The sequence below is a fragment of the Arctopsyche grandis genome, chromosome 6 (assembly GCF_051622035.1).
Source record: "Arctopsyche grandis isolate Sample6627 chromosome 6, ASM5162203v2, whole genome shotgun sequence".
In the NCBI taxonomy this organism is placed as follows: Eukaryota; Metazoa; Arthropoda; class Insecta; order Trichoptera; family Hydropsychidae; genus Arctopsyche; species Arctopsyche grandis.
The window spans coordinates 22,263,318-22,474,731 of NC_135360.1; the positions used below are offsets into that span (position 1 = coordinate 22,263,318).

At 33.2% G+C, this 211,414-nt stretch overlaps 7 protein-coding genes across 14 annotated transcripts in view; 2 read left to right on the forward strand and 5 right to left on the reverse strand.

Moving 5' to 3' along the window:
- The window catches only part of LOC143913346 (uncharacterized), a 16,325-nt gene extending 15,897 nt beyond the window's left edge, over window positions 1–428 (reverse strand). For both annotated transcript variants that reach the window (XM_077433076.1, XM_077433075.1), the window contains exon 1: window positions 239–428. In XM_077433076.1, the coding sequence (XP_077289202.1) occupies window positions 239–257 (19 nt within the window). In that variant the 5' untranslated portion in view covers window positions 258–428. The remainder of the gene's footprint in view (window positions 1–238) is intronic.
- A 6,078-nt stretch (window positions 429–6,506) lies between these two features.
- On the reverse strand, window positions 6,507–26,333 carry LOC143913344 (uncharacterized). Of its 3 annotated transcripts, none has more exons than XM_077433067.1 (15): window positions 26,146–26,333; window positions 25,905–26,053; window positions 22,915–23,081; window positions 22,666–22,848; window positions 21,802–22,015; window positions 21,520–21,731; window positions 21,264–21,449; window positions 20,944–21,094; window positions 20,315–20,560; window positions 9,710–10,023; window positions 9,419–9,632; window positions 9,127–9,341; window positions 8,858–9,043; window positions 7,845–8,490; window positions 6,507–6,796 (listed from the first exon to the last, which is right to left on the reverse strand). In XM_077433067.1, exons 2-15 carry the CDS (start codon window positions 25,930–25,932, stop codon window positions 6,792–6,794), a joined length of 2,967 nt encoding a protein of 988 aa, XP_077289193.1. In that variant the 5' UTR covers window positions 25,933–26,053; window positions 26,146–26,333; the 3' UTR covers window positions 6,507–6,791. The 3 variants fall into 3 exon arrangements, with proteins under 3 accessions (XP_077289193.1, XP_077289191.1, XP_077289190.1); XM_077433065.1 differs by having other exon boundaries at window positions 6,507–7,629; XM_077433064.1 differs by having other exon boundaries at window positions 6,526–8,490.
- A 5,247-nt stretch (window positions 26,334–31,580) lies between these two features.
- Dtd (D-aminoacyl-tRNA deacylase) lies at window positions 31,581–38,144 on the forward strand. 3 transcript variants are annotated; one of them, XM_077433091.1, is made up of 5 exons: window positions 31,583–31,698; window positions 31,833–31,923; window positions 32,009–32,244; window positions 32,678–32,830; window positions 37,048–38,144. In XM_077433091.1, the coding sequence occupies exons 1-4, from the start codon at window positions 31,656–31,658 to the stop codon at window positions 32,785–32,787; spliced, it is 480 nt and encodes a 159-aa protein (XP_077289217.1). In that variant the 5' UTR covers window positions 31,583–31,655; the 3' UTR covers window positions 32,788–32,830; window positions 37,048–38,144. The 3 variants fall into 3 exon arrangements, with proteins under 3 accessions (XP_077289215.1, XP_077289217.1, XP_077289216.1); XM_077433090.1 differs by having other exon boundaries at window positions 32,678–32,799; XM_077433089.1 differs by lacking the exon at window positions 37,048–38,144 and having other exon boundaries at window positions 31,581–31,698; window positions 32,678–34,931.
- Window positions 38,145–38,282: 138 nt separating this feature from the next.
- On the reverse strand, window positions 38,283–154,411 carry LOC143913356 (microtubule-associated protein Jupiter-like). Of its 2 annotated transcripts, none has more exons than XM_077433088.1 (3): window positions 154,263–154,411; window positions 41,395–41,705; window positions 38,283–39,873 (listed from the first exon to the last, which is right to left on the reverse strand). In XM_077433088.1, exons 1-3 carry the CDS (start codon window positions 154,289–154,291, stop codon window positions 39,734–39,736), a joined length of 480 nt encoding a protein of 159 aa, XP_077289214.1. In that variant the 5' UTR covers window positions 154,292–154,411; the 3' UTR covers window positions 38,283–39,733. The 2 variants fall into 2 exon arrangements, with proteins under 2 accessions (XP_077289214.1, XP_077289213.1); XM_077433087.1 differs by lacking the exon at window positions 154,263–154,411 and adding an exon at window positions 61,574–61,874 and having other exon boundaries at window positions 38,284–39,873.
- Window positions 154,412–157,078: 2,667 nt separating this feature from the next.
- On the forward strand, window positions 157,079–161,993 carry LOC143913353 (inhibitor of growth protein 1). Its single transcript, XM_077433084.1, has 5 exons — window positions 157,079–157,573; window positions 159,729–159,944; window positions 160,023–160,238; window positions 160,316–160,510; window positions 160,589–161,993. The coding sequence occupies exons 1-5, from the start codon at window positions 157,438–157,440 to the stop codon at window positions 160,921–160,923; spliced, it is 1,098 nt and encodes a 365-aa protein (XP_077289210.1). The 5' UTR covers window positions 157,079–157,437; the 3' UTR covers window positions 160,924–161,993.
- Window positions 161,974–168,512, reverse strand: RASSF8 (ras association domain-containing protein 8). Of its 2 annotated transcripts, none has more exons than XM_077433081.1 (12): window positions 168,380–168,512; window positions 167,909–168,033; window positions 166,236–166,346; window positions 165,994–166,136; window positions 165,833–165,919; window positions 165,564–165,755; window positions 164,537–164,786; window positions 164,205–164,321; window positions 163,890–164,089; window positions 163,699–163,813; window positions 163,493–163,619; window positions 161,974–163,420 (listed from the first exon to the last, which is right to left on the reverse strand). In XM_077433081.1, the coding sequence occupies exons 2-12, from the start codon at window positions 167,978–167,980 to the stop codon at window positions 163,320–163,322; spliced, it is 1,515 nt and encodes a 504-aa protein (XP_077289207.1). In that variant the 5' UTR covers window positions 167,981–168,033; window positions 168,380–168,512; the 3' UTR covers window positions 161,974–163,319. The 2 variants fall into 2 exon arrangements, with proteins under 2 accessions (XP_077289207.1, XP_077289205.1); XM_077433079.1 differs by having other exon boundaries at window positions 161,975–163,420; window positions 163,890–164,107; window positions 168,380–168,489.
- Window positions 168,513–176,271: 7,759 nt separating this feature from the next.
- Window positions 176,272–186,249, reverse strand: LOC143913655 (phospholipase B1, membrane-associated-like). The gene is made up of 7 exons (XM_077433558.1): window positions 185,970–186,249; window positions 179,540–179,795; window positions 178,588–178,757; window positions 178,130–178,346; window positions 176,826–176,974; window positions 176,585–176,753; window positions 176,272–176,501 (listed from the first exon to the last, which is right to left on the reverse strand). The coding sequence occupies exons 1-7, from the start codon at window positions 186,075–186,077 to the stop codon at window positions 176,341–176,343; spliced, it is 1,230 nt and encodes a 409-aa protein (XP_077289684.1). The 5' UTR covers window positions 186,078–186,249; the 3' UTR covers window positions 176,272–176,340.
- Between the last annotated feature and the right edge of the window lie 25,165 nt (window positions 186,250–211,414).

Below are 211,414 nucleotides of genomic sequence, written 5' to 3' on the forward strand. Positions count from 1 at the left end.
TCAACGGAAGTTCAGACGTTGAAAAATTTAAATTTACTTTCGGAATTCAAGACGATGACGATCACCGTCATCGTATGTACCTTCATTCAAGAAATGACATCATCGACGTAAAAATTCAAACGTACGTACATATTCGATTTTGAATTCACCTCGTGTATGAAAGTAGGCATATAAACCCATTGTCTTTTAGTACTGTTACACATTGGCTCATTTAATTTTAGTCGCAATTGGTACTGACCTGTCGTTAGGGTTCCCATTTCCTTCTTCTGTCCTCGTACCACTAAGTTTATATATGTATAGATCGCAGAACGATTGGTTTTCGGGAGATGTTTGTTGTGATCGATCGACTTAACCGGAAAGGTCAACTGTCTGTTAGGCGAGGTGCAATCATCGGGCACAAGTGCGCACGCGCAGCTGATGTTCAAACAATGATCTGGCTGTGGGTCGTACCGGTGGTTATATACGAGTCTGGCTCAGGTCGACGAGAGGGGGCAGAGACAGGATGGGTCACCGGAGAAGGAATCTTCCGTGTACTGATAGCGGCCACAAAGAAAACCGGTAGGAGAAGACTTGTGTTGTGATAACGGTGGTTACTTTGTCCAAGTAACTGAAGCTTGAATTTGAACCAAGTCGTTGTGCAAAACTGAACTAAATATCGGAATTCATAAATTATACATGCAAATATTAAAACTTGCCTAATGAACTTCATATAAACCAGCAGAATAGACTATTCGTTAGCATATAATGCTTTGAACAGAGTGGTCGGATTTGGTGCATCCGCTCTAAAATCTCCAGATAAACGAACGACAGATTAACAGAACGGCAGCTTTAAACGTAATTCTCGTTTTCTCGAATGATAGATTGCACATCAGATGACGGGTAACCTTTCGATGTGCACAGATGCAATTATTAAAATTGATTTGGATCTTTCAGGCGAGTTTAATAAGGCAAGATTCGATAAGTTCCGAATCTTGCCTTATTAAATATTTTAATAATTGCATCTGTGCACATCGAAAGGTTACCCGTCATCTGATGTGCAATCTATCATTCGAGAAGACGAGAATTGCATTTAAAGCAGCCGTCCGTTAATCTGTCATTCAATTTGTCTGGCGATTTTAGAGCGCATCCGAGTGGTCACGGCTTCAAATCCCACTGGTTTCTGCTGGCCAGACCTTGGATTTGTGATTCCAGGTCGATCGTTTCCTATCAGAGTTTGGCAATTTTGCAATTGGCTAATAGGCAGAGAGATGTAATAAGAATAGAGGGGCCTTTACGAATAAATAATTGTTGTCAATTTTACGCGGTACGTCTCTATAAATACGCTACATCACACGGAATACAATCGGATCAATTTACTTATAAAAATGTATCCCATGCTGTTTATTGTGTGTTTTTGAATGTGTTGTACAATTTTTACCGATGCTTGCCCATCTTGCGAGTAATATAAACAAACAGGGAAGTTTTTATCGGACCTTCGTCGAGCACCAAGCGTCAAATACGACTGATGCTAAAATTATTTAGATCTGTCCGTGGACAGAATGTCACTTGACAACAATATAACACCTAAAGCCACTTATATCGATATTACATTTCTCTGCTAATAGGTGGAAACTCTGCCTTATCATCGGAAAACAAGATACTCGTGTATAACACAATCATTAAACCGATATGGAACTACGGAATCCAACTCTGGGGCTTTAGCAGTTCCAACATTGAAATCCTACAACGGTTCCAGGACAAAACCTTGCGAACAATAGCTCGAGCCCCGTGGTTCACAAAAATACTGAGATACACGAGTATCTTAATACCACAACCATCAAGGAAGTAGCCGCAAAACTTAACATCGGTTATAGGAAGCGTCTTGTGTGCCACCCAAATCCTTTGGCGTGTGGTGTGCTAAAGGAGAAATCAATGAAAAGATTAAAAAGAAAAAGCCTTTGATAAATAATAATTAAATCCTATATAAAGAACGGTATCTCCAATGGGAGATATCGTTCACACGATGGAGCAACAATCAAACAAACTATTAAAAGTCGAAGACTGATCTTAGTTAAAAAAATATTTTAAAAAATAGTGTCTTCACAGGTTATCCCAATATGAAACTGTGGCCAGAAAATACATACATAATACACAATATGCATGTATGTATATACCAGGAAAGCCTACCAGTTAAACCCCAATGCGCCTTCCTGGCCAATTATAAACATCGATAAAAAATTTACAGACGAATTTTACAGAGCATCATAGAGACATCTATGGATAAATTTGACAAACATTTTCCACCTTTAATCAGAAAATTTGAGATGCTGAAAACACGATTTTTTTGCAAGAAGTTGCCAATTTGGTGGAACCATTTCAATGAAATCAGATAAATTGGCAAACTCTGACAGGAAAATATCGACCTGGAGTCACATATCCAAGGTCTGGCCAGCAGCACCGGGCCAAGGATCGAACCCGTGACCACCCAGTTGAAATATATGTATATATTACATATGTTACAGTTCAAGTGTACATTTCTTTCACAATGAATGTATACTATATTGTTACACGAACCAATCTGGTCGGTTATATGTAGTGTGCACAAAAAAACAAATTGACAAACGAACTATTTTGTCCATGCACAAACTATTAGGCATAAGTTTGAGTATTCTCAATCGTTTGTCCCATCTCTATGTACATATGTATGCTTATCCTGGGTTGGAATATTTAGAAAAAATGCAATTCATTTTCTTTTTAAGTACTCCGCGTTTTGAAACGCGTTTGAGTTTTGACGGTTTAAAGTTGCATGCGACAACTGGTGAGTCTATTTGAACGAAACACTTAAACTAAAACCGCGAACAAAATAGCATGTTCATGAACGAACCAGTGTAATCACTTGGATTGAAACATACATATGTATATACCAGTGGCGTGCGGTAAAATTATCTCTCTTTTTGTCGTACAGCCTTACTTAATTTGCGCGAGCAGGATACAAGAGGAACAGGCTGTTCCTCTTGTATCCTGCCCGTACGACAAAAAGAGAGAGAATTTCACTGCACGCCACTGATATATACATATGTACATTTTTAGTAAAAAGGTTTGAACCAAACTCTGAATAAAATTTGAATAAATGTTGTTTTTATTTATTTGGCCGTAATAGTCAACAATTTTTGTTGTTAGCATCTAAAAGCTATTAACGTAAAATTTATTTTTACTTTTATAGAATATAATATTGTACATAAGTACTATAATTGTGTAATTCATTATTCGAACAATTAAAACTAATCTACAGAGCGCGACCGTATATCACGCAGATGCAACTTTTTACTTTATCTACATATGTATCTATGTACATACGTAGTAACAATAGATGATGTTTTGTGATCTTGCAAAAATTCGAACTCGAGATTTTGACTGATTCGAACTCAGAATCGATCACTGATCACGTTTTCATGGTCTAGAAAAAATGTGTGTGTGTGTGTCTATGATTCTGTGTGAGTGTTTTGTGTGTCGGTGTATTTTGGGGATTTTTGAGCACCGTTCGTCCAATCGAACTGAAACTTAGTATCGGTTACTAAAATTTTTATCAATACGACGTAAATTTTTTAATTGATCGGAAATAGTACCTCCACTTATATGTAGGTGTCCTCTTTTTTTTAAGTTTTTGAATTTAATTATCTTCCTAACCGCTAACCGAATCAAACTGAAAAATTTTTACTTGTAATAGAAATTATAAACTTTATACCCAAATATTTTTAACTGAACCGGAAGTAGTAGTTTTACTGTGGAGAAAAGTTTTTATGTTTTTCTCAGAAGCCCTTCGGTTTATTGAACTGAAATTTCACATCCAGCTTAATAATAAGCTATGTATGTATAATATAAAAATTGGTAAGCATCCGTCAACCAGAAGTGGAAGTTTACCCTTGTTCGATTTTTCTTCCACTATTTTTTTCGACTTTTTAGGCATGTGTGCTCTTCACTAAAAAATTCAAGTATAAGTCTTGTATCAATGTGATGAAAAAATAATAACTAAATTTAATAAACCGGAAGTGGGATTTTTTCCTCTTAGAAAGGTCAAAATGTTGTGTCCACTAGTCTGTCCACACCCCTGAACGTATCAAGCTGAAAATTTATATTTCTATTCTTTATGTACTAATTTAGAGCTGATAAGGTTTGGGTTAGAATTTTTAAACCGGAAGTAGTATATTTTTTAAAACAATATTTCATTATTTTATTTTGACCTTTTAAATTATATTTATTTTCTTGATATTTAATATGTATAATACTGATTGTGATTTTAATTAATAAAAAAAAATTGAACAAAATCCGACAGCCAGAAGTAGAACTTTTGTCTTATGCAAGTTTCCATACATTTGCACTCAATTTGTATCGAAAATGCTGTCATAGCTATTAGTATTTAACAATGCTGCCGGTATGTGTTTTTTTTTTTGATTTTTAAATGCTTTTTATTATTACGAAATTATGTTCATAATACATCTTATATCTATTTTAATAGCTACTGATCTACTGATCATTTTCTATTTTACAATTTAATTTAATTTGGTTAGTAATCATAGGATTATATTATTCTAATGTTAATCTACAGCATAATAGGAAAAAGAGCTCAAAAACCTATTTACAATCCTTATAAATGCTCATAATACATCTAATACATAATATTAATTAAAGACTCACTACAGTCGATGACCTAAGTATGTGTGAATGTGTATTTACGGTTCAATATCGAATTTTGTTTTGTGACCTTCTTATATTCTTCAAATACATAGATAGCGATAGGTTGATCACATCCGAATTTTTTTCTTCACTCCTTCATTAAGTAACATTCATAAAAAAGCATATTATTGATGCTTTATTAATACAATTAATAATTAGATGAATAAAATCGTTTTTGCAAGCGCTTTAAAAGTCTCAACTTCAGCCTTTTGATCTGTATGACAAAATAAAAACTCAATTAACTACTCTTTGAAAACGAAGAAAGAGTCGATAGTAGCTTGTCAACATTTCCAATGCAATTTCCGCTACAAAAGCGATTTGCAAACTTTTCAACGGGTACGTTTGCTCGTCGTTAACCCGTAATGTGCCGCGCGCGAACAAAGACAAAGTTTATCGCATCTCACAAATGAAAATGTTTATTTTAACCGATCCCCCTAATGGCGGCTTTTCAACCAAGATTGCGGTGTCATTAAATAGATGAAATTATTGCTTTTCATTTCTATTTGTTTCGTTTTAATTTTTCCGCATTTTTGTCGAACAATCGCTCGCCATTAGCGGTAATATCATCTCCGGTGACCGAACAAGACTCTTGTCCCGTTCTAAGGCGTCACACTCAGATAAGCAATGAATTCATCCGCACCAAAGTGAGCCAAGTCCATTTGAAAATGTATCGAAAACACTTGAAATCCGAATTAGTTATACTGTTTGTCTATAATGACGAAATATCGAATAAGCATCCCTTGCTTTATAATTAAACTTTAGAATGCGTCCTATTTACATTTTATGTATGTATGTATGTTTGTATAATATGCATTTATGATTTCAGTTTTTGTTAATGGATTGTATTTGATCAATCATGTTTATCTCTACATGTGATCAATCACATTGCGACATTCTATATTAAAGTTTATTATTTTAGTTTCGGATGCATTTTTTGTTTGTATATTATATCACAAGCTTTGGATAAGAAAGATTGATTGTCGTGTAGCTTTCATCATGCTTTGAATATTTTTATTGCTATATTTTCACTGTCTAATAAATTAAAACGTGTGATACTGTTTAAGTATAATGTAATAATATACCGTTTAGAAAACCTTTTATAAAGATTGAGTCGATTTTTTTCTATCCTTATGTGTGTAATAAATACTTACATACAAACTAATAGATAGATTTAAATATATATACAGCTTTAATCAATAAATTTTTTGTGTTATATCATGCTTTGATGCATACATGAACTGTCAAAATACATACATGAACTGTTTTCCGAATTTAACAACTGGCTTATCTTTGCTGCGAGGAATAAAAAATGCATTCCATTTTTCAAATGTGCAAATTCAGCATATACATATTTCTATTAACAAAGTATTGCACAATTTTTTACTATAATTTGTATGGCGTGTGATTTTTTTTTATCTTGAAAACAGAGGTAAATAAAATTTTGTAATATACATACATACATATATGTATAAGGAATCATCAGTTTCTGAATTTCACTCCTTTAGTATGGATGCACATAAAATGCAAGTTTTATTGAGGCCAATGACTCCTTGAACCTCGGTTGCAGCAGTTACCTCTTAAAGATTTACATTCCTGGGGTTTTTTAGCACATTGTGAATTTCCCAAAATAATTTATATACAAATGCGTCCCTAAACTATTTATTGAGATATGTATTTCTCAAATGTATTGAAAAAAATTAGATTTTTTTTTTAAATTTTGAAAATTTCACCTAAACATATAATAGACATAAAAATAAGTACCTTTAATACACATAATATATGAAAATAAAATAAAATATATTTTTTTATTACATAAAATTTATTTATCAACGACATTCCAGTTTAAACAAATCACAGGGGAGGTGTTTTAACGTATTATAATTACACACAATTATTATTGACTCGGGGGTACAAAAATACATACGCTTACTCATACATTATATCACATATTTTAAAATAAAAATCAAATTTCCGTCGCCGATCAAATCAATTGATACGAACACTATCATTTAATATTATTACAATCATTCAAAAACGCACGCATCATAAAATTTGTCAATCGTTTTTGTTTTTTTTAATCAATCTGTAAAGAAATACAGAAAATATGGAATACATATAAAATCATAGGTTAGCGTGAAAGTGCGAAATCATTTGAAACTATTTTTATTCGTACAATTACATACAAATACATAATATATTATTTGCCTTTATAAAAAAAATGCCATATCAAACAATGTGACATTATGAATTTATCAAATATTTGATGAAACAAATCTTTGAAGCTGTATTCCACCAAATTATTTTCCACTTTCAAAGTAACATAATATATTTTATAATGTAACAATTAACCAATGCATATATTGAATGTTTGAAATTGTTTTGTAAATAAGAAACAGAAAGGAAATTGTTAAAAATTAGATAGAATAGAATGATCATGTATTGTTTATCGCAGTAGTAACGAAAATAAAAAATATAAATCAAATGTTGAAGATATTTTTCAAAATACATACTACAATTGTAGATGTTGAAATTCAGCACATATGTATGTATGTGTGTTTAAATTTAAGTGTACATTAAGAATAGAATAAAATTTACTAGGTATATATGTAGAATTAAATCAAACTAATTAATTTTATCCTAAAATATCATCATGACTATGTAGTCAGTCAAAACTTTTTAAGAAGTTTTATAATAAAATATATAGACTTCGTGCACTCGCCAAAAACAAAACTATTCATCACAACACTCATTTTCAAATTAAAAATATTTTAACAACGATTTTACAAAACAAACACAAGAGCAGTTCTACAATGTGAATGTAATTCCATCATTGTCATCGGGGGGCGGTTGTTGGTATTGTCTGTCTGGAGCTTGTGCATAGCTAATGTACGAGTTAACGGGACGTGCGGGCTCTGTCTGCAAAGTATATCCAACATTTTGATTGTTATTTCTATTATATGGAATGGATGACAATAATGGCGGCGAATGGAATGAAGAAGAAGGCTGAAGATTTTGATTATTATAAGGATAGTTTAATGAGAGTTGTGGTTTGTCGATGATGTCGTATGTTTGTGGTACATTTTGTTGTTGATTCTGTAAAGCGAAAACATTTCCAGATTCATATTCCTTACCATATTTCGTCGGCTGAGATCCTTGCCAAACTTGTGAATTAGTGTTATATGGAACATTCCTATTCGGTTGCTCCGTTGTGAATTTGTTAGTATTGTAAACCCCCGACGAGCCAGAGTTACTGGTGGGATATCGAGCCGCCTGATTGTTATAAGTTTCTGGAGCTCTGCTTATTGGGATGTTTTGATTACTCGGCTGTTGATAAGTAGGTTGTGAGTTTAAATTTTGGTTCGATGCAGCTGATCCTTGATAATTTGATTGGGAATTGAAATTTTGGCTTGATCCACTTGCTGCTCCTTGGTAGGCTGGTCGAGAGTTGTAATTTTGGTTATCTTGATTTATTTGAAATTTGCTCAATGAATCTTCGATGACGGAAGATTGATCTGGTTGTTGGACTCGGCCGGCAAATAGTATTGCTCCACTGTCGTTTTCACGAATGAGGAAAATGAACGGATGGTCGATCGTCATTCTAGCTGTTGTGCCTCCCATTAATGGAACTACCATGGCTCCAGTTGCAGCAGCAGCAATTGATCCTTTCTCGTTGACTTCAATGCGTGTCTTGTGAGCTACCTGGTCTACATGAGGGTTGCCGTTATGAATCATGCCCGTCAAATTGGCTCTCGATGTAAACAAATCATTGATTCCCATCTGGAAACAATTATATAACCAGTTAATAAAATGAAATGAAAAAATTATTCATATGGCAATATAAACAATAGATAAATAAAAAATTAAGAACCACGAGATTAGCTTCAACATATGTACATATTATATAATTACATTGATACTTTAAAAGTAAATGTTAAATATCATTAAAATAAAGTTAGTATTTTTAAATCGACAATAAAAATACAATAATATTTATGCATATGTCAAAACATCTTACATATATGTATGTACATACTTCAAAAATTAAATTAAATTTAAAGTATTAAACATATCTACATACATACATATGTATTACACAAATAAATAATTATATTTTATGCAATATTTGTATAGGATTTATCCTTACTTTTTTCAAGATATTTGTCATGTCATCGCTGTAATCAATAGTAAATTTGGGCATATTCAACTGAACTTCTGTGGACTCCAACTGATCCAAAATAGTCTGTAATGATGTTTGCGAGAAATCTCTGAGAAGGGTTTTCAATCCATTCTTTTCCGTGGGCAAAACTATTAACATTGAATACTTGCCACCCTGACAAAACACATAATATAAAGATTAGTAAGCTGTAATTTATTTTAACCATAAAAATTAATATCTCAATAATGAATATATACCTGATAAAGCAGTTCGATGACTTGAGCGCTGAATGAATCATCGATAAGAGCATATTTATATTCGCCTTCGTTTTCCATCGTTGGTGTTAAAATGCAATTATCATTCACGTAGAAGCATTTTTTGCTAGTAACCTTTTCATCAAAAGCCGATTCCCAAGTTCCCTTGAAGTACAATGCATTGGCCAACATCAATATGGTGTTTGGATCCAAAGATGCTATTAAAAATCATTTGGTTAAATCGTGTATATTTACATATTCTTTCAAAGACAATAAAAGTTCATATGATATTAACCTCCATCAACAAGTTCGGAAATGTGGCCATGTGTAGTTCCACTGACCCAATTGTTTATGACATTAGCGGCTGTGTTAGGTTGACCAAAATCAATGCGATCAACTTTAGAACGATACATATCACTCAAAACTGCTTCATAATCTTGATTGACATTGTACCTGTTGGATAGGAACACCTTATTGGCACTTTCAACTATCACACCTGGAGTTTGAACCTTAAAAATAATTTAAAAAAAATGTTTTACATATATTTTTTTTTAATTTGTATTAGATTTATATTGATTCTGTTTACCTGTAATTTAGACAAGTATACGTTGAGCAGATTTCTAGTTTCAGCTTGATCTGCAGGCAGTCTTAATACGCTTTTGATTTCTTCGGCTGTATTTCCCCGAGCACCTTCATATATCATTATGAGTACTGATTTTATGCTAGCCGGTGATATCATGAAATTACTACTGGTGGCTGTTTCAGCAGTATCTCTCAGGAGTTGAACATCGAAATTATTTAATCTCTTAGAAAATGACGGTCGAAAAGGACGAGTCGGCGTCAAGCTGAAGTCCTTATTTGGATTACGGTCAGCTGGAGATGGGGTTACAATGGTCACCGCTGAAATTCACGATTGCAATCATATTAAAATTATAATTTATAACAGCCTTATATTATTTGTAATAGCAACTTGTTAAAGTTTGACATATTAAGAATCTCTATACACTAAGAATGTAAATATAATTATTTTATAATCTTATGACACCTGTTGGTTCGTTTACTTTAATTTTAGTACATACATACATATGTATGTACAAATATGAGCCATTATATTTGAAAGTGGCGGAAGTCCAATTTTTAGTTCCAAAAACACTATTTAATTCAAAAATTGCCATTACTTATTTTAATTCGATATGTCTAGAATCTCTGAAAAGCAGAATAAACGTATTACAGGCCACCTGTATTTTTCTATGTTGTTAAACGCAAAACAGTATATTGAATGTTTTGCGAGATATTTCTCGAAATGAAGAAAAGTGGACTTATGCCACTTTTAATTATAGTTTTATATATTAATATTTTAGTAATAAGATGGGAGGAATATATACACATATTTTATAGTATTTGTTTACATTAAATTGAAATCTAATAAATGACAAATCAAATTAAAATATATATCAATTCTTTATTTCTTTTGAATTTAACTAAGAATTTACAATAAGTTGAAGTAGAATTCAATCATATTATATTCGAATTATTGAATCGTTTCAATATTATCATTTGCAATTCATATTATTTTCTACATTATTCCAAAATATATTTGTAAAATCATGGTCATAGAGAGAGATAGGCAGTATGTTTGTTGCACAGCGTTTCTTAAACTAGGATCTGAAAAGTAATACTAGCAAATCCATCAAACTGTGGCAAATTTTTTATCAATCATGTATATAAAAGCTCTAAAAACCTACTTCTGAAAAAATTTTCCATTTCTGGATTCCAGCAACAACCTAATTAAAGATTAATTTAATATATACGCTATTGCCGCTAAAAATCAGTCAATCTTTAAGCGAGATAACCTCATTAATGTATCGTATGACATATCAATGAAACTCCTTTTCAACAATACAGTTATTATAATATTTGGATTGTGGCTAGTGCTAACAGGCTTTCTCTGTGTCATTTATGTACATATATAATATATGTGTTTATGTAAAATCAAAATACAAAAACATACCGAATGTCAAACTCGATCTAAGAATAAATAATATGCACTTTCCTTTACTAGACTACCTTTCAGATAGTAAGAACTACTATTATATTATATACTCAATTTTTGTGCCACTTTATTTATATTTTTTAATTAATTTTATATCTATATGAATTCTTTTTTTTTATTATTTACATTGTGTATGAGATATTCAAATATTTTCCAATCAAATCGGGATCTAAAGACTATTAACGATACAAGGAGATTTATGTGACTTTGAACATATCCAATTTCATTTTTAAATATTCTAATATTTTATACAGATAAAAATTTCACGTTAAATAACTACATATATGTACATACATGAAATGCTATTGATATATGAAGTTGTTTGCTAAGAAGCCATATTTTACAAGCTTTTAATTAGCTTCAGTGTTATTAGTTCAGTGATATTCCTGTCCGTCAAAAAATTGTTATCTGATTTTGAACCACTTCCACTCTTTATTTTCAATGTAAGACTTTTTTATGAAACTAAATTTGATATAAGTTGCGTTAAAATAAGCATAGGCTCCACATCATATAAATTAATTGTATAAAAATGCACCGGTGTGTAAAAAAAGATAACACGGAGCAAAACAAGTGGCGAGCAATATGAAAATGCATAATTAGTGGCGCAAAACTCGACTATAAACGGGTATGTATACAAATCTAAAAGATTACAAACTCAACTCAAGGTTATCACAACTTCACCATGATAATTACGACTGGAAACTTGTTCCATTCCGTCGATTTTCACTTCCCCACCATCCTTGCACTGATCATACAAAAGAGTTGCAAACGCCTACTTACGAAACCATATCGCACATTTCAATATTAGTTGACATAACATTATTCACATCAATTACAAAAAAATAAATTATAACACTATCAAAACATTAATTTGATATATGTATACATATACATACGTAAGTCTTTATCTAATGAAAAAAATCCATATCTTGCATTGAATTGAACTATTTTATAATATAAATATAAGCATTAAAAATTTTTTTTTAATAAATAGCATTTAAATAATAAATAGGGCAATTTCTAAAAGTAGGAGACCTCTATGTTTAAAATTTAAATTTTCAATACAATGATAAATAGTGTTGATCTAACTCGTGTGTGACCCAACTTTTGCGACATTTGATCTTTGATAACCTTTCCGAAAATATATTTAATTGATATTACACTAGCAAACGTACTCTATTACGAAGTGGCATTGATCATTTATTCAAACGAACTAAAAAATGTTGAAAATATAATTTGCACCGTATGCTAATTTGCCTCTTTCAATAATGAAGTTGACTTTGAAAGTTTCACTTTTAAATTTATATGACGAAAAAATTAAATACTATCACTGCACTATTGGAATATTTTGCCACTGGACAGTATCTATGTATGTATATTTACCGGCTAATAAGCACAGCAGTAGTTTCATGTTGAAGCTGCTGATTGCACCTCCAATTGAAAGCAGTATGCAGACGAATGAACTTTATATTATGGTATATATTGCAAAAAATATAGATGAAAACGTCAGCACACGACTAAGTCTTAAGAACGAATGACGCCAATACGAACAGAGGCCAGCCTTTAGTGACGCGACCTGGAAAATCCCACGTTTTTGCTGCTAACAAATCGTCCAGGCCTTCTCAAAGTCCGTGTGGAGGGGGGGAGTCGCTTCTCAACAAGTCCCCTTACACTTGACATCAATTTCACGTAGTTTTTTATTCGAATTGATTTTAATGCATGTCAAATTGTTTAGAATTTGACTACTGATTACAGTATATGTACATAGATGAAATTGCATGTTTCAAATATGTTTTTTCTTTAGATATAAGAAACGTTTAAGAAGCTTCGTCGTAGTAGTTGAACTTCAAAAGTCGCAGCAAAAACCCCAAAACTGGTCCCATTAATATAAATGTCGCGGAATTGTTAAATTTGTTATAAATGCACAATATTATCTTATATGTACATCGTACTTTATTATGCATTTGTAGTATTGCAATTCATAATCTTTATTCACATTTCAAAGCAATGAGCGATTATAATTCATTAATCGATTCAATTCCGCACACGATTTCAATCTTTCATTTTTTTATTTTTCACCTACGATTAAAGGCTGTACAAAATAAACTGACTCGATTTAGTTTTCATGATAGTTTTTGCAAGTAATGATGATATGTTTTATAATAAAGTTAGATACTCTTTACAATTTAGCTCGTTGGCCTCGATTATATATTTGTGTTAATAATCATATTGATTATACTTTTATATAAGAAAAAGCTATTGAAATAAATTATATGATCTTAATCACTATATATATACATATACATATATGTATGTACATATTTAATACTAGCAAATCTTAAAGGATTGAAAATCAAAATCCTAAGAAAATGAAAACCAATACTCCTTCAAATTGTATATCCAAAAGCAAAATACATGAACAAACATGGTCAGAATTTGTGTGAAATATCATATTGATTTTGTGACTTTTAAAAAACAAACATACTCCATAGAAAATGTGTATATTTTCTTAATATGTACATATATGCATCAATAAGTATATGTAAGTATTTTAACCTTGAAATTTGTATTGTTTATAACAATTTTTGGAACTAAATGTGTCAGAAAATGACCGAGCCTTTCGTGGAAATTTGCCAAAGGTTATTTGAAATACAAATGTATTACAACGTGAGAAGATTCGTGAGATTCAATGAATAATGTGTACACAAAAAAAAACATATTATTGTAAAATAAATATACTCGTAGTAAAAGTAAATGGATCAAAATATAGATGAATTTAATTTGTGACCATTGTTTAATTTTATGAAAGGTTTACACAGAAAATACGTTCTATGTATGTTAAACGAGTTTGACCAAATTCTCAAAATCCCTAGTTTTTATTTTTCTTATTAGAATAATTCCGACTTTTTTGGAAAACACGTCTAAATTTACCTGATGGAAATATTCCGGATCACCTGGCATTTCGAGTCATTAGCTCCGTTTGGAAATTTTCGATAAGTGTGTGAATTTTAATCTTTGATTATACAGAAAAAGAAAATACATACGAAGTGGATATTTTTAAGGTGACGCATAATTACAGACCGACCGTAAAAATCAAAACAAAACACACGTATGGTCATTAGAGGTGATTTTAAGGGATACATTCTTACCTGAGAAATATTACAGGTGATATTTATTTTAACAATGAAAATATGCGGTAATTGAACGCATTCGGAAATACCCAAAATAACTTATCGCCATTATTCCATTAACGTCATTATGTACATAAATACAACAACAAGATTTAAAATTTAAGAACTTAAACAAATGTGAAAACATGTACATATGTATTATATATATGTATATGTATGTACGTAGAAAATCAAACTGTATTCTAGAAATGATGCATTTTCGTTTACGGCTAAAAAATTTTATCAATGAAGAAGAGAAATTCTTCGAATTAAATTCCATTTCTCATAATAATATCTTTTGATACATAAAATAAAATATCTTTTTCGCAGAATTGAATTGAAAATAAAACTGTAAATATTTAAAAACACCTTATATTTTAGATTGCTTTATATCATACACAATTCTGGAAAGATAAGTAATCTCAATTATGTTCGCTACACAATTTATTTTTTTAAATGCAAACAAAACGCGGAAAACCTTATATTATGCCTTTGAAACTTTGTGATAATGAAACAGTATCGTTTATTTTTTTATAATATATAAACAAAAATTAATTTTACCAATTGCTGGTAAAATCGTTTTAAGTACCTGAATACAATTCAACAAACCAAAGTTGCAGGAATTTTTTCGGGTCATTTGTACATTTTGAACTGAATAAGTTTTTTCCCAAACATCTATATAGATTAAATACACATTAGGCATGGTTTTAATGTGATTTAATATTTTTTTTATAAATAAAATAAGTTTATGTTAGTCAATGATGTTTATTGCATATAAAAAATCACAAATTACAAATAATTGCTTAACTTAATATTTGAATTTTATTGTTATTATTGTTTACTGCCACTTGTCTTACAACCATGTTATTTTTGTCCTAAAAAATAAAAATAAAGTTTTTTTAAATAATATTTCATAAGACGCAAAAATTTTCAACACAAAAACACACACTTTTTAGATATTACAGTTGTTAATAATATGAACATTTGTATGTATGTTAGTAAATTTTTCGAGATGAATAAAATGAGATAATGAGATGAGGAAAAAATTCATAAATACATGCGGAAGATTTTTTTTCAATATTTATTCATACGGCAAACAAACTTTCTGGCAAATCGAATGAATCAACAGGCTTCAAAGTTTGATTTTTCTATTCAACGATTTCAACGAAGTATTATTTTCATTCAAAAATGATCCGTACTAAACTACAACATTTGACCGATGGATGACACAATAACAGGAAAGATTATCTTTATAACTGATTTATAAATGTCAGAACGTCACAATTTGCATACAGGCAATATTACAATAATTCATCCTGGCTCTGTATTGTTTATTTTCGCGTTTTAGTAAATAGAACAATTGAATGAGTCACGTTTGAACAAAATCTATTGTTCATATAAAGGTTTATCTACCGACTTTTGGAGTTGTTACGTTTTTGATATAATTCTCACCACATCCTTATTCCAATCGGGAAATACATATTAACACAATAGACCACATACACAGTGAACTGAAAATCTATTGATTACGAATTTCAAGGACTACAAAATTGATTAGATAATTTAGCGGATGAGAATCGATTCGTTTCGTTCATACATATGTAACATCGTCGAATTCGAACTGCGTCAGATACGAATTTTCCGTGAACTTTGCACGGCTGAGTAAACTAGCGTAATAATAATTGTTCCGCTTCACGATCATTTAAAACGCAACTGAAATATTTTACTGATTTTATTGTGGCCATCAATCGCCAAGGCCAGGGACATTGAAAATTACCAAAAAATATTACTATATACATACATTGTTAGTCTTGGAAGTTGCGGGCCGAAATTTTCCCCAAATTTACATCTCGTCTCATTTAGCTTTGGCAATAAATAAAACACGCATACAATATTTATTATAACATCTGAGTACCATATCGAAATCTAAACCTGTCAATTGATCAACCATCCTACCCATTTCACATTCCGAATTTGAGGCGACAGAAAAATTCCCACCCGAAGGCGGGGGCGGTTTTTTATACCGTCGAATTGAATTTTAGAATGTAAACAGTGTATGAGTTCAAATTTAATCCGAAGTTAATTTATTTCAAAGTTTTCCATCGTATGTCGTTACGAAGTAATGGCAGGTTTTTCCAGTATTTATTTTAACTCAATCAAACATCAATATATGTATCTATTTTTTTAAATTTACTATTTATGTATATGTGGAAGTGTATTTTTAGTTACAATATATATGAAAACTGGCGTTTTAGGTCATTCATATTCAAATACAATTCAATTAGTAAATTATATATCTACAAGCGCAAATACACTTTCAACAATGTGCGCCAGTTGTAATATAACAGTTGAATTTTGACAGCTCTGATATTTAACGAATGTTTTAGAATTCAATAATGCGTTAATATTTGCTAGTCATTACGATTAAAGGTAATAAGTACTGGATTAAGATAGCTCTAAGAATGTGTTCAAAACAAAATTTTGTCTTTCCAACCCAATTTACTAATCGAATGACGTTTTCACAAAAACCTACACCTCTCCAACTAACCTGGTACCAACTAATAGTTGAACTGTATTTCAGTTGTAATATATTTTGACCAGTTGGAATGTAATTCGCTATATGAATCAACTTACGTTGGTTAGACGGAATATATTAGAACTGAAAATACGCTTCAACTGTGACAATTTTATAGTTTTGATATATTTCACTATGTATATATATATTTTTACTTTATCTATGGTTTTTTTAATAACATGCATTGTATATCGTCGTTGATTTGATTTATCCTCCAATTCTAATATATGTACATGTAATATTTTACGTAAATGTTAACCGCAAGTGCGTCACGAAATAAATATGTATGAATTTATGCATATGTACATATATAAAGGTACGTATGTATGTATGTATGCCCATTACAAATCGACACATTGTTCATTTATCGAATTAGTTTTACCTTCTGACCGTATTTCCCGTCATAAAATATACGGTTAACAATGTTGTGGTTAATAAATTTATTAAAACTTCTTCTTTAAAAATAAAAAAAGTTAAATATTGGTGTAGAAGTAGATACATATGTACATACATATGTATGTATGTACATATTTATGGCTCGAGATTTTTTTGCCACAATTAGCTTTGGACCATATGGTATGTGTATCTGATTTTAATCGATGTTTGATTTTTTTTTTACTTTTGGTGTTTTTCTCCATTCTAACATTATTTTATTGCATAATCCGTGAAGACTTTGACTTCTGTGGCTGTCATTCGATATGCAGTCAAATTTCGTTCTATATATTGGTAGGAAGTCCTATATATTGTTTCGATAAACATATGTACTGAAAATTGGTAATAGTTAAATTGGAATCCCTAGTTATTTTGTCCGAGAATGCGAAATAATTAGTTACAAATTATACCTTACAGAAATTTCACTATTCATTTTTATATAGAATTCGCCTGTATTCGGTTGTCATATGTAGACAGTACATTATTTGTAGAACTAATAGTAAGAACACACTCAGAAGTGCGGCACGGGACGCGTATGTGGACTCCAGCAGTGAGAGGCGTATCTTCATACGGTAATTTGTAAGATTTTATTGTATAGATTTCTTCTACATTTCTTCAAATATGGGAATCACAGTTATCGATCCGTGTCAAATTTTGTTAAACAAGGATAAAATATCACGAAAACACTCCAGGGGGCGAGGAACGCTGCAGTGCAGATTCGGCTTACCGGAGGACATCTAGAATTTCACATTTAAAAATAGTTTTTTGGATGTGCAAAACTATTTTTAAAAAAATCACGTGCCGCGTATGGGTTTGGTGCATCCGCTCTAAAATCGCCAGATATACGAACGACAGATTAACAGAACGGCAGCTTTAAACGTAATTCTCTTTTACTCGAATGATAGATTGCACATCAGATGACGAGTAACCTTTCGATGTTCACAGATGCAATTGTTAAAATGGTAATTATTAAAATTGAGTTGGATCTTTCTGGCGAGTTTAATAAGGCAAGATTCGGAACTTATCGAATCTTGCCTTATCGAATCTCGCCTGAAAGATCCAACTCAATTTTAATAACTACCATTTTAATAATTGCATCTGTGCACATCGAAAGGTTACCCGTCATCTGATGTGCAATCTATCATTCGAGAAGACGAGAATTGCATTTAAAGCAGCCGTCCGTTAATCTGTCGTTCAATTTGTCTGGCGATTTTAGAGCGGATGCACCGCATCCATTATAGTATGTATAATATGTAGATGTGGCGACAGACCCGGCCCGAAAGTACATATATAGCACCTCTAGGCAGATTGATTTCAGCCCCCCCCCCCCTTAAATATTTAAACAGTAAATTTCATTAAAAGTTCTTGAAATTTTATGTCGAAGAAAAATATATTAAGACAAAATCTATGGATCAATTCGGTATAATGAATAAATTTTATAGATTGACATTTCTTCTTTTGAATATGATTGGAATAAGATATTTAATTTCGTGAAGCAAATCCCCGATATATATGTATATATACATACATACATATGTTTCAGCGGTATTTTATATAAAATCCAATTCCAAATAACCATTTGTACCGACGACAGTTTGCTGTTCTACAAGTTTTATTCATGAGTTGTTGATATTTGACAGTCAATTTCCTGCGTTCCTCGTAAATTATAATATTTTATAATCAGTATTGTTACTTGGAGTAGAAAAATTAAGTTGAATATGGAATGTTTTATAAGTTCAAAGAAAGCCAAAGTATTTTTTTTTTATTTTTCAATTTAATAAACAAAAAAAGAAAAATTTGGGCGCCTCGCAGCACCCCTTGTATATGGCGCCCTAGGCACGTGCCTAGTCTGCTCCACCTTTGAACCGGCCCTGTGTGGCGATGTTAGTATGAATGATGATGAAATTAAGCAAATAAATAAATGTAGAAAAAATATGAAAGCAAATTTCAAATAAAAATACTTTTTTTTTTAAAAAAAATTATATTTTTTATTTAAATAGTGTATTAAAGCAAGCGTAGAAAATAGAAGTTTCATACATACTGACTTCTTCTTAATGATGTTCCGTTTCATTCCACGTTACGAATGTCCGAATATCCAAATCACAAGCACACCGAATGCGAAAGTATTACAAATAAAGAAAATCATAAATAAAAGCTCGCGCACGTGAGATCGCTTGAATGCTTCACCCCTCTTGCTGATTTGCTGAATCATTAAATTGACACCGAGCGATCTCACATACGATCCTCAGCCGAAAGTTCCCCGAAAGCTCCATGATTGCATCAATAAGATTCGTGTTAAATCTGGCATTTTGTATTAAACGAGTTTCTGACGTCATCGCGATACGGTCGACTGCTTATTTTTGCACTTATTGGTCATGTCATGTCAATGACGTCATTCAAAATTCACTCTTTGCATCTATGACTTGTGTCAATGTAAACTCGTTAAATTTTAACTGTTTTGAAACAACGCTCCTTTTATGTACATATACATAGTAGTTATATCGATATTTTACGACTCTGGATAATAAAAATAATTCTCTCATATAAACTTTATGACAGAGTGCAATATGGTTTTCCTATTACAAACCCAAGACACACTGTCTACTTTTTATTTGAAAGCATGTATCTCTCGATACATATTCATATATAGTATGATTAGTTATATTTAAGAAAGGTTATTTAACAGATGCGATTCTTCATTCCGCATAGTTAGAATGAATGTTTCGCTATTTGTTTATCGGTCCTTAGATAATTTAAGGTTTCCAAACAAACAAAATAGTTGATATTATGACTATGGAATTCTACAACTTCATGCACAAGCTAACACAGGGTAGCACCAACACATATATAGGAAGAACGATGACGATTGATAGACGAGACAAATACAACAAATACATTCATAGTATATAATTTTAAAAATCAAAACATAAACATATGTGATTTCCAAAAATCAAGACATACCTGGTTTTGATTGACTTTGAATTGACTGTGGTGATGAAGCTTTTGGGGTCGATGTAGGAGGGGCTTTTAGCGGTGGAGCTGCAATAGATGGAGCCGCTCCATCTGATAAATTTGAGGGATCTTCGATTTTCCCCATGAACAAGATCTGCTTGGTAGATTCATCCTCAATGTAGAACAAGAAGGGTTTGTCAGCTATGAACTCTTCGGTGTAGTCTTCGACTCCAAATTTATTAACAAGTGTGACTTCTGTACATAAAACAGGATATAATTTAAGATTTTGAGAAACTGCTATTAGCTCTATGTAATAAATAGAATAATAAAGAATTTATGCTGATTTAAATGCTGCTTTATTGTTTTTTATGGTCATAAAGTTTCTTTTGTTTATTAAAATTACGTATAACGACGTGTCAAAGGTATTATATAGGTTAAAATGTTATGAAAATCGATAATCCTATTAAACATTTGTAAAATGTAACAATTTTTCAAATTATAAGAAAAAATCTGCAAATTTGTGAATTCTTCAAATTTGTAAACATCTATAGGATTCATTAATTTCATTGGGAATTTTACTTTTAGTAATTTCACATACATAGTATATTTTCTAGTTATTCACTACGTAATGAACTTACCAGTGGCAGCATAAGCCGTGCTTCCTAGTTCATTTACATCAATTCCGGCTTTTTGTAGAATGTTGGACACTGATATTTTTTCTGTTATACCTCGTCCCATTGCAATACCAGGCAAAGAAGCCGAAGCTCCAAACAATTCGCGGATTCCCATCTGAAAAAATTATAATAAACACACAAATATTCTCAAGTAAAATTTCATGTAAGGAAAATTTCAAGAGACATCGACGAACGGTCGAAATTGAAACTTTTTCTATATGAAAACTAAAATGTGTCAAAAACATGCATTTTTTAAAACTTATAACTAAAAAATGGATACAAACCTCTTCTAAAATCGGAACAAATCGTGACAAATAGTTGAATTTGAACACTGGAAGGCTGACTTTAACCAAAGTATTGTCGACTAAGAATGAATCTCTCTTAATCTTCTCTGAATTTACACGCGAAATCAAATCTGCAAGACCGTGAAGAGTGTCCGGCAATAGAATATTCATGGCAAATTTACCACCCTAAAAATACGAATGTATAGTACATTTTTACAATATAAATTGATTCAGTTTGCGTCATCGATCTTCTCACTTTATATGGCATTCTCAACATTTTCGCATCCAGTGTTTTCGAGTGGTAGTAATAGAAGTAGTTGGTTTGGGTCATAAATGGGGCGCTGATAGCTCTTGACGCATTTAATTTGAAGAATCCTTGTTTTGTCGCATTTGTTAGGAACTGATGTTCCCAAGTTCCTTTGAAGAACATACCGTTCAACAAGATAACGACAGCATCTTTCAGATCGTCTACAATTCAATTCCAAAAACGGTTAATTTTAAAATAAAAATAGTGTGTGTACAACATACAACAACTAGCCTTCTGAAAGTAAATCCTCAACATTTCCATTGGTAATCTTTTTCACCCATTCGTTTGCATTTTTTGCAGTTTGGGCTGGATTATTAACATCCATTTTTGTCATTACAGTTTTGTAACTGCTTTCCAGAATCGTTGCATGTTTGGTGTTCGGTGTTATCGAACTATCTAAATAAAGCCGACTAGCAAAATTCATAATGTAATTTTCGTTTCTTTCCTGAAAACATCAATCAAGAGGATTTAAAATGATACACAAATTTTCCCAATTCTGTGGAATTTTTACCAAAAAATGAAATTGATGTCATGAACTGGGTTAAACTCTCACAGTTTAAAAAAATAAACTTAATTTAACCATATATTATGCGAAAAATCATTTTTCAGTTTTTCAACTGCTTTGATGATACATATGTATGAATATACAATACATATATACATGCAATACATATATTATTAATATAAATTGTTCTACTTTATCCGAATAGTCAAAAAAAACGGTAACACATGGAATTCAAATCCTCTGAGCTTCAATTTTTGGTTTCAAAACAAAAAAAACTTATTTTGAGGATTCGTAGCCGAGTTTTCATTTCAGCAGAAACTTTCATTTTAGTTGAAATCAATCTCTAGACTGGCCACAGTTAGAATATAATATTAAAATTGTATGAAAACGATTACAATTTAATAAGTATATTATTAAAAAAAATACAGTCACTGTGTGACATCGAAGAAAAACATGTTGATTTTTTTGTGTTGATATTTAGTATTTGAAACAGCGTTGTGAGGACATCTGAGTGCATTATATTGTATTTGATCGCTGAAAAAAAGATATTAAAAACAATCCTATTCTATTCTCCAAGGCATGTAAATTACCAGCAACGAATCTAAAGCTTTCTTGAATTTCATTGTCGTTATTGATTTTTTAGAATTGAACTCCAAAACTTGTTCGATTTCCTTGTTCGTCTTTCCAGATGACACTTCGAAAAGCATGGCCAAAGCAAACTTCAAACCAAAAGGTGACACTAAAACATTCTCTCGATTGTCGTTTGAGATTGTCTGAAAGTCAAAACCAATGTTAGTTATGCAATAATCAACGATCAAAATGTGTAATTAAATAATCACCTCGAATAAGTTCCAGTCGAATTTATCTGTGGCTGTATCCGACGGTTGGAAAGCTCCTTCGGTTTGAGCTGTCCCTTCTCCATAGATGTCTTTTATATTTTGTTCTATATTTGGCGAGACACGACTATTCGTTTGACACAAAACTGTGGTTACTGTGAATATGAACGCTGGAATCAAACAATGAAAGAATTACACTGATTGTTCCACTGATGTGCATCCAACTCAGTTTTACATGTTTTGTAGTCTGATCTTGATCATTTTAGTCATTCGGGATAAGGATCGACACCGATTTTTGATTGGGGAACCTTGATGGGTAATTTAAAATCTAAACTAGGACAAACTGCCGTGTCCTAGATTTTACGTGTTTACCCATCCGTAACGATGAGGGTCAACACTTTTTCACAAAATAAATTTATAAAAGCCTTTAATCCAATCTTTAATATCCATACATTTATATGTATTTAAGTAAATTTTAATATTTTATTTAATTATAGTATTTTCAAGCGTGGAATTTATGAGGATATGTAGAAGTTAGTATATCTTATATACATAAGTATGAACAATTTCAACGTATAGGTAACGGGTAGAAACTGGTTTTGTATAAGATCTATACAATAAGCTGTTGTCACAAGAATGTATATATGTATGTATACATATGTATGTATGTACATATTCATCTCTCTGAAAGATAAACTCAAGGCATCTACATATGTACATCATTTTTACATTTAATATTCAAAAGAGAAAATTAATATAGGCAATTTTTTTCAAAGTAGTATAAAAACATTTGAAAATTTTACATTGCTTCATAAATCACATATTCATATGCAAATTATATTGAAATAAACAAAAACAACTCGGATAGAATCTGCATGAAAGTAGCCTATTTTGTCATGTTGATATATGTACATACTTGATACATACATATGAATTTAGATACATATGTATATATATATACATATATGTACATACTTCCAAAACGGATTATTTTACATATAAATATCACTACATATCAGTAGAATCAATACTATTCATAAAAAAGCATATTGTAACTTAATTCCGAATATTGATCATGATTGTTTATTAAACATTAAAATCTCAAATAAAAAATCGACTATAGTAAAACCAGTTTATCTTGGCATGTGGGGGAATTTCCTAACAATTTTCGCTAACCACAAAAATCCTTCAATAGTTTTTGCATTTGCAACTTCTTCACGGAATATACGATTGATAGATATTATCTACGTACATATATATATGTATGTGATGTGATGAATATTGGTATATACATAAGTATTTGATTATTATTTTTTTAGATTCATTCTGTAGAAAATCGTGATCGACGAGAAAAAACAACAATATGGGAACACCGAAGCAAAATGACGCATGCAAGATAACTACCACATTATTATCCAAGTCGATTGTTCAGGTCTTGGAAACTGCAAGAAAAATAACCAGTTTTACCAGTCCTTGAGTAAATTTTTAGAAGCGTCAAGATAACCAAATATGTAGTGACCATTGGGAACTAATTATTAAGCTAATTAATTTTGTTTTCTCTGACGAAATGCGATAATACAACAATTCTAATAAACGTGACAGTTACAAACTCAATAGGTCAATTGCATGTAATAATAGTCTCAATCAGTGTAAATAAAGGTCTCAATCAGCGTAAATAAAAGTCTCAATCAGTGTAAATAAAGGTCTCAATCAGTGTAAATAAAGGTCTCAAGCATTGTATGTTCAATAGTAGATCATAGAATAATAAATTCGTCAAATCAAAACGTATTTTGAAACATTTAGTAGTACAAAAAAGTCAATTGACAGAAGGCATGATTTGAATATATACATATTTTATCTTGACAACCTTGACCGTATGTACATATACATATGTAGCTTTTGAAGACGAAAATAAATTACAATATTCAAAATTAAACTGAAATTACAAAATCACTTCTAAATAACTACATACTACTTAAAATTTAAACCAAAATACGTATAGGTCATTTAAATAAAGAATTCTTAATTTAACTGAAACTTAATATTCACTACATATGTACATACATCTAATATATAATTTCGAAAGAGACTTTGTATGTATGTATGTATGTTTGTTTGGGTCTTAGATTCCGTAACGTTCAATTTAATAAAAAAAAACAAATGCATATTGAAAATAAATTTAAATAAAATAAAACTATTCAAATAAATTTAAACAAAATAAAACTATTCAAATAAATTTAATAAAATGTTTACTATTTGTAGATTGACCATGTTTAAGCGGTTTATTTTACAAATACCGAGTGAAGCCGGGTAAAAACACTAGTATACTATAATGCACATTTCATTTCATAAATTACAATCCTAACCTATGTATAGTAACTAATCAAATAAAAAACAAGAATGTACTCATACACATTTTGACTATTTTCGTCACATCGTATTATTATTATATGAACATATTTATGTATATGAATATACTGATACCGAGCTGTTAGTCAGTATACCTATTGTATAAAGTGCCGCATGCGACTCGTTAGCCGCAGGATGGTCATTGACTCAGACTGTATATGCTTCAAACATGAAATCTCAGATTTTAATTTAAGACAATTCGCTGACGTACATACATATATTAATGCAAGTTTAGTTGTACGCTTTTTGATTACAATAAAAAACGAAATAAAAATTTACAAAATTAACATAATGAATTTTAACTCAATTTGCACGGAATCAACACGGAAAGGTCAAAAGATACGGGTATATTTCAACTGCGGTTCAAATATTTTGATATCGTACGTATGTATGTATGTATTTACATTCGGTGTACGACCTTGTTTTGAATTAAAGTGTTTATTATTTAAAAAAATAAATACATTTATACGTCGGCCAAAATATTGTTGTACAAAATATAAATGTCAAAAAAAAATTATACAAAATATTAAATTGTACAAAAATAGTAACTTAATTACAAATATAAACAAACGACCTAAACTTACCTACTACGTAGATAATAAAGTTGGACATGTTGAAGCTTCACTAGTCTACGTCGATTAGTAAAAATAAAATACTGTGGTACTGCTTATTGGGTACTCATCAACCAATGTTCAAAATGGCGCTCGTCGGGGGTTTATCGCTTGGGTTTTTCCTAATACACAAATACAGATAAGGAAATTTCCGAAATCAAAATAAATCAATACACGGTATTGTGTCAGTGCGTCAATTTCCACGTTCGCTTACGTCCCGTCCCCGGAACTTCTTTCCCGCGAATTAATTTTCAAAATATTTTCGAAATTAATCCGCACAGCGACGTGCCACGACAACAACGTGTGGTCGACGAGTGCGAATCCACAGTAGAATTATTAACCAGACTCGAACGATGAGCCCGTGATTCCTAAACTGTGGCTCGCGTCGCCCTTGTGCAAAGTGGTCAACCGGTTCAGCCGGATTATCCGGTGTAGCGCGAATTTCTAAATTTGCGGAATTGACCATATATTATATGTATGTATGTATATATGAATATGTAGGCATGTATGGATGACCGAAACCACATGTCAAAATACAAACATATATAAGAATACTTAAGAATGAGGTGAGCATAAGTTCTGAATGAAATTTGTTATTGAGTGTTTTAAATTATTTGTTATGTTGAATGAAGGCTTTTGTAATTTGGCTATTACATACATACATATATTTATATGTTACAGTGAACCTGTATTCTCCAGTGAAATTATTCTTCTTCTTGTTAATGCATTGTCCGCATCCGGACGTTGACGACCACCTCGTCGATTATTTGCATCGGTCTTCAGCGGCTTGGAACAGGTCTTCGGCGCTCATATCGGTCCACATACGCATGTTTGGAAGCCAAGATAACTTTTTCCTGCCAATCCATTTTTTTCCTTCTATTTTCCCCATGGTTATCAAATGGAGAAATTCGTATTTTGGACCCCGTATCATGTGTCCGAAGTACTGCATCTTTCTCCGCTTGATTACAGAGTTGAGATGCTTGTTTGTAAGCGCCGCCTTCATTTTTTACAAATGCTGTTCTAGCCATCTCGAAATTACTTACTTCCACTAAAATAAGTATAATAATACTTCCACTAAAATAAGTATACCTTCGCCAACTCGGGTCAGTGAAAGCATATCGCACGAATCAGGACATTGAAAACGTGCTGTGAAAACTTGGATGCTAGATCATAATGGGTACCATTTATCGGCCCGGCAAAATAGCCCTATTTCCATACAAATTAGGTATTTAGCACGACATCTATAAAAAATCATGCGATTGCACATCTATAAAAAATTTCGCCCTGCAAATAAAAATAGTGGCCTTCTCTAAAATAGCTCACCAATAGAATCGGTGTTCGCCCGGCAAATCAAACGTCAAATGAGTTGCCAGTAACAAAAACAAAATTTGACCAAAATAAATACCGACTCTAACAACCTAATCTTAAATGAATAGGGCCAATCGTAACTTAACCTAACCTAACCTGACCCTTAAATAAATAAGTGTTGGCTGCTAAGATATTACGATGTGTTTGGATGGATATTACGATGTGGGCCATGAGGGGAGCGGGAATGGACAAGAGCGTGGCGACGCGCAATTTATTTCACAGCCGTGCAAAAAATATTATCCTGGTCATAATTGAATCAATTGGAAGAAAAGGCCAAGGACTATCCATATTTGAAAAATCGGGCTTTAACTGAAAAATTTGGATATCAAATTCTGATTTAATTAAACATGTATATGTTACAGTCGAAGTGAATGTTCAATTGTAATATATTCCAACGCGGCGTTCATTCATATTCGAATACAAATCAACTAGTAAATAATATCTCTACAAACGCAAATACACTTTCAACAATGTGCGCCAGTTATAATATGCAATCTGCGCCAGTTGTAATAAAAGTTGAGTTTTGCAAGCTCTGATGTTTTAACGAATGCTTTATAATTCAACAAATCGTTAATATTTGATAGGTATTACGGATAAAGGTAGTGGTTACCGTATTTCTGTAGCTCTAAGAATATGTTCAAAACCTTTCCAACTCAATTTACTAGTTAAAGTGTTAAGTGACGTTTTCACAAAAATCTAACCACGTCTAACGTACGTGGCTTAGACGGAATATATTCCAACTATTCAAAATTTATTACAACTGAAAATACACTTCCACTATGACAGTAGTTGGTACCAGGTTAGATGGAATAATTCCAATTAGTCAAAATATATTACAACTGAAAATGCACTTCAACTACATATAACGGTAGTTGGTACCAGGTTAGACGGAATATATTACAATTAGAAGATACACTTCAACTATACCATATCCACTGAATAAAATATCAAAAAAATTTTGTTGGAGGTAGAAGAAGACACAACGTTAAGATAATTGTCAGGAGTATTCGAATAAATTATAAAATATTAGATTTGGGATACGAATTCCCTAAAACACCAGTGAAAGTACACTTTAACTGCTAGTATAAAATCATTGTAGCATATATAAAGAAAAACAATTAGTTTTTAAGCATAGCTATTTCAGTAATAAACAAAGCAAAATTGATTGAAATTTTTAATTATTCAATTCAATCTGTCCGTTATTAATGCAATTCTTCACTTATGTAGTTGCAAAAAGCATCGTCCTTTATAATGTTTCTGAGAATATTTTACAGTGAATTTAAAGAATTCTGCTAATATATAATTTGTTTCAATGCAAAATATTGAAACAAAATTTTTCATTAAATAATTTATATTTTATATGATCTTTAAAGGGGTTATCATAAATTTTCTACAAATACATATGGAATTTCCGTTATGTGAAATAAATAAGGAAAATTCATTTGAATTACTATGTAATGATTTAAACGCTTGATTGGAGTATTTGAAATAAAGACCAAAACAGGCTTTCAACATTTATGTATTTCAACCTTGAATTACTTTTTATAAATGATGATTTTTTATGGACCAAATCTCCAGCTAAATTACAACAAATGCAATGTTCTTGTGCATCAGACCATGTACTTTTGCTGTGATAAATGACAAAAAGTAGTCATTACTATTTTTTAAAGAGTACTGAATTGATAAAAATGTGTGGTTTACAAACACATATTTGTGGCCTTAATGTGGCCAAAATGTGGCCCATGCAAACTATGTATTTTGTCTGGCCTGCAATCGAATTTTAACTCTCGAGAATTTGTACAAAAACCATGAACAGAAAATATAAACTTAATTAAATTTTTAAAAAATGTGGAATCTATCTCACCCCAGCTCTCTTAGAATTTAAAACTTTCCTAATTGCCCCTCGTCCTAAAAATTTTGAAGACCCCTGATAAATAGGAGAGAACAGTCGTTAGTCGGCTAAATAACCAATTAAATTTTTTAAATTATGTGAAATCATAATATATAATGCTATCAATTAGTAGTGAATCAACATCATCATCATTTACCATCCACTGCTGGATGAAGGCCTCTTCAACACGTTTCCATTCGTCTCTGTTTTGTGCAAATCTCATCCATCTCATCCCACATATTTTTCTAATTTTGTCCACCCATCTTCCTTTCATCCTTTTACATTCTCTTGGGTACCATTCTAGCACTTATTTTGTCTACCTTTCGTTTATTCTTCTAGCTAAATGACCCGCCTAATGCCATTTCAATATGTTCACTCTCTCCACAATATCCACAGTAGTGAATTATAGCACTGTAATGTTAATGTAAAAAGCTACCACTGATATTATTTATACTTTAAAATCTAAATGACCAAAAACTATAAACAGGCCAATTACTACAGTAAAGCCCTCGCTAATTTTAAATTAAAATTAATAATCATTTTTTTATTAAAAAAATATCAGTATGTCGAAATTATCATATATATATATATATATATATATATATATAATATCGCTATTTTGTGTGTCTGTCTGCGATAACGCTCGCCGTACTATAATAGTCGTTTCGATTCGAAATATGTGCGTCACAGTTAAAACACTGCCAATGTACGAACATAAAGACAGGTCATGAAAAAACTTCTATATTCTGATTGCTACCAATGTTTCCTCTGGAGCAATAGTCTCAGAGCATTTAACGCCATCTATTGAAAATTTGTTTAGTTAATTTTTCTATTAGTGTTTTAGATTTTTTGTATGTAGGTAGGTAGGCAGTTTTTACAATTTTTTTCATATTAACCAATTAAATATATGTAAATATAAAATACGAGTACGTGCGGATCGAACACAGGACCGACATATTTCTTTTAATTTTTTTTATTTAATAACTTAATATGCCAAAACCCATGCGATGATATTTCATCGGGCACAACACCAGTCTATAGGATATATATAATTTGAAAGAGACTTTGTATATATGTATTGGTTTGTAGAATCCGTGACGTTATCGAACAAATCAATATTTCTATGACGACGATATCGATATCGTTTTCGATTTTGATTTCGATTTCGATTCCTGTTTCATTTCCGGTTCCCGATTTAATTTTCAGTTCCGAATCCCGATTACTATTTCTGTTCCGTAACCTCATTCCTATTTCAGTTCCAGAATAAAAAAAACAAATAAATATTTACTATTAGATTAGCCATGTTTAAGCGGTTTTTATTACAAATACCGTGCGAAGCTGGGTAAAACAACTAGTTAATATAAATATATATGTATATAGGTATATATAAAATATATATCTTCAAACACATTTAAAAATGCATGCTAAAAGTAATTGAAGCAACCCGAATAAATATCTTACAAAATAATTTATCTTTCAATGTTTTAAAATAAATTGACAGCTATTATACGTATTTACTTACATATATGTATGTATTACACACACAATCTACTGTATCTAAAAAGTGACACATTTTCAAAAATTACATATTCATATCGATAAATTTAGTAATTTTTTCATAAACATCAAATTAAATATTTATCTATATGAAGTCAGAGGTTATTAATACAATCAATGTAGAACGGGCGCACTTTTATTTGTAAAACAATTTTTTATTATTATTTCACCGCATGACATATCATATTCACGGTTCGGTGATTTCTAAAGAGCGGACCCAGAGCGCGCTGTCCATTGTTTACATGTTGTAAATGCATTGTTAAAGGTTTGCCGAACCTTTTTTACAAAGCATTTACAATAATGGAACAATAGACGGCGCGTTGCCGGTCCTACCTCTAGTGATTACTAGTCAAATTTGAACCGATCACAAGACAACCGGTCGCTCTAGATCGGTCACACGTGATCACCCGTCACACTAAAACTGGTCACACCCTAAAATTGGTCACACTAAAATCGGTCAATCAGTTTTCTCGTGACCGATTTTAGGGTGTGACCAGTTTTCTCGTGACCAGTTTTAGTGTGACGGGTGATCACGTGTGACTGATCTAGCGCGACCGGTTGTCCTGTGACTGGTTTACATATGAATAGTAGTCCGTTTACCCATATTCACTTTCAATTTCATTGCAGTGGCATTTTTATTCAACAAACTTTCATTTTAATTAGGTTAAATTATTCATAAAAATATTATATTCTAATGTATCACTAAAACGCTTAATATTAATTTTAGAACGTATTTTAACAATAAATTCGGCATCAATTTGTAAAGAAATACATTCATAAATAAATTCATTGGTTTTGTAAAATGTTCTGGTCGAATATATTCCGATTTAGGTATTTTGACAGTTGTACTTAACCTCAAATACAGTGTCACTTTTGACAGCTAGTGTGTGAAAACAATTCAAATTAACATGAAAGCAATTATTCAAAGAGTAACTAAAGCCAGTGTTACGGGTATTTCAATTTTATACATTATCAAGTTTAAATTATAATTTCAAATGTATTTAGAAACAATACATTTCTTTATTTTTCGTTTGTGCAATAGCACAGATACATCATAATTGTTGATTTTTAAAATGTATTTTCAGTTGGCGATGAATTAGTGAATAGCATAGGTCAGGGATTATGTATTCTCATTGGAATATGTAGAGAAGACACTAAAGAAGATTATAAATATATGTAAGTTTATTTTATTTTATTTCAAATGCTAACAGCTATTCAGTTATGTTATTCTATTGAATTTAAAAACTATATAATATTTTAGAGCTAGAAAAATACTTGGCTTGAAATTATTCGATGCCAACGATGGAAAAAGGTGGGGCAACAATATAGTCGAAAAACAACTAGAAATTTTGTGCATAAGTCAATTTACTTTATATGGCGTATTGAAGAAAAATAAACCAGACTTTCACAATGCAATGTCAGCTGACCAATCCCAAGCACTCTATCAAGAATTCTTAACAGAACTAGGAACAAATTATAACAAGGATAAAATAAAAGGTCTGTCCTCTTGGATTTTTTTTATATCTCAACTATTTTTTATTTATTTATCATATATTACTATATATAATAATTTATTTGCTATTGCATTGTTTCCATATTTGCATCAAATTGTTATTATCATAACATTGGCCTACTAACACCTTTACCTATTATCTGTTGAATATTCTTTCGGTCTTGAGGGTAGTTTATTTATACATTGACGAGGCATTCAGACATTAGTTTTGGGTGAGCTACTGTCAATAGAACAATAGAGAACTCACAACCAAACATAGATTTGGCAAATGTTGACCTATACTTTTGACATTAAGGCATTATTGCATCATATACTGAGCAAACTCTGATTTAAAAAAAAAAGTTGCACTTTAACATAATCCTTTTTAAGTAATTTGTTCAATACATTTCATTTTATAAAATAAACTTTTTATTTCAGATGGTGTTTTCGGAGCATATATGCAAGTACACATTCAGAATGATGGGCCTGTGACTATTGAATTAGAATCACCTAAAAAACATAATGTCGTCCAAGAAAAATCAACATAAAATCTTACCATTGTGAGAATACATAAGACAATGATTAAAACCGGTGTGCAGTTGTAATTCATGAAGTGTTATATTCAATACATTTTCAGGCACTAATATAAATGCTTAAGTTTCACTTTCTTTGTCGATGTTTCACTGAAATATAATACTACAATTGAACTATCGAGAGTTGGCGTACTCAATAGTTAAATTTACAAATCAGTTAGTGTTGTGCACATTAATATTTCAACAGATGGCTTTAGAAAAGAATTTATAAATCAACCACACCGAGGCTATTTATACATACATACATACTTTTAAAAAGTATTATCTACGAAACACATTTAGGCAAGTAATTAGAGCTATTGAAGGACAAAATGGTAAATCGTGAACGGAATTCTAGAAAGAGTATGACATTTACAAAGCTGTTAAAATATCTACTGTGAGTAAACGTTTGGAATAAGCTCACTCCCTAATCTGGCGGAGATAGTATGAAAACTGAAGAAGTGGACAATGTTATTAACGTGCTAGTCAAAATGACCAAAAAACTAGACTTAAATCTGGAAGAAGAGGATTTCATTAATTTAATCAATAGTTATTCAATGGAAATGTGTAACGACGTTTTGATCAAACTTTATAATCAGATAAAAGAAGGCTATTTTTCAGTAGAGCACTAATAAAGTGAAAAACCAAAGCAATTTAAAACTAAAATCACGGGAAATTTAAATATATACTAGGGATTTGGTTATTTTTCGTCTAAATTGTCGAAAAAAAATTATTTTAAAAGAATTAACTCATATTATATTGTAAAAACATAGATGTATAAATTTATTGAAAAAAAAAAAAGAAATATGTATTGTTACAATATGTGGGTACATATAACAATTACAAAAAAAAAACATTTTAAGCGATTTCAAATCAGAGAAGTGTTATACAGTAGAAGTGCCCTAAGGCATCAAAAGTGTCGACAGTTAAAGTATGGCTGTAGCCACACTTAATTTTTTTCCGCCGCAGTCGTGTTCCGTGTATGGGGCTGGTCGTATCTCTGATAAACATTGTTCATATTACTGGCAAGATGGGGAAGTGCATCATTAAAAGTTGCACAATGCATTCAAATACACAAAACAAACAACATGGAATACATTTTCATAGGTAAGTTAATCATTTAAGTAACATATTATTCAATTGACATCGTAATTTGACAAGTTGCATCTTGTGTCTTGCGACCGCCAGCGACTGCATACAATTTCAGGGGTGGCACCAGCGAAATGTAAAAATAATTTAAAAATAAATGTAAAAACATTTCTCTGGGTAGCACCGAATACTCAATTATATTCATAACCAATTCACTCAAAAAGTTTAATTAATAAGTCACCAACTCAATAAGTTTAATTAATTTAAACATCGTTCATTTTATAATATACATATTTTTGTTGAAAATATTCATTACACGTTAATTTTAGAGTTGCTAAGGACAGCCAATTACAAGAAAAGTGGCTAAACATAATTCGCAAATGGAGAAGAGAAACCGAATAGAAATGAAAGTGTTATTTTTAACAAAATTGAAGAATTAAAATTTTTTTTATTAGGTTTACATACCACGAAATTTATATATAAAAAAAAAATGAACACACAGGAATTTTGTTCAAAAAAATTAATAAAGCTGTATTGACATCTAAATTTAAAACTGGATTTTTAGACTTCCTTATTTGCTTAGAAAGCATTAAAATTTTATATGAAAAAGTAGTTAAATCAAATATAGGTCTTAGGTACTTGGCGACCTATCGGCTATCCCAAGATCACATTGAAATGTACTTCTCGAATATCCGCCATAGGGGAGGTTATAATAACAACCCCCATGCTTTGCATTTTAAATCTGCATATAAAAAACCCTTAACCATTTAGAATTAAAATCGTCTTTCAACAGCAATTGTAGGCCCCTAGAATTCATCAACGTTTTAAATTGTGCACCCGAAAATAGCATAGAAATTATTAATTCTTCGTCTTCTGGTATTCGCCATAATTTTGTGGATGTGGGCAGTGATTCAAATGACAATAATAAATCAAATTCACCGTTTGTGGAAATGGAGGTAAAATATGTTGATGCAATTATTTTATCAAAGGGCTTAAAAAACACTATAGCCTATATCGCCGGGTTTGCCGTGAAAAAAATATTACAAAAAATCTGTTGTAATTATTGTTGTGATGCACTAGTTTCTAAAAATCTACTTCCGTATCACAATTTAATTATTTTAAAAGATAAAGGAGGATTAGTTTACCCCACTCAAGAAGTAATTGATATTTGCTGCACTTGTGAAAAATTATTTAAATGTGTCTTAACAGCAAGTGGTAATAACACCTTATTGCCAAAATACGATCTAAATTTTTTTGTAAGCAAAACTTTATATCAACTATTAGATACCTCCACCATTATTAGATTTTCTCCACATTTTGACGGAAATACAGAAATTCATTGTTTATTACTAATTAAAGCAATAATCGAGTAATATTTTTTTACACGATTACATTTTGAAAGCAAAATGTTTACTATAAAAAGTAAAAGCGAAAGTAACCGTCAACGCTTTAATAAGCAAATTCTTTTTAGTGGTTTCTAATTTAATTTTTTTATTATTTGTACCAATATTTAATTGTAAATAAATCTATAAACATGTATATTCTATTATCAAAAAATAAATAAACTATAAATAATATAACACTTCTCTGTTTCAAATAGGGTTTTTATAACATAAACATGCATTGTCAATTTATGGTATGAAAATAAGAATAATTTACTTTTGCAGAGCAAAATAATTTTTTAAAAATACCAAAGCATTTAAAGACAAATCAGAAATCCTATTTCTTATTTTTGTGACAAATATGCCTGGCGTTGAAAACACTCGTTCATTTTGTTGATGAATATATTTATTTGTTAGCAATGATTTAGATTCAGGGTCTGTATTCCAGTTGGTTGTAAAATCTGAAATTCATTTTGTTGCATCTTTTATTATTCACCTTTGACATTATGTAGTGGTTCAGTAATGTATGGTTTAATTCTTCTTCAATCGACACATTGCAATTGGTATTTTCTACCTCAATTAATTCGATGTCGGAACATTCTATTGGAAAGAAAACGTGTAAACAATTCTTCGCCATATTTTATGTTAATTTTTTTGAGATAACTAGAAAAATATATATGTAGTTGATTTTCAAAAAAACCAAATTAATCCTTTTGTCAATTTTTTTCAAATTATTCTAGGTATAACATGTGCAATTCATACAAGCCAAAAATTTCTATGGGTAAATATGCATATTTCCTCTTGCAATATTTTTTTTCGTTTTAAGTGAAGCAATGGATTTATCGCAAAGACGACATAATCCCTCTTTAGAATAAATTATTATCTGTTTGATGTATACAAATCGGCCATGCGTTACCTTCAAATCCCCCACCCCGGCGCATAGTGCTTGGATTTTGAGAAAAGTGCGAATTAAGTGCTTTTAGCTAAAATTACCACACCTTTATTATTCGTGGTGATTTGCTCTACAATATACAATCATCAGAATATCATTATTCGCAATGGTATCGATTTGACATCATCCACAATATCGTAATTAATTAGCCCATGCGCTCTGATTGCGGCTGGTCATTTTAGTATCAGTTTTACATATTTCCTTTAAAAATAAACTTTTTTATGGATAATTTAAGTTTGCATTGAGTTTTAACTAGTTGTTACAATTTTTAATCAAAACAATACACTTTTATTACATACCTCTTTTACGTTTCACATGGCTTTCGTGTCAGTGGTCATTTTTATCTCTTATCCGATCGTTTTCATACTTTGCCATATTGCTCAATTTGGTCATCAATATACGTAAATGTATCGTCTGCCATTACGTTGGAGATAAAATATCGTATACAATGCGTAACAAATACAAATATCTCGGATACGGTGACGTTTATGACGGTACATACTGATAAGTTATCTGAGTGATAGTTACAACTTATTTTAGTGTCGGCTTTTGTCTGTTTTTGAAGATATTTTCGATTTACTTCAAAATATAATATGTCGAAAATGGATTTATTTAACAGTTTATATATAAGAAATTAGATAAATAAACAAATGAAGAAAAATTATTTTGAGGTCTGTAGTATATTATTTAAATATAAAAAATAATCAAAAAAAAGTTATGGAACAAAACATCGTTTTTGTCAACCTATTTAAAAAAGTAAATTTTCGAAAATCGTTTTTATATTATATATATATATATTGGTTTGTTTTTCAGGAAGCCATTGCAATATCTCAGATGAAGCTGCATGAAAAATTGCGCAACAGAAGATGGATTAAAGATAATAAAACGAATTCAAGTAATATCTTAAAAACCTACATAATAGATAAACTTAACTTGCGTGAATTTCCAGATAGTATAAATTTAAAAAAAAAATTACAGTAATTAACAGCTTTTCCGTAATGTTGATGAAAAGATGGCTTAGAAACCAATTGTGAGAAGTATTTTGTAAATAATGATTCAGAGTGGCTACAAGAGAGACATAATAATATCTAGAAGTATTGGACATACTGTTAAGTATTTTTCTGAAAGTGGTACGAAATTGTAGTACAAAAATTGGTGGAACCACGCATCTCTGAAGAACTGCAATTATCAACACAGATAAGTCTTCGAGCTTTGGGAAATTAAAAAATCCAAAGAGTAAATTTCATTTTCACCTGATAGAACCAACAAAATATTTTTTTATAAATAAATTTCTTATTACACTTTCATTATAGGCCTCAAATGAGGATCGATACAAAAATTAAATATTTGATAAAAACTGATCGTTTTATTTCGTTGTAGTAATTTATACACATTATTTTCCATACCCAAGCACTTTGTGCCGTTTTATGACACGTTTTAGGTCGAAAAATTTCTACGGAATCTCTTTTCTATCTATACATTATATAACGATGATTATACCTAATACTTCTTCAGGTTCTAATATAACTTATTATGTTTCACTTACCTAGTCATTGTATCACTGAAATATAACGCGATTTAACATTCTTGACAACTGGGAGATAGCAAGATTTTTTTCAACTAAATGTTTTGTTTTTGTGACAAAATTCTTTAGCTTGAATATTATCGACACTTTGGTAAAACCGATAGCATTTCTTGCAGACAATTCAACATTGTATGTGCGAAATTCTATCGATCGAGATGGGATGTAAAGGACAGCATTTGCGTTTTACCCAATTTTCTGCCTACAGAGGATCAACTGTAGTATTATATTTTTAAGTTTCAATTGATAGAATGTCAAAATATGAACTTATTAGAACATTGAAAATCAGGAAATTTATACTTTCTAATGATGCATGTATGTATGTATGAAAAGGAAAAGAAAGAAAATTCAACTAAAATAAAAAAAAAAAAACAATTTTTACCTTAAATAATATATGTATGCACATACATATGTATATGTAATAAGAATGTTAAACATATAGTGTAATATAATAAAAGAACATACTTAGTACGAAAATTCGTTTATTTACTATTTATTGAATATCTTCATAATTTCTCACATTAATATACATAATAATATACGCATTTATGTAAATAATGATATAAATCTATGTATCTAGACAAAAAGGAAATGGTCCACACAATAGTGTGTCGAAAAAAAAATTACAATAAATTAATAGTTCAAAATATGATTGATATATGTATGTAGCTTTGATACAATTTGTTTACGATTAACCGTAAATAAAACATCTATTTAACTTAAAATACCAAATCATGATAATAAAAAAAGTACAGAAAAACATGCATAAATATGTAAAAAAGTACAAAAACACATATTATGCTAAATTAATTTGAATGTCGAAAAACTTATGACGCGAGACACACTTAAAATATATATATCTTTTCTTTTAATAATATTTGATATTCTAACAGTGTAGCTTGTCTTGTTGGTTACCTCTCTTTGTCCGCTACAAAGGCACTAATCTAACAATTTTGGATAATGTCAAATCAAGTATGTTTACAAAATAATTGACCCATATCCTCCGAAACCGCAAATTCCTATTCACTTTATTTGAAATTTAAATGAAATGTGTTATAAGTTATTGTTGCTGGCGTTTGAAATAAAATGATTTTATTATCAGAGCAGCGCACAAATTAGGGTTATGATTTTTTTTTACAAATACTATACGATAGTTGAGAAAACAAGAATCTTACATCTGCTAAACTCATAAGTATATATATATATATATATATATATATATATATATATATATATATAGTATATAATAAGCGATTAGTAGTTTAAATATTATAGTGAAATAATGTGTTATTATTAAACAATAACCTAAGTTCACTAACTACAGAAAAAATACAAAATTAAATCAAATGCAATAGATATCGGAATATATTTATATTAAAAACGAAAGAACACGATAATATTGAACTGCTTATTAATAGATTTTTCCATTTGGTTATTAGATTTTTTTATAAATAAAAAACATACCAATGAAAATAAAATGAGAATTTGGATTGATTATATGAACCACACAATTACCATATCACATAATAATAATATTAGCAATTCAATATTTACAGGTTTGGATAATTAGCTTATTGTAAATGCAAAATTAACAGTCCTGTCAATAGTAATACTAAAATAATAAAAGGAAATGATTTTGCGTTAGATAATATTGTCGTTACCGACAAATTTTGATGATAGTCACCGAGTATTGAATTTTGACCGTTGCGCACGATGCCCGACAACATATTATAACAAATATTGAGATGAAAATAAAATTTTTATGTTTTACAAATGAAATTCAAGTAAATTTACACAATATAATAAAAAATACATTATTATGTCGTAATACTCGATTGTCTTTATAAAATTTCTTACTGAAATTTAGATTTCAGTCGACAATGACAATATCGCATTTCGTGGGACGTTCGACAGCATTTACCACAATCCGGAAGAGAATCCACCTGGAGGTACGCGGTTATGATTGATAGGAGATGATCCGTTTCCGTTAAGAGCAGTGACAGTATTGATTTCCCCGTTCATGGACTTGTAGCCTTCGCCGGACAATGGATTTCCTTCTGAAAAATATCAAGCGTACGTCGTTAATGAGATTCATGCTTTCATCACAAACCTAGCTAATTGTATTTCGAAATAATAAATATTACGACAGAATAGAATAGTATGCCTACATTCACAATTATAACATGCTAAATATGCACGTATATCGAGAGTTAAGTTAAAAAATAGTAAATAAATAAATAATAGTCATGCGAAACTAGATACAACACAATTTAGATAAATTTTATTAATTTGTTTATATTGCAAAACAAACCTATTAAATGCCAATTATATAATTTAGTATTAGGTGCACTTTTAATTAAATAAGTTATACATACTAAAAATAAAATCTTATATTTAGAATTTCGAAAAGTTACCTCATCTATTACGTGTATTGTTCTATTTGATATTTGAAAAACATTAAATCAATCTGTGATTCAAATATAGAGCAATGGTGGTTGCACTAATGTGAGTGAAATTTATTCAACTAATTTTATATTATATATATGTACATATAATATACAGTACAACTACTGATTTGTAAAAACATATTCACCCTAAACTTAATACTTTCAATATCTATTTGTTCAATGTAAAAATTATAAACGATACAAAAAATAGTGGGTATATATAATACATAAAGACACATTACAGAAGGAAGCATTTCAAAAATTTTAAAGCCAAACCAAATTTGCAATATTTATATATAGTAAATAAGTAAGCAGTTTGCAAAAACTTATTGTTGTTTAAAAATATAACACACATTATATTTTTTTCTGTAACTCTTTGACTGTTTATGTAAATATAATAATTTTGCAGAAAACGCTTACCACTGCAGCCATATATATGTATGTATTACAATATATATGAAAAATAAAAAAAATTGAAGATATTGTCTAAATAAAATAAAAGAAGCTATTTATCAAACTTTGCACTGGGAGCTAAAAAAATAAACCAAAAAAAAAAAAAATTTTTTGATATTAGCAAGAGTTTGAATTTACAATATACACTTTTTCAGTGCACATGCGTCTATACACAAAACGGACGACGAATTTTTTCAATCATCAGTAATTAACAGAGAGATTCAAACTCTTGTTTATACATCAGAAGAAGTGGACAGGGGATGGAGTGATAAGCTGGGCACCTCGATAAACACGAGGAGAGCAGCGGCGCCTCAAGCGCAGGGAGTCGAAGATGCCATCGCCCGTCACCGGATTCCGGCGAACAAGTTGCACTGCAAAGTTGCCAATCACACCTACTATATACCCTCAATTGCAAAATATCGGGACATCGATTCAAAAAAATAAGGAATTTCAATACAAAATTCAACGAACAAAAATTCAACACTTCCACCTAACGTACATATGTATGAGAATGTATATTGGAATTAAAACATATACTGATTGATATATACTCACGCTCAATTCCGTCCAGTATTTATATTAATATACAGTAAATTTACTTATAATACTATTATGTTTGATTTATATTATGATGGAATCGATACAAAAATGTGCTCGGATTGCATCCGAGCATCGTACCTTTTGGTGCAACGCTGTGTCCGTTTGATTGTCCGTTGACGTGGCCGTTGGAATGACCGTTGGCGTGGCCATTAGAGTGTCCATTGGTGGAAGACAAACGAGCTGACTCCTCACCGAAGCTGATGTTGCTCTTGAGAGTGTCCCTGACGGCCGTCGGCGGTCGGTTCACCGGGCCGAACAAGCGAGAGTGGGTATCTCTGGGTCGGCTGGGTGTATCCTGGGATCCGTTGCCGTTGCCCTTTCCGTTGCCATTGGCAGAGCCTTCCCCTCCGAAGATCTCACCGATGCAGCCGCGTGGTGCATTTGGCACTCTGAAACGATAAAATAACTCAATTTAGACAAAATGTATTTAGACAGGTATACGGAAGTTTGCATACATATAAGACATTTTGACTTGGCTGTCTTGCTTTTGAATACACAAATGTCACGCGACACTAAACAATAAAATTCGACGCATTTTATACATAGACAATATAAAATAGAGCACGATGTATTGAATTTTTATAAACACGAAACCGAATTTTACCGATACCACTTTGTGATGTCCCCGAGAATGGCGTGCTCCGGAGAACGATGTTTATGTAACCCAGACGTATCCCAATTTCGCGATATGGATTTCAACTTCTTGACGTGGTAAGGTAAACTTTCGATAGTGCAATGTAAATTTCGACACTGGCCGATCAGATTTCATCATAAAATAGAAATAAAAGTGCGTTTCAATTTACCGTATGTAATTGTGCATTGGGGTCTCTGCCCTAAACGGATGTATTGCTCTATAAATAAATAATGATAATTTTTAATATGGGTTTTGCCATGTGATAAAAAATTGTGAATCATGAATATCATACGATTCCATTATTTTTATATATGTATATTAAACTAGTTTTCAATGTTTCAATATTCTTAGTAATTTTTCTTGTAAGCACCAAACAAATAAACAAAATATAATACTTAAATATTTTTCAAATAAAATTCTGTAAAACAAAACGTTGCTAAAAACCTGAGTTTTAAATCTGAATATGAGAAATATAATGAACTTTGAAGTAATAAATATGGCAAAATCTACTTAATGATATGCGATTGATCTTATCGAATACTTATTATACGTAACATATTATACGTATGTCTTACAATCCAAGTGTAAATTTCATTATTTCATGAACATACTAATTTGTTCACACACGAGCCAATGTGGCCAGTTATAGTGTACACAAAAGAATAAATTGGCAAACGAACTAGTTTGTTAATGAATAAACTATTAAAATTAGACATAAGTATTGAGGATTGTCCCATCCTCTATGTATATGCTTACCCTGGGTTGCATTATTTTTAAAACTAGTGAAAACGGGAATTATAGCAACGTTGTAATGGGGTTTCCTTAGGATTTCCCTTTTAAATACATCCCAAAAGTTTTGACAGCTAAAAGTTTCATGCAACACCTGATGAGTCTATTTGATGATAGCTTTGACTGTTAGCACTTAAACTAAAACCGATAGTTCGTTTATGAACAAACTGGTATGTTCGTGAACTTAAATTGGGAAGACTTGGATTGTGACACACATTTTTTTTATATAATCAATTTTGTTTATTTGTGTTATTGATGTTTCGTGCTAGGATTTGTCCAAGCAGCAAGTTTTTATAGAGACGATATTGACAAATGACAGAATTAAGTGTCAGGCATTTAAATGGAATCATGCTATACAAGGTTAACCATATTGATTTGTAATAAAAATACGATCAAGATCATAAAAAGAAAGAAACCATAATGAAATCAGTATGATCTAACAAATATCTAAATATTTGACTAATTTGTTTTATACATATACCTATACAATAGTTTTTCTAATGAAACATATAAGAAATAATTATAAAAAAAGTAGAAGTATAAACCTCATTTGTACTATTTAAACATCAAACTTTTCAAAACTACCACAAGGCGGCTCGGTATGCGTTTCTGTTTCGTGTCCCTATATAAGTTTAAACTTCAAAAGTTTAGCGTATTTATGAATTCATCAGTGCAAACTACAAGCCAATAGTTGCCCCAAAAATAAAAATAAACTATGTAAACGTTTCGTTAGATTCATGACAAATATTCACACATAATTATTTTTTCATAACGGAATGTTGACACCACACGATGCATCAATTCAGCAACGGTACCCTGAAACACAATGACGCACATTTGCGTCAACGCGCACTTCAAGCACGTAATCCCGCCATATCGTTCCGAAACGAATGCGTTAAAAAAAAGCGTTATTTCATAAATTTATAACACCTTCACGCTCGCAAACGTCCAATCGAAATTCATTCTCCATTGACGAACACAATAAAAAAAAACGGCACTTTGCGCATATCGTCACGCCCTTTTCGCCGAACGTGCAAATACACAATAATAAATGCATCGCGAATAACACCGCCATAATATCTACGTGAAAATTTTCAATTTATCATTTATGTACATTACAATTGTCGGCCATACGAATGTACGTACATATAATTATAATATAATGGAGACATTCGACGTTATAAATGTATGTATGTACTTATCGAACGAGGATATTTGCGGTGCGGTCACGTATTCCAAACCAGAACCGTTCCTATTAAATGTAGATATAAAATTTTATGCGTATCAAATATATAATACATATAAATATGAATGAGTCGGTGACTACAAAAGAATGCCATTTTCGTGTGTGTGCGCTTTCGCCAGTACTTGTCGTCGGTCTTGATTGCATTATCTTTGAACTTCGAGAACATGTGCATAGAGAAAGAGAGAGGTGCATGAACATATTTATTTACGTGTGTCCTTATGTGACAGGTCGTTATAACAACGGCCGACACGTGTTTTGGTCGCGTGTCGACTCAGACACACCCACGTGGATTTGCGACTTTGAAAGGTGTGTTGTAAAAGTTTTGCTTTTCAATCTACCGTATTTATTAAATATGCATATTCAAATTTTACGTGATGCTATTCGCGTGTGTTTCGTGCATGGAACTTCCTTATTTGAGTATAAAAATTGCGATTTCAAAAACCAATAGGAATGAATGTTGTTTCAGGCACTTACTACAGCATTTCGAAATTGCTTATCTAATATATAAATTCGAAAGAGACTTTGCATATATGTATATATGTAACCTTGGTTGGTTGGTTCGTAGACAACACATTCGATTTATTTATTTTTCGATTCATATGCACCGATTCGATTTTTTCGATTCAAAGGATTCGAAGTCCCCGCGGGCGAAGGCGCTGGGGGCGAAAGCTCCGGAGGCGAAGGCTCCGGAGGGCGCCGGATTCTGGTATACATATAATTTCGAAAGAGACTTAGTATATACATATGTTTGTTTGTTCGTAAAAGTCAATTTAATAAAAAAAACAAATGAGTATTCAAATAAATTTATATAAACTATTAGTCATGTTTAAGCGGTTTATAGTACAAATACCGAGCGAAGCCGGGTAAAACCACTAGTAGTACATATAGTGGTTAGCATATTATTCTTTCGAGCGGAGTGGTCACGGGTTTGAGTCCTACTAGAGTCCCGCTGCCGGTCAGACCTTGGTTTATGACTCCAAGTCGATCGTCTCCAATTTTTCTGATTTCCATTGAAACGGTTCCTATAAAAATTGATATCTCCTGTCCTATCTCTCTTGCTAATCTCAAGTTTTTCAGAGTCTTGAAGCTCACAAATTTATAAAATTTCTCCGTAGATGTCGCTGTGGATGTTTATATGAATTCGCATTGTATATTGATTGATTGTATTGTATCTGTTTATGTGCATTTGTCACTTTGGAGGGATCTGTAAAGGCGAGTGAGTGTTCATGTTATATGAAATAAAATAAAATATATGGATGTACATTGACAGTGAAAAGAGTTTCAATATGAATTGTAATAAATTTTAAATTACTTTTAGGATCGCTTTCAAGTTGTCTGAAATATAGGAAGAAGTTTAAGTACATAGACAATATTTCATTTTGAAGTACATATGTATGTATGGAAAAAGGTTTTGAGACATTGGTGGTTCAAAGGAAAAGCGTATTTTCAATAAAAATTTAATAAAATATACTCGTATTTATATGGGTTATTGTAATTTATGTATGTATACTTAATAAAATATAGCAATATATGGATAATATTTTAAATAGTAAATCACATCATATAATTTTACTACATTATTCAAGAGAAAATATTCTTCTAGCAGTTATCATTGGGCAAAGTTCGATGGTAAAAGTTTTTTAATATATCATTTTATGTGAAAAATTAATATACATGTGTATGTATATAATTGCAGATTTTCATATATATATATACAACACATTCTGTCGGTGAATCGGGACAATACCATAATTGGTTCAAAGTGTTCTAGAACCGATTAACCGGAATGATACAACTATGTACATTTATAACTAAAACAAGTTGTTTGTTTACTTGTTAAACTTTTTATCTATTTAAAAAAATAATGCAACATTCTTCGACTCTATAAAAAAAATATGGAACGTCTTCAATTTAACTAGATGCTAATTTAAAAACTTACTTCGTATCAAGGAAACGTTAAATATTTTTTTTATCGATTTTTAGCAACGTTTTTTTGCCTTCAGCTTATCGATTTATCTCAAAAAAGTTGCTTTTCATTCATATGTACAACTGATTTTTAGAAAAGTTTTGATTTTTTTTTATAATATTTAAAAAAATAAACGCTCAATAGTCACATATGTATTTAAGTTTAATTCGTTCGATTGTGATTATTTTTGACTGATTAACTTAAACTGAAAGCCGCCATTTTACCAGAAACTCGCATACAAAGCGCGCCACGCTCACAACGGCCATTTGTAAGGCAGAAGCTTTCATTACAACAAATCACCATTTTTATCACATTTTCGTCATTATTTTGAATATAAAATTTACTGAGAGCTTCTTTGGGATTCTGTATTTATTTGAAAAAAAAAATTCCGAAAAAATATGTGAATTTTATGAAATACGAAATATGAACAGGCCAAAATGTCACATTTCGCTTCGGTCTAATTTTATTTTCATAAATTTGTATATATGTATATACCAGGAAAGCCTAACAGATTCGCCTTACTGGCAATTTATGGAGTATTTGTACAGAGCATTGTTTGTATCTATGTATGGATAAATTTGACAAAAAATGTTGTATTTTTTGCATAAATTAGCGAATCTGAGACACCAAATACTCGAAATTCGCGAGAAATGGGACAAAATTGCCAATTTATTAGAACCGTTTCAATGAAAATCAGATAAATTGGCAAACTTTGATGGGAAACAATCGACCTGGAGTCACACATCCAAGGTCTGGCCAGTAGCACCGGGCAGAGATTAAACCCATGACCATTCGGTTTGAAAGCATTACATGCTAATCTCTAATCTATGCTTTCTAATATTTTCATTTTTACTCACTTATGTAAGTGTAATTTATCCCAAATCCGCACATATGAAGACATCCACAATAATGAAGACATTAATAAAAAAATCAGCGAATTTTCACTTTGAAGTTCCGTTTTGGGACTATAACTCATATTACCATTACTATTGCCAAAAATTGGCAAACAGTAACGGCGAAATTTCACCCGATTGCCAAGTTCGATATTGCGTTCAGTCAACGAACCCGGCGTTGCACTGGCGTGACCGAGTAATCGCCTCGAGCTCCGACAACTCACAGAGCAAATCGATCGAGAGATGCATATCTGCACTCAAACGGAAAACGGAACAAAAAAATGCACACATAGAACATCCACCTGGTGGATCCTCGGCGAAAAATTCAACCGGAAGTGACGCGGCGAAATAAATCGGAAGCGGCCCGATAAGGAGGATCCAAAGTGGGAAAAATTGGAACGAGGAGTGTTAACGGTGCGTGCGTGTAATTGGAACGTACATGCATATGTAGGCAATGCACGGACAAAAGAATAGTATGTAATTTCAATAAGTTAAAAAGTCTTGGAATTAAATGGTGAAACGTGCGATTCAGACTCGATCAAATGCTTCGTGCGTTTATCAATGGTTGGGGATGTGGGGTTGGTTGGTTACCTATGCTTGTGAGGGGTTGAAAGTGGTGATTATCACGATGGACGAAAGGAAATATGTATGAATGTCCGATATGTTTACGTTATCGGAAATGTGTGTAGTTTGGTATTTTATAAAATGACGTTGCAATCTGTAGGATTTCAAATTAGTGAGACGCAAGAGTTGGGTCGTGCAAATGATCGTATCTGAAATTTTATCACAAGGACTTTTCATTTTGGATTTCTTGTCGATGAGATTTATAGCCCATCGCCTAGATTTTCATGTCAGGAATAATGTTTATATATCGTTCAGAAGGAATTTGTATTTATTGCATTTTAAAAGTGAGGGTTTATGTATTTAAAATATTCTTGAGTTAACTTTCAATACTATGTAGGATTGAAATTAGCTTCCTTTATGTTTTTACTTATACTACATTTTATTATTTTGTATTCATTTTAACAGAACCATGGCAGAAAATAGTGCGCGTTTTTCATTTCATGCAAATATTAAAAAAAAATATTAGTACCTACATATGAATTTGTCAAAAGTATCTGCCGATTTCATAAAATGAGCAATTTAACGAATCTGAAGTGATCCGATTTAACGATTTCATGAAATAGTCAATTTGAAATAAGTAATTAGTAAATAATATACATACATAATCCAAGAAGTGTGAAACGCTGTATGTTCGGCACAACGTGGAAAGATAGAAAATGGAATACGTGGTTGAAAAGTATGATAAGGGTAATTGATATCGCGGAGAGAATAAAAAGATTAAAAGTGTAAAATGATCAAATGACAAGGTGAGAAGTGTGACAAGGGTAGTGGATATAGAAAGAGTGAATAGCAATGGTCGGGTCATATAGTTGGAGAATAGACGAAAGTGCTCAATTTTATCCAAGATAATGTAAAAGATTTGAAAGGAAGGCCGCAAGGAAGATGGAAAAGACGTAGACGAAGTAGACGAAATTAGAAAAATGTGTGGGTTGAGATGGTTGAGATTTGCCCAAAGCAGAAACGAATTGAACGGCTGTAGATGATGATACTGATGAATACACTAAATGTAGGATCTGGTTGTTTGGAGACATGGACGGTGGTGTGAAATGAGACTCGCTGGACGGATAAGCTTTAGCTAAGCGTCACATGACAAGATGAAAACTCAACCATTCTTCAACTCATCTATGCCAACCTAATAAATCTTACATGCTATAAAACTATATCCCACAATAATAACTGTGAATACTCGAAGCAGACGGCGAACTTACAAGAATGATTTACGACTTATTTTTGTTCCATATAATATATGTATTTACATTATTTTAATAATAACAAAAAGCATGTTTATAATATTCTAACATTCTAAGATTTTTCGGACAAGATATAATATACATATAACACAACATATTTTAAGAAATCTGATTTAAAATAATAATATGAACAGTAAGCGTTCGCTTATCACACTGCCAGTTAATTGTCTGTAAAATGATTTAAAATTTAGGCTACCATTATTAGCAACGCCTGCCATAACTCACATCTCAAAGGAAGACATACGGAATGAAAAACGAACAAATCTATGATGATAATCGAACTTATTTAACTATTAACAGTCAAACTGTTCAACATGGCAATGCAAATTGTGCAAAATGATTGAACCATGTGTAAACACTGCTACAAAACAGTATAAAGGCGAAAATACACTGAGTGGTACGGAAAGTCATGCCCTTGCCTCTCCGCAGTGTGAGTTTACCAAATCGAATTAGGGTGTACATAGTTGCACGTCCAGAGTGCATATGTTTCTCCTGAATTTCTTCAAATATGGGATTCACCGTTATTGATCACTGTCAAGCAAGGATAAAATATCACCGAAAACACTCCAGGGGGTGATTTTTGCGACTATATACCAAGTATATGAGCTAGGGGTGTTGCGTTTTTTTCGCATGTTTATAATTATTCAAAAAAAATATGTACCACGTACCATTCTGTGTGTTTTCGCACTAAGCGTACATTAATTGACCATCCTTTGCAAAATTGAATATTCGTATATTTGTCCAATATGCAAATCTTCAGTTTTTTTAAATTACTTTCTACGGGTTATCTCAAAATCGACAATTATGGCTAAACTCACACATATGCACATTATGTTCACAATATATTTTAGGTCTATTCTTCAAATTTGATATATTATTTATACTATCTCGTTTGTTATAGGAGGAAGTCGGAGCCTTTTCAAGGTTTTTTTTCCAAATTTCATCCACCCGAGCAACGCCGGTTAGTATTATATAATATTATATAATATATAATATACTAGGAATATACACATTGCCGTTAGCATACATTTATACAGAGTAGGAACATAAGGCGTAACAAAACGATCGAATGACGCATTCCCTATGACCCCTGGACTAAGAGGACATTCACACACACACACACACACACACATATAGTAAGCAACCCCTTTGATAAAACATTAATATGGAATCCATAGGAAATCCATACACATCCATACATACAGAACTTTTCCTTCCGCAATTCCAGCAATCGGATATCTCATTTATCAGGGTGGCGAGCGGTGTTATAATTCCCCTAACCGTGACCATAATAATACCATGGGATGAAATTACAAACTGCACCTTATACGCACATTCATATATCGATGACAGTGAAAAACTCTGGGGGAAAGTCATGCGTGATGCACTTTCGTGATTAAAGCCCAACTACGTAGGTAATGGGTGTACGTGTCAAAAGAGGAGCTGCAACAATGGGACAATTAACAAGTGGCAACTGCTTCTTAGTGTCTAGGAAACTTTTGGCCTCTGAAAGAGTTAATTCCGTAACGAGTTCGGAACTTTACTAATAACCGCAAGTCACGCGAACCGCAACGACACAGAAGTGCACGAAACTATGCATTATGTAGTACGACCCAACGTGGAAACGCAATTTATCATCGACGACACCTGTGAGCGACGGTAATATGAATTACTTTTGCAAGCCGCAGCTCTGTAATCTTCAATCACGAGGGTTAAACGACTCGAGTGAGAATCGAACTGAATAAAATGCCCAGCTGCAGATGGTGCTGCGTCTAATAAATTGGACTTTGTTGAGTGGGGAAATTCTGTCACTTTGGAAATATATTATAGTGGATTTGTTCCAAGATAAGAATAACAAAAACGGAGAGGGGCTAAACCATCAGGGAGATGGAAATATCCATCCCCAGATAGGTAGGTCGATACTGAAAAGCGCGAAACTCTTATCTACGCAACAATTCAGCCACTTTTAATACCCACGGCCAGGAAATTACAAACTTCTAAATGACACAGTACTTCCCGGCGATTTATATTTATTTGAGAAACTTTTTATCGTCCTATACGTAAGTGAATTATAAAAGCATCGTTTGTGGTTATAAATGTTGAAGATCGCATGGTTTTGGGGGTCCACAAGAGAAAAATTAGCATATAATATTGTGATCTAAAGTTGTAACATGCAAAGTATTAAAAAAAAATTACAATTTAGCCAGCAGCATTGCTCAGTGGTTAGCGTATAATGCTAACGAATGAGAGTTCTCAGATTCAAGCCCTGATTTTACCATGATTGAAAATAGTCGTACGCTTTGTGATTTGGAAGTATTTCTGCGGTGCTGCTAGTCAGACTTGGTTATTTGTGAAAGAATTAATAAAGTTTACAATTTAGCTAGCAGCATAGCTGAGTGGTTAGAATATAATGATAACGACTGAGAGTTCCCGGGTTCAAGCCCTGGTTTAATCTCGATTGAAAATAAACGTATGCCAAGTGATTCAAACTTGGATATTTGTGAAAGAAATTTTACAATTTACACAGCAGCATGGATTGGTAGTTGCGTTAATGCTAACCACCGAGAGGTTCCGAGTTAAAGCTCTCGGTTGACCTCGATTGAAGAGAATTTATTTCGAGTTTATCCGTAGTACTGCTGGCCAGACTTGAATATCTGTGACTCCAAGTCTCGAATTTTTCCTTTAAATTTTTGCCAATTTTTTTATTTCATTGTTGAAACGGTTCTTCAACAAATTGGCTTCCAATGGCATATTTATCACCACTATTTAAATATGGTTTCAAATTTATAAATAGTACATACATACATATATCATAGGTTTCACTTTGCATATTGGCATAATGATTAATATACATTAAAAAAAAAGTCATACAGTGAAGTCTATCGCCGAGATAAAAAAACAGCATTAATGTAGTAGTGAGGAAATACAGCGGTCGTATGGCCTCCCAAAACCGTACATAATACAAAAAAAAAAAAAACAACGGGGTAAGCGATTGTTTTAATCAGTCGAAAAAAGTGGGTTTAAATTATGACCGGAATCGATAAATATGTTCGATTTTCGTCAAGATCTCAATGGTTATTGAATCCAGATCGGCCGTCTTTTGTTAGGGTTTGCCAATTTATCTAACTTTATTGTTGAGACGGTTCCTATGAAATCGGCATCCCATCCCTATCTTGCAAAATTCAGCTAGTCTGAATTTGGTGATTATATAAAAGTATGTGTATACCTTTAAAATATAGCATTTATTTAAAAATTGAACATTGAATAATCATACTGAGAATTTTTCAAGTCTCTTGTCACTATTTTTATTTATGTACATACGTATCGAGATCATTAATTTCATAAGCATTGCACCGAAACATACCAAACAACAATTTTCAGATCGATACAGTCGGAAAATACGAACGATCCAATTTCAGTCACGCGAAAGCGCGTTGTACCGTTTTGCCAGTTGATTCGCAGAGGTCGAAAAGATAAGATCAGCCGTAGTTAGCGCACAGACAGATAGATATGTAGTAGCCAGCTAGACGGCAGATTAGACGTCCATCTGTCTGACAGGGAAGAGATGAGCGATTTGTACAAATTTCGTACTGTTACGCTCTGACGGCGACGACTATCGTGCACATACATATGTACATATAATTTAAAGCAGATTTACCGATTTTCCTCGCGGGTATTAAACTGGCGAATGCTCACCGAGCGTAGCTGCTTAATCTCCTCACCCGTGATGTGGACCGTTTTCCAGCAATTAAATATGCACGAAGCCGATCGGATCGTAGCACTTCCGAGTGCATACTAGCACGTGAAAGTACATAGTTTTGACGTAAAACTACGCTCATTCGCGAGGGATCGTAAAGACGACGCAATTAAAATCGCCATAAACCCGAAGTCAGTGAGTAGTAAATATTTGAATGGTGATTGTTAACGAAAATGATTCCTTGGTGATTTAAAGTCCGCAGTATTGCATCTAAGTTGTGCGAAAAGTGTGCGCAATTTTGTATGAAGTACTGTATATGAAAATTTCGCTAACACTGATTAGTGGTTACCTAGGTGGTACCTACACACAATCTGCTTTAGATCGTCGACTTTAGTCTTTATTTAAAAAAATATACATATGTATAAAATGTATTATGAACTATTATTAAATATATTATAAGAATGGGTTTTTGAGCATTTATATCATCATCTTCATCATTTACAGCAACACGCCATCTACTGCTGTATAAAAGCCTCTCTAATATTCTTCCATTCGTCTCTGCTTTGGACAACTCATTCCACACATTTTTCTTATTTCATCCACCCATCTCTGCAATGGCCTTCCTTGCACCATTTTACACTCCTTCCATCCGAGCAATTCTTTCGTCCATCGATCGTCCCTTCAAGCTACGTGAGTCGCTCATTACCATTTCAATCTCTTTATTCTCTTAAATCAATCATATTTCTCAACCACGTATTCTGTTTTCTATCTCTCCTCTTTATGTCGAGCATATAACGTTCTATACTTTTTGTGTGATTTGGGCTTTATGCAGCATTCTGGCGATCAATTCCCAAGTTTCCCAACGATTCATCATCACTGGCAAGACACGTTGATGCTGTATATACTAATATTAAAATAAGATGATACTATAAATACTAACAAAAATAAAATATAAAATGATCACTGGATCAGTAGCTATAGAATAGACTTGAGATGTATTTATGAATAATAAAAACCATTTAAAAACAATAATAAAAAGACTTGAGTTAATTATAATGATGTTCAAAAAGAAAATTGACAAGACAATGGTGACACAGATGAATCTTTGTAAAAAAAAGCAACTGTATATAGTATTTTTATTTCGAGAAATTTATAAGTACATACATATGTGTAGACTAAAGGAGAATCTTTCAAACTATGTTCCGTGGAATACTGGTGTTCCATATGGCGTGTGCAAGTGTTCCGTAAAAAATCATCGATAATAATATACATACATACGCCTGAAATGGTTTAAATATCAAGCACTAGTGTTATTTTGTAGCTGCTTATTTATAAAATAACCAATATGTTCCATATACAGTTTTGGATAAAAGTGTTCCATGGTTGAAAAAGTTTGAGGAACTTGATATATTTGTTTTATCTGGGATTTTAACTAGCAAACGATAGGCAAAAAGCACAAAGTTCCAATAATGTAAGCTAATTCGTTTAGGTATAATTACGTCTATTTACATAACACAACTACATATTCAATTCGGGAGAAGAAAGGAACAGACAAAAGCAACAAAAAATCCGAACCGAGACGAACTCGGCGAGTGTGATACTATCTCTACTCTAGTAGTGTTAATTGTGTGTTATTTGAAATAATGAAATTCGTGATAATGAGGATGCATTTAAGCGCGCGGCGAACGTCAATTACTCAGCTCTAATGCAAGTGCATTCACAGATGACATTGTTCAAATACGAATTTAACAATATAAGTATATTAAAAAAATCGATGCAGAGCCTCGAAAGGGTTATAAGCATTATGTTCGCTACTCTGATGGCTCACGTATGTACTTGCATCACGCTGTAAAATAACCGTTCAGCTCCTTATTTATAATGGGTTATAATCGTTACAACGGGCCCGCGGCATCATTAATAATTTATGATTATGATAAAGTGGTGTTCGGTGCAAAACTGCGACACATGATTCAACTGTAGGGATTCCTGAGTGATTCCCGATATAATATGCAATGAAAAGTGCATATGAGACATGTAGTATAGTTATTATAGGCTGCTCTAAAATAATAACAATCTTTGTCATATGTATGTACATAAAAATAGTGAGGTCTAATTATATGGAAATTAAAGAACGAATCCTAACTAAACCTTCATATCAAGGGTAATATAAAATAGCAAGATAATATAAACAGCTTTGCCCGGTGGTTGCATTAATGCTTACCACCAAGAGGTTCCGGGTTCAAGCCCTCGGTTGACCTCAGTTGAAGAGAATTTATTCAGAGTATTTCTGCAGTGCTTGTATATTTTGGACTTCAATTCGATCACTTCCATTAAAATTTTTACCAACTTATTGATTTCATTGTTGAAACGGTTCCACAAAAAATTGGCCACCAACCGCATATTCATCACCACTATTTGAATATAATTTAAAATTTATAAATAGTACAAAGGTATTACTTTGAGGCAACCGGTAATGGCATCATGGTTAGTATAAATAAAAAAAATCATACAGTGAAGTCTATCGCCGAGCTAAAAAAGCATATATGTAGTAGTGTGAAAATACGGCGGTCGTATGGCCTCCCAAAACCGTAAATATAATACAAAAAAAACAACGAAGTTATTTACCAGTCGAAAATAAGTGGGTTTTCATTATGACCGGAAACTAAAAATTTGTTCGATTTTAGTCAAGTTCAGAATGGTTATTAAACCCAAAGTGTTCTGGATTCATTTCGATGGTTATTAAACCTGGGCGGTTTGAAACAAAATCTGGATGGTTATTAAATCCGGCCGTCTCCTGTTGGAACTCGCCAATTTATCTAACTTTATTGTTGTGAGTTCGCCAGTTTGTCTGATTTAATTGTTGAAATGGTTCCTCATCAAATTGGCAAACCAACCTATTCGAATATTTTTATATATGTATGTTATAATTTCAAATTTATAATCTATAAATTTATATATGTACGTACAAGTTTAAAACTAAACGTTAAACTTTAGGGCAACTAATAGTACCATGGTAAAATAAAAATTAAAAAATAAATAAATCAACCCGTATAGCATTGTGAACAAGTCAACAACTGCATTTAATAGTATCGAGTTCATTCACACGGTATAATTCGCGTAATCTTGACTAATTGTTTAATTCGAACCAATGATCATAAAAACGATTTATGTACACCCGCGCACAATTTCACTCAATAAAGAAAGAAATTACACTTTCAAAACAACACACAAAAAGCCGTGTTTGTTTAGTAAAAAATGTGCAATACAACACTATGACATAATCGAAGACAAATACAATACATACTAACGTGGATCGAAACCCGCCAAGTTTGTTTAAATGGGTCGTACGGGGGTTTAAGCTACGAAAAACTTAAAATTATGCATTCGTATATATTCACTTCGTAGGTATACTATAAAAGAGAAAGAAGAGCGTGCCGATTCGAACATGACGTTCATAAATAAACGGATTCGGAAGCCATAAATATGTCCGCTGTAAAATTACCAAGATGTAGGCCTCTAACGGGTCGCGTCGGTAGGGTTGATGATATTCTATTGCTAATTTTATTAACGAATTATTTAAAATTGGATACCCTTGACATAATTCTATACAGTGGAGTAAAGCGGGCAAATAATAGCCGTTGTAGATTTTGGAGGTACGTGTATACGGATTGAAACATTTCTCCGTATATATTAAAATACGCCAGTCACGTTTTAATCGAGTTTTTAAGATCGTTCATTAAAAAAATGAAAATTCGAATAAGAAATTTTTTAAGTAAATTATGAAGTGAAAAACGAGGTTAAAAACAATCAAACATTTGGCAAAATTGGCGCGTGCTCTTACCGTTTTTATATGTATGTATATCACAGACTTTCTTTTAGACTTGAATCAGAGTACAATTAAATAAAGTATGAAACTTTGGATGCATAGTTGAATGTTAACTTAATTATGTTGAGATTATAGTGAAAGTTTATTGGAGAAGATGGGAAAATCTTCTGAACCAAACTAAAATACATATGTTACAATAGTTAAAAGCTACGTACTTAAAAGCCTAAGGAAGGATTATTATTATTCATATTGGATTTAAAAATTTATTTTTGTTTTTTACCACAGTGTCATTTTGAGATTGTCCAATAGCCAACTTTATACATATATATGTATATAAATTTGTAATATTTTTAATTTAATTCAATAAATGGTGGCAAATGCGGGCAGGCCACCTATTTGGGTAGGAACCGTTTCAACAATGAAATCATATAAATTGGCAAACAATGATAGGTAAGCTGGATTTCTGTTGTTCTGGAGTTCTGGCCAACAACACTGTATCAGGGTTCGAACCAATGACTCTTCATTTGCTAGAATTATACGCTAACCACTGAAATATGTTGCTAGTTTGAAGAAATGTAGAAGAAACATGTCGAAATAATAATAAAAGTACGAATAAATAATGACACGAAGATACGCCTCTCACTCGCTGGAGTCCACGTACGTGTCCCATGCCGGACGAGTAAATGTAAAATGGAACAAATTTTATATAAATTTGATGTTCTCAACTCAAAATGTGGTCAAATTTCATCTTTTTGTTAGTTGGAATACTCAAAACGAAAAAAAAAAATTCCGAGATCGAAAAAGATTAAGAAAAATGATTTTTTTTTATTTATGTATATGCAGAATGATCTACACGCTGTGCTATCTATCGTTTTAACCACCGAATAAGTATTATATATCAATTAATATGAAATTCGCTTACGCACACTATAATTGTGTCGCGTTTGGTCTCATACAAATTTCATATACGAAGCGGAGAGAGGGAGAGAGTAGAACGTGAAAATTATCGATTCGTCTGGGAAGAAAATGAGCCAAGAATATTCCGAAAACATTCGTAAGTATAAAACACCGAAAAGGCGACAACAATGAAAACGAAAATCTACAATAATAATATGCACGTCAGATCACATCAAATTACAATGCCAAAAACAGCACGAATTCGACCAAACTAGACCTAGATATTTCGAACGTTCAGGGCTGAACAGAATGCCGCATTTCGAATACGTAACCGAGTTCCAATTTAAATAGCCGCGATTAAAAAACAGCGATGGTTCGCATCCCTGCTTTAGTAGGACTTTCGTGACGTTCTCTAATAAGATCAGTCGACAAATTGATAGGCGACTTATGTAGGTAAAAATTCTACGAACGACTAACGACTGGCACCAGTAGACACAACCAAACGGACTTCGTATACACAAAATTAAATAATCTATACATAAAATATATATTTTATTACACAAACATCCATCAAAAGAAAGCTCACAAATACGTCAAAGTGACGCACGTCGCAAATTCGCCTTGGGAAAAACCCGGAAAATTGCCTATAATGTATGTATTATATTATATATCGTTAACATTCATAAATTCGATTTTCGCCATCTTTAGACGGTGAATCATTGCATTCAGGGATCAAACAAAGAACCTTTTAAAGCCCACGCAAGAATTAATCGTTAATTGTTGACGAGACAAAATTATACGTACGTGTCGTGATTAACCCTTCGGTAATGACCGGTTTACGTGTCATGCACAATGCAATATTTTTCCCCGTACAAGTTCGATGCACTTCGGCCGAAGAATCTGAAAAGTGCTCGATTTCGCAATAAAGTAATATTTAGAAAAAAACAAAAAAAAGATAAGCATTTATCATATAAGCGTGCGTTAGTCTTGCACGCTATATTCCTCGAAAAAATGTGTCTAATAAAAAACAAAACCAACTGCTAACCGACAAAGTTTTAGATAATGGATGGTTTTAACAATGGCGAAGAAAAACCGTAGTATTATTCTACATAGTATGGTTAGATATGCGGTTAATTGAAATCGTTCGCTGGATAATGTAATATAAAGACACGCGTTCTCCTAGCTAACTTTTACTGTCGACAGTTTAAAGTTAACCGTATCTGTAATAATAAAAATAGAACAATACGGCAGTAGTTAAATAGAAATGTTTAAGTTTCAAGTGCGTAAAACTGAACTAAGAGCACATACGGGCCATAACTAAAATAGATTTAATGGCTTTTTCACGTATTCAAAAGGTAAATGTTGACGGTTTACATGCTAGCTTTAAATGGATATAAACCACATGGAGGCCTCTTCTGTTCGAAACTCCCCTGGATGGAATTTTTACCAAAAAAGGGATAAAAATACATCAACACATAGAGGAAACGATTGTATCGTTTTCTACAGACGAATCGTTCATAAGAAACTTGGAAATGAAACAGGTGTAACAATACGATGCGTATAAATGCGAAGTCATTCGACAGAACGGGAGTGCAGTTTTTGCAATGAATCGACAATAAAATGTTGATTATTGATACAATTTTTATATAAAATCACGTTTTGACGTGAAAAGAATTGCTTCTCATATATAAAACGGGCACAACTACATAAATTTCGAACGTGGACTAAATAAATAATGATAAAACTGAAAATGACTTTTACTCAATCAAAAGAAAAACATCAGACAGAATTAGAATACTTCCCAAAATGGCATTCATTTACAATTTATTTTGATCTAATATTACCATCAAGTTTAAAATTCCCTAAATAAAATTTCGCTTAAAATCACTCTTATAAAAGAAAGTCATAAAAATTAATTTTGCCTAATTTTACACTCAAATTAAAATGTGGAATATTTTCATCGAATAATTTTATACCAACTTAAAAAGTTAATTTCAATTTGAAATTAAAGGATAATACAAGAAAATATAATAATAATCTGAACGTTTCCTATCTTCGACGCATTTTTAATCAAATTCATTATAAAAATACATATATCGATACATTAACTTGTAAACTTCATAAAACCAAAAATTACATTCTTTTTCACGAGAGATTGACAATTATTTATATATTCATTTATTAAAAACAAAAACACATAATATTTCAATGTTTTTACAAAACACAATGATCCAATTTTTGTACATAAGTACCAAATACCTTAATTACACATAATGGTTATATACAAAATATGGGTTGAAAACATTTTGTGACAACCCCTGCCACTCAACTCTTCCACTGCGGAAGCCGCTATAGCAGCTCCGTTATATGTAGATGTTCCTCTTCCCAATTCATGGAGCAGAACTAAAGAGTTAATTGCAGTGCGTCTCAATATTACTACTGATTCACTCGATTCAACCAGAAAGGTCTACTAACCCGAAATTACATCGTCATCGACATCACCTACTCTTGCAAATATTCTGTTGATGACAGCCAAACTGCACTTTTAGCTGTCTTTCTTGCAAAAATGCTGAAATGGTTCTAGCAAATTAACAATTGCGAAACATTTATTCAATCTTACGATTTCTATGTAAACGAAAAATGATTTAGTCAATAGCAAGCGTCAAAAAATCAAAGTCGACTTTAATGAAAAGTGTCCAAAGGAATCCGGTGAATAATTTAACACGTTCGATAAGAGTCAAGACTAGCGGATCGTGCCAGAGAAACGTTACTGAATAAAATGTGGGTAAAAATTGCAAGAATTTCCTGTACAATATAACAAACGACCAGAGTGCATCGATGCACACACGTGCACGCATTTCACCCCGTTTCGGATCGCGAATGCCGACACACGCTCTGAAACCAGCTTCGAATGTACCCCAACCGGATGGATGTTCGTCGACGGGTTAATCGGCAGCCCGTTAAGTCGAAACGGCCACTGCTAATTTAGATATAAATTCGTAATGATATTATGGTAATGTCCGGATTCAACGAGACCGGAACGCTGCCGATGATGTGGAGATGACCGTGATTTATTCGAGATGTGGGCTGTACAGTACAGCGAACGCGCTGAAAAGATTTTCCGTTACGCTGAAGCAAATATATTACTTTAATAATAATAAACGACAACTGGTAATTAAGAGACTATTAAATACCGAGACATGTGTACTACATTATTCGGAGCGGTCGTGAATTTTTATTTTAACTATGCAATTTGATATTCGATAAGATGCTATCGCAAGAACATATGTATGTATGAATGGTACATAAAAATATGAAATCCGGAACAGATTTATGTGCAAAATTTTACTACGCTGGTTTTGATTTGTATTCAATATCGTACACGCTATGTCAAAATTTTATAATTTTGATATATTTATATGAGCATTATATGTATATTATTCTATCAAATGATAATGCATACACACATTTGTAAGGCTCATACTGTATAAAAGTCAATTTTTGAATATTTTTTAGCATTATGTATGTAGTTCTATTGTAAGCATCAAAATCTTAGGCTTTATGTTGCATATATGTATATCTATAACTGGGAATTTAGGTAAAATATTCGAAAAGAGAGAAAAAGAAAAGTTCTAAAACACTACTAATAGTGAAGAATGTAAAAGTTAATATAAAGCTAAAATCATTTATTATCAATTTTTTATTCCAGAAATATCCCATTCCTATAAATAATTGTATTTTTTTGATGGAAATACAAACATGTATACAAATTTCAGGCTAATAACGATTATGTACATATGTACGTTTACAATATTTAAAAGAACTTATAGTGGTTTCTTGGGGTTTATTTTATAGTAATAATAAAGTTTCATACTAGTATGCTTTTGTTAATAATTAAATGAATACTACATTAATAAAATCAATATGAAATTTCGATGTTTTCTTAATTGAAATACATAATTGAATGATATTGAAATCATTTATTTTCAAATTGTTATAATAATAATAGTATTCGTTAAAAACTTGCTATTTTTTTTTAAATTCAAAGTAAAAAAAATAAAAGTCTTTCATTGCCAAATCGATCTTCCAGAGTGACTGAAATACTGATGCTTTAAAGCAATTATTTCCATTCTAAAAAATTTACAGGTACAATTAGTGTGAAATATGTAAATCTAAAAATGTAGCTGTTTCTCTGCTCTACCATCAAGCTGTTAAGAAAATCATAAATATAATACTACACACGTCTAATCGTCGAAAGGGTTAAAGACCGGGTCAAATCTGGGGTTGAAAAAGCACACACACTCAACATTAAAATGCACCGAACAAAGCCTAGGGCGATAGCCATCGTGACGTTTGATTGATGCGACCACACAACACGACTCCCGAGATTTATAAGGGCACGTCAACCCTCGAGATAATCCTACGAGTGTCCTACCTGTTCTTTCCGTATCCGACTTTGTGCAATTCGACGTGCTTGAATGCTGCGTAGGTGGCCATGTCGAGATCGATACTGTTCCGTCTGATCCTGTGACACTTCCCGCGGGAGAGACGACGACAACGACGAGACGAGAGTACACTGAATTCGAGCACTTGATTCGCGATCGAAATTTCACGATCGGCACAGTCGTATAGTGGTCGGGTGACTTGTGCGAAATTTCAAAATTCGTTCGGTTTTTTTGTAATTTTCGGTTTGGAGCCGAGTACTTGTCTGGATACGAGTGTCGTGTCGCGTGCGGAACAGCTGACTGGCCGTGGAAGTGCCGGAGCAGCGGCTAAGTACGGCTGCGCGGGTTGAGGCTGGGGGGAGGGAGGGGGATCTGGGGGGTCGAGGGGGGGTTTGGGGGGCTCCGAGCGTGACGGCAGCCCCCACCTCGGGCGTTTGCCCCCTGCCGATGCGGTATAGATCCCGGTGCGTTCACTTTCACGGCCTGCGCTAATCGGATGTCAACTTCTGCTGGAACATTTTTAATTATGTTTGCACATATGTATTGGTGATAAGAGATAAAAACGTTCTGGGTGGGTGTTTTTTTTTTTTAAATCAAATTGTCTATATACATACATACATATTTGGATCAATGTCAGTTCTCTAACTTTTGGTTGAATATACACTAGGAAATAATATTACATGGCACATAATTACAGTCAACCCTCCATTAAAGTGCTATATCTATTCCGCAAGAAAACGGAAAATAGGCAATAATTAAAAAGTAAAATAATGAAAGTGTAAGATAACACGATATTTTTATTTAATTTTTACAAGCTTACGTTGCAATGCCACAATAACGCATGCAATTCCCGTTCCCGTTCTTGTTCCCGTTTCCATTTGTCGGAAAAACGCAGGCAGCGAACACGTTGGTCGAAAACATTTGAAATTATAGCGTTGCAATGACACTCATTCCCGTTTTTCCCGTTTCCGTTGCCGTTTTTTTTCACAGTCCTGAAAGTTTCAGTGGTTTAGGAGCCTATTCGAGACACACAGACAGATAGACATTCATTTTTATATATATAGATATACCAGGAAGGCCTAACAGGTAAGCCCCTATGCGCCTTCCTAGAGAATTAATTACAAAAAATTGCAGCATTTTTTATTACATAAATCGCTGTATTTCGAGAGGCTGAAGAAAACGCAATTAACAATTATTAATTAATTAATCCATAGAGACATCTATGGATTTAGAATTGTACATACATAATTTTTTACATCTTGTACATAAATCAAATTCAAATATTTGTGACATAGCGGGTAGGATGGTTTTTGCCAATTTGATGGAGGAACCGTTTCAACAATGAAGTCAGATAAATTGACAAACTCTGTTAGGAAACAATCGACTTGGAGTCACAAATATCCAAATCTGACCAGCAGCATTAAAGATTAGCACGGAATCGAACCTGGTAACCTCTCGGTACTAAACATAAACGAAACCACCGAGCCATACTGCTGGCTGCTGTAATGAATACACGAATATACATATTTATGGACAAAAATCTCGTTCTCTGACTGAAAGCTATTTCAGATTATATTCAATGTGGGGTGATTGGCTCATATTCAGGCTGTTATGGGTCATCTTCATTGACGTTTAAAACGGTTTGAACTAGTGACGTGCCGTCATTGGACTAGAAAGCCTAAGCTACTCTCCTAAAATCTTAAAGTAAAATTTAATGTAATGTAGTTTCCATAGAATCGTCCTTTAAAATACTTGTCGTTTTGACAGCTCAAAAGTTTCATGTCACACATAGTGAGTCTATTTGAAGATAGCTTTTGACTGTTAGCACATAAACTAAAATCAATAGTTCATATATGAACAAACTAGTATGTGATAGAAAAACCAGAAAAAGCATTTGGACTGTAACATACATATGTATATTTGAGGCGTAGATAGGTATATTAAAAACGGCCAAATGTATTATTTTGAAATTTTACTAATGTAATAACACAATTGAACTGCATCATTATCAAATTTAAAAAAATGTCTGCCCAATTTTTATTCTATACATAAATAATTATAGTACAGAGAGGTTCTTTTAATGAGTCTGTATGATCTTTTGATTATATGTAAAAGAAAAAGCCTCTTATTATAAATTAAGATAAATTGTAACGCACTTTGGCTAATCAACGGTAAATTTAACAAAGTCATCCCTTAGGAGTCGTAAACTTGCTAACCAATTAATTGCGACGAAACGTTTTTCTTCTAGAAAATCTTCGAGACTTCATCTCTCACCGGACAAGAGGCGGTAGCGCATTTATACATTTAATTAAAACAACGTCAGACCCAAGCGATATTAAAACAGGGAATACTTTACGAGTATCCCTGTTTTAATAGTTAATAGGTCCATTTGAGCGATTAGAGTGCTGATAGCGGACCTTGCAGAACAATGGTGTTCTGTGTGAGTGTCCGCTGACCACCGTGACAGAAGGACCACACCGTGGTTCTTTCAAAAGCGTTCTTAATAATAATTCCACCGAGAAGGTCTATTGTCGAAAGGAAACGATCAAAAGGCGATAAAAGTGCCGACTGAGTAGATCTCTCTTACTCTTAATTGGGGGGGCGATGATGTCTACAGTTTTACTTAAGCTTCCTATGTACGACTATTTGTTTTCTATACGTTTAAAGGTAAGATAATTATAAGTTTAGAATCATACCTTGTCGGCTACTGCACCATATATGTAGAATGTACCAAATAATACTATCCGTACTTGCAGGTTTGGTGCAGTCGCCGGCTCGTGCCGAACAGGTATGAATAGACCTTAAGACTTGCCCAGAATAATTGTTGAAATACGTCTTTATGAGTTGAGAATAATATATATTAGCAATCATAAACTTTTATATATTTCCTTATGACAGAACGGATATTTTAAATACGACCAACTAGTATTATACATGAATATTTATATAATATGTACATGTACATACATATGCACGTATAATGGTAAGAACAGCCAAAGTGCAGCACGGGACGCGTGCCTGGACTTCAGTGGTGAGAGGCGTATCTTCGTGTCATTATTGATTCATACGATCGTACTATTTCTTCCACACTTCTTCAAATATAGGAATCATCACTACCGATCACTATCAAGCTTGTGTCAGTAGAAGGATAAAATATCACCGAAAACACTCCAGGGGGCGAGTTTTGGTCTGGATAACAACGGTATAGATTAGGCGTGCTAGCGGTTTTTTTAAATGTGCAAAACCATCACTATGTGTGTTTGCACCTTCATACATCTCACCATACACATTTATCTAATTTCATCTCCCTTGTGGCCTTTACATTATCTAGTGTATCATTTGAGTACTTCTTTCGTTCATTCTTTTAGCAACATAACCCGTCCATTGCCATTTCAATCTCTTCACTTTCTCCACTATATCAACTACCCTTGTCACACTTGACGATGGTGATCGTTATCATTATCAGCGTGAGTGATCGATAACGGTGATTCCCATATTTGAACAACTATAGGAGAAACGTACGAATTAATAATGACCCGAAGAAACGCCCTTCCCAGCTGGAAACCACGAGCATGTCCATGTCGTACGATTCAGTGTTTTTGCCTTAATATGCGCTATTTCTTAATATATATGTATGTACATACATATAGCAAAATTTTTAAGGTGCATACGTATGCTTCATATTATATGTTAATTGGACAAAAACACAGGCAACGTGTCAATTGATAGGGTATTATTAGATTAGAATAAATAATTTTAACAATGGAAGATTCGTCTATTTATAAATAAATAAATATTTATGCACACCAATTATAATAATAGGGATATCATTCGTTCATTTTTTTTATCCTGAGACCCAAAAGCAAACGTCAATTATTTTCAATAGTTCAAATAATTACATTCGATTAGTGAGAACGTTTACGACCTTCGTTAACTCAATTAAACGTGTTCAACTATAATTCTACAATTAAACTATTATCCTCTTATAACATATTATATTAAAACTGAGGAACAATAAACAAAAAGTAATTGATGGATAATGGAGGATCAATAAAACAATTTTTTGTACAGTTTGCAATACGAAACTACATATTAATAACGGTAGTAATTGGTTTTACCATTGTGATAATAAATACATTAAATGTATGTCGCGCACTAAAAATTACTAGCGCGAACGTCAGATGACTGTGTATTAATTATACAAAAAAAAAAATTAGACCGAATCACTTTTTCTGACGAATATACATATGCATACAAGTTAATGACTCAAACTAAAAAACGAAATCAGATCGTGTAGATAAGTTATCATTCTGAGAATACAAGATAGCAAAGAAAAATAGTACAGCACTTCAACAAAGTCATTGAACGTCCGTATGATATATTCCCGTTTTAAATTGCACCAGCTATTTATTATTACATTATATAGCACCTAACTTACGGTTCGACTTTCGATAATAAATTCCCCAGTGCAGATGTTTGCATCCGATATTGCTGAAATGAAGAAGTGACGTTTAATTTATAACTTGTACTAGTCCAGTGCAGTATTCGTAGAATGATATTTGATTCGATTAAGCGGACAGGGGTCCGCAACCATTTTTCGTCCCGTTCAACAGGTTTGCGACGAATCATACATACATACATACATATATATATGTACATATATTCGACGTTTATAATTGCATTTGTGGTTTGACTTTTCAACTCCGCATTCAATAACGGATATTATGTAGGTGTTTATCGAATGAATAGGCAGATACGTATCCATTCGCGAAGCGATGCGTTTTTCTGCAATTAACTCTTGATGCATTTATGCAACGAACAATGCGGATAAGAAAGTTCTATGAAAGAAGTCTTTAAAAATTGCCGACTGGATTGACCACATTTCAAAAAGTTTGATCCGCAAACACTTCCTTTGACAAGTTTAATTGAAAAAAAAAACTATTATTTAATAAGCACTGAAGAAAATGATTGACGTATTGACATGGTAAGAGGAATTTGATTTGATATTTAAAATTAGCATGATTTGAATTTATATACATATAATTTAAAATGAGTTTTATCAAAATAAGTAGGCCAACAATATACAAATCATCGTGTTAAGATATAAATATTGCAATTATATATGTATTAGTATTGTACCCGTTGATGTTTCAACGGGTGGTTTTGGAAAGGAATCAGCGCACCGAGGTTATTGTCGCTAGCGGTTTCAGCATGCAAGCTCGCCGGACCGTTCACGTTGCTTCCTCACTCATTCTATCTTTTTTTGAATTTTCCATACAGTTATACAAAAAACATACATAAATCCCCTTTGTTTTTATGTATGTTTGTATATTATATCATTTATCTAAATTATTATTAAATGCCAGCAGCATAGCTCGGACGTTAAGCTTCTGCTTACCGTCAAGAAGGTGCCGGGTTCTATCCCTGAATGAAAATTAATTTTTCAGAGTATGCTGTTGGTCAGACCTAGATTTGTGACTCCAGGTTGATCGTTTCCAATCAGAGTTTGCCAATTTTCTCCGATTTCATTGTTGAAACGGTTCCCGGAAAAAAAAATGGCTAAAAATCCTTCCTACCTATAATGTCACCACTATTTGAAATTTGATGGATGTACAATAAAAATTTATGTACAATTCATAGATGTCTCGTTAATTTGCGAGTTTTTTCAGTGTCTCGCAATTCAACGACTTATAATAAAAAAATGCTGCATTTGTATTTGTAATTGGCCAGGAAGGCGCATTGGGATTTACCTGTAAGGCCTTCCTGGTATATATGTAAAATAAAAATAAAAATGTAAAATATACCATGTAAGTATGAAATAACGTTGTTTTCAAAATGGAATTAAAACTATGTCGTCAACTATTGTCTATTATTGCGACATTGTTTAACGGTTTTGGATTTAAAGCTATACAAACAAGTGGATTTGAAGTTTTTCTGAAAGATAACGAAAAAAATATATAGCTATTGATGTATGTAAATACATACATAGCTAGCAGTATGGCTCGGTGGTTGCGTTTATGTTAAGCAACGAGAAGTTATCGGTACAACCAAAAAAAATAATAATAATGACAAAGAAGTGCTCATAGCGATTGTGCGGTACAATTGCAATTTTGACTACATACAACATTAAACACGATAATGCGAATTCTATGAATAATATACCGAAAAGTATCAAATTTTCACGGACAGGATGTAAAATCTTAGGTTAAAAAATCTAAACTAGTAGCCTCGACCGCAAAATTGATACTTTTTTCATTTTTGATCATCTTGCACGGACCGATGACGGTGATAATAAACCACGGCAGGTGAACCATTTCCGTCATTTGTCACACTCTAATCCTCGCGTCATAAAAAGCTACAACTTTTTATTGTACTCTCGATTCGTATATTACTTACGATCGCTGAGAAATCAGTCTTCACTTGGTTTTTTTTTTTACATTAACACACGTCGTCGTTGTCGTGTCGGTGATTTCTTCTGTATGCGCGAGTACAATATCCACACTATCGTTGAAGTTCATCTCGAGTCACGAGAAGAACGATATGTCAAGAAGCGAAGAGATTTCAAACACTTCCGAAGATAGCGACGGTCCAAAGGATGCCTGATTTGCATCGAACAGCATTTAATAAAATCTGCATGAAATTCTTGTACATCTGCATAAAATATTCAGCACTTTCATCAGAGCTGCCGGCACTATCGTTTAAAGATTTCTGAGCTTTGATCTCATAGTTATTGTCAATAATAAATACTAGGGTTCAATTTCTATACTCACAATGTATGTACATCGGAACCATAATCGTAAACTTACTAAAAGTTCTGATAAAACATTATCATTACATGCATATTTATTATTTTTATGTTTAAAATGTCATTTAAAAATTGAAAAAAATCTGCGTATTGTTTTAAGAACTTACAAATTTGTATATATTTTATAATGAAATTGCAGCACATGTGAGGACATAATTTTCTTACTGATAAAGCACCGCTCAAAAACTGTTAATCGCAGTGACCCTTAGTAACCAGATAAAGCCCTTTCGATGCATACAAACAAACTAACAATTTAAGTAGGCATAATAAAACACATTTTATAGATAAGCTCTGACAAGTTATGAGAGCAGAAATTCAAAAAAATATAACAAGCATCTTTCGAGACCCACTAAATTTAGACAGATGCATTCTATTCGGAACATTTTCTAATTATAAATGCGTGTTCCATAAACTAGCTGCACCATCTCGTTGCGAAGATGAACCAGAAGAAGACATCCACTTCCGCATATGCATACGCATCTTACAAAATCAAATTAACAATAACAGTTTAAAAACCACATCCATCACTCGCGTTTAGATGCACAAAAGCACACACAAACCAGACCCAGCATTAGGGTGGCCATTCACATAGAGATTTGTGTGCAGAAAAATCGCCAAATAAATATTTACCAAACTATATAAACATATGTATCTGTGGTAGCGGTTTCTCAGAGATCAGTAAGAGATAAATAAAGCTTTACACAAAACATTACAATCGGGCAATAAAAAACAATATTTTTTAACAATGCACTTTAAAATTGTATATAGCAATAATATATAACAACAAACTATAAAACTTTTTGAAAGAACAATCTGGAGATATTCGTAATGATTGGTGGCGATAAAGAGAAACATAGATGCAGGGCCGGTCTTCCGAGGTACGAATTAACATTTGGGTCTCAAAAAATCTGTACAATACATACATATGTATCTAAATACAAATAAATATTTGATGAGACTCGTTCTTGATTAGAATTTGTACATTGTTTTGTTAGAACCATCGTGAAAGCCAATAAATTAAAAGCAATATATACAGTATTCTCTCGATTATCCAGTTTGCGGATTATCCATACTTGAAAATTTTTTTTATTATTTTTGAATGAGAATACGTAATAATTGTTTGATAAGTGCGTTTTTTTCGTTAGATACGTATATATGTTCACACAAAAATTTTAGATCTACATATATCCTGTAAAACTGCAGAAGGTATGCGTAACAAATAAGCACAAGAAAATTGTACTTGCAATAAAACAAAATCTTCATTTATTAAAAACTTAGAACTTTAATTGAGATATTCGAAAATGAGGAATTCACATTAAAGCTCGCCGAAGAATATGGAATCAAACTATTCGAGATGTCGTAAAACAAAAAAAGTTGGAGGCGTTCACAAGAGATTTTGATAATATTGCAGGTCTTTCCAAACGAAAGAGAATGAAAATTTCATCATAGAAAGATTTTGATTCAGATTAAGAAAGGCAAAAAAACCTAGATCATTTAAGGGGACAGAAATAAAATATCTTTCTGATTAACCAAAAAGAAGCATGGATGGATCTTCGATGATTGGTTCAAAACTTAATAGGTTGCTGAAGTGAGAGATTTTTAAAAAAGTAAAGGGTTGCCACAGAAAGCACAATTGTTAATATACATTTGTAATGCTCCCTATCCGGTCCCGTTCTCTCCAGCATTAGCCCGGATAATCGATAGTATGCTATGCTATATTCCTCCTTCCCCTTTCATGTACGGGACTCGGGTGCCTTATATCCCCTGCTCCATCAAGTTGGTCAGCCCTGCATGGAAGAAGATCACCAGCACAGCACGTTGGGCCGATCAAGTCAAAACGGCCACAAGACGTTCTCAGTGATTAGATATTAATCGTCAACAGCATGCTCACTATGGGAAATAATGACCCTCACTCATAAGAGAAATATGCGACAAATCGCAACGTGAATGACCACCTTTACACGCACATTTTATACAAATGAGCTAGTCAAATAATATCAGGAAAATTTATTAGTGTTCCAAGCGAGTTTAATTAGAAGTATCGAGCAGAAGGAATAAAATTGCTCATTGCAGACTTTTGTATTACAGTTACATACATAGAACTAGCCGGCGAGTGGTTTAACATCGAAAGTGCGTGACCCGGTGGAGCGGGGCAGGATCCGTGTGAATCGCCGCGCTCAACGGTGCATTTCAACACCTGTTTGTTGTCTCCGGTCGTCCGCATTGCACATCTTGGCAATGAAACTGTGACACACTGAGTGAGAAGCGTAAGAAGAAATCATTACGAAAAAAAAGCCGACACAATACTGAAGAAAGTACAAGTTACATTGATAAATTTCACGCGTGCAAAGATCTATGTGCAGCAAGAGTACATTCGATGCCTACATATCCTATACAATAATTATATTTGAATATATATTCAGTAGTTTTGTCAATGATTTGCTATTAGAGCAGTGACTCCAGAAAAGACACGCTGGATAAGTTGTAGTAGTAAAACTCGTAGTAGCCAAGTCGAGTGGTAATAGAGCTCGTTCGCGAGAGCTAGAACTTTTTTCTTAGTACGAATATGTATGTGTATGTAAGTGGCATTCAGTCTATGATTTGTTAAGTTGTGCAAGACTGAGGTATTCTATTCATAAAACAGGTAGATATTTATATATTTAATGCATACTCGTAACGGACTTCATCGTGTCAAACATTTGTACTATTTGTCTTGAGAAAGGGTTTTACATATCTCTAGTGGTATTCCGCTTGCCTTTAAGAGTGCAAAGGATGGATTGTATTTTAATGTTGGATTTTGAATGGAATAATTATCAAATAAAACTGGCAAACTCTGATGGGAGACGGTCTATTTGAATTTTTATCATCATCCTAATCTTAAAGCTGTGAAGTTGTGAAGTTGTCAAAGAGTCAGACAGAATGCATATATGTATATGATACAGTCGAAGTGTGTTTTCAGTTGTAATACCTATATATTCCAACTGACGTTTTAGGTCATTCATATTGGAATAAAATTTAACTAATAAATTATATCTCTACAAGCGCAAATACACTTTCATAAATGTGCGCCAGTTGTAATATAACAGTTGAGCTTTGACAGCTCTGATATTTTGACGAATGCTTTAGAATCCAATAATGCGTGTGAAGTTTTCACGAAAAACTAACCTCTGCATCTGCCAACATGCTACCAACTTATAGTTGAACTGTATTTAAAATGTAATATATTTTGACCAGTTGAAATGTGATTCGCCATATGAACTAACTTACGTGGGTTAGGCGAAATATATTCCAACTACATAGTCTAAATATATTACAACTGAAAACACACTTTAACTATAACAGTAGATGATATCAGGTTGGATGAAATATATTACAACTGAAAGAAAAATTTCAACTATAACATATACATTCATTCTAATATCTCACCGGAATCCATCACTGTCATCTCAATGTCAACACAATCGTAAGATATCACGTGAAATGGTTCTATGATTATTCCTCACAAAGGATTGCCCACATGAGTGTTATTCACACGAGTATTGCTCACACTAAGATCCCGCACAGAGTAATCAAGCAATAAAAACATACAATATAAAACCACAGACAGCACTCGTGTAGGCTATTCTCTTGTGGGAAATAATCCGTTCGCCAGTATAGATTTGCAAATTTATTTAAAAATATGTATTATACATACATAGTTATGCGTAACATCGACCACTGTCTACATAAATATGTACATATTTACTTGTGTCCTAAATGTTTAAATTTTGATCTGAATTGGAACTCATAACCTTTCAACTGGTAAACAATTGCTTAAGAGCGAGATACACTGGGAAGTAGATACCTAGGTACATTGTAGGTGCGATGTTAAAATAAGAAAGTGCCAATCAAGTCACAAAAAGAAGCTAATTTGAGATAAAAATCTTTCAATCAAACGGACAATAAGACAACCCACTGACAAATTACCTGCTTGCCTATCGTCGATGATCAAAAATTTGAACTTTCAATTGACCCAAATCTCAGTGAAGGGTTAAAGTACGTGTTTATTTGCACAACAATCATAGTGCCTTAACTAGGAAGTTCTTCAGCGAGTACAAAAGCGTGTTGTACCAAATCGAAACAATCATTATAATACACGTGACGTTACTTAACGTAAGCGTAGCCAAGAATGTACATACATACATATGTATATACATATCTACATATCTACCACATATTAGCCCCAACGTAAAAACATGTAGATAAACTGTTTGTCCGGGAAACTCATTGATTTTCCTCATGAATATATGTAAATGCGTAGCTTTATAGCTTAGGATTAGTATGGGACAGCAGATACTTCATATTTTATTCTCAAGTGCACAATAAATAGCCCTCAATCTATCGACCGCCCTTGAACCATATACTGACTTTTATTTCAATTTCTTCTGGGTAAGTGAAAAAAAGGGAAAAGTTCTCATATTTTTATGAAATTTTGGCTCTAAAAACTATGCATGCTAATTAATTGAATATGAAGAATACATAAAGAAAACGATGTTTCAAAATTATGTACATATATATATGTACATATATATTTTTATTTGTAAAATATGATTCAAAATCCATTAAAACTAAATGTAAAAGTCAGTTTTGATTAATTTAACGATGGCAGATTATATCTATAATATACATATACTTCCCATAATTTCATACAAATAAACTAAAATCAACAGCTTTTTTTTAATATATCTAATTAATAACAATAATCAGCATATGAAAAATCTTATCTAAATAAGCAATAAAAACAGAGAAAGTCTCGCTACAAATATTCATTAAACACCCACATTAATTACCAGAATTATAAAATCGCATCCAAAATTTCATTTTATTACATAGACATTTTTTATTACATAATTTTATTACCGGACACAATTATCATAAATCATCTAATAACGCGCAATAATTGATAAAAATCAACTACCGAGTGAAGCAACGGAGCAGGAACCTGCACGCGAGTTCGTCCAGATGATTAGGAGGGACTCGTAACAGGACAGTCATACGGCAATTACGAGGGGGTTAAACATGAGATCAGTCAACGTGGGGGCGGACATTGTCAACGCCTCGAATTGGACATGCGTCCGGGAGAGATGCTGGAAGATGAACGCTGGTTTATTTCTGGATTTGGTCTCTGGGATCTGAAGCTGGAGGTGTATCGGGTGGGTTTAGCATAGAGCTAGAGCTAGACGGGTCTATGACCGCGAAAGTCGTTTATGGGTCAGACCAGACCGACAATCCATCCTGGTGAACACGATGCGACTCCATACCGGGAAATTCAACAATCCATTTTGTATGCCCTCGCCATCGTAGTATTATGTACTGACGGTTTTAATTACGAGCTTCGTATGTATGTATGTATGTAGTGAGTGAAAGAGTTCAACGTTTTATAAAAAAAAGTCCAGAGGCGTGCTTGGGGGTTTTTAAAAGGGAAAATTTTGATTTATTTTCAATTTTATTATATAAATAAAAATTTTGTATCTTGATTTCCAGCTTGAAAGCTTGAGAATATACAAATAAATGTAAATGATTGTTTTTCCACATTTTTCAACTTGGGAACAACAAATTTGATATATTAAAATATATCATGGTACCCTGGTAAAGACACATAGAGAGGTACGCCCCACGTTTTGTTTTTACAAGGCTATTCTTATTAATATTATAGATAGTTTTGCTCATGCAAAAAGACCGCAAGACTTACTCCGGTACGCTAAATCGGTACCATCGTGTCTCTTCGCAAGCCTCACCCCTGGAGTGTTTTGGTGATATTTTATCCTAGTATTGAAACATGTATATTTAACAATGAATTCCATATTTGAAGAAATGTAGAAGAAACTTGTCGAAATGACAATTACGAATTAATAATTACAAGAAGATACGCCTCTCACCACTGGAGTCTACGTGCGCGTTCCGTGTCGCACTTGGTGGAGACACATAATCGTACGCGGCATGTGTTTTTTTTAGATAGTTTTGCACATGCAAAAAAACGCTGGAATGCTTAGTTTGTGCCATTGTGATCTTCCCAAAACTCAACCGCTGAAGTGTCTTTGGTGATATTTTATCCTTCTATAGACATAAGCATGCCGTACGATTCAGTGTTTGCGCTTGTACATATGCAGTGTGATTTTACCATATGTAACTTAGACCCTAGACGGGTTTTAGAAGGAGTCCAAGTCCTTTCAAAGTTTTTTCCAAATTTCATTCGCCCGAAAAATATTATGCAACGACGATTATTTATGGTTTTAGAATAATGCTTTAACGACAGAAAAGATATAGACAATATTATAATAAATTTATCAATTTTATGATTGAATTATCGGCATTTTCTATTCAACAAATTACTGTCCGTTTCTCAACTAGACTACCTTGCAGTAGATACAAAGCACCTATTAAAAAGTATTTTTTTATAGATCTACAATTGCAACTTGGGTATCACTAGCTATGTATATTATCGTCATATATAGATATATACATACATATGTAAATATGTATGTATAGTCACCCTTAAGAAATTAAAATGAAATGCATTATTTTCAATTTTTATTATACATACGTAAATATAATAATGAACCTGTACTAAAGTGTAAAACATATTATATAGACCTGCTACGATTTTAATTAATACTTATTTACGAATTACTTACAAAATTGAATAATAAACAACTCTAAAAACTATACGTGTCTAGAAATTTTACACAATTCTAATAATAAATCTAAAATATTTGATCAACATAAGAAAATGCACTACAGATAATATAGGTAAATGTATTATTTTTTCAAAAAAGTACGGCGAGGGGCAACTTTAGAACTTAAATACGCGCCTGCACTAAGCGTACTACGTATACGTGCAAGCACCAAAGAGCGTGTTTTTCTTATTAAAACAGTAATGAGATGGTTTTTCGAGAGACGCTAAAAGGTGCCGCCTCGACTATTTACACGAGTCTAATGCAGCCGACAGGTTTAATAATAATATGTTGTATTCTTTCAGTGAAATGTAAATCCCTTCGCGGGTGTGTTTATCAAATCCATTCTCATGCTTAAAACGATCGAAAGCACGAAACTTCTGTACTACGACTTCCTGTTTGTTTTATTATCGAGTGGTCGGTCTCTCACTCTACGTGAATATTCAATGGTGCTTCACCGGAGGAATAATGGTGGTGTTTTTTCAGAAGACCACTAATGAAACTTCCCCTTGATGGATTGACCACTTCAGTGCCGGTTTCCGATGGCCGATGCCCACACCAGCTGCAGTCGTTACTCTCCCCGACAATGTGCGGCCAGATTGTTGCGTTGCAACATACATACATACATACTAGTTGGTCTTAAAATGGACTAAAAATAAAACTGCGATGAAAGCGAATCATTGCGTACAAAACAACGGGTCTCGAATAACTAAACGTAAACGATTTTCATGAGTGACAAAACGAACTGCATTAGTCAGCCGGAAATGTGAATTGTTTGTTTACTCGCTGAAAATTTTCCTAGCATCAACGAGTATGTCATAATTTGCATACTAAAAATTAGTTGATATACACATATCTTGTCAAGGGTACATGCGACAGAAATTGCATCTTATCGATTGACACATTGACTCTTTTTTGGAACAATAATGTGTCACGTAGCTTAATCCATAGTCGAAAATATTCTGTACAATGGACTCACGCTATATATTGTTTAAGATTTCCATTGGGAACCAAATTTTATGACCAGAGGATTTTAATCTACGAGAGTAGCAGCTCGTCCCCTGCCATTCCGTGTCCTTTCACGGTAAAATTTCGAAGGAATTAAAAAAATATATATACATACATATATTGATTTATTCATTTTTTTATTTTATTTTACCTACATATAATATATCGGTCTCCGTGACGAGCAGGAATGTTAAATTACCGAAAACGCAAATATCGGAAGGCAAAGATCGAAAATCGAAAGATCTTAAGTCGAAAGATCAAAAAAAAAAAAGGTGCATGGTAAACGGTACATACTTACTTAATTTGCGCGAGCAGGATACATCAGGAATCATTATAGAGGGCCATTTTTTTTTACATAAATAAATCGTCAAATTTTGTGATGCCGAAAAACTTGAAACTTGCGAGACATTTATGGATAAATTGGCAGCATTTTTATAAGAATCAGCAAAATTCAAGATGCTGAAAACTCGAAAATTGCGAGAAATGGGTAAAAGTTGCCAATTTGTTGGAAGCGTTTCAATGAAAATCAGATAAATTGGCAAACTCTGATAGGAAATGATCAACCTGGGGTCACAAACCAAGGTCTGGCCAGCAGCAACCAGTGGGAGTGGAACCCGTGACCACTAAAAAATCAAAAACGATGCATTTTGTGGAACATTCTAAAAATCACGATGCAAGATGAAATGAGATCGTATTCGAACCCGATATATGCAGTCCCGGAACAAAAACGGTGCACGTTGTATTCAGTTACAAAGAAAAAAAGGTCTGAAAAATTTCTTAACTTAAGCTGGCCGACATTTACGAGTATTGATTAAGATTTAAAATTCAAACGTTTCGAAGAAAAATCTCAGGTATGTTGAATCGGCTAATAAAGTAAGTTTAACACAAAAACATCCAAAGACTAATGTGTTATTAAAAGCCGATACAAATCAGAATAGACGATGTCGCAATAGGCTTCTGGCTCAGATTCATATGTGTGGAACACTAAATTTAAAGAAAACCCACTGTATACTCGATTTCGTAGTCCCTCAAAAACTGATAATAGAACCAGGAAATGACCGCAAAAGCTCTGGAACATCGTCTCAGCAAGAAGATTTCTCAAAGCAGAACCGAGGTAGGTATATTTCGGTCGGTGGACGTTGAATAAGAGCAAACAGAGAGAGAGCTTGGTGCATTTCGGTAAGGCTAATTAACTACAGCTGCGTATATATGTATATTTACATTCGACTTAGGGGGTCTTCAAAGATTCAAAGACTCAAGTTAAAGTATCGAGTTGCCTCCCGTGAAAACGTCAATTTTCGCTATCCGACCAAAGGACAATTTACGAGCGTTTCCAACAAAGTGACAACCGACTTGGAATAATTTACGAAAAACACTTCGTGTGGAGTGGTTTCGAATTCTCGTGAAAAATGCAACAGTGGCAGACGGACGCTAATGCACCGATTCAGTGTGCATTATGCGACTCGAAACGGGTCAGAGACTCGAAAAAGAAGTCACACAAAATTGAAGATAACTGCCACAACCACTCTAGCAACACTATCTAAATCTAAATTGCCCCGGCTTATCATAGAGACTGAGTTTCTTTCGAAAAAACAACAACAGACGCCTCATAATACGTGTGTAAACGTTCAACGATTAACCAAAGTCCTATCCCATTCTGCATTTATGTGGAAAAACAATGAAAGACGTGGGTAGAGCCGAGTATGAAATTACAATGCATTCGATACTTTTTTTCTTCATTCATATACACACGATTTGATCGTACGCTTCGATCAAACCGAAGAAATTTATGGTACAATGCAACATTATGGTACGTAGCAGTATTTCAAAACGTTTGTAGGGTTAACGAGCACCATAAGGTAGGTGGGTTATATTGTTGTCTTTGTTTACGAAGATGATCTCTAACGTAATATTTATAAGGAAGTTGGTTTGAGGTTTTTACAAAAATAAAAAAGAAGTACTTAACCAATGGTATACGGATACAATGAATGTTTATATATGAATGCTTTTCAATTACTTATTACTAAATTGAAAAGCATTCATAGATTTTGAATGTTTATGTAGTTCACCTTTGAATTACGTAATATGATTGTAATTCGTGTATCATCATCATCATTGTTTACATCCATTCACAATCCACTGCTGGATTGGTTCTATTCGTCTCAGTTTTCCGCAACTCTCATCCCGTCCCACTTTTTTTTAAATTTCATCACCCATTTTCCTTGCGGCCTTCCTTTCACCATTTTACATACATTCTCTCGGGTACCATTCCAGCACTTCTTTTTTCCACCTTTCGTCCATTCTTCTGGCTACGTGGCTCGCCCATTATAATTTTAATTACTTCAATCTATCTACTATTATACATACATATATTCAATACCTTTGTAAAAAATCTCACCCGCGTGTTCTGTTTCTTATCTCTAATAGTTATGCTGAGCATATAGCGTTTCACACTCCTTTGAGTGCATTGGACTTTGGGTAATATTTTGGCGTTCAACGTCCATGGTATACATCAATATGTCATTACTATCAAAGCACATTTCTCGAAGATCTTTTTCTTCAGGCAGTGGCATTTTGATTTAAAAATTCTTCTGAATTAAAAATGTACATATGCCTACATATATGTAGGTAGGTAGGTAAGTAAAATTACTCAACTTTTAAAATAACCAACTGTTTTGATGCTATTATTGTTAGATAATAAATGAGTACTTATACATTTAAGTAATCTTGTCAATATTGTCATAAGGTTCAATGAAAGATAAACAAAAAAGGTCAAATTTGGATTAAATACTCGAACAGTTAAATATAGGTTGTTATGTTTTTATGAGAATTTACGATTAGAATTGTAGAGTTGTGAATTTTGGAAAAAATTCTAAAAATAAAGTAGAATTTAATTTGTATATAAAAAGCGTTCATATTTTTGATGCAACAAAAAGTAGAAGAGAGTGTTTGTAATAACGAATTAAGCAAATAAAAAATACGTGCACAAACTACTTGCACTTAATTTTGAGACATTCTAACAAAAAAACGTGAATATATAATATTTGAAATTGCTATTTATGTTTTAATTAAATTCATATATTATAATGAAAACTGTTATAGGAGCGAAACCGTGACTTTCTTCCAACAATTCCGAAAAGCATCCGTAGACTAACAAAAAGGTTATCAACCCAAGATTTTTTGACGAAATTTATTTATTTTTTCACAAGAGAACTAGCACCAAGATCGGTTAACGAATTTATACACACCTACATGGTATCTCAGAGTGCAACAACATATTAATTGTGTGCATTATTACAATTTCGTGCACGGCCGACTATACCATCATATATAGCTGTAATTGAATTACGTTGGCATGTACCTACCAACTAACTATACGATGGCTCATCTCATATACATTAACACGTTCGATGACCGGTATTTACAACAGCGTTTGTTGTTGTCGATCGTGATTAAAACTGGAACGGTTTCATCCGCAAACGCAAACGCCAGTTTCCTTTCAGAGGAGATCTCGTCTTCGAATACCACTTTTAAAGCGACAATTATCCGCACCGTATCGATACATCAGATGATATTTCGGACGTATGATAAATTCTCAATAGCATCGCAAAACAGTACAACGAACATCGTTACTTTCACTCATCTGATAAATGAGTTTTTACTCGTTATTTTTTTCTTCCCAACTTGAAAAACCTTTCCAACACGAACTAAAGCAATTTTACGAGAAGGTACGCTCATAAATAAACTTAACAAGATTTTGCGTTCGAATTTCACGAAAAACTAACAAGAAAAACGTTCGTTTAAATTTAATTGTTGCATGTGAAAGGCACGCATCCGTTTACTTGCGTCTCAGTTTACCGTATCGTAATAATCAGCGTAAAAATCATCCCAACAAACAAAGTTAAAAAGAAAAGAAAAGAAAAATCATCACATGACAGCTGACATTCGTTACACACACATTTTGTTCCATTCGGACTGCGAAAGTTCGTCATCTGAATTATTATTAAACGAGATCCTTATCTGAGCGTCACGCAGTCGTGGATGCATCGACCCAGTAGTGTGTGCGTTAAATTAAATTAATGTTTTAATGCGCTTTCCCACACGAAGAAACCGTGTCTGAGTAAACAGAACGCAAACGCAATATACCACACAATATATATACATACATATTCGATGTTCCGATCTTGAATAAACAATAGTTTTCGCCGCGTGAAACTGCACAAGACCACCGGGAGTCTGAAGAGATACGAGCTTATCTCGAAGGATGCGTGTCGAGCATTCCTCATTTATCGAAGCTCCGTCCACTGCACCGAAGAGCTTTCCCACAACAAATAACGGCAGTTCTAAACGTTTCGATAAATTAAATTGCATTCTACAATAATTGAAAACCTATCAAATCACCACGACTTCCGTCATACTAGTCTTATCCCCTCCAGTACATTTCAGGCAGTAGGCAAACTCTAAATATCAATTCCTATTGGTCGAAATGCTTGTTTCGTTACGGGAGCCCTAAAATAGGCGATTCCTACTAGTTAAAACATCTCAGAATATTAATCGTCTAAAGTGCCTATTAACTGATCGATAGGTATTGCGTGGTTTTTCTCTACTGCAAACAGCTTTGAAATGAAATATAAGAACGATACATTGAAATGAAATATAAGAACGAGGATTTCGCATGCTTTTCTTGATGATCAAAATTTAATATTATGATTAGATTGATTAATAAGAGGTCTGTAATAATTAACCCAGGTCACGTTATCAATCGTGCAAATTTCCAACATTCGATCAGGAGATATGTATTAATTCAGCTTGATAGATATACATATGTACATATCCACTAATTAATAATAAACTACAATACTTTTTTTTATTTTTAAATGCTTTTTATTATTACTAAGACCCAATACTATGATGTCTGTTCCTCTTGTATCCTGCTCGCGCAAATTAAGTGAAAATGTACGTCGGGGAGAGAGAGAGTTTTACCGCACGCCACTGATATATACATACCGCAAGCCAGCAGCATAGCTCGGACGTTAAGCTTCTGCTTACCGTCAAGAAGGTGCCGGGTTCAATCCCTGAATGAAAATGAATTTTTCAGAGTATGCTGTTGGTCAGACCTGGATTTGTGACTCCAGGTTGATCGTTTCCTATCAGAGTTTGCCAATTTTCTCTGATTTCATTGTTGAAACGGTTCCCGGAAAAAAAAATTGGCTAAAAATCCTTCGTACCTACTATGTCACCACTATTTGAAATTTGATTGATGTACAATAAAAATTTATGTACAATTCATAGATGTCTCGTTAATTTGCGAGTTTTTTCAGTGTCTCGCAATTCAACGACTTATAATTAAAATGCTGCATTTGTATTTGTAATTGGCCAGGAAGGCGCATTGGGATTTACCTGTAAGGCCTTCCTGGTATATATGTAAAATAAAAAAATAAAAAATAAAATATAGTAACCTTTTTCATATGTATGCATGGTAAACGAACATTTTCGATTTTTTAACATTCGGTGCGGTGACGTTCACCCGAAATATTAAACCCTGGAAATAATACTTTTCATTTTTATATCTACAATCCATCAAACATATGTTATGATCATAAGACGAACAATAAGATATATGAATATCATCCGAAAGCATAGAATTTGACGTTTCAGCCACTCTTATTTAATGGAACAAAGATTTATCTCTGCTTTAGGTCATCAATTACATGTGTTTTGATTGAATTTTGGTACTAAAAAATGAGTTTTCACATATGTACCTACATGAGATTCAAATATGTGTATAAGACGCCTACTCTATACATATTTATAGATGTGAGGTGAAAATAAAGACATACTCATTTATGCTAAATTATAATTTTTAAAGAACATTAATCATAATAAAGGACTTATCATAATCATTAGATAAACAGCCTACTTCATACATGTGTATGATGATGCATTTAAATTAATTGTAAATACAATTGACAAATCTTTTGAGGAAGTATGTGAAATATGATACAATACATGTCAAAACTGACAACGCAGTTTCAATAGTAAAAAAAAATCAATTAGTTTCGATTTAGTCATTGGAACATCCGACCGAAATGATTTGATGTGACACTGACTGACTGACTGACCCAATAATTTCTGCAAAACGGCAACCGAAAATAAGAACCGAACGATGCGGAAAATCGACTAAAACTTTTATTTATCCAGTACTAGCCAGTTTGATGTACGTCATTTTGCCTTAATTTCGCAAGTCGTAAAAAAATTAGAAAGAAAGCAAGACACCCAACCATGATCGGATAGCTTTCTAGGACGCGCATCGGAGATTTCCAAGACGGTGCAAAAAAGTCAATTTAAAATCCAGTGGCTCCCGTGACGGGAACCGACCGACCATCCCGATGATCTATCGCCACCGATAGATAAATATGCGATTCGAAGCCGTGAGAAATGACCATAACTGGTTGTCTTGTCGGCTCGAGATCGTGATCCGGCGTCGGAGCACGCTCTCGAGATAGCCGAAAATCTAGGGCTACACCACTGTACGTACCGAGAAGAGTACTACAATTTTCAATTTTAATTTGGTGGCCGTGCATCATTTCGGATGTAAATCACACAATTGTCATAAAAGAAAACTACGATTGCTATTTAATAACCGGCTGCGGATCCGGCTCACTTTTGTGTCTCTCTCGGCGGAACGTTTTTCGCTCTTAATTCTTAATTCGAACGGACTTTGATGTGTTTTCCCGCGTGTATTATAAACGTACCGATGTGCGCCATCTTAAATTTTCGCTATTGGGAACGTTTTCACCGTTTTACGCGGAAAATAATACATTACATGGTGCTATGAAATTATGGCGTCCGGTGCCAAAATCCGCATTTGCTTTAATCAATACGACAACGTGTACTTTTCCGCATTACAATGTAATATATTAGCTTGAATTACCCAAGCAGGCGGCAAGAGTTAAATTTATGAAAATTTGATCCGAGCGATTGAGGATAATTTCACCAATTTCCGGAACACATGAATAAATTTTTGAACACCGTAAGTTTGTAAATCCCTTTTGTACAATGTAAAACCAAAGTTATAAAATTTAATGTGCATGCTACTATTCGCCTACTATGATTATAACAAATTTAATTTTACATTATATGTAGACAAAAGATTCACTAAGTTGCGGTCGTGTAGTGTTTTTAAATTAAAACTTCTTTACGGATGGAATTAAATTGCTTTGATGGTAACTTCATCACCACAAAACGTTGCAATGTTGAAACTATAGTGGAAGTAGAATTTGTATCAAGAAGTTTTAATTCTTTAATTATTATTATTGAGGTAGAAATATCACATTTATACACGGCAGCAACGATTTCAGGAAGAAGTCGAATAGCTCTTGGAATATGAGCCATCCGATAAAGAACCGTGCGGCCCAGAGGTACAACAAACAAATGGTGATATCTATCACGCACATAATATTTAGAGTCCCAACTGTTCCATCAACGACGGCTATGACGTAGAAGCTGGAGAAAAAAAACGAATTAACGAGAATTTCTCCGAAAATCAAGGAAATTATTCCCAAGTACGCCCAAAAGGAAGGGGGGTAGGGTAGAGATATGGATAATACCCATACTATTTCCTAAATTAACGAGAGATATGTATGTATAATTACATTCGTAGAAAACATATCGATACAATGGTAAAGATTATGTATGTCAATCACTTTCAATTAGCATTCCTTGGTTAACCGCCAGTCGAGTATGATTAATTAACATTTTCTCCGCGTTATCTCCGACCGTCAAATTTGCACGCGAAAGTTAAACTTCTTATCGACTTTTCAAAGGATACAACAACTTCTTCCGACGTCAATCAAACGCGAGTCAAAACATTTGCGGCACGAGACTTGCAATAATTGCGAACTGTCTCAAAAATACTCATATCGTACTCCAAGACACATACAACACGACCGAGAAATGATTTAAGATAAGTGTCAAGAGCGGAGAAAGTAGAGTGGTTTTTACAGCACAACAACCGTATTAATAATGCGAACGTTCATATTTCAAACGGCTCCAAAAACTGACCTTTATCGCCGCACCGAGAGAACGAGATCCAGAAAACGGCACACGAGAAATTGATCCGGGCACGAGAAGCGAGAAATGCCAACAGAAATAAAAGAGGAAGAGGTGGAAATCACGAAGCGTCTAGAATTATTGGGATAGGCGTCGAATCCTCGATAGATAGAGGCAACAAACAAAACAAACACAATCGCTAATGAAAGAAGCCAGAGCTGGAGAGACGCCCTCTCGCAGGCGAGAAAGCGTCGGCGTAAATCAAACTGCAACAGGGAAACGACTTCAACTTATAAATTTAATGTGTGTGTACGTAAGCTTGCACTTATAAGACCTCAAGAAACTCCAACAAAGGATTAAATCCAAAGGGGAAGCGTCCGAGACTTACACGACTAAATAAAACTAACGTTTCCGGATTAAAATCCAACCCGACTCAACCATAGTTCAAACCGCATATTACACGAAAATGTGTCAGATTTGTCCGACACTCTTCAAAGCAAATAGATAGATAGGTAGGTGTAAAGGTAAATAAATTGAAAAGGTGAAATTCGAGCCCGTTAAAACAATACGAGTTGATGTGTTTATAACAGTATAAAAGCCCTTCGGTTGGACACGTTCTATGCGAGTACTTTTTTTTGTATTTTTTACAAGTCTATAGATCAACGAGTTAAATGTTCGCCTCGAGCGAATGCGTGGCCAAATTTTTGATGATATAGTGATCAATTCATATTAAAGGGCTAGTCAAATAAAAAGAAAAAAAAATCGAGTAAAAGTAGAGTATCGTATGTACTTAGTGAAAATTGAGTTTCAAATAAAACGATAAACTTTCAACAGTAATGAGTAACTGTAATGAGTTTATTAGTTTTTCAAATATGTGTATATACATATATAAATACATTTGTATGGGTATATCTAGTACATATGTACATGTATTGATGTAAATTAATAATATAAGAATAAACTTTTAAAACGTGATTATAATATTTTACAAACACAAAATTGAGTTTGTGATTGAATTTTTACCTTTAATAAAATATGTAATGAAAATATACTCATGCTCTATAGAAAATAAATTGGAGAACGTTTACAAAATAATAATTTTATAATGTAAACAAATTCATCAAGTTTCAATTTTAGAAGTATAAAATCAACAATTTCAATATAAAAATACATACATATGTACATGATTATATTTTAAATAGCTAACCTATCTATGTATGTAGCTTTCATCAAAATTTTAATTTCATGGCTTAAATTTTCATTTCATAAATAGTATCGAGTGTTTGCAGTGAAATTAAATTAATCTAATTCAAATTATTTAAAAAATAATTTTTCATTTGGTTTGGAAATAGAAAATATTGCTTGACATTCAAATATGTTGTACACGTATGATTTATACCCACATGTATAAATAGACTTTCAAACATCTCAAATTCTCTACGTGTCTTCTATACTTTCAACACATACATTTTACTTAATATGAAAGCTATTATTAGAATTTAAGAGGGTTCTTAGCTTAACTTAGCACACTTCGCGAGTTTACAAGTACGTAGAGAACCATCCCTACTGCATTTCTGAACAAATGCTAAAGTAATCCTTCTAAATTATGCCTAGAGTTGGACCAGAGCAATTTTCTCCTCTTCACGCACAATAAAATTTGAAAATCGTTCAAATTAGCCACCTTAATGTCCCGGAATGACCATACCATTAGAATCATCACCGAGCAAGAGGTTATTTAGCAATCATATACATACATATAATGTAATACGCTTTCTAACTTACCTTCCGTTCACAAATATTTCTATTTAAGAACGCCAACCCATTAAGTCAAAGCCAAACCTCAAAGTGCGCCTCAACGTCAAATTAATAACGACCATGTACAACACCGTCGCTAATCATCTCGGCGATGATTAAATACGTCATCGGAACAGCTCAAAGGGGGAGTAAAACACCATAACGGACCAGGTCTCTAATCTACCGTCTCCATCCAGTCTGAACGTTATGGTTAAATTAAAACGAAAGTCGAACGATGCACGTCAAAATATTTAAACGTAATCAAAAATGATTAATTGCAATAAAATTAAACTAGTGCGATTGTTAACCGGCATAATACATGACCAACAAACGATACGTTTACAAAAGAAATTGTATACATTTGTCGTATTTATCCGACAACTATTAACAATAATTGTATGCGTATCGCTACGAAAAACAAGGCATCAGTATAATATACCGTAATACTCAATTGTGGAACTAATTCGCACAATTATATTTGTGCAGCAATTAAACCGACCAAAATTGGACATATATCCATATAAGAAGAAAAAAAATTTGAACTAATTCCGCAACTATCAAATATTTCTCAGTGAAATAATATCCAATTAACTGCGAATGAAAATGAAGCAAAAAAAAAAAGTACCATTATGCATCACAGATATCAATCCTAATTTGAATCGTTTCAACCGAAGACGATTCGACTAAAAATGATCTATTTAATATGCTAAAAAGTACCCCACACTTTCGAGAACGGATCTAATTTACAATAAAATTTCAAGCATAACAAAATTAATATGCGAATTTATGAAATGTGACGCTTTCAGGTGTGGAGGAAGGAGGGGGGAAAAAATGACAAATTTACTCACTCGTTTTACATCGCTTGCACGATACCGTTTTCAAAACACGAATTCAATTATTGGAACTTACCTGTAACAAAAAACAAGAATAAATTACAACAAGTACAATAAATAATACATGCTAGGGAAATTTTACATCGAAACGATAAAAAAACTAAGACCGTATAAATTGGGCAAAAAAATCGAGGTGCGTTTTTACGAGATGAAAAGATTCGACATTGGCCCCTAATCGAATGACGAAAAAAATTTATTAACGGTCAACAACCACTCGCCGAGGTGAGAGTATCGGCGCCAAGTTCACTCTCAGGTTTAATATCACGAAGTATTATTTACAATACATCGATACTAGTTTCTAGTAACATAATACAGTTTACATAGAGTCCAGCAAAAACGACAAGGAAATTTTCTGTTGAATTTATGTACGTATATAATACATATGCTGAGAGTCAAAAACCTTCCGAAAAATTATAACACAATTAACGAGAGGATGTAATCCATTTGTTTCGTTCCCAGACTTTGCGAGAGGATTGTCGTTAAAAATAATAACTGTTGCATAATTGATTCCGTCGGTCGTTGCACTTGTACGTAAACTTTAAAAATTTTCATAGTACGCATTTAAGATTTTTTATCACAGTTTTTTTTTTAAACAGCGTTTTCAAATATGCAGCGCAAGTACGCAGTAATTTCAGAGAATTTTTAATAAGTTAAACCATAAATAATTATGATACCGTTTGTAAAATGTAAGGACATTAAAGGTGTAAGCACACTGAATCGTACGGCACGGGTACGATATTGGCCTCCTGTGGTGAAAATCTGTAACGAGTTGTCGTGTCACCGTCAAATCTATATCATGTGCAAAACTATCTTTAAAAAAAACACGTGACATGTACCTCTCTGTGTGTCTGCGCCTTAGCAGATTTAACGTACAAAATTTACAATCAAATTTAAAACGTCCTGTAAGGCTAAAAAATAGATTTATTTATTTTTAATATTTGGATATAATTGATTGTATTTAGAGTAATGTCAAGCAGGCTTATTCAATGAGAGGTCTATTATATGCGCCTAGCTTAATATATCTAAGTTCATCATCATCATTTACAGCCATTCATCATCCACTGCCTATGCTCTACCAATCATCTTTATTTTGGCTAACTCTCGTTCATTTTATCCCATTTTTTTTATAATTTCATCCACCACGTATTCCTTTTTCTATATCTCCTCGTCATGCCTAATAAATAGTGTTCCATAATTATTTCAGTATATGTATGTAAGTTAACGCTCGTAAACAATTTGCGCATCAGATACCTGCAGCACTTTTGAGTCAAACTGGACGATTATACATACATATAACAAACTTTCAATTATTACAGCCACCCTTCGTCCGTATTAGCTCATAAAATTCTGAAAATTTATGAACTAAACATTTTCGCTGATTTCGTACATATCAAAATGAAAATTTTGACTAATACATATGTACATATATATGTACGTAATTTATGTTTTGAGTAAAACAAAAAACAATATATGTAGTAGTCATTTAAATCATTGAATTCCAAATTCCTTTTGATTTTGCCTCATGTAGTGATGGCATCGACTTATTATCTGTAAGTTCTAATTTCAAATCATACTTGATCATTCAGCATAACAATAAATAAAAAGAGTAAGCTCTGCGAAATTTAGAGGACGTGTAAAAATTCAAAATGCTCACTAATTCCCGCGATCAGGCAATCTGACCTTTGAAAGTATACCTCTAATTTATACGTAAATATGAATTACGATCAATTCGGCCCTGGTCTTACTACCACATAAAATACCGGTACCGCTGAAACGGGGACAAATGCTAATGCGTTCGACAGAGATCAATCATTTTCCGATAGATCGGCATTGCGCTAAATCATCATCACTCCCTATACAATAATAATATAATATAATACATAGTAAACAGTGTCGGACTAATCGAATACCAGAATATTCTTAACAATTCGCGTAGCGGAAATTTCACAGATTAAATCAACAGTCGTGACGTTGCACCTGTCAAACAATAATTACTGTTTAGTTTATTTGTACAACTACAATGAATTTCTTTTTTTTTTTTTGCACGGAGACTGGTATTTGATTTTGATTCCGTGCTAAAATAAGCGAACCTCGACCACTTTTTTTATTGTCAAGTTTTGACGTTTCTGCGAGGGGGAAAATGCTTGGGTCTCTGTAACTGACCCACATAACCTAGTCAAGGTTGAGCTCCCCTATGCGAAATTGCGAACCACCCTCGCGCATCCCCCAAAATTTGCGGGGGGAGAAGTTAATACGTTCGCCGAACCAACCCCTCAGTAATATATACATACATAGATGCAATATATACTCATCTACCGAATTCTAACTAGATTTACAATTCAATTTTCGATTGAAATATTCGATACACATAAGCTGTAATATGTTAGACAATTCAATATAGAGTTGAATTACATATACGATCAATATGACCGACTTTCATACGAAATAACGATTTAGCCGAAGGCGACGAATATTATTAGCATATCATATATTATTCATTCGTTGTGTCTCCTTTGGGTAAGTTCGCAGAGTGCAGGGAGCGGTGCAGCAACTGCACCCGTCGGATGCTGTATCGATCCAACCCCGGTTACTGCACTGCACGTACACATCTAACTATATGAATTAAATCGCACATAAGGGACGAATCCTATGTAAATCACTTTTTTATTCATATTTAAATGCATATTTTATACTTTTCAGAAGACTACCTAATTGTAAATTTCGATTCCTATTGGTTGAAAAACTTTGTTATGAATCTTTAACATACCTGAATTAAATGATTTGCTAATCAATGTCAATCACATATTTTCTTTCTTATTGTAAACGGCTATAAAATGAAAATGAAAAAATACCGAAATAAATAAGACTACGTAAAGACAATTGAAAAGTAGCGCAACTTCTATCCAATACAAAATTTAATCATGACACATTTTTCTTGCGATTCCGCTCATCCTAAATCGATTCGATTGGTGATGATCAAGATCGTCACATAGAGCTGAGCCACACCGGTCGACTTGCGAGCAACTTAGTTGGCCGACTTGTCGCGATACCAGAAAAAATGTATGGAAATGTGAGCGACCTAGAAGTTGACGTACATACATATATGGCACACCCCATCTAACTGCATACATACATTGGTCTGGTCGCCTTCAACCAAGTGGCTCGGTGTGGCCCGGATCATACAATATTTGCGGATTCATTCATTTGATTTGAACAACTGCGGTTAACACTTTACCGACTGCAGACGCCACGTTGGCGCCCTACCGTTGCTTTGTTCAAGCAACCGCGGACGCAAAAAGGCATCCTCAGGTATCTTTGCTGCTGACCAAAAACCATACGATTTCATTTATGTATGTTTCAAAATTTAAATCAGAGGGACAGTAAAAATATATGAAAAAAGGATAAAAGTATTCAAGTTCCAATAGAAGTTGGGTGTGCAAGCAACTGATGAAATTCATGCAAAACATAGAAATTAAAAAGGATCAGATATGCTTTTATTTAAAATATACATACATATGTATGTATATGTAGGTGTATCTAATGATGAAAATTGTTATGAAAAAATTTAAAACGATTTTTACAACATCGTCATTTGCTGACAAATTAGTGCATGCACGTTTAAAATTTATTACATTATTAGCGATAGCGAAACTATTCCGCTTCAAATTCGCTACGAGGCGTAACAAATTTAAAGCAAACCAACTTAAACGCTAAAAATTCGATACAAACACACGCTTAATAAAAACAAAAAATTTACATGAATTGTCTTTTGATAATGATTTTTTGCTTTCGCTAGCACGCGACGAGTGAAATTTTCCCGCAGAAACAAAAAGTAAAAGCCGACCATTTAGCCTTGAACAAACTCTACAATACTACGTCCGCTTTGTATTCAGATCACATAAAAAGTAGCATAAAAATCCTATATAATGCATGATTAATGAGGCCATGCACAGGCCCACGTATACCGTGACCATCGGGATAATGCTATTTCACCCTTATCCTATTTAAAAAGCTCTAATGATTTATCGTCACAGCCTTCACCCTTAATCGGTGCGCACTCCCGTATAACGAGAGCATTATGTCTCGGTAATCCTTCGTTAAAAGCGCGATTTAGATTTACTACCATCCTGGACATTTTACAGGAATGCTTTGATATGTCCGTCCTGCAACAGATTTTTCCATAAATTTGAAATTTACGATGCAGCAGTCTGCCCCAGAACGTTCACTCATATATGTACTATATATGTATGTATGTACGGCTCCTATGAAACGAATGAATAATTCAAGAGACCGCACTGTACGGCGAACTCTCATCGAGTGCACCGACACGTGTTTCTTGCCGTATAACGATTAAATTAAGATTAGAGAATTGCACATTCCCCGGACACGTTACATTACGGTGATGGTCGAAAGCTCGGGCTCGAAATGCAAAAAGCTTCGATCACGAAGTCGGATTATTCCGTTGCGCAATCTTTCGTTAAATTAATATTCAATACAGATTTTAATCTTTGTGTGGAAAAGTCTTAAGCGGGCGTACAAACAAATCAGTCATTTTGATTACACTCGAGGTTGAGGATGAATGCCAAACGTTTTGATGAAGCATGATTGATTGCACTCGTTCGTATTTTTTTATTATTTAAAGATAGATAAGCGTTTAATTCAATTGCATGTATGTGTGCGTACTAGCTTAAATTTCTCGGCCCCACCCAGAAAAAGATTCATCTAATATATCATTTCGAAAGAGATTTTGTATCTATATACATATGTATGTAAGGTTTGGGTGGTAGAATCCGTGACGTTAAATTAAATAAAAAACAAATGAATATTCAAATAAATTTAAATAAAATAAAACTATTCAAATAAATTTAATAAAATGTTTACTATTAGATTAGCCATGTTTAAGCGGTTTATATTACAAATATAGAGCGATGCCGCGTAAAACCGTAAGATATGTAAGCAATAAAAAGCTTTTGATAAACCAACAATAATGCAGTAAAAGTCATACGAATACGAATTTATTGAAATCTTAGAAAATAGTGGAAGGTTTAAAACAATTGGGAGTAATGTCAAATATTCAATTATAAACCATTCATAAACACGATTCCGGAAACCCATTGGAAACTCGCTAGATAGTATTGTACTTCTTGCATTACGAGGATAGATAGAAAAGAGAATACGTAAGTGAGAAGTGTGTCAAAGGTGGTTGATAATAATGGTGAAAGTAAAGAGATTGAAATGGCAATGGTCGGGTAGCATAACTATGTGAAGAATGGACGAAAGAAGTGCTCCAATAGGACCCCAGAGAATTTAAAGGGTGCAAGGGAGGCTACGTGGGCGATGGGTACATAAGATCAGAAAAATGTGTGGGATCAGACGGATGAGAGTCGCCCAAGCGAATGGAAGCGTGTTGGAGAGGCCATCATCCAGCAATGGATGGAAAATGACTATAAATAATGATGATGATACGGTCAACATAATAAATGTATCTGTATCATATAATTAATTAATCGCAGTTGCATCCATGTTGAAGAACGTGATTTGTCTGTAGGGTATATTTATTAATTTCATTGCGTTTGCCAAATGTTTTGTTATCAGATTGTGCTTACTATGATAGAAAAAAGTAAATGCGATATACTCATCATAGAAGATTTAAGCAAATCGTTTCCCAAGTGTTTATACTAGTGATAGCAAAATCGAGCTGCAACTAAAAAACTAAATCAGCAAGAACGACAGCAGAGAATAATAATGAATAAAAAAAACACCTGTAATCAAAAAATCCAAATGATTTCGCGGCTATCATAAAAACGAGATGAAATTGTACGTTCGAACGAGCAGTAGACGGCGAACGAATCTGAAAACAATCGTAGTTCCGTTTCGAAAAAAGAAGAAAAAAATCAGGCAAGTACACGACTACGGTCGATAATTTGAACCTATTTCTATCGGAACGGCTTGCTGAAATAATTTGCATAGAAATATATGTATATAGATAGATACATATGTATATTGATGTGCTTGTACCAAAACTACAATATTCGCATCGAGGCAGTGTTTGCTGATTTAGAATTGATAGTCAATAGACATATGTACATATACACAGTAGATAATATTGGAATTCTGTCTGGAATGGAAGCGCAGACAATCCTATTCAAATAACTTTCAGCATCGCATAAATTTCGTATATAGTAGACGCCATCAAAATAACAATCAATTTAGATAATAACTTCAATAGATAGGCAGTCCGATGAGTCAGGGTCTCACAAAATGAATTTCTATAGAACTGTTATACGTATAAGACTATAAAATAAATTATAACCACAATTGAGAATGTTTATCCATGTTGGAAATAAACACAGCTTAGACAGCTAAATATATTATTGGAATTTAGTACATAAGTAGTACTAAAAATATAATAAAATATATAATTTTATATTTTATAGTATTGGTAATTTTAATATATGTATATGTATATATTTTACTGGTAATTTTAAACACAATTAAAATTCAAACATGTCAGAACTTTGTATTTTTATTTCATGCAGTTGAGACATTTCCGTTCAACTTCCTATCTGTCGAATAATTGGCTATTCATTCCTTTCTATCCTGTACAAGTCCAATAGAAACCGTTCATTCGTTAAAAAAAGCGCTACAAATTAAATCAATGGCATACATATTACACATATGTATGTAGAAGCAACAAATTTCAATATTAAATATGAATAAATTTAAATTTACACATTTTCCATAAAGATGGAGTGTATGAATAGGAAACTTTTCTGTTGCCAAATTCCTATACTCAATACTATAAAATATTGAAATACCGAAATCCCCGAGAGATAACTTTTAATAATCTCCAATTAACGTTTTGATAACTACAAGATACCATTGAAAGATTACATATATTCAAATTCCGTTATTCATATTACCGGTGCGCTTCGTTCTACCAACTTGCAATAAGTATCTCGAGACGCGTTTTCTCAACTTTTCTTCTGCTTAAAAAGGAGTTTTTATATTGTAATATCTTTAATGTACGAGATGTATTGTGGTAATTCACAAATTATTAAGTTATTAACACACCTTTAAAATATTTAAAAAAAAAACCTTTAAAAATCAATTCTTAGTATATATTTTTATAATAGTTAATGTTTATGTCGTAAAATAAGTATTTCACTTTGTAAAACACTTTCTTATTTGTGTTTTGTATATGTATATGTATATGTACATACACAAACACACACTGACGATGAAATACACCGAAATAGTTGGGAAAACGAGTCTTGAGATATTGTAGTAAATACATATAAAGAGGTAGATTAATATGAGTATTACATATACATACAATCAAGATCGATGTGCTTCATGTTTTAGCATTCATACATTGTAAATGCAATCAAGAAGCATCTACGCATTGAAACTATGCACAGTACATAGAAAGGAGCTTGGGCGAATCATGACGAAATCGAAACACGTATTACAACAGCATTTTTCGGATGCGAATCCGGGCAACGCCACGAAACCGGCACTTCCCACAACCCAACACTTCTTCTGGCAATTATTGATGGAAGTGATGTATGAAATGAACGGGTTGCTGGCGTGATTGACCAGTAGCAGGCAGTGTTAGCAAACCAGATAACTATACCGGAGCGTGCCTACCGACGATCCGGAAAATGATAGCGGTGTGTTATACCGCAACAACGCATACACGTTGCATAATCATTTTCGCGAGGAGAGTTGAACTTGCAAACTGCAGCTTCCGACCGCAACCCGGAGGCCACTGTCAATACCGTTTACGAAATTGCATACATTCCACGCAAGTGTTGACTTTTCACCGTGCTCCGGTGTGAAATAAATAAAGTGAAAAGTCAAACATGCCCCCAGAGCAAATACAATAGAATATGATTTCCGGAATGTGTATATATGTATGTATATGTACATTGTGTCGCAATCACCGGAATATTTACACACGTGACAGCGGTTGACGTATGTACATATGTACATCAAAACCCTACAAATGTAATACTAAAGCCATTCACCACATATGTACATATGTACATACTAGAGTCGCATCACAACAATACAAATATTGTACAATATAATATGATATACTACGTCAGTTGGCAACCTTTTTTTAATTTGAAAATTTAAATATTCAATATAAGTACATCCTCGAGAATACATATGTCAAGGTTGACCGATGTCTTTAGCAATCATCCATAGGTATATAACCTAGTTCAATTGAAAACAGTAAACATGATTGTACATACACAAATTATGCGATGTATAATCAGGGCCGCCGAGAGAAATCCCGGGCCCTGGAAAAAAATAATTTCGAGCCCTATGACAAACTAAAAAATAAGGTCTTATACATATAGTTTTAATATGCGAAAAATCTATCACAACTAGTAGAAAAATACCTATATATTGGTTATTATTTTTTTAAATAATTCAATAAGAAAATATGATATAACAGGTACGACTTTCGACACGGGGCCCCTCGAGTAGTCCGGTCCCTGCGACTTTACCCCAGCTCCACCCCCTCTAATCGGCCCTGGGTACAATGCGGATATTAATTACAAACCGCGGGAATATGTAAACTAACAACAATCAACACATTCAGACTAGCTGAGTTTGCAAGAGGGATGGGATGTCGATTTTTTTGGATCCGTCACAAAAATGTACTAGCTTATAGTTGATAAGGTTTTGGTTAAAATTCGTAAACCGGAAGTAGTAATTTTTTTAAAACAATATTTCATTATTTTATTTTGACCTTTTAAATTATTTTTAACAAAATCTGACAACCAAAAGTAGAACTTTTTGTCTTGTGTAAGTTTCCCTACATTTGCGTTTAATTTGTATCGAAAATGATTTCATAGCCGTTACATTGTATGTTGCGAACTTGTATGTATGTTTAATTATCGAATTTTGTTGTGTAACCTTTTTATATTCCTCAAAGTCGTGGGTTGGTCACATCCGATTTTTATTTTATCTGAACCTACTAAAAGATTGCAAAAGCCAAAATTCTCTAAAAATTGTGCATTTTTTTAAATACTCATTTCTCACAAACGAGAAGAAACCAGCAAAAATCATTGTCATATTGGAATTTAGTGGGCCAAACTTAGTAAAGATTGAATGGTCCCCGCACCGGTAAGTTAAAAAACGTGAATTTGCTTAGTTTAATTTAATACAGTACATTTTATCATAGTAAATGCTATAGTATGTATGTATGTATGTATCATATACAAATTCAAATCGATTTTGATTAGACAATATTGAAAATGATTAGTAAGTAATAGTCAATTTGTAAGGAGTAATTTTGACGTTTAAATCAGATCAATTGGCAAAATCTGATTGGAAACGATCGATTTAGATGTCAAGATTCGCTAAAGCTGACCAGCAGTACTTTAATATATCTTTATGTTTAGTATATACGTATATATTAGATAATGACGCTTTGTAATAACAATAAATACTTAACTCGGTGACTTTTGTATGTACATATGTCGGTCTGTCAAATTTTCTGTCACCTTCAAAAGACAGAGTTGTGGTTTTGGAACCCGGGTACGTACATATTTTACATTTGGAAAATGAACGAGAGAACGTCGAAATAATACGGAAATTAGCAGCAATCGAAATATCATTACTTTTTTTATTTCAATACAGTTAATAAAGTCCTTGAATTGCACAGTACATAGGTAGATCTACCATAAAAAAAGTGTGAGACATTAATAACAAATATTTCACCGGCAATATGCAAGTCATCAACATCATAATATGATAAATAGGAAGTAATCAAAAATAACACTACCGAGAAAAACACCTAATATCCAATAAGTATGTAGATCGAAATTTTGCAACAAATTCACCCGTGCAACCAGTTCGATGAATAAATACCAGCGTACTATATATTTTTAAAATAATTAATGAGCGCTTTAACAACGGTCGTAGGGGTGCTTTTATCCACTTGAATAATGCAATAAAATGCATCGACAGGTAAACGATAGTAATCGTCCACCACGTGTAACAACCACGTTGCGAGATTGATCGGCGCTAGAACAGGTCGTAGATTAATTACCCACAACTTGAAACTCATAACTTGTATCCAACAAGTTACGAGCTGAATAAAATCGACGAAAGATTCGTCGAAAGGAGATACGTGGGTGATGGACGGACTTAAGTGAATCGCAATGCAAGCAAAAAATTTCTAATACGATTCGTTCGATGTTTACACACGTGTCCGAAACGCGCTGTTTCACACAGGTGATTTATTAAAATTTAGATAGTTAGATAAGTATGTATGTGGCACTTATTCCGTTACACTTTTTGTAGAAAAAATGTTTGCATATATCGTCTGTATTCGAAATTTTATATTATTAATGGGTGGAGAAATAAGATTCGCATCATTTTACTTTTGAATAATTTTAATTGTTACTACCCGGCATTGCTTGGGTAGATGAATGTTGAAAAAACCCTGCTAAAGCACGTCTACTGTCTAAAGCGAGGTATGTACCATGAAATGATATATCAAGTTTTGTGGTGTCATACTTACAGATTTATACAGAAAACAGTAGATTTTCATAATGGGCAAACAAACGTACATACATAGTTTTCAATTTATACAGTTTTTCTGAAGAAAAAGATCTTCGATTCAATGTGTTTTGTCATTGACTTGACATTGACATTGACATTTGGCGTTGACTGCCGGAATGCTGTATAAATTCCAATGCACTCAAAGAAGTTTGGATCGATGAAATCAAATAGAATACGTGGGTGAGAAGTACTTATGTATGACAAGGGTAGTTGATATAATGAAGACTTAAGATATTGAAATGGCAATGGGTGGGTCACGTAACTAGAATGATGGACGACATATGTAAGTGCATAAAGTTCTATGCACTCAATGAAGTATAGAATGTTGTATTATCGGCATAGAGAGCAGAGATAGGAAACGGAATACGTGGTTGAGAAGTATGACAAGGGTAGTTGATACAGCGAAGATAGTGCAGAGATTGACCCGCCCATGGTCAGGCAACCAGAAGAATGAACGAAAGGTGGATAAAATAAGTCTTGGAATGGTACACGAGAGAATGTAAAAGGGTGCAAGGAAGATGGGTAGATGAAATAAGAACAATGTGTGAGATGAAATAAATAAGGGCGAAAATACACAGAGAGGCACGCGGCACGCGTTTTTTCTAGTTTTTAATAATCTTTCCTGCGGCGCCCAATTCAAAAATCACCCCCTGGGGTGATTTTTGATATTTTATCCTCGTATTGTCATGGGTTTGACAGTGATCGATAACAGTGATTCCCATATTTGAAGAAATGTAGGAGAAATTTGTCGAAATGATAAGATCGTACGAATTAACAATGATCTGAAAGAACGCACTTCCCAGCTGGAAGCCCCAAGGACTAAAAAAGCACGTGCCGCCCTCTCCTGTCTGTCAGTCTATTTGGGTTTTCGCCTTTAGTTGCTCAAAATATAAACAAGAAAGCAAGCGTGTTAGAGAGGCTTTCACCCAGCAGTGGATGTTGAATAGCCGCAATTACGATGGTGATACTGATGATATACATATATATAGGTACGGGGCCGACGAGAGAAGGGAAGCCGGGGTAAAGTCCCAGGGCCCGGACTACTCGAGGGGCCCCGCATCGGAAATTCTATCTATTATATGATACATTCTTATTCAATTATTTAAAAAAAAATAGCAACTAACATATATGTAAGTATTTTTCCAATAGTGCTGATAGATTTTTCGCATATTAAAAATATATCTAAAAGATCTTCTTTTTAACTTTGTCGTAGGGCCCGGAATTAATTTTCCCCGGGGCCCGGAATTCCTCTCGGTGACCCTGCATAGGTACATATTTCGTTTAAATAAATAATTGCCGGGTCCATATAAGATTCGCCCGCTGGGTTTAAGCTTATGACATACATACATACATACACACACTCTCAAGCTTGGTACATAGAAATGAAATGAATTAATAGTTAGGATTCATAGATTTTCGATTGTTTTGCGTGTCGTGGCTATCACTGATACAATGTGTGAACACAAATAGACAAAATAGTACACTACGTCAAAAGTTAAAAAATATATTTCAAAATCAAAAGTATTGGTAGCTCCGATAGTATCGACAGTCCGCTATGTTCAAAAATAATCTGTGCAAACCTTATTATAAACTAATCGGAATACGTTACGGTAAGTTACATTTTTTGCAACCACTTTTAATGATACTACAAAGCACACCTGAAGCGAGCATAATTATAGCGTGACTTTTGAAAATGTACAGTTCAAGGGGTCAAACATTCCTAGTGTTAATAGTCGTGCACACTCAAGCATCCGGTAAATTGCACCCTTCCGTCGAAACGGTCCGTTTTGAAACTGCACACGGAGAACATGCAGATGATAGCATACACTTTTTATTAATTAGTATTTAAATTAATGCGGAAGCGTACGTGTTGAATTTGTGTACGATTGGTGGTAATTTAAACAACAATGCATCTGGAACGACGACTGCACGGGCTATACTAATTTGTAATTTGGGTCACGACAATGAAAGAAAAATAATAGGAAAATAAAGAATAATATGCCGTTGAAGAGTCATGCTCTGAAAGGCTCCTTTCCTAAAGGCTGACACGGCGACAATAAAGTCAAAAAACTGCACACTCATTGCGTCTCTATATTATCGCGAAAACATTCAAAAGGTCTATTCGCGCATAATTAAAAATGGAACGCCGATTAAAATGTATAAAAATAAAATAAAGTAAAAAGTCCTTACAGGTGCGGTGCGGTTTTCACGCTTCAAAGATTGACAAAAGAAAAACTTGCGATATACGACATTGAACACAATGAGAAAATGCATCGGAATGTAAGTTATTATTATCCATAAACAAACGAAATAATATGCAGAATTTCCATTCTATTCAAAGAATACCGTAATTAATCTTAATTAGTCGAAATTCTTATTATATCTACATATTTAAGACACCGACAATAACTACTTATATCTCACTAATTAAAAACGCATCAATTTTTCGAAAAACACCGAGCCATTGACTCATCAATCATTGTCTGGTTCAGGAGTTCTTAATAAATGGCCCATGAGACCCTTGAGAGGACGTTAAGAATCATATAGTAAAGTTGCCTAACTATATTTATATAGTTAGGCACCTTAAAACATCAGTACAATATGTTGATGTACATGCGTCAAATTTTTATAGCCAGGGCTGTGAAGTCGGTTCAAAATTTACCGATTCTAATCTCCGACTATTAATTAAAGAAAATAATAAAAAGGATTCAGATGGTTTATAACGACTCCGCTTGAAATGCTCCGACTCCACAGCCCTGGTTATAACGAAATTTGCAGCATAACGAATTATTTTCGAATTATCAGTTAACAGAAATTTCCCGTTTCGATATGATTAAAAACAATATGGTTCCTAGAAGTTCTCTATAACATAATTTGATTGTATTTGTTTAATGAGAACAGTTAAATGACATTATGTGGAATTATAAATGTACACATGTAGACCGTTACCATTTCAAAATCGAGATCCAACTTAAAGGGATGATTCGACCTTTCAGGTCACCCCTCTTCTATACTCAAGATCAATATTCACACTATTTTTTAAAATCCTTGATTTGAGTATGCATGACACGTAAAAAAAATTTATATTTTAAATTAACCAATAAAGATGTGCTCAAATTATTAGAAGTGTTTAAGTTTCTTCTCCGTTTTATTTTCGATGTAGTTTGGTATGACGAAGGAGTTCGTGACCAAAAAAATTTTGAAGAACCACTGACCTAATTGAAGACATCGTTACGTGCAATCAAAAAGCAGTAAGTACCTGACAAAATAGAGAGCCGATTTTTCTTTGAAGAACCCAGTACTAAAATCACTTTGTCACTCACATAGAAGAGCGATCGATACGTGAAGGACTGCGATCGACAATAATAATAACGCGCAGGTACTACTACGAAGAGGAGGAGGTAACAGGTGAAAGCGCATCTGCATCACGTAGTAAAGCGAAGAAAACCCAGTACGCCATAGGTCCAGCGGTAATAAGCGGAAGAAGCAAAAGAAGACCGCATTACCGGGAATAGAAGAAAGCCCTAATTGAAACCTGCGGTGCCACGTCGTCCATCGGAACGTGGAAAATCGACGACGAAACCGAACCGTGATGATGATGATGATGTTAATAAAAATACATACGAAAAATATGTAGATATCTATGTACATACAAACACACATAGGGTTGGTTCGGTGTGTTCATTCATACGAAGACGAGCTTCACGCTCCGCTCGGTCCGTTTTTACGCGTCGATATGCACAGATCAGTGGTTCGAGAACCACCTTCAGATGCCCTCTGAAGATGTGGTTCTCATCGATTTACCGAAACGCATATAGAGCGTGACTGTCTGTCCGGTGTGAGTTTAACCCCCCCTTCAAACTAACCACTTGACCCGATCTTATGTCTGAAAGTACAGTTCAGGATGATTAACAGCTCGTAATACGCGGATGAATGGAGTAATAAAAACATTCGAAAAACGGAGCCTATTGAACAGATTTTGGAAGTAACTATGTATGTACATACATATGTACACATGATATGTATCAACAGGATGGAGATGCAACTTGATCTGACCAAATTGAACTACAGTATACAAAGAAGATAAATTTCTCAATATATCGATGTATAGTGACAATAAAGTCAATAATATATTGTACATAGTTATAATATTATATATTTCTATTCAAAAGACAAAACACCACTTAAATATTTTTTCATGTACACAATACGACGATTATATCTACTCTCTTTTCTTATTTAACTAGTGAGTATATACATATACATATTTATTAATCGAATGAAGTACATACATATACATATATTGGTATCAGCATCACCTCATGAAGGCGTGTTATATATATATATATATATATATATATATATATATATATATATATATATATATATATATATATATATATATATATATATATATATATATGTATATTTATTTATTTATTTTAAACAGACCATTGTGGCATAACAGGAATTCCTAAAGCGCCACAATGGTCAAAAAATATAACACAAAAAAGAAATATATAGTACTTATGTATATATCCATACAATAACTGACCTTTTTGTCATTTATTTTCGGTTACCACAAAAGAGAAACAAAAAAAAGTAAATGGACAAGTACATATGTATGTACATATGTACTATATATTACCAAGGCATTTCACTACAGTCAAAGTTATGCAACAACACGCGAATTCAAGTACACAAGACAATTTGACAAGGGTCAATTTTAATCCAAATGACTTTCTCTATCGACATGCACCGAGGATTATAACAAATGGGTCCCGATTTATAACCAGCACTACAATATAGTACGGTCCAATTAGTAATCTGAGGAAGGTCCATGGGAACAGATATCAAACAAGCGAGCGATCGCAAAAGCATATATCACTTGAGCGTCAAAACCGGCGATTCCGAAACGTCAAACCGGGTGATTGATGCATAGAGAAAATCGCGTTTGGTAAGAACAAACAAACGCACGTGGAAAATGCACGTTTTCGTCCACAAACACACACACACGCGTGCACATCTACACACCGTTTAGAAAGCAAATTTGGTCTATTATATTTACGATGAAGCGTGCACGAAAATGAGACGTTAGTTCACTTACGAATGTGCAAAGTTGAAACGGTTGGCCGCCTTGAGGCGAACAGTCGGAGCTTTTTTCCAGTGCTAAAGCGTTTGAAAGTGCCCTTTGTTTCGAGATTTGTTGGCTGGCTGCACGTATTATTACGAAACAATGTACCGAAGAAATGTGTGGATACGAAGGGCAAGGGCGTGGCGAGAGGTATTAGCAGCTTTCTCTGATCATATGTACGGGTATTGTGTAGAAGCACAAAGTTTAATTGCGTCGAAAAAGCTCTCTGCGAAATTATACTACATATGTATATGTGCATATGTCCATGTATATTTCGTAACATGTACATAATAGTGTGACATTGACGTTGAAACGAGACCGGTAGTTAAGGATGATCGCATCGACATATGGCAATAATGGTAATAATAATAATAATAATAATAATAGGTGACATAAGGAAGACAAAGAGACATCAACGAGCGTGTCAAAGACAATCCCATCATTAAACCTCTTGATGGCAGGAAAAACAATCAGACCAGAAAGGCATGCGTGTCACGGAATGCAATTAAAACTTGACATACAATATTTCGCGATCGAATCGAAAATATATGTAATACATCAAAACGAAACGAACGACAATCTAGCAGGTGTTTGCAAGTAGCAAGAGTCTAATTGTGAAAATTTCAATTGTTATTGTTATCAATTTTTTTTCAGAACCACGAAATTTCGAAAAATATTCTAGTTTATGGCGTGAAGGAAACAAGAAGAAGATTCAGTGACTAATATGTACATATGCTTATACATAGTTACTTTAAGCTGTGACTGGAAACAATTTGAGATGAGTCATCATAAATTCTTACACTCACTATTCTTCGTCAATTTCTTGCCCAGCAACTGCTTGATTACCCGAAAAATCAGTTGCCCGTAGACCAACTTATTTTAAATACATAAATTTACAGATTATTTATTTTAAAATCATATTCAAATAGTGGGTAGGATGGTATTTGTCTATTTGGCGAGGAGTCGTATCAACAATGAAATCAGATAAATTAGGGAACTCTGGTATGAAACGATCAACTTGGAGTGACAAATATCCAAGTGTGCTCAGCAGCATCGGCACTGCAGAAATACTTGGAATTAATTTTCTTCGATTAAGATCGACCCGGGGCTTGAACCCGGGAACCACCAAGCTATACTGTTGCCATATGATATTATAGAAATGATAGTCGAGCAAATATGTAGCTGCTCACTAAATTGTCCTTAGAGCCGCCCCTAGCATCGTCTGCTACGATAAATGTATCTATGAGTGGTTTCTTTAAAGTAAATCAAAATAACAATATCTAACTCATGTAGCGAACTTTTTCAAAGCAGTATATTATATACATATATATGTAGGTATAAGCCATGTGCTAGCCACTATTGCTCAAGACGTACAACATTTTTAGCACTCGGAGAACTTTTTCCTAGGCAATCGGTACATTAACGACTTGCATTAGATCAACAGATACACCCATCCGCAATATAACTCGGTATAAATAATTCACATTTTAATTTATGGTGTTTTAACACTTTCCACCGGTGGTTATAATTAACTATGTATACGCTGCAAATAAGCGAAACACTAATGCACCCAGTGAAAATATTATATATCATGCTACGTCTCGGCGACGATAAGACACAAGCGAGCATACATTAATAATAACAAACTGTAAAATAACATTTAAATTAAAAATAAAGTAATAATAAAGCACACATGTATTATATACGACTTTCCATTTTATTGTTATTGGCGAGTACATACATGCAGCACTTTGTAAATGAATTACGATCATAATAAAACGTTCCTTTATTTACACTTTCTACCATAAATAAAAAGCGTTGATTTTTTTCCCAACTTCTTACTCGTACATAGATGTTTCAAATGGTATAAAATTAAATGGTTTAATTACACGTAAATCGAACGAGCGACATAATCGAAAATTGTCCGGTTAATTATCCGTATCATCACACCGCATCGTTGAACCTGTTCGAGAGAAAAAAAACTCTCTAAACATACGGTGAACGATAAATTTGTACCTAATAAAATATTAAAAAAAAAAACAATCAATCAACCAATGAAATTTTAACAAATGTCAATCAAATCAAATAAAGACACTCGCCTGAGAGATGGAACTGACCCAGTTTTTTATACAGACATGGCACATCTAAATATGAATGATCAAGTCTATCCGTTTCGAAAGGTTTCAAGATTTTTGTTGTTGCTGGTTTCTCTCAATGTTAAGTAGATTAAAACGATCGATCTTGATATGTGTGTGTGTGTGAGTGGTTGTTAAAGAGTTAAATGCATTAACTGTGGCGATTTCCGCGGTCACGATTAATCAAGCTGTCGATTAAAATAAAGCCAGATACAATCTAGAAAGGCGTATCGATAAACATTTGCTATACGTATCCTATGCTTACATACAATGCATTTCATACGTGCGGGTGATGGACGCTCATTATTATTGTAAAGACCGCAAGATAGGAAAATTTATAAATCCTTAGCTAGTGGGTAGTTTAATGATACCACTTTTTACGTACACAATGTATATTTTCTTTTTAAAAATAGATTAAAGCCGATTTCACAACACAAATTCGACAACTACATAATAACATGTAATTGAATGGCTTCCATTAGTTCTTATCATGTTTGTCTTTATTTTTGATTGATAACCTCTGTCACAACCTACATGTTTAGTTGTACAATTTTTATAATACATACATACATATAAATATATAAGAAATAATAAACCTTATTACATAGAGAAGATGCATTTTAATTTGTTGAAATATTTTAGAACTACAATCAGATATTGCTTCATATATTGTTGGTAAGGTTTTAGTGATAAAAAGATTTTTCAACTTTAATGCATTTCAGGATTTCACTCATTTACCAGTTGTATTCATATTAAAAGTGGCTATGTCACAGCTATCGAAGATTTGGAGATGCAGAGTTAATATAAACGACACCAAAATCCGCCTCATAAGGAAGCCTTATTTTTCCTATCTATATAAAGCTGAAACGTGGACAATGAAGGCAGCAGATAGAAGAAGAATTAACGACTTAGAATTTTTTTTTTATTTACATATGTACATCATATGTCATGACAGGAATTATCCCAAGGCGACATTTTTTGACAGTAACAATTTTTCAAACAAGTGGACATAGAATCAACACATCAACAAATTTGCGAGAAATACATAATGTAATAATAACATTTTTAATAAGCATTTTATAAGATTCATCGAATTCGAGATGCTAATAACTCGAATTTTCGAGAAACTGAGGGAGAGAATGCAGATTTATTGGCCACATAGCACGAAGAGAAGAGGAAAGCCTGAAAAAGTTGGTTGTAGTCGGTTGTGTGTAGGGAAGAAAAGGAATATGTAAATATGCACATATGTATGTATGTACACATACCTCTGACACGCTAGACCGACCAAATACGAGCAGCGACAAGCTCTTCTATAGTGACATATGTATGTAGAAGAGCTTGTCGAACAATCCAGAAATAAATGGAAACAACTAGTCAGGCAGAAAATCACGATCCTCAGGAATGAGGCACACAACTGCTATATGTATGTATACATAAAATAAAGTACATAACGTATACATAACATAATAAAACTTGAAGCAATTACATACATATGTTATTATGAGTTGTTTTTACTTGTTATGCATATATAAATAGGAAAAAAAAACATTCTCTCAACGCTTCTACATTAAATAAAACCTTCCCAACATGCCTCCCCCATACATATAATCGAATTATTAGATAAAAAAATATCATGAAAAATAATTATGCGAAACATCAGATCGATTTGACGGTCGGAAGTGGTAGCTCGACAAACAGCGCACAGTCAAGGTAAATAAAAGCGTTTTAATAAAAAGAGGTATGTAAAAAAGAACTAGACTTATTATATAATGTACTAGTGATTTTACCCGGGTTCGCTCGGTATTTGTAATATAAACAGCTTAAACATGGCAAAACAATCTAATAGTAAACATTCATTTGTTTTTTTTATTCTATTTAAATAGAAAAAAAAATGATTTTCAACGATATCGATATCGTCGTCATAGAAACTTTGATTTGTTTTCGATCCTCCCAACAAACCTTTAAACCTTACAGTCTCTTTCGAAATTATATATTAGATATATATATATATATATACATATATATATATATATATATATATATATATATATATATATATATATATATATATATATATATATATATATATATATATATATATATATATATTATTGTGTTATTATAGTTTACTAGTTGTTTTACCTGGCTTCGCTCAGTATTTGTAATATAAACAGCTTAATCATGGCGAATCTAATAGTAAATATTCATTTGTTTTTTTATTAAATTTATTTGAATCGAAAAAAAATATAATATTCAACCAATTGAATTGTCGTAATAGAAACTTTGTTTTGTTTACGAAGTTCCGAACCAAAGATACTTACATATATATGTACATACATAGTCTCTTTCGAAATTATATATTAGATGTACATATATACAGTAAGTAAAAAAATTACACTAATAATTTACACAATTATGTACATACATACATATGTACATCCAGAAAAGATTTTTCAGCGTGATTGACTAGCGAGTGTGCATGGTGCAGAGCGTGTATGGGCCTCGTGTTTGGGAAGTTTTAAACTGCATGCAGGGAACTTGTCCTTTGGCAGACCTGACGTAAGGACATACAATAAACGCTGTTTGATCTAATCCTCGTGCATCATCGAGAATCCCTCGCACCCTAATCTTACATAATAAATACATACCTACCTATACATAATTAATGAAAAGTTAGAGAAATTTAATACTTGACCACATACCAAACGACCGAACAAATGACGGATGTCTATCCGTTAGTGCACGACAATCTTGCAACTCACTTTTGCGTCGTACACAAATCTAGCAAATAGGAAATTGATACACAAAATAAGGATGTAGCAAAACGACTTCCGTTCGCCTTGAGAACCAAAACCATACATTCTCATACACACTAACACACACAACAAAAGGCCATTTACCAGCGAGAACCGATGGCGCGTAAAAAACAGTATATGTAATAAGATAATATTATATCCATGACTTATTGAAACAACCTATGGGTATATATTGATTACAATAACGGCAGCGAACGTCGCGCATTTTATCCGAACCAGAATACCGCAATTTCGACCGGATCCGATCTTCCGATTACGAAACGCTATTATACTCGAACGAATTCCTAAGCTCACGTGGTCAACAAACCTAGTTTTGGAGAATTTCACAGAATCCGTAGAACGCATTGATCGAGCCCTTTTGTTGGACAGCGCAACAAGGCCACGCGTTTTACTTTGTAACGGCATACCGATAGATAATGCATTTTTTTATTGTTATTATTATTATTATTAATAATATATTCAGGTGCGGATTCAATTATCGAACGAATAATAAGGGCTCGATCCGTCAGCCCGAGGCGATCGTGAAATTCCTCTCGATAGTTTTCTTCGAGACTGGTTGATGAATATAGGACTTGTGCGAGTAAAATGCAAGTACGTGTGTGCAATTGTGCACCTACCGACCACCAGATGATTATATTATTTGAAATAATCACCCTCCATCCGTGCGCATGCGCGTCATTAGTAATTTTCTACGAGCGCATTACAAACTTGTAATGCAGAGAGATGAACGAAGAGACAATTTAACCAGGCGAGCTTCGTATGCACTTTATGGACGCTAATTCGCAAAATATGTTGTATATACATATGTATGTACATTATAAGTGCACATATACAACGGTTAAATAAATGCAATTCCAATGGAATGCATTTTATTAGCACTTTCACTGTTATGCTAACGGTCAACACAAGTTTACTTTTTTTGTTGTGTAACTTTCAAATATTTTGGCGTAGGGCATAACATTATTTTTTTATAATATTTACATAGTCAATTAGGTGAAATCTTTTTCTTCTTGTATTCTATAACTTTTAATTAATCACATATGAATATTTATCCGCGTTCTTTGCTCTAAGGCAGTGTTCCCCAAACTTTTTTGTGCCACGCCCTACTTCAATGGCTCTCCAATACCTCCACCAACCCCTATCATTAGCTAATTATTAATTCCCTAATTATATCGCTAAACCGTAATTAGATATATAGCTCACCAAATTTTAAATACAAAAGAAGGCTATAAGTAATCAATACAGCCTCACTGTCTCTTATAGTCAATTCATCCATCTGTATCGATAATTTTCTTGTTCTTAACTTTTCAATAAGTGCTTTTCTTCTTTTCATGTCATCTATTCTGTTACTGATAGTATTGTTGCTTATTCGTTGGTATTTGTCTACAGTTGGTATTCTTCAACATCTTTGTGGTCTACAATATTTCCAGAACTGTTTTGAGAATAAATGATACATATACATTGTAGAATCTGATTGTCTGAAGACATAGGCGGTAAAGTGAAATGAAACTCGATGGGCGGTTTGTTTGTTACTCGGAGAGCCACAACCAACTATCCGTCGCATTACATGTTACCAACCTCATCATTCAGTCTACTCAAACGTGCCAACCTAACTATTCATACATGCATTTTCCGGGATAGAAAACTAAATCCTACACAATGTTTGTATGTAACTATGATTTTTCCCAGATTTAACTATCAGAAGAGAAATGTCATAAGTAGTCAAAGAGTACGATTTTACTGTTTTTTTGTATATTTGTCGTAGCAGAATCCTTGGGATGGGCCCGTTTATAAAAAATTTAATCTTTTTTTTTTCTTTTGTGCATCCATGATTTTCAAACTTTCGTTGACGTTTTGAATAACTCAACTATTTAGAAACATTATTTTGAAAAAATATCCTGGTTTTGTCACAAAGCCTAAAAACATGTAAAATCTACTACATACATACATAGGTACATACATATGTATGTCTTATCATGTTGCTATTTTACAAAGACTCGCTCGTTTCATCGATTTCTTTGTGGCCATCATTGGAATTAACAATAGTTTCGTTTAGTCATTTACGGTATTTCATACATTTATCACATGAATGAACTGAATGCAAGTCATTAGGCCAACTAATTAACTAATAATAAGTACCATTTCTTTACGAGAGATATGCATATATGTATATCGAAAAACTTCATTCATAACATATGTATTCTATAATTCTCATACATATATGTAGATGAAAATAGAAAAGATTTAATACTTAAAAATAAATATAATATATGTATCAATCAACAGTCCATCGATACAGGAGCCGATGCTTTTCAAGATCGAGATTATACCTATGTACATACAGATTTCAAATAACAATAGAGAAAGTGCAACAACAATTACTGTAAGCCCATTTTGAATACACAGCGCATTGGATTGGATGTGATTGAAATATCCAGCCATATGTTTTATTTATGAGATTTTGATGGGACGTCGACGTATCGTTTAGGTAAATCGGAAATTGGAATTGATTGCGTTTCACAAGTCGCAGACTCACAAATCAAAACAGAAAACGACGATTCGATAGGACAAAGCGGCCAACGGCGATTAAATTGCAGTCGCGTAGTGGCACAGCCACGGCCGCATCCCGCATATGCGATTGCATTTCTCCTACAGTGCGATGCAACAAATAAATGCATGCACGCGAGAAAGCACCGACGTGCATCGTTCTCCGTTTTAATATTATTATCATTCGTCTCACTTTCGATGTTCGAAAATACAATTAGGCTGCATCTGGAACAATGCATTTCCCCTCCCTGCATACACGACGCTAAGCGAGAGAAAGCATCGCCACTCCTGTCTGACAAAATAAATCATACAAAAATTCAGTTTGCGCCCCAATGTCATTTATAATGGGACACAAATGTACGGCCATTGTGTACGGTGATATAAACAGACGAGATGATACATACAATGAATATGCGATGAGAACTATGAATGAACCGTACGATACGATATGCACCTACCTATAATAGCGCATCGGTCACAGGTTGAATCGAAAGTACTAAATACTGCTTCCTATTATTTTATAAATATTTCAGTAAATTGCAAAAGCACAGGTGTACCTACATATGTAATAGTGATATTTTTGAACTTAAGCTATCATAGGCAACAAATTTGAAAAAATGGTAAAAGAAAAAGTTGCCATGGAACTCTAAAATAAGAGTCGAATCAGATAAAGTCGGAGTCGGAGTTGATAATTTTGAACCGACTCCACACCCCTGGTTATAGCTGTTCAAAATGTAAGCTGTGGAGTTAAATAGGCGAGCGAGCAGGCGCAACTGATAGTTGGTTGTCATCACGTCGATTTGACAGTTGATTCTAATGAAATTTTGATAATTTCTTTAATGATTAATTTCCTCAAGCGGTATGTCTGAAGCGTTAGCTTACTTTAATGCAAGATAACCCCTGTATGTCGGTAAAATATCAAAGCGATCGGAAGACTTTCAAAATCGTGTACAAACGTAGTCAGTAAAACTATGTAAAAAACCTAAACCTTGTAAAAAAAATCTATGAATACGTCGATTGTTTTTTTTACACTTAAATTTATATTTAAAATGAAGGCTACTCATATGTAGAGCACACACAGGTAACACATGCATCTACATATACATATAATTAAAGAAAGTTTTCTAGTGCTTTGTAGTAAAAACATTTTCCTACAAAGCGAGTTTTCTATTGCATATGCAAAATGCAACTTTTTGTCGATTTTTTAAATGATATGTAATATTTTATTTTTACATAGATATATACCAGGAAGGCTTGACAGGAAGACCCCAATGCGCCTTCCTGGATAAATAATTACAAACAATGCAGCATTTTTATTACATAAACCACTGTATTTCGAGAAGCTGAAGAACATGAAATTAACAATTAATTAATTAATCCATTTGAGATATCTATGGATTTTTAGACTTGTACATAAGTTTTTACAAATTGTATATACAATAATAATACAGAAGATTTGTGACAGCAGGTAGGATAATTTTTGCCAATTTTTAAGGAACCGTTTCAACAACAATCAGATGAAATTGGCAAACTCTGATAAGATTTTGGACTCACAAACATCCAAATCTAACTAGCAGTATATTAAAGATTAGCCCGGGATCGAACCCAATAATCACTTGGTGCTAAACATAAACGCAACCACTGAGTTATACTGCTGGCTAAATATATAAAACATACAAATCGTACATACATGAACGAACACCCTATACACATTTCCGATTATCAAAAGTAACAATAGTGTTAAGGGAGATGAATGGCGCATTTATATTTGAATAATGCTACATGCTCTCCTATGACAATAAACATACATATGTATGTATGTATGTACATAAATCGGAATCCATCAAAAATATACGAAATTTAAAACCAATTTTCATAAATACAAGAGCTTTGTGAAATACATACGACCAGTGGACCTCGATTGCGGCAGAAGCGAATAAAAATTGCTTCAAATTTATTTTGGAAATGTTTTTACTAATACAATACAAATGAGTCACTACAGCTAATTTAAAAGTATTATATTATAAGACAATATACAAACACGCAATGACAAACCCTTTGCAATGACACAAATTAGCAAAGGCATTGAATCACGATATGGCCAAAAAAAGATAATAAACCTTAGTCAGAAGTACCGAGAACGAGAAATCTCAATTGTAAAAAAAAATTCACTTCCTCGGATAAGTATGAATCACTATCGCAAAGATTTGATTGACGGAATGATTGTTCGCATCGTTACGCACCAGTAACAATTAGCATGACGTGTACAGCAAAATACAAAGTACGATACTACGTGTAATGAATTTTCCAGAATCGAGAGTAAGCTTCTACGAAAATTAAAATTTCCATAAGACCGAAGATCGATTATACATTTCTAGAAGACAATGGGACTAAAAACGACACAATCAAATCGGACATTAGAAAATGGTGAAAGGACAGCATAAAAATGATGAAACGAACGAGTTTGCGATTAGCCGACAAAGAAAACACGTGAAGCTGTCATTTGCCGTGTCGCATCGTATAATGCGAGTCGATCGAATGCAACTATGCACTCTTTCCCGGGCAGCTGCAATTAAAAAGTGCACAACAATTAAAGCAGCTATCTGTTAACTTTAACGACTCTCATCCAAACACTAAACGCCTAATCTACGACGTACAATACTTGTCTTGTTGAATTGTTTAATTACATCAAATCGACGTTGATGCTGCGAAGACGTTTCGTTCTAAACGAATTGATTGTTTGACTGGGCGTGGGATAAAAACACCGGAGACGTTATTGTCCTCGACCTGTCCACTGCCCACGAAATATTCTCTTAAAAATATTACGTATCAAAATAATACGCCTATAAATAGAACGTTTGCATTCATTTATTGAATTCCATAAGAATTCCTGGCGACACGAGAGGAGCGAACGTTCTCCCAGGAATAGGGATTACCCACCGCCAACGTCGACAACAAAAGACACTTAAAGATGACGCAATAGGATCAGAAGCGGCTTACAATCGTAATAGAATAAATAAATATACAGGGGAGCAGCCGAGTAATGTCCCGTGACGAAACAACATTACCGATGTGTTAACCCTAGAGATGCCAGCACTCGATTCGTAGGGAAATTACTGAGCGCAAAATCCGATTATAAAAGAATTATGGTTCACTTCTCGAACGTCGAATTCGAATTGGAGAAAAAAATTTCCACATGCGCGAGTACATGGTGCAAGTGTATTTTTACTGTGATTTATTTTTCGGAAAATGGTCATAATTTTCACGTATGAGCGCGCACACTTGAAACGGTAAATTGAATCACACAGCACTTTATATGTATTCCGCATAGAATAATAATACGTATTCGCAGAGGCGCTAAACTGATCAAATAACTAACTTGGATCAAAATTTCATCAATATATTCATGTATTCAATATCTCTTTGACAAATCGACTTCAAATTTAGCACCTAATCTATAATTTTTAAAACTTAACTAGAGCAACTCATCATTTCTAAAAGTTATTACCTTATTATATGATTTTATAATAAATCAAATTCTGACTGATCCACCATACATTAACGGCATATATGTATGTACATACATATGTAGAATCAGGATGCAAAAGATTAAAAATGATGCACGTGGATTAGATCAACCGGCTTTTATTTCACGTCTATCCGTAAGGTCTGCCAAAGGGTAAGTGCCCTATAAATTCTCCTAGATACATATTTCCAGCAGTATACATAGCTCAAAGGTTAAGTTTATGCTAACCACCGCGAGGTTCCCGGATTCAATCACTAGGTTTACTTCCATTGAAGAGAATTTATTCGGAGTATTTCGGCAGTGCTGCTGGTCAGATTTGGATATTTGTGACTCCAAGTCGATCGTTTCCTATCAGATTTTGCCAATTTATCCAATTTCATTATTGAAACGAATTGGCAAAACCATCTTACATACTGTTTGTCAACACTATTTGAATATGATTTCAAATTTATAATCTATAAAATTATAAATGTACAAGCTTAATATCATAGGTGTCGCTCATGCGCAATCCGTAATGGCAATATGGTAAAATATAAATAATTAATAATAATATTGCATCCTTATTAATCAGTAGAACATTTCAAAGATTGAAATAAATCAAGGATGATGAGTTTAAAAATGATAATTCGTCATAATTATTTTTTTCAATTCTCCATTTAACTGTCATTCAATTGTAAGTTCCTTTAAATTTTTTTTCTTTATATGTTGTCCATTAAAATTTCAACTTGTAGTTTTGGAAAATAGTATTTACGTGATTTAAAATTAAAGATATGTGGATGTGCTGTAATAAAATATCATTCAAGCCGTTATAAAGGTCAACGAAATGAAACCATAAAACCCAAAAGATAAGAACCTCCCCCAATGAAGAGTCTGAAAGAACTTTCCGTTGAAGAATGCAATAACGCAATTCAATAACTGCACTATTATGCTCTAAAGACGCGAAATATACATATGTACGAGGTACAGTGTATGGAAATAGAGATTTACCCTTCAGAGAATAAGATCGTGAGATTCATCTGCATGTGTACGTACAAGTAAATCAATATTGTCACAGTATGAAATTGCCTTTCAGAGATCGGCTCATAAAACTGGATATCACTTACTGATCCGGATAAGAAGAGCGAGGCGTTCACACAATCATCGCCGCTGATTAAATATTGAATTAATCAGCAGAAAGCGCGAAAGTCACCATTAGAGTGCATAATCAACCAGCCTCCCAAGGGAAATTGATGTGCCAGATATGTATGTTGACACGACACGGGAGGACAACAATTAGAACTAACGCGTAGGCAGACATCGTAGTCATTATCGAGTAGTTTTGATAGCATTTAATAGTGGACATTACGACCGAGTAACCGCTTAGCTCAAATTCGAAACTTAATCGTATAATCATCGACATTGTGTTGAAAAGGGATATTACTGGCTGAATGCAACGTGTGCTCATCCCTCAATTAGCAAGATTTCACTTCAACGGGATCCATTCAGTTTCACACCAGTAGATTCTATGACAGAATCACTAATAAACATACTTGTGAAGAGTCTCGGTGATTACAACAAAATGTCTATTCCATTCAGGTATAAACACAGATTACCTAAACATAATCTGCTTTAGATCATCGACTTTGGAGATTCTTTCATTAATATTATGTATTAGATGTATTATGAGCATTTATAAGAAATGTAAATAGGTATTTGAACTCTTTTTCCTATTATGCTGTACATTAATATAATACTATGATTACTAACAAAATTAAATTAAAATTGTAAAATAGAAAATGATCAGTAGATCAGTAGCTATTAAAATAGATATAAGATTTATTGTGAACATAATTTAGTAATAATAAAAAACATTTAAAAATCCAAAAATACAGTTTCATAAGTATGTACTCGAATCCATTCATCGTTCATATATAAAAACAATACAATACCACTTTGTGCGCAATACAATACCAAATGTACCATTATGCACACAAAAATTACAATTACATTATAGATTACGAATGTCATGGCTACCATTCAGCTTGTTTTTAGAATTAATTAGTTCTCTCCTTGATTTATCTTGTTCGTAGAATTGCAAAACTTCGTATTTATTTATTTATTTACATACTTATTTATTTACCACAGTGACATTACAGAATACTCTGACGAGTCACTGTGACCAGACATATAAGTATAATACAAATAATATATTTAAGAAAATTAGCGAGATATATATGCTATATAGGTATGTAGATAGTAAAGTTTTGAAATCATTTTCAAATAGTGGTGATATAGTGGGTAAGATGATTTTTTGGTGATATAGTGGATAAGATGGAGGAACTGCTTCAACGATGAAATTAGATAAATTGGCAAACTCTGATAGGAAACGATCGACTTAGAGTCACAAATATCCAAGGTTGACCAGCAGCATTAAAGATTATACTCAAAATAAATTCTTTTCAATCGCGGTCAGCTCACGGAATCGAACCTGACGACCTCTCGGTGCTTAGTATCAACGCAACCACCGAGTTATGCTGCTGGCCAGTCTTGCTGTGGACAACTCTCTACATACATATCGTTGTATTGTTGTGAATTATTTCGGATCGTGAATGATGATGCCGTACTTATGTATTCACGATCAATTGATATTTTTTACTTTATTTTTAATGGTGAAAACCGTATTCCATGTATAAATATAATGACGTTCAATTAAATGTCCCTCTTTTAGATTAAAAAAGTTGTCAATTGTCAATTATGATCAGAATCACATCAAAATTGCATTATTATTATAAAAAATACAAATTTCAATGAAATGAAAGCAACACAGATACACTTTATCTTTCAATTAATGCAATACTTATGTAAAAACCAATCTGCAACATAAATCGTCGGATGACTACAGGCAATCGCAACGTACCCACACGTTTAAAAACATAACGGTTCGTTTTAAAATCGCAAACAATTAACCCATTCACGGGGCGATGTTAACGCGAAAGATAAAAGAAGACGGAACACAATACGCATGTACAGCAACATTTGCAAAAAAAAAAAATATGCACCGTAATTAAAGCGATCACGAGCAAATGGTCACGGCGGCAGTTTTGTCCGCACGACAAGCCAGTTTTAATGGCACAGAATGTAAATAATAACCGAATGGTACTGAAACGGTTAAACGACGTTTGTTCCAGAAGGCAGATAGATGCAATTAGTAGAGAATAAAAAAAATCGTAATAGATAATAGCGGAAGTCATCGCAAAATCAATCACATATAAATGAAGTACATACATATGTATACTCCTGTTTAATACTGAAACTTGCGTATATCATAATAAAACAGTCTACAACCTGAATTGTGATTTTCTGTGTAAGTTTATCACGGGAAATGAATACGAATTGCATATGCTCGTTTATATTCGTACACATGCATGATTTGCAGTATCGAGATCGCTTTCACGTCTCGTGTGCGTATGAAATGTTAAAATCGACCAAAAAATCGCCAAATCTGGTTCACGGTGGGTAAAATCGATTAAAAACAATTAATTTCGAACATTATCGGTGAAATTTAATAATGGCCGAAGATCGAGTTAAGCGACTGGCATTGCAACCGAAGCGATGCAAATTGGTCTTGCATAATAAAAATTAGTTTCGTTTGACCCGTATTCTACTTGTACTTACATACAAACATACCTACATACAATATAAGATGTAATATGAACTTTCGTGGTTGGTATTGATCCGATTTGAACCGAGTTTGGTTTTGGTTTAATTTCAAAAGGCGCTACATAAAAGTCTTGTAGATGTTGGTACAAATTAAAAATAACATTTTCGCAGAATAAGAAACGAAAATTACATACATACCATAATTGGAGTAAACATTGTTAGCAGAAAAGGGCACTTACTTGCTGTAACAAAAAAAAACAAATTTAAATTAATACAAAATATTGAATACATTTTATAAATATAAAATATGTAAGCAGCGTACAGCTAAAGGTTTGTTTATATCAGTACAACTCAAGCCGGCAACTGCACGTACCTAAATAACAGTACGAAAATATTCTTTAGTGCATTATATATGGACACATTCACATGTTCTGTAATATGTACACGATCTATTCATACTATACAGCAATACCTGTCACCGAAACGTATCAAGCAGAACCAGCTTTATTTTGCCACTGTGAAAATGTTCGCACATGACATGACGTCATAGTCGCGAGTGCACCCGTACTAAAGAAAGTGTTGCCATATGTATGAATGATTTTAACCAGCAGCATAGATTAGTGGTTAGCGAATAATACTTTCAATTATATGATCAAGGATTTAATCACTGGCTGTGCTGCTGGCCAGGCCTTGGATATGTGACTTCAATGTCGGTCGTTTCCTATCAGAGTTTGCCAATTCATCTGATCTCAAGAAATTGACGAACCTGCCCTATTTCTAAAAAAACGAACTACATAAATCAAATTAGAGTTGCTTTCAAATTATGATTTAATTCGTATGTGAATTTGTATATATGCATACATATGTAGATTTAGTAATATAAGCTGCAATAGGATAAGATTGGAGCAGTGATGAAGAAACAATGATAGCATAAAGTGGAGAACATTTTCATTAATATAATACAAGATAATTCTCCCGATACCCCAGATCTCGTGTAATGATCGTAATTGTTTAAACCAGACGGCCCACAGTTATCGCTACAATAACTGTTATTATACCTGTAAACGTTTCTGATTAAATTCGCCGAACAAACATAACGTACAATGTTCCTTTTCGATAACATCAATTTCTATGAAAAGCACGTGTCTCTACTAAATTTTATATTCGTGCAATACTGCGCAAAGCTAACGGTAGTGACCCTTGGATACGTACCATATAATGGCTATGGTACGATCTGATTTCAATTCAAACCCAGGATCAAATCTATCGCATTAGTACACGAACAAGAATAATAATAAAAAAAAAAAACACTAGTACTGAAGATTGATGGTATCAACTGGGTGCGATTTGCATTCAGAATGGGTCTACCATAGTCAATGGCGATGATGCAATGGAGATGCATACAGTTGGGAGTGGCTTTCTTCCTCAAAACAAAAAAACAATATAAAAATCGTGTGGGGGTCGCCGCTCGTCACGACCGGTCACGAGCACGTGGCCGAAGTGCATCTAAAATGCATCGATAAGAACATGCAAACTGCACATTCGCATTTCACTATCGGCTCGATTTCCGCAGTTCGGTGTAATTGTACACATAATAAGACTTACACAATTGTAAAACTTTACACAGAAAGCATTAAGAGTGCATCGACCAGTAAAAATGTAGAATGCGAAGCTTCACCATATCCGGAGATACTGTATCGTGACAAGTGCATATATGTAAATGCCCTCATTTGAATGACGAAAGCTCGCAATACATTTAATTAAACCTCAATAAATATATGTACGTCTTCATTCAGGAAAGTGACACACATACCAATTATGTTCCGACTACTAGGAGGATGAATGAATTGAACCATCCAGTTTGGTGATAAATTAATTGAGCTCGACGAATCGATATCCCAGTGGACAATCGACGGGCATAATGCACGACATCCCGGTAAACAAATAAGCCCGAAACTAAAAAATAAAGAAATGCCGGAAACTACCCGCAACAATAAAAACGGAAAACAGAGAGGGGAAAACCGGTGGACAAAGGCATTCGACAGGCGAACAAAGGCCCATTCACGTGTTGCGAACAATATCTTGCACAATGATGCATTTTAATCGGCGGGTCACTCATAGGATTCCGATGAGAATCGATCACAGCATTGCTTGAAACGCTTTCAAGCAATGCAGAATCGATCTTGCTTGAAACGCGTTTCAGCATTGCAGAAACGATCACAGCATTGCTTGACCCACGCTTCTCTTAACTAGACATGAGTCGTTCATATACAAACATAAACCATTTACGGTGAAATTGTGCATAGAAATATCGTGAGCATTGTTCAACAGAAGCACAAATTTTATTCATTCATTTACTTTATTACTCAATCATGCACACTCGTCCAACAGATTGGTCCAACGCTACGAGTGTGCTATACAGATTAAGAATAAGGAGGTCCAGAGCAAACTCTCCGGAGCACGAAGACTAATCTCAGCCAGAATTGACTAGCACAAGAAAAAACCTATGAAAATAACAAAAAAAAACTTAATTAAGGCTACACTTCTCCCAATTCTAAGAGAAGTGAAGCCAACTAACTCAAATATAGACAAATCTAGATGGAAACAAATATAGGTAAACCCCAAACGTCTCTGAATAAGCTTAATGGATTGAGTTTTGGCTGAAGGACTCAAGAAAATAGAAACATACTCCACGATACATTTTATACGAAGATTCTTCAAGAGCACCTGAAAAGATTGTTAGTAATTTAAAGTATGCCTGGTCTAAGAATAATAGAGCAAACATCTGAAGTGGAGCAACGGGAAACATTCTAGTGTAGGTATTGCATAATACATAATTGTATTCAAGGAGATAGAAGACAACGAATATTGACGACAAGTGTTTAAAAATGGGAAACACTTCTCTAGTGGTGCTACCCGGCTTCGCTCGGTAAATGAAAACCATGTATTATTAAATTTATTTGAATCGAAAAAAAAAAAAAAAAAAAAATTTAACGACCGACCAATCACAAACCAGCCAACCAGAATTACAGACGCCGTTTCGGTTTTATATATACGATTAAAAATGGCAAAATTATTGAAATGGTTTTATACAAAAATATCCAACTTATCTGATACCAAATCTTTATCCTTTCTATCACTACAAAAACTAAAGAGCTTTCCTCTTTTAACCAAGATTTATAGATACTATGAAAAACGTTCGTAAAAAAATTCAAAACGCATACTAAGAAAAAACATATGTGAACAACTTAAAAGATCAAAAACCCATCAAAAATAAATTCGATTGAAAACGAAGAGCCTGAGCATAAAAAAATATACACAAAACGACGATGCGGTCTGAAAAAGGTTATACTCGTTCGATCACCGGTTGCGGTAAAAAAATTCGTCACAGGTGAACGAATGCTTTTCCGGCACAACTTTTTCAACATCACTATTTCGGATAAAACACGAATTCCTACAGCGATAATAGTCAAAAGAGTACCACCAACGCATACAATAGAATGAAACCTGATTTAAAACCTCGATGAATCTGCACCAAATTGATGATAACCCTTCAACCATCGTTCAAGTGAAAAAAATAGTACCGATAAGTGTCAAGAATATCAAATTTCAAGTACAAAGATTCTAATATACAAATAAATCGAACATTTGATATGCAACTCATCGATTACACCGACAATAAATGCACCGACAATAGTCGATTTTCTAAGAAAGTTCCATACGTGCTGACGCGTACTTGTAGAAGTACCTCTACGAAGCGTGATCTAAATTAATATCTAATATCAAAAAAAAATCGTGGGAAATCAATGCAATAATAATTCCTAGGCGATGTTGCGCAATGGGCGAAGTCGCCGCATCATCATCATCATCATCACGGCAACACAAAGAGCCAACAATAATGACCAATTACGGCAGTCCGGGAGGACACCGAGAAATTGGTGAAAGTAGCAAGCAGGGAGATCTAAGGAAGATGGCCCCCGTCCGTGATCCGTAACCAACAACTCGGACAAATTGGAAGGTTTTGAAGCTGGGCACTTTCTTGCAGTAGCGGGCACACGGAGAGCGTCAATGGAAGCAATTACCGATCCATCATCGTCATCGGGCTCTTCGTGCTTCGTTAGATGTTAGACTAGTCGGCCCGGGGTTGCTGGAGGCATGTCTCGACTGACACCTGTCGACAAGAAGCTCTCCGCTCACCTGTGCCGCGGCTCAGACAACAGCCCGCTTAATTATCAATTAACGATTCGTGTGGCACTGCGGTCATTCCGGATCGGAGAAAAAAGTGAATGGTCAAAAGTGAACCGATTCGAATTCAATATGTGTATCAGCGATCGATTCCAATTAATCTACATACTTATCGTTGGGTCATGTCATTCGTACGCAGATGAATAGTTGCCGGATATTGGTTCAACAATTTACATAGAAAAATTCAAGAAAGAAAAAGTGGCCTACTTGTAATTGAGCCCTTCATTATTCTCTCAAGTGTCCAATGAAAGACATTCTGCAGTCATTATTTGGAGGACAGGCAATCGATATTATAATAAAAATGGTACTGTAGATTGGTGGATAAGAAAAATACTTTTACTTAGTGAAACTTCTATCACATGATTAAATTCGATTCCACTCGACTGTTTTGCGCAACTATCATCCATCTCACCCCACACATTTTTATAATTTCGTTTACCCATCTTCCTTTCGGTCTTCCTTTCATCCATTTAAATACTCTCAGGTACTATTCTATATACTATATTTTACATACTTTTTTGTCCATTATACTAGCTATGTGACCCACCATTTCAATTCCTTCACTGTATCTTCTATATTCATTACTGTTGTCAAACTCCTAATCCACGTATTCCGTTTCCTATCTATCCTCATTATGCCAAACATACAGCGTTCCATGCTTATTCGAGTGCATTGAACTTTGTGAAGCATCTTAGAACATAGATCAATGATTAGCGTGTATTGCATGCAGTTGTATGGTCATAGATTCAATCCCTGGCTATTCTGCTGGCCAAACTCCATAGTCGATCGTTTCCTATCAGAGTTTACCAAATTATCTGAGTTCATTGAAACAGTTTTAACGAATTGGCAACTCGGTCCTATTTCTCGCAAAATTCGAGTTTACAGCTTATCTCGAAATCATTGATGAACAAAATGCAAATTTATCCATAGATGACTCTGTGAAATTACTCTATTAAATTATTTATCGATTTTTGTAATTGGCAAAAAAAGGTGCATTGGGGTTTATGTATGTAAATAAATAAATCTTTGGGCTCAATTTCCAAGTTTCACATCCATAAGCCATCACTGGTAAAACGCATTCATTGAGGATCTTCTTCTTCAGGCAAAGTGGCATTCTTTTATTTAAAAACGGCGTTCATTGTATGTATATATGTACATGCATACATATTTATGTAGTATAAAACACAAAGATTTTATTATACAGCGAATTGCCTAAAACAAAAGGTACTTACCAAAAAAAAACGAGAGCTTAAGATTATCAGAATATGATAGCAGCGCACATTCTACACGTATCCGACATTCCACCAACATGTTTACAGACGTGTGAATGCAATAATGCAACATTAACCATTTTCACACATTCGCATATGAATTAATTGTTCTGACTAAACGGTCGTTTACGATATTGCGTGTGAGAACGCGTGTCACGGAGACGATAAAAAAAAAGTCTCAGTTCACAAGCAAATTATATGCAGTCGGGTTACGAAATGCGTATACCGTTAAGGAAAATTGCACGTAAACGTTATCAATTACGAATATCCTATAAATTTCCATATTGGTCGACGGCTTACAACGAAATTATGCAGATCCATTATAAAGAATATCGCAAAGAGACTTTACATTTTCCAGTAAAAAATTCAAACGATCGAATTGGGTCGAACCGGAACCTTCGATAGTACGCTTTCATAGCGCGAACAATAAAACAATTAAAATCGTCGACCACAAAATCAAAAATTTTACACGGACCCAGTGCTACTACGTAAACGCTGCATCACAAAGACTGACCGAGAAGAAAATGAACTATCCACTTTAGCGGAACGAATAGAAAAAAATAGGATCGAAAAAAAAATAAACACCCAACGAGAAAGCATTTCACACAAGGAACTTCGGCTTTACTGTATATATAAACTAGTATCAATGCTATGGTAATTATGGTGCTACGTGCTCAAGAATATAAAAAAATAAAATATACAAATAGTAGACTTGGGTACAATGCGGGTGAACTTTCTTGAAAAATATTTCGTAGAATGAAAGGTTGACTAGGAAAAAAAATGAACGGAAAGTTACATCAAGAAAGTGAAGCAAATTAGTAACATCAGCCATTCCCAAAAATAGCACGGTACACAAAAAAACATATTCACAACTTATAAAATATCTATACGGTCGTTAAGTTTTAATACCCATAAGAATCACCTATAAAAATCATGTACGATTATGAATCATTTTTGAATAATTTAACATACATACATATGTATGTATGTATGTAGTTAAATTTATTTGTTCGCGCACATTCTCGAAAAGTTTTGGGTAGTGAAAATTTAAATACATACCTTTAAAATTATGATTAATAAATCATATTTAATGAAAGTACTTAACCAAGATACCTATACAAAAACCTCAACATGAAAAGTTAAAACGCTTCGATATTGCAAAACTAGGAAAAATTGAGAAAAGACTAGATTATTTATCTGTTCTCAAAATTCAAACACCATTTTAACAACTACATATATACATATATATGCATGTAGGATCAGGGTACAAAGGGTTCCAAATGATGCACGTGGATTAGATCAGACAGTGTTTATTGTACGTCTTTACGTTAGGCCTACCAAAGGTCAAGTGTCTCATCTACATATGGTTACAAGCTAAGTAGTACACAAACACTCCACCCATACACGCTCTGTACTATATGTACATACACCCTGCACGTTCAAAACCAAATTCTACATGTATGTACTTTTCTTTATCATTTTTTCCAATTTTGTATTTTGGGTTCATTTTATAATTTATCTTTGGTCGGCTATTCAATAAATATGAACTACCTAACAAATACCTTAAAAATTTTATACAAAAGATAAGACATTTAATATAAAAATAACAAAAATTGTGACCACTTTAAGATGATCATTGACTGTCCTACAAGATTTGTGTGTATTTACATACACACTATCGACTTTCTATGTTAATTACATCAAATTAATACGATTGCATCATATTTATATTCCAAATAACGAACAGTCAATGACATGTAATTGGTTCATATGAAATATTCAATTCTTACCTTAATTTAAAAAAAAGCGTAAAAAATTTATTTATTTATAATTTCCAATTCAAAAGCCTTAAAAAACAGATCAACTACACCTGCGAGCACCCATAAATCCACCAATGAATTTATGAATAAAATAGCAAACAAAACTATCTATATAAGGCATACGATCAGGGGTATAAAAGCGGCGCCAATACCTATTTATTTAGCATATCTGTCGCGAAGTGTATTCAGTTCAATATAATTCGATTTGATACACACTATAAATTTGTATATAAAATATACACATTACCTTCGATCGTATTTGAAGCACTTGGAACTCAATCAGGCGCATTACTACATATAAGGAAAACTAACGGCGAATCGATCGTTTAACTACAACCAATATCATAATAATTGAGAACAGATATTTTCGTACATAGTATACGCCTGAAGTACATACATATGTACATATCTACGCACACAATGCAAATGAAACGCATGTTTATTGTAAATCGTGATACACATAGGCGAAATTAAATTAAATTATAATACGAAACTTTCGAAACGGGCATAGTTTCGTAACGAGTATTTCACCCGAGGGCTTCATCCACGTTTTCAGTATTTACATTGTAAAATTGTGGATGCGAATTAGAAGCCATTATGCACCTGCAGCGGTGGTCTCGTTCCAAGACCAATCATTCAATCCGGGAGAGTGGAAAGTCGGGACAAAAATTCGCTTATAAGCGCTCATTCCGACTTCTAACCATACAGTATACGGCAAGTGCGGTTTTCGCATCGAATAATAGATTGAACAGACATGATCAAACTGTGGCTCGCGACTTGCAATATGCATATAAAAATCTAGCCAAAGAAAATTCGGATGGGTGAGGAGTAAACGTCCCAATTAAAGGGGTGCTCATTTTGGATTACGTGGTGAGATAAACAACGAGCTAAAAGAGGCGTGTCGAATTGTGCAGAAATGATCAATATCCGGACAATTACTGTAGAATTTTTATTGTGAAACGTGTAAGAAATCGAGAAGTTGGCGATGTACTGCTATGAAACGCGTTTACCTCGATAAAAATTTCCCCTGCGGCACATTTTTGAGAGCTAAAATTAAAATGCTCTTTCATTTTAAGGCACATATTGTACAATAAATATAAATTTATTTGCAAAACGACAACGAGAAAATACAATGGGACTTTTAGTATGAAGACCTATAAAACAAATTTATTTACAAAATGACAAACGAAAAGTAGAAAGTACAATATAATATGAATGGGGCTTTTGTAGAAATTATAATATGAATTCAATCAGCACAAACTACATAAATAAGTTTGGGAAAACCAGATTCTAAACATCAAGATAATAGATTTCATATCATTGCCGTAGTTTGTTCTATTGCTCGTACTAATTTGATGGCATCGTCACCTGACACAAGGGGCGTCGGGCTCAACCAGATTTCTGTTAGCTTGGATTTGTTTAATCTAAAATATTCTGATCTGGTTGAGGGCATTGTTTATTTTTTCGCTGTTAAACGCTGGATAAGTCAGATTACCACGACCTTAATTTGGGAACGGGAACGGGAATTGCATGCGTTATTGTGGCATTGCAACGCATGCCAGGTTCAGCTAATATTATTATAAATTTCAAACCAAATTCAAATAATGGTGATAGGTGACGGTAGGTGACCAATTTAGTAGGGACCGTTTCAACAATGAAATCAGATAAATTGGCAAACTCTGAAGGAAAAAATTGATCTGGAGTCACATTGTACATACATATGTACATATATCCAAGGTCTGGCCAGCAACATTGAATCAGGAATCGAACCAGTAATCAGTTGTTTGCATTATACGCTAATCATAAAGCTATGTTAATAATATTATTCATCAATACCTGTGACATACATTTCAAACGAATAAGACTATTTTTAGTCATAAATACAATTTTATCAGTTCCTGAAAAGTCCATAGTAGGCACAATTTTATAATCATTTCAACACATTTTAACAATCGATCTGAAACGACCACAAAGGTTGGTCATCCCCGAGTTAGAAAACACGGCTACTGTTATTCCAGCAGTCGAATGTGAAAAGGGCTCGATCAGACAGTGCCATATTATCTTACGGCAACCGAATGAGCGAAAGCAATTTTGAAGACTTTCGAAAGAATATTCATAAATAAATAAACAACCATTGTATAAAGAACGTCTTGTATGTAAAATACGAAATGGCGAGACAGAATGCGTCTCTCACACAGTTTAGCTACGTGTTATGAAAAGAAATTCACGAAAGTATAAACAAAATAATGATAAAAAAAAAACGCACCTACCTACAATTAATGCTCACTTTCTACGTAAATATATTCCTAAATGTATATTACCAGGCATTATCCACGATGACCACGTGTGTGTGTGTGAGTGCACGTGGCGAATTTCCAAACATAACACGGTTAACGAGACCTGTCTAAAAGCATCATTTAACGTTCGGGTTCACAGGTTAAACTATTAAAATCCGATACTTTTCCGTATGCAGTTAATTAAATTTCTTCATTACAATACTAGATGATTGAGAAATTAAGTACGTGACGCGAATCTTTAATTTGGGAAAATTAACCTTTGTTTTTCGAAACGTGCGAATTCATCATAAATAACTGCACATTTTAAGAGAGGAATCTCGCTCGGCGATTAAATGATAATAATAATAAATGTAACATTCGCAGATTTTACGACAGGTAAGAAATTAACCGAAACTGTCGCCATTCGTTTCGTACGGGAAATTCTAACTGTAGAACATTGCAACGTCAATTAAAACGTTTTACGAGAGACGTATTGTTTCGAAGAAGCCTTTCTAGTGTGAAACCGAGAACTACCCCCATTCTAGCCGGAATTAAGTATCGTGATTTAAGTCGTTGGCTTTAGGCGAGTTAATCCCGAGCCAGACGAGCGGCAACCCTTTTTTCGAGTCAATCACTGATTAGAAGCCATGAAAAGGGAACCGATTTCCGTCTTGAATTACGTGTAATTGACCGGTTCTTAGAATAGACACGTCGACGAAGACAGGTGCGACCTTATGACATCGACGGTGAAAATTTATGATGACCCTAACGACGACGCCAGTCGCACGTAGATCGAAAACAATGGGTCTATTGACGATTAAATTTGTTTCAAACGATCTAGCAAATGAAAACAGTACTGTAACCATTGGAAAGTTGCTCGTATATGTAGTATAACAGTAGATACAGTTGTGCAAGAAAATCATTATACCGAAGTGCGAAGCGTAGTCCTCGGAAAGAGGAAAATCAAACTGACTTTATGTATCTTGACTAATAATTGTATAATTGAACAAGTTGATGATAAATTGTATAATTGAACATGCACAAACTATTAGGCATATTCTCAATCATTTTTCCCATCCTATATGTATTTAAATACATATAGAAAAGCCTTGTAAAAATCAGCAGATACGGGTATTATAGCAACTTTGTAATGTGGTTGCCACAGGACTTATCTTTTAAATATTTGGCGTTTTGATGTCTCAAAGGTTTTGACAGCTCAAAAGTTTCATGCGACAATTAGTGAGTATATTTGAAGATAGCTTTCGACCGTTAGCACTTAAACTAAAACCAATAGTTCGTGTATGAACAAACTAGTATGCTCATGAACGAAGCGGAGTAACCATTTGTATAATCTGTGAAACATTTAGACAAAAACACATGTTTGATATAACATTGAATGTAAATCAACGAAAACTACAGTAAGTTTTAGGTCAACCAATTTTGGAGCATTGAGGCAAACCAATTATAATATAAACTAACTAATGCACTGAAGAACTTATTTTGTAGATTATGACGATACTCTCGAACGAATTCAATTTCGATGAAATCATGATTCATTTGAGTAATGAACATGATTGGCTGAACAATGAGAGCTCTATATAATAGTTTCGGGGGGTAAAAGCGTCGAGACACGTACGCTCGTATCTGATCTGCGCGATCTGAACTCGCTACTACACGGAGGAATGCAGCCTCCTACACACAAAAAGAGGAGCAGAACCTTCAGAACGAAAGAACCCTCGAGTTTTTGTGTCGACGTTCGAAATGGATATCTGTCAAGTCAGCCGCCGATAGAGTCACTGACCACGTTCGACAAAGCTCCACGAAAGAGCCGAATACACAGCAGAGTGTTTGTTCCCCGTCGCTTCAGCATCTAACGGTCTCGCCATAATGAATGCTCGATTTGTATGCATCGAATTTATTAAAAGGCAGTCAATTAATTGTGCATCGCAACGATGCGCCTGGTTATCTCTAGCGGTTGCCCAACAACGGCAACTGAAAGATTTGCGGTTTCGCAACGAAGCCGATTCCGCCCACTGCTAATAAAGGTATGAATGGTGCACTATCGGCTATGCATTTATGCAAGTCGCAAATCTGCATCGGGAAGATGTTATCTTCGCGAATCACGCGCCCACTCTGCACGCCTCTACGGAAGCGCATCTATCTCCGTTCGATCGAACTTGTCGAAATATTGAGTTATATAATAATATTACACGGTTTCATTGGCGACTTAAAATTCGTTTATTGTGGTGTCAACAACCCTAGTGTAATTTAACAAGTTATCGTTTCGATTTATACCACAATGTGGTTAGCGTCACGGCCACTGGACGTCATCACGAAAAAAGTGACGTTTCACGCGATGCACATTTCAAAAAAATTTTGGAACGAAAGAAGAGGGAAAAATTACTACTATAATCATACTTGAATACCGTAATTATATATCGCTCAGTTGTTTTGTTCATATATCACGCAACTATCATCCTGAACGGAGCGCCATGGCATGCCGGGGTCAGTAAAACACAAAACGGAACGAAAGACAAATATTTGTCCGGCAAAGTGCAACGAACTTCTACTCGAGTAGTAGATTTTAAGACAAAGACGTTGCACGCTAACCTACCGTGTAAACTCCTTTTGGATCCTGAGATGTATTATCCAAAGTGGAGGCGTACCTACCTAAGCTAAACCTACCTCAACGAGAATAAAATAAATAAATAAAAAAACAACAGTAAATAAAACAATGTTAATCATAAAATCAATAGAAAAATGTACAAAAAATGAAGTGGCCATGACGCTATTATGTACTACTGTCCCTCAGTTAAAAATGCACATGGGGTGAATAAAGTTGTAAATATTTAATTACTAAATGGGAATACTGCATATTATCAATACATATAAAATAATAAATGGATATTTCCTCCATAAAATGGTCATTCAACATCCGGAACTATAAACATTGGAATAAGATTGTAAAATAATTAATTATCTGAAAAGAAAGCAACGTTTTATATGAAAATTATTATAGTATGAAAACTTCCGTATAGATGTCTCATTACTTAACCCAGAATTATCAACATTCAAATTAAATAAAAATCATATTTATAAATTTGACGAATAATAAAAACATTGTGAATTAGTTTAAAATTATAAAAAAATATTATGTATATTATTATCGACTATTTTAATATTAAAATATAATAAAAAAATACTATAGCCATCTATCGGCTTACGATGAAACTATTTTACAAAAGCACTATAGTAGTATAGAAAAAAAATAGCGGTAGGTGTCGTTATAATATTATTTTTTTAATTCTTCATACAATGCTGAAAACTGTGAAATAAAACTTGTATACGTGTACATTTAATACTAGTGGTGCTACCCGGCTTCACTCGGTTCCACTATTGACGGTGTCTTCCGTTTTAGCACAGATATAATAAAGGTAACTTGAAATGGAAATGCAGTCTAGGAAATGCAGAATGCAGTCGAGCCACAAATAAATCTTCATTTATTTTTTTATTAAATTTATTTGAATCGAAATAAATAATATCATTTAACGTCCGACCAAACACAAACGTCTTTGACGACAGCCAATCAGAAACGAATTACAGACGCCGTTTCGGTTTTATATACATACGTACATATAAGATTTCATTTTTGTGAAAAATAAAAACAAAAGCATTGTTAAAAAAAAGTAAAACCAAAAACATTAATTAAAAAAAAAAACGTTATGTGCCATAAAAATTAACAACACTAAAAAATACTAACATAATGCTTTCACGGACCATAATTGAATAATGATAGTGAATAACTGGACACAGCGCAAATGCATACGTGAAGAATACACACCTATCAAATGTTTTCGTTTAACAAAAAACTGGAATGGTAAGGTTTCGTGACGTGAGAAAAAAAATCAGTTAACGGATAATTGAATCGTTGAACCGTTCCAGGTTAACAATAACAAAATGCCTAATGGCACCGAAAATATTTAGGATGACATCCTATTATTACGGTGAATAGGCGCCACAGAATTCACATTACGAACGAGGAAAAAAATCACAACACATACTGCTAGGCATAAATTATCGTTTTCCAAACAATAAATATTATTCGCTACTACCACATAATATCTCACCAGCTGAGAGAATTATGTATTTGATCGGACGTTAAACCCAAATACGGCTAGACGATTTGCATACTATAAAACGTGAGCATTTCCGAGATAAACGATCCGATGAAAATATAAGCAATAAAAGCGTCGATAACAATCGAGCGTTCGTTTTATAAACGGCTTCAAACCGTGACTCTGAGTCAGTTCAATTTTCTGTATGTATTATACATACATATATACAAATATGTATGCACATTATTCATAATCGCGATCTTTTGGAGCGAAGAGTTCAAATCGTTTTTCCGACATTTTTCATTGAATACTTCTTAAATGTGTCAAACTAGTAAGTCGAGAGTTCAACTTTACCTCACACGTGTTCCTCTCGGCCACGGAGGTAATTTTATGCAAAAATGTCATATCTAACGGTTCGACACATGATCGCTGATATGGAACTACAGTAGACTGCTTTCTTCCTAACTGAAATGCATCAACAAACACTTCATTGCATCGTTTTTCAAATTGGAAATGCGAGAAGCAACAGTCAAAAATGTTATGAATGAATTAATTGTTTCTGTCTGAAATTGACTCGAGAAATATGAACAGAAAGTTTCGGATTCATTGCATTTTTATTATTACAAGCTTTTTATCAGCTTCACTCTGTTAGTTCAGTGACATTCCTGGCCGTCAAAAATTTGCGATTTGATTTTGAACCACTTCCACCCAGGTCAGGTTACTTTGATACTTTGCCGACATACGGAGATTATCTAACATTGAAGTTAGCTATTGTTTCCAAAATGTAGCTAGAGGAGTTTAATCATTAACGAACTCATTAAAATTGAATCTTGTGGAAGATCGAATTGATGACAGCTAGCTATCCATACGAGGCTTACTACCGCCCCTTTGCAACTCAATTAAACAATGTTACTTTTCTCACTCTCATTTTTAGACAGTTATAATTTAAACAATTTTCAGAGTGTGAATCCAAAACATACCAGCGCTAGTACTCACCGTACCTATTATCAGGGCCGAAGAGAGGGGAGGGATACGGTACAAATTCCCGAGGCCCAGTCTGAAATGGTAAGCGATGTAAGCGAAGCCTGCAACTCATCGTCTGCCCAGCGGTGACGAATTCGTCGACAAAATTTGCCATAAACAGTCAACTACCTACATATACAACTTTTTAAACGCACAATTATTGTTTATTTTATAAGTCACTAAATAAAATTTTCCCCCGGGCCTGACATTTTTCTCGGCGCCTATATTATATACTAGTGTTTTTACCCGGCTTCGCTCGGTATTTGTAATATAAACAGCATAAACATGGCGAAACTAATAGTAAATATTCATTTGTTTTTTAATTAAATTTATTTGAATCGAAAAAAAATAGTATTCAACCATATATCGATATTGTCGTCATAGAAACTTTGATTTGTTTCCGATGCTCCCAACCAAATATATGTACATACTTACAAAGTCTCTTTCGAAATTATATATTAGAATCTAATATATAATTTCTAAAGAGACTTTGTAATAATTAGATGTATACATGAGCGCCAAGTTGCTACACAAAGTCCAATGCACGTAAAGAAGTATGGAACGTTATATGCTTGGAATAACGAGAAAAGACAGGAAACGGAATACGTGGGTGAGAAGTATGACAAGGGTTGTGGATATAGTAGATAGAGTGAAGAGATTAAAATTACAACGGGGGGGGCCACGTGGCTAGAAGAATGGAAGAAAGGTGGACAAAAGAAATGCTAGTATGGTACCCGGATGAATACAAAAGGGTAAAAGGAAGACCACAGGGAAGATGGGTAGACGAAATTAGGAAAATGTGGGGAATGAGATGGATGAGAATTGTCAAAACAGAAACGAGTGGAAGCGTGTTGGAGAGGCCTTCATCCAGCAGTAGATGGCGAATGGCTGTAGACGACGATGATAATACATGTGTAGGATCAGGATGCGAGCAATTAGACCAAAAGTAATAATTTTTACGTTAGGCCATCCAAAGGTTAAGTGCCTCATACACAGATAGCTCGTACCTAAACACTCGACCCACACATACAGGTTGTGATCGAGAAATCTCGTCTCGAGATTTCTCGAGAAATTTTGATTCTCGTTTCTCGAGAATATTTTATTGTAAAATTTCGAGATTCTCATTTCTCGAGAATATTTTATTATGAAAATTCGAGATTCTCGTATCTCGAGAAATCGTTTACTAGAATCTCGAAAATATCGAGAATATTCTTAATTTATCACTACATGTTTTTGCTCAATAAACTGACTGATTTGTATACTTGTTAACTCGTAAATAATTTTGTGAAGTATTGTAATATGTATAGATGGTCAGTATTTTTATTATTTGTCCGGTAAGTTATTATTCGGTCATCATATAAGTACATACACATGTTACAACGAAATCGCACCATTTTTAAGTTACATATATGTATGTGCATGTAGGTACTAGTCACTAGTGCGAAAGCATTCGGTTATGATATCACTAAAACGCTAGTGAAAATATATTTTCACTGACAATATGACCCCACTTAACACACATAAAACGTTTTTGATTTTTGATTTATTATTTATTTATTCGAGTATTTGTTCCTTAGATATTAATCAATTTATAGTCAGTATTTTAATATGTATAGATGGTCAGTATTTTTATTATTTGTCCGGTTACAAAAACACGGGCAAAGCCGGGTAGCAACACTGGGAATTTTATAAAATTCTTTTTTACATATTGTTATTTTTACTATTTTAAATTACTTTTGTATATTTTTATTTTCTTTTCATGCCTTCTTTTATAATATTTTTTTTTATATTATTTTACTTTTTTTCTATTCAATGTTCTATTGTATATCTCTATATCTTTCTGTCTTCATGGCTTTAATAAAGTTATAAACCCCTGATAGAATATATGTACATATGTAGTGTTCTTTTGTTGTCAAGTTTATATGCTAAAAAATCAATTCACTATATTAAAAAAAATTATACTTTCTCGAGAATTCTCGAGAATCACGAGAAACAAAAAAAGAAAATCTCGAATTCTCGAGATTCAAATATTTCGAGAAAATAAGATTCTCAAATCTCGAGATTCAAATATTCCGAGAAAAGGAGATTCTCGAATCTCGAGAATCAAAAAAAGTCGAGAAATCACAACCTCTACCCACACACACTACGCATGTTCGCTCACTGCTCAATCAGCGCGTTTAAAAAATGTGTATATTTACTAGAATTATGACAGGCACTACATCAAAATATAATTTGAATATAAACATTTCGAACTGTACCAATGCAGAGTTTTCGAATCTATGTAAAATACAGAAGTGTCAAAGGAGAACACGCACTCTAATGATTGATCTGCTCCTTTTCAACATACATACATACATACACATTAATATTCTAAATTCAAATATTCTACATGTGTAATATTTGAAATATTGATATTCCGTAATTTAACCGCCAACCCCTATGACACAACGGGTTGACAACCCCAAAAGAACCCGTTTTTTATAATACTTAAAAAATATATTAAAAAACTAAACGTTTTCTATTGAAATGCTATATAGTACATACTCAAAAGGGCGATGGTGAAAATATTACACACCAAAACACGACAACTTATTTACGAAATTCATGAAATAAAGGGGCTAAAAATGCTGACGTATGTAGCGGGCGTACAAAAAATTTAAAATCACTACCATAATCTATGTATACGTAGCTACAAGTTCGTTTACTTACATATGCCCAAATACGTATTGCCATAACCATCGATAAAGCCAAGGCTATCACCATGAATTTTCACTTGCACTTCTTTGTCATTATGCGCCATATATGAAAAAAACGAAAGTTCGGCAGAAACGAAATAATCGGTACAATAACGCGCGGGTGGTCAAGGTCAAGGAAACGTGCTCCTATTCTATGTACGTAGGAAACCAGGTATCGTCCCACACCTGAGACGACGACGATTGATTATTATCAGTACATTTTTTTTTCAATACACACAAACCGATGAAATTGGATATTGTGGTTCAAACGATCCGCGGAATGACCAATGGGTTTAACCGTGGGGGAGATACGAAAGAAATCGATACATGAGGGAACCATAAGGACTATAATTATGTATTATGTGACCATATTGGCAACTTGTATGTACTTACACTGCTTGCACTCGAGCGCGAGAGAGTGTATGCACGTATGTATGTATGGTTGTATTATGTGCATGAGTCACTGCGCAAATTGTGCATTGTGCAAAAACGTACACAACGGAAACGGCTTCTCTCTCGCGAAGAAACCAAACACACACTCTTTGCATATGCAAAATGCGTATGCGATAATGAATGGATCGCCGCATCCGTCGGAATCGTCAAGTTTTGCATTACATACATTGTCGACGAAAAGGATCTCTCTGGGCGACAACAAAGGATTCGTCACGACGGATGAGAAGTTGTTGGTCGTAAATAAGAATCATATCAAGATCACTGCTGTCAATTTATGCATTGACTAGCAATGTGTATAGCCACATATAGTAAAGTTTCGTTTTATTAATTTTCGCATACGCAGAGATGAAACGAATGAAATTATTGTATGAATAATGCAGGGTTGTGGAGTCGTCATAAACCAAGCGACTTCGAATGAATATTTAATTACCGACTAAAATTAACTCGCAAATACCTAATGTATGCAGATCTGAGACGCAGTCTTCCTATTTTTGTCTGCTATATGTACATATGTATGTACATGGTCCAAATTGAGGAGAGGACCGATATTTGGCAAATCGGTTACACCAAATGCATAGTTAGTTTTATGTCATCATCATCTACAGCCATTCACCATCCACTGTTGAATGACGGCCTTTGCAACCCGCTTCCACTAATCTCTGTTTTACGCAACTCTTATCCGGGGACGCGACAAAGTCGTTGAACCTTTTGGACTTATCCAAAGGTTCAACGTTCACCCCATACTTATCCATTTCACCCCATACATTTTCCTAATTTCGTCTACCCATCTTTTCTGCGGACTTCTTTTTACCCTATTTCATTCTCTCGAGAAGCATTCTAGCACGTCTTTTGTCCACCTTTCGTCCATTATTCTAGTCATGTGATCCGCCCATTGACATTTAAATATCTTCACTCCATCCACTATATACCCTTGTCATACCGCTTCCTGTATTTCCTCGTTATGCCAAACATACAGCGTTCCATACTTCTTTGAGTGCGTTGGACTTTATGTAGCATCTTGACGTTCAATGTCCAAATTTAACATCCATACGTCATCAATGGCATAACACATTGATCGAGAATCTTTTTCGTCAGGCAAAGTGACATTATTGACTTAAAGCATTAGATTTATGCATTTTTTCATAAAAAAAAATACAAAATACTAAAAAAGAAAAAATATAATTAAAAGTTAATGATTTACATACATATATGAACCAGAGATATTTGAAAGTCATCGCATTCGTCGCATTGTTTGGTGAAATTACTGTAATTTTGCATATCAGTAATTAATTACATACATATATAGCTGGAAATGGTCTTACACACATATAAACAAAAATAGCGTCAGACCAAAAGGCGAAGTAAAGCTAAGAAAAGGCCTTTTAAAAAAATGGGAATAAATTCAATTCGACATTTTTTTTAATCATAATCAGACGTTAAACTCGGCCGGTTGAATAAAAATTCAAATTGGAACTTCATACAAAGTACATTTTTTGCATTGAATATCAATGGTAAAAGGTACTTGAAAATATATATTTTACTATTCATTTTTAAAAACCCGTCGCATATATCGATAAATTCGTATATTCGACGGGTTTACTCAAGGTCAGAGTTCTACATGTAACCCATTTGGATTCGAGCTCATCAGTGATAAGTCCAATCATTTTATTCAATCAGTAATAAGTCCGATCGATAGTAATAGACTATAATATATACTGTAATGTAGGAAGTATCGTTTTTGTATCTATTGATAAAATGAGATTTTTAACCCAATAGATATATGTAGATTATAATAAGCTATCGGACAAAAATCCATACGTAAAAATTCTGGATACAAACTATTCAAATAATGAAACTTTTATTTAGGTTTATTTAAAGTACAATGCAACAATCACAACTTCCCAGACACGGAACAAACTGTTTAGGCGTTCTACAAAATATCGAGATAAACATAAAAGACATATGGTGGTAACACGCACAACTGACACAATAACAATACATATTTTGAAACGATCACACCGAAAGCGAATGGTCAAAGAACAAAGAGTGCACATATTGTAATCTTATCCGACAACGTCCGGTTTTGCGTACAATTACTCCAATAAACAAACAACTTATCAACAAATGGGAAATACACATAACGATGATACAAATACTACGCGCGCAAGTACGCGACCATTGCGGAAATCATCCCTTCTAAAATGATTCTCAAACATACAAAGCACACACGCACTATCAGCAAAACGTCCCCTAGCCGAACAAACCCCCTTCTACGCCTACATACATAACAATAAAGATCCAACTTGACAAATTTTATACGTATTATAATTTGAGGATACGTCACGCCTGACACCTCTCGGGAAGCACCCTTCATTATAAACTAGACGATTTACTCGGCGTTGCTCAGACGGATGAAAGTAAAATGAAACAAATATAAAACCTTTAAAAAATTGAATTGTCTATAAAAAATTTATGAGGGGCTTTTTTATTTATATTTTTACCATTGCGGATTGTCCCAAAGCGACATCTATGGTTTTAAACTTTTATTTATATGTATATGTCAGTGGTTCTCAAGTGCGGCCACTAGTTGATTTTACTGTGGCCACCAGCGACTTAGTAGTAAATAATACTAATATTTAAAAAAAAAAAAACTATATATATATATATATATATTTTAAAAACTACAAAAAAGTAACTTAACAATAGTAAAAACCAACCTCATCATTGACAAACTAAAAAATATAGCGAAAAGCCTTGTGACAGAAGTTGAAAATGACAATTTTTCAATTTTGTCTTCTTTTATCGATTTGATCGATAAGATGACAGACACAACTTCAAAATTAAAATTAAAACTTAAAATAATAGAGTGTCTTAAATCTCTTAATCTGGAACTTGATAAAAGGTTCGAAGAATTGAATTTTTTTATAACTGTTTCTTTTGTATCTTCCCCTTTTATTATCATGACAATGAAAATTTCATAGTACTACAAAATAGATTAAAATCATTTTCAGTATTGAGATTAATTAACTGGGCTAACGTAAAAATGCATTATTAGAAATTAGTCATGATCAAGTACTTAATAACCATTTTAATAATATTTCGGTTCAAAAATTTTGGTCGGAAATATATGTACGTTGACAATGAAACAAACCAATATAAAGATTTAGCAACAATTGCTTTATTAATATTGTCTATTTTTCCCACTACCGTATATTGCGAAAGATCATTAAGTGTAATGCACTTTATTAAAAACAAATTTAGAAATCAGCTGAAAGACGCAAACTTAGAAGCAGGAATGCGGCTTGCATTGGAAGAAAGGAGTATTGAGCAATTTGCATTATTATTAAATAAATAGATACCAAAATGTTAAAATTTCTTTTATTTTATGAATAAATTGATTCACTTTTTTACATACCTCCTTTGCATTTCACATGGTTTTCGTGTTAGTGGTAATTTTTTATATCTCTTATTTTTAACTTTAATTTATTTGATTAAATTTGGTGCGGCCAACAGACATTTCCATGGGACCACTATTATCACCTGTGCGGCCACGGTAAAATTTCGCCTGAGAACCACTGGTATATATCATACATTTATAAATTTGAAATTATATTTAAATGGTGTTGGCAAATATGTGACTAATTTGATGAGAAACCGTTTCAAGAATGAAATCAGATACATAAATTGGCAAACTCTGATAGGAAACGATAGACTTGGAGTGACAAATATCCAAGTCTGACCAGCAGCACTGCAGAAATACTCCAAATAAATTATTTTCAATTTAGGTCAAACCACGGCTTGAACCCGGGAACCCGGTGGTTGGTTGGCGTTAACGCAACACCGATCTACATATACTCCTGGCTATATGATAGTTGACCAAAATATGTAGTTGCTCATTAAATTGCTATTGGAGCCGAGAGCAAAAATTTTAAACTGTAGATTTTCCTAGTGAACAATCAAATAAACGAAGAAAAAAATTCATCTTAATATAGTAAATACTAGCTGAAGCGCTTGACATTGCTTGAGCAAGTGAAAGTTAAAAAAAAATTGTAAAAAATGAAACTTTTTCAGAAAATTGTGTAGTCTACAATCTAAATTAATGTGCCATGAGGTTACATTCCAAATCAAAAAATGTAATAAAACTAACAAACATTCATTACATACATAATGCCAGATAAATATACCCGCCCGGCGTTGCTTGGGTGGATGAAAGTTACACAGGGGTACCTTGACCCCGTGCTACAACCATTTTCAAAAATCAGCTACGGTCTCAGTATCAATAATGTCATATAGTATACCCACACTTTAAAAAATTTGGTGGTCCTATATATGTATATACATACATACATACATACTAGGGGTCCCAAATATGTCTATTCGAATACTTTTTATACGAACTTATTAATTTATTCACGATCTACAGCACATTTGATTATATTTGCTGTACCAGATAAGGATTCTGTAGATGTTTTTTTTATAATATCTTGACCTTTCTAAAACTTCATCTAAATAATTCAAAGGTTAATATTCTATATTCGATATTTGGTATATATTATATATTGAAAGCAGTGAAATTAAATATCGGACACACACACACTTTTGTATGAGAGCCCTTCAATTCAGGGCTCCGAGCCTTTCTGAAACCTGCTAAGGTCTTGAGTTAGATAATACACCAAATTTGGTAATCCTAATACGAAAACTGTGGCCGTGAATCTCGGACATATGTACGTACATACATCTACAGGTCAGTATGTACATACAGACATATAGATAAAATATTTGATCTCGAAGCACATCGACGTTTCGTTTACTGAACGGGTGTGAGATAAAACGTCCAATCAAAAATCAAAACACACTCTATCTAAAGTTGATCATCTTTACACAAAAATCGGTCATATCTAAATTGAACGAACGTGCAAGGACAGCAAACAGATGACAGTGACAGCTGGAGACATTCGTCTGGACACGTACAGACCGCGTCATCCATACTAATCGAATCGTCCGACAAAACGAATGTACTCGAGTGAAATGAATAATTATACATTAATCACAGTTTATAACAGGGGAAAAGTGAAATTTTACACGCGCGACCGAATTCATAAACGGAAATTATTGTACGTACTATATACACAAATGCATTCTCCAAACACGCACTGAACCAACCCACGTACGATTCTGCATTCGAAACTCGAAGTGCGACAACATTGGATGTCTACCCACAATTGTTGCGACGTTTGTGCAACGAAAGCGAAAGTTAAAATCAAAGAAAGATATGTACATAAATGGAAATCCAACTTGCATGCAGTTCGAAGGTCCGATGGTGGATACCATACTGTGAATATTATATTGCATATATTGTTATTATCAGGATGGACAAGTGGAGTTTTAGCGTCAATGCACATTATATGCTATCCTTGAACCAATAAAGCTATTCTTGATTCGCAAATGGACCGTCAAGATCAATTTGTGTCAACGACAATGAGGAAAAACCAACGCGTGCAAGGCGAAAAATAGAAACGAAACATCGGTAAATCCCGATCGTATTTGTGTAAGTACTTGAAAATAGAACATTCGAGAACAACATTTGTTTAAAATAAGGGGGTTTGCGCGAATCCTGCATCTGGAGCGTAAAACAGTGGAGCAGAAACCTTCCACCCAATATTGAAGACAATTTTACTTTTTGTCATGTCAATTTTTTCAACAGCCTTTTTTTCATGTCAATTCAGTGTCATTAAAATAATGTGAACTTTATTGATTGATTAATTTTGGGTACGTTTTATTACTTTTTCGTTTTTTACATGAAATGTATGAAGCAATATGTAGTCAAATTAAGATAACAACACAAATGACAGCCAGAACCAACGAGAGAGGGGGAGAGCCGGGGTAAAGTTCCAGGGCCCGGACTACTCGAGGGGACCCCCGTCGGAAATCCGACCATATCATACTTTCTTATTCAATTATTTAAAAACAATAGCAACCAACATATAGGTATTTTTCAAATAGTTCTAATAGATTTTTCGCATATTAAAAATATGCGAAAAATCTATTAGAATATATTTTAGGTTTGTCATAGGGCCCAGAATTAATTTTTCCCGGGGCCCTGATGAAAGCTGACGTACCAAAAGTTCACACTGATTACATTTATTATTTTTATATACCAGGAAGATCTAACAGGTAAACCTGAATGCGCCTTCCTGGCCGATTATAAACATCGATACATAATTTATAGAGAAATTTTACAGAGCATCATACGGACGTCTGGACATATGGACAAATTTGACACATACATTTTTGCAGCATTTTAAAAATCAGCAAATTCGAGATGGTGAAAACTAGAATTCTGCGAGAAGTAGGACAACGTTGTAAATTTTTTTGGAACTGTTTCAATGAAATCTCGTAGGAAACGACCGACCTGGAGTCACATATCCAAGGTCTGGCCAGCAACACCGGGCAAGGGATTGAACCCATAGCCACTCAGTTGAAATCATTACACGCTTACTACTAATCTATGCTGCTTGCTAATATAAGAACAATCGCAACTACAGGTATAAAATGTGAATTTGGTTCGTTGGCCAGCTGGCGCTAGAGCAGCATCTCATGAATACCAAACCTCCTACATTCCAGAAAACGGGATACAGCCCATTAAATTTATTGTACATATGAATACAAATTAGCAAGAATAAAAAAAAACTTCTAATTCGCCTTAATATGCTTTCTCTTTTCAAAGGTCGCCAACCACCCATGTAGATAAATAAATAGATCTCGATCTTGTGCTGTTCGAACAATTTTTTTTTTTACTAATCCTTATTTCTTCTTCATTTTACCTAGTTAAATTAGCTATAGTAGAAATGATATATTTTTACAAGGTTTTTATAGATTATGAAAGATATAACTGGTATATGTATGTGAATATTAATATATAAGTACTATTTTAATTTATAATTATTAAATTAAAAATCTTTCTACATACATACATATGTATGTATATGTATAGTTTGATAATTTTTAATTAAATATAATCAAAATTTTCACATAAATACTGAATTTACAAATGTATGTAATTTGAAGTGGAACAGTAAATATGTAGATGCTTAAAAGAATATATGTATGTATGCATGTATGTATGTACATACATGAATAGAACGACATTCGAGAACATAATAATCGACACTTTTATCAAACAATAATCAGCTGTGAGACTTCAGATATAGAATTGACTCATTCAAAATAAACAATAAAACAAAAAAAAACTATAAGTGATAGTTGGAATCGTGATTCATTTGAATTTGACAACAACAATAAGAACACCCAGACGAAACATCCAAAGATGATTCACTTGAAATACGCACATGCAAACACTGCATAGAATTTGTTTATTTAGTTAAATATATACATATGTACATATTCACTACTCAAAATATCACGAGGCATTTCGCGCGAAGACGAAACTAAACACAGAACGTTGGTGATTAACTGCCTCCGGGAAAGCGAAAAATAAACGAAGAATCACATCCAAAATAACGTTAAATTATACGAGTTGAGTGATTATATAAATGGACCGTTTCCGACGAGTTCTCTCCCGGAGATTCCCGGAGGATGAGTGTTCACACTTTTCACGGCCAACTAACTACCCACCTCTCCAGTAACCGAGATGATCGTTATTTTGAGAGTTTGTGAGGGTTCTCAGTGTTATTTTGCATGCGTAACGACATCTGCATACACAAAACGACCCAGGCTCAGCTGCACTTTTTCAAACACTCAATTTATTTACGAGAGTCACTGATGCCCTCTCGCCTAGACTTCCCCTCTAGAGATGAGGATCTGATCGTGTGCAACGCATACATACATAAATACAAGTATACACGTGCTCCATACAAAGTTGAAGCACGTATATAAGAGTCATTAACGCAGTTTTTTGTTTGCCGTAAAATCGCACTAAAAAAAACACCCTTCGTGTTGAGTGTAATATTTGCCCCATGGGTTGGGTCGAAATTGCGTTTGCGATTCGTGCGAAAATATTATTCCGAAGAAAAAAATAGCAGTCATTCGTGACGAAAATTCGATATAAAATGTAAATTAAAACTGGAAATGCGAAATGATTCCGAAATAACATGCGAATAACTGGAACAGTCTTAATTGTCGCAAAGATAATTAAAAATGGCAGAATTACTCATTCTAATTGAAAGAATGCCATGCGAAGGTTAAGTGGATTAATCTAAAAATTTGAACTCTTTTATCAGCAAATTTGGTTACATCGATGAAGCAACAAACTTGCTAACTGAAAATCTGCCATCCATATAAATGCATAAACAATTACATAAACACAAGATAATTATGTATAATTATATTCTACCTACAATTCAAATCAATGAATTCCTTCTATTGTTTTAGTCCTCTACAAAAAGCAGCACTACACTTTTGTTTATTGACATAATAATATTATGTCAATAAACAAAAGTTATTATACTCATTATATTCTGGGTTAGTTTCCTTATGTATTTTATTACAATGACAAAAAATACTCTACGATGTTCGAAAAAGGCAGAAAGCCCAAAACAGCAAAATTGTATCTGAATCACGAATTAGGAATCTGATACCAACATGGATTTATTGTTTTAATGTGGGTGGCGTGTGTTAAAATTCGCATAATCGCTCAGCGGTCACCATTGTCTTCAGAACTTCAATAACACGACACAGTCGAGTGATATACACTTCTGAGAAATCAAAAAAGGATTCAGCACATGTGCTTCCTTTCTTCTGATAAATTATTTAAATCTAAAAAAGGACACGACGAAATTGAACTCGCTCAAATACAAAAAGATCTTCGCGAGACGCGCGCTATAAAAGCATCCTTCAACGGAGTGAGGTCAGAAACCGAAACAGCAGATCATCAACATCCTGCGAGACCGTTATCGCAATCTTCATTCGCGTCATAAAAATCTGTGGAATGATTTCGACGAGAGTTTCTCAAAAAACTCCAACTTTCTTCGAAAAAAAAAAAAACACGAAAAATTACGACTACTATACACTCAGTGTCCCGGCGCATGCAAGTTTGCGTGCATTGTCGCTGGCAAGTTGCATTCCAAAGACGGTGATGTGGTCGTTTCAGAAACTGAGATCAACGACCGACTCGCATAAATAATATTTATAGAAGCACTTTAAAAGCAATAAACGTTCGCGCGAGCAAAAATGAAGGAATCGCAAGTCGTCGCATGGTGATTAGAATTCACCGGCGACATGAGTCCTAGCAGCAACAAACAGCATCAGAAGACAACTCAAGAGAATAATAAAATACCGGCTGGCTACTTTGGGCTCAAACTAAAACCCACGTAAAACTTCGAAGATATACGCAACAAGACGATTTACCGGTTGGCTGTTAATGAAATGAATGAGAAATGATTTTAAAACTTGCGCAAGCGTTTAAACTAAAAAGAACGAGGACACTCCTTATTTGCTGTATTAACGAAGATGGGATGAGATGATGACTTGATTCCTGGCGAACGAAGGATTAAATGATGCGTGCGAGCTAACGAGCGTAGAGTGCACACGATGTTGATGACAGCTAATGTCAATGAGATGCAACAAACTATAGTGGTTGCAATTCCTAAGCACAACATATACCAGCTCGTTTAGGACGACTATTAAAACTTTATATAAGAATAAAAAGATCGATAACGACAAAGTAATTCCAAGTCGACGATTGAACGACCGTGATGGACGTTTCTAAAATTGCAAAAGTCGTAGGAGTAAATTGCAAACAGTAATACTGGTTAATCTGTATCTACTTTTCCAAGCTGGTCTACCAAGTAAGGCAAGATCGATCGTGCACCGAGATAAGCGCTTCTGAAGTGCACAAATTTGCTGCGATCTGAAAATTCTGAAACTTTTCCCACAGATACTCACTTCTCGCGCTCCGTTTCGAGATACATAATTCAAATACGTATATATGTACATCTATACTTTAGTATGTATATATCTATATTAAAGATCAGATAGGAGCGTCTGCATATTATGTAGCCCAGTGGATCAACCGGGCTCTTGACCTGGCCGAGCATTTCTTTGGTGAGTTATTATGTATTAGCGTGCATGTGAACAAGTGCACAAAAAAGATTAACCAACAACTGCATCAATTATAAGTAGGCATACGTAAGAATGCAGTTTGCCTGAATTCCGTACAACAATTTTGGCTATAATTTTAAGATTGACATGCCTTTCAAAAAAAATTTTTGCTTAAAAACTAAAAGAACCCACAAGATTTTTGACCCACAAGTTAAAGTTAACCAAATTATACGCACGTATATTGTTTAATTCCAATATTAAGATTCTACGTGTGACTGGATACAAGGATAAAGATTTTCACTTGGAATGAAATTAGCATAGAATAGTTTAGAAGCAAGTGGAAATCAAAAGTTTTTTTTTTGCGGTCAAGGACAAAATGAGGCGTATAAGATATGACGTTTAAATTTTGTTTTCTTATAATCTGAAACACGTCAAAAGAAGCGCTTTGACTATATCCAACTAAGATTCTGCAGATGAAAAGATATTTGCAAAAGAAAAGCGATGCAACCATAAAGGTCTATAAAAAATAGCTAAGAACTGAGCAATAAGAAAGAGGTCCATTTTTGAAACAAACGACTGCTTGTAGTACATCGACAGCTTTCCTTGACTACTTCCAAACACGTCACAAATCTAATAAATAAACCACGAAGCAGGAAGCGAAACAGATCAGAATTGGTGACTAAATAGGATAACCAAGGCGCACATTGATTATTATTACACGTATTTGAAACCTGTTTTCCTAAATTTCCATACATAATCGTTTATATCTACGAGCATTTAGTACCAGAGTGTGTGGGTGCTGCAAGTGTCCCAATAAGCCAGTGCCGGGATTCATTGTACATACATACAATGTACGTATGTATCACCAATGCGTAGAAACAAACGACTTAATTGCACGCAAAAAGCCATAATACAAGAAAACCGGAATCGTAATAGTCCAACGAGAGCATTCAATCCATATTCAATCAAAAGCCAACAAGGCCGAGCTGAAACTTTCAACGAACCAACCCAATTCTCGCTACTGCAAAGTCCTACTTAACATGGCTATATTATTATCTGCCACCCGCACAGAATCCGCAACCCCCGAAAAACAGCAAAACCGGTACTGGCCGAAAGCCAGCATAGCAAAACGCCGCGAAAGTAGAGCAAATCGAATGCTACGAGGTATGCGAATCGACCGGGGAGGGGGGGAAAAAACACCCCAATTCGGGATTTAGACTAATTTCTCATCTTGACCCAGTTCAGTTTGACCGAAAATATAATACGTAGTTTGCGCTATTCCGATGAGAAGTCGGGCCAAAAGGCAATTTGCAGACAAACACAAAACCGGCCCCTAGAATAAAATTCAACATTGGCAAATCAGGTTCCTGTTCTATTGGCAGTACGGTTGTTCGACTGAACAGTTACGTTACATTCGTATGCGTTTATGTAAACTTTGTCGCATTTGAGTATTTTTTTGGCATCAAGTGCAGACCACCCTCAATGGGTTAACAACGCAGCTTCCTGCCACTAAAAATAACTCCCGAGTAGAATGAGTAATTCAAATTTAACCCCTAAGTCCGCAACTATATACCTACATATATACATAGAATTCACCGAGGAATAATACCACGCATAATAAAATTCACTAGGTACATTCACACCAATCATTTTCATAGCAATTTTCACGCATAAGGCGAATAAAATCGAAATCATTTTCCGCAACAGTTGCCGGGCGTGAGATGGGATTACAATATACGTACGTAATCTCGAGTTCGTAAAGATTCGACTTTGGATATTAAACGAAACGATCATAAAATTAATTATACGGCAGTCAACACATACGATAAAATGAATTTTTAATTGGAAAGATTATGAATCAATGTTGAATTACGCAACTCGTTCATTTTCACTTATACAAACCGTTATATTTTAAAAAAAAATTTATGTACATCATCGAAGAGGAAAATTTTCCGAGTCTATCAAAATAAAAATAAACCCAGTAGGAGGACGATAAATCGCTACAACATCAATACAATAAATACGCACAGACATACAGGTAAAAGATTAATTACGAACAGCTTGTACTGTGTGTTTCGATATAGCAATTAAATAATACCGCATTAGGACAGAATGCGCACAGGCGCACACGTGCGAGATTTCATCTCCATGTTCGGACAATTGACATTTTATCAATAATTATCGTGTAATCATAGAAATAATCACTCAATTACACCAACCCCTGACATTATCGATGCAATTACGTAACTTATCATCATCGTCACAATTTACAGCCGTTCGCCATCCACTGCTGAATGAAAGCTTGTCTAGCACGCTTCCATTCGGCTCTGTTTTGGGTAGCTCCATCCATCTCATCCCACACATTTTTTTCTGATATCATCCACCCGTCTCCACCGTAGCATCATTGTAGCATTTATTTCGTTCATCTTTCGTAGATTCTTCTAGCAAAATGACCGGCCCATTTCCATTTCTTCACTATCTCTACTATTTCACTACTATTGTCATACTTCTCATCCACGTACTCCATTTCCTATCTTTCCTCGTTATTCCGAGCATGCGGCATTCCATACTTTTTTGAGTGTATTGAACTTTGCGTAGTATGCGTTCAATGTCCAAGTTTCACATCCATATGTCATCACTGACAAAACACATTGACTAAAGATCTACATACATACTTCTTCAGGCAAAGTGGCATATTTTATTTAAAATCGGCGTTCATTGTATGTATGTTTGTATGTACATATGTATATATAAAACTTATACTTAGGGCTAAAGCACACTGAATCGTACAACATGCACGTCCTCGTGGCTTCCAGCTGGGAAGGGCGTTCCTTCAGATCATTATTAATTCGTACAATCTTATTATTTCGACAAGTTTCTCCTACATTTCTTCAAATATGGGAATCACAGTTTTCGATCACTGTCAAACAAATGTCAATACACGAAAAATATATCACCGACAACACTTCAGGGGATGATTTTGGCCTGGCATAGATTAGGCGTGCTAGCGTTTTTTTACATGTGCAAAACTATCTAAGAAAGCACGTGCCGCGTAAGATCTGCGCCCTTACATACTTCCACCTACTCCATTTTCTATCTCTCCTCATTATGCCAAGCATACCGTATTCCATACTTCTTTAATTGCACTAGACCTTACGCAAGTAACAATGAATACAAAAAAAATCATGTAAACATAACATTCCTGCATAGACCGGATAAACTCTAGTATATAATTTTTCTACAACTTCCATAACACAAGGGGAAAGAACGGGAAAGGGAGTCGTGTGAAAAGGGCAATGGTACTTTAAAAAATCAAATCACATTAGGCCTAAGGGCTTTAGGGGGTGAGCTTAGGGACGCAAATTGGTGTTTGCCACCAGCCCTCCTCTAATTTCTAAAAAATAATTGAGCGGAATGTATGTATATACTCTACTAGTCCATACCAACTTTTATACAAAAAAAAAATGGTATCTTTATGCAAATTCGACGCGTAAGTACCTTTATCACACAACTACATATACATACATATAACGAGTGAATCGCAAATGAACAACGAAAGTGCTTGAAATGTATCCAAGAAGATACAAAAAAAAAGTCAAATGATATAAACCAGAATAAACTAATACATATGTATGTACAGTGGCGGCTCGTCCTAATGGGCTGCCGGGCTGCAGCCCCTCCTATCAAATTCTAAGATATATATTTAATAATACATTTAATATTTTATTTATTAATGATATTAGTTTATTTTTATTAGTTGGATGGACTTAACTATTGGGGCCTTCGACAGAGTAAATATTACTTACAATATCACCCATATCCAAAAGGGTGATATTGTAAGTAATGTTGACCATTTCGAAGACCCCACTAACTTGTATGGTGACAGATGAATTAAAATGTTGCTGTACTGGCTGTAAAGTGTTACAGCGCCGAGCTGAACGCTGCCCAGCCCGGAGTTTCGGAACGAGAAAGAGAAAGAGCTATTTGCAACTGCAGATAGCTCTTTCTCTTTCACTCACTCTGCCTTTTGGGCTGGACAGTCGGCAGCCTTCGCCTGTTAAACGACATTCATCTATCAGTTTGTTTAAGATTTCGCGCGCTTGATCTTACGTCATTTGATTAGTTGAATCGCACGATCACAGCTTTATTCGTTTTCGTTACTCTTAATTGGTTGCGTACGAGCCCTCATCAAATCTTCGGTGAGTCGTTTTCATTTTGATAACAGCAAACTTTTTTCAAATCTGTTTAACTTTTTCTCGTAATTTTTATTTAAATATATTAAGATTTTTTTTCTTTTAAAAATGGAAGAACAAAAGAATTCAGTAAAATATTTACAAAATTTGCACTTTTCGCGACTAGAACTTACCGAAGAAGTCGCTATAAAAGCATTAGGCTGACTCACGCCCAATTTAATTATTTCACAGCCTGCAACTAGTAGATCTTTTAGTTACTCGCGAAAATTTAATCCAGACATTTATAAAAAAAATACAATTGGTTAACGAGATGTACAGAAAAAAACGCGTTATTTTGTTATCCGTGTCTTTTGTTTGGAGGCGAGTCGCCAGGCGAAGCATCTTGGACGAAAACAGGAGTTATTGACTTAAAACATTTAAACGATAAATTTAAAAACACGAGGGAAGTGTCGAACACTTCAAAAATGTGTGTAATCTCACGATTTTGGGAAGCTTGTCGGCGGGAAATAGATAAGCATAACGAAAACGTCAAAAAAAAATCGGGATGTTTTATTTAAAATTATTGATTGCGTTAAATTTTGCGGTAAATTTGAAATGCCAATGAGGGGACACGATGAAACAGAAAATTCAAAAAATCCAGGAGTTTTTCGGGGGCTTCTAGAATATTCACAAAATTTCGACGATTCTTTAAAAAAACATTTTCAAACTTTTTCGGTTTTTAAAGGGACATCAAAAACTATTCAAAATTAACTTTTAGATTGTATTTTGAACGTGTGTAGGGAACAAATAAGTGCTGAAATAAAAAAAGCAACTTATCTAGCTGTTATGGCAGATGAAACAACCGATGTATCGATGCATTGTCAACAGGTTAATGTTTTTCGTTACGAATTAGGGGGTTAAGTTTTTGAAAGGTTTTAGGGTTTTTTTTAATCCGCGTCGCGAAACCAGCAAGAACGAATTTTTTTTAGCAATCTTACTGGAGTAGCAGCGTATTTTTCGAAATCTTCATCGCGTTTGGACGCACCCCTTTAATGGGTGGTGAATTTTGCTAGTTTTTTTTTCAATAATACTTAAATCCACATGTAAGTGGTCGTACGCCAAAAATTGTGCTTATTTTGTCCTGTTATGACATGATAGAATAATTATGGTGACATTTTTTAGACATCTTTTCAGTGCAGCCCCGCCACTAAAAATTATCACGAGCCGCCACTGTGTATGTATAAGGAGTGCTACCAAATCAGTAAAGCAAAATAGGCAAAAATTTTAAATGACTTTAATTCAACAGAGAATATTAAAAGGCTGACGATGAATCATACTGAAAGCTTACTACATACATACATACATACATACATAAGCTCACACACGTGAAAAGAACCCACGCTACAAATGTATAGCAGCATCGACTCGTCTTCGAGAATAAATTGCACCATCGATCGTCTGCATCGCCGGCAACTTCTTTCCCGAATTCCGAACCGAGACGAGCACGTCTCATTCCCGGCGATTCGGGGGAGATTTTTTCGGGGGAGGACCGAGAAAAAAAAGTGGAAGCAGTCCACGAAGAGGAAGCCGAAAGACGAATTACGAGTCGGATACGTGGTATGTATACTATACGGTGCATACGTGCAAAACCGGAATATGATGCGCGTGGGCGGGGGCGGGGGAGAGCCCCTGACGATAGAAATGGGAGGAAAGAAGAGGAGGTGAGGAAGGGGACCAGTCTGCCCATATTCAACTGCACCGGGACAGTGCACTCGCCAGCCGGTGCATACACAAACACACACACACACACACAAAAGCACACAAAGGTTTACCACCCCTCGTGCAATCACACAAAAATGAAATAAAACGCTCGTGCTGGGTCATACGAACGAGCTGGGTCTATGGATAGTAAATAGGTATTCGTAGCATTCATCATTCCCGAACACTCCTCCCTTCCCTCTTTTGGCTCTCGCTCTCTCCAGCGCTTTTGTGGTCTACAATTTTTATACCTACCACCCACTTAAAATATTTCGATCATAGCACGTAAATCATTATAACGCCCTCTTTTCATTGTTTTATTTCAATAATAAATTCACCCGGATGGAAAAAAGGATCTCGAGCCTAAGCTATTAGTGTCCATTATCTATTGCAGTCGTAGAGTATATTCAACATACATATGTATGTTCTAAATAGTCGAGATTTTTGTGCATAGCAGAGGTTAAAGATAATCTAATGGGTCAGTGATATTGCCTATAATGTCAAACCACTCAAATAAGGTATATTTGATTTTCGAAAATGTATTTCTAATTTGTATTGGTATTATATCCCTACCACATTATTTAATACTATAGATAATAGAAAGTAATCAATCAATAGTTGATTAATTAATTAGTACCTACATAAACATATAAATAATCTGGATTACAAATTAAAAAAAATCCTTTCAAATTTTAATCAAAAATATCGAATTTGAGAAAAAGATAAATATTGAAAAAGATATTGAAGTAAATTCATCACACAAATATTCACCAAATTAAACAATAATAGCAAAAAATTCAAGATAAACTGATAAAGATATTTAAAATATTAACGTACTCGTTTATAGTGGAATTAGGACACATTAGAAACCATACAATGTGAACAAAAATCAATGATCATACACACGTAAAGTAAACTTCAAAATAGATCAAGACATGCAGGTATCGCATGATGATTTTTTTTGGTTTTACACAGTTCAAACTTTATAATCGTCGATCCTGTATAAATATACGATGCACATACTCGTACATATGTGTATATCAATAACTTTACGGAAAAAAATGTGTAGATGTTTGTTCAAGATAAAGATTATATGTATCGTCACACAGTTAATAATTCCTAGTTATTCGTTTTTTGATAACTGATCCTAATTTGATAACTGATATTCGTAAATTTGCAGGACCATGGACTCGTCAGCAAAACACCGATCGGCGTTGGTCAGCATTCAAAGGGTTAAGGAACCAGACAGCCTTTACAAGAGATGAATTACCGTAAGCAGACGTTTTCGCAACAATGGGTTGGAGAAGTCGAAAAAATGGGGAAATAAGCAGAAGAGGGAAGAACCAGAACTTTATGGACACGACCCTTTTTTTAGGATTTGAGACATCTGTTGACATATAGTCGAAACATGATGTCGCAACGAAGCGTAATAATTGTTTCTAGAGTCCGAAGCGTAAGCCTAACTAGTGAACAAGTACCCTTATATTTTATAATTTTATAATAACCCTGCATTAAAATACAGATTTAAGCAGGTATACTAAAACTAATTAAGAAAAAATGTTATACGCCAAGTGTCGAGTACAGCCGCACCACCTGCACTATTGAATAATGAGTTTTGGATGCAGAAATGCAACATTTTTCATGTAATTATTTCTCAAGCGAGTCTACGATACAACAGAATCGAATATAAGAGAAGAGAAGAATAGCTTTAACAAATGAACAAACGAATAGACAGATAGACATGTAGAAAACAATAGATGATTGAGAAAAAAAAAAGAGGATTTGAAAAAAATATAATTCGCCTTTCAAAAATGATTGATTGCAACATGCACTCTATCAAATACAGAATAAACAATTATACTTTGAAAACATTTCGACGATACGAAAGCTGAAAAACGACAAAAAAATTTCGCTCGAAGCTACGAGAATGTATCTTCAAATCTAGCGAAAGTCGGTCATATTATTATAGATAGTCGAAGAACAATAAATAAAAGAAATGATAATCAAATGAAAATATATTCATTGTACAATGTACATATTTAGATTCTCCGCATCGATTTTCATACACATCAATCGTATCAAACGCATCAATTGTTTATATAAGAGTGTTGAAATAATTTAGATAATATGTAATTGTAATACTACGATTGGAAATTGGACTGCATGTCAAAAATATGTACATAAGATGCTGTCAACAGCATGTGAGATAAGTATATATGTTCATATGTATACCTATATGTACATGCATATAAAAGTTTTAAATTTTACCAGTATATAATTCGCTTGCTTTCTACAAATATGTACATAATAAATTATGTGGTTTATGATGTACTTTGACTATGACTTTGGATATGGACAAAGAAACCAAAAAATCTAACAAGTCACCTGGAATTAATTTCAAATTAGATTCAAATAAGTTTAATAATAATACGTACATACATAGCATATTGGATCAACATGGTAAACCCTGTACAAAAAAAATCATAGGGGAGATTCGGTTAGATAAGGGCGATGCAGTTTACAATGCACAAAATAGTCAAAGCTCGCTTAGCGTACCAAAAAAAAAAACTTTCCTTTCCAGATGAATGGCCTGTAAGATCTATTACTGTATGAGAAAAAATGTACTTTATTTGGAAAAAGTTAAGATTTCCACGAAAGTTTCCAGTCTGAACTTGCTTACTACCCATCAAATCGTCGGAAAAAAGCTTCATGTGAAAAATCATCAACAATTAAAGGAAATCTGTTGAATTATATTAAAAAACTATTGTTCGTTAAGTGAACACTAACTGTATCAAATTCTCGATGTATCCTCAATTATCCTGTTCTGGTGTAAATTCATATGGTCAGCATCAAACATGAACAGATGTTCGGACGATGGAAGGGTCTAGAATCCCAGTCGATAGCAAAATAAATTAAAAATCGATCAAAAAATATGTAAAAGCATAAAAACATCAATTGCTTCTACATACATACATACATACATAAAAATAGTAAAAAACGTCAACATCTCGAAAAGAAGCCAGTGTGAATGGAAAATGGAAAATGTATTGACATTTGAATTAATGTAATTTTTTGGTGAAAATGTTCAATGAAAAAGTGGATATACTGACTTGATGGAGCTCTTGCTGTTCTCATTCAAACCGACGAAAATGTTTGTGGAAGTCATGGCTGTGGATCGAGATTGGAGGCTGAACTGGAGCAGGAGAAGACCGACGCGACACGAGTGACGACGAGCGAACGCAGACTGCGACTGACAATCGGCTGTTGGCTCGATTCGAACAATTGGCAGCTGCGTGTCTCTCCGTGTTACCACGTGATGGCGCCGCTTATCGAATCGACCGTTGCGCATTCAAACAATCAAATCGAACAATGTGTTTTGGATTTGTTTCGAAATGTTTACATTACATGTGGTTCGTTTGCATAAAATGGTGTGTTTTTTCAATTAAAATAAAAGAGTGCGTTTTTATTTTCAAAATCAAAAATAAAATTGTCGGAATTGCCATTGTTTCATTTGTTCGCAGTTTTAAACATTTAAAAATGAATATAAGCCGTATTTTGAATTGATGTATTATAAGATGGATAATGGATAATTATTATAAAAAAATAAATCAAAATATAAACGATATAACTTCAATTCGAATCAAATAAGTGTACATACATAGTTGTAAAAATACACTCGGTATTTTTTTAATGTTTTACATACAGTGATGTAGTGCTAAATTTTGAGGTGCCGGTACGCTCGATTTTGCACTTTTTTTGCATTATGCAAGAAATGCATCGAGTGTATCCTCAAAGCAATCTTCGAGCGATGAATGTATCCTTAGTTCATGAGACAAAGCTGTTTGTTTTTTCGTCGCAGCCCCCGAGAACGCTACCTACCCTCATGTACCGATAGCACAATTAAACATCCACCCCAGACAATGGCTTGAGCCGTCATAAGCGAAAAAAAGGTCTAGGACCCATTTATTTCGTTAATGGGTCCATGAATGGGGACCAATATTTAAATGGGTAATTGGACTATTCGTCACATTGGGGTGGTCACAAAGACAATTTTTGCCATGAAAATCGGGAATACACAATATTTGGCACTCAAGTTCTCGTTACTATGATAGTTATCGTTAGTATTATGGACTTTTCGGCTGCCAGATGTTCCGTTATAGAGATTTTAGTGACTTTGTGACGAGTAATTTGTGACCAGTAATCACCGAACCATTTAAATGTGCTAGAGATACATCTGGTGCCTCACATAAGGCCTGGTGGTATCCTTGATTCTGACAACATTTTTATGCATGACAGCGCTCCTTGTCATCGATTTTGGGTTAAAAATATTGCAAACGTGGTAAAACTTTTCGAAAAAATTAAAGTTTTATACTATTTTGATTTTTGACATTTTTATGCCGGGTCGCGTACCGGTGCCGATAAAAGGTGGCGGGGCGCCGTACCGGCGCGTACCGGCTACTCTACAACCCTGTTTACATACATGTAAACGGGTAACATCCCAAATGTGAATCGCTGCTACCAGGATATCCGCCGCTACGAAAATCGCCGTACAAGAAACTGCCCAAATATTGCTCAACAAATGCTTTTCTTTACGAGATTTGGACAGTTTTGAGCAATATTTGGGCAATTTTCCTGAGCGACGAATTTTCGTGCGACAGGAGACCCGCGCGAGATTCACACTTGGGATGTAATCACCGAACCCGGTGGCCGTCACCGCATCGATAGTCGAAAAATCGAAATCTTTATTCTAGTTCGTTTACCATACATACATATGAAGAGCGGATAGTATATATATATATCAGTGGCGTGCGGTAAAATTCTCTCTCTTTTTGTCGTCCAGCCTTACTTAATGTGCGCGAGCAGGATACAAGAGGAACAGGTTGTTCCTGTTGTATCCTGCCCGTGCACATTAAGTAAGGCTGTACGACAAAAAGAGAGAGAATTTTACCGCACGCCGCTGATATATATTATATATACATACATAGTACCGTTTATCATGCATAGATTCTTTTCGATCTTTCGATTGCCGATCTTTGCTTTCCGATACTTGCTTTTCAATCTTTCGACTTTCAATGCAGTGAACCAGACCCCACCGAACCATATGTACATATATTAAAGGTTGGATAGTTAGATTATACTGTATACAAAGTATTTTGAGAAATATCCATAAAATACATATAACTTTTGTCAAGAACGTAGTTTGAGCTTTTTTGTTTGTTCTTCCGATGACCAACCAATAATCAATATCTTTAAATAAATACATCTGGCAGTCGCAAAGATAATAGAACATAACAGACCCTAGCTTTATGCGGACTGGAGCTATATATATCCAGTTATTTCCCCGAATCGGGTGTTCCCGTTCGGGTGTGTTACAAGTTACTTGCAACAGTAATTCACAAATATACTCCAAGACATCCTAACTGAATTTTAAAAAAGTACTATGTCTTGTTTTGTTTTTTGTTTGTAATATAATTTTTTCGATTCTCATTCCTTTCCGCCCGTCTGCGTTGCACACATCTATACATATGGCAGGCGCGGCACTGGTTAGAGGAAATTCATTTTCACTTTTTTACGCTTAAGCTAAATAAAAAACAACAACTACAGTGTTTACTATATTTTAATACGAAATTAACGGTTCCAATTCGAATGGACAAATATATGTGCATACATATGTAGATTACATTACATACACCTTTGAACGTTTCCAAACGTAAACATGATTGTGCGCAAACACCGGTCATACGACATTGACCCATTGCACCTTTACTGATAATCCACAAATGAAATAAATTCACGCTAAATCCTATTTTTAACGCGCACGCCGACAAAGGCAGAGATAAAAATAGAGCGAACGTATTGCAGCAGGGGGAGGGGGAGGGAGAGGGAGAGGGGGCGCGCAGTGTTTGCATAGCAGCGCAGCACAGGTAGAAATAGTTTTTGGTGGTGGCCACACCGGTGCGGGCTCCCGACTTTCCGTTGTGTGAAGGCGAAGCGCGCGTGCGTGTGTGTGTGCGCGCTTGTGTGCGTGCGGTGGTGTTGGTGGTGTTGGTGGTGTTGGTGTGTTGGTGTTGTTGTGCGGGCGAGTTGGCGGCCTGCAGTGGCGGTGGCGGCGGCTGACAGCGCTGTCGACTGCGACTGCGACTGCGACTGCAAATCTGTTGGCGACGCATTTCGCACATTCGGCGCTTCTCGTGCGGAGCGCCTTCGAAGGGGTTGCGGCGGGGTTGAAAGGGGTGAAAGGGGCGAAAGGGGTGGAAGGGGCGGCGGCGGCGGCGGTCGCGATGGTGTCTCAAGTGGCGGTGGAAGCGCTCTACTCGGCCACCTACGTCGAAAACTATCTGGACTCGGTCGAGAATCTGCCCGACGACTTGCAGAGACACCTGACGCGTATGCGGGAGCTCGACGTCACATATGGAGGTACTGAAAATGTCTCCGCTTCGTCATAAAGATCCGCATAAAAATGCACGCGGCCGCATCTGCGTCGCTCGAATCCGACATTTCATAACAGTTTTCGTTCACCCCATGTCATTTTTTACTTATTCCGTTTCATAACCTCGCCATGCTGACACTTGTCAAAAGTCGTCGGCCAATCGAAGACTCGAGCGGTCGGCGTCCATTGGCTCGTCTCAACGAGCTGCTCTCTGATTGGTCGAATTTTTTTAAAAGAAATTTTAATAAACAATTGTTTTTAATTTAAAATTTTCCATGCCTAGTGTCAGAAAGCTGTGGCTCGAGCCGTTCGTCTCCTATTGGCTCGTCGGAATTGAGCTGCTCTCTGATTGGTCGAAACTTGTCTATGTAAATAAAAATGCGAAAAATGGTTTCAGTTTCAAACCATCTCGGATTACATTTTAATAAATGTTTTAGCAATTGATACAAAATGAAATACCACATCGTCTGTTTTGGTTATATATTTTATTTTGCGTCTACATAAAAATAATGACACAACATCGAATTGTATTCAACAACAATGCTGCTTATCTTACCATGCGTTATCTCTGTTAACGATATTTTAATAAGAATTCTATGCTAAGCGTATACTTTTTTTTTTATTTTAATAATATATATACTATTTGGTACTTTCCATTGTTCAGTTGCATTTTTTAAATATAATTTAAAAATGAACTTATTTAGTCCACTGAATATGATGCCGTGGCATTGTGCGAAAAAACATGAGTTGAAGCTTAAATTTTTCTTATCGAAAAAAAATCAATAAGAAATTGGTTCAACGACAGTCGTCAAGCATTCGTTTCTTATATTGTTAGGTCAAAGAATAGAATCAGTTTGTACAAGAAAGAACTAGGCATAACCAAGTACAACCGTCCACTAAGATAATAACTGAAGAAAAATATGCGCAAAGAATCTCAACAAGCGACCAAAACAATATAGAAGGTAAAAGTATAATAATTGAAATCGGCATAAACTTCTTTACAAAGAAAAAAAAATGCTGACAGAGTGCTTCCTCAACAGTAAATTTTTGGCCTCCGGAATTTGGATTGCAATTAAATTTAATATTACTTATATAGGTTTATTTAATTATTGAAACAATAGGTTGGATTTTATGTATATTCAATATGAAATAAACATTGTGTTTAAAGTAAATGCCTCCAAATAATAGAAAAGTACTAAAATGTTGTATTATTTCGTTTGCATAATTAAAAATACATTATATTCAGCATATACATGCACAAATTGAAATTTGAACAGTTTCGTATTACATCATATTATATTTCGATATGCAACTAATTAGGAATGAAGCAAATTAGACATCTCATAATATTCTGGTGTTTGTATTTGGATTAAAATGCATGCTTTTCTCTTTCAAATGATTACCAATTCTATACAAACCTTTATCTTGTTTTACCTGATATTGATTTTTTTTTATTTCCGTAAAAATTAATGACATTCTTTGTTTTTATTTTTTTATTATTATTATTTGAAAAGTTTATGTATGTTTTTGATAAGTTTAAAACAAACTTATCCATTCAATATGAAATTCACTTTAGTATAGCTTTGATTAATTATATTAAGCTTACCAATAGAGGAATATATTGAAATAGTAATTCATAATAACCAGCAGAATAGACTACTGGTTAGCATGTAATGCTTTGAACAAAGTGGTCATGGGTTCAAATCTCACTGCTTTCTGGTGACCAGGCCTTGGATTTGTGACTCCAAGTCGATCGTTTCCTATCAGAGTTTGCCAATTTATCTGATTTTCATTGAAACGGTTCTAAAAAATTGGCAACCTTAACCATTTTCTCGCAAAATCTCGAACTTTCAGCAATCTCGAATTTCGCTGAATTGTTTAAAAATGCTGCAAGTTTACAAATTTGACCATAGATGTCTCTGTGGGTGTTAATTGATATTTATTTACTTTGTATAATACTTGTATGACATGTACAATGTTTCTGGCCAGGAAGGCGCATTGGGGTTACCTGTTGAGACTTCCTGGTATAAATTTAAAAAAATATATATGTCAAAATATCAAAAACATTTTCAATTAATTAATACTACATAAAACTGTATATTCAATTTCAAAATAACATATAAAAATGTATTTGAATTTCAGCATGTTTGCGTGATGTTGATAACCTCATCGGACGTTTCACGGTTATAAAAGACAATAGTATATCGACCAAAAAGAGGGCTCGTATTATCGCAAGACTTCAACAAAATCTCATATGCGCGCAAGAACTCGGCGATGAAAAACTACTTGTCCTCCAACAGCTGCAAGATTTAATTTACCTCAAATCTCGAAAATTAGAACTTGACAAAAAGAATCTGGGTTAGTGAAATATAATAAAAATATGTGTTCTTGTCTTGACTTACACTGCCTCTTCTAAAGTCTTGTTTCGTTTTACAGTAACGCATTTAGATTACGGAAATGGTGGATCAGCTAAAGACGAAGCATCATCGGGAGATACAGGATCATCGATTAAAGATACACCGGGAGAAACTCTTGGTAGAGGTTCATTACAGCAGATTGCTTCCAATGGTGGGCAAAGTAATGGGCGACCTCCTACTCCACCACACACTACTGATAGAGATAGAGATAGAGATAAAGACAAAGACAAATCAGGTATTGTTCAATTAAAAATTGTATTAAAATTCTTGTTTGTTTTAAAAAATATTAATATTTAATGTGTGCTTGTATAGGAGAGAGGGTATCGAAACGAGCGAGACGTAATAGATCAGATGTTGGTGCCGATAATGATAGGAATAGTGGGAGTGGAGGCGGTGATCGCGATCAAACTAGCGTTAATGTCTCACCATCGGGTGATACATCTCAGAGAACGACTAACAATTCCACCAATGCTGGGTCTCACAAGAAAACAGCCACTGGTAAAATAGGTAATGGAACTTTAGCTTTTCGTTTAAGATGTAATTGCTTGATATGCGAAATACTCTAATCGAAATTTATAATCTCAGGTTCTGGCAAGAAGAAGAAGCGGAAGGCCCGGCAATCAGGTCAAACTTCACAGAGAGAAGAGACCCCACCACCTGAAGATCACGATACAATAGACCCCGATGAACCTACGTACTGTCTCTGTGTACAAATATCCTTTGGTGAAATGATTTTATGTGACAATGACCTTTGCCCAATCGAGTGGTTTCACTTTTCTTGTGTATCACTTACAACGAAACCGAAAGGAAAGTGGTTCTGTCCCATGTGTAGGGGTGATAAACCAAACGTGATGAAGCCCAAAGGACAATTTCTCAAAGAGTTAGAGAGATACAACAAAGAAAAAGAGGAGAACGCATAACAGCTATTGGACAGTTTTTTTCTTTTTGTTTCATTTGATGTTTTTACTTATTGTAATATATAGATATAAATATATTTATGATAAATGATGATATAATTAGTTTTAATAAAAATTTATTTATGAAACGTATGTATATTGCTTGTTACACCTTATGTTGCGTTTTTATCGACAGATGAAATAGAAATATCTCTAATACCAAATATGTGTACAGTATGATAGGGGTAATCATCATACTGTACACATATTTGACACTAAACACTAAACTTTGACATATACTAATAATGGATGTAAATTTATTATGTCGACGAATTCTTGGTATTGAGAGATAATAAAGATTATGTTACTGATTGATGCAAATTTAGGACTTTCAAATGAAAATGCATCTTACGTTTATAGATTTGACATGAGCCGCTTGAATTTTTTCAACATGGTTGACATTTTTATAATTATAAGGTGAAAATAACTTGATGATAGGGTTTCGCTTGAAATCGCCTTTGTGCATTCAATCAGTTAACATAAAAAATTCACTTTTAATTGATTTGGTATATATATATTGCGTAATTTATATTTTTTTATAAAAAAAATTCGTGTAAAATCGGTTCTTAATTTCTTGGAATTAAATTCATAGCATTTTTTTAGTTATCTTCAAACTCTTGTGTAATAGAATCTCATTAATAAAAAAAAACAAATAGTTCAATCGATAAAACAATGTGTATCTAGCGATATAAAGGCTGGTTTTGATTTTTAGAAATATATGTAACTTGTGCAATTGTAGAGAAATTTCGAGTGTTGTTGTTATAATATAACCAAGTTATATTATTATGACTTATGATTTCTTTAGAAATTGGTACAAATTTCAAACGTATATTTAGGTTACTTAATACTTCTTTGTGTATTTCATTTTTAATGTTCTAATTTAGCTGTATTTAGCATGTATGTATTATATTTTTGCAGCCATAAACTTAATTTCTACTATTATTGTTTCGATTTGTGATTTCCAAAAAAGGAAGAAATTTATTAATGTGATGTTTAAAAAAAAAACATTGAAATGGAAAGAAAAGTATATAGCATTTACTAAAATATTTTTTGTTTTATTTTTTCATTCATGCTTACAAAGTACAAGAGTATATCTTAAAATAAATAATACATTTTCTTTAAAAACTTGAGTTTCGTACATTTTATAGTAATCGTATGTGATATATAATAGATATGTATAACGAATATATAAAGTATTTTACACAACAAATAACGCTATGAGTTAAAGAGAGATCATATTTTCAAAAATGCAGAGCATTACTTTATGGTAATATGTACTATTATTTTCCTAATTTGAATGTAATCTCAATTCAACACTTATTAAAAAAAAAAACTTACTAGTGAAAGAATCTAATAAAAAATCTAAGTACAGAAAAAAAAAATATTTCACAAACGCGTACTACATTTTTGATGCACTAGACATGTATATTTAAGTACATACATTCTTTATATTCTATTTTGTGTAAGTACAGAAGAAAAAATTCCAAAAATCAATTCTAATACAATCTAAATAAGAGTTGCTCTTAAAACCGAGTCAAAGTGAAAATGGCAAAATGTTTTCGACTAGACATATGTGTATTTACATATTTTATGATAATAGTAAAGCGAGATAATACGAAACAAAGAACTTACGCTTGTAAAAGGTTAAGAGTTTCAAAATAAATATGTATATATGGCTTAACTTTCTTTTGGCAAGTTCACGCTTTCAAAAGGAAACCTTGTTATAAATGAACAACATGCAATTCGTAGACTAAAGATAATCAATAATAATTTACTTTAAAAAATCAAACCTTAGAAAATGGATGGTTAAATTATGAGTCAAATTTCTATATACAATTCGTTTATACAAACTTGAAAATTTATTCAATGTTAATGTCTCTTCATAGAACATTGTTACATAATTATACAATGTTGAGTTCATTGTCCAACAATTCGCTTAACAAAGACAGTTTGTTCCTTTGCTACCAAATAACTAGACAAATGAACATAATTCAACTGATAAATCGTCAATCTTTTAAACTTCATAAAAACAATCAGCTAGTTTCACTTGCATGCGTATTGTGATATAAAATCTTAAAAATATAACTTTAGAATTTGAATTTTAGTTGCATTTTAAAATTGTTGCGATGCAACGAGGTGAGATAACCATCCACCTTTTACTATTACATACATATATATTGATACAACTATAAACTCGTATATATATATATACAATAATTTTCATCGATAGACATATGTATTTCATATAAACATTTGCATTAAAAGTACAATTATTCTAATATCAAGAAAAGGTACAGACGTATTCAAAAATTATCTACGTTAGTATAATAAATAACCTTATCAATCTTCATATTCTCTAATCAGACCCATACTCCGTGGGGATTTTTATTAGTCGGCACTGCGTTTTCGAGCTGCCTCGGAGACCCTATGATACGACGCGTACTTCCAGGTTTGCTTGAACCTAAAATCAACACACTTTTAAATATCACATTTAATGTCACGAATATGTAGCCGATGCCAAACTATTATTCACCTTCGAGCAGGTGTCGAATTTCATCAGTCGTTCCCGACAAACTTTGCAGGTTAGCCTCTTTCATTTCATTGACGAGTTGCTCCACTTGTCGTTTCTTATCCAAAATAGCTGCCTCTAACATTCCCACCTGTTGATTCATTTACAATGATACAACATATTCTATTATATTGATTTAAAATATACATATGTAGAATGTAATAAATTACCTCTCTTTTTAGCGTATCAGCTGTGATATGATTCATTTCTGTCGCATGTTTAGCTTGCTGTATCTCGCTTTGCAACCGTTCCACTTCTATCAATAAGGAACGTTCTAATTGTTGCCTGAAAATATTAAATCCATACAATTATACAAATAATGCTTGGTTTGCGTTTCGTGCGATATTTCATTTTAACGTACCGATTATCTTGACTTCTATTGGATACCCTTTGTTCGAATTGAATATCGTCAACTAGTTTTCTTATCTTATTTTTACATTGCAGCAGTTCCGTTTCGCAATTTGCCAATTTGGAACGGACCAGCGTCAATTCAGACTTGAGAGTTTTTTCAGCTTGTTTAGCGATTTCCGCCTCGTCTTCAATGTACGCTAATGACTGCACCTGAATTTGAAAAGGTACCTTCGTGATCACATCACGACAATATTTATCTACTTTATTACAAAAAAAAAAAAAACCAACACAAATAAAAACTTAAAATCCAAAATTTACTATGTACCTGTTCCGAACTAATCCTCAACTGAGCATCACTCGAATTGATTTGTTGCTGTATCATTTCTACTTGATGTTGTTGCTCTCTACCTTTGGCTTCCCAAAATACTATTTCAGCATCATACTAGTAAGAAAAATAAAATAAAATTGAAGCGTTATCAACAGAGATTGGTGGCTGGGATTCTTTTCAGCACAAAAAATGGTTCACTATTGTCAAGCTTTTTTTGTTCTCTTGCTTTGTAGGACAATAGTGAACCATTTTTTGTGCTGAAAATAATCCTGACCGCCGATATCTGGTTATCAAAGACATTTACAAAACATGATGCAAATAAAACTCACTTTAGTTAAATCTGCTTGTTGATTTGAGAGTTTTTCTCGTTGATAATTTACTAAAGAGACAAGTTCCCTGTATTGTTGATTGTATGCAACAGCTTCAGTCGATATTGGAGAGCCGTCTTGTACAGTCATATTGACGCCGTTTGGAGACAGTTGTAAATTCCTTGTCGGCGATGAAACGTTTGTCATTGATTTTAAATTAGCTGGAGAGGCATTCGGTGGAGGTGGTGATCTATATGGTGGCGGTGGATCTCTAAAAATTTTAATAAAGATACATGTAAAAAAATTAATACATTAATGGATTTATCAATTTGGGATGAAGTGCTCTTGGAACTATAAAAATTTTGAACAACACTTATTTCGATACATATTTTATTTTACAAATATACCATAAATGATTGAAGAGTTGCTCAATCACTTATTTTATAAGTTACATGTGGACACGAAACTTGGAAACAAATCAAAAATTCGATGTATGGTTTGTACAAGAGAATTGAATGATGAAGCATGAGCTAGGTGTTCATTACATTAGCCAGTAGTATAGCTCGTTGATGATAACCAACGAAAGGTCCCGAGTTCGAGCCCTGGTTTGACCTCGATTGCAAAGAATTTATTTGGAGTACTTCTGCAGTGCTGCTGGTCAGACTTGGATATTTGTGACTCCAAGTCGATCATTTACGATCTAATTTCATTGCCGAAACGGTTCCTCATTAAATTAGCAACCAAACTACCTACTATTTGTCACCACTATTTGAATATAATTTCAAATTTATAATCTATAAAATTAAAACCATAGATGTCGCTTTGGGGCAACTTGTAAGGCACCATGGTAAAATATAAATAAAAAGAGCAATGGAAGATGGATAAAAGAAATGCTTAAATGTTACCTAAAAGGATTTGAAAGAAGGTAGGATGAATCTTGGATTAATAACGAAAGATGTAAAAAACCGAACACACTAGATAAGAAATAAAAATGAATGGGAAAAGTCAGCTATGATGAAGATTAATAATATGTCATCAATTTCAATACCTATATGGCGGTACGTCTTTACGTATCAGTTGAACAGGTGACGTTTTACTCTGTGGAACTCCTCGGACAACTCCTATCGGATGATTTCCACTGTGCAAAACATTTGGTAAACCCACAGATGAACTCATATTGATAACATTCTCATTTTGAACGTTCACCGTAGAGTCTTGCGTGTTCGTAATATTATTACCACTGAAAGCACGTATACAAAATTAATAAACGGAAATACGGCAGAAGTATTTTTATGAACGGTCAATGTACATATTTACCCGTGATTGAGGCTTTTACGTATATCTTTTAGTCTATCGAGACCGAAAGTTGCATCGTTGCTACTTCCAGACTGACTGCTAGCTGATCTGTGACGTAACATTTTGATCTTATTATTGAACACTCACAAACATCTTACTCGATATATGCATTTGAATATTACCTAGTTGAATTTATTTGTTTAGAAGTCGAATTGCTGATTGCCGTGCTAATTCCTGCTTGTTGTGTCGTTTTTGGATTTATCGAGTCCGATCGTTGTAGTATAAATTGCACATCATTAGAATATTCTCCCCATTTCATTAGAATCTGAAAAGTAAGTTAAATCAGTACAAGCTTTGAACTGCATATATCGACTGAAATATATATATATATATATAAAAAAAAATAATTCAACGGTTTTATTACCTTCAGAGGAAATTCGTGTGGTGCGAGTAATCGTTCGTTACTTCTCCAACGTTCGATGAGAGTGAAACGTCCGACTTTACCGGTAGCATGCGCCAAAGCAAAAACAACATCCTAAAAATATCCATATATACATTTTTGTTACAAATTAATATTAGCCTATGTTGCGAACACAACTTGTATCTACTGTTTTTGATAAGCATTATTTTGAATACGATTTCTATAAAAATTTTAAGATTGTCAGTACAATGTAGTACAGTTATGATTTGTGTATTACATTTTATATGATAAATGTGTGAGTAGTAAATTTATTCCAAGAAGAGACACTTCCACATATACCAAAATTAGGGTTGCCAGGCGTCCCGATTACACCTTTAATGTTTACCAAAGTCAATCGGCGATTTGCCATGAGCCTTAAATAGGCCGATAGGTGTTTTTTGAGTATGTAAAAAGTAAACAAGAGTACTACCCGCTAAGCCTTTCCAGGTAGCATTGAAAAAAAATTGGGTTGTGTAATCCTTCAACGTTTATAAAGACTCGTTTACATCGGAATTTCTGAATTTATAACCATAGCAGAATAACCCAATGGAAATCCCTAACTGCCGAGTATTTTACATTGTAGCTTGGCATTTAGATTGTGAGCATTACATTTTAACAACAATGAAGAAGATGGAACTAGTTTTGGAAAAATACATTCATTACTAGACTTCTTTTGTTTGTTTTATGTTGTTGCAAGATATATCAGAGAGTATAAACACACTTTTACAAAACTCGAAATCCTCGGCGGTAGTAATCTAGGGTTTGTTTGCTTTATATCGGATTTCTAAATAATTCTAGTTGGAAAAGTAGGCGAAATTTTCAGCGTGGCGGGCTTACAACAGAAAAGACGTCAGCACTCAAAGGGTTAATCGGAATTGTCACCAGTTTTAAGCCTCGTGTCTCAAACGCACCTTTTGGGACGCCCAAAAGTCCCAGTTTTAAAAAATTTCTATTATGCATACTTTTTAAGCAATTTCAAAGGGACAAATTGATGGATTTAATAAAGAAGTAGCCAAGTTTTATGAAACATTGACAGATTATTTGAAACAATGGACAATAAATACCATTAAAAAAATATTCTGTATTTTCCTGGACGAGCTTGGAAAAAATACCAGAAACAGTCGATTATTTAAATACGAAAAATATGTTGAATTAAAAATATATTAAAAAGAGAATTACAATCTCCGAATTGGAGTAGAAAAATAGCTGTAGAAAATTGGGTAGTTAAATTATATTCACGAATATTCTCTTTAATGGAGATTCAATGGATTAATGAAAGAAATAGACTTTCTATAGATGACATTGAAAGTATTCTACAGTGCATTGAAAATTGTTGCCAAATGCAATTATTTGAAATAAAGGAGGTTTGTAAAAACTAAGTGGTCTAATATTGTTAATTGAGAGGGTCCTGGTTTGACTTGGAAGAAATCTGGCAACCCTAACCAAAATAAGTGATGACAAATTTTTAAAAATAGATGGATATGCATTAAACTCAATTTTCACAAGTAAATATACGGAATTGAATCAACGTCATTCTATTTATAGACATCTAATTCCAGACTACATAAAAAGATGACACCATTTCTGCAGACCAAGAAAACTACATATAGAATTGTATGAATTAGAACAATCAATACCTGGCAGGTAGTGGCCTCAGTGACTCCGCAGACGATTCTTTGGATACCTTCAACCCAAACCTTTAGCTCCATTTAGGGCTTCATAAGAGCGTTTGTCACAGATTCATTTTCTTATATTAGAGAAACTAAAAAAAAAAAAAAACAATACAATGGTATGACAACAGTGAGTTAACGAATACAATAGTCTATTATATGAACATGATACTATTTGGGGGGATTCCTGTTAGGTGAGTTTGGGAGTGGCAAGTACTGGTTTGACAGGAAATGGGGAATTCTGAATTAGAGGGGGCGATCTGGGGGCTCGGGAGGGTTGCGGGGGGGAGCTGGGCGGGGGCAGTGGTCGGTCGCACGTTGACAGTCAAAAGTAGGGGAAACAACGGTATCAGCAGAAACCGGGTCAACGGGCTGCGGGGGGAGGCGGAGGGCGGGGGATTTCAGGGTCGTGGAATCTCCTCATCCAGGGGGTCTCACCTGCAGGCCGGGGGGGCTGTGGGGGGGCGGGGGGGCGCAAACGGGGCTCCGGACTCTGCGAGAGAAGATACACACAGACAACGCGCGCACACACACGCTCGCACTCAAACGTCACACACACACATACAAATGTGGTCAAACAATTTTGGACCAAACGCGCTTTGAATACAACCATGGCGTTTGTTTTGTTGTCCTGATCAAATTGGCCAGTTGAATTTTCCGTAGCCTTTGGAAAAATTATAGATGATATTGATTTTCAACGCACCCTGATGATAGAGAACTATTTAAAAAACCTAAAAGGTTTTTCTCTAAAAGAAAAAAAAAAGTTAAAAGATTTAAAAATAAAAGGTTTTTCTCGAAATAAAATTTTATTTTATTCATATAAGCTGTTTGTTTATTGCAAACAGGTATAGTCTGTTGTTTTTATTGTAAATCATACTCACTAATTAGCACGGCCACCAACTTCAATATTTCCTCTATTACAAATATAAAGCAACAACTAATGAGGCATTCAGACGATAGGGTTTGTAAAACTGATTATAGAGTATCTAAACATAATTTTAGGACTGACGTCAAAACATTATGTATGAAAATATATGCATATACATATGTATGTATTTATATATGCGGTCTCCTTCACGGACCTAAAGTGAAACGCCTGAAAACGCAAATATCGAAAATCGAAAGATTAAAAAAAAGGGTGCATGGTAAACGGTACTATGTATATATAATATATATGAGTGGCATGCGGTGAAATTGTCTCTCTTTTTGTCATACAGCCTTGTTTAATGTGCGCGCACAGAATACGGGAAGAAAAGCCTGTTCCTCTTGTTCCTGTTGTATCCTGCTCGCGCAAATTAAGTAAGTATGTACGACGGGGGGAGAGACCCTTTTTTATCTTTCGACTTTCGATCTTTGCCTTCCAATATTTGCGTTTTCGGGCGTTTCACTTTCGGTCCCGTGAGGTAGATCCGTACATATGATATGTATTATTTATATTGAAAATTTATTTTTATTTATATTATTGCTTACTTTAAATCCGTTACCAAAAAGTATATTTTATAAAAGTTAACGCGCCCATCGTAATAAAATTTCAATTATTATTATTAAAAATAAATTTTATATGCGTTGCTAATAAATTTTTCTTTGCACATAATTGTAAAAATTTTACTGCCTTTGGAGTCGTCTATAAATGACGTCATATGGTTCTGTATATTTTTTGAACCTCTCTCCTCTCTTCTTTCCATTTTGTCACAAAATCTTTACCCCCTCCCCCTCTGTCTAAAATTCAACATTTTATGTTAATATTCAGAAAAAAATGCTTGTTTATAGAATTTATGATACTAAAATTCTTATAATCTTCATTATCTCCTTCATTGTGAATTATCACATTATATCAAACACCACCTAGGCTATATTAACATTTTCAAAGTAAATTAAAAAAATCAAAAATATTTTTTGGAAGCTTTTGAATTTAATATTATTGTAACAGCAATTGAATAAACGAATCTAATAAAAACAATAACATATATTTTTATAGCTTCACACATAAACACTTTCAAATTGAAATTGTAAGTAGTCGACATAAAATTGATATCCGTTCTACAATTCAAAGCATACCTCGGAAACGTTCGGTCGAAGTGACATTAAGCTATATTTTTTTTATCCACGATGCATTCAATGGTTTGGATTTGTTCTGCAATTTTATTAAAAATTTTAATGTTTTCATCTACGGTAAGAATATTAAAACAGTTAAATTGAATATTTTAATAATTAGTTTGTATTGACTAATATTTATTCTAGGTAAAGGGACATAAAGAATGTGTTTGCGATAGTTGGCATAATAATGTCGCTTATACCGATAAAAGACAAATGTTGGCCTTAAAAAGGTAGATATGCGTATATTATACGGCAAACGGATTATTCCGCAAAAAGCGATCTCGCTCAAGTCACTAAAATATCGATTACGGAACATCTGGAACTCGAATTCGCTTTAGCACAATATTTCGCGTGTTTGATGAAGTTTTTGGGTGCCAGATGTTCCGTGATCCAGATATTAGTGACTTGAGCGAGATCGCTTTCTGCGGAATAATCATCGAACCATATTATACATAGATACATACATACATACATCAGTGGCGTATATTGGGTGTGTGCTAGGTGTGCGGCGCACACCCGTGAAAACCAAAGACCACATAAAGTAGTATTTTAATACAAAATAATGTGTTGTTGTATAAACAGGCATTGATGTGTATGGTGTATTTACCGCGTGCGCTAAATGTATGGTGTATGGTGTGGTGTGCAGTCTGCAGCGTGTTGTGTGATGTTAGATGTAGTTTGTGCGCCGCGACGAGAGAATACCTATGCCGTGCAGCAAATTGGTGGGTTTGGTTGGAGTGTGCAGGCGGATATTCGCTTGTATAGGTTTGTTCGCGATATTAAGACGTACGGTGTGCTACGACTTCAGAGCACCGCGCACCACTCGGCAATTGACCGAATGCGATGCGACACGTGCTCTCGTACTTTTTCGCACATTCGTATTTTTATGGTCATATCTCAGTCATACCTCTAATAACTAATAATGGCTAACAGTGTTCAAGACATTTTAACTATTCCGTTTTCAAATAGAAGTTTTGAGATAAAATTAAAAATAATTAAATATGGGAAACCGTGTCCGTCTCTTCCAAATTTATCCAGTTTGCATAAAGAAAAAACAAAAGTTTACACTAGACATTTTTGCGTTTCAAATTATAAAAAATTCGAATGGATTACAGGCTGTGAAATTCGATCCAAACTTTTCTGCTGGCCATGTTTATTGTTCTCCAAAGATATTAATGTGTGGAACAAAGAAGGATTTGCTGATCTCAACCATTTGACAGCAGCACTGAAGAAACACGAAGGATCGCAGGCACACGTTCAATCATTTCTTTCCATACAAATGTTTGGCAAACAACGAATCGACGTATTAATTGACAGTCAACGTAAAGCCGAAATAAGTCGACATAATGAACAAGTAAATAAAAATAGAGATGTTTTAAAACGAATTATTAACGCAATAATCTATCTAGGAAAACAAGAACTGTCCCTGCGAGGTCACGACGAGTCATGTAATTCCGTAAACAAAGGCAATTACATTGAATATCTAAATGCTCTTCGAGAATATGATTCTGTTTTAGATACTCATTTAAATACTGCTACTACCTTTCGTTGTACTTCTCCAAGTATACAAAATGACATAATCGAAGCAATCGCTCATGTTATTAAAGTTCATATAAAAAATGAAGTAGAGTCAGCAAGTTTTGTTGCTATTATTCTCGATGAAACTTCAGATATAATGACAAAATCACAGCTCTCAACAGTTTTACGTTTTGTATGTAAAGGCAATGTACATGAACGGTTTATTAGTTTTACAGACGTTAGTGCTGATAAAACATCTAATGGTCTATTCCGTCACGTGGTGAACATAGTTGAAGAATTTAAAATTCAAGACAAATTGGTTGGACAGACTTATGATGGAGCAAGTGTAATGAGTGGACACGTAAATGGTTTGCAATCCAAAGTCCTCAATGCTTATCCTTTTGCTCTTTTTACACACTGTTATGCACATGTATTGAATTTAGTATTGCAGCAAGGTCTTTCTGATATTAAAGAAAGTAAATCATTTTTTCAAACTTTAAATGGATTGTCTACATACTTTTCAAAATCTTCCAAAAGAGTATTCGCTTTACAGGAATTTGTGACAAAAAGACTTCCCTCTGTAGCACCCACAAGGTGGAATTTTACATCTCGTTTAAGTAGCACAGTACAACAATACAGAAGTCAATTTACAGATTTTTTTCGACATGTTATAGAAAATTGTGAATTATGGGACACAGATACTGTTATAAAAGCACGAGGGTTTTTAGGCTTTTTAGAGGATTTTCAAACAATTAAACTTCTTCAAATTTTTTCAAAACTGTTTGGAATAACTGATGTTTTGTATAACATTCTTCAATCTAAATCTTCGGACGTTTTATATTGTTGTAAAAAAATTAATCATGTTTTGCAGCAACTGAAATACGAAAGGGATAATAATTTTGAAATGTTATGGAATAATTATTTAAATGAAAAAAATGATGATCATGATCGTAGGCCACAAAGATTAAAAAATTATTCAGAAGTAGAAGATAAAACTTCATTTCGTCAATTATATTTCAAAATAGTTGATAGCATAATCGCACAAGTCGAATGTAGATATTCTTCACTTTCCAAATTAGAATATTTCCACCTTCTTTGTAATGATAAATATGACGAATATAAAGAAAATTTTCCAAATGTTTTAATTAATAAATTAAAAGATTTTTATGGATCACTGTTTGATTATATTCGATTGAAAAACGAACTCATCGTGCTATATTCCAGCTCTGAATTTTCAGAGAAACCTGTTCATGAATTAATACAATTCATGACAAAAAATAACCTCGAATCTGGTTTTAAAGAGGTGTTTAAGCTGGGAGAATTAATATTAACGATACCAAGCAGTACAGCTTCAGCAGAACGTTCTTTTTCGGCGCTGAAAAGAATAAAAACTTGCTATAGAGGTACGCAAGGTCAAGATAGATTATGTGGCCTTAGCTTAATTTCAATAGAAAAAAAGTTATTGGTGGAATTAAAACAGAAAGACACATTCTATGCATACGTGATTGAAAAGTTTATGTCTCAGAAACGTCGCATTGAACTTATGTATAAATAACTAATAAATTAAACATTTTTGTAATGCAAAACGAGTATTTTTTTTTAATTGCTAATTTTATACCCTACGCCCTACGGCATACACAGCACACCCGGTATTAACACCCACCGTCCGCCACTGACATACATACATGTGTAATTGAAGCAAATATTTTGGAAAACACAAACTGTCATAAATGTTTCGATTGTGTTTCTATTCGGTTAAATGTTAGCCTCTAATTTTATATTTCAGAGAAATCGTTAGATATATGATGACGGAATTTGTACCGGAAAATTCTAGAATTCAAGGTAGTAGAAGTCTGGTCGATGAAGTCCTTTCATTATTGGATCGGGGTTCAGGAAGATTGTTGAACTTATTATTTGAGTTTAATGTGTGGACTGTGCCTTACATCCTAGCTCCCAGAACATCTCCAGGCTTTTGTGCTTATGCTATGGTAAGCTAAAAGTTATAACTGCAGTTGCAATATCCGATTTTCTACCTATTTTCAAATTATTGATTTGTTACAATTTCAGGTAGTGAACGCTTCGACAGACTACAACAACCAAGATTTCAATGGTGCCTTAACAGCACTAGCTAGGAACGTTAGACCGTGGTGCAATAGAATAAAAGCAGCAATCAGGGTGAATTCGGGATGTAAAAGGCGCCTCAATTTCGAGGTGAATTTCTGAGAAAATTGAAATTTTTCGCATGCTAAAATTTTTATTAAATATTAACCATTAATATAGAAAAATGTCGACGCTAAGTGCTTCGGACGTGGCGAGGTTTACGAAATTCAAGAAGCTTTGCGTTTGTACGGTGGTTATTTGCCAAATAGGATTAAAAATGCAGCAATGCGTTCGTACGATTCACCTAGAATCGGTGATAAAATATTGGCAGCATCTTTAGCAATGAGTGTTACACCGATAGCAAGGCAATTAGTTAGGGGTCAAAGCCTAGATGTTATTATGAAGGTGAGCTTTTATTTATATATATATATATATATATATATATATATATATATATATATATATATATATATATATATATATATATATATATATATATATATATATATAATACATATATTCGTATAATGCTAACAACTAAGGGGTTACGGGTTCGAAACCTGGCCAGGTGTTGCTGGCCAGAGCTTGGATATATTTAACTCCAGGTCAATCGATTCCTTTCAGAGTTTGCTTATCTATCTGATTTCATTGTTAAAACGGTTTGTCACCAAATTGGCCACCTACCCTCTTTATTTTTTTCATCTCATAGTACATAATATGTATGTACTACCTTGGCCATAGACCAAAGTAGTACTATGTACTCAATAGTACATAGTACTATTTTGGTGTAATCTTGGAGAAACCTGTAATGGCAGTATGGCACCATGAAAAACATAGGTATACATATGTATGCCTATATAAGTTTTCCCGTAATTAACCTAACTTTTGTAAAATACAAAATCAAATTTTCTTTGTGTTTTATCTCACGAAGGCGTATTTTACTACTTCCATTGTACAGATTTTACAAATGTGTACATTGAATCTGTATCAGTGCGCATCTTAGGACGAAGATTAGAAATAAACCGTCGTGAGATGAAAAAGCTGTCAAAAATTATGTCTAATTTGAATTTCAGACTTTTGATTACGCTATGGAAAAAAATATACCCAAATGTTGTTGTCGTCAACGTAGAAAAGAAGTACAAAATTTGTGCAATCACTTCCAATCAATTGTTCAACGAGGAATGTCAAACATGACATATCATGAAATGTTAACATAATATAATCATGTACATATTGTTTTAAATGTTATTATAACCTGGTCAGTAATGATACTTTAATAATTGTTGTAATTTAAATCAAATAAATATAAATAATCCTTTATTTCTTATTAAATATTAAATAAGTAAGTTTTTTCATAGACTATGTTGTCTATTGTATATTGTCTATCTAGAATACTTTCTATACTTTTTATAAAAAAAATAAAATTTAGATTTTAAATAATATTTAACGAGAATGCAATTTACGTGATCATAAATTTTTATATTTATTAAAAAAAATTATTCAATTTCATGGTGGGAAACAAATGCAATAAACATAAAATAAGTACCTATGGATGTATATTTGTTATAATATTAAAAATCAATATTTTATGTGTACACACATACATTTATGATACAAATAATTTAAAAACATATGTATGTATGTAGTCACGGTCGTAGCCAGGAGTTTTTTTTTGGGGAGGGGGGGGCTGAAACACAAGCGCAACTCTCCCCCTCCCCAACGTTTTTTAAAGAGGAAACGACGTATATTATCCTTTTTTTTGTGCCTAGAATTTGTGGAAAATTTGGGTTATTGTATATAAATATTAGGTATATATTCTTCGGTACATTGAAATTAAATTTTTATCTAGTCAATTCATACGACTAAAATACTGTGTTGATTGGAATAATCGTCTTTTCACTATTTTTATGACTTTTCTGGACCATGAAATGAATTTATCGTGCAATTTTTTCAAAAAATTGGATCCTACGGTGCTTTAATCTGGTTTTAGCACAAAACTAAAAAATATTGCGAATTATCAAAAAATAAGTTCAAATTTTCATATTTTTAAGTGCCTATTTATTGAAAAGAATTTTACCCGAGGTTTACCAATTTTAATTTTTGAATTAAAATAAAAACCCACATAGCCCCCGCCTGGTTATGGCCGTGTATATGCATAGTAAGCTTTACATGAATAATAAAATTTCCAAAACTTGGACTCACTTTTCATAGATGACGTACATAAGACAAGTACCGATTCTCGCTATACACACATACATGTAAACATATTATATTTATATCAAAATTAATTTATATACATATATGATGCAATATTATATATTGGAAATCATTTCGTAAAAGACAAAAGCTTATATATTTTAATTTCTCATTTATTGTTAACTCCTTGAACATTTTCACAACACATTAAGCAAATCAATAAACACATTCATTATACAATACTACATAGAAATAAATAATTTTACATATTTCAATACAATTATACGATAAGTAAATGCCCATTTAATATATTTAAAACATAAACGTAAATACAAAAAAAAAAACTATTGAAATTGTAATGCAATATATAAAATAATGAAATATAATATAAAATAAGAAATTGATTATAATAATTTGTTGAATGATCAGTAATGCACTATTTATTTAAATCACAGCAATATGAAAAAGATATAAATTATTATGAAAAACTATTGATGTCCTGTCGTCAGATAATTTCTAGTATTTTTGGAGGTAAATAAGTATGGCGCGCTTTCAGTGGGACAGTTGAACTTTTGCAAAATGAAATCTAAGCTCTTCGTAGTTTTATTTCCAATCGGCTCTAACAAATTGTTCCACACGAGATTGGCAGCTGAAAATAAAAATATATACCCATCAATATTGTTGTATAATAATATTACAATTGTTACCTCGCATATTCGCTGCAATTCTTACCTAATGCATGCCCTTTTTGGGAAAAATGAAAACAATCGTAAGTTATATACGACACATCGATCACTTCCTGTAATTTCTTCTTTGGGTCACTCGGCAGATTAAAGAGTTTGGTGAAGGGTTGAACTACCACCGTGAAATCTTCTCGTCTGTCGTATCTTCCAGAGTTAATCTTCAAAATTTCAAGTTCATTTTATTTCATTTTGTTCGATTAATCTTGAGGGTAAGCTGACATTTTACTTACCAGTTTGTCAATGCCTTTTTGATAGCCTCTCGCTAAGGCAGCCATGTATTCGATAGGATCTGTTTCTTGCATGTGATAACACATACAATATAATCTATGAATCATTCGACATTGGAGAGAACGTTTGACCCTAACGGACACAGTAATATCTGAAAAATAAATTATTATTATATATATTATTAAAACACACGCTGTGACAAAGTGAATCAAAGTTATTCATAGCATAGTCAATCATATAAAAATTAAATGTAGGTCATCTTTGACCCGGGCCACACCGAGCGACTTGGTTGAAGGCGACCAGCCCCCCGTCTACTTCTTGCTAGATCACATTTCTATACATTTTTTCTAGCGGTGCGACTATAAGTTGCTCGGTGTGGCCCGAGTCTTAAGGAAAATAAAATAAAGTTCAGTTAGGCTTAAAACACACTGGATCGTACAACATGCACGTCCTCATGGCTTCCAGCTGTGATGGGCGTATCTTCATGTCATTTTTATTCGTAGGATCTATTTCTATATTTCTAAATTTCTTCATTTCTTCTTTCTACATTTCTACATTTCTTCAAATGTATGATATGTGATATTGTATCCTTGTATTGACATAGGTTTGACAGTGATCGATAACGGTGATTTCCATATTTGAAGAAATGTATGAAGTTGTCGAAATAATAAGATCTTACGAATAACAATGACACGAAGATATGCCCATCACAGCTGAAAACCACAAGCTCATCCCGTGCCGCACGTTTGAGTGCGTTCTTATCAATATACATATAATAAACAGTGTTAAGAGGGCTGGACCCCAACGCCTTGTCCATACAAACGTATTAGATTTCTCCCTTCCTCAATTATGGCACTAGAGAAATTATATTTTAATATGCTATTTATATCCACCATAGGCATGTTTGAAGGTATAAATAGATAAATACTTTCGACAGTTTTTAGACTTAGAGAGTATTCCTATCGACCAGAAGAAACGATGAAATTTTACAGAATTTTTAATGGTAAAAATTCAATGATCAATTAATTAGTTACATATGTAATAAATATTTTTATTTAATATGAAATTAACTATATATTTAATTTGTTTTAATATAAAATTATATATAATATTTCGCCTGCTAGTCGTTCTAAAATGTACTAGTCTGGAACTTTTAAATTTCATAAACTTTTTTTGATCAAGTTCTGATTTTATACGTTATTTTTCAGATCAACTTAGATAAACTTAAACTAAAGCTACATATTTAGATTCCAAGATACCAAATTTAAAAATCCATACATATTTTTATTTATAGAATGATTCATACCGATTACTGGTACAATGTTTACGAAAGCTCTCGGTAAATGGTCTTGAAGATAATCCAAAGCTTTCGTGAGACTTCTTACAAAGCCTTTAGGAGATCCTGCAGTCTTGTTGAAGCATTCCAAAGTGCAAATATCGTTTGCGCCGAAGAACAACGTGACCATCTTCCAATCGTTTTTAAAATCCACTGACGGGTCTCCTTGCATTCTTTTGACTAGAATCTGAAAGCGAATTGTGTGTTTGTATATCATTAGTGAATTAAGTTACGTAATTATATTCCATTATGTATGAAAGTAGCGTCACTATCGCGTTGAAATTGAGAGCATCGAAAAAAAATGACCCAGACCCACTAGTGTCCAAGTCAACAACTTTTACTGTGACGGTCACGAGCACAACGATCTACCATTCGCATATTTGCAATTGCACTTACACTTCGAATAAAAAATTGTTATTTTTTTATACCTTGGCTTGCATAAGAGCATCCAATATGGACGCGACCGGAAATCCAATGTTCAAATGCGAATCTTTATAAAAGTATTCACCAGTTCCTACTGAAAATCCTTTGATGTTGGGATTGTACTCCTTCAGAATGTTCGGAAGCGTTAAATATTCCCGCCAAGTTTTTTCACCACCTTTAAATATGTAGATGCAGAGTTAGCCTTCATGTAATATTTATGTATATATATATATATATATATATATATATATATATATATATATATATATATATATATATTCATACATACATACATATATCGATAAAAACTTACATACAAAAACTAGGCATATATCTACTTGATCTAGAATCTAATACGCACTAATAATTATTGCACACAAAAACATTTCATAAAAAGTTAATGTCAAACTATTTTTTCATGAAAAAAAAATAACTTTCAAAATCTAAAAATAATAATATAAAATAGAGTTGTCGATTCTTTATAAATTCATATTTAAATTTTGAAGTCGGTAATTAATTTATCAATCTCAAGTTATGTATATATCTATATAAGGAGTCGTAAACCTCAATTTGACTATCAGATATATTTCCAAACTGAGTTGCGTAATATTTTAAGAAGAACCCGTGCAAAATTTAGGTCTCATTCGACATTACATATTTTACCAGTTCATCGTCATCAACAAAACAAGCTTTCGAATTTGGATAATCGATTGATGTCCGACCTTCGATCTAATCGTTTGCGAAAAAAAAACAGAGTCTCACATGGATATAGCAAAAAAAAAACAAACTAGAAAATACATTTCGTAATCAATTTTTCGTAAGAATGGTGTTAACCCATCAACAGGCTAAATGCACCGAGCCGGAACACATCTATAAATATATGGGGAAATTTCGCAATAGATTTATTGCATTTTAATTAAAAACTACGTACATACGTACATAAATAGAGTAAATTACCTGCACACCACGATACACCTCTGTTTTCGAAGATCACTTCGAATAAGTACTCTCCCATGGCTCCATTCGCAGCTACAAGAGAATCTCCAAGTGCTCCTATAACTTTGATATCTCCGGGTCTAAGTGCGTGCACTGAAGTCGGTCTTTTGTGACTTGGACCCCAATTTTTCCTTGAGCACGGAAAATTCATAGATTTTATATAATTCGGTTGGATCCTCATCATGCTTGTTCTTCTGGGATACCTCAAGCCATGTGTCTATTTTGATAAACAAATAATTTTTACCAAGATAAATAAAAAAAAAACCGATGTGCTCCGTTTTACTGACTTGCAATTTCCCGAGACTCGTTTTCTCAACTTTTCGTCTGCTTGAGCAGATGTTTGTATATTGTGTACAATTTTTTTCTTGTATACATGTATGTCATATCTTTGATATACGAGACAAATTGTGATCATCCATAGATTTTTAAGCTATAAACACAACTTTAAAATATTGAAAAACCTTTAAAAATCAATTATTACTATATTTTTTTTCATATTTAATGTTTGTCTCGTAAAATAAGTATTTCGCTTTTTAAAACATTTTCATATATATATTTATGTATTTTATATATATACATATACAAATTGGACGACGAAATACAACGAAAAAGTTGGGGAAACGGGTCTCGAGATATTTCAAGTTGGTGGAACGAGGTAGACACATAAAAAAAATTCCTTACATTTAAATAATGCATATACATATGTATCATACCTGATAACTATAAAATGCTTCGAATATAAAAATATTTAAATAAGACATTGTATACACACATATATTTATATAATATATCATATTTGTATAGATGAGAATGATACTTTTTGTTTGTTTTTTTTACTTCATTTTGTGAAATTGTAAATTTTGTAATCATTTCAACACATACATACATATAGAAAGTGACCGTTCAATGAAGCAAATTATTTAAATAAATCGTCGATTAGCTCTTGAAATTTAATACAAACATACATATATAAATACATGTACATACATACATATGTATGTACATACTTACATAGGTATTTATTTGATTATTTGTCATACACAATCTTAACTAATAATTTACTTAAGATATTTTAAACATTAAAATACTAAGATGTTGTTAAATTGAACTAAAATAGGTACTATGTAAGATGTTTGAAGTGCAAACGTTGAAAGAAAATATTTATTTTTTCAACTTTAATTGTCAAACGCTTTATCAACGAAGCCCTTGTGTCATAATGTCAAAAAATAATTCAAATCAATATTAGAGAACGATTGACAATACTAAAACTTATGCCGAATACGTAGTTGAACAAATTAATTCCTTTGTTAATTTGTGGACAGTATAACTGGACAGATTGGTTCGTGTATGAACAAACTAGTATGTTCATGAACGACTGATGTGTACACTTGGGCTGTAAAATATATAAATACTTACATATGTGTACAATAAAAATAATTTAATACAGTGAAATAGCTTAATTAAATAATGTTTTTGTAATCCAACCGATTCACTTTCATACTCGTACAACCAACAGATGAAACATATACATATTTTCAAACAGGAAAACTAATAAACTAGCTAAATTCTTACGCAGGATTTTATGAGCACACGTTGAGAATTTCTGCTCGTTAGACAAACATTAAAATTTTATCACACGAACAATTCTAATGAAAAGCGAAGATTGCAAAAATTTATACGAAATAATATGGACGATAAAATTCAATTATTATCACACACTTTTGTTATACAACAACAAGAAAAAATATATAATTTTAATCTTTCAAACTAGCAGCGTTGATTTGCAAATTCGTATTTAAATATTCAACAAAAGTTTCACTTCTCGATGTATTATCATCTCATTCTTCCGACCATAACTTTAAAATACTTTCTCAGGAACAAAAAAAAAAGACAAATACAAAAAATTAATAGTCATGAATAAATAACGATTTACTGACTACATATAATATTACATATTATAGTCAACCTTTGACATCATTCATTACATTTTTACGAGACATTTACAACGACAAATAGCCGTTTACGATTTGAATAATAATTAACATAAACCTTACTACCTAATGACAACACACGTATGGAAATATAATATCCCACAGTAACTCACCACAGACAATTGCAAGTGGTGAAAGATCAGCACAAACCTATTGCAAAACATTCACACAGAATTAGGACCTACATATGATGTATACATACATACATAGCAGTGGCGTGCCGTCATTGGATTAGAGAGACTAGGCTAGTCCCCTAAAATATTTTACCCAAAATTTAAAAATATCAACAATTACAATAAATTTAAATCGTTTAAAATATTGTTCTCTTAGATTAGCGAGGTTCAGAAACCGGAATCGGCCCTGTCTGAGGTAGTGGTAGTGGTAGAAGATTGTTATGGTACGGTCCGCCGCGTCGTTCACTTGTACGGACTCTCGATTCTGTTCCATTCGCGGTACTGGCGAATTATTATGTATCCGTCGAAGACAAAACCTTTTTTAATTTACTCGTCTTTTCAAGCATATATAGAATATTACTAAGAATATTCTGATTTGTGTCTATCAAACATCAATTTGAACTATTTTTTGTTGTTAAGATAACGCATATTTACACAAAACTGTACAAATATGGCAAGGGATTCGGCTGACAAAACGATTCCCTCAGAACAAATCAGTGCAAAGCGCGCGGAAACATATAACGGGCATTCTCGATGAACTGTTCGACAAATCATTCAGAAGATCAAATTTTGAAGACAAACAAGATATTATTAAGAAATATAGGCTACTTAGGATCTTTCTGATAAATAAATAAAAAATATACTCATCACTTCAAGATAGAATATTATAATTAATATATACACGTTATAATTAATCTAAATATATAATTTCGAAAGAGACTTTGTATGTACATATGTATATTTATTTGGTTCGTAAAATCCGTGACGTTCAATTTAATAAAAAAAAAAACAAATGAATATTCAAATAAATTTAAATAAAATAAAACTATTCAAATAAATTTAATAAAATGATTACTATTAGATTGGCCATGTTTAAGCGGTTTATATTACAAATACCAAGCGAAGCCAGATAAAAACACTAGTATATAATATACATCACTTCAAGATAGATTATTATAGTTAATATACATATAATAGCCAGCAGTTTGGCTTAATGGTAGCGTATATATTTAGCACCACTGAGGTCGAAGGTTCAAGTCCTCGTCAAACTGCTGGTTAGGTTTGGGGGTTTTGTGATTGCAAATCGATCGTTTTTCTATCAGAGTTTGCCAATTTTATGTGATCATTGTTGAAACGGTTCCTGAAAATTGGTATTAGATCATTTCCTGTAATCTGAAATCTATAGATATGTCTATAATTTCGTGTTTATTATATGTATAAAAATTATAATAATAATTGTACACAAAAATCTAAAAATAATCCATAGATGTCTCTACGATTATTATTTCTGTACTGATTAATTGTTATATGCTATGTATTCTGATTGTATATGTATTATTGTATTTCTGACCGTTATCGTACACTCGTCGCATTGGGGCGATCTGTAATGACGAGTGTATATTGATTGTAACAATAAAATAAAATATGTCACGGCACGCCACCGCTACAAATCTACCCACCATTTTGAAATATCATAAATAAATTTTTCGCAAACTGTCTTTTCGTTCCAATGCATCCATCAATGAAAATCTAGATGTACTTATTCGCCCACCGTTGATCTCATTTCCATAATATTTACCAACTATTGTTTTCACATTCAACATGTTGCAACATCATTTCAAAACCGGATGGTACCTGCACACACACTCACACACGCACACGCACATAGACGCACACCGAATAATTACCAATTATAATTTATAATTAATTAGAAACGAATCGGGCACGTCTCGTATCATGTCAATGTTAACAAACGACTCGGCATACAAACATTGAAAAGTGATTAAAATTTCACCGGATAGTCACAGCGACCGAATCTATGTATACGTCTCGGCGATCGGTTACGCGACTTTCAATTTCAATATTGCAATTTGCGAATTGTATGCACGACGCAACTTCTCAGTTTCGAATAATTGAATCAGGATCACGTAGGCTCAACGGAATCTCATCATTGTGCAATTTGTTACCTAAAATGAGCGTGCCTACACACGAACATATGTATGTCCATACGTGTGTGTGTGAAGTTCATTACGAATGCCAAACTCCTCGATTGCACTTCCTGCACGCACATTGCACAATTCAATCAATATGTATGTTAGGGATATATCCAGAAATGCTCGAGAATGCGCCAGTATTTCATAATGGCACTGAGTAGCGTGTTGCAAAAATAACGGTGGCCACAAGCTGATAACATAATGATTATTTCGCATTAACTTGACGTATTGAATCGAATAGAAACAAGTCTGAGTCAACTTGGCAACATCAACTTACATACATACATCCGTACATCATACAATTGCATAGGAATTGCACTATATTTCCATTAAATAGTTTTATCAATTGATATAATCCAAATATTACAGGTTGTTGCGATGAATAGACGGGGAACAAATTAGGCAACATTAAATAAATTCGATGTCAAAGACAAACAGATTCAACGTTTGTTTTAAGACATATTTCGGCACTTTGGATTTAATATAAAAACTACACAGATTTTTAAAATTACTATCTTCTCTATTTTGATTACTGCTTTTGATACATACATATATCGATAGCTTGGTGCACAGATATTGTATGTCCATTTTTGAATTTGTATCGAATTTTAAGTTTATATATACTATATAGGTCAATATGAGGGGGGATATTGTTAAGAGAAGAACAAGATCGATATAAAAAGGTATTACTGGAATAGTCGGGAGAATAGGGAATGTGAAATAATATAGGATTACAGAAATATTTAATTGTACATTTGAAAATGATTTTGCTTGAAAAATAATATTTGGATAGTCTAAATCCTATATGCCTTTCCGATTATCAAATCAATATATCAATCTATTATTTATCAAGGAAGATCATTTTCCAATGTATGTACAATTAAATATTTCTGTAATCCTTTATTATCTTACACTCCCTATTCTCCTAACTATTCCTATAATACATTTTTATATCCATCTTGTTCTTCTCTTAATAATATTCCACCTCATATTGATACATTTTTTGTACATTGTCTTGCTTTAAATTTTAATTGTTTAGATTAAATTATCCCATAGCTCCCATTTTTCGAAGCTTTTCTACTTTGTTTTTAATTTATATTATTCTTTTAAGGAACTTTTTTGGTGCTGCATAATTAATCCACAATTTTTCGTAAAATTGAAGGTTGTTTTAGGAGAGGTTGAAATACGGATGAAAGTGGAAGTCAAGTTAATATAACTAAACCAAACGAATAAATAAGAATATTTCCACCACAAATTGTCTAGACAAGGATAAACAATAATGCAAGCATCAAGACCATTTCATAAAGGCTAAGAACCTAAATAATGAGAACATCAATTTTAGAAAACATACACTTTTTAGCATCATAGATTTTATATTAGAAAAATTGTATATAATGAACAACAAAAATAAATTCAACTTTTATGTCGAGTATGGATCCTATTTTATGCAATGGCTTAACATTCTAATCCAATTACCCCATTAAATAGCAATAAATTGAAATAAAAATTTATTCTATAGAATGTTGTAATATCATAAAATGAAACGTGTCACAACGAAGTCGTATGAGATATTTAGATCACTTTCCTCAAAGTGCAAAGATTTAATTATCTCGGGTAACATTAATTAAGTTCAATATATATCTAGTATACATACAACATATACATAAACGTGTAATAGTTCACTTAAACTATTGCAAAACATGTATACGCACTAAATTTTGTCTTCGAAGGTGATGACCGAAATTTATAAATTGGTTTTCGACAGGAAAATGTAAAATTTTGAATGTGGCTTTTACTCAGTTCATTAAAAATTACATGCCCATTGAATTGAACTTTGAACCTTACAAATTCGTGAACGATACTTCAAATACGTATTATTTTATTACGTTAGAAATTGCGTTGATGAAACGTAATAGAATTGAACGTGCAAGTAAGAAGGTACTAGTACGTTTATTTCGTGGGTATGAGCATAACGGCAATCTTAAATTTCATATTTAATTCACAATAACCACACCAATTTTATAATTTAAGTTTTTATATAATATATATTTATATAGTCAACATTCTGATATAGAAAAAACCTTGTAAATATTATTACAAATAATAATTAAAATTTCATAAACTTGAGGTACGTCATGACACACTTTCAATATATTCATTCATTTTATTTTCTGTATTCAAATAGATTTAATCCGAATATTCTTAAAGAATAATAACTTAAATGAAAACTTACCAGCTTTTCTTCAGGTCTTATGACGCTGTTGTCTTCGTCTCCCAACACCGAACATTTCAAAGACAGACACACCAGTACGGCGTAAATAAAACGCATCGACAAGTTCATATTTGCACGTTCGATTAAATCTACATATAAAATTAGTAATCTAATATCACAATATTTGGACACATCCGATCCAATCAATTTCCCTCTCCGTGCACTTTAATTATTATCATAACAAGTTCTTCGAACTCGTCATGGCATCAAACGTTTCCTCCAACCAAACTTGTACATCAACCTGAAACAAAATCGTCATAAATAACATTAAAAAATGTATACATTATACATATATATTCGCGAATTTATTATGTGCATAAATTTATACTATGTTATGTATGTAAGTGTGTGTGTGCGTGTGTGTGTTTCTTTTATCAACAGGTCATCGTTGTACTAAAATTGAAAAGTTGTTGGCGAAGAAGAAGATGTGAAATTTGTCTCAAAACATCGACTTTCACTCAATCTTATTCGATTCATCTGCTAATTATGTAACTGAAAACCTTTTCAGCTTTCAAAACAAATAGCTAATGCAAGTTTACAGCTTATTGCTTAGTATTGAATTATATGACGACTTTCATTGCCACTATTGTTGGGTACTGAATTACGATATGCATAATACTTTCTGACAGTTGGGCAACGCATCGTCGAACGAATCGGAATGCATTTCAGGTAAAGAGTCATCAATATTCGATATTGGTTTGTTGGGGACAGGCTCTCTTCAAAATGGACGAGTGAAAGTATTGTCAGACCGAACCTGAACTTACCAAGTAGGGTCAGTGACGTCTTTGCCACTGTTCCACCGAGCACTGGACACATCTAAACGAATGGAAATGTATTATAGAAACTTTTTATCAGCCTGTAAAATCTTCTTTGCCGAAAAGGTGATACGTTAATGAGGCGCGGCATTCTGATATAAGAAACTTTGACGTTTATATTATTATAGACGTAACACTATTGGAATCTCATAGTGTTTCTAAATTGTCTGTGCTCAACTTGAAAGATCCATTTTCCACGCATTATACCTATACAATCAATTTTTTATTGTATATATATATTTAAGGTCAGACATTTTTTTCAGCAACAGTTCACTTTTGTACAAAAGGAAACAAAATAAAACTAAGGAAAAAAAAAACAAAAGAATTTCAATATATAAGTTTTTCATACATAAAACTAATCGAGGTCATTAAATAAAAACACATATTTTAAACCTGACAAAAAATATTCGTATTTAAATAGTTTAAGATATCATTTGTGGAATATGGTAAGTGATTATACACGGTTTAATGCAGATTAATGTGGTTGTTTAGAAATTAATAATGAATTAACATATAGACATTAAAAAATTTGCCAGAATTGTTGATAATTGTATGTATGTATATTCATTAAAAAAATTCATGCTTAGTTTCTAAATTAAGATATTTCTTTTTAATATGTCTGTGTATGACTTTTTCGAAATCGGATAATTTAAAACAAGTGAAATATTTTCATCTTAAAATTATGTATGTTCTTGCTTTAAAGTGTTGGCTTTTAACTTTTTCTATAAATATTTTAGATTCACGTATGCATTTTCTGCAATAGTTAATTTGAATATGAAGATATGTATGTATGTATGTACTCCCCGTTGTTTAATAAGCAACGTTTTAGATAAAAAAAAAAATTATTGTAATTTAAAAAATATTTAAAATTAATTTAAAAAATATATTTAAATTTAATTTTGCAAAATATTTAATTTAATTTAAAATTATTAAATTTTGACTACATTTCTAGAATAATTTAAAAAAAAACAGAAAAAGTATTCAAATTTTTTGATTGAACGCCAGAATGCTGCATAAATTTAAATTAATTCAAAGAAGTATGGAACGATGTATGCTTGTCATAGTGAGAAAATATATAAAACGAAATATGTACGTGGTTAAAAAGTATGCGAAGGGTAGTTGATATAATGTAAAGAGTAAATTGATTCAAATGTCAACGGGTGGGTCACGTAGCTAGAAGAACGGATAATAGATGGATGAAAGAAGTGCTCGAATGGTACCCGAGAGATTGTAAAAGGGCGCAAGGACGACAACAAGTGAGATGGGTGGATGAAATTTTAAAAATGTATGGAATGAGATGGATGAATATTATCCGTAACAGAGACGAATGGAAGCGTGTTTGAGAGGTCTTCATCCAGCAGTGATGAAAATGATGATGAATTAGAAAAGGAATCAAAAACAGAGAGCACCTAAATTCAATATATTCTCATTGCTACATTGCAATATATATGTAACACATTTAGAAATAGTTACGTATAATAATTGCTCAGTACCAATAATAATTGGCAGAATCGATTAGGTAGGTACAGGTAATTTTCCCACACACCGAATGTCTTAACGGTTGTCAATTAGGAGGCTTTTAATTTTGAGATTATATTTGGCCTCATTAAATAAAAAGCAGTGTGAACTTTTAATAGATAATTCATACCAATTTTTACATTTATCAGACATTCGCCTACATATTAGCCGTTATAATTGAAAGTGGCATAAGCTCACTTTTCTTCATTTCAAGAAATATTTCGCAAAATATTAAATAGAATGCTTTGCGTTTAACAGTATTTAAACATACTAGTGACCTGTAATACGTTTATTCTGCTTTTCCGATATTCTGGACATATCGAATTAAAATAAGTGATAACAATTTGTGAATAGGTCAAATAGAAATGTTTTTGGAACTGAAAATTGGACTTTCAAATATAACGGTTCATATGTAAGATTAACTTGGACATTGATTAAAGTCCAATTCACTCAAAGAAGTATGGAACACTGTATGCTTGGCATAACGAGGAAAGATAGAAAACGGAATACGTGGATGAGAATTATGACGAGAGTAGTGGATGTAGTGGATGGAGGGAAGAGATTGAAATGGCAATGAGCGGGCCACGTGGATAGGAGAATGGACGAAAGGTTGACAAAAGAAGTACATACTACCTATAGAATGGCACCCGAGAGAATGCAAAATGGTAAAAGGAAGACCAATGAGAAGATGGGTAGACGAAGTAAGGAAAATGTGTGGAGTGAGATGGATGAGAGTTGCGCAAAATAGAGACGAGTGGAAGCGTGTTGGAGAGGCCTTCATCCAGCAGCGGAGGATCATCATCCTCCGTGTAATAATATGCTGTTGCGAAGAATTTACATGTTTGCAAAGGAAAAGAGCGAAAGTTATCATGTTTATCATTAAACTGCACGCATTGTATTCTTTATCCATTCAAAGTATTATATATTTGCTAAATCCAATCTTACATATCAGATACAATCTTACTTAAGATTGGATTTAGCAAATATATAATACTTTTGAATGGTTAAAGAATACAATGCATGCAGTTTAATGATAAACATGATAACTTTCGCTCTTTTCCTTTGCAAACATGTAAATTCTTCGCAGCAGCATATTATTACACAAGTAGGAAAACGCATACGATTAACCTCATTCTAACAGCAATTATATTGCGTTTGCTCTCATTATATATTATATACTATTTTTTTTTTTTGCATCGAGCAAATGACATCTTGTCGAATAATATTGCAGACGCTAAAAATGAATTTATCTACATATGTAAGTACATATTCACATGTAACTGTGCGTCAAATTACAAGTGGCCTAATGTTTGCACGAAACTCGAGTTATCTTCAATTTATTTTTACATAATGTTTTTATACTTAAACGTCTTCCGCCGTCGTCGCTTATAAACGTAAGTTAAAATACGAAAGTACAAATAAAAGCAAGACAAATGCATCGGCTCGAAGACGCGGCCGCGTGCATTCAGAAATGCATACAGAGGTACATAATATTTTACACAAAAACGCTGCATCTCCGTCGATGACTTTTATTATTTATTAGTAAATATTTAGAAACTTCCCGACTTCTTGGACGACGAGTCTATGCGAGTCTTTTAACTAGTTTTTTTTTTTCATAAAAACAGAGAAAGTCGACTCATTTATGGTAAAGTGTATGAACAACTGTAGCAGTGTTACTCGTATGGTATTAAATCATTTTATTGCGCAACGCATCCGGTAATTCATGGATGCATTTTCATTTAAAAAGAAAAATGTCATCCCGTATGTGACAAACGAGCTGTATTACGTTACTAAATATAATCATTATGCACTTCAATGAAAGTAAAAGCTAAAACAACAAGCACATCGCACCATGTGACCCATATTTACCGATGCACAAGTGCCAGTTTGATGCTCGTTAAATTTCAAAACGATCTCTCGTATAATAAACACTTGTTAGAAATTGCTTTTACTGTCGACTAGATACTAGATATCCACAGCATTTCGAGATAATCGTGTCGGCAACCTTAACCGGTTTAATGCTAATTTTTATTGATGTATCCTGCAAAAAGCGAGACTAGGTCACAACCAACGCTTTATCTCTCGAGAAATTTTCATTGCACAACATCGCGCTATAACAGTCTGCTATTAAATACCATAGTTGTCTTAATAGTTAAGGTCAAATTTTGGCAAAAATACGTATAGATTTATGTATGTATAACTTTACATATTTACTACGTTTTTTTTTCTATACAAACACATGAGCCGTTATATTTGAAAGTAGAGGAAATCCAATTTTCAGTTCCAAAATCACTATTTTTGTTTGACTTGATTCACAAGTTATTATCAATCCTTTTAATTCTGGCCACCAGTATTTTTAAATATTGTTAAACGCAAAACATTATATTTAATGTTATGCAAAATATTTCTCGACATGAAGAAAAGTGAACTTATGCCTCTTTAAAATATATTTTAAAATTAGCAAATGAGACTAGTTTAAAATTTGGCCGACTATTTCTAATGGTTTAAATGTTTATTGTTTTTTACAAGGCTTTATGTTTTTAATCGGCTGATAAATATTATGGAATATTAAATACAAATCTTGTGCAATTAATTTTCATAATAAATATCAAGACTTTAATTTATTTACATACATACATATGTATATACATTTTATCGTGCAATTGTTTGTAAACATATTTCGACATAATAAGGTTACTTTTTTTTAAATTCTGTTGCTAAATGATTCGTTACTTAAAGTCTATTCCCCAAAAATGTACAAAGCCAACCAAAACTATGTATTATATCAAATATTGACTTAAAGGTTACACACGTAATATTTCGTGTTAAGTAAAATTCTGTAAATATCTATTTATATATTTTAGAGCATCAGAATGCATTCTTGTTTTCACTTTCAAAGCATTTTATCATTTTAAGTGTGCATTCCTACCTACATATGTATGTAAAGTTTCTTAATACAGAAATGCAACGGTCCAAGTGAGATCATATCTCACAAATATTACTCAACATTCGATGCTATCATGTAGACAGAAAACATGATTATCTAAAGAAGAAACATTTGGATCGAAAAAATGGATGCTCGTAAAAATAAATGTATTATCTTAAAACGCGTGTAACATAAAACTCAATACAGATACGATCAGCGGTTTTAAATTTATGTGAACGCATTCAGTTTGTCGGATTGACTCATGCAAGTGCATTCGGACATTAGAATAAATTATTGAACCTATTGTGGAGATAAAAAAGCGATCGAATGCATTTTTATTGTCTTTAATGTCTCCGGAACGAAATGAGAGATGCGATTGAGAGCATCGATTACGACGATTTCACAATTGTCAATAGACATACATATGTACATAATTCCATTGCCACATTGTCTTTATAAATACATTTATGTCTATAAGATAATACATTTACATGCGGTAAATATTACATTTGTTTTACATCCTTTTAACCTCAATATACTCATTTAGGAGTGCCAAGAATGAGCAAGTCGAATTGCATAACTTGATACACCTATCTTGCGAGATGTTACAAAAGAAACGCTAAAATTAGTCATTTGGATTTTCCTTTTCCATGTTGTGACACATTGATATCAAAATATCAAACTAGTAACTATGTATCTGTGTTATTAAAGTTGCATCAACGATAGTTAGGTTTATTTTAACCTCATTTCAAATTGAATCACTTTAACTACACATCAAATGAATAATCTATGTACTAAGCGTGAGACACATGTGTATTTTAAATGGCGGAAAAATCACGCACATATTGTGCATAATTTTTTTTATACATTATGTCCTATTATGTTAGAATCACGACTTGTCAACCAACCATATTAAATAAGACGATTTAAATAATGTGAATATGATGTAAAAGCTTTGAACAAAATTAATATCCATGTAGAATAAAAAATATGTTTTTCTGTATTTAAATTGTATTTGCATTTAAAGATAATAATAATCAAATAGGAAGAGAGATAAACGGAGAATGTGATGTAAGGTGAAACTTTCTTCCTTGTTGTTCATTAAAAACATTAATTTTAATACGAAAATCCAACATAATTGTACATATTGCCTTTGGAAAACAAATTTCTTTTTTATTTAATATTTTAAACAAAAATTAATAAAACTATTAAAACGTATTCAATAAATGGTGTTACACAATATAATATAATTTTTAAAAGTTTCTTTTGATCAGTCTTATTTTTGTCACTAAATAACAAGGTAATTATGTATTTAGCCACTAAATAACAATGCTAAAAATATTAATAATAAAATTCAATTAAAAAAATATTTATATCAAACGTTACATACATAAATCGATTTAAAATATAATTTACATATGTATGTATGTATATGTTTTCTAATATAAAATCAACATAAAAAAATCAAATAAATATTAATGAAATGATTGTGGAATCTTAAATTTCATGGAATAAAATTTAGCAAATTTCAATATAATAATCCGTATCTGCTTCCAATCTCTACAAAAATATGTACATATGTATTTATATACTTGTCTTTGGCCAGGAAGGCGCATTGGGTTTACCTGTTAGGCCTTCTTGGTGTAAATTAAATAAATATACATACATATATAGTTGAACATACATGCATATCATAAGCATCATCATCATTTACAGCCATTCGCAATCCACTGATGGGTGTAGGCCTCTCCAACACGCTTCCATTCGTCTCTGTTTTGGGCAACTCTCACCCATCTTATCCCATACATGTTTTTTTTATTTGACCCACCCATCTCTCCTGTGGCCTTCCTTTTACCCTTTTACATCCTCTTAAATACCAAAGCACTTCCTTCGCCCATCTATCGTCCCTTCTTCTAGCTATGTTCTTCTACCCGCCCATTTCCATTTAAATCTCTATACACTCACCATTATACATATATGTATATAACAAATTTGTTTATCTATGTACATACATATATGCTAAAGTTTTCAGAAAACGTCAGTCCATATACATATGTATGTATATAGATAATTTTCTTCAAGAAATCTGAAACTGCTGAATTCATTTTAATGAGCTCTACTATAGCATATTAGAAGTTATATCACGAAAGATTATAAAATTTATAAAATATAGAATTAAGCTTTTATGTAGGGGATATACTTACATATACGGCGTATAATGAATGAACCTAAATGAGCTTCTAAATCCTTTTTTGGTAATTTTGAATCTTGGCATTGGGAAAGGTTTGAAATAAAGGTTTATATTCGGAAATTGAAAATTCTAGCTCATCGAAAAATCAAATCACTCGTTTTAGCGGATGCGGGGAGGGTTCGATCATATGGTTAATTGGGCACATTTAATTCGTTAGAAAATATAATTCACACGTGAAAGACGGCAATTAAATAAGGCGATGGCAAACGAAATGTCGTGGGGGACCAAACTCCACCCAAGGGTCAAATTCTGACCTCACGTTTTGCGTCGATCGCCACTGGCCCTCAGGCCATCTCAAATGCGTCGAGCGAAGAAAATAGTCGTTGACTCGAAACAATTTCTTCGGCAACATTTTTACGATATTTCATCGGATGACGATGGACTTCTCGTTCGATAAATCTTCATTGATATTCGTGCTGTATCGTCGACGTTGGAAAGTTTCCCAAGCGACCCGACCCGGGCAAATCGGTGCTGTGTTATATAGACACACATCGGAAAAAGAAACGAAATACTTAATGTGGGCTACGAATACGCAAATGCCACCATAAATTTGGCCACACGAACTCCAAACTAAGTCAACTGGCCTGTTATGAACTTGATATGAAAGTGCTGGTATTGTACAATCTGATAAGCCTCGCGTATTAGAACACTTTTCCACCGGCAAAGTTTTCATTCAACAAACCGGTTGACTTTTTTTCTTTTACTATTTTAGTTTCGTTCGGTTCAGATTGCGTAATCCGTATGCGTGTGTCTAATAGTCGGAAACTACTAATACGTTATCAATTTCTCCATTACCATGTAAGTGTTATCGTTACATTTATAACCAGATTTTTTTTTAGAAAATTAGCCGATTGGGATAGGTCGTGGCTTAATTTGAATCACAAACGCAAATAAATAAACATGATTTCAAATGTGAATTTTATATTGCGTACATGCGTATATTCAATCAAAAATAGGTATACTTAAACGCAATTTCAAGGTAAATCTTGAGAATTCGCGATCTTTATAGAGCATTGCATAATTATTCATCAATATTGAAGAATTGTAAATAGGTATTTGAGCTCTTTTTCATATTATGCTGTACGTTAACATTATAATAATATAATACTATGATTACTAATAAAATAAAATAAAAATTGTAAGATATAAAATGATAAGTTGATCAATAGCTATTAAAATAGATATAAGATGTATTGTGAACATAATTTAGTAATAATAAAAAGCATTTAAAAATCAAAATCTATGTTGATTTTTCTTTTTCTCGTATATTATGTACGATGATTTACGTCCAATAGATATATTGAAAAAATTAGATCGTGTGATAATAATAATATACTTAATATTTATAAAACAAATCAGAAAATCATTAGATTTTTCAATATAGCTAATATCTGCAACTTCATATTCATATGCACATAATATAATATGATAAAAAATTTATTCAAATATCGAGAGATTTATATGAATTTAAAAATGAAAAATTCAAATTGAAATTATTAAAATAATTGAATGTTTCTTTTAATTTTCAGTAATCATAAATATGTAGTATTGTGTAGAGTACAAGATGTGTTAATTATTTCTTATAAAATATCCTACCTTATAAAGTGTAATTGAACCTTGTTATCACTTGATGTTAACAGATGAAATATGTAACACTAAGTCCTAATTTTCCACTCGAAAATTGTGATATTAATTTACAACGAAGGAAATTTGTTATATTTCCATAAAAATTTATACTTTGCTATTTGCTTATGCAAGTAATTTTTGCTCTTAATGTGTAATTAATGGTTTCTAATAGCCGTGCGAGCGATTGAAGCTCCGGAACAGAACTAACTCGATTCCGAGTCGGTGTGGCGACCAGGTACTCTTGAGTAGCTTACATAATCCAACACACTCCTTGCTGTGGTTCCAAATTGGTGCTGTATGAATACTAGAAAGCTTTTGTTATATTTCGAGTCTGATGAAAATTCTTTACCAACGAGTTTAATGGTTCATCCATAATTATTTCAAATTTTGTAACATTATTCCAAAATAGAATTCATATTAATCTTTGCTTGCAATCAGCATTCATCATGTACACACAATATGTCTAGTTAATATATACTGTTCAAATTATAATTTGTAAAACGGACAAATTGTCGAGAAATGCTATTTCAATCAAATTAATGTAATTTAATTTAGATGACAAATCTCATTTTGACAATTCATGGTTACTAAGTGTATTATAATCACCAATGAACTTCATTGAATTTTTTATGTACTACAAAACGTATCTACGTACATGTAGGTATGTATATACCTATGTATATAGTTCAACTACATCATTTAATTTGTAGTTTCATAATAAAAAATTATGGTTTGAATGTCAACCTCTTTTTACTGTCTTACATTTTTTAAGTTGAAAATAAATGTAGAACAAAATAAATCGGTTAAAATATAAATATGTATGTATAAGAAACGTAAAAAAATCTTAGGGCTTGGGTTTAAAACTAATCCGTTCGTTGAAATCTCCTTGAAGAAAATAATTATGAAATATTTATTTCGTACACATTTGTACAATTCTATATATTGTATATGTATGTATTATAATATTAAAGTCAATTAATAATATGATCGTTTCATTAATAGTATCAAAATTTAATTGTGGAATCGATCAGTTACATATGTACATATTAAAACGTCAATCAGCGGAAGCGAAACTATCAATCAATTTTTCAAATCTGGTAATTATTAATGTGCAATCCCAATTCACGATTTACCCAATAAGTTTTTATACATATTATTATGTAAAAATTGATAAAGTCATCGTCAATTTTGAATTATTACTAAATTGGTTAATAACTTTCCGATTTATAACTTAGCTAAATAACTTTCCGATTTATTATAATTTCAGTAATATAAAGGAATATCTGGTAAATATCATACATATTTTATTTTATTTTTACATAGATATATACCAGGGAGGCCTGACAAGTAGACCCCAATGCGCCTTCCTAGACAATTAATTACAAACATTGCAGGATTTTCATTACATAAATCACTGTATTTCGAGAGGCTGAAGAACACGAAATTAACTAGGCATGCTGGTTTTTGCCAATTAGATGGAGGAACCGTTTCAACGATGAATTCAGACAAATTGGCAAACTCTGATAGGAAACGATCGACTAGGAGTCCAAATATCCAAGTATGACTAGCAGTATTAAAGATTAGCACGGATTGAACCCGCTAGCCTCTCGGTGCTAAACATAAACGCAACCACCGATGCATACTGGCTCATATGTACGTACATACATATGAGCCGTTAAATTTGAAATTGGGGTAAGTTCACTTTCCTTCATTTTGAGATATATTGCGTAAAGCATTACATATAATTACTTTATCTATGTACGTAGTAACAATAGATGAAGTTTTGTGATCATGCCAAAATTCGAACTCGAGATTTTGACTGATTCGAACTCAGAATCGATTACTGATCACGTTTTCATGATCTAGAAAAAATGTGTGTGTGTGTGTGTGTGTGTGTGTGTGTGTGTGTGTGTGTGTGTGTGTCTGTGTGTCCGTGTATTTTGAGGATTTTTTGAACACCGTTTGTCCTATCAAACTGAAACTTAGTATTGGTTACTGAAATTCTTATCGTCACGATGTGAATTTTTTTCAAATTTTTAAGTTGACCGGAAATGGTACCTCCCGTTATAGGTGTCCTCTTTTTTTAGGTTTTTGAATACGATTATCTCCCAAACCGCTAACTTAATCGGATTAAATATTTTTACATGTAATAGAAATAATAATTTTTATAACATTATATTTTTTAAATATTTTTATCTGAACCGGAAGTAGTACTTTTACTCTAGAGAATCGAGGTTTTTTATGTGTTTCTCAGAAACCTTTTGGTTTATTGAACTTAAATTTCATATCTAAAAGTTTAAGCATAATACCAAGTTATATATAAAATTTAGTAAGCATCCCTCAACCAGAAGTGGCAGTTTACTCTTGTTCGATTTTTCTTCCACTATTTTTTTCGACCCCTTATACACGTGTGATCTTCACGAAAAAAATCAAGTATCTTCTATCAATTTAATGAAAATAAAAAAAAATCACAAAATTTAATAAACCGGAAGTGGGATTTTTATCTCCTAAAAAGGTCAAAAATGTTGTCGCCTGGATCCTGTCCATACCCCTGAACGTATTAAGCTGAAAAATTATATTTGTATTCTTTATGTACTAACTTAGATTTGGTAACGTTTTGGTCAGATTTCGTAAACCGGAAGTAATATATTTTTTTATAACAATATTTCATTATTTTTTCATTATTTTATTTTGACCTTTTAAATTATTTTAAGCGTCGTGATATTTATTGTGTATAATAAAAATAGTGATTTTAAGTAAAAATTAAAAATAAAATCACCAAATTTAGTGAACCGGAAGTGGGATTTTCTCCTCTTAGAAAGGTCAAAAATGTTGTCGCCTGGATCCTGTCCACACCCCTGAACGTATTAAGCTGAAAAACTATATTTGTGTTGTTCATGTACTAACTTAGAGTTGCTAACATTTTGGTCAGAATTCGTAAACCGGAAGTAGTATTTTTTTTTAAAACAATATTTCATTATTTTATTTTGACCTTTTAAATTATTTTTATCCTCTTGATATTTAATGTGTATAATAATTATACTGATTTTAAATAATAAAAAAAATTTGAACAAAATCCGACAACCGGAAGTAGAACTTTTGTCTTGTGCAAGTTTCCATATATTTGCGCTCAATTTGTATCGCTATCATAGTTATTAGTTCAATATCGAATTTTGTTTTGTAACCTTCTTATATTCCTCAAATACATAGATAAAGTCATGGGTTGGTCACACCCGAATTTTTTTTTATGTTTTACAATATTTCAAATACCTGTTATACATTTATTCTGCCTTTCCGAGATTAAAAGTAGTAATAACAATTTGTGAATTAAAGTCAAACTAAAATCGTGTTTTTAGAACTACAAATTGGACTTCCGCAACTTTTAGATATATCGGCTCATATATTGTATTATTTATCTATGATAAGTATTAACGTTTTTATTTCATATTGACTTCAGTTTTTTAAATAATTTATAAAATGTATGATAAAATAAAATTGTTATTACAACCAGCATGTTATGCAAACTACATGTCAATCGTTTCTACTTAACGAATTCCTTTTTTATCGTATCAAATGAGTTTCATATAAAAAATAATCGTAAAAACCCTATCAGGCATACAGGTACCACTTGGAATTCTAATGCAGAAAATATGGGTGGATTTTTTTGTTAGAATTCGAAAAAAAATATTAAAACGCACAAAAACCGTCGCTTTTTACGACAAATCCTTTATTTTCAGACCTTGATACATATTCATTGCGACGGAAATTGCATTGAACAAAAATTACACACCATTCAGTTGTCCTTCATATTTTTGTTTTTACTCATTTTAAATTTGGACATACATATTTGAATGCGTAATGTACAGGGTGTGTTCAGAATATTTCAATGCTAGTTTCTAGTTCGTGTCTATTGCCATTATTTACATTGCCATTGCATAACGATATATTACACTTGTTGCGTCGGCCCTTTTGATAACCATTTCGATCTGGCTTATCACGATGATAATGGAAAACTTTCTTATTATGATTTATATCACGGTCCGAATGAAAATTAAAATAAAATGAAATAATACGAACGCGTGTGTGTGTGTGTGTGTGTGTGTGTGTGTGTGCACAAAAAAGTGTGACTGATATATGTATATATGTACATGCATATATATAAATGACGAATCCCGTCAAAGGTGTGTTCCTCAAACAAGACAAGCGTTTCCGCACGAACAATAAGTAATTCTTGCACACGATGCCACTCAGTCTTTACTCTCACCGGTTCTAAAAACCGGCATAAAACTGCAATCGTAAGTCAAAACACAAAGGTGACTATTACACAATGCACTCCGGCTGCACGCATATTTAATTACTCTTCTATGCACCCGAAGACAACGCCTTTTTCTGATACAAACACGGCGGGTACCTGTTCAGGTACTCATACAATCAATTAAATCGTCACTTTCGCGGATTGTATCGTATTGTATGGAAGTCGAAGGTGGCATTGTCTGAAAGCTCGTAATTACGACACGAATGATCATTACGACCATTGACGATATTTTGAACGCAAATGTATCGACAATAACGCTCAAAATATAATTAGGTATTTTACATACATACATACATATGAATGAAAATTATCATAACAAAGTAACAATTGCATAAATAATAATTATAATATAATAATATTCTAAAACGGGTCTACGTGACGAGCCGGAATGTTAAATTACCGAAAACGCAAATATCGGAAGGCAAAGATTGAAAATCGAAAGATCTTAAGTCGAAAGATCAAAAAAAAAAAGGATGCATCGTAAACGGTACATACTCACTTAATTTGCGCGAGCAGGATACCACAGGAACAAGAGGAACAGGCTTTTCCTCCCGTATTAATGTGCGCGCGCAGAGTATGTACCGTTTACGATGCATCCTTTTTTTTGATCTTTCGACTTAAGATCTTTCAATTTTCGATCTTTGCCTTCCTATATTTGCGTTTTCGGTAATTTAACATTCCGTCTCGTCATGGAGACCGTTCTAAAACATATGTATTTAAAAGTTTTAGTTAAAATTCCTTCTAAATAAAATAATATAAATACTTACATGCAAATGTACATAAATATAATTTATATTTTAAAGCGTACTCTATGTAAAATCACTAAAAACTTTAATGGGTATCTAAGACACAAACCTTTTACTAGGAATTATTTTAAAGCAGTGAACTACTTTACCAGCATTCAAGCTCTCGATTGGAAAGCTTTTGTTTGAGTAAGAACATTAGGAAAATTCGGAAAATTCTCATCAATTTTCACTTAAGATTGCGTTAAGAAAAAAAAGATACTATTTTATACGATAAATTTTGTTATTTAATAACGCAAATATAATTTTTGATTCGTAATAATTATATGTTGTTAATTAAAACATTCCATTTATAACTAAAATTATTTATTATTAAGTCTCCGAATACAGCTTTTATTTTAACTTCAAAGCTTTTGGTAAATAGTTTAAAAAACCTCTATATATTAAACAACACTTCCTACTTTCTTAGATATATATACCTACAATAAACTTAAATTTGACTTTTGAATTGTGTTTTTTAACATCGTTTTCAAGATATATTGTACATAATAGATTGTTTTTTGATAAATACATATGTACACACAATAGATTTTTTAAAATACAATTTACTTTGTACATGTGAAATATGTACATATACATTTTATTCCTCGGGGCGAAAAAATCGCATAATTTATATCCCGACAAAAACGTATCCATTTATCGGCAACTATCCACTTAAATAATATGGCGTGCTCGGACATATGTGTGAATGCGAAATCGGAACATTTTTATACAACCCTCATACGTTATCCCGGGCAAATATCTCGCGTAAAACCTTTTACGAGAATATATCATCTCTCTGGAGTGAGCGCGGTGAAAATACGCCAACGCATACACACACGCATAAAGGTATTATCGCCTGTATGATAATAATATACAGACGAGTGGGTGAGGTGAGGTGTAAATGTGCCGTTTCGTTGCCAAGAATCGTAAGTTCGAATAGTTTACGATCACTTACGACCTTTTACGGTAAGCGATGGAGCCGAGTAAAAGCTCTCCGCCGGAAGTGGCAGGCATTTGAGCGTGCTCTGGGTCCATTATGCGTGCTATTTCGCACACTGTCAAAAGGAACAGTGCTTAATTCCGACGAATTGATGCTTGCGTGCCGGAGTCTTTAAAAATACGTAAAGACTAAATATAATGATGATAGTTATTGTTGCTTAATTCCAAAAACGGAAAAGTCGGAAAAACCGTCTCTTAAATACATACATACAAATAAAGGAAAAATTATTTAAAATATTCAATGCGTATGAAAACAAACTGATTTTATAGCTAAATAGTGTTTTTACCCGGCTTCGTTCGGTATTTGTGATATCAGCCGCTTAAACATGGCCAATCTAATAGTTTTATTTTATTTAAATGTATTTGAATATTCATTTGTTTTTTTATTAAATTGAACGTCACGAATTTTACGAAACAAACAATATACATTGTACATACAAAGACTCTTTCGAAATTATATATTAAACTAGTGTTTTTACGCGGCTTCGCTCGGTATTTGTAATATAAACCGCTTAAACATGGCCAATCTAATAGTAAACATTCCATTAAATGTATTTGAATAGTTTTATTTTATTTGAATATTCATTTGTTTTTTTATTAAATTGAACGTCACAGATTTTACAAAACAAATAAACATATGTACTTACATACGAAGTCTCTTTCGAAATTATACATATACATATTTGACTAGTGTTTTTACCCGGCTTCGCTCGGTATTTGTAATATAAACCGCTTAAATATGGCCAATCTAATAGTAAACATTCCATTAAATGTATTTGAATAGTTATATTTTATTTGAATATTCATTTGTTTTTTTATTAAATTGAACGTCACGGATTTTACGAATCGAACAAACATACACATGTACATACATTGTACATACAAAGTATCTTTCTAAATTATATATTAGACTAGTGTTTTTACCCGGCTTCACTCGGTATTTGTAATATAAACCGCTTAAACATGGTCAATCTAATAGTAAAAATTTCATTAAATGTATTTGAATAGTTTTATTTTATTTGAATATTCATTTGTTTTTTTATTAAATTGAACGTCACGGATTTTACGAATCGAACAAACATACACATGTACATACATACATACAAAGTATCTTTCTAAATTATATATTAGACTAGTGTTTTTACCCGGCTTCGCTCGGTATTTGTAATATAAACCGCTTAAACATGGCCAATCTAATAGTAAAAATTTCATTAAATGTATTTGAATAGTTTTATTTTATTTGAATATTCATTTGTTTTTTTATTAAATTGAACGTCACGGAATCTACGACCCAAACAAACTTACATACATACATACAAAGTCTCTTTCGAAATTATATATTAGATATTCATATTTATGTAGGAAAAATATTATATAATTAATTGTACTGCGTAAATATGAGGTGTATTGTTCTAAATGTGTGAGTGATACGAATTTGATTTATTTGAAACATAAAAATATTTCATAACGTATAAATATAATGTCAATTCCTGAAAATTTCTATATAAATTTAATGCAAGTTTAACGGAAGGGGCGGAGCTTGTTAGAGGTGCGCACAGAGCTGACCAATCAGAAGCGAGTATTTCTTGAAGCCCTGCCTACCATTTGACACCATTTTCCTTAATGTCAAATTAAATTTCTTTAAAAATAGTTAAAACAATTTATTTCCAAATTTTAAGTTGCCGAAATAATTCAGCATGAATTATTGTGAAAATGTTTTGGTTGAAGAAAATGTGTAATGCAATGTAACGATTTTATGCAATATATCCTATTTTATTTTTATTTTTATTTTTTTACATAGAAATATACCAGGAAGGCTTGACAAGTAGATCCCAAAGCGCCTTCCTACACAATTAATTACAAACATTGCAGAATTTTTATTACATAAATCACTGTATTTCGAGAGGCTGAAGAACACGAAATTAACAATTAATTAATTAATCCATATAGACATCTATGGATTTAGACTTGTACATAATTTTTTTACATATTATACATAAATCAAATTCACATATTTGTGAATGCGAGTATGATGAATTTTGCCAATTTGAGGAACCGTTTCAACAATGAAAATCAGATAAATTGGCAAACTCTGATAAGAAACGATCGACTTGGAGTCACAAATATCCAAGTCTAACCAGCAGTATTAAAGGTTAGCACGGGATCGAACCCAGTAATCTCTCGGTGCTAAACATAAACACAACCACCGGCCCATACTGCTGGCTAATGTACATACATATGTACGCATAATAAGTGTATAGCACTGATGTAATACTTATTTTCGCAATTATATGAATTTTAGGATAATATTGACACTAAAATACCATTTATAATCATTCGAAATAAAAGCGTCGATAGTGATGTTTGCTAGAATATTTAGTATAATTTTCCATACAAAAAAATAGTCTCATGCTAATTGAATATATTTGTACTTAAAGATTCGTCGTATACACATTAACTTAAATTTATTTATAGCTTTGTACCATTGTGGCACTACAAGAAGAATTAAATGCGCCACAATGGTGCATATAACAAAACGACAAAAAATCTATATATATGTATGTAATATGTATACATATAAAATTGAATGTCTGTTTGTCTGTCTGTCTCGTATATGCTCCTAAACCACTCAACCGATTACGATAAAACTTTCAGGATTTGTTGTATGCATGTCCGGGAAGCTTAGTGTGAAGAAAAAACGGGAAAAAACCTTTTGCGAAAGTTTGAAGCGCCATTGTGTAGTCAAGGAAATGTGTTCGTTGGTAGCCACGTTACCAGTTGGTTTATGACGACACGGCGTTGAAGAGACGTTATTTGAGCTCCAACCGTCACTTGAAACGAGAACGGGAACGGGAACTGGAACGGGAACGGGAACGGGAACGGGAACTGGAACGGGAACGGGAACTGGAACGGGAACGGGAACGGGAACGGGAACGGGAACGGGAACTGGAATTGCATGCCTAATTCTGGCATTGAAACGTATGCCAGGTTCAGCTAGTACAAAATAAAAATATATAAGAATGAATAAAAAAACAAAAGCAGAAAGAAATATAAAAAAAAAAACAAAAGAAAAATTAAATTTCATGAAATAAAATATCCCGCACTTTTCTAATTAGAATCCAAACTTAGAGACGAGTTTTCTCTATAATGTATAATAAAATAAATCAATTTTATAAATGTATTAGGTATATGGTATATCCCAAATACATACATATGAAATTTTTCAAGTGAAATTTCCTTGTCACTTGGAAATTCTTTAAAAAATGTATTCATATGCGGAAAACGTTACAAATACCTACGTATACTATGGCGAAATATAGTTTTATATTTATTTTATGTTATTTACGCGAACCGCTAAAGCAAGTAAAACGCTTTTACCTCCTTTCTATAACACCGTGGGAGTATTTCTGTCCGGAACACATGCTATCTTCCACCCCTGAGTATCCTGACTCTCTGCAACCTAATATCACATTATCCATAACAACCACCCGCACTGTCAGTTGTTTAATACTGCAGTGCATTAGAATATGAATTATTTCATAGCTTCACCAATCGTCATATAAACAACTCGCATACAAATCAATAAGTATAACATGAAATATATTTAAATAAAAACATTCAATCAATAAAATTGTTCAATACATAATAAATTTTAAACATCAGAAGAATAACATTTTATTATATGACGATTTTAAAAAAATGTATTAGAAATATGACGAAAACATTATAAATAAACTTTTGTATCACTTTTCCACGGGGCTATATTTTGCTGGAAGTGTTTCTTAACCGCTCTTTCAAGTGTTTTTGCTCCGTCGTTTTCCGGAGAATTTTCCGTTCTTTTCTCGCCCGTTTCCCATCCCTACACGAGTTACCAAATATTTTTCCGTATAAGGCTTCCTTTTCTTCTCATCGCGTCGACTAGAAACACAGCCTCCCTAACACCTTGGCAGCTAATGATAAATCATAACACTGTATTAAATTGAATCGGATGTGGTTAGATTTGGACGAGTGCGCTACCACGCTTGAATGTTGAGTAAGTATGATTTAATTTAATTTTCTATAAAAAAATACTACTGTTGCAAAGTGATTTTATGGATATTACTTTTTGATGTGTGAATAATTTAAGCTGGTCAAATTAAAATTTCGAACGATAGATTTTTTACATTTTATTAACGAGATTTACAGCATCGACTACAACAAAAACAATCTCGACGAAGCTTTGCCTACTCATCCAGTCTATAAAGGGGCACTTAATGCTGCTTGAAATGTTTTTAACTCACCGCAAAGTGGTGATGGGGGGTGTTGGGTGGTTAACTCAGGTGAGAACACCACAAATAACCGCAAACCGGGCTATTGTATAACACCAAAAGCTCCTTATTTTCGCTATATATTTTAGTACCGATACGATATTATTGTTCGTAGGCATAAAAGTAGTACGGGAAACATATTTTTTTGTAATTCACTATCCATATTGGTTTTTTCAAAATAAAATAATATGAAAAAAAATCATTTTGCATTTTACAGATGTTACAGAACGGAAAGGAAAATTTCTGTTATAATTTATATGTTACCAAATTGAATTACAAATTATATACCTATGTATAAATATTTTCCTTAGAATCACCAATTTTGTTATATTACATACATAAAACAAGCAGCATGGCTCAGTAGTTGCATTGACACTATGCACTGAGAGGTTACCGGGTTCGATCCCGTAAGCTGACCGCGATTGAAAAGAATTTATTCTGAGTATAATCTTAATGCTGCTGGTCAGATATTTTTCACTCCAAGTCGATCAGAGTTCGCCAATTTATCTGATTTAATTGTTGAAGTGGTTCCTCCATCAAATTGGCAAAAACCATCCTACCCACTATGTCACCACTATTTGAATGATTTCATAAAAATATCTATAGCATAGATGTCTCGCTAATTTTCTTATATATATATATATATATATATATATATATATATATATATATATATATATATATATATATATATATATATATATATATATATATATATATATATATATATATATATATATATATATATGTACAGTATTTGTATTAATCATATATGTCTGGTCACAGTGACGCGTTAGAATATTCTGTAATGTCACTGTGGCTAATATGTAAATAAATAAATAAATATTTCAAGCTATCCTAACTTAGACTAGGGTGGGTTTTGAAAGGGCTCGAATACTAGAATTGAAGGACTTCCAGGGCTTTCTACGCTCGGACGACGCAGGGCAAGTATGTTTCATCCGCCCGAGCAACGTCGGCTAGTTCTAAACATTTTATATACTGACACTTATTAATAATTCTAAGACATGAAGGTATAATAAAACTATGGAGCAGTGCCAAAGTTACCATTATTTTATTAAATATTAAGTTCATTAAGTATTTCAATCCATTTTTGTCAGTTTTTTTAATATGGAAGGTCAGTATTTATATTAAAAATAGTTCGGTATGTACATAAGTGGTCAGTATAAATAATAAAAGGTCAGTATTTAAAAATAAATGGTCAGTATTTATGTTAAATGATAAGTTTTATTTTGAGGAATGGCCAGTACCTATGTACATATGTATTACTTTTTGGTTGGTAGCAATATAAAGTTGATACGATCTTGATATTCCTTACAACAGGCATTGCTATGTGTTCTGGCGAATGCACGTCAGATTTTTTCTATTTTTTATACTGCCCATTTGGTATTTATACTGAAATTTAATAATATAATACCAAGAAACTGATTTATGTATTTAGCAAACTTGATTAAAATACTGGCGATTTAATTTGTTGACATTAGAACATTATGTTAGATTGATTAACCTGATTAAAATTATAAAAACATTAATATGCTAGATCAACTTGTCAAATATAAACGTTGAGACTTTTACTTGTGTATGTACATATGTTAGGATTATTTTTTTATTTCATAGAACCTTAACACTTGCCTTTACAGATCGCTCCAAAGCGACGAGTACAATTATACATATACAATCAATATAAATTTTATACAATAAGAACTCATACATCATCTATGTAGGAATTTTTGCGGCATTTTATAATCAAATTAACGAACCTCAAGTCGCTGAATAACTTGAGATTAGGAAGAGAGATAGGAAGGAAATGCCAATTTTACATACAATGAAAATCAGAAAAAATGGCAAACTCTGATAAGAAACGATGGACCTGGAGGCACAAACCAAAACCTGGCCAGCAGTGGGACTCTAGTGGGACTCGAACCTGTGATCAATCTGCTCGAAAGCATAATTTATTTATTTTATTTTTATTTAATATTTTGGACCGTTGTGGCATTACAGGAAGAACCTAATGCGCCACAATGGCCTACATAATAAAATAAAATAAGCTAACTGCTAGTCCATGCCGCTGGTTATACTTACACATGAAAACCAAATTGATTCCACACCATACGCCCAAGTTCACACAACCTTTCACCATGCAGATCCCAACACTTAAAATCTCTCGGGGCAAACAAATTATTTTCCGAAAATTACATTAAGTAAAAGCGTATTGTGTCGACTAAAAACACGGCAAAACAAACCGGCGAGAGATTGCGCAATATTTTTTTGTCTTGTCGAGCTTTTTACCGGCGACAATGCGGATTTACGTGGGCTGCGGCTCGATTTAGTTCAATTGCGCACCTTTCAAAAAACACCGGGGGACCCATTGTGTCACGGGGCCCTTCGCAAATAATGGAACAAAGAGGACGACGTCCACCATCACCGCGGAATTCTCCTTAAAATTTAGGGGGGGTGGATGGGCCGAGACCCGCGTATTAATTTATTCATTTTAAGAGGGTGGGCGACCCCACCGTGACGGATTGTGTGTCATTCGAGACATTAAAGCTCGGCTCGTTTCCGGATTTCGCAGATTTGCTGGGACCGCCATTTTATTACGCTCAATTAATAATTTTTCTTTTAAGCGCGGAGACGCGGTCGTTTTGATTAAACGATTCCGCTCGAATGGACGGCAATGAATTATGAATGCATTTCTCTTGATATATACATATGTACATATGTATGTATGTATTGTAAATAAACAACACTTTTTATACAAATTTATAAATTATCAAAATACATTTTTTATTTTTATTTTTTACATACATAGATTTATATACAAGGCCTGACAGATAAACCCAATGCGCCTTCCTAGACAATTAATTACAAACATTCAGCATTTTTATTAAATAAATCACTGTATTTCGAAAGGCAGATGAACACGAAATTAACAATTAATTAATTAAAATTTTATTAAATTTATTTTTTTTATTAAATTGACTGTCACGAACAAACAAACATATATACTAAGTCTCTTTTGAAATTATATGTATACCAGAATCCGGTGGCCCCTCAGCGTGAAGGCGCCGTCGCCCCCGACGCCCCCCGGAGCCTACGCCCCCAGAGCCTTCGACCCCAGAGCCATCGCCCCCATAGCCTTCGCCCCCGGGAACTTCAAATCCTTTGAATCAAAAAAAAAATCGAATGTGTTGTTTACGAACCAACGAACGAAGGTTACATATATACAAAGTCTCTTTCGAAATTATATATTAGATAAACATAATACATAGTTTATTTACAATAGGTAAGAAGTGTTACGAGAAGAACACAAAATGAGACGGTTAGTTGATGTAATGAAGAGAGTAAAGAGATTGAAATGGCAATGGGCGGATCACGTAGCTAGAAGAATGGACGATAGATAGACGAAAGAATTGCTTAAACAGTACCCAAGACGTTGTAAAATGGTGCAAAGAAGGCCACAGGGGGAGATGGGTGGATCAAACTAGGAAAAAATGTAGGATAGCTGGATGAGATTTGCCCAAAACAGAGAAAAAAAATCAGAGCGTGTTGGAGAGGCTTTCATACAACAGTGGATGGCGAATGACTGTACATAAATGATTATACATATGTAGTTAATTGCAAAAAAAATTCTAATCGAATAGCTTTTTTATGTGAGAAAGCAATGATTCTGAAAAAAAAAAAGATTTTCGTTTTAAATCCTTCAAATAAAATACATTGTCATTAAAAAATATATCACAATTGCTAATTATAAATATATTATTAAAGGACAGGAAATAAGTAGCTCGAGTCTATTCAGGTTATTAACATTGAGTTTCCATTAATCAAAGCAAAGATGATTTATAAAGAAATTCAATTAATATAAACAGGTGCCGTTTACCAATTACATTATTTAATAAATATGTATTAAATAATATTAAATTAGTCGTAGTACAAGTGTGCTCGGTCTCGTTTATCGGTGTTGAGTGAATATTTAGCTCGGCCACACGCGCGTGCCAAGCTTTTCCCGAAAGCTCGCGTGCCACTCGTATAATGGGATGGTAGGGATTTAATAATTCTTAACCGAATACAAAGGGCAACAAAACACGGTTTATACCCCCTTTATAACAAATTATATTATGTATAATATATACATAGTACCTATATATGAGTCGGTATCTATCTAGGCGTTAAGAGTGCTTTCGCTTAAAATTCCCACGTACGTAAAACACATGCATACATATGAAAAGTGAAACTCTTCCGCATTAATTGGAAAATAAATATTTAACTATTTATTTTTAATGTAATGATGTATCGATTGTGAGTCGATAGGACACGTTTTAATATTGACATTGCGTATGCATATTCAAATTTACCCCCCAGCATCACAATGCGTTTTGTTTGGCGACAGCTGTATTTGAATTGTATGAAATTACAGGGTAAGTTGTCAACACCATTATGTAATCCTTTGATAAAATTAATTTGGTATGATTTTTTTTCACTTCTACATATATCTCCTTTCTCCGATCACTGTCATCTTTTAAGAGGATATCGATTTTTATTTTCTTTAAGGATCAGTCTGGTGACCAAACTCCTCACTGGATTATATTATACTATATATATAAATATTTTTATTGCAATTTTTCTTTGCAAGACTATTTGGATGCCCCAATAATCTACACTTTATGTATTATGCGAGTTTTCTGACAACTTTTACACACCACATTATATGTATGTATTTAAAAACAGACCGTGTGTATGTACATATGTATAGGTACATACATAAGGTATTTCATTATATAATATTATATCGTATTTTTTTATACATATAATATTATATAGTATTTCATTATATAAATAATATATATTCCAATATATAATTTTAAATAGCAATATTTAACAATATATTTATGATCATATAAGTCTTCCAGAAATCAAATAAAGAAATTCAATGATCAGTTGAACACCAAGTTTGGAAAATTTAGTAATATATGAGTATAAAATTATTTATTTATTTTACTTTGTATGTAAATTTTCTTTCTGATCTACTGGTGGATATATACTGCCAAAGAACAAATTCTCGTATAATTTTATCTTGATTAAAATGAAAATGAAGGGATTTAATGTCTTTTATTGAAACTGAACATCGACTTAATTCTAGGAACAAATAATAATTTAAAGTAATAAAATAAATGAAATGAAATAAAACAAATACTGGTAGATTGTTTAAATATTTAATGGTTTTACTTATTTATGTATAATATACTAATGGTTTTACCCGGCTTCGCTCGGTATCTATAATATAAACCGTTTAAGCATGGCTGATCTAAGCCACTTAACATATTATTACATTTATTTGAATAGTTTTATTTGAATACTCATTTGTTTTTTTATTAAATTTAACATCACGGATTCTCCGAACCAAAAATTACATACATACATAAATACAGTCTCTTTCGAAATTATATATTAGATAAACTCCTAAATATCTTTTAGTGTAGACATGCGTGGTCTCTCAAGTACTTAAATTAATGTATAATAGTAATTAAAACAATAAAAAGGCCAACGATTCTTGAATAGGTATCGAGCAGGGAATAAAACTGGATATGAAATTTCAGTTTTATTCCCTGCTCATTTTTTCCTGCTCGCAGAAATTTCAGTTCAGTTTAATTTCAAAAAGTTTCTGAGAAAAACACAAAAACCTCGATTCTCTAAAGTTCCTTCTACTTCCGGTTCAGGTAAAAATATTCAAAAAATATTCGGTTATAAATATTATAATTTCTATTACATTTCAGTCCGATTCAGTTAGCCGCTTGGGAGATAATTGAATTCAAAAACTTAAAAAAAGAGGACAGCTACATATAAGGGGA

Excerpts from the sequence above, each read along its gene's own strand:
- RASSF8 (XM_077433079.1), bottom strand. The coding sequence starts at position 167,980 with ATGGAGCTAAAGGTTTGGGTTGAAGGTATCCAAAGAATCGTCTGCGGA. Across the intron at positions 164,787-165,563 it reads AAAGACGTACCGCCATATAG|AGATCCACCGCCACCATATA; the intron begins GTATTGAAATTG and ends TAAAATTTTTAG. Across the intron at positions 163,620-163,698 it reads CTGATACGCTAAAAAGAGAG|GTGGGAATGTTAGAGGCAGC; the intron begins GTAATTTATTAC and ends ATGAATCAACAG.
- Dtd (XM_077433089.1), top strand. The coding sequence starts at position 31,656 with ATGAAAGCAATTATTCAAAGAGTAACTAAAGCCAGTGTTACGG. Across the intron at positions 31,924-32,008 it reads AAAGAAGATTATAAATATAT|AGCTAGAAAAATACTTGGCT; the intron begins GTAAGTTTATTT and ends ATAATATTTTAG. Across the intron at positions 32,245-32,677 it reads TAACAAGGATAAAATAAAAG|ATGGTGTTTTCGGAGCATAT; the intron begins GTCTGTCCTCTT and ends TTTTTATTTCAG.
- LOC143913356 (XM_077433087.1), bottom strand. The coding sequence starts at position 61,635 with ATGGCCACCTACGCAGCATTCAAGCACGTCGAATTGCACAAAGTCGGA. Across the intron at positions 41,706-61,573 it reads GTCGGATACGGAAAGAACAG|AGTGCCAAATGCACCACGCG; the intron begins GTAGGACACTCG and ends TTATCGTTTCAG. Across the intron at positions 39,874-41,394 it reads ACACAGCGTTGCACCAAAAG|AAGGAAATCCATTGTCCGGC; the intron begins GTACGATGCTCG and ends GATATTTTTCAG.
- LOC143913344 (XM_077433064.1), bottom strand. The coding sequence starts at position 25,932 with ATGTCCAACTTTATTATCTACGTAGTAG. Across the intron at positions 22,016-22,665 it reads AAGCTTTAGATTCGTTGCTG|GAAAGAAACGAAAATTACAT; the intron begins GTAATTTACATG and ends TGATGTTTTCAG. Across the intron at positions 9,044-9,126 it reads TCATCGAACTGCTTTATCAG|GGTGGCAAGTATTCAATGTT; the intron begins GTATATATTCAT and ends GTGTTTTGTCAG.
- LOC143913655 (XM_077433558.1), bottom strand. The coding sequence starts at position 186,077 with ATGAACTTGTCGATGCGTTTTATTTACGCCGTACTGGTGTGTCTGTCT. Across the intron at positions 178,347-178,587 it reads ATGCTCTTATGCAAGCCAAG|ATTCTAGTCAAAAGAATGCA; the intron begins GTATAAAAAAAT and ends ATTCGCTTTCAG. Across the intron at positions 176,754-176,825 it reads AAAAAGGCATTGACAAACTG|ATTAACTCTGGAAGATACGA; the intron begins GTAAGTAAAATG and ends GAAATTTTGAAG.
- LOC143913353 (XM_077433084.1), top strand. The coding sequence starts at position 157,438 with ATGGTGTCTCAAGTGGCGGTGGAAGCGCTCTACTCGGCCACCTACGTC. Across the intron at positions 160,239-160,315 it reads TAAAGACAAAGACAAATCAG|GAGAGAGGGTATCGAAACGA; the intron begins GTATTGTTCAAT and ends GTGCTTGTATAG. Across the intron at positions 160,511-160,588 it reads AACAGCCACTGGTAAAATAG|GTTCTGGCAAGAAGAAGAAG; the intron begins GTAATGGAACTT and ends TTATAATCTCAG.